Below are 268,267 nucleotides of genomic sequence, written 5' to 3'. Positions count from 1 at the left end.
AGAGAGGACAAAAAGGCAGAGAGCACTGGGAGGGCATTTCTAAAACCTCCCCAGACTTCTTCTCGTTCTTGACTGCTATTATTTCATCTTAGTTGCTTTCAAATCCAACTTGAAAAGAGTCGTTTCAAAGCCTCTGCTTCATCTTTGGCTTCCCATGCCCTGTGTCAAGGTGTTCTGCAATGAAAATGTGTCTCTTCCCATTCTGAGGTGCAAGAAAAGCCTCATCTCCTGCTTTGCAGCACCAGTCAAAGGAAAAAAAAAAGGTTTTTTGAGCAAGTCTGTGCCTGGAAAACTCCACACCCTGCTGCTGCAGGAGGCTGTTACCTGGGGATGGGACGTGCCAGCTGGGCAGTAGGGTGGTGGGTAGCAGCCCAGCTGCTCCCGGGGCAGCAGGAAGCAAGAACATCCCCACCCCAGGGCTCCGGGGGATGAGCAATGGCATGGCTCACCTCCAAAGGAGCCGGAGCCCCGGGCTGTGGGCTCTTGCCTCTCCACCTTGCTTTTGCATCTAAAAAAAGGATTCAAGGAATTTGGGCTGCCTGGGAGGAAGAGATGAGCTGGATGGGGAGAATGCTGGCAATTATAAATGCACTGAGCACCTCTCCTTTGCCTTGATAACCCAATCAAGCTGATGAGCCCTTAAAATAAGGCTTTAACCTAGGGGGAAGATAACGGTGGTGATCTCCTTGAACATGGGGATTTTTGTGTTTTAATCACCAGCTGGATGAGGACAAGTCCTGGCAAAGTCTCTGTCAGTAGTGAGGTACCACCTTTCAGAACAGCCCTGCACAGGCTAGGCTGCGTCTCTCTGCCTCCTGGTTAGACAATGAGGCGTGATAATCCCTTAAGGACTTAATTACAGCTGACAGGGCTGGAGCAGACCATCTTCAGCCCCATTCCCATCAGCCTGGACCCACAGAAGATGGGTGGGAGCAATCCCAGGGGTCATGCCCACCATGCTCCATCCTCCCAGGACAGCCTGTGTCAGGGAGCCCTGTCCTTTCCTGGAGCTGTGCCCCGTGTGGAGCCCCTGCCCTCCACTGCCTCGGCGAGCCTGGGCTCTGGCAGGCTTGTTTTTCTAGCATGGCAAGTCCGCCTGAAATGCCTAGGTGGGGCCCAGCACGGATAATGGCCTTCCTGGGGACAGAGCCAGCAACAAGCCCTCAGCAGCCATGAGCACCCCCATTGCCGGAGGTTCCCTGGCCTCAGGGGCTGGGGAGGGAGCGGAAAACTGGATTTTGGGGCTGTGTCCAGCCTGGCAGTGGCTGGCTCTGCCCCGGGGCACTGAGCAACGGGCACCTTCCGTCTGGGTCTGGGAGCGGTGACGTGTGTGCGTGCGTGAGCGAAGGCACGGCTTGGGCTGCCCGGGAGGGTGGAATCACAGAACCCTGGAATGGCCTGGCTTGGAAAGCATCTTTAAAAAGCATCTAGTTCCATCATCCTGCCACCCTTCCACTAGACCAGGTTGCTCCAAGTTCCATCCAGCCTGGCCCTGAATATTTCCAGGGATGCGGAATCCACAGCTTGTCTGGGCAACCTGTGCCAGGGCCTCACCGCCCTTACAGGGAAGATTTTTTTTTTTTTCCTAATATCTAACTCTCAGTTTGAAGACATTCCATTGAAGGGGCCACTGGGGGTAGAAGGCTGCTTTTTTTTTTAGATGTAGAGCTGGATTTTGTGGGTGTCCTTGCTGAGCATCCCTGGCAGGGCTGGGGAGAGGGCAGGGATGTCTGCAGGGTGCCCATTCCACAGGGTGTCCAGGTGCTGCCCAGTGACGCTGGCTGATGTCAGGGCATCTGGCCAGGGCGCTGCCCAGGGGTGCCCACGATGGTGACAACGTGCGTTTTGGGCCTGAATCCGCTGCCTTCACCACTGCAGAATCACACATTCATTCAGGTTGGAAAAGACCTAAATCACCGAGTCCAGCCTGTGGCCCTGACAACCAGACCGCGGCGCTCAGTCCGCTCTTCCCTTAAACACCCCCAGGGACCACGCCTGCTCCACCTCCCTTTATCAGAATTGTATTTTATGCCATTTATCCCCTCACGGAAGGGCAGCACAGGGTGGGGGTGAGCAGGGGAGCTCCTCCCCGCGGTGCGAGGGGGCTGGCGGCCTAGCGGGGCCGGGGCTGAGGGAGCGCGTTCGTGCCGCTGCCCGTGAGGGGCTTCCCCGCGCGGGCCCCGCCCCGGCCCCGCCCCGGGGGCGGCGCTGCGGCGGCTCCGGGGCTAAAGGCGGCTCCGGGCGGTGCCGGCCGGCCTGGCGGGCGATGTGGCGGCGGCGGTCGCGGGCCGGGGGCCGCGGGGGCCCGGCGGCTCTCCCGCCGCTCCTGCTGCTTTTCCTGCTGCTCCGGGTGCCCGCGGCGCTGCCCGGCCGCCTCTACTCGGCCTCTGACCCCCTGGAGCTGCTGGGGCCGGAGGCGGAGGGGCGGCTGCTGGGCTCCAGCAGCGCCTGGGCCGTCGAGTTCTTCGCCTCCTGGTGCGGGCACTGCATCCACTTCGCGCCCACATGGCGGGCCCTGGCCCACGACATCCGCGGTGAGTCCCCTGGCCCCCCTTCCCCTCATCCCCGCCTGCCCGCCCCATCGGCTCCGCGATCCCCCCGTGCCCTTGACCTTGTTCCCCCCCAGCCCTTGTCCCTGTCCTCTTCCGTCAGCACCCGGTGTCTCTGCGCCTGCACTCTCAAATTCCCCTGCACCTCTGTTCAGCTCATCTGTGTTCATCCCAGCCCCGCTAAATCCTCCTCCCTGTGCAGGGGTCCCGCTTCCCCCAAGACCGGGAGCATCCTGCAGTCCCTCCTGCGCCCTTGTCCCGTCCTCCTCCTCCTCTCTGCGCGCACTCTTAAATCCCTCCCTGCATCCCGGGCTCTGCATCCTCGTTCCCGTGAGCATCCCTGCATCCTGCGTCCTTCCCACCATCCGCTCTGCCCTGCCCTCTGCCAGCTCCCCGGGATCCCCGTGCGGCCCAGCTCCAGCCTCCCTGGAACGTCAGCCTGGCGGGAAGGCCCAGCTCCCTGCCGCTGTCCAGCTTTCATCCCCGGACACCCAGGCCTGGCTTAGCAGTATTCCCTTTTGGCAGGGAGAAACTCAGGCTGAGCCTGCCCAGGCATGGGGGTCCCGCTGCCCCCCAGGCTTTCCCTGAGCCCCGCTGTTCCCGCAGGGATCGGGCCGGCAGGTTGCTGGGCGCTGATCCCAGCTGCTTTGTTCCCGGCTTTGACCTTGGTGCCGGGCCTGGCCGGTGCCAGCCCCGCCTGGGGACCCGCACAGCCGCTGCCGGGCCCCTCGTCCCGCCGGGACTCATCCTGCCTCCCTGTTATTGCGCTAATTGATACAGCGCGCTGGCTGCCGCATGAGTCAGGGCCGGCCGGGCATGCCGTCCCTCCGAGGGGATGCCGTCCCTCCCCGGGGATGCCGTCAGAGCTCCCCGACGGGCAGGATGTGAGGAATGGGGTGCGTGCCCGGGCCCCGCGGGGCAATGCCGGCTCTCCTGGCCCCTCTCCAAAAGAGGGCTGCCCCAGGGCTCCCTGCTCCGGAGCCTGGATGGTGTGCCCGTGGAGGCGGGGCGGGGAGGCCACCCCCGTGCTGCTCAGCATCCTCGCTGCCATTCCCACGAGTGGATTTTCGTAGGAGTGGGCTGGACGGGGAGGATGCTAGGGTGACCTGCGGACACCACGTGCAGATGAGTACAGGAACATGCCTGGCTCCCTGCAGCAGGGCTCGTCACCAGCCCTCCTGTGCCACGAGTGCCAGGGCAGTAGGAAGCAGCTCACCTGTCCCGTCACCTGAGACACGGGACAGCGTGTCCCTGCCTAGGTCAGCATGGGCTCCATCTGCGTGCCAGCGCCATGTCTCTCCCTGTCCCACTCTAAAGATAAGGCAGGGCGTTCTCCAGCTTGTGTCCTTTACACTAAAAATAAGCCATTTCAGAACTTTGTTCTCCATTTTCCTGCTAGTTTTCAGAGGCTGCTGCTTAAAATGCCTCCATGCCCCCTTTTCTTCATGTGTCTCCAGGGGCCTGCTGGTCTTTCCTGGGGAGTGGACACTCAGAACCTGGGCAGGCTCTGCTGCAGTGCCCTGGCCTGGCAGCTGGTTTTGGGGTGTTCCCTCTTGGTTATCAGCCCTTGGTCTGGGGTGAGACACACTGGAGCCTGTGTTCCTTGCTCTCCCCGAGCTGTGGCTAGCCATCCCTCCCGTTCTCCTGCTGTCCTGTTCCCGGGAGCTGGGGCAGAGGCTGGACAGGCAGAACCAGCCAGGCAGGCAGTGTTGGGTAGAGCTGCCTGTGCTCCGGCACTGGCAGAGCAGGGTGTGCAAAGCCAGCTCCCGCCTCACACGGCTTTCCCTGTGTTCCTGCTGCCTGGAAAGTAGGGCACCACACACCAGTACAGGGCACAGCCCTGGCTGTTGGCCTTGCGAGCCATCGCTCACTGTCCTGCGAGGGGCAAGCAGTGGTTTTGGGACAGGAGGATCTCTGCCGCTGGACATCCCTCCTGTCTCTGCTAGCACTCATGGGGAGGAGGGTGTTTTTCGGGGCTGTGGGGGTGCTGAGCTGTGCTGACCTCATCCTCTGTCCCTGCAGAGTGGAGGCCTGCAGTGATCCTGGCAGCCATCGACTGTGCCGACGAGGACAACCAGCAGGTGTGCTCTGATTTCGGGATAACCGGCTTCCCCACCATGAAGGTGAGACTGTGTGCTGGGTACTGGCTGGATTTCACTGCGCTTTGCCTTCTGGCCTGTCCCTCTCTTGCTCAATCAGATAGACAGGGGTATTGCACCAAAATACTCCCCTTGGGGCTTTGCAGGCTGAAGCTGTTTCACCCTTCCCCAAAACCGTGCTGTGTCCTGGCTGCAGCCAGTGCAACTGCTGAGCGATGGAGCAACAAGGAGGGGGGAAAGCCAAAACGGTGTTTTGTGGCAAAACACAGGGGCTGGATCTCTGCTAGGACAAGGGAGACTCTGAATCCTGAGTTGGAAACACTTAAGAAAGGCTGCTTGAGGGCAGAGAGAGGTTGCAGGCACAGGTTTTGGAGGAGAGCACAGGGATGCTGCGGGAGGTTGGAACTCCCGGGAGCCTCCTGTGCTGGCTGGCAAGGAGCCACCCCTCCTTCTGGGCCTGTGCCCAGCCCTTTAGCTGTGTCAACACAGCTTCTGCAGGGCTTCCCGCTGCAAACGGAGCCTTGCTCCAGCACAAGCAGTGAAGCCAGAGCACTCCAGGTGCCACAATCACCAGTTAAAGCCAGGATTGCCTTGAGATGGAATGGGCAGGCATGAGGGTTTTGTCAGACGTGCCCTCAGTCGCAGCTTACAGGCTCAGCTCCAGCTGGGGTCAGATTTGGGGTTTTTCAGGCAGGTTGGCTTGGCCCCAGCCCTGCCCTGGAGTCTCACTGAGTGCCCCGTGCCCTGGGACACTGAGGGAAACATCTCCTGGGGCAGGAACATTGTGCTGATGTGGCCATGCCAAGACGTCACTTGTTTCACATTCTGTGTCCCTACCGAGCACCTTCTGCAAACAGTCCCAGCTCCCAGCCCAGCCTGCAAAGCAAACACCTGGCTGATGCAACCTACTCTTGCTGCTCTGGCTCTGCCCTGGGTACCGGAGCCACTGTGGGAGGCCAGCAGTGGGAAAACCCCCTTTTCCCTACTTTGTCAGACCTCTGGAGCAGGGAGACTGGTTTGCAGGACTGGGAAGGTTCCAGCTGCCTCCCTGGGACCCCTGGAGACACCTGCTTCACTGCCTGCCAGTGCTCAGCCCTTGGCTGGACATGGCTCCCAGCCCATACCTGCATCCCTCCCCTCTGGGGATGCCCTGAAAGGTGGGGATGTGGCTGGGAGCTGCCTCTGTGCTGGCTGATGTCAGTTAGCATGCTGCAGTGTTGTGGGGAAACTGAGGCAGAACTGGTCTACAGGGAGCCTCAGCCTGCTGGTTTGCACTACCTCCAAACACTCCCACTCCAAACAGTCACTCCAGTTTCCCCTTGTGTTTTTTTTCCCTTTCAGTTCTTCAGAGCTTTTAGCAAGAAGCCAGAGGATGGAATAAGGATTACCAGTGAGTATTCAGAACCATGGGGTTTTCTACCCTGGGTGTGAATGGCCCTGCTGCTCACACCTCCCATACACTGCAATATCAGGGAACTCTGGGGGGCAGCTCCAAGCAGCTTCCCTGGGCTCAAACCCTGGGATTGGCTTCGCCAGGGCTGACCCCTTGGTGTCCTGTCCCCCTGCAGATCCCAGTGCCACTGTCGAGGACCTGCGCCACGCCATCATCACCAACCTTGAGCAGAGCCAGGATGCCTGGCCACCCGCCTGTCCTCCGCTGGAGCCAGCAAGGTAGGGGCAGCAGGGGGCCAGGATGGCCTCTGTCCCATGGGGAACAGTTTTCTGGGAAAATCCTGAACCCAAAATGAACAAGGAGCAGCTACTGCATCACCCACGTCCCAGGGAGACACAGATGACCTGGCCAGGGCAGAGCTGTGTCCATGGCCCAGATGAGATGGGGCCATGTCTCCTAATGAACCTGCTCATCAGCCTTACTTGGAACAAGCAATTCCTTGGCTCCAAGATCTTTGGGACATGGCAGTGTCATACCATGCTGATTGAGACTGTGTTAGAAGCTCTTTCCAGTCCTGAAAATGAGTTTTCTTCATTCTGTACAATTTTGTTGATATCTGAGTTGTCCTTGCTGGATGCAGGCAGTTGCTGCATTGTCCTGAAAAGAAGCCTTTGTATTCCCAGAGCAATAGTTGAGCCAGGCACATGCCTCAGGTACTCTGGTACCTCTATGTCTTGGACAAAAGAAACCCCCAGCCCTGGTTCAAATTCATTGCTGTTTTTTTACCCTGGGCGAGTGTGCAGCTCCCTCCTGCCCTGCCCTGCCTGTGCTTGTTTTCTGCCTCCTTGGCCAAGCCCAGTGGGTTTTCTCAAAGCCTGTGAACCAGAGCAGAAAACTAGACTGGAAACTTCAGCAGGAGGAGTTGCCTGCTCAGTGGGGCTGATCCTGCACCAGCATTCCCTGCCAAATCCCAGCAGGCAAGGCTGGAGCTCCGTGTGAGGGGGAGGGCAGAGCATCCTGCTGATGCCGAGGCACCTGCTGCCGTCCTCCTGTCTCTTGCAGCGCCGAGGAGGTTCACACCTTCTTCCAGAGGAACAAGGACCAGTACTTGGCACTCATCTTTGAGAAGAGCAACTCCTTCGTGGGCAGAGAGGTGGGTACAGCTGCGTTTATCCCCCACTTCCCTTGGAGCCTGTGTCCCTGCTGGCTGGTAACTCTTGAGTGCCTGTGGCAGGGCAGCTCTCTCCAGGAAGCCCCCCTGCCCAGCTTGCACACAGCTTAGCCAGTGCCAGATGTTACACAGGGCACTGAGCAGCTCTGCTGCCTCCCTGGTGGGGCTGGGGGATCCCTCTGCCCCCCTCACCTGACCCTGGGGCTTGCAGGTGGCCCTGGACATGCTGCAGTACGAGAACATTGCAGTGAGGAGGGTGCTGAGCAGCGAGGAGGAGCTCGTGCAGAAGTTTGGTGTCACCTCCTTCCCCTCTGGATACCTGCTGCTCCGCAATGGCTCCTTCTCCCGCCTGCCTGTGTGAGTGTGGGGCACGGCAGGGTGGCTCTGGGGATGCTGCTGGGGTGCCAGCCTTGTGCCCCATCTCTGTTCTCCTTTGTACTTGTGGGAAGGTGCATTAGGAACGAGACTGGCTGAGGTAGCGGGGGCTGGTGGGAGGTTGCTGGTGGGCACTGAACTGCACTGCCAGCCCTGGCTGGAGCTGGGAGAAGGGAAAATCATTGTGACTGAGCCATTCCCTTCCTACATCTGCCTGGAGGTGGCATGACATGGCTACCTGGGGCTCAGCTCCGCTCTAGGATGTGTGTAAGTGCTGAGGCAGGTGGAGAGTATGGAGCACCCCACGCTCCCTCCCCAGGCCTGAGCTACCCACTTGGCTAAGCCTTCATCTCCTTGGGGACTTAGGGCTTCTCCTTCCCGGCAGGCACATAGAGGCTCGCTCCTTCTACACCTACTTCCTGCGCACGCTCACGGGCATCACCCGCGGCTCCTACAAGCTGAACGCCACGGCCAGCAGCCTCAGCGACAGCGACCGCGTGTCACACCCGCTGCGAGCCGAGCGGTCAGACCCTCCCTCCCCTGCTGGGCAAACCGGGGCGGGCGGGCGAGGGGCTGGGGCCTGGGAAAAGCCCCGGGGTGAGGATTGGCTCCGTGGCTGATGGAGGTTGTGCTGCCCTCCCTAGCTCCAAGCTGTACATGGCCGACCTGGAGTCCGCGCTGCACTACTCGCTGCGGGTGGAGGCTGCCCGTCCCTCCTCGCTGTCGGGAGCACAGCTGGCCGCCTTCAAGTGCTACGTGGCCACGCTGGTGAAGGTGAGGAGCTCTGGGTGTCGGGGAGGAGCTGCCCGTGCCTGTTTGTCTGTTTAGGAAATGCAGACAGCGGGGGCCAGCGTGTCCCAGCACTCGGGTAGTGAAGTGTGGCTGTCTGCTGTGGGCCCTGTGTCCTGGTGCTCAGTGTAGCCCATGGCAATCCCCATCCATGTGGATCTCCAGAGTCCCAGTGGAGCTGAGAGGGGGTGCTGGAGTGTTTCAAACAAGGTGTGTGTTGCCAGCGGGAGCATCACTTGTAGGAGGTGTTGAGGCAGGAGATCTTTTCAGAAGAGAGGCTGTCACCTGCTGGGGTGTCAGAAATGGTCACAGGGGTTTGTCACTCTGATCTGGATGCTCAGCTCAAGGAGCCAGTCTCTGCAGGCTCCTTTGATAGTAGTCCAGGAAAGGAACTCCCACTCTGAGTCAGGCTCCAGACAAGTCTAATTTAAGGTCTCCTTTTTTCTTCTATGTTGGGCCTGGCACAGCTGAAGTGACTGAGAGCTTTGAGCCAGCACAAGCAGGGCAGTTTAATTTCCTGCTGTGATGGAGTCCTGCTGCATTTGGCTGGTTTCTCCACGAGGCCTGCAGGAGCCCTGTCTCCATCCCAATCCCTGTCACAGCCCAGGCTAGTTGGCAGACTGGTGCCATGCCCTCCTTCTTTGCTCCCTCCTTTGTCACCCAGGGTTTCACGCTCAGTTTGGACCTTGCATGGCCCTCACTGCTGTGCAAGACACCCCCTGCTCCTACCCCCATCTGCTCTCCCCCAGGAATGAGCTCCAGACACGTGCCTTAAGTCCTCAGAACTTCATGTGGCTCCTCTGCCAGCCTCCAACCATTGCCCTCACTTTTTCTCCCTTCAATGTGAACTACAGAAATAGGGAAATAAACCCCCGTGACACCCACTCCGTGCCCATGGGTGTAAGTGTGCTGAGTGCTGGGGGGCAGCAATGGTTTTATTTGATCCATTTTTAATTCTTCCTGCCAAGCTGCCTCTCGATGAGCTGTGGCAGTAGGTGGTGGGTGCTGGTGCTTCCCCGGGGACGCTGAGCCAGCGCTGCCATTGCCCTGCTCATCCACAGGACGGAGCAGCATCCCCAGGATTGCAGCCCCGGGCTCAGCCTGGGCGAGCTCAGCCAGCAAGTCCCAGCCTTAACTCTTGCACTCCCAGGAGGTATTAAAGGAAAGGAGCAGGGAAAATGTCCTACTGGGGGGAAAAGTGGTTCCTGGAGGCAGGGAATCATGCAGAAAAGCCTTCTGTCCAAGGGGTTGGGGGACACGCTGTGTTTGCAGCACAACTGTCAGGTCACAGATAATTCCCCTGCAAATTTGGGTCTTGTCATGTGATTCCCCATGAGCCTGGGAGGAAGAACAGCTCAGACTCAGCAAACTCCTCCTTCTTGTCACTTCTCCTGTGTGCTGGTGTCCCCTCCTCCCACAGGTCGGTCTGTCTGTCTGTTGGTGGCACAGGCTGGCAGGCTGCTCCTCTCCCAGGAGTGGTTTTAAAGTGCAGCTGCTAATCGGCTTTGCCAGACTTATGGACAGAGTGGCTCTTTGCCTCACTCAGTTGGGGCTTGGAGCCTGAACACGCACACAGGGGACTTTCCACCCGGGGTGGGGGGACAAGCTGCAGCCCCCAGCCCCTCAGAGATGGGCACCAAAACCTTGCCAGGACCACGCTGCTCTCCAGCAGAGAGGATGCTGGTGCTGCCAGTGCCTGTGGGCTGCCCTGTTGCTCCCAGGATGAAATCTGTGTTTTCTCACCCTCTCCCCTCTCTGCAGTACTTCCCAGGGCGCCCCTGCGTGCAGACCTACCTGCAGACCCTGGATGCCTGGCTGAGGAACTGGACAGAGCCCGAGCTGCCCCGCACAGTTTTGAAGGAGGCCATGAAGAATAACAGAGATGTAAGATGCCCATGGGGACCCCCAGCCCCTGCTCTCCTTACCCCTGCCCCTTGCCCCCCAGCTGGCACTGCCTGCCAGCCCCATCACACCATGTCCATCTGTCCACCAGGCCTCCCAGCCCTCGGTGCTCCCCACCAACGTGACCTGGGTGGGCTGCCAGGGCAGCGAACGCCACTTCCGTGGCTACCCCTGTGGGCTCTGGACCATCTTCCACCTGCTGACTGTGCAGGCTGCCCAGAACGGCCCTGACAAAGGTACTGGTGTCCCTGGGGGCATCAGGGGCTCAGGGAGGGAGTGTCCAGCTGAACTCTGGCAGGGTAGGGATGCTGCATGTGGACAAAGGCTTGTTTCCCCCTGCTTCTTGTCCTCCAGGGGCAGTTTCCGTGGGGGAACAAGAGACAGAGGTGGGGTGTGGGGTTGCTGCCTCAGCCGTGGGACTGTGGTGGTGGCACAGGGGGGTCCAGACTCACCCCCTGCTCTGCCTCCCCCAGAGTTACCCCTGGAGGTGCTGAGCACCATGCGCTGCTACGTCCGGCACTTCTTCGGCTGCCAGGAGTGCGCTGAGCACTTCGAGGCCATGGCAGCCAAGTCCATGGACAGGGTGGCCAGCAGGGAGGAGGCCGTCCTCTGGCTCTGGTCCCACCACAACGAGGTCAACGCTCGCCTGGCGGGTAAGGGGGGCTGCCACCAGGGGAGGGGAGGTGGAGGAACATCCCTCCTCCTGGATGGGTCTGGCACATGGCTGCAGGGTGTAGCAGTGGGGACATCCTGTTGTTATTGTCCCCCATCCCAGGGGACAGCAGCTGGTCACACAGCATCAGACTGCCCTGGAGATACAGTTGCTCTTACATGCTCCTTACAGGGAGCTTCCCAAAGCTGCTGTTTGCCCTTAGAGGACCCCTCCTCCCGAGGAGGCTCCTCCAAATGTCCCCTGGGTGTTGACACAGGGGGAGGGTGCATCACATGTCCCCTCTAACCCCCTCGCTGGCTCCGGTCCCTGCAGGAGGTGACACGGAGGACCCCAAGTTCCCCAAGCTGCAGTGGCCTCCGCCGGACTTGTGTCCCCAGTGCCACAAGGAGGAGCGGGGGGTCCATGCCTGGGAGGAGCCGGCTGTGCTCACATTCCTCAAGGCACACTTCTCCCCGGCCAACATCTACATGGACTATGCCGAGCCCGACCCCATCCCCGTGGCCAGGGAAGGCACCGGCGCCAGGCTGGGCACGGAGGGCCCGCGGGAGGCGCGGGGGAGAGGAGAAGAGGAGGAGGAAAGGGAGGCAGAGGCGAGAGTGCCGGGGCACCCGGGCTCCCCCGAGCCGCGGCGCCCCAGCATCGTGCGGCTGAACCCCAAGCCGCGGGAGGGGGGCGACGACATCGTGGACCTGGATTCCTTCAGCGAGCAGCACTTCAAGAGCCAGGCGCTGCGAGCCGCGGGCCGGCGCCGCCGCATCAGCAAGAGGGACACCATGGCCCTGCCCCGCCGTGCCGCGGGCAGGGAGCGCCGCCGAGCCCCCGGCCTCCTGCTCCGGGACCGCGAGGAGGAGGAGGAGGTGGGGGAAGGCCTGCGGAGGAGCCCCTGGCTGCGGGTGCTTGGATTGGGCTTCTCCCGCCTGGACATCAGCCTGTGCGTGGCCCTGTACTTGCTGTCCTCCATGTGCCTGCTGGGCATGTACACCTTCTTCCGCCTCCGCACCCGCGCCCGGAAAGGCCGCCCTGGCTTCCCCGTGGCCTGAGAGGGGCTGGGGGGCCCGGGGGCTTCCTGGGGGGTGAGCTGCTGAGGCAGGACACCCCTGGGACGGCGTTTGGGTAGGGGGTTTGGCACGTCCCACTCAGGAGCTGTCCTGCTCAAGGCAGTTGCCTCACCCGGGGCAGTTGCCTCCTTTTTGGGAGGAAGGACATGTCAGGGCATCCCCCTTTCGAGTCACAGTGCCATGTTTTTGGGCATGTGGGAGCTGGGACATGAACGGTGGTTTGTGTTTTGGCACCCAGCTGCCCTCAGACCTCCCTGGCACTGGGCTGGTTTCAAGCTGGGAAGCCCAGCCCTGTGCTGGAGAGCAGCCCATTGGGGTCCAACCACTAGTGGGGCCAGGAGGGTGCAGGTTTAGCCCCCCAAAAAGGGGACGCTGCTGGGTGGGGGCACCAGTCATGGGTTCAGATGCATTTTGTGTCCCTTCTCTTTGAGATGTGGCCCGGGGCCTCCCCATCTTTCCTCGCCCCCTCCCCACGCTGTTGTTTGTTCTCTGCTTGTCTTAGTGGAATAAATTATTTTTGCCGATGCCTGCCCTGCCCTGCTGTGTCAGCTGGTCCCTGCCATGTGGGCGTGCTGGACTACCCCGCCCCATTCCTGATGCCCCTGCTCCTGCCTCCACCCACTCAGGAAGAGCACTTGGTTTAAAAATCCTTTCAATATTTCCCATTACTGTTGTGTGTTTTCTCCTGCCTTTTGCTTGGGGATGATGGACAGTACATCCCCAGGGCTGGCATGGCTCCTGGTTTCTCCTCAAGCAGGGGCAGACAGAGGAAGTTTGTGGGGGCCAGGAAGCTGCTGGAAAAAAAGTTGTCAGGAGCTGTGGGGCTGCAGTTCGGTGCTGCCCACGCCCGTGGTCCAAAGCAGGGGGACACAGGGCAGCATCCCTGGGGACCAGGAGTTCCGTGGGTGTGGGCCCCCTGTGCCTGTCCCCGATTCTCTCTGCCCTTTTATCCTTGTTAGGAATCATTAAGGAAAATGGTTGTTTTCCAGAGCTGGGGCCGGGGCCATCTGCTCTCCCAGCGCTGTCTAAATCCCCCTGTAACAAATTCATTGGGATTACGCTGCCCTCCCTAATCCTGGCCCATCCCCCCGCGTGGGGGATTTAAAAGGATTAGAGCCCGGCCGATAATAAACTTTATTAAGGGGGAGGGGGGGTGTCAATCCGATTTGGAGCCTTTTTCTTGATATCTTCACTTTGCCCAGGTGGGAGGCGAGGGCTGGCGGGATGGGAGGAGGGCGCCCTGGCTCCGGGAGCTCTGCCTCCTCCAGCCCTTCCTCCCTCACCTGCCCGTGAAATAAATCGTCTCTCCATCTTTCCTTTAGTGTTTGAGCGTGGTCACGCCTCCAGGCGTTGTGGGGCTGGCATCCCTGTCCTGCCACCTGTATCCTGCACCCCTGTCCTGCCAGCTCTGCCCTGCACCCCTGTCCTGCCAGCTCTGCCCTCTCGGCCCCGGCCCTGTCCCCTGAGCGGGCTCTCAGCGGGCTCGTCCCGGCGCGGAGCGGGGCTGGCTCCCCCGGGCCGGGTGATGGATGGGCCGGCTCTCAGCGCTGCAGCCCTGCTGCCTCCTTCTCCTTGATTTCCCTGGGGGGTTCACCCCCAACATCAATAACCCCCCCACCGCCGCCAGCTGCTGCCGTGTGTGGGACCGAGGCATTGCAGCGTGGTCACCTGAGCCCCAAAGTCCCGCAGTGGGGCGGGCAGGGCTGCGGCAGGTGGAGGGAGCGGGGATTAGGGCCGGGGAGGTGGGCGCTGCCGGAAGGGGGGTAGCGGGATGCCCAGATTAGCATCCCCGCCGGGCCCGCAGCCTAAAGCTGCCGTGCACGCAGGAAAAAGAGAGTCTAGTAAATAGACTTTCCGTAATCCTGTTTGCTGGAGTCCCAATCCTCCCGGCTCTCCCGACCTGTGGCTCCGGGGTGGGAGCCCCAGTGCAGGGCACAAGGGGGGTGCTGCAGGCTCGGGGTGTCCCCCACGCTGTGTCCCCCTCTCGGGATGACCTGGGGACAGGTCCCCCCTCAGCCCTGCACTGCTGTGGCCACACTCACTCACACACACTCCTGGGGACAGCCCCAGCCCCCGAGGTGCCCTCCCTGATGGGGTCACCCCTCTCCCGGCCCTGCCACGAGCCCGGGGTCCCCGGGGCTAATTACCCAAATGGCCGCAGGCTGCCGCGGGGCGGCCGCTATTCCCTAATACAATTTACCCTCAAGTGCAATTTAATTTTCCGCGAGGCCGGTGGCCAGCCCCCCGCACTCCCAGGCACCTTCCCACCCCTTCAGCGCTCGCTCCTTCCATCTCGCCCGTCTTCCCTTTCCCTCCTCGGCGCAGGGCAGAGCCTTTCTCCACCGGCATCCCCTCTCCAGCCGCGCTGCAGCCGTAAAATCACCGGGGGTTCGCTGAGCGCCGATTAATTTTCAATTACAATTAGCAACGCCCCTGCCTGCGAGGGGAGAGGCTTTCTCCGGCTACTGGTGAGTACCCGGCTCTCGATGTGCTTGTCCTGCAATGGGGATGGAAGTGGGAGGGGGGAATTCTTGGGGTAATTCAGAGATGGGGGGCTCGGGGTGCTACGGCCGATGCTGCCCAGAGGGGAAGTGGCTTCATGCCAAGAGGTGGCTGTGGCGGCTTTGGACTCGCAGGGATGTCCCCACCTTGTTCTGGAGGAGCTGCTTTTGTCACACGAGGGGACTCTGGGAGCTGGGCTGACACCTGGCAAACTCGCTGCATGAGTGGCACAAAGCTCAGCTCCCTGGCACCTCCAAACCCGTTTGGGGTGTGCTGGCTGGGACAGAGCTGCCCTCGCACCCCCAGGCACGAGTCGGGACCTTATCGTTTCCAGTTTTCCTTATATTTCCTTATATTCCTTTACATTTGCCCCAGTTCTGCCTGGAAACCCCCTTGTTGCACCAGGGGACAATGCACTGATGTCCCCCCGGTGCCACAGTGTCCAAGCCAACCCTAATCCCAGGGCTGGGCACACAAGGGGAGGCTGGCTCTGTCTCTTGTCACAGGCTCTGGGATTTACCTGCAGTTTATTAACGATGAATCCCAGCAGGGAAGTGTGGGAGCAGCATCCCTGCTCGTCTGTGGGCTTTGCATCGTCGCCTCATGCTGCTCGTGTCCTCCCCTGGCTGCGGGGCCAGAGGGCTCAGGCAGTGCCAAGGAAGGAGCAGGGCATCTGTGAGGGGCCAGAGCCCCCAGAAGTGCCCCAGAAACGCAACCTGATGAAAATCACCCTCTGCAGGCTGGTCGCCATCGAGCCTTAGCTCCGATTTAGCTCTGGGAGGAGGAGAAACCTGGAGGGGGAACATTTCACATATAACCCCCCTAGGGTCTGGGTGCCACCAGGACCCAGCAGCATTTTGGGTGGCACAGAGAGGATTTGCTGGGCAAGCACCTCATGCCCATCTCAACCACCCTCTCCTTCCTGTGAGACGGGAAAAACAAACTCCAAAGAGACCAAAAAGCCCAAAGTGATCTAAAAAATCCCTAAAGATCCCCACCAACACAAGGAACAGATGGACAGCAGGAAGGATGGAGGGGAACAAAGCCGTGCTACCGGCAGAGGAAGGGATGAAGGCTCTGCCGGGAAGGTGTGTGAGCCAGCACGGGGAAGGAAGATGCTGGTGGGGTGGTTTTTGTGGTGGTGCAGCCCCCCGACTCCCTCTGTCCCTCCCCCCCAAGGTGAGGGCTCGGTGCCGTGCCGCTCCCTCTGCCCGCTCGCCACTTCCATGAGCGATCCAGAGCAGGGCAGAGGGGGCTGGATCAATCTGGCAAGGCAGAAAAATGAATGAAAATTGAATTCCCCGAGGAGAAGGGGGTGGAGGGAGCTGTTATCCCGGCTGAGAGATAAATCAGAGCGTGCCAGGGAGCTGGGAGACCGCGGCGACTCCCGGCAGCGCTGGAATAATTAGGGAAATAGGTTGGAAATGCAAAGCAGCAGGACCAGGGCGGCGATGGGGCAGTGTCCGTCTGTCCGCGCGTCCGGCTAAACTTCTCCCGTAAATCTGCTTTAGGGACCTGCCTCTTTGCGTGTGGGGAGCCGCGCTCTGGCTGGCTGGGGACCGTGGGGACACGGTGGCCCCTGCCCCAGGGGCTGCGGAGCGCAGGTGGCCGGGGGCGACGGGGCTGCCCGTGCTTAATGCACTTAAGAGCTGCGGCGTGATTTAGGGCATGGGACGGCATGGGAGGGGCTGGGATTCAGGGATTCACCTCCCCGGGGTGGGAAGCAGATTTTGGTGAACTGCAGGGTTGAGCTCTCTCCTGTGTGAGTGCACAGAGCTGCCGTGTGAGGGGCACGGGGGTTTGCTGGTAAAAGTGGAGCTTTGGAGGGGTCAAACCCCTGCATCTCATCGAAAAACTTCAATTTTTTTTTCCCTAAGGAACCATCAGGCTTAATACATGTTTAGGCTTTATTATTTTTATTTTTCCAGTTGCTGGCTTGTCCCATCTGCAGATTTCCTGACCGGGCAGGGTTTCAGGTTTTTTCGGGTGGGAAAATCCTCTTCGTAACAGTGTGGGAACGAAGGCTTGGCATGGGCACACCTGAGCTGGGGGTGGCCGTGCTCTGGGCTGGGCGAGCATCCTCCCTCACTTGCCAGAAGCTGCCGGGTGCCGCCCCGGGAGCCCCAGCCTGCTCTCTGGGATAGCCCAGCACATCGGGGCTGTTTGGCACCATGTCCCCGCGCTGGTGACACGGCGGGCACGGGGCAGGGCGGTGCTGGGGGCACCCACCCTGACCTCAGCCCGGTTTGGTGGCTTCCCTTGCTCAGCCCTGGCTGCCAGGGACCGTCCCGCCGGTGCTGGGGGCCGCGTTGTCGCAGGGTTTTCCCTCAGCAGAGCCCTCGGGGATCCTCACCGAGCCACTGCCACCCTTGTGGGTGTCCGGCTGGGCTGGCTCTGTCCGTGCCCGGTGTGTCCCTGGGGAGCCACCACTGGCACGGGCCCCGGGGCTGTCACAGCGCCCTGTGGCAGCAGAGCTGGCCTCGGCGGGGTGACAGCGGCTGGGCAATAGCTCCTGGTGCCGCGGGCTGTGCCGCTGTCCGCCGGAGCCAGCGGAGAGCCCCTTGGCCAAGCCTCCATTCCCAGGGACAGGACTGGGGCTGTGCCCCAAGCGAGGACTCGCCATCCCTTCCATGGAGCGGGAGCGATCCCTGAGCCCCGGGAGCGGTCCCTGAGCCCCGGGAGCGGTTCCCGAGCCCCGGGAGCGGTCCCTGAGCCCCGGGAGCGGTCCCTGAGCCCCAGGAGCGGTTCCCGAGCCCCCGGAGCCGCCGCGGCCCCGTCTCGTCCCTCTCTGTCCCCAAAGGCACCGCCGGCCCTGGCCCCGCCCCTTCCCCGCAGGCCCCGCCCCCACCACACAAGCCCCGCCTCCCCGCCTCAGGCCCCGCCCCCGGCGGCGCGGAGCGGGCGCTGATTGGCTGCGGGGGGCTCGTCCCGCCCCCGCCCCCCTGCGGGCGGTGACGTCAGGCGCGCTCCCCGCAGGGGAATGAATGGGAGGCGGGCGGCACCGGCGGGCACCGGCACCGGGACACGGCACCGGGGCACGGCACCGGGACACGGCACCGGGACACGGCACCGGGACACGGCACCTCCCGCCGCCGGGCTCCGCCGGCCCGGCCCGCGGCTCTCCCGCCCCTCTTCTCTCCCCTCCGCCGCCCCCCGGGCCAATAAAATGATGCAAAGCTCCGCGCTCGCTGCCGAAGGGGCTGTCAAGGGGCTTCCCGAGATCCTCGGTGTGCCGGTGCAACGTAAGGACGCTTTTCTCTTCTCCCTCCTTCGCTCCCTGCCGCAAAGGCGGCCCCGGGCCGGCGGGGCAGCGCCCTGCGGGTGGGCAGGTGCTCGGCTCCGTTCGCTCCCGGTTCTGCACTTCCCGTTCGTTTTCCCCAGCGCCGCTCAGGGACGCGAAAATGCGGAGGGTGCGGGAGGGAGAGCCCCGGGGCGGGCGGGCAGCGAGCGGTGCGGGCCCGGCCCCGACGGGGGGGACGGCGCGGCTCCGGCTGTGCGTGTGCGAGTGAGTGAATGAGTGAGTGTGAGTGTGAGTGTGAGAGTGAGAGTGAGTGTGAGTGTGTGTGTACGGCCCCGCAGCGCTCACACCGCGACAGGCGGCGGTGGGAAGCGGCCCAGGGCCGCGCTGCCGGTGCCGGGCTGGCGAGCCCGGCCCCGAGCGACGCCGCCGCCCCCGCGCCGGTCCAAAAATCCCCTGCGCGTCCGCGGGGGGGTGGGCAGCCCTGCAGCCACAGGTAGCGCGGGGATGGAGCCCGCGGGGCTGGGGCACGCCGAGCGGGGATGCTGGAGCCGGGCTGGGGCTCCGGGGGTGAGGGACAGCCGCCCTGTCGCTGTCACCGGGCCGAGCCCCGCCGGGGATCCCGCGGGCGCTGTGGTGTCCCCCGTGGATCCCGGCCGGGGGCTCCGTGGGCTGCCGCCTGCGCGGCTATTGCTGCTGTTGTTGTTATTGTTATTATTACTATTATTATTATTATTATTATTATTATTATTATTATTATTATTATTATTATTATTATTATTATTTCTCCCCGTTCCCGAGACCGGGGTGTCGCCGCGCTCCCGGCGTGGGGGGACCCCACCGGGGCCGTCAGGGCGCTGCTCGGCCCCCCCAGAAAGGGGAGGGGAGGGACCTGGGGCGGAGGAGGGGCCCGGGGGGCACGGGGGGCACGGGGGGCCCGCTCCGGGACGGGATTCCCGCTCCGTGCCTGCCCCGGCCCCCGGGCGGCCGGGATTCGTTTTCCGGGGCATTCTCGGTGCTGCCTCTTGCCGCGGCTGCCCGGGGGGACCCGTGGCCGCTGTGGCCCGGTTCGGTCCCTTTGCCGAGCTGTTGAACAGCCGATTTCACCGCAGCAGAGGGAGGGAAATCGCGGTCAGGAGCGCGGAGCCGGGGCAGGGACAGGGACGGGGACACGCAGGGTCTGTCCCAGCGCCGGATCCCGAGGCACGCCGCCGGTTCCGGGTCGCTGGGCCACTTCTGTGGCCTCGGAATCCCTCGATTTAAGAGAAAAATGGGGTGCCCAAACCACCGTGGAGCTGCATCGCTCCAGAACAGCTCCCTGATCTGGCCCTCCTCGGGGCCACCAAACTCCCTGCCCGTGACATTGTCATTCCTGCACTGATTGATGGGTATCGAGAATTGGCAGAAAATAATCCAACGAGATGTTATTATTACTATTACTATTACAACTATTATTATTACAGCTATTATTATTACTACAAATATTGCTATTTGTATATCTAGTAATGCTATTATTATTAATAATAATAATAATTTTTTAAATTATACTTATTTATGCGCAAAAAAAAAGGCAGAAAGAAAAGATGAGGCTGGGCTGCTGGAAATAATTCTCCTGTGGTTTTCCCTCTGCCCCAGCCTGAGCCTGCGGCCGCTGCCAGCTCCCAGGCACCTGCTTTCATGTCGTGACAGATTTGGGGCCCGATCCTGCCTCAGTGCCACAGAACGCGGCCCCCTCCGAGCCAAAGGAAATTCTCCCTGGGCAGGGAACCCCTTCCCAAGAAGGAGCCATGGTCTGCCCCCAGCAGCACCTCGGTATTTCATCGCGTGGGAGAGGAAAATCCGTGACATTTTAATTTTTAATCGCTATTAAATCACAGTTTTTCCTCTCTCTTTCGCCAGCAGTTTCTTTATTTTAGCAGCGGCTGCGTCCTACAGCATCTTTTCTGCAGGATTTTGGGGAGCCGAGCTGCCTCTCCCCCACACCACCCCCCCTCCCCCCGACAGGCCTTGAAGACGGGATTGTTAAAAATAAAATCCCGACTATTATTTATGAATATTGTTTTGCAAATCTCCCCGGAGTCACAGCTCGTGCCAAAGCCTGCGGGAACCGTGCCGGGCTGCCGGCAGGCGCTGGAGCGGGGGCAGTCATTGATTAATCGCCGCCGAGAAAGTCGTGTGCCCGCAGCACAGGAATGCATTGGGAGGTTTTGAGTGCATTGGAAGGCTTTGCGTGCGAAGGAATGAGGTTTCCTCCCGCAGCAGGACTTTGGAAGGAATCCCCGCACGGCGCTTTCCTGGGGCTGGGTGCGGGCTCCGGTACCGCGGCGCGGCCGCTCTGAGCTCCTTTCCCCGGCTCCCGCACACCCCTCCCGCAGCTCCCGCGGGCCCGCCCGTGCCCGGGCACGGCGGAGCCCAGCCCAGCACCCCGGGGCTCTGGTGCCCGCGGTGCCCGGCCGGGAGCGCATCCCCCGCTCCCGTTTGCGGGCTGGGCATCGCCGAGGCCCCCGGCCCGTTTGTTTCGTTCCAATCGATATTTCTCTAATTTTTCCCCGTCGGGGAGAGAGGCGGGGATGGGGGGAATGGGGATGGACCCGCCGCTAATAAATCACGGCAGCGGCGGGGGCCAGGCCAGGCCGTCCTCGGCTCCCCGTGCGTGGGAGGGAGGCGGGGATTGCGGGATTGCGGGATTGCGGGTCTGCCCACGGGCTTCCATGGGATGCGGCCAAATCCCTCCCGGGACCCCCAAAGTCCCCCCTGCCCTTGGAGAGGTTGGCACCGCGGCTGCTGCCTCGCCCGGGTGGTCCCCGGGGCAGAGGGGCTGTGTCCCCCCCAGGACCACCCAAACCACCCCGTGCACGCAGCTGGTGGGCACACACAGCCCGGGAGCGCCTCGTTCCTGACGTGCCGATTGTTCCCATCAACTTTATTCCTGCCCTATAAAATAATTCGGGTAAAACGAGAGCAATAAATGCGGGGCAGGGAGGCAGCTGCCTCTGTGGCAGAGCACAGAGCGGGGTGCAGGGCTTGAATCTGAGATATTTTCTCTCTGCAGACCAGAGGGACATCTCCTGGTTCCCCCGGCAGGTCCCCCTTTTGTTATTGTTGATATTATTACTTTTATTATTATTTTTATTATTTTTTATTATTATCATCCCCGTGTGTGCACACAGGCATCGCTGCACACACAGGCACCTGTGCCTGGGCTTGGTGCCGTCATCTACAGCGAAATTGGAGGGAAAATCGGTCTCCTCTTAAAAAAAAATAGTTTTCTTCGGGAATTTGAAGGGAGATGTCCTGTTCTCGGCTGCAGCCGTTTGCGTGTTGAAACTGAGCCGTGTCGCTGCTTTTAGGAGGGGAAATCTCTTTGTTGGCTCTGCGAGCGTGTGGGACGGGTGCATGCGACCACACACGTGTTTACATAAATAATCATTCGGACACAGAACGTGTTTCCCGGAGAGGCACACGCGTTCCTGAAGGCACCCAGAAGGATTCCTGGTGCCACCGCTCCCGACGGGCTCCGCAAACCCAGCGGGGAAATCGTGGCTGCTGCTGGAGGGAGGGGAACGAAGCATCCAGGTGTCCCCAAAGCAAGAAGGGAAAGAGGGGCCTCCAGAAGGCGCAGAATTATTGTTTTTACATGTATGGATGGGTCAGTGGGGCAGAGGCAGCGGCTGTGCTTTCAGGGGCGCTGGGATTGCTGTGCCCAGCCGGGGCAGGGATGGGAGCAGCTGCTCCACGTGCGGTACGGGCAGCACCCCAAAGGATTTGGAAATAATGTTGTTCGGGGCTGTAACAATACGAGATTTTCCTGTGCTCTTTTCCTCCTTCAACCCCTTTTATTTCCTCCTTTGCCCGTTCGTTCCTCTTCCCCCCACCCTTCTTTTATTTTCCTTTTAAAATTCCTTTCCTTCCTCTTTCTTTCCCTTTCTCCCTCCCTTTTCTTCCTTTCCCCTTTCTCTCCCTGCCCCCCTTTTCTTTTTTTCTCTTTTCCTCCCTTGTACCATTCCTTTCCTCTCTTCTCCCACGTTTTTTTGTTTACTCTCTTTTTTATTTTCTTTTTTTGTTTCTGCTTAATTTTCTCCTTTTTTCCTGTTTCCTTTTTGAATCTTTCCTTCCTTTTCCTTTTTAAAAAAACATTTTTCCTGTTGTAATCTTTTTCTTCTTAAATATTTTTCCCTTTAAAAATATTTAACCTTCGTCGCTTTTTATCTATTTTTTTTTATTCTATAAATTTTTCCTTTTCTAAAACATATTTTCTCTTTTCCATAATTTCTATTTTTCTTAATATTTTTCATATTTTTAATGTATTTTTTCCTTTAAAAAAATATTATTAATTTTTAAAATTTTCTCATTTTTTTTTCTTGGTGCTTTTGTGTTTGTTTGTTTGAATATTTTTATTTTTAAATATTTTTCGTTTTTCTTTTCTTTTTTCCTCCCCCAAATCCATCTGCTTCCATATGTGTGAGTGAGCGGGGGGCAACAAGCGGTGTCCCTGCTTGGCGGTTGTGCCGTTCCAGAGGGAGGGAGGGGCAGGCAGGGAGGAGAACACGGCCTGAAAAGCGGGGTGCGGGCAGGGAAAGCCGGGGCTCGGCTGTCCCGGCGGCTTTTGGCAGAGCTTTGCGGCGGGAATGCGCCGGGACCACCGGGATTTGAGGGCGGCATCTCCCGAGCGCAAAGCCGGGCCGGGCGGGCTCCGGGAGCTCTGACGCTGCTCCTCTCTCCATCCCCCCGGGCAGAGATCCCCCAGTGCGCCGGCTGCAACCAGCACATCCTGGACAAGTTCATCCTCAAGGTCCTGGACCGCCACTGGCACAGCTCCTGCCTCAAGTGCGCCGACTGCCAGATGCAGCTGGCCGAGCGCTGCTTCTCCCGCGCCGGCAGCGTCTACTGCAAGGAGGATTTCTTCAAGTGAGTACCCCAAAAGCAGCCCCCGGAGCGAGCAGTTTGCAGCGTCGTTTCTCCAAAATCTTCCTGCAGCGTGTTGTTGTGGAAGCAAAGGGGCTGGCGGTGCTGCGCAGCCGCTGCCAGGTGGATGCTGGTTGTGGGGGTTTCACCACGGGAAAGCCCCAGGTCTCTCCCCGGCGCTCTGTCCCTGCCCCGTGCTGGTGTCCAGGCCCCGGGGTGACATCCTGCGGCCCCGCTCGGAGCTGGAGGGCAGGAGAAACCCGCTCAAGGCACCGGCAGCGCTGCCTCTCCTCCCGAGTGCCACCCTCTCCTCCTCGGGATTTGCTGATGCTTTTTCTCTCCCTTCACCTTTTACCTATTTTTTTAATCCTTTTTTTTTTTTTGCTCCCATTAGCGTGAAAACCTCGTTTGATTGCCTTGGCAGCTGCCTCTGAGCTGTGCGATGGTGCCCCAGCCCTGGCATTTCCCTGCTCCCACGAGACAGGACAACCCGTTCCCCATTAAAAATGGACTTTGCCTTTAGGATGCTCTGGTCCCTGGCTGCCGGTGAAATTTGGGAGTTTTCCCAAGGGATAGAGAAGGTTTTTTTGCTGGGGGTTGGATCCTGGCCGGGGGGTGCCTTGGATGCAGCAGCTGCTGCCCCTCGGGGACTAAAGCCACCTCCTCCACACGGGCTGTCCCCAGCACCCCGACCACAATCCTAAACCCATTCGATTAGTCCCTAGACAGGACTTCCCTGCCTTCCCATCCCCAGGCTCTCCCAGATCCTCATCAGGCATCAGGACCAAAGATGCAGCTGGGATTTCTCCTTCCCGGAGACGGTCAAAGCGGCCACTCCAGCCTGGGTAATAACACTTCACTTCTGATATTTTCCAGCCTATTAATCTCCGAGTCATTTAAATAGTCGCCCAAAAGGTGCGGGTAATCAATGTTAATTGGAGTTGAAAGATCAGCGACTTTCTCAGATGAGGTCCTGCCTGGATTATTTGGTGCCAATCAATAGCAGCTCGGCGCTCGCACCTCACCTTTCCTTAACCGCTCATTGATCCCGGGGCAGGGAACCTGCAGGGGACGTGAGGATTCCAGCCCAACTTCAGAGGCGCTTGGCAACGCACCAGCTGCTTTGGAAAGGATCAGATCGATTTTTGATTTTTTTGTCTTTTTTTTTTCCTTCCCCCGAATTGCAGCTCTTGGTCCTCGGCTCTGTCCCGGGTCCTCTGTCCCCAGAGGATGTGGAAGCACCCCGGGGTGTGGGGACAGTTGTTAAAATGCCTTTTACAGTGTTCTGTGAGAGGAGGTGACTGGGCAGGGGATGGGGGCTGCAGTGTGGGCACCAGCTCAGCCTTGGGAGCAGAAAAGCACCCTCTGTCCATCCTATCCCTCTCTCACGCCTGCCTTCCTCCTTCCATTTATTCCCACCCTCCCTCCTTCTCTCCTTCCCCCTTCCCTCCATTCCCACCCTCCCTGCATCCCTCCCTTTATCCTCCACTCCATCCTTCCTTCATCCCTCCCTCCCCCTCTCTTGTCCATCTCCTCTCCACCCCTCTCCCGCTTTCCCCCTTCCTCTCCCACCTTCCCTCCCATCTGACTCCAGGAGAGCTGAGGTGTCCCCAGATGTCCAGGGACTCTCCCTTTAGGATACAAGTCCAGAAAATGAGACAAACCAGGTTTTTCCTTCTCACCTTCTGCTTCCAGCAGCCCAAAATCGTGCTGGCACCGCTCATGCCCAGTGCCTGTCACCCATCCCTGGGTGACACCTGCGTGGCTCGGGGACAGAGAGCCAGCTGTGGTGGCTGTGCCCTGGATTTCTGGAGGGGATGAGCAGTCGTGGGGCTTGGGGGTGATTTTGCACGGCTGGGGGCTGTTCAGGGGACAGCCAGAGCTGCCTGGAGTGGCTGCACCCCCTGGGCACCCAAATGCCACTGCCTGTCCCCGCAGCTCGGGGACACCCCAAAGGGATGGCGTGCTCCTGGTGCTGCTCCCTCAAAGCAGAGGGGGCAGATTCATCCTGCCAGCTTTGTCACCGGGGCTGCTGCAGCTCCTGGGGTGCTTTGGGCTGTTTAGGGCTGCTCTGGGGAGCAGGGGAGACCTCGCAGAGCCCTGTGGTGCCAGTGGGAGCTGGGGATCTGCCCCAGCTCGGTCCCACAGCATCTGTTACCAAAATCACCGGTGGAACATCCACTGACTTTTGCCTTCCTCCTCGTGTCACGAGTCACCCTTCACTCGGTGAATTCCCTTCTTGCACACTTTCTGCACCATTCTGGCACGCTCACATTGGCTGCATGAACCTTCCCCACTCCCTGCAGCGTTCCTGTGCCATCCTGGCACATTTCTTTCACGCTGCTCCCACACTCCTGGCACCGTACTCCTTCCACGCTTTTTTTCCCACTCCCACCCCCACTGGCACGCTGCTGCCACACTCCTCCCACGGCCCTTGCACGCTCCCTGCAGCCGTGCTGGCAGCTTTGCCCGTGCCCCACCGCAGCCCAGCCCACCCCACGCCCCTGTCAGGCCATCGTTATGGTGTAAGAGCCCCATCATTCTGCATTAATCTGGGATTCATCATGCCAGCGGGGCGGCGTAATTAATTTATTTGGTATTAATGTGGATGAAATATGTACTGTCCTTGCAGGGGAAAAAAAAATCAGGCAGCCTATAAGCATTAGTTAAAAGAATCATTAAAATCAAACCTTCCTCGGCTCCATTAGGCCGGTCTCTCACTCTGAGGAAGATAAACCCCCGCCGTGTGAAGTGTCATGCATAATAAGGTTGATCGCTGGTTTAAACTCTGCCCTGTCTCCCGCTCCCCATCCCGGCAAACCCCAGCTCAGGGTCGCCCTGTTCTCCTCGCAGGCGCTTCGGCACCAAATGCACGGCGTGCCAGCAGGGCATCCCCCCGACCCAGGTGGTCCGCAAAGCCCAGGACTTCGTGTACCACCTGCACTGCTTCGCCTGCATCATCTGCAGCCGGCAGCTGGCCACGGGCGACGAGTTCTACCTGATGGAGGACGGGCGGCTGGTGTGCAAGGAGGACTACGAGACTGCCAAGCAGAACGGTAGGCGCCCCGAAAGGGCTGGGGGGGCTCGGGGCGGCCGTGGCTCTGCGCCCGCTGGGCTGCGGGCTCGGGGACAGCCGGTTTTGGGGAGATTCCCCCGGGGTGTGCCGCTGCTCGGGGCTGTGATGAGCTCTTGGCTTGCAGATGACTCCGAGGCGGGCGCCAAGCGGCCCCGGACCACGATCACGGCCAAGCAGCTGGAAACGCTGAAGAACGCCTACAAAAACTCGCCCAAGCCCGCCCGCCACGTGCGGGAGCAGCTCTCCTCCGAGACCGGGCTGGACATGAGGGTCGTGCAGGTGAGGCCCCGCTCCGCCCTGCCCCGAGAGAAGGGCTCCCTCGGGGGCTGGGTTTGGGGGATGCAGGGGTCACCTGGAAGCTGGGCTGCAGGGCTGATGGGCTGCTGGGTTGCAGGGGGGTGCGGGAGCTGGGGGGCACGAGGGTTGGCATGCAGGTTTGCAGGGTTTAGGGGTGCTGGGTTGCAGGGGGGGTTAGGGTGTTGGTGTGCCAGGGTGCTGGAGTGGAGGTAGTGGTGCTGGGATGGGTGTAGGGGTGCCGGGATGTAAGGGGTGCCAGGATGCTGGAGCGCTGGGCTGCAGAGGCGCTGGATCACAGGGGTGCTGCCGTGCAGGGCAGCCAGGGTGGCGGGGTGCCGCGGTGCCACCGATGTCCCCATTGCCCGCTGCAGGTGTGGTTCCAGAACCGGCGGGCCAAGGAGAAGCGGCTGAAGAAGGACGCGGGGCGGCATCGCTGGGGGCAGTTCTACAAGAGCGTGAAGCGGAGCCGCGGCGGAGGGAAGCTGGAGAAGGAGAGCTCGGCCGAGGAGTGCGGCGTCAGCGACAGCGAGCTCAGCTTCCGCGGTGAGCGCGGCGGCCGCGCGGGGCCGGGGGGCTGCGGGGCCGCTCCCCGCGCTGACCCCCCGGCCCCGCTCTGCCTCCTGTCCCCGGCAGAAGACCAGATCCTCTCCGAGCTCGGCCACAACAACAGGGTTTACGGCTCCGTGGGCGACGCGGCGGGCGGACAGTTGCTGAACGGCGGCTTCTCCATGGAGGGCGCGGGGCAGACGTACCAGGACTTGCGGGACGGCAGCCCCTACGGCCTCCCGCAGTCGCCGTCCTCCATCTCGTCCCTGCCGGCCCACCCGCCCTTGCTCAACGGGCTGGACTACGCCGTGGACGGCGGCCTGGGGCTGGCGGCGCACGGGGCGCAGGGGGTGAGTCAGACGCTGCGGGCCATGGCCGGGGGGGGCCCCACCTCCGACATCTCCACGGGCAGCAGCGTCGGGTACCCAGACTTTCCCACCAGCCCGGCCTCCTGGCTGGACGACATGGATCACCCCCCGTTCTAAGCGCTGCTCGCCCCCGCCCCGGCCCCCGCGCTCCCCCCGCAGCACTGAGGGCACCCGCCGGCGCTGACCTTCGCAGGAGATCCCATGGGAGCGGCCCTGCAGGGCTGGAGGGAGGGGGACGGCACTGGCGAAGGCGGGGGGCTGTGGATGCCTTTGGCTGTAAGCACAAGAGAGGGGACCCGGCGTGGCGGGGCCGGCGGGAGGGAAGGAAGAGCGACCGGGGGTGGCAGAGCCCATCCCGGCCCCCGCGCCTGCCCCGCGGCCCTGCCCAGCGCCGCTGCTGTTCTCAAGAGTTATTTTTCGATACGGGGTTGAAACGCAGCTCGGCGCTGCCCGGAGCCTCCGCGGAAAGAGAAGTCTATATTGTAGAAGGGTTTATTTTGCCGGGGCCATCGCCCCGCTGCCCAGGGGCGATCCTGCCTGCTCCTGGCCTAGCCTAGGCTGTGATTTATCCCTGGGCACGCTGCTTTGTACCAGGGTCACGCGAGGGGAAGGAATGAAAACAATGCCTCCAGCCCGGGGTGCCCCTGGCCGAGCTGTGCCGTGGCAGGGCCAGCCGGGATGCCCGGGGCTGGCACCTGCACAGCAGCCACTGGAGGGGGGCGTGGGAGACGTGAGCAACCTTTGATCTGAGGGCGTTGCAAAAATGTTCCTCCCAAACAGGGGAAAGGGAATTTCGTCAGCTGCAGGAGCACCTGCGTGGTGGGAAGGGGAGGCAGTTGGGCTGTGAGATGCTCCCGGTGTGGGTCACCCTCCTCCTGTAGTGCCGTGGGTGGGATGGCACTGAAGGGTGAGTGCGGGCAGCCAGGAAGGATCCCGGCGGCTCTGGCACATCCCGCAAGCCCCATGGGGTCTGCTCCTGGCCAGGCTCACTCAGCACCAGCCCTTGCTCAAACCCACATGCCCATCTCCCCCGGCACAGCCACAGCCCCTACCCTCAGCCACTCAGCCCCAAGGATAAGATCCTCTCCACGCTCTGTGCCCAGGGTGCCCAGCTCTGCCCAGCCCCACAGGGATGCCCTGGCCATGGGGTCCCTGCCCCCATCTCTGTCTCTGGGGTGAAGCTGATGATCCCAGGCTGCCCTTCAGGGAGGGCTGGGGGTGGATCCAGTTAGTCGGCTCCTTCCAGAGGTGTGGAGTCTCCAGAAGCAGAGGGGAAAAAAAGAATTTAAAAAAAAAAAAAAAAAAAGAAAAGCCACATGAGAAAGCACATCACTGGTCTGTCCTTGTCCTTCCTTGCCCTCCCCCAGCTGGGTGCCTTGGTGCTGCAGGAGCTGCCCCGGCTGCATCCACGTGCCTCCCCCTCCCCAGCCTTGGGTGCTGCTTCGTGCCAAGCTCCCGGCCTTGCCGGCCCTGGTGGAGAGGGGGACGGGGCAGAGCTGTGCCTGCTGCTCCCGTCCCCCTGCAACAAGGCCAAATGCCTCCTCCCCTCGCTGTGTAAATTTTGTACAGTTCCAGAAAGTGAGTCTTGTTTCCTGGGGGAATCAAAAGGAAAAAAAAAATAAAATCCAATGAAAAGAATAATAATAATAAAAAATTTTAAAGAATAAAACCTTATTTATTGCCATGTCTCGGGGGAGAAATTATCCCCCCAAACTGCCCCCGGATTCGGGTCCAGGGCGTTGCTTTTGTACCCTGCCTCTAGTGTGTTGGCATGAGATGTGTACAGTCACCCTCTCGCCGGGAGGGAAAGCGATGGCAAATAAACTCGGGATGCTTTTTAGCAGCTGCTGTCTTTGGGATTTTCTGTCTTTGGGATTTTCTTTCTCAGTGGGAGGGCAGTGCTCACCACTGGCATCACCTGCTCTGGCACCGTCGGCTGTTTGGGGTCAGGATTGCCAGGGTGGTGTCTGTGTGGTGGCACTGACATCCCTGGGTGGTGGAACAAGTGGCACTGGTCATCGTGTCCTGGCTTTTTGCTGGCACAGAGAGGTTTGGGGGGGAATCTCCATGGCTGCCACATGGCACCCCAGGGTGGCACAGCTTTCCTGCCACCTGGCAGCAGTGACAGTGGGTGCCTGGCTGTGCCCCCACGGCGCTCGGCGGGCACAGGTGGGATGGAAGGGCCGTGCCAGGCAGGAGGGGCAGAGGGGTCCAAGCCCCTCCATGGGCACCGGTGTGTTGGCTTTCTATATTTTAATCATTTTAACATTTAATGCTCCTCAATTAAAGTGATTTCCTGGAGTAGATGCCAAGCTTAGGGCGAATGCACATTAACCACTTTCTGTATCGGTAGTTAAAGGCACCGAGGGATTTAACAGCAATCCGCAAGGCTGCTGGGGAAAGGTTTGGCTGAATAAAGCAGATTATAAACAATAATATATGTCTTTCTCTCCTCCCCCCTACCCCCACCCCCACTTTCTTTTTTTTTTTGGAAAGGCTCCAACCTCACAAACAGACCTAAAGTGCTATAAACATCTCCAGGGCTGAGCGCTCGGCCCCAAATGTGCTCTCTGAAAGCACCAGCACCGTGGCTGCTGCTTTTCATCCCGGCTTTAACAGAGATTTTTTATTACCCAGCCTGTCCATCAAGCCAGGCAGTGGCTGTGCATTACTGCCCTGCATAGTGGTGGCCTTGCTTGTCCCCAACCTTGGTGCCACCAGAGTGAGTGTGACCCCAGAACTGGGGCTGGCATCCCAGCTTCATCTGCATCCGGGTGCAAAAGCGCCAGGCTGTGATGAGCCCGGCCACTGCCAGCCTGCAGCTGCCTGGGCAGGGGCAAGGGGAGCAGAAGCCATAGGCGGGTCTTGTTTAATAGAAACTTTTGGGAAATAACCTGCCCAAGCCATTTTGTCCCCAGCACGGAGCCTGGCCTGTGCTGTATGTGGTGTGGTGGAGCCAGCGCAGCGATTTTGTCAGCGTCAGCAAAGGCTGGCAGGAGCCACAGACACTGTGAGGGGCCAAAGCCCACGTGTGCCTGCTGCCCTGGCACCCCTCAGCCAAGGGAATGCTCCCATTTGTGCTCCTGAGGCTGCGTGTGCTGCAGAACCCGGCAGCAAGCAGATTCCTGTCACAGCCATGGAGATTTCCTCTGCTCCCCCCAGGCTGTAAATCTTGTCTGGGAAAAGCAAACTCAAGGCAATATCCCACAGGGAAGCCACAGGCTCCTCTCCTCTTGCCACAGGCCCAGCCAGTGCAGCAGCCTCCTCCCAGCTGGGAGCTATCCCACAGCACAAACCCACCCCTGGCAGCTCCCTGGGCCCACCTGGGATGCTAATGAGGCAGCACTAATCCCCATGACCATCCCACATCCACTCAGGCACATTTTTGCCTCGTTCTCGGTACTTGACCAGCTGAGAAGATCATGAAGTGTCTGAGACAGACCCAGAGGGGTGACAGGGTGGGTGCAGGTTTACCTGTGCTCAGCCCTTACCAGACCTCAGCCCTGGAGGAGCCATTCCAGGCATGGAAACACAGCAGGAGGCCCTGGAGCCACTGGGTGAGGTGGTGTTTAAAGCCATTCAATTCAGCAAAGGGGTAAAAGTCCTGTCAGCTTGGAGAGGCTGATTGTGTTGTGTGAGAAGCAGAGGGACAGACAGACACCTGTATGACCCTGCTGTCTTTGCAGCTTCCCTCCCCAGGACAAGAGCTCGAGCAGAACTTCCCAAGGGTTATGGCTGCACTGAGCTGCCTCCCATTCTTACGCCTTCCAAGTCACCCTCTGCAAGAAAAACCCAAAACCAAACAAACACATTGAGGCTTGATCCCAACACTGTGCTTTTATTTATATTATTTGTTTGGACCCAGGGAAAAAAACCCAAAAAAACAACCCAAAATTCAGCCTGAACGGGAGAGACGAGCATCTCACCTGGCCCTGCATCCCCACGGAGCAGCCCACGCTGCTCTGGTGAGACAGCCCATACAGTACTCGTGTTTGAGACATTAAAATAACACTTGGGGCCTCCTCCAGGCCCTCTCCCTCCCCCCTCAAATACTGATGAATGTCAGAGCACGCCAAGCTCTGATGCCATTCTGCTCAGGGCGTGCGCTTGGCCCTCGTGCTGGAGAGCCCAGCCAGACCCCGAGGTGCACCCCAGTGCCTTAAAAGGTCCCCTGGAACCCCCGAGGTGTTTGGGGAGGGCGGCAGGGAGGGGGGGAAGGGGTGTTTATTGCGGAGCACCTCTGTGCCCCGGGGTCAGGGCTCGCCGGGGCCGTGCTGCTGCAGAGCCCGGGTGATGGCTTTGGAGTCCGTCACCTCCTCGGGCAGGCAGCCCTCCTGGTCCCGCAGCCCGGGGTCGGCTCCCGCCTGCAGCAGCAGCTCCACGATGTCCAAGAACTCGCAGGTGGCAGCTGGGGGGAGAAAGGGAAGGGTTAGTGTGGGGTGCTGGCCCGAGGCGGGGTGATGGGTGTTCTTGGGGCGGTGGCTGTAGCTGGAGGCAGGAATGCCGGCTCAGCAGCTGGCCCCGAGCAGCTCAGAACACAACGTATGGCTTTGGATCCAACAGGGCACAGGAGGGAGAAAGGACAGAGTGAGAGCAATGAAAGCCTGAAGTCCTGAGGGGGTGCCACTGGTGTGAGCAGCACCCAGTCAGAGGTGCTGGGAGCTGAGGGATCTGCAGAGGGAGCCTGGAACAGCTTGGCTAAGGCTCATTGCCATCCAGGACTGGAGACTGAACCTGGGAAAGGCCCCAGAGTGCTACTGCAGCACTGCAGGGACTCCCGAAGTGCCTGGGAAAGCATTCCCTGCCTGCTTCTGTACCCAGAATTTATAAAGCATTCACCATCTATAATGGATCTCGAAGCCCTTGCCCCTCACCTGCCTCCTGCCCCTCGCAGGGAGCAGGCAGCACATCCCAGGCACAACATCTTCAGTACTGCCTGGCTCCTGGCTTTTGCCCATCCCTTCTCTCTGCACAAAATTCAGATGGTGCATAGCTGCTGGCCACCACTTCCTGGAGCACCAGCTCCAGGTGACTGTGCCCATGGCCTGGGACACATTTTATTCCTCACAACTCTACTGGCAACTGTTTTTTCATCCCTCATTTTCTCTGCCAAAATAGAGTCAAGTTCAACCCGAGCTCTTCTCTGTCCTAGGATGTCTTACCTGAGGATGCTAAAAGAAAAGAACCAGGAAAATCAGGAAAACTCTTAACACTGAAGAGCTGGACTTGGCTGACGTCAGCAGAAGTCCCAGATCCTGGATTTTGCCTTCAGGCTGTGCAACTCAGACCCTAGTGAAGCCAAAACCTGCCTTACATGGCCATGAAGCTGGCAGCTTCATCTTGCATTGGTAGCAATTGGTTTTAATCATATTTTGGGTGTTTTTATAAAGCAACCGATTGACTCCTTTAGTAATTAGAGTGTCTTTTGCATTACTCTGCAGTCTTCTACTGATCCAAAAGGACAAGCAGTAATGTCTCATTAAAATAAATTCAATGTGTGATTGGAGTTTATATTGAAAGGATAAAAAAGGGGTCAAAAAGGGGAAACAGGTTGGTGAGGAAGCAGGTGGGGGTGTGGGCGAGGCTGAGCTGAAGGGGGGCACATCCCTCTGCAGGAAACAGACTTCCAGAGGTGCCAAGGAAGCTTCTGGGGATGGGGAGCTGGTCCCCACAGGTTAAGGTGGCTTTCCTGTCTGGTGCCATGTCCTTGAGCAGGCTGGGGACATCCCTGGGGACGAGCACAGCTGCTGGATTTATCACACCCCAGGACCCTCGATTTGTCAAGGGCCAGAGCGGCAGCCCTGACACTGGCACGGGTGAAGATGAATTTCCATTCAGCGCACTTCGCCTCCCGACTCCATTAATCCTCAGGGTTCAGATGATGAATTTTTTTTTATTATTTATTTCCCCTCCAGCGTCCCCTCCCACTGCCCTGCACGGCGCAGACAGAGCCGAACAGATGGTGCTTTGCAGGGAAGCTGGGTGCCCAGGAGGATACGGAGCCTGCCCACTCCGCGGCCACCGCGGCTCGGAGAAGCCTTGATTTCCTCTGGGAGAGGCGGCAACGATTCCGGTGCTCCCGGTGAGCGGGTGGATGCTGCAGGGATGGAGAGGAGCCCAGGAGCAGGGCTGCTCGGGCACGGGCTCCCCGTGGCTCCCCCGGGGCCCCGCTGGCCCCCGCTTAACCCCCGATTAAAGGCGGGTCAGGGCGATCGGAAGGAGCCGGGATTTATAACCCCCGGCAGGATGCGCTTTGACACCGGCTGTAATCAGGAGAGCTGTCACCACAAGGACAGCTGTCAGGCCACGGCGCTCATAAAAAGGGATGCAGACACCCTAAAAGCAGGGGCTGCACTGCTGATGGGATTTAACCCTTCCCTGGACTCCTCCAGCAAAAGGGAAGGCACTGCTCTGCTCACAGGTGGTGTCCATGGGAGCTCTCCTGCCTCCCCACCGCAATTAATGACTCAGTCATGAAGTGCTGACTGAAATGGGACTGGGAGGGGACAGTGAGTTCCAGTTTCAGGCCAACAGCCACTTGAATCAAACCCAGTCACCCATTTAAGAAGCTGTCTCCAGGCTCAGGGTGATTTATGGCCGGATCAGCAAGAAAGGGAATGAGGATGTCCTGGGGGCAGTCTTGACACCCATGGGAACCCAGGCTGGGCACCCATGGGAGCACCAGGCCTGTGTGCCAGTGACCCAGAGAGGCTTCCCAAAGATGATATACAGGGAGGAGAGAGGGGATGATACTCAAGGGAAAGAAAAAAATTCAACACTTCACCAACATTTGGGAAGAAAATCCTGGGAAACTGTAGTTACTGAAACACCTGAGCTGGAAGGGTAGATCACAGAAACCATTTCTGAAATAATGTTCATTACATCAGTTATGTTTGCTTGTGTTGAACAACCTGCCTCAGTCCCCAGCCAGAGGGATCCATCTGCATGGAATTTAAACTCGGGTGATGCATCCACCTTTTCCTTTCACATACTGGGCATGCTTAGAAGCAAGTGCTCTTGGATAACTTGCTATGGATAACTTGCTTGGATAACGTGTGTTATGCTTTTGCACAATCTACTGTGAACCCCTAAGGAGTTGGAAAAGCATCTTCCCAGGAGAGAGAATGCCCAAAGTGTGGAATAGCTTAGGAAGAGAAAGAGGCAATGTGGCATTTTAAGTGCTGTCCATCTGTGGACAATGCTGTGCTAAGCAACAGATTCACCATTCCAGTCACAGTGACAGGAGTTTGAAAAATTGAGTATCCTACAGGAAAGATCCCACAGGGAGAAATCACACATTATTGTAGCTATAATCTTGGTTCAGGGCTCTTGGAATCTGGGAGTTTAGCTCCAGATCCAAATGCTGTGCCCTGGACTGATGTCTGCAAATCAATTTTGCTATTCTGCTAATGTCCTTGTGGAGAGATCAAGAAGAGAGAGAAAGACACAAACACTTCAGAATGACAAGTATGCTCTTAATTACTGTGACAGGCATCAAGAGAGAGTACAAGACAATAACTGGCTATGTCTTAATTTTGGGAAAAAGATTGTGATCCAGATTAAATTGATACTTTTTTTCTATTCCCCGCACATCAGCACCACACACATCACTTCAGTCTCCGCTTTTCTCATTTGGAGATAGAACAATCTTTCAATTAAATCATGGATCTAATTAGCCTGTAATTGTAGGAGGGACACCAACTGTGACTTGTCTCTGCTGATTTTGGTAGTAGAGAAGCTGCTGCTCTCTCAGCTGTGATCAAACAGGTTTGTCACCTGTTGTCACCATGTCACCATGAAGGTGGAGGACACGTTGTTTGTCCCCTTCCCGTGACCTCTGTAACCTGTTAAAACTGGCACAGACCCTCCCTGAAGGCCAAGGGATTTGGCATCCCCTAACCAGAGCCACTCCTGGGTCTGCACCAACATCCTGGAGACACAGAGGTGTACAGGGGAACTCTGCATCATTAACTGAGGGAAAAGGAAGGGTTTAGGGTGACATTTGCAGAGGAGAATGAAGGGAGGGCAGAAATTTCCTCCCAAGGCTCCTAGCCCTACCATGCTGGGATTTGCTAGTGGAGGTAGCCACTGGTTAATCAAATCCAGCTTCCTTGCTCATTTTTCTCCTGGAATTTGTTTTCTGTGTACAGAGCATTTACTCCAGCAACAAATCCACACTGTAAAGAAGGAACAGCCAAGCTTAGAGGCAGCTTACCATAATGGAGTGCAGTCTGGCCTTCCCCATCCTGAAAAAGAGAAAGAGACTGGATTTTAGAGGTGTAGGTAACGTTGTGGTAATACAAATACATCCCAGTTTTAAATAAATAGGCTGAATCCCAGCAATGTTTTAATTGACCAGACAAACAGCCAGGACACCCAGCTACCTGACAGCTGGGATTTGAATCATCATCCACCATCACTCCCTATTGATGGATAATCAATATCTATCCACCCATAAGAGTGCGTGGATCACGTCATGACGTGAGTATAATTCAGTTCATACTGTTATCACTTCCAGCCCATAAAAATGAAGGATTTCAGTCCTATGGCCTCGCTCTAGGATTCTCACTACTCCTGGTGCTTTAGTACAAGATGCTTCAGTGCAAACCCAGCTTTGCCAGCTACCTGAGAGAAGGGTAAAGCACTGGGACACTCACACAGCTCAGTGCACTGAGCTCTTCAGCACATGGGAGCACACAGGGGAAAAAACCCAGTTCCTTCTACCTGAATAAATCTTAGGTGCCTGCCTTCATACTTTAGGTCTACCCCAATACCCAAGTTAAGTTCTGTCAAGTCAGGAAAGGGCACAATGCTCAGGGATGGGAGCAAGTTGCCAAACTCACCCTTGTGAAACACCTGCAGCCCAAGGGCAAAGCAAAGTGTGTGATTTGCAGGTGCTGGCACACAGCTCCCTGGTCCAGCTAACACTTAAGCCACTGCATCAGCTGTACTGCTTTGGGAAGTGTGTCCCTCCCTAGGGCTCTATCACAGCTGGTGTTTCACATCCAGCATTGCAAACCCTCACCTTGCCACAGCCTCATCCTGCCGCCAGAACAGGTGAAATAACAGAAGGAAAGAATCACTGGTGCCTTTGCTTTCACTACTCCAACCAGGATTAGCCTCTAATTCAGTTCTTTGCCTCCTTAATTTATTTGCATCTGTCTATGGAGACTTAAGTTTTTAATTACCATCATCTTTGGGATTAAGGTGCAAATTCTACAGTTTAGTTTGCTGTAGATTCTGGAGCAGGCGAAAGAGAAAAGAACAGGAAAACAGATAGAAATCCCACTTATAGCTGTAAGTCTTCTGGCTTCCCAATGTGTTATTCTGTTTGATATTAAGCCTGTTGGGCTGAGGAATTAGGAATGACCTGTGTTTTGGGGTGGGAGGTGCCAAGCTTTGCTCTGGGACACCGCACCAACACGACAACCAGGGCAGCAACAGGGATAAAAAGCCAGATGTAACAGGCATTTGCTGCCTAAATACCCATTTCATGTCTTTTCCAAGCAAAGGGGTGGGTGGGTCTGATTTTTCCTTCCATGTGCACTCAGAGCAGCATTTGAAGATGCCTCATTTCAGAAGCCTATTTCTGCCCAGACTGTGGGGACCGCAGTGCAAATGGGTGTCATTAGATGGTACCACAGACCAAAGAGCTGAGGGAATCACAGCCAGCATCCATTGATTATTGCACACTAAGGTAACCAGCGTGAGCCAGTGCCCCTGAGCTCTCCTTAAGCACATGGCTGCTTGGAGGAGTGACAGGGCCAGCACTGACTTCAGCAAAATACAGAGCAGGGCTGGGGAAGGAGAGGCGGGAGCACTCCAGTGAGTTATTGAAAAGGCAGGATGTCAGATGTGTGGGCTGGGGGATGGGAATCCAGCTCCCCTCTGCATCACCACCTCCAAGACTGCAGCCAACAAAACCCACAGGTGAATGGGACTGGAGCCATGCAGCAGAAACCCTTTCCCACGGGAGGTCTTTGCTGCAGAACTCCCTGTTAAAACACATAGGACTGCTCCAGGAATCCTACAGACATTTGTTCCTCTTCCAAAGGCCTGCAGAAAGCACTGCTGTTTCAGCAGCTGGCTGGGGATAGCAAGGCTTTTTATTTCTCTTAGATGTACTTTCTGGCATCTGCTGGGCTAAGGAGGCAGCGCAGGTCTCGGCATAGGAAATGCATCCCTCTAATCCCAGTGTGGTTTTTAAAAAGAACTATTAATCCAATGTTATGCAAACATGGTTTGCACTTTATTTACGCTGTGGATTTTCCCCCTGCTTTGAGCCTGCCCAATGGCCAAATGCTATTTGTTACACTTCTCAGATGCTGTGCTGTTTGCTTCTATTTCCTCTGTGACAAATTTTAATCCAGGTAAATGGAAAAAGCTCCAGTGTGGTCACTCACTAAAGGCCTTGAAAGCCCTTGGGAAGCTGCTGATCTCAATCCCTCTTTGATTTGGCTCTTTGGAGCACCGTGGCTAATTGCAGCCTGATGTACCCAGCTGCTCCAGGTATGGCAACGTTGAGCCTTCAGAGCAAAATGGTCACACCTGGAGACTAATCAAAGATGGGCTGTGAAAGTCAGGATTACAGCTCCCTTTGTGGGAATTATGTGAAACAAATATTGCCTGCCAGGCACTGGAAGTGTCTGTTTTGCAATCAAACACCATGTGCAGAAGATGAGTGAAGATGAAGTGTAGCTGGTCTTGATGCAAGGGGTATTTCCTGATGTGCAACAGAAAGCAGTGGCCTCTTGAGCATCTTAAGGTCCTTCTCCCAAGATGTGTCTTTGTTAGGATGGATGATCCCAAACAGGGAATGGGCAGGTACAAGCCTCTGTCCTCACCCCATTGGCATCAGCCAGGAACAGGGCATCTGGAGCACATCCTTTGCAGCCAGGAGATGCCAGCAGTGATCAGATGGATCCTCTCAGAGATGGACCAAAGAGAAGGTGCTGAGTAAAGGTGAGTGGGGAACAGGAGATAGGCAGCTCTGGGCCAACACTGAGCCAGGATGCCTCTGTATCATCAGGGTAAAAAGGAGGAAACCTGCTCTGATTTGGTGAACTTCAACACAAAAGAAGGGAAAAGCCAGGCTCAAAGCAGCAATACACCTTCTGTAAAGGTTTGCAAGGCACTGGTAGGCCCTTTCCCCAGAGTCCTTTCAGCAATTCTCCATCTGTAAAAAGGAGGAGCTTGTGGAAATGGCAGAACCCACAGAGGCAGACAGAAAGTGACCAGGAAGGGAAGACCACGACACACTCAAATGTAGGAGTGCTCAGTCCCAGACACATTACTGACCAACAACAGATCTGATTCCAAGATTTCCTCTTGCCTCCTAATCCCATGTGCCATACCTGGTGGCTTCTACAGCCTCCTGGCACATCTGGCCACGTCAGGGTGACAGCTGAGCTGCACAGCCTTTAAGGGAGATGAAACCCCAAATGTCCATGCCTACCAAACCCATCAAAACAAAGATGCTGCAAAATCACTGGTACTTCCTACATGCATGGTCCGTGACAGATGTCACTCAATGAAAATCCAACTACCAGTGGATAACTTATTGGATAACAGGATTTTGTTCTGCTCCTGAGAAATTTAAGCAAGAGAAATGGGAGAAGATGGACTGAGCGCAGATGGACCAAATGTCTTATCTGCTAAGTGGTACTGAGGCTGCTGCACATGAATTCTGTCTTAGAGCTGATGGGATTATATCAGTGCTGCCATCCCATGTTCATTCCTTGGGAATTTCTGTTCCCTGCTTAACCTAACACAAGGTCTGGACTGAATGGCAGAGACCAGGAAATGGTTTGGCTAAACCTGCTGAGATGCTGTGCACTCTGTAAGACACAATTAGCCATTTCAAGTAGACTTTGACTGGCCGGTGTCTGACTGTGGTTTCATGGGACAGTTTTAAAACCAGTGGTGTATAAACATTGATAGCTCAGAGCTGCTTCATTTGCCCTCCAGGCTGTGTGCAGTGGCAGGGTGGCCTGGAGGGAGATACCACCTCTTCCACCATCTCGCCTGTTTTGTTCAGCACCAGTGGAGAAAGAGGAAAAACAAATCCATGCTGGGTACCTGGGTGAGCTTTGGTCCAGCCTGACCCCTTATTAGTGATGAAGCTGGGGCTGGACCCTCAACACCAGCACAAGGGTCTGGAGGGGACCCCACACCTCCTTGAGTGCTGGAGACCTCACCTCAACACCTTCAGTCACCTCCTGAAGCACAGACAGGGTGAGTGTGAAAAGCACAACAGGAAACCTCTGCACTAACCCTTCCCTTCTGAGGGGTAGCACGTGTGCTCTTTATTTTAAGGTATTTTTTTCCCCCATATCTCCTTTCTGCTCATTTGTGGCACCTTTGACAGACTCTGAATGCTGGCAGGGATCGCAGGAGATAAGAACGATGAGGTGATAAGAGTGTTTAACAGCACTGGGTCCTGGGCAGCACGATGGGCCAGAGGGAAGATAAATATTTACACTACATCTTTAGAAGGTGAGTGAATAAAAAGGGCCAGAATAATACAGACTCTGAACAAGCACCGATGCTTAGGAGCTGTAATATAAATCTCTGCAGCCTCACGACACACACTCACTCAAGCCAGGGAGATGAAAAATAGCAAGAAAATACTTCCCTCCTCCTTTAAAAAGGGTTTTATTTCTCATTTGTTTCTACTTTAGACTTCAACTTCCCAACCATTTACTTGAACCTCATCATTATCTTATTCTCTCTCTGAAATTTTCTCTGCAAGAAGACTGAGGGTAAGGCTACAGCTCAACACACCAGAATTTACTAATGCTAATCCCCACCAATACTAAAACCAGGAAATGGGGGCAAATATAACCAGTCTGAACTCCAGCAGATGATTCAGCAGGAGACAGCCCCATGTGCATCCTTGCTCCCAACTCCAAGACAGCTCAGGCACTCCCCAGAGACCAACACCATGGGACAAAGGATGCAGAGCAACCTCTGCTAGAAGCAAAACCAAAAAGCATGCACTGGTCATGAACAGCTGGTTTTTTTAGGGATTGCAAATAACCCAAGCTGACAAGTGCAGGGCATCCTCTTAAGTTTGGCTCCTCAATTAACTCTCCCACCTCCCCTGTGTGTGCACACAGGTTTGGCAGGCTTTCTCACTGAGCTGTCCCTCTCCAAGAGCTCTCAGCTCTCTCCTCTGCTCATTCCTCCCATTCTGACCATTTCCTGCACTGTGCCAGGCAGATATCCCCCAGGATGGAAGGTGCTAGACTGGTTTTTATCATCACCTCTTGGGCCCTTCTCCAGAGCCTGCTGCCAGGCTATCATTTGGCCTATCTTCTAAGTGCCTCACAGATAAATTAGATCTGCATAGAGAAGCAATTATTACATTTCTAATGGCATGAACCCTTACAGCACAATCTGCTACTGAAAGGCAAAGAAAATTGCATTAGCTTTTGTTTGATTCAAAATTATGATCAAGGGAAGAGGGATGTTGAAGCCCTTTAAAGCCCAGCCTCTGAGCTGGGGATTTTTCTGTCTGGGGACCTCCCTGCTCGTATTCACTGCTGGAGCTCATACTCGTGGTTCATTTAGGAATACTAATTTGGAGAAGCCTCCACTTATAAAGCTGCAGTTAAAAGCAGATCTAAGAAAGCTCAGAGAGAAGAGGATGCCCAGGAAGCACCACTGGCTCCCTCCTGAAGCCTGCATCTGCTAAAGCTCCCAAACACCCCCAGCCCGAGGAGTTCAGTGTGCCAGGGTTATGCTAATCCCTCATCGCCCTAGTTTCTAACTGGTGCTGTACCTAAATTTCCAAGTGCAATTTCAGTGGGATTTATCACATCTACTATGATCAGCATGTAGTGCTGCTGGCACAGATACAGGCTCTCAATATCCCACCACAGACATGGCTGTCATTAATTGCAGAACAAACTGATTTCTGAACCTATGCAGCAGCTCACGCAGCAACACTGAAACTCTCAGGGATGTTTTGCTGTTGAGCATTTTTAACCCATTTTGCAGCTGGCACTCTCTGCCCAGCTGTGTATTTGGACATATTTATAGGTTATATTTGCTACTGCCTGTTACTTTCAGCACCAGGCATCTTGCTGCTCATCAAACAAGTGTTGGTGCAATAGAAAAAACTGCCAGGAAGCTGCAGGGATCAAAAACGTGTTTGGAGAAGTCAATGCCTAAAGCTGTAACAAGTGTCACAGTGCTGTGGCTGAGCCAGCTCCTGGCAAACCATGCAAATGCCATCCCCAGCTATGGACAGGATGATATTCCAAAGGGCAGGATGCTAAAATCCTCTTCCCAGGGTGCTTCCCTGCCCCCTCCCTGCATAAAAGTTAGTGCTCCTGTACTGCTTTATCACTTTAGCATGGCTGAGGCAGATACCTGCTTATTTAAGGGGCAGGATAAATGGGCTGAGACAGCTTTCCCATCCCCAATTCACTAGGGAACGCTTGGAAATTCCACCTGACACCGGGACTGCTCTGTGCTCTTAAACAATCTCCCGTCTGATCCGATTGTTCCCCAGTGGGGAGGCAGGCTGCAGCTAGCTCAAGAGTCATTGATTGGATTAACAGCCTAATTCCCAACAGATGAATAGAATACTGATGTCTTGTCAGCCCACATCATAGAAGGAAAACACAATCTGCTTCTACAGCCCCGAAATTTAACCCTTTGCTTCCCTGCTCCCCCCTCCCCGGGGCTGGATGCAGGGTCCAGCACTTTCAGCTAGAGATCCTACCTATTTGAATGAGAAAAAATTTATTAACCTTTGAGACACTTTGCCTAATCATTGACATGGCATAGTATTTTCTGTAAGAAACCCTCTTTTTCACCCTTTCCACACACAAGAGATTCATAGCAGGGACCTTTATTATTTTTTCTCCTTTCTTTTCCACCTGCCAATACAGGGAATGCTGTATGCTTCACAGTAAGCTGCTGAAAATTCATCAGCTCAGTGATACTTCTCCTGAAATATACAGATATTGAACGTTTTCTGAGTCTATCATTTGATCAGCAGGATGGATCTGCCTGGAAAGGAACATCCAGCTGTGCTGCAGGAGAGGCAGCCCTGCAATGCCCTCTCCCTCCAACAGCTCTTGGCAAGCTGTGGGGCAGGGGAATGAAGCTGGGCACATCATTTGCTCTTGGAGAGCTTCTGTTCTCCACCTCCTAATGGAGACACTAATGTTTTCTTACCTCATAGAAAGACTGTGATAAGAAATTAATTGCTACTGGTCAAATGTTCACTACCACAGAAGCAGGACTGTGTGCATATTAAAGAGATTCTCCAAGAACAAAATTTATTTATGGAGTCGTTGGCACTGTCTGCATTTATTTCCTTGTTCAGGAGACAAGAATAAATAAAAATCATCTGATTTCAAGGAATTAATTCAAAATTACCCTATTTTTTTTCTCAGATTCCTGGGATCCATAATGCTGTGGGTTTTTTTTTTTGCTTCCAACACTCACCTTTTATGCTTGTATTTACAAAAAAAGGAGGTATATGAGGGTGTTACTGTGAGGGTGGGGAGCCCCTGGCACAGCTTTCCTAGAGAAGTTGTGGCTGCCCCATCCCTGGAAGTGTTCAAGGCTAGGCTGGACAGGGCTCTGAGCAACCTGGTCTGGGGGGAGGTGTCCTTGCCCATAGCTGGGGGTTGGATCTGTGTGGTCTTTAAGGTCCCTTCCAACCCAAACCATTCTAAGATTCTATATACTTTTGAAGTTTGCAAGGTGTGCATCACCCAAGATAAGCCAGGTTGTGCTGTGAAGCAGAAACAAGGTATTTCCAGTTTTATTTGGGTTTTACAGCTCACGTGCAGAGTGGAAACGCTCCCTCCATCACTCCTTAACTCTACCAGGCTAATTAGCCCAGCACTAACATGACTAACAGGAGAGAAAGCATGAAAGGATGGAAGTGCACACCCTTTTTTTCTCCCTTCTATAACCAGCAGCTCCTAGTCATGACAGTTTTCTAGACTACAGGGTCTCATAACATTATTGTACATATAATAAACTTGCCAGAGACTGAATGAAAGAAACAGTCCTTCCCCCTCCTGGCTTCCAGTACATCACCCTTACAGATAGTCCTGTCTTCAGAGAGACAGTGTGTCCCAGTGTGCTCACAATATGGGCAGTGGGGAGGCATTAATGACAGAGCTGCCCTAACCAAAATAATTAGCCAGAGCTGCCTCATAGATTCAAACAATTCAATTAATGCCCTATTAGTATTTTAAAGTGGTTCAAATTATTAGCTCTTTTTTACAATTTGAAATCATAATGTTTAATTTTCATCCCAGATGTGAATTGTTCCAGAATGGTAATAAATAGATAAATAAATAAATCCAAGGAGCCCTGTCCATGGGTGCGTTGTACATTCATGAATCCAGGTTAAGGATGGGGACTGGGGCAGTTGTGCCCTGGAACTAGCAGACTGCAGGTTTTATAAATACATACAGAAATAATTAAAATCTAAGGGGTTTAGAAGGGTTAATCTCCTTTAAATAATCTCTGCCACAAAGCCTGTAAAGTCACTGCTGGCACGATGCCCGCGTGGGACCGGCTGTCGGTATCAGGACAGCACGTGTGGATGGGAGCAGGGAGATTAGGGGGCAGAGGTGGCCCAGCAGTGCTGCTGCCCCACAGATGGCTGCCCCAGGCACTGCAAACCTGCAGGAGCAGGGCTGGATCCAGCCCCAGCCAGCAAGTCAACATGCCACTTGCTCCACCTGATTGAAGAGAGAGAAGGATGCTTGATTAGGGAGAGCATTGCTGCCACTGCTTGGCTCACCTCAGTCCCTGCTGACTGCAAGGCAAATGCTGGCTGATATTTATTTAAAGGGATTCAGGGCTTTGGAAGTAACCCCTTTTCCTCTGCAGGCTTGAACCTAAAGCCCTGCATGATGGAAGAGATGTTGCACTTTTAATTGTCAACTATAATGGCTCAGAGCTGCCACTCTGCCTTTCCAAATGTCCCTTTTTCATTTAAAGCCAGCAACTGAGTGACCAAGAGAGAAAAAAATCCAGAAGAAAGCAAAGAAACCACCACTGTGTGGGCTAAAGCAGTGCCTGTCCCTTTCTCTCCCCAAGAGAGAAAAAAATCCAGAAGAAAGCAAAGAAACCACCACTGTGTGGGCTAAAGCAGTGCCTGTCCCAAACCCACGGGTTAGATTCCCTTGATTTGGGCAAAGGCAGGCCCAGCTGAAATGCCCAGGAATGCCATGGCAGAGCTGGAGCACTGTCACAGAAGTTGTGTCATGAGGAAAGGCATGGTTGCAATAAAAGCCAAGTCACAATGTGCTGCAGGAGGAGGAGAGGTGCTGCTAACAGCCCAGGGAGCTTTTTCTCCTTCAGGTCAGTGAGGATAAAGACTTTGGAGACTCTTTTGGTGCCATAAACCTTCCTTGGCTTGGTGTGCAAAATCAGCACTTTCCACGATGAGACATTCTGAAGCACCCTCTGAACTCATTAGATGAGATCTGGATTTTATTAAGCCAAGCTTGAGAAAGCCTGGGCTAGCAGGCAAGCTGAATTCTAGTGGCACACAGCCCTCGGCATGAAAAGCACATTTTTTTCTCTCCTCCTTTAGTGCCAGGAACCTTGCTCAGACATCTCAAAGCACCTGAGGATAGTGCTGTGCCCTGCAGCCTCCAGACAGCCTTTCCTTCCCAAGCAGGCCTGTTCCTTAAGGATGATGACTCCTCTTTGTGGCTAATCTGGAATTAGAGAGGACGTTAGCACACTCACAGCCGTCTGGAGAGGGGGAAGGCATCAGAGGCTGGATCCTGCCCCGCAGTGGAGCACTGCCAGGGAGAAGCCAACTGCATGTGTTGACTTAAGAAGCTCCCATCTCATCACCTCAAAGGGTTGCTGTTTTTGTGACCTCCAGCAGCCTTTTAGCAGCCTCTGTGAATTGTATTAGTAGCTGATTTACCATTTGTTATTTTATAAGGTATGAAGCTGCTGGTTTATTTGCTCATGCACCACCAAGTACAAGTACATGTCAGACTGAAAACTCGGTCTGTGATCACTGGGGCTGTTTCCTGATGGAAGAAAGGAGGAATAAATAGTGAGGGGAAAGGCTTATTGGTACTGCTTATTCACAGCCAGTCAGGTTTCCAAATAGCTATTAATGAGGTGCTACTACTAAAGAAAGGAAAAGAAAAAATGTCTGGAGAAAACTGCCTCAGGACATCAAACTCTATCAGTAACTGGGATTTCTCCACAGAGACACAGTGCTATTAAAATACAGCTGAACTAAGTACTTGCAGTTTGGTCTGTCATTAGGTATTTAGTGAGATGCAAAATTGATCTTCACTTTAAAGGGCTCTTTCAAAGTCTAGAGGCAACACTTGCTCTCTCCTTGTGCTGTATAATAGAGATGTTCCTAATGAAATTCAGCAGGAACTGGAGACAACCAGGGAAAACCTCAGCCAACTTTATAACAGACAGATTTATGTTCAGGGGTGTCCTGCTCTTGGAATGAGTTATTCTGCACAGGGCAGGGATAACAGGTTCTCCATTCATGGCTTGTACAAGCGTGGCAGAAGGTCAAGTTCCCTGGTGGTGCTGGGTGTGTGCTGAGGGCTGGGGCTGCTGTCACATCTGGGGCTGGGCTGAGCAGCCCCATCCCATTTCCCACTAAAGCAGCCCAGGGAGCCCCCTGGGACCAGCTGGGCCTAGAACTGGGCCCAGGCCATGGGAGCAGATGGCAGGTGCTGGTGGTGGCAGCTGATGTGGGGCAGTGCTGAACCATGACCTAGAGGTGAAAGGCTCCATATCTCCCATTATCAATCCCCAGAGCCTCCTCTGGAGTAAGTGTTGATACATTAATCTTTCTGACTGATGGAAACAAACATTGCACAGGGGAATCTTTATTTATATTGAGCCCAAATCACGCTTAAAAACATAAAGTTAAGGGCAGGCTTAGGTTTCAGCCTTCCATCAGAAACATTCCTAGTTAATGCCACCCTTTTCCCCTTCCACCAAATTTAAAGAGCACGTCATCACGCATTAGTCTGAGCACAGCCCCAGTGTGGATGGCTGCAGTAAATAATAAACTGGTGTTAGTGTTTCCTGCTGTGCATGCTGTCCTCCTAAACAGTTTAATAGAAAAGGAGTATATTTCCAAGCACTGCTGGAGTGCCTCAATGAAGCATGTGGTGTAGGATAAATACCTCCACATCAGGACACTTTTCAAAGCCATCAGGCAGAGGGGTCAGTCTGTTGTGGGTTTTTTTAAAACTGCACAAGCTAATGCTTTAAGAGTGTCTTGATGGAATCAGGGAAATTGGATTGTCCCCCCATTTGCTGGCCTAAAACAAGCCTTTTTTTATTTATCCCATTAGAGGAACACAAGAGAAACCTTTTAAATGTCACTAAAATTTTCCCCACATTGCAAAACCCAGTCAAAAGGGTTTTAATTTTCCCTGAGACCTCTTAAGTAATGCAGTATGTCAAGATTTAATACCTTGTGTGCAGGGGATTGTCTGCATTCTGTGCTGTTTCACCAGGGTGACTCCATAGGGTCGGTCCTGGTCACTGGATTTGGTCCCTGTCAGCACTGAGCTGCTCAAACAGCCCACACCACTTCAGATCAGGTCTGCTGAACAAATAGGCAAGTGAAAACAAGATGAGGTGCAGCTTTCCCTGGACCAGTCTGGGACTAGAAAAATTCAGCAGTGCTGCTCACTCTCCAGTGACTTTGTTCTGTGAGTTGGGACTCTCAGGTTTTGGAAAAGCCTATCATTTTGAGGCTTTATTCACTTATTTATAGGAGAGCCAGGGAGAATTGTCAAGAGGTGCTTTTGTACATCAGGCTTCACATTCCCCTGGCATATTTAAGGAGACAAACAGGGCAATATCACAAGCAGAGCCCAGGACTGTAAACTGATTAAAGATGCACAATTAAAGCACACTGGCTAAAGATGGCAACAGGACCATAACACCTTTGAAGGCTGGGCTGGTGCCCGTTCCAACCTTGCTGTCCCAAGGGCTGAGGGCATTAATGCCAAAACAGCTTCTCAGAGCCCCTTGGTGCTCATCCCACTTTTCAGCCAGTCTGGGAGCTATGGGTGATTTGATCCCCCAAAGTAACATTTGCTACTAAAATACACCATTTTTTTGCTCCTGTGGGACATGGGAGTTCTCTATCCACGCTGTCCATGTTTCTTTTTGCAGATAGTGAACATGTCACACCACAGTGAAAGAGGACCTAGGAGGGCAAATAGTTTTGGGCTGACTGTGTAATTCTCCCCAAGACTGGTTTTGCAGAGAAAAGAGGAAATGAAGGGGAATGAGCATCCAAGCTGGGGTGTGTAAGCCTCCAGTCTCTTGTTGCAGAATTCACACAGGTGCACTGAGAGCTGGGAAGGGTGCAGAGCCCAGGAAATCAAGTAAGAGAAGGCACATCCCAGCCTCTCAAACAGTCCCAATAAAACCCAGCCCTGAGACCAAGACACTGCCTACTGATCTTCCCTGTAGGGCTTCATAATCTATTTTACAAAATGTCAAAATCCAGCACGAAAATTGGAAAAAGGGGGTAGGAAAAAAAGAAAAAAAAAATCAGACCGGCTGGTTATTGGACCAGGGGCTGTGTTAAAAGGATCAGGAGGTGGTGGGCCAAGCAGTGGGGGAGGGAATGGGATAAAGCAGTGGGTCTAATCAAATCAGTTTAAAAAGCTGCAGCCTCTCCGAGTTAACCTTGCCAATCAGGGAGGCAGCGGGAGCATGTCTGCGCACACTAAAGCGGGAGCGCGTCCTTGAACCCGCGCTGCGCGTCCTCCGCAGCCCAGCCACCCGCAGCAGCAAAGCCCAGAACCAGGCTCCCTCCTCGGCCTTGCTCAAGGGGAAACCAGCACTGCACAGGCAGTCTGAGGCTTCCCTTCCCTCCTCGGCCTTGCTCAAGGGGAAACCAGCACTGCACAGGCAGCTCCGAGGCTTCCCTTCCCTCCTCGGCCTTGCTCATGAGGAACCCAGCACTGCACAGGCAGTCTGAGGCTTCCCTTCCCTCCTCGGCCTTGCTCAAGGGGAAACCAGCACTGCACAGGCAGTCTGAGGCTTCCCTTCCCTCCTCAGCCTTGCTCGAGAGGAAACCAGCACTGCACAGGCAGCTCCGAGGCTTCCCTTCCCTCCTCGGCCTTGCTCATGAGGAACCCAGCACTGCACAGGCAGTCGGAGGCTTCCCTTCCCTCCTCGGCCTTGCTTGAGAGGAAACCAGCACTGATAGGCAGTCTGAGGCTTCCCTTCCCTCCTCGGCCTTGCTCGAGGGGAAACCAGCACTGCACAGGCAGCTCTGAGGCTTCCCTTCCCTCCTCGGCCTTGCTCAAGGGGAAACCAGCACTGCACAGGCAGCTCGGAGGCTTCCCTGTGATTAGAGGTAACCCCACAGGACCAACCCAGCAAGAGTTGGAGAAATGTTAAAAACCAACCAAATAAAAAAACACAGAACAAAAAGAGAAGTCCTCCCATTGACAAATGCTGTTGCATTGAGCCTGGCAGCTGTGTGAGGCATTACAAGCCTTTGCTAATGACTAAGGGCACCGAAGTCACTTTAAAATAAATATTCACTAGGAAATACACGGGTAATCTAAAGGGATTATCCTGCTGCCTTAACAGGTCCATAACCTAAACATTAAATGGTCTACACAAGTGTTTGCATTAATTTTGACCCAAATCAACCCTTCTGCTAAAAGCTTTGGAAAGCCAGATTAAATTTTGGAAACCACAGATCTGCTCTGGGTTAGGGTTCTTAGAAATTCCTCGAGATCCTCTGTTTTCTGAAGACAAACCAGGGCTGAGCTCTTGGAAGCCAGGAGCCTGCCAGCAGCCAGGGAGAGGCTTCAGCAGAAACACACACTCAGAACATGAAGCAGCAAGCACAAATCCAGCCTGCCACACAATCCAGTCCCTGTGGTAAAAGTATCTGTGTTCAGAGTCTTGGCTCCAGCCTGTCTTCCCTGGGGAGACAGGGAATGCCCAGCATGTGGAGAAGGAGCTCTGCTGTAGAGAATGGGACAAACCTTGTGCCTTGGTTTCCCCACCTGTAAAATGTCATGTGCCTTCCAGCTGGGGCACTTGTCCCTGTGCCTCAAACTCTTGGAGGGTAATTTCAGCTGCCTCAGGGCTGTGTGTTTGAGTGAGGCTCAGCAGTTTGTTCTTAGGGAGGTCAGGAAAGAAGAATTGAGGCCAGAGGGGCTGAATGATGAGCTGAGAGCAGCTCCTGTGCACCAGGTAAAGTTCCTGAGAATAACTTCATTGTCTGTGCCTGAAAAAGTTCAGTCTAAAAACACACAGATCCCTTAAAGCCACCATTCACAATGCCTGAATTGCATTTGAATCCAAAGGCCCTATGAGACAGAAAGAGGGAATAAATAAAAGTACATCAATGCTTCCTTCCAGCAGGCGTTTCAGACCCAGGTCTGGATAAAGGACTCAGAGTCTTCCTCATTTCCCAGTCTTGTAGAAAATTAGGAAAGTGAGAGACATGAGCAGGATGTTTGAAGCACAAAAGTATGCTACACCAATGGACCTGAAGTGCTTGGGGTCCTTCTGGGTCCTCTGTACAACACAATATAAAGAAGAATCCAACATAATGGGAAGGTGGCAGAGAAAACAGTCCAGAAAAAGTTCAAATTTTAAAAAGCTCATTATTACTGATGAAGGGAAGAAAAACATGCGCAACTTTAATATTTTCTAAAGACTTTTTCAGAAGTTCCTGCCTTTTTTTTTTAGGTTAGAAAAAGCCACAAAACCATGAAAATCTAACCTAATTTCACAGGAGATCTTCTTTTAAAGCCTTGTCAATACAAGTAGAAGTGCTATCTGAAGGCAGTGTGGAAGAATGCTCTAAGAGCAGCATTTTAAACTCAAATGCCAGGCAAACAGTAAGAGCAGGTGAAGCCACTTTTACACACCCTCAAATGAAAAATTATCCCACTAAATGAGATTTCTCCCTCTGAAATACGTATTTTTATGAACTCCTGAATATGTACTAGAAAAAAAATTAACAGATAAAAACAACTTTTGTATTTAAAGACGATGAATTCTCCCCCTTACCTTTTATGTCAACAAATAGCCTCAAAGTTTTCTTTATGTGCCATGAACACGTGATAAAGGGGAGTAGATGAAAATCCTCCTCACTGAGGAGACCTGGAGCCTTTAACAGGGAGCCAGAGTACCTGCAGAGCATTGCAGGCTTAAAATGGGCAGGAATCACATTCAGGTGTCTGTGAACAGGGAACACCTGGTTAGTGCTGCAGCCACCAGGGATGTGAGTGGAAAGGGAGGTGTTTTAGCAGCCAGTCACTTCTGCTGCAGCTTTCCTCAAATCAACAAGAAGGCTCCCAGCCACGTTAAATATGGATATTCAACTATCAGCTGATTCTAGAAAAGCTCCATCAGAAAGCCATCAATCAGTCCAGGAAAACTCACCCTAACTGGTGACATCCTGGTCATTCCACAAAGCCTACCAGGACCTAAAGCAGACTGGAAATGATGGCTCAGGAGCTTCAGTTTGTACTGAATGCAGCAGCCCTGAACCTAATTTCATCTACCAAGAGTTTATGCAAGTAAAGCCCTTCTGGGGGCTGCATCAATGCCTGATGCCTAATGAATACTTAACCTGGATCTACAAATGCCCTGATCACTGTATTTCTCTGGGCTGATACAGGCAGCAAGGTTGAGAAAGGCTGGGCAATATCTGGAAACAAAATTTTGTTTTGTTTTCTTCCCAGGATAACCAAGGTTTCCTAAGGAAAATGGGTGATTATGGACTTTGACTACCTTCCCTCAGGAAACATTTTCTACAGAACTTTAAGTCCTGTATCCAGAACTTGTAGTTCCCACACTCCTTTTGCTATTCCATTAATTGTTCTGCAAAACTTCCCCCACATCTCGTGACCCTGCAAAGGGAGAAGTCCCCAAGTCCCTGTGATTTTTATGCAGTTGTAGCTCTCATTGGAGCAACTGTGCAACAGCATAAAATTCAAAGATAGACAGCTTCCCTGGGTGGCTTTTCACACCTTGAGTGCTCAGGAGACAATACCCTTCTCTGAGAGGAGGCACAGTACTGGGGAGAGATGGTACATATTAATTTCTAAAAGAGGATTTTAATCATGCAACGTCCTCTGCAGTCGCACAGAATTTAATCTCATTGCTGACAGTGGGTGATGGGGGAGCATGTTAAGTGGAAAAGTTGTATTCAAGACCTCCTTGCAGATATGTGCTACAGGCAGTCCCTTGGGAGGAAGAAAATGACCCAAACCTGTCTCTGTGGCTGCTGACCACCCTGGCCTGGGCCCCATCCACTCACAGAGCAGAAATGCAGGCACACTCCCAAAGTTCTGCACAAGGTTCAAGTACACGTGGTAATACAGTTAGCATTTATCAAGCCTTACTTTACAAATATTGATTTATTAATCTAGGCAAGACCCAGGGATATACACACATAGCATTCCCATGTTGGTTACAGAGACTGAGACACACAAAAAAGCCCCACTGTCTGACTTGCTCAAGGTCAAACGAGGAAAAGCACCCACAGGCAGGATTAGTTTTGGGATGCTGAGCTCCCAGTGCTGTGCTCTGTCAGGACACACTGTCCTTCTCCACACTAAGTTTTCCCTCTTTTAAGATCTGGCTTCACCTAAATCTACATTGAAGGACACTCTTACTTTTACTTGGTGATACGGGAAGCAAATATTGAAGTTGAAAACCAAAAGCTGAGAACTCAGATTCTCCCAAGCCACCATGGCTGGGCTAGCACCTGCTTTTGCACAGTTACCTTCAGGCTGCTTCCTCCTCTGCTTGCAGGCAGCTTAGCCACTCTTGGTCAATGAAACAATTAAATGTCAAAGACAAAAAAAATCTCCAAAGAATTCATATAATTTGTTTCACTGCTTTTTAATGGGCCCTTAAAGTTTGTACCTGGAATCATGGAACAATTATTTTTAGAAGCTTCCATGAGAGCAAAGAATGTTGGTGACAATCAGTGCCTAGGACGGGTGAAATCCAATGCTTTTTTGCCTCTCTAAAATAAAAAAACACTTCTCTAATAGAGTCAAAGTTAGGACAGCCCAAATGATACCCAACAGAATACAACTCCATAAAATCCATACATTTAGTGAAAAAGGAGCAGACATCTGACAGCTACTTTCTAAAGCAAATCAAACCACTGATCAGGTAAGTCACCCTAAGCATCCTTTTGAGGTATTAGACTAGCTTTGGACTCTTCATGGATAAAAATTAAGTATGAGACAACAACAAATGGCTTTAAAATGCTGAGGAATTGGAAAGAATGACCATACACTTTTGTATACAACAGCCTTTCCTGTATATGGGAGAACTGCATAAAGTTTTATTTATTATTTATCATCTGAGTGATAAATACAGACTAAATCTGAAGGAATGGCTTTTAGAAGACAAGGAATGAGGAGAATCCTGCAGAACCCTGCAGGAAAATCATGGTAAGGCTCAAGGCACAGTGCTCTGTGATTTATGCTGCTGCAGGCACGGGATGTTCTGTCCACTCCCAGCTGGCCTGGAACACGGGAAGCCTTGCTGCTCAGCCAAAGTCCAGCCCAAAGTCTCAGGGCAGACAACAGACAGCATGAAAAAAGAGGAATCAACTTTATCCAACACTGAATGCTTAATGACAGAATCAAGGCCTTTCTCCAGTTGCTCCTTGCTTTTCCTCCTGAAATCCATTATTTTTGTTAACAAAACCTGAGGAAAGTTGACTACTCTGAATGTGCCAGACATGGTCTCCTTTAAGTAGTGTGTAATTAATAAATACAAAGAAAACTCTATTTAGTTTTTCCTTTCAAAACCAAACACACCATACTTATGATGCAATTTTAATATATTTTTAAGAAGCATTTTTAAATTTCCTTGTAAAGTTTTTTTTAAATTAAATTCTAATTCCACTCAGATGTACCTGAGCACAAGACAAAACAAAAACCTAATAGTCTAACAGAGAAGATATGTCTCATTTGCTGTTTTCTATCCTGATTCAAATGTAAAAATTAAGAATGTTAATAGACTAGGTTAAACTACATAATTAAGCAAACATGGGCAGCCATTGTGTACCTGATTAGCAAATGAAGAATTAAATTTACTATAAAGGTTATATTTAGCTGCAAATGAACACATTTTAATGACTACTAACCAATGAAAATCAACCTTTCCTTAGAAAAATAAGCAAGAACTAGATATAAATTGATTATTAAATCAATTAAGTCAATCTTAACCTGTCAGAATCTCCCTCATTAGAGTCACTGCTGGATGCAGAGCTGCTGCTCTTGGTATGGCCACCCAGAAAAACACAAAATGATGCAGTGCCAAAGGTACAGTCACACACAGCACCTTCCCAGCACATCCACCCCAAATTACCTCAGGCTCCCAAACTAAACATATCCACTAATGCATGGAGCCCATTAATTTGTCAAATTTTCCACTATTAAACTAACACAAAAAAAAGTGGGGCCCTGTGAGAGCCTGAACCATTTTGAGAATCTGGTGAAGCCCAACTGACTTTTTATTTCTTAGAAAAAAAATAAAAAATAAAAATTGTGTTTAAATGTAAAGCAACTGGTTGCAGCATTGTGGGATTAGTTGGATGAATCCTTCTGTGCATATAATCAGCTTAATGGCAACAAAGATCACAGTGCAGTTAGTGCAGCTGTGACACTCAGAGCATTTCACCAAAGGGGAAGGTTTGCACCAGGTTGGAACAGCCCCTTTTTATTTCCAGCCTCTTTTATTTCCAGCCTCTTTCCCTCTCTCTCTCTCTCTCTCTCTCTCTGCAGTCAACATCCCATCAGCTCCATTAGCATGAGAGAATTAAGGAGGCAAATGGGTAGGGTGGAGCAATTTACGTCTGTGGGTCAGCGTGCTTACACTGCGTCATATAATTCAATTAAATGGACAAATAAAGTGGTGCTAGTTGTTTTCCAAACTCAGGTTAATTTTAACTTAATTCCCACACTGCTGTGGGCCAAAGGGCTGTCTGAGGCTGCCTTGCACACAGCTAAATGGCCAGCTGTCTGTTATGGAACAGACGTGCTTTCAAGAGCATCCTTACTCTCAGGATATTCTTAGTATCCTGATCTTCCCACAAAAAACCTGAACTTCAGACTAAAACTGAAGACTTGATTTCCCTAATTACAGCTCAATTTGCACTGGCAAATTAATTGCTTTATATTATACCTTCTCTCACTGTTAAATTGCAAAAACACCCCCAAACAGTAGAACGTAATAGATGTGAGATTTCAGCCTATCCTGTAAGAAATTCAGAAATGCTATTTTCTAGACTTCTTAAATTAAGACTTCCATAATTTAATCCACTGATCTACCTAGCACAGACTGTATTAACACTTACAAAAAAGAAACAACTAAATCCTAATTTATTAGCCACTAACTATTCTCTTTATGGGTTTTGCTACCTCCAGGAAAATCCTCTGAGATGCAGGTGAATGCACTAATGACTGAAAACCACTGAGGATAAATACAGAAGACCTACAAATCTGTTATAGGGAGGAAACTGATGGGTATCAGTTTGCTGAGCAGGAACACCTTAGGAACAAGCTGTAGAGCTTGCTAAGGTTCTTCCCTCTCACCTGGTACCACTCAGACCTGTGCAGCTGCACTGTGGAACCAGACCTGTGAAGGAGAATTAATTTCCATTTGCAGAATAATGACCTGTTTGAGTACCACAATGTTTTGAAGCCCTTAAAATAAATCAGTGCTTGAAGATCCACTGCAGTTTCTATAAATAATGCAAGCGTTCCTCCTCTGCCTCGGCCAAAATTTCCTGTCTCCAAAACGTCAGTGCAACACCCCGCTGTCAACCTCCCCACCAGGAATACTTGCACTTCAGCACTTCTGCATGGATATAATTTGTAAAGTGCTAGGCAAATAAGCACACTCTGAATTTGGAAATGTTCTTGACAGACTACCTGGCACGAAGCTTTCAAGCCCACCAGGAACGTCGGGAGGCCAGAGCCGCACGTGTCAAGTCCATCACCTTAGGAGGCTTTCAAAGTTTTGCTTTTTGTGATGCTACAAAATGCACCTCCAGAGCCATTATATGAATTAGTTGGAAAGGGGGGAAGGAGGAGTAGCTAAGAACAGCAATCCACCCCATAAGGACATTTAGAAGCATCTGGCTCAGAGATATTAAGAAAGGAAGGAAAAATTAATCATGCCGGCTGGGAAAAAAAGCCTGGCATCAGCACAGCCACCTTGTCATAAGGCAGATATTAATAATGTGAACCCCCAGGGAACACTCAGACATCTGAAAGATCCACTTGTTGGCTCTCACTGAGCAGGCAGGTTTAACTGATGTCTCTTTGAAACCTTCTGAATCTTATGCTAAAACACTGCTTAGGATTTTTTTTTTAAAGCAGAAAAGAACCCTCAGTGCTAAAGATCAGATATTTCCTGCATTCCTCTCTTTTTCCTAAATGGTATTGAAGAGACAACACCTAACATTTTGTAGATGTGTAGCTATGAAGAACATGGGAGAGAAACTGAGGTGAAAACTGGTTGAGTGTTTTGAAAAGAGAAGCAAAAAGGCTCTTGCTGGAACAGGAGAAACCACACCTGGCCAGGACACCATAATTTAGATATTGGATTAAATTAGGGTTAGAATAGTATATAAATTAGTGACAGTAACAATAACTAAACTCACATTTCCAAGAGAATTTCTTTAGCCAACAAAACAGGGTGAAACCCTCTTTTTTGTGCCCTGTTACTTCTCCACAGCAGTGGTTCCTGAAAGCCAACATGATAAAAGACCTACTGATGTGCCAGGAGTTTTGCTAAAAGCACACCAGACACCCCCAAAAATGTATTTCTGATTTTTTGGATCACCTGTGACTTGCTACAACTCCAGATTCCCAGGACACACATCTGAGCCTCTGGAGTGTAGCACCAGCTACAAACCAAGTGTCTCAAAGACCAAATATGATGGAAAAGATGTTTCTGTGCTATCTGATGATGCAGGAGATGCTACCATTGAAGCCATAAGTCATGTCAAACAATTTGGGTTGTGGTTGGCAAATCCAGATGGACAATTCCCCCAGTTTGGGAATAGTGTTCAGAAATTCTTTGTTTAGAAACAGCCAAACTCCTATGTTCAACTGGAAGATGATGTCCTGGAGACCACAACTCTAGCAGGTGTTTTCAGTAGTGGGCACAAGACTGAAAGCATCACCCATCCAGAAATGAGTATCATTGTCTGCTTGAGTCAGAACCAATTTTGCAGCTGGGTGACTGTGTTTTTAAACCACCCTATCCCAGAAGGAAATATTTTCTGCATGGGGTACAGCTGTGATACATTCCTATGCAAATGAAGCAATTTTCTCTTTTTCTCTATGAAAAGTCTCCCATTTCTTCTCCATCACTGATTCTTTCTCCCAATGGACTTGATAAATGCAGCATTTGCAGGGCTTTTTTTTAAAACTGATCCCAGCAAGGGACACACTCAGCCCTAGGACACATGCCAGTAAAAGTCCCATTGATTTAAGCGAGGAATTCACGTGTTTATCCTTTGCCAGAAGTCCTCAGTAATGACACCTTCCCATCCTTTAAATCCTCAGTTAAACTCCTTCTGCCATGACCCTCCGTGTCACCGCTGCCTGGCACTGCCTGGGGAAGCCAGGAGCCAAGAATACCATTTTTCTGCTGATCTCTGTTTTGTTCTCTTACTTCCATTCACTCAGCCTTTCCATTTGCACTACCTGTGGCACTGTATCTGATGCCAAGATGATCTCTTTGGGATAGGGATGGTCTTTGCTCTTGCTTAATGCCTTGACTTAAAATTTAAATGGGAACAAGAGGAACACTTGAACTGACAGGCAAAAAAAGGATAATTTAAAATCCATGTCTTAATGACTAGTTTATATAATCTTCATTTTTGTCTCAATACACATTTATAACCTTTACATTGTGGTTTATCCCAACTGACTGTGCTTAGTAAGTTGTTTCTTTCCAGCTGATGAGAGCTAACTGGCCACATTCATGCTTAACTTTTCCTTCTGAGAGGTAAAATGAATGATTTAAAGTCACCACAGCTCTGAGTTTTCCTGTTGCTGTTGAAGATCCAGATCAAAAGTGCCCCCAAGGTTTAAATTAACCTCTTTTACTCTGCAATTAGTGCTGCAGGTAAGGGTGGATGTGATCACTTCCCATCACTCCAAAAACAAGCCCTTGGTCATTAAGCTGTGAAAAATGGATCATCTGCAATTGCTGAGCCGTAACTTTACAAATCTCTTCTGAGTCTGACCACTGGAATTCAAAGTGTAATGCTCAATTTCATACCACTTCAGAAGCCAAATTACCATGAAATCTGTGAGCACTGCTTCAAAACATCCCCACAACAGCAGCAGGAATGGGACATCACAGAGAAGGGAACCAGGCAGCTTTGGCAGATCTGGCTTCTGATTCAGATTGCATCTGCACAGTCCAAATGTGATTAAAACTTGAGTTTAAAAAAACCCAAAAAAACTAAAAGAAAGAAGAGTAAATTGAGATTTCCTGAACACAGGTAACCTGGCCTCTGGCTGAGTCCCAGCACACATGTCAAAGTTTCTTTGAAGCACGTTCCAGCCATTGCTTCCTGAAATACCCTGCTTGTCTTCCTTCTGTGTTAGATAAAGTCAACCAGTCCAAACTCCTCCCTCCCTGTTTTGCTCACTAATCCCGACCTGGATTTGAGAGCTGTGCTGAAAGAAACTTTTTCATCCAGTCACCAAGGCAGGGGAGGAAAATGCCCACAGTCTGAGCTGGGGCTTTCCTTCTCTTCCAGCACCTCACACCCACACAAAGCTCATCACTTACTGAGCTCAGCCTTGCTGCCAGCAGCAGGGACATGTGGGGTTTGCTCCACCAGACCTCCAACCCAGTCCTGGACAAGAAAAACCTTTAACTTTATTCCCATTCTTTTCCCCTGCCTCACAAAAATACTGCTGGATATACAGTAAAGGCAGGAAGTATCACAGGGAAGGGAAAAAAATCAATTAAAATAAATTTGCAAACCATTGTGTTAGAGCATCTCATTTAAAGCAGCCACTTTTTATCTGCAGGGCAAGTTAATTGCAGTACTATCGTGGCAGTAACATTGTGCATCACAGAAAGTGACAAAATTTTAAGGGTATTTATTGTGAGGATACTAAATTCAGGACTGTACCCCACAAATTAATTTACAAGGGTGGCAGAAGTCAGCTGGCTAGAGCTGCTATTGCTAATAGCTAGAAAAGACCCACTTAATCACTTTGCATTTTTATTTGCAGAAGATAAAGAAACATTTCTTTCACTAATAGTTTCATGCTTGTTTCATCTTATTTTATCCGGACTGCAGGATCTGTTTAATTTCATTTCATCAGTTTTCTAAGGTTCTTAAAAGTACCATATTTTTATAATCTTGTTATATCCATGAGATAAAAAACGATTATTTGCCCCACCATTTCCCAAATGGGAAACCACGGCAGAAAGAAATCAAGTGACTTGTTCAAGGTCATGCTGGGATTCTGTAGCAAAACGGGAGAATTAGAAACCTAAAGTTGACTCTGAAAAGAGCCATAAACAGAATTTCTTCATTGAATCCACAAATATTCTACAGATCCAGGCATCTACTGCTATGTTTTTTTAATAACATATATAACTGTGGAAACCCAGCTCTGAATAGACAGATCTTGTCATTTCTCTCAAATGAAAAAAAAAGCAAACTCTCTCACCTGCATCACAGGTGTGGCTCTATAAGGAGGAAAAAATGGTAATGTTCATATTCTAAATTATTTTCCTCCTAAACCTTAGCAGAGCCATGACACAAACTAAAGTACAGTTTCAAAGTTGTGTATATTCAAGATGCTTTGCTCACGAGATCTTGCTGTTAAGTCATGAATTGTTCAGCACTTGGATTTTTCTGTTAGTTTTTATATACAGCAAAATAAATCACTCAACCCCTTCTCCCCTTGATGACAGTTGCCAGTGCAGTTTTGCTTGCAGTGTTTAACAGCCTCAGGAACTTTTTGCTCTCGTACAGGCTGGGCAGGAATGAAGCAGGAACACACAACTAATCCAAGAATCTGGAGAGTGAATAACGGATTTTTTTGTTTTTGTCTAAAATCCTCAGTAACTAGGGTTCTAGTAAGTGAAACCAGCAGCTTGGAAGGAGGAGGTTGTGCCATGGATGGGACATGAATGAGGAAAGTAGCATATAGCAGAACAGCAAGTAGTATATAGAGAAAGCAAGTGAATGTGTATGTGTATATATATGTATGTATGTATGTATTTATGTATTTATGTACTGAACAGCTGCCTTGTTCACTGCATTCTGTCCACACAAAGCAAATGTCCTGTAGTGGAAAACAAGAGGTGTTTCCCAGAGACAGTTTCAAAAGGGTGTGAGGGTACAGGAGTACCATTTACACACCCAGGAAAACCAGCAGTTGTTCATCACATTAAAACCTGACACCTGACCAGCCAAGGCTTTTGCCCTACACATGGAAACCTGTGGAGACAAAGAGATCTTCTGAACATTTCTGGCAAGCCGGACAAGAAGAGATGCTGTAGCCTCATGCAGCATTAATGGGAGGAGCAGGTGTGTCAAACCAAGTCCCTGGCTGGGTCCAAGCTGCGGTTTCCATCTCTCTTCCAAGCTGTGTTGAAGTGCATTGGCAGAACAACATCCATCTGGGATGTCTCAAGTGCTGACCACAGCAGGATTTGTCCTCTGCAAAGAGGATATGAGCAGAACGCTCCAATCTGCATAAACGGCGCATTAATAACGGCCTAGGTGAAGATTGCATTTTAATTCTGAACTCCAGCCGAAGGACCTGCTTCCTTCAAAGTTCACAGAAGCTTCTTCAGTTGCAGGTATTGATGAGTATTTCAGTGCCCACTCCCAGGGAAAGATGTGTGCACAGTGCAAGGCCACAGACCCCAGGCCAGCACCTCAGGCTTCCTCTCTGGTTTAGGAGTTCAGGCAATGCCCAAACTCATGCTTGGGCAAGCAGCCATCCTTAGCACATGCAAACCCCTTGCAACAGAACATTCTGGAGGTCACAGCAGACACTGGATGCTTTTCTGAAGAACAGGCAACATCACATCTGCCTCTGCTGTTTTCTCTCACACTACAAACCCCACTTAATGATTATTTACACTTCCCTCTTCCAACCTTCTTCTGTCCTCCTATGTAAACGTGCTATAAATACAGACTTGGCATAAAGCCCATTCATCCACAGTTCAGCTTCCCCTGATCCTAAAGGTCTTTTTCTGGACAAACTGTGATTTAGCTCCAAGTTCCTGTAAGCCTGAGCAACTTCTTCCAGCCTCCATCAGCACTAATGTGACACTTGCCCTTGTGCTACTGATGAGACACCTGTACCTTGAGAAATCAAATTTCAGCATGACTCATGTGGACTTCTGTATGGACATCCTTCTCCTGAGGGTCCCATGAGTCCTTCAAGAGTTCTTTGGGGTTTTGGAGGGAACACTGGCAAAAGTCACCCTCCACTGCAGATGCCACAGGACTTTGCCCTGAACAAGAACAAGACCTCTGGCCAGTGTCAGATAATCCGTCACTATAAGCTACTTGCATCCAAGCCAGATATTTATTGCTATTGATCTGCCTGGTCCCAGTGAAAGACTTTTGTTCTCCCAACCCAGGACTTTGACCTCAATTAAGTTATGAATTTCAATCCGATAGACTGCTCCACTTACCCTGCTGCTCTCCCTGACTGGATTAATTAGAATTAGCTAGGCTGGGAGTCACCCCGAGCGCCTCATGGATCATGTTATTTTAATAATAAATAAAGAGACAGCAGCAGCATACAAGGAAGGATTTTGAAAGATTGTTCATCCAAGAGCATCATTCAAGACCTGCCAATACTAATTTCTCTGAGTTTGATTACCTCATTTACTTCTTTTTATTTCTATTCATTAATTGAGTTTTATCCCCCATTACTTCAGCTCCCCAAATGTGCCCTTCCTATAAAGGAACCAGACACACACTTCGCTGTTACAAAGTTTTATTACTGCAGCTCATCAAAAGTATAGTTAGCAGGAATGGAATAGTCATTAAGCATTTAATAATCTAATAGTGCTGAAAAAAAAAATATATATAATAGGGGAGGGGGAAGCAAGGGAGAGGGACAAGACAGGCCTGTCTGTTGCCATAAAGTGTGCTCTGCAGGCTGGCTGGTGGACAAAACCAAGAAGGTAACATCCAACACTGGAGAGAATGCACATATCCATCAGGATACTTTCTGACAGCACAATAATGCCTTTGGAACAAGCCTAAAACTGGTTGAATACCAAAGGAATTTGATTGGCATGGGGAAGTTTCTGAACTAGTGAGTCGGGGCCTGATAGCTGCATTATCCTTATTGCTTCCCTTTCCCTATAAAAGCAATTACACACCCAAGGATGTCAGGCTGCCCAGGCCCGCCCTGAAATGGATTGTCTCGGGCAGCCATGTCACAGCCACACTCCAGAGTCACTGACCCATAAACAAACACTTATTTGTCACGCTCATTTTAATGTTTAATTGGCTGGAACAGCAGAAACGGATTTAGATGATGGAAGTTCAACAGTTCTTCCAGTGCTGGTACCCAGCCTGCAGACAGGCACCTCCTGGCCTGAGAGTGAGCACAACACACCTTTGTGCAAGTTCAGGCCTTTGCATTGTAACAAACTTCTATTCCAAGCAAGGTGAGCACTGTTAAAAGAGGAGGGAAGACTCCTTGCAATGTGGAATGTCTAAGGTGAGACAGTCCATTGGTGTGTTAGATAAACTAGAAGATTACTCCAAGACAGGATTTACTTGTTTTGTTACAAAAGGGAGCAACTGAGTAGATTTTCTGTGGCAGGCAGAGAGAGGATGGCACCAGCCTCTGCTGTCCCACACGAGTGGGGATGCCTGTTCACATGGATTTCCAAAAGCCTCTGGACACACCCTCTCACCAAAGACTATTAAATGATGCTATCATAGAGCAAGAGGGAAGGTCTTTGCTTGAGAAGTGATTACAAAATTAGAGATTGATAGGAGTAAACAACCAGCTTGCACAATTGCTGATGAGAGCTGGAGCCTCTGAGGGATCTGTGCAAGGGCCTGGGTTGTTCAGCCCACAGAAGGGAACAGGGGAAGCAGGCTGGGAGTGAATTATCCAAGTCCTTTAAACCAAAAGCTGCATGTAAAATGCTATAAAAGAATCTAAAGGTGACAGGGTGAAAAGCCTGCAGATGAAATTCAACTCTAAAAAAGCACCAAGTAATGCACACGTGGAAAAACAATCTTCATTCTAAATCCAGAGCAATAGGCTCTGAACTAGCTAATACTACCACTGTGGAGACAGATCATGAGTTACTACAGACAGCTCTATAACACCAGCTCAGTATTCAACAGTAGTTAATAAAAAACAAACAACAAGGAGGCATTGGGGGGAAAAAAAGGAAATAAGAAAACATCACTATATTGCTTCATTATATCTCATATTGCACTTACAGCTTGGGCACTGGGAGAAGTGCTGCTCCCTTCATCTGAGAACAACAAGGAAGAACTAGAAATGACCCAAAGAATGACAAGTGGCAAAGTTACTGAGCAGCTTCCAAATGGGGTAGGATTAAACAGATAAAACTCCTCAGTCTGAAAAAGAAGTGATCAAGGGGAATCAAGGAGGCCAATAAAGTCAAAAGCAGAACAGAGAAGATAACTGGGGGAACAATTAGTGTTTCTCATTAGGCAAGAAAAATGGGCTCTCACATGAAATGACCATGGCAAGTGCAAGGCAAATGCACAGTTAAACTACAGGATTCCCACTAGCATAAAGTTTAGGAATTCAGAGGGATGAAAGAAATTTATCAAAGAAAAATCCGGACGTGCAAAAATAGTAACAGTGGTTCAGGAAACCTCCAAGCCCTGGATTCTGGGAAGACATATGAAATTATCACTGTATGCTTACCCTACTCTGTCTCCTAAGCATTCACCCTTCCCTGCTACCAGAGACATGACTCTGAGCTAGAAAGTCTCCTGCACTGACTCTGTCCTCATGGATGCAAAAGTAACATGTACAAGTTGAAAAACAGGAACCTACTAAATTAGCTTTGCCATTTTCAGTGCTGTTCTGCCACTTACAATCCATGCAGCTATAATAATGAAAAATCTTACTTAAAGTCTAACTAAAATAAGCTTAAAGAGTTACTGCCCCAATATCTAAAGCATTAGAACAATCTTATTTAGCAAAACTTAACAAAAACACTTCGTGCTGAAGACTGCAAATTTGAGATGCCCCAATGATTTACCTAGAATTGGGGTTTTTTGTTGTTGTTGTTTTTTTGTTCTGTATGGGTCTGTTGGTTTTGATTTTTAGAGCAAACCAGAAGAAACAGCTACCGATAACAGATTAATACAGAATTCCACTGGAAATAAAGACCTGAGAATTTTTTCAAATTGAGAAGTCCTCAGGGAGAATGTGAGTGGCAGAACTTCTTCAAAACAGGGAAAGCTTTTCCAAGAGGCTGATGGTAAAAGATGTGATAGGAACCATCTCTCCTGAGCAAAGAGTAGCTGATGGCAACACCAAAGCCATAGGAAATGAAGCAAGGCTGGAGACCATTCCTGGGGTGATTAGAGACCATTCCTGGGGTGATTAGAGACCACTCCTAGGGTGATTAGAGACCATTCCTAGGGTGATTCTTCACCTGAAGAACCAGCTTGGCTGCCAGTGGCATCCTGTTTGCCCAGTTACCCAAACACCTTAATGAGGGGCTAAAGCATTTCCAACAATGACCTCAGGAATTACAGGTGTTTTAACACACGCTGATTTCAAAGATGACCCTGGGACCAAGGGCCAGCCCATGTCCTCGAGGGGAGGCATTCAAGGTAAGGCTCTTTCCTGCCTCTGCAGGGACACATGAAGATGGTGGGGAGCAAGGTATCTCTTTCTCCTCCACAGTGCCACCTGCACTGACCTCAAAGCTCACTGCTGCTGCTGGCTGCTGTCTACTGTGAGCACTGACAGGGAGTGTGCAACAGAGCTGTGGTGTCAGGCATGGAATCAAGCACAAGGCTTCCTGAGCTAAAAGTGTGTGCCTTCTGCCAGGCTGCATTCCTGGCCCAGCACTGCCCGTGGAAATGCCTCCCTCTGCACAGCACAGCCCCCAGTACAAGGCCCACAAGCCACTAAAATGTGCCACTGTCCTCGGTCCTGGCTTTTAAAACCCTGCCTTTTGATTACCCCAAAAGCAGGTTTAGACTTTGAGGGCAAAGCAGCAGAGCCCACTGTGAGTTTTTTCAGGGGCAGCTCTTGGATTTCACTTTTCAAACACTGGTTTTGCAGGACACGGGAGCCTGCAGCAGTTCCTGGCTGCTGAGCTGCTTTGCAGGCAGTGCTGCACATGGGCTGCCTGCAAGGGTGCCAACTGCTCTGCTGCACCAGCCATGAAACAGTGATTCATCTGTCTACAGGGAGCAGAAGAAACAAAGACTGGGTATGTCAAGCTGGAAGATAGGAAGAAACAATGCTAAAAAAGCCCAGCCTGGAAAAGCAGAAGGAAACATCTCATCAGCTGTATAACTGATAGTTAGTGTTGATGAGGCCTGAGGTGGCTTCAGAAGCTAAGGAGCAAACCAGGGATAAATCTCTGCCTTTCCCAGCATATATTTAGAGTGCAAATATTTTGCAAATGTTTCTGCTGAAAGGGACTTTTCTCCCAGTAGGTAAAAACAGCATCTGCTGAGTGGTGACCATTTAACATTCAACCTGCTGCCAATCTACATTCCACAGAGAGACCCGCAGGAGAGACATGGAGCTGTGCCACCTGTAATAACTGTGTGACTGGCACCATGTCAATGCTTTAATGTAGAATGCTACCCTCTGTCACTAAGCAGATCTCTCCTTTCTTTTGGCTAATGGCTTTCACACCCACTGGCAGCAGTGTCAAAACTGAAGGGGTATGTGGCTGCAGAGTCTTCAGAGATCTGTTTAACAAACCTGACCATGGAAATACTGAGACAGGGATGGGCATGGGGGGTGGTTAAGAAGGACTATTAACCACTACTGTGGTTAATAAATCTGCTCTCATTGCTTTGCTTTTCATCTCTGTTTAGTGTCCCCATGCATTTGCCCCTGCAGCTCCCTCCCAGAGCAGTGGTCAATTCAGCAGTAGCTGTGACATCCTCTGCTTGCTGTGAGCACACCTATACCAAAGCCTCTGCTGCAGTATCAGGTCCAGGACAGGACCCCTCCTGGCTTTATGAGCCAGGCTTTTAGTGTATTTAGGGAGAAATTGATCCTAGGGACATTAACTGCAAGGACACAAGGCTGTGTTCCTATTTAATCTCAGCCAGGTTTTAGACAATGGTCATAACAGCAGAGGACTCTGGCAGCTGGCACCCTACCCATAAATGTGTTTGCATCCCCCATCTCACTGGGGAGGGGGGAAGATGTGTAGATGGAGCCTGTGGTCCTTGGTCACAAAGCCAAAACATCCAAATCAATTTCTCCATCTCTCTACAGGCACAGGATCATGAGGGCATGACTAATGTTTGGTGCAGGAGGCAGGGAAAGGATGCACATTTGCTGAGACCAGCTTAATTTTTAAACATCTACATGCCTCCAACACCAGACCCTTGCTGTGAAATCCAAATGAAGAAGGCTGAAAAGAAAAAAAAGCAGACATGCAAGCAGGCCTGACTATTCCCTGCTTTTTACCCTATACAGACACAAGCCTTTTAAGTCAGGCAGGAAAACAGAAAACCCACACAAACACACAAAACCAACAGACCACCAATCTTAGCAATCTTCGGCATATCCATAATTTTTACTTAATTTTTAGCTAATGGTGGAAATTAGTCTTTGGATAGTTGATAAAAATCAACCTGTCTCTGCTGGGTTAGTACTGTGATCTGTGGCCCAGCAACTACTTCTAGTACAATTGATTTTCCTTTTTGGCAACCAATAGGTCAGTCAATAATAATGTTGTTTGAAAAGGATTGAGTCATGAGGGAGATGAACCCTCCCTGCCATTTATTATGTTTGTATTGTCTTCATTTGAAAAGGTTTTTTCTTTTTTTTTTTTATCCCCAGTCAGTGAAGGTATTACAAGGGGATGGCTGCTCCCTGTTCCATGTCTCCAGGAACACTCTGATCACCAGTGTTAGGATGCAAATAGAGAAGGGAAGTTGGGAACTGGGAGAAAGGGAGCCTGGGGAGGCAACCATGTTACTCTAAGTGCCTAAAAAAAAAAAAGGAAAAAAACCAACTCAATCTAACTCAAAATATGCTGACAAGCACCACCTCAATGCACAAATATGACTGAGCAGCCTTGCATGAATTGGTACAAGATACAAATCCAACACTGGTACCAAAAATCAACCAATACTCTCTGCAGACAGCACAGACACCACATGCTTTTCTCTGAAATTACTGCTATCTAGGAATCAATAAAATAAACCCCACATATACTAGCAACAGGTTTCTTAACCTGATGATTTTCAGCTTTGGTCTAAAGTTTCCTTCTCAAACACCTGAAGGGTCCACGAGTGACTACTGAGAACTTGCTGACCAGTGGTTTAAAGTCTTAGTGCACTGATCTGCACTTTACTAGGAAAGTGAAAAGTCAGGAAATAAAAAGTGAAGATCAGTTACAGCTTTTTTCATCCTTTTAGTCAGAATTAGAGAAAAAATTCAGCACAGAACATAATCACCATAACATTGATAATTGCACAATGATGCAGTTTAAAAATCATAAAATATTTAGATATGGTTAAAACTCAGTTGCTGTACCTCATAGATATGTACACAGCCCTTAATTATCCAGTGTGTCAAGTGATACAGTTCCCTTTACAACTCACAATATTTATGTTAAGACTTCCTCACATGGCCAGACAGGCTTGAAAAGCTTTACCAGAGTAAGCTGAGCTGCTGAGCACCACTCCCAGATAGTTCCCCATACACTCCCAAGGGCATGCCATGAACACATGCATTATTATTTTGGAGTATGGAGTACCTACAAATGAAACAAAATGCAGCCACAGGATGTCCAGGAGGAAAGTCAATGGTTTATGTCCCCAAATACACTAAAGGAGCTCCTCTGAAAGCTGCTTGAGCATTACCTCACATCCAGAAGGTGCTATCCCCTTAGAGGAAAAGGGTTTTCCTTTGTTGCTTATCCTCTGCAAGGAAAATTGGTGTCTCCTTATGTTTTAAAGCTAGAAATGGATATTATAATCATGTTGCTGAGCCCTTCATAACTCTTATGTTACCACTGTTTTATGCTTAGAAACCTTTCCCTTAACATGATGTTAGCAACTGTTAAGTTGCTGGTTTAGGCAAACAGCTCCAGTGAAAGAGGCTGTTCTCAGACTGAGCTCCAAGCTCTGGGTATTTCCAGCAGAGCTCCAAAACACCATCCCACCACCCACTTCGACACGGCCCCCGGCACTGGAGATTTAGATAATTCAATTACACAAATGCCCCTCCTCAACAAAGCAGAACAGCCTGTTGCCTTTTTGTATTCCCTTGCCCATGGCTATTTTCAAATGTGCTATTAGAGCTAATTATGAGCGAGCAGAGAATTCAGTGGCTGCAGCTTTTCAGTGACCACCCTTTGGAACCTGCAGCACCACTGCTGAAACAAAAAGCACAGGCACTGGATCACTGCAGTCCAGGGGCATGGGGTTATTCCCAGAATTAAAGTGGGTTTGAGCATGCTACAAGAATGAGCAGAGCCAGGAGACCTCTCTTTCTGCTCCTAAAGCTGTTTAGCAGCAAAGAGCAATAAGCTGACTCTTGCAGACCCTTTTGATCCAGACACTGCAGTACTCTGACAACAGACAGTATAAAGGTAACTAAAATAAGGCAGCAAAAATGTATTAAGGCACATCTACAGGCACAGCGAGCAGGCAAGACTTGCTCCAGGTCACCCAGCAGAGCACCACTGTCACTGCCTGCTTAGGGCAGCTAAATCCTTTAGCACACTGCAAAAGAGCCAAGATGGGAGAACATTTATTAAAAAGGTAATGGAAGAGAGCATAAATCTGTCATACTGTTTGACTAACTTTTTAGAAGCGTACTAAAACACAGGCAATTAAAAAAAAATTGGTCTGTAGCATTCCTCTCCTTCACTACCTGCTCATAACCCTCATAATCCCTAATTTATTCTTTATCTCTCATGCTGCCTGAATGAAGGTGCTGCTGCAAAACTGAACAAGACAGAAGAATTCCTGAAAACCTGAAGAGGCAGGTGGGATTGTGGGGGCTGCTTGGACAGAGGTGTGAAGGAAACCTCTGCTGGGAGCACATCACTCTGGAAAAACAGCATCACCCATTCAGCAGATATCCTCTCACACTGAACCCACTGTTCTGTACAGTTAATGTACACATTAACTGATAGTGCTTTGGTAATGTGTTACAGCATGTGCTGTGGTGTTTATGGTCTGTTAGGAAGCCAGAGTTTCTCCCTTTCCCTATTTCTTCTGGTTGCTCTTACAATTTCTCCTGCTTTTGGTTTGGATGTGGATTCTTCCAGGGTAAAGGTCAAAATTAAAAAAAAAAAAAAAAGGAGAAATAAACATTAAGTCACAAAGTCTTGAAATGTTATTGCAATTTATATATGGCTGAGAATAAAAATGTGTCTGCTTTCTCTGGGAACACACCTACGTGCAAATAGAGACCTTTATAAAAAATTCTCCTTTATTACCTTGGTGGGGAAAAACATATCAAAGATTGATTTTTCTTTTTATGACTATTATTAACCTTTTGTTACTGGCCAAAAATAATCTGGTTAGAAAATGTGCAATGCATCAAAAAGAAAAGAGAAGAATTTAACAGAAAATTAATACTTGGGGGGAAAAAATATGATGATTCTCTCTTTCGCTTTTTCTTCTCAGAGTCAGACTTCACCTCCAATGCAATGAGACAAGTGTCAAAGAGAAGAGATGTTTCAGAGAGAACCCAGAACCACCTCCCAGGCTGCCAGGGCCAAGGGAATGGGCAGGAGCCTGGTTCCACTCCTTCCCAATTCAACACAAAGCTGTTCCTGTCTGTACCCAACACAGCACTCACTGGCTCTGACTGACAGGAGATGGACAGGATGTGCAAAGCCCCCATTTGCACTGGATTCACTCTACTTCTGTGTCAGGAAAAACTCCTGTTAAATCCATTACAGCTGAAACCCTGGAGACCTAAGCATAGAGATCTCACCAGCCACCAGAGAGCTGTGCTTCCTCATACCCATCCCACCAGAAATTCTGCCCAGGAAAGGGCAAGACAGGCTTTTTTACAACAACTGGGTGTGCGTGTAAATACAACACAGATATCTGTAGCTTGTGAACACTACAGCTCAGCCCACCAGCCTTCAGACTGCAGCTCTGCTTCACATCCACCTCTTACAAATTACCCAAGCATTATCGAAGGCTGCTCAGGTCTCACCAGTAAGAGCTCAAAGATTCATTAGCAAAGGTGTATCTATGTCCAAACTGGGAAGGAGAGCAGAGCCAAAAAGTGCCATGCTGGTAAAGAGCAATCAATCATAATCTGACAGGAATACGTTGGACAATTATTTCTGAATATAATCACATTTACATTGAAGGCCAGCCCTTAGTTACAACAAGCTGACAGAACTGGGAGTGTTGACTCAGGAGCACTGGCAGACTGGTTGGCTGGAAGAAACCATTTGCAGAGTGGTTGCTGAACCAGTTTAGGTCAAAACCTGGTTTGTTCAGACATCCTAAAACTGGTGTTAGCTGAGCTCAGACACGTGGGCTGCAAACCTCAGTTGCTCAAAATTCTGTTATTTTTCCCAGATTACTTTTTTTGCATGTTCTTATGAGAATCCCAGAATAGTTTGGGTTGAAAAGGGCACTAGAGACCATCTAGCTTCAAACCCATGGGCAGCAACACCTTCCACTAGATCAGGCTCCTCCAAGCTCTGTCCAACCTGGCCTTGAACACCTCCAGGGGTGGGGCAGCCACAGCTTCTCTGGGCAACCTGTGCTAAGGCCTCCCTACCCCCACAGGGAAGAATCTTTTTCCTAATATATAACCTAAACCTACTCTCTTTCAGTTTCAGTTGTTCTCCCTTGTCACTACATAATCTTGTAAACAGTCTCTGTCTTTCTTGTAGGTACTGGAAGGCTGCAATTAGGTCACCCTGAAGCCTTCTCTTTTCCAAGCTGAACAATCCCAATTCTCTCAGCCTCACAGGAGAGGCACGCCATCTCTCTGATCAACTTTGTGGCCTCCTCTGGACTTGCTCTAACAGGTCCATGTCCTCCCTGTGCTGGGGCCCCCGAGCTGGAAGCAGCACTGCAGGTGGGGTCTCACCAGAATGGAGCAGCTTTTCTGTGATAAATACCCCGAGAGAACTTGCTGTGGAATTTGGGAAGAGTTCAGCTTCATGGAAAGATTTGGTCAGGAGGCTGTGTGACACATCAATCCAATTTACCTCTGTGCTCTCTCTTACCTGGATGTTCACATCAGCAGCGTTCTGTAAGAGAACTGAAACCAGCTCCTTGTGTCCTCTGTCACACGCCCAGTGGAGCAGAGCCCGTCCCTGAAATAGCCAGGAGAAAATTAACAAAGCCAAGCAAAAAAAACAAACCAAACCAAACAAACAAAAAACCCCCAAACCCATAGAAAATCAGTCTTGCTATTAAGTAATAAGCACCAATACCAAAATTAACAGACTTAATAAAATCACAAAATAATACTAGTATGTCACTGACTATTACTGGTGATTTGGACTTCCATAATAATGCTAGAAATGTCAAAAGTGACACATAATTCAATTTTTCATTAATTTAGCACCACACCCACAAGCCAGCTAGAAATTTAGAGGGGAAAAGCAGCAAAGTATGAAATGCAGGAGCCAGCACATCATTTGTTTTCCCGTACAGATTTAGGATTTTGGCACCTCTGACTTTTCTGGGAGCAATGACTTACACAGCAAAGGTAGGATATTCAATGCTGCCTAAGTCACCTGGATGCCAAGTCCCCAAAACCTCATTCCTCTGGCAGGTCTGAAGCACTCAAGCCATGGCTCCTGCTTCTGCTGGAAGAGAAGATTAAAACTGGGTGTCTGGGCAGGCACCCCTGACTGTCCTCTTTTGGGCAGGCTGCTGCATCCATACCTCCAGCACCTCCCAAACCTTCAGAGTTTTCTTCCCATCCCCTTTCTACAGGTGTGTGCCACCATGGGATGGAAGTAATGGAAGCTCAGCTCTTCCTGCATGCCCAAGGGCATGGGAAGTAGCTTAGGATCCATGAGAAAGGTAAGCTGGGGCTCTTTAGCCTGGAGAAAAGGAGACTCAGAGGTGACCTCATCATTCTCTACAACTCCCTGAAAGGTGGTTGTAGTCAGGTAGGGTTGGTCTCTGTCTCCAGGCAGCACTGACACAACCAGAGCACACAGCCTCAAGCTGCACCAAGGGAAATACAGGTTGGATATTAGGAAGAAGTTTTTTACAGAAAGGGTGATAAAGTTCTGGAATGGCTGCCTGGGGAGGTGGTGCAGTCACCATCCCTGGGGGTGTTTAACAAAGCCTGGATGTGGCACTGGGGGCCAGGGTTGAGTTGAGGGGTTGGGGCTGGGTTGGACTCGATGATGTTTCTTGATGAGGTGTTTTCCAATCCAGTGATTCTGTGAATTCTGTGAACTCCAAGTAGTTTGAGATGGCAAACAAAGAAGAAAACCTCATATGTACACTTTGCAAATTAGCCTCAATGTTCTATCAGTCTCTCCTGGTTTAGGACAGCACACTTGTAGGGGATTTCTTGGAAATCACCCTGCAGATCACCAGGAATCACCTCCCTCAAGCTGTGACACCATCAGACTGACCTGTGTTTTTCAATATGTCAAGGAAAACAGTCACAGACCCTCACAAGAGAAATCATTTAAATTAGCCCATGCCTGGCTATAAATCTCTTGACAAAGCAGTGGGGAACAAGGTGAGCAACTCATTTATCTGCTAATGGGAGCTGTCAGCCAAATTTCCTGGCCACAGTGCCAGAAAGCAGGAGAGGCAGAAGACACCTGTGACCAAAGCTCACACTGCTTCTGCTGGATATTCCTGGGCAGGCCAGCAGAGGTAGAGCATGATTTTAAGTCAGGAAATTCACCCTTTTTGACCCAGCCACTAATTAATTTGTAACATGTAATTTTAATGTTACACTGATTAACCTTGCATTAGAATTAATTTTCTGACAGTGACTTTCTATGGAAGCACTGATGACATCCACAGGCCATTTAATGATTTATATTATTGCACTCAACACCTCTATCAAAGTCTACAAGGGGGAAAGAGTACAACTTAAAACAATTGGTAAATATGGAGAGATCTTTAATTCACATTTAGCATCCTTAACTCATCTCTGGACTGGTAATTACTTAAGACTTAGGATTTCAGTTGGACAAATACCAACTTTTTTCAAGCCACAGATGTTTATCTCAAAAGGAAGAGGCACATCTGAAATATGCACAATAGCAAGAAATACTTCAGCAGATGATTTCAGTATCTTGATATATATGTAAAGGAATAATATTGCAATTATTCAAATGTATTCATTGTACAATTACATGATAAAATAAAGGCACTTCTATCCTTTATAACAAAATCCATGCTACAGATTAGGGACTAAAATATGTTGGTTTGCATTTGTCTCCGGATAAGGAGAATCTTTTTTTATTGGTGCTGAACTTGCCTGAGACCAATAAAGGAAAACCAACAGTTGGTTGTGACAGCTCAGGGGTACCAGAGCACTGTGCAACTGGTCCTGCCCATGACACTGGCAGCCTGGTTCTGCTACACGTGGTGCCTTTTGAGCAAGACAAAACCCTGAAGCCTGAACATCCACAGTCATTAAAAATCTCCTTGTGCTATTTGCAGCAGTATGGATTTCAAGTCTTGGGCCAATTCCACTTTGGGTAATTACACTCTGCTTACCTATATATTTTCTCCACAACTCTAAATGGATATAATATTTTCTAATTAGTGCCTTAAATGGATCTGCATTGTAATTGTGCACTATTAAACAGCTGACACGTTCCACTCAAGAAATGTCTGCAGCATGCTACGCCCTGGACACGGGGTGCAAGGGGCTTTGGAGACCTTCTGTGCAAGAGCACACCAGGAGATGTGGAATGAAAAATACCTCCAGAAGAATCTCTACCCACTTACTGCATAACAAAAAGCATTACTACAAATTTGGTATTTAAAATGGTTGGACTTGATGATCTTAGAGGTCTTTTTCAACCTTAATGGCTCTATGGAAACTAGATAATATTCACAACTATTTGTAGAACATCAGAATAATGGTCAACAGCTCTAGCTAACATACTTAGGCAGCTACACAGGTACAAAATCCACTTGTTTCCCACGTCTTTCTTAAAATAAACCTTAGTGATAAGTCAAGCTTAAATTCAACATACAGTCCCAGTCTTTGTTTAGCACGGATATCACCTCTGCACACTGAAAAACTCTTTAGTCTGCCCAGTTGCTGCTTTATATCAGCATATAGCGTGTGTTTGTGTGTTTAAATAATGTGGCAGAAATCTTAAGGGCCACAGACTGAGCTTTCCCAAAACAATTCCCACATGACTGTTTCATTAAGCAGTGAGAGACTCAAAGCAACATGAATAATTTCATGTAGGAAAGCACTGCAGCAGTGAGGTCTTGGCTACATGCAGTCAAACACCAAGGTACTCCCTCCCTGCAATTCGAACACAACAGTTGTTGCAGAAGTTACTTGAGAGGATGCATTTCCCCCCCACCTTTGAAGTATTAAAAAAAAAAAGGCATAAAAATAGCCCCAGTGCACTAACCCTGCCTTTTAAATCTTCTGTGCTGTGCCTGGCTAACCGCTGCCAGCTTGGCCAGCTCCTGCAGCAGTTTCTCAAGCCAACAGCACATCAATTCTGCTCAGCTCCAAGTCACAGGGTGTTCACAAACAAAGCACAGGACAGGGATTTGTCTCCCATACACTGAGTCGGCAGACAAATGGATGGGAATGATTTTCACATCAATTAGCCTGAGCAGAGAAAGGGGAGAACAAAGCCAAACCGAATGGATGTGCTACAGTATAAAACTACACTTCCAGGCACGATGGTTGCAGCTCTAATGGCTGGGTAGCACTGAGCCTCTCCAACTTGTGGCAAGTGTTCTGTGAGCAGTAATTAAGAAGAGACAGATATCTACCGAATGGCTGCATCCCCCTGTGACAGCAGAAACAGTGAATGGAAGGGTTGTTGTTACAATTACACAGGTAAACTTGACTTGGAAGTCAATCACCTTCAGAGCTCTGAAATGTTTGGTGAAGCTTTTCTAATGGGAGAAAGCCTAAAAATTCAGAAGGATGTGACCCTTCCTCATATACATTTCCCCTCCTGTCCTTTCCTTGGCAAGCTGGCACCAGTTTGGCACTTGCTGTCTCAAAAGCACAAGGATCAGGGACCAAGTGAGCATCCTGTCAGACGCCTTTCACTGAAGTTTTGGCAAGGGCTTAAACACTGCACACAGGTAACACGTTTGTTTACTGGGATTTGTTCCACAATTAAAAAAAATTATCTAGGTACAACCTCCACAGCCCTTGGCACAAATTACAAAAGCAACTCATCTCTGCCTTTGAGCAGCTCCTGGTTTGTAAGAAGGTGAAGAAATACTACTTTCAAAAAGACAGCAAGTGAGCCACACTCCCAGGATGTGCCTGGGGTGACTTCACAGCCACAGTCCATTTCTTATTCCATTAGTCCTGCTGACATATACAAGGAAAACAGGTTGTTTTAGTCTGTGCTACTTCTTATAAGTGAACACAAGCAATTCTGTTGAACTCTGGGCAATTTAGATACAGCAAATGGAAGCTTGTACATGATTACTGTCATTAGGTTCTTTGTTTAATTCTAAATTGAAGTTTATCATATCCAAACTGTTAGCAGTATGCTGGCCTGAATGCTGCACATGAAGAGCTTTACTTCTTCTGGGGAGAAGGCCACTTATGCTTTGGAAGTTTCCCAGTGCATCTATCTAGACCCCAGGATCTTCTGCTGCCCTTTCAGAAATCCTTTTGCTTTGAATAAGTTGGCTCATCCAGACTTCACATTTTTATTCTCGATTTCCTTTCTCCTTTCACTGACTTCTTCCAGGTTTGTACAAAACTGGGGGGATACAATTAGATGGAGTACTACCATATCACATATAAATAAAATCTAAACACCCTACAACCCCAGCCAAGCCTTCATTGTCCAAGGGAAGGCTGAGCTGAGTGTCTTTGCAGCTCAGCACGAGCCTATTTGGTGCTTTGGTAGATTTTGTTTCATAAGAAGTTAACTCTTTGGATGTACCCTGCTGATATTTTCAATTTATAGGTATTTAAATCAAAGCATTGATAGTGTGAATTATGTCCAGAAGCCAGGTGAGGCAGCTTTTGGATTTGGCAGGATGTATTTACGCAGTAACACTAAAATGTTTAATAAAAATGACAAGACTGTGCTTGTGTACACTTTACAAAAGGCTCAGCCTGGGTTATCTCTAGTCTAAAATGGCTTCTAAAACTTCAATCAACCTGCATGATATGGGAAAAGAAGTTACTCCCCAGGCTGGGAAGAACATGTTTGGATACCAAACAAGACTGGCAATGCTTTCAGTTCCATAACATGATGAAACAACTATTTATTTCAGATTCTTCCTTTTGGTATGCTATTTTTTTGGGGTTTTGCACATTTGTTGGGGTAAACCAGAATTGTTGAAGCTGTGAGAATTTCATATATGGGAGAATTTTGTCCCAATGGGAATCTTCTCACAAGTCCTTCACAGGCAGATGTTTTTGGCTCCTGCCTGTGCTGAATCAATCCCATACTGTGCAACAGCCACCTGCTAATATCCATCAGTTAGAAATAGGACTTCTTTTACATCAGGGATTCATGGATAACACCCAAAGAGGATGTAATCTTGTAGGTTTTTTTCATAGTTTAGATACTTCAGCTTCCACAAAATATTTTGATTTTTTAACAGTATTTCTTTGGCTGAAAACAAGTATATTTGAACAGAACAAGCACAGAAAGGAAAATACAAGCTTCCGAATGCTGCTAATTACAAAAGAGTATCTTGCCAGTGGGAACAAAGCAATGCTAACATGCACTTATTGCAAGCATGTGATCCTAAAAATCAGCTTTTATTAATGAACAGACTCCAGCTGCATTTTCTGTGGGACTGCCCTGGACATCTCCTGTAACCTGTGATCAGCAGGAGGAGGATGGAGCTCAGGAACGGTGCTGTTGCAGTGACTGTGTGGCACATGACAGTTTCAGTTCATTGAATTTATGATGTGAAATTCCAATCGTGATTGTGAACACCCTCCCTCCTCTGCTCTGAAAATTAATTCACATGAATTCCTGATTAATAATAAAAGGCCCTGCCATCAGCATTCAGAGCCCCAGCCGGGGCTGTCATGGCTCAGAGGGCAGAAATCTGCTTCGAGCTGCAGGAGAACCCAACTGAATTTGTGGCGTCTCAGTCTATGAATGTCTAAGCACTTCATCTGTTCACCAAAACACAACGTGCTGGAAGGAGCTGTGCTCAGGCTGGACCAGGGACAGGGCTAGGTGGCAGTGTGCAAGCAGGGAAACCAAGGTGACAAACCTGGTACAGCCACAACTCCTGAAGGATCAACAGGAAACTGTTCCCACCAGGTGTTTACTCTTACCAAAAAAAGGATGAAGCCAACTCACAGTTTTAGGCTGTTTTTTCTTGGGGTTTCTGGCAATGCCTGTATTAGCTCCCTGTGGGGAATGGTGCCTTGAGTTTGATGAGCAGAGAAAGACTGGACAATGTCACTGATTTTGGGAAGCTGGAAAGCCTCTGTCACTCATTATAGTAAAATCAGGGTGCTCTTGACGAAGGAAATTATTGGTATTTGACTCTAGTGATTCAGAATGCTGAACAATTGTTTTATTAAACTGTATTAAACTACATAACTATTAAACTATATATATTAAACTATTTGTTAAACTATATATTGTTTTATACTATATTATAACTATACTACAAAAATACTAACGAATATTCAAGAAAACTCGTGACAGTCAGGACACAGCTTTTTTTAAATTGGCTAAGGAAACAAAACAATCTTTAGCAGAATTTAATTGACAAATTGTTTTAGGTAAACAATTTTTTTAAGACATTTCACATGTGCAAAATAACAGGAGTAGCAAGTAGAGATAAGAATTGTTTTTCTCTTCTTCTCTCCGTGTTTTTCTAGGAAAAAAACTCTGAGAAACAGAGAATTATTTCTCTCTGTTCAGAGAATGTGAATGCCACAACTCATTTCCCCTCTATCTGAAATGATGAAAAGCTTGTGGCATGTCAGAAATCCAGACTTCATGGGTCAAGAAAGCGGTTTCCCTCATTTCTACTTCTGTTTGACCACATTTAGTGTACAAAGTGGGGAAAGGGAGGTATTCAGAAGATGTTACTCTGCAAGTGGCTGCTGGTATTGCTGAAATTAATATGGAAACTAAGTTTGTGAGCTGACATGCTACAGCCCCACAGTTAGACATCCACACTACCAGAAATCCAGAGGAAAGCTATTTCCAAACAGATTACTCTGCCTCAACAATCAAGTGTTTGTCCAACTGTTGCAGCACCTTGTTACAACAATTCTAACCATGGAATTTTAAAAAGGAGTAGCAGTGAATTAATACACAAAACAGATAAAAGATTGATGGTCCTTATCTTTTCTCCATACCTCCTCATCTGTGACATTCACATCCACTTTTTTTGATTGAATGGCTTTGGTTACGTAGTCAATGTTGTTTTCTCTGCAGTAATCAAAAATGTTCTTGTCCTCTTCCCTATTCAGGAAACAAAAGCAAAAGAAGCACCATGTTACTGCACAACACAAAGGCTACATGCACGTTATATGCTCTAACTTTGTTACAGATATTTCAGTGCTGTCATTGGATCCAAACAATTCTGCACATGCAGAATAATGTGCTTTTCCCCACCTCCCCCAAGTTAAGAAACAGAAGATCCTGCTTCCTAGAAAATCAAAAGTTGTTTTTAACAGCATTATGTCCAGACAAATGTCAGTTTATTCCTGTGAGATGGCACAAGAAATGTATGAAGTTAGCCAGAAAAATCCATGTTCAAGTTCTGGTATAAATCACTGCAATCCCATATAAGAGAAAAGGCTAAAGCTGCTCTTCTTGTAAGAGCCACTCTGGGTCACAAGAAAGCCCCATCCAATGCCATCCACCCTGGACAAAGGCCACTAACATGGCTTGGAGAGAACAGCAGGACAAACAGGAGACCTGCAAAGCAATCTGTCCCTGGCTAAACACACGTTGGATCCTGGATACACCACCAGCAAGGGCTTGCTTGGAACTGCTTGCAGGTAGAAGGATCAGATGATCCTGAGATGACTCAATCACAGGTGCTTGAGTCACACCTACAGCTCCTCTTACAGCTAAAAGCAATGTTCTGGCTTTAGACACAGCAGAACTTCCATCCTTACCTGCCAAACAAACATCTTTAATGAAGTTAAGACCCTTTACAGATTCTTACAATAATAATACTTTTAGACATAAGTACACTGTGCTGTTAGCAGAGAATAAAGAAAAGAGGCCATTGGTTTTCCAGAAATAAGCCAAAAGCCCACATAATCCTCTCTCTTTCTAGTTTCCAGATGAAAACCATGGTTCAGATGAGCCCATCAGCATTGCTATGGGACTTGGCAGCTTCACAAGAGTTAAACACAGAGTTGTTGCCCCACATGACATCCCCAGTTTTCAATCACCTTAACTAAAGACCTTCTGGATGTCCAGCGGAACTCAGACTGACAGCCTCAGTTACTCAGAGAAAAGGGAGCTTGCTGGAGCTGGTCAGACCCAGTAAGGAGCTCAGTCTGCTGTGGGCAGGAGAGATGCCACAGGGAAATTTGAGAACTGATCCCCTGGTGCTAAAAGGCAACAGCACTTCTCTTCATCTGCATTGTTCTTGAACTCACAGGCTGAAGAACTCCAGGAAGGAAAAGTAAAATCTAGATAACATTGGCATTTCTGAGCAATGGCTTACAAACAAAAAGTGACACTCTTCAACCTGTAGTCCCCCAAAAACGAAATGCCAGCAAGGCCATGTCCTCTGCAGACTGCCATGACACAACTTTGACTTTGTCTTTCATTGTTATGCATCTGGCTTGCTCAGTTACAGTCTGATTCTTCAGACCTCAAGCATCTGTGTCCTGCCAGGGTGCCAGAAAAAGGTGAGAAAAACCACTGATACTTGCTCCAGTGGCAGATCCCTGCTTTCTCCAAAGAATTCACTTTCTCTGCCCTCCCTCTCACCTTGCTGCCTCAGTAGCACAGCTCTCAGCACACCACCCCTACCCTTTGTACACAGGCAGTGCCTGCAGAGACACCTGAGCTGCACCTTTCTAGCGAAGAGCTGGGAGCCACACAGGATTTCACACCCTGTTTAGGCATAAGGACATGACAGGAGGCTCCCAGTTTCTTGACCAGTTTGTCATGAACTCATTCCTTGGAGGTCTTGCCTGCTCGTTACACATAAGCTCCGGGGAAACAGATCACTGAATTCTTTAAATGCAATTACCTTGAATTCCGGGAAAAAAAGAATCTCACAGCAGGATTAGAAAAGGCAAAAGCTTATACTGCTGGAGATGGAGCTTGACAGACTCATGATGGAGGTCACAAGACATGCCTGCCCCTGCTAACAAGGGCTGATGTGATATGCTGGGAAGTCCCTGCAGTCCTACCTTGTTAGTCCAACCTCTCCAACACAGCCCTGGCTGCCGACAGCAGCCTTTTGGGAGAAGCTGCTTTTCAAACAGTGCTGTACAGGAACTTGGTTCCCCACTGCACAGCCACACCTCCCTCATTTGTTACAGATCACTCTTTCTTCCATAACACCAAAGCAAACCCCAGTCCCCTCTCACCAGAGAGGCCCACGACCATCCCCAGTTGTGATCACTCATCCTGGGTGATTTTCCATGTCACAACCATGAGCTCGGGCTGTGCCCTTCCCTCCCTGGCAGTGATGCCACCTGGTCATTCCACATTCTGCAGAGCCCTGACAGAGCTCACAGGGCAGCACCAGAGGTACCAACAGGGACGTGTGTCACCATGACATTTTCTGAAAAACCCTCTTTGTCCAGGATTCTTCTCCTGGGAAGATGAGAAGCCTGAGAGGAAAAGCAAAGCACTATTATCTGATAAATTCTCTCTGTGTTTTGCTGCTTTAGAATGTGGTCTGGACACTGTTTACCAACAGGTACATCTTTGATTGGTTCCATGTGAATTGTGTTTAATGACCAATCAAAGCCAGCTGTATCAGACTCTGAACAGTCATGAGTTTTTATTATTCATTCTTTTCTAGCCTTCCGAGGTATCCTTTTCTCTATAGTTTAGTATATAATTTCTTTTAATATAATATCATGATACAATAAATCAGCTTTCTAAGAATATGGGGTCAGATTAATCTCTTCCCTTGTCCTGGGACCCTCCCAACCACAACAGACGTGGCAGCCATAAAGCACCTGACTGTGCTCCATAGGGAGCATCCATAGGGTCTGTGCCAGCAGAGAGGGCAAAGCAACCCTGCCATACCACAACCAGCCCATTTTCCCACCACAGCCTCCAGACAGGGCTTTTAATGTCTTTTCCTGAGGATATTATTGTCTGTAAGGGGAAAATGACCTGACACAGCTATTTGGATATGATTTAGTTTTCTGGAATAACCAACTCTGCAAATGCTCTATATATCCCCATTCCAAAAAACCACTTTTCTTTCAGAAGTGTCCACAATGGAATTAATCCAGAATACCAATTTCCCCACCCGAAGAGAAGGTTTCGGGAAATTTCGTTCTTCTACTCTGCATTTATTTCTCAATCTTTAAACCATTCCTTTGCTCCTGATGCCCTCCTTAGAAAAAATAAGCATATATTATATCCAACTTTTCTACAAATATTAACAAAAAGAAACAAGCCCTTTCTGGTCATAATGAGAACATTTTACCTACAAATAAAGTAATCATATGAAGCTGCACTGCAGACATTTAAAACAACCTGATCCAGCTAAAACCAGGAAGAGAAACTGAGGAAAGAGCTCAGAGGAGTTAAACCCAGACTTTTGGAGGGACCAATACTAGGGAAGACATTCTTCTTGAATGGTGTGAATGGAATAACAACAAATTACTGTTATTTGCTGACTTTGCATTGAAAACCACACAGTACAAATAAGAAACAGAGCTTGAAATCTTGGCAACTGTTTTTTCCCTTCCTTTATTTTACGTATGTGAATGTGCATATAATAATACCTCCACTGTAGTAGGTACAGGAAAAGAAAAAGATTGCAATGATTTTATCAGATGTGTTCCTAGCCGGAATTTGTACTCTTCATAAAACTGGTAAGAGTCAGCAACAAGGCCCAGAAAGTGATAGAAACAGGCATAAACCAGACAGAAACATGTGAGAAATACAGAAGGGACAGTGCAAAGACATGCTTAGATCATGTTATGGGCAAGAAAACCCATTGCATTTCTATCAGTATTTTCAGAAAAATCTCAATTTAAATAAAAAATACAGTATTCAGGACATCTTCAGATGAGAAACATCACGAAACTCAACCTAATGGAGATATGCACAATCATGCAAAACCTGTAGCTAAAAGGAAGACTTGGATGCAATTTTCTTTACGTGTGAGATTGTTGAGATAAAAAGGAGTCTTCAAGTCAGCAAGCACCTGACTGTCAGTAAAGGCTGGTAGAGTTTTTATATCTATTTCCTGAGGACAGCCAGAGGGGTTCTCTTCTCCCTTGCTGATGGTCCCCAAAGCTATTTCCTTGTGCTCTCCCCCATTCCCAGGAAGAGACAGTAATTCTGATTTAAAGATGAGTTGAAGCATACCTGTTGCCTGCAAATAACACATGGGCAGCTTTTTCCATTCTTGAATAAAAGGATTTGGAAGAACTTAAACCAAGTCATGTCTCCCCAGGCTTAGAAGGCTTTGCAAGCTTTCTCCATAGGCTGTCCAAAACACACGTGTTGAACCAACAGGTTTAAAACAGCTCATGGAAAAGTTCTGCTGCCAGTTGAAAATTTCCTTCTTATTTGGAGTGCTGTAAAACTCCTTGCTTTCCAAACAGCACCAAGGCTGTCACTGAAAAGGGCAAAGAAGAGATTTGAAATTCCCATTATTTTACCCTTGTACAGAGAATACCCTCCAGGTTTGCCGTCCCTTTCCTCCCCCTCCGCAGGTTACCTCCAGCGCAAGGCTCAGGGCAGAGAACTGAGACCAGGCTCTACTCTGGGCATCTTCTCCCGTTTTCCTGGGGCTGGTCCAAGGCACATCCCAGTGGATTTGCAGTGGAGTGGCCCCGGGTGCCACTAACAGGTGGCTCTGCCCGTGTGCTTGGCAGGGCGCTGCCGAAGGAGCGGAACGGGACGTGCGCGGGGAGCGAGAGGCGCTCGCAACACTCGCTGTTTATGGCAGGGCCCTCGGCCCCCCAAGGGACCCATTTTCACATAATCTATAATTATCTCTTCGCTTTAATCGCCTCGTCACTTCGGAGGCTCTCCTGGGCACAGGAAGAGGAAAAGCTCATTAACTGAACCTTTTCTCCTCTCTCCAGCCACCCATAGCTTTTAATTGCTTGGTGTTGTTATTATCTATCAGTGCAACTGGGATCATTTTCATAAGAAAGGGTGGTGGGAGGGAGGGAGGCAGGAGCAGCTCCCTGAGGTACGCTCCACAGACAAACCTTTGCTTTCTCAATTATTTATGCCAGCTGAGGTTTTACAAGTTGAATAAATCCATAACTCAAGTTTATTTTGAGCCGGCAGGCTGTCCCGAGGGAAGTGTTGCCCACTTGCCGGCACACTCGTGTGCCATCCCTGGGAGAGCCGCCGGGACATGGCGGGACATGTGTCATCCAATTCCCCACCCACCGCACAGGAGGCGGCTGGAAAAACGCCCAGTGGGAGCCACCACAGAAGGATGGGCTCTCCAGAGGGAAGGCAGGCCTGAGCCCTCTGCACAACAAAGCAAAGCCCCAAAGGTCACTGCTCCGGGGACAGTAAAAAAGGAGGGAAGCAATAAACTTGGCAATCATCTTAAAGTCAAAAGATTGGTCTGCTGAACATCACCATGAGGAACAGGGACCTGAAAAACCCCAATCCCAGCTGCCAGGACCTGCAGGTGTTTTGCTTGAGCACACCGTGGGCTCCACAGAACCAGGAAAGCCCTTCCACTGGGATTGCACAGCCCAGCACTTACGTGAGTGACACATCTGTGGCGCAGCCACCCACACGCACAACGCCAGCCCGTAATTCCCAACATGGATGCCACACGTCCCTGCAGCTTTACACTCATTTCCAGTGCTGGTGTTCCCAAAAATAGGGCTGGAGGGAGATAACAAAACCCCAGCCGTGCTCTGGAGCACGGGGCTCATCCCAAAAGCCTTCGCTGCTCTGAAGCATCATCCTTGCAATGGATGCTGGAAGCAGCTCTTTAAAATTCAGCAGCCTTTGTGCCTGACCACATGCAGCGACCTCTGGTATTTTCTGCCAAAACAGTTCATTTGTCTCGCACAACAACTAATCAATTCCCAAGGCCATCCATCACGGGGGCTCGCACGAGCCGGCCCGGCAGCGGGACCAGATGGCGGCTGTGTTAGTGGGATTAATACAATTCTGATGGATTGCACGGCATCAGGCAGGTCCTGCACACCAGGGGTGCCTGCTCCACACCCACGTCCTAAATGTTTGCCCCACTCATGATTGGGGTTGCTCCCAAGTGTCTGGGAGAGGGTGGTTTTGATCATAAAAGGGGTTCTTCAGCATCCCTCTGGATGGAAGAAGTAAAACACAGCTTGGGGAGGCCTCTGTGCTGACTGGCAGGTGTCATTCCCATCCTGGCATGCCAAGGCCCTGAGGAAGCAGCTCGTGGCAGAGTGCAGGAGGGCTCCCCCAGTGGAAGTGGAAAGGGACACGGACATTTGGCAATGTTATTCTCATCTCATTCTTCACCTGCCAAATCAATGTATTTGTTTCCTGAAAACACTTATAAACTGTCTACCCCTTGCTGCAGCTTAAAAAAACCCTGAAAAATAAAGCTGCATTTCCAAGGCTGTGGTATTTTTGGCATATCTCTCAGATTGTGTCTTGGATGAGATTTATACTGGTAACACATCAGTCAACCTCAGACCACTGATCATGTCCCAGGTTTGTGAAACTCCAATTATAGTGCTTTGATCATGAAAGAGCTCCACTACTACTGCTTTGTTCTGGTAATAAGACCAGAAAAGGAACATAAAGCTTTATGTAGCAGTAAAAAACCCAAACCACCACTACACCCAGCCTGGAATGACAGCTAATTTCTAAATTTTTCCTTCCAAGGGAACCTCCAAGTCCCACCACCAGTCACCAGCATGCAGGAGTTTTATGCAGTGCCTGAGGGGACATAAGTGATTTGCAGAGAAACCCAGAGGCAGAGCACTATGCTAATACATCCTGCAACTGCTCCCCATTACTCACTGGGGGTACTTGAGCTCTTTATTGCCAGGGTTTATTAATGACTCCTAATTGATGACCAGTGCCCAATACCCCAAAGTAAATAACTGCTAAGCCTCATTAGCTCAAGAGACCTTCTCCTGATTTGAGGGCTGATCTATGAACACACAAATTGCACTGATTTACCCGAATCTCTTTCTAAATTGATTTAATTAGATCGGTATAACCTGTTTCTGTGGATGCTCTTGAATTTATTTGGAATCAGTGCAATGTACTGTGAGCCAGACTGACCCTTTTTCTATCTTGTTCTCAATTAGAAACATTTGAGATAATTAGTGATAAGGAAAAAAGTGGCCCTGGCACCACCAGAGTTCCTCCTACCGCTGATCCACTTTAGGACAGAGTATGGCAACTTCACTTTGTCCATCATTTAGATCTGCATCCTAAACCCCAAGCATTTCATTCCACAAAAGGAACGTAAGCATTATTTAGGCATCATTTTAGACACTCAGTTTGAAATCAATGGCACTGCTCTTTGTTGCTAACTACTGCTGATGGCAAACGAGGGGTTTATTCTACTTAAAACAAAACCTCTCCTCTTCATACCACACAGCAATGGCTTGGAGGGCTTTGATAAACTGTTCCAAAGGTTCTGGTAAAGAATAAAACAAGTGAAGCTGCTTAGGTGACCCTTCAGAACTCTGCACCTGCATTCTTGTCTGTTCTGGTGCAAGCAGAGGTCCACATAAATCAGCAGCCTTTTCCTGCCTTTGGATCAGCAGAATCCTAAAGGGCACATGGTAGGCTGTGTGTGGCAGAGTAATACCTGCTGAGAAATTGCTTCCAGCAGTCTGTCAGGATTCAGGGCTGATGAGGACTCGAGTTTTAGCTTTTAGTACACAAAATAAGGGGTTTTCCTCACTAATTCTGGGCTTCTTTAGTGATCCTGTAACAAGAAAATACTTATGCTATTAACAGCGCTGGGAAACAAACTAAAGTGGTTTGATTTCTATTCAAATTTTTGCAAGCTTGTTGGACCCACCCAGTCAATAAAAGAGTCTGCACCAAAGTTTCTTTTCTCAGATAGCAGTTTTGAGGGAGCACACACATACCCACTGAACTGACAGCACGGGACTTACCCAGAGCTATCAATGTGTTAAAGTTCATCTTGGCTCAAGCTAATCAGTTGTCTTTCCCCATAAAATTTTTCATGTTCTTCCTCTACAGAAAGTGCCTTATTTGTTTTTATTATAACATTATGTTCTATGAAGTATGATGGAATGCTAAGCTTATGTTTTTCTAAGTAACCACTCACAGCCTCACAAAAGTCACCTTTCCCAGGTAAAGCTATGGAACCAATACTTGCTCTAGACAAACCTGGACACCAAACCTAATGTTTAGAGCCACTCCCTCTTTGGTTTATCAGCTTGCAGGTTTGGTACCAGAGCAATTTTGCTGTTTAAGGCTATGTTTTATGAGTGGCATTATCACACTAGAGATGTGCCTATACTTGTATGTTTATTCCCTGTTCCAGGAAGAGAATGAACAGTAGACAAAAGAACCGGGAAATGTGAAACTGTCTAGCTCTGTGGATAGATGATGGTGACACTCGCTCATTCCTGTCTTGCAAGGAAGACACTGATGTCTGGCAGTCAAATTGAGCTGATGGACACATGAGTTGCCATGCTGCCAGCAGAGTCAGGACACTTAATTCAACAAATCTCAGCAGAATCACCCTATTCCAGCTGTGTGGGAGACTGCATCTGCCTACAGCCTCATTTGTAAGAACAGCTGTGCTGTGCTAAACAAACTGCACCTATGTTCCTCATGGTATGTTTGGAAAAATGTATTTGCATCTGTACTCTTGGAAATAAAAACGAACACATGAAATATTTAGGCTGATCAAGTCAACCAGAGCAAACTCTGTTTTTCTGTACATTATTCTGTATTTCAAACCCAAGAAAGGTATAGGCAGCACTTGGGATAACCAAGACTCTGACAGCACTGTAGGGATTTGCTCTACCCCTAAAAGGAGAGCTTGAACAGGATTTAAGCCACAAAGCCAAACTGTGAGATCAAGGATATTGGCTGAGACTGCCTGATGGAGCAGGGACAAAAACGGAGCTGGTGGTCAGCAGAAGTGCCACTCCCCAGTGTGTTAAACCAAGGTCACACCTCTGCCCAAGGGCCAGGACAAGCCAAAGATGTGCTGGCTCTCCATGCAAGGGGAGGAAGCTACTCCTGGCCAAGTACTCCCCTCCACTCCACTCCAAAGTGGATTGCAATCCCGAGGGAAATGCCTGCATTACTGCCAAGCACACATCTGCCACCCTGCCTGCTTACTACAGCTGCCTCCATTCCTACCTGAGCTCTTTGCAAAGGGTTTGGAGCCACCTGATCAACATTTCTGTTCCTTGCTTTGTGACAACAAGTCAAAGAAATGCTGTGCTAGAGTTTTAACTCTTTAGGTAAGTTCTCAGCTGGAGACTGCATGTTGAGAAATCAGTGTTCACACTTCCTGGATGTAAAAAGATGCAAGACATTCATTAAAAAATGGGATCATACACATGTAAATGGGTGACTACACGACAGGAAACACTCAAAAATTTAGTCTTCTCTGACTGTTCATTTTAACTAAAAATATGATACAGTATTCTAAAATTTCCTCCACAAAATCATTTAGGTATTGGAGTTTAATATTACATCCATGATTAGTAGCCTGGAACAGCAAAAAAATAAACCAAACAAAAACCATTCAGGTGTCCTTATTCAGCAGCTAATGTCACTTATTACTTGCACCTTGACAGTTTTAAGTAGCATCCACTCTAGTTCAGTAAATGCAGAGCTGGCTTTTCTAGCTGCAGAGCCTAGAAAAAAATTAATTTGATATAAGGCACAAACTGTCCCTGAAGGCAAACATTGTCCAACACTAAAACCTTCACTGAACAGTCCCTAATGAATGTATTGGTAAAGAAATAACTATTTGAAAAAGGTAGTGCCTGAATAGCTTTCTATTAAAAATATCCAATATTGCCATTTTTTTAAAGCCATATAACTGAAAAATGGGAAGCCTTGCCCTTCCCCCACATCTTGTGCTAGGGAAAGGTTAGTACCTGGCAATGATACAGGCAGATATTGATTTAAATGATTATGGACCTGAAAAGTTCTTTCCTGTCATTTATTATCCTGTTGTAGTTGCCACCACACTTGTGCAATATTAAAAAAAAAGCTAAAAAAATGACATTAGAAAAACACAGTTTTTATCCGAATTCCAGCACAGATAATCACCTGATTATTTCTTCTTCTTGATATAATGAGCTGATGACTGGGCCTCCAAATACAGTTTTGCTTTCCTTTCCCCTCTTCTCTGGTGTCTGAAAGAAAAAGAAAGATTGGTCCAGCATCCTGGCTCCCATGATATTCCCAACTCTCATTCCCAGCCCTGGCCCCTCAGGACCCAAAAGCTGAGCCTCTGTGAGGCAGCATAATATTCTGTTACTAGATTGCAAAGCTTGCCTTTATAAATCTATTTAATATAGATTTAAAATTAAATTTTATAATGGGCAGCATTTCCAAATGATTTACTCCCAGGAACTCTAGGATTCTGAATGATTCCCACCATAATAGAAATGAACAATTACAATAATGATTGATCGATATGGAGCCCCAGGCCTACCTTTTCAACAAACCATCCTGCAGCCTGGGATCTTCAATTGCCTGACTTTACATTGATGCCAGACTTGCAGCAGGGGTAAGTGCCTGCTGTCTGAAAGCCTGACCCAATTAGGGGGTACAGGGAACCAGAAACCCCAGCTCTTCCATGGCATTAAGTATTTTGGTTTCCAGATAAGCAGCCAAAACTGGTTTGGAATTTGCAGAGGCAATTCCTTACAAAATCAGCCCATTCATTGCAACTTGCTGCTGCCAGTGGACAGGTGTGAGGCTTTCTGTGCTGGCAGTGTCACACCTAGGGTGAAAAAGATCAGGAGCAAAGTCCCAGCCTCCTGCAGCTCCTCTGCAGCTGCAATACACAGCATCACAAAAACCTGGAATGATTAGTTTCACTCTCCTGCCATGAGCAGGGACACCTTCTACTGGACCAGGGGGCTCCAAGCCCCCTGCAGCCTGGCCTGGAACACTGCCAGGGATCCAGGGCACCCACAGCTTCTCTGGGCACCCTGTGCCAGGGCCTGCCCACCCTCCCAGGTGTAAGAGCCTGAATGAGAGATGCAGGACTCCAGGCAGCTCTTCAAAATGCAGTTTATTGTATCCAAGACATTACAGCAGTCCAGGGTGTGGGTGACAGAGCCAGGCCTGGAGACCCTTAGTTTAGGTTACAAATGCATTATATACTTTTCTTTGCTGAGCATCTTAATACAGTAGAACCAATCTATACCTTAACTTTTATCTATAGCCTATCATAACTACTACAATTACCATATTCATGTTACTATTCCCCAATCACTAAAAGTTAGTGCATTACAGTTTAAGATAGAAGTTGTTTTTCAGTTTTCTTGCAGTGGAAAATTCTGAGACCTTTTTCTACTTGCAACATTTGCTGACTTGTTTGCCTGTGCTATCTTTCTGTTTGGTAAAAACATCTTCTTGTTTGAGGTGGGTTCATCCTTTGTTCTAAGTCATAAAAACCCCCTTCTAACTAACATACCCTTTGCCTCCCTGGTTAGCCAGTAAGACTGGCTCAGCAATTCTTTTCTTCTATATCAAAACTTGCTTTCATTTCTATTCCTTCTGCAGATTCTACATTCAAAAACCTTTCTGCCAAGCATGCATATCTGTGAGACTTTCTTGTCAAACTTTCATCCTTCCCAACAACAGGAGAGAATTTTTTTCTGATATCTAATCTAAACCTATTCTCTTTCAATTTGAGGTCGTTCCCCCTTGTCCTGTCACTCCAGCCATTGTAAATAGTTTTTCTGCATCCTTCTTGCAGGTTCCCTTCAGGTACTGGAAGGCCACAATTAGATCACCCCGAAGCTTTCTCTTGTCCAGGTTGAACAACCCCAGTTCTCTCAGCCTTTCCTCATGGGAGAGGTGCTCCATCCCATCTCATCCCTTCATTACACCCAAAAGCACTGCTGTACTATCTGAATTCCGCTTAGAAATATATTGATTTTTTTTTAAAATAAAATATACTTTGTCTTTCTTTCTGCTCCTCAGGTTGCTTTTGTTTTAAATCAATGTACTAGTTCCCTGTAATACATTCACTTTTACATTCTGCCCAGCTTGAGCCAACCAGCTCCACCTTTCAGTTCTGTACCAGCACAAACCCACAACATGAGGTTTGCAGATATCATAGACAAACTTCTTTACAAGGAAAGGAAAGGAAATTGGCTTTGAAGACTATTCCATGGCAAGAAGGCTCTCTCTAATTTAGAGTAGAAAGTGACATGAAGTTCTCCTTCTTCAAGGCAAAGGGCTGCAGAGTCTTAACAGTGCAGTGCCCCTCTTAAAAAATTATTTAGCAGGGAACCTTACTGTCCATCAATTACTTCGATTTCACTAATAAAGTAAAATTAATTTCAGATCAACTGAAAGTGCACAGAAGAGATATTCCTATACAATGAAGCTATACTTACTATTAGTCTATGCTGTTTGATACAGAGGGATGATGGGCATTCAATCAGTGTCAGAAACTGCAAAAAAAATTTTAATCTATATTCTTTTATCTCTTCCCACTCTAGTTCTTGGTTAGTGCTTTTTTTCCAAGTCAGAAAAAAACATTTGAAAAAGTACATTTAATCTTTCTAGAGGCAGAAATTGTTAAAAAAAAGATTTCTAGGATTAAGTTCACCTTCTTTGCACAACGAATGCATTTCTACCAAAGATTAATCACATTGATTGAGTACACATAAGGTCACTGGGAAACTTAGTGATAAAGGCTCTCCCAAAAACACTCAGGAAAAAACTTCTCTGGATTTTAATCTATATACAAGTTACTTTGTCCAAGTAGCTTTTATCTCATCTCTTTCACACAGAAATAGGTAATTCAATATTCAATTTATGAATGTTGAAGCAAGCTTATTCCATCACAGTCCTTGATATGTAAAACAAGTTTACGAAGAAGGTCCAGGAAAAGATTCTGTTTTCTCAGTATTTAGCCATGAAGACAGAGACAAGGCTCCACCACTCATCCTCAGGGAACTTTCAAAGGGGAATGTGTCCAGGCTTCCCAAAAGAGTTAACTCTGCTGCAGCACAGATACAACTGTTTGTTTCAATGCAGACACCAACTGGTTTCTCTCAGTGCAGACACCAACTGGTTTGTTTCAATGCAGACACCAACTGGTTTGTTTCGATGCAGACACAAACTGGTTTGTTTCAATGCAGACACAAACTGGTTTGTTTCAATGCAGACACAAACTGGTTTGTTTCAATGCAGACACAAACCGGTTTCTCTCAATGCAGACACCAACTGGTTTCTTTCCAGCTGTCTTTGACAACCTGCCTATCCATGAGCTCATCTGCCCACTTCCAAAACCCTTGCTGCCCAGCCTGCCAGCACTTCCATGCAATATCTGAGCATGATGTTCCAAACTCAGTGACACAAAAAGTGGCGCAAGAAGCAGCAGTTCCCTCCAAATCACGTCACAGCTGCTGACAGCACCAACACGAAGCGGTGTTTTCATTTGTTGTTCATCCTGGCTGAAGGGATCAGTAAAGCACAGATGCCCTTTTCCTTCTTAAATATTTTGAAATTTTTACAGCAAAAGAAAGCTTTTAGAGCTACTTATATGCAGGTAATGACTCATGAGTTTAAAGTCACATTACCCCGCAAACCACAATGAAATTAAAAACTGACACTGCAAATTTCCTGTCTCCTCTGTTAAAAAGGCACTAATAATTAACTATGTGGCTCTCAATTAAGCCAGCTCCATTTCTTTCACTGCTGGCAGCACTGTCCAGAAGCACTGCAGATGCACATGGAACTAGTAATAGTGAAGGAATAGCATGATCCAGAGCTTCCATAATTTGGAAGCTGAACCCAAGGGAGATGACAGTAGGAGCATCCGCAGTTGGACCGTGCAAAAGAGGTGCTGTAGGAAAGGCAAAATTGCTGTGGACTCCATAAAGACATTGCTCCATGCCAGATAAAAACTGTGGGAATAATGAGAAATTTGTGACAGCGCGTGAAGACACCTTGGAGGACTGCACTTGTGTGCCAAAGCACAGGAAGTGGCATGTAAGAAACATGGGAAAAGATGATAGAGAAGTGTAAGACATGCCTTAAACAGGGAAATTTCTCATGTTTGCCCACTGATTCTTTGTGGCTGGTGTACAATTAAGGCTGATGTCAAAGTCACTGCTCCTGTGATAGTTAACTTTGGTGGGTGGGTCTGGCTGGCCAGAACCAGCATAAATCACAGGCAAATCTGGGCCTCAACATCAGCAAACGTCCTCCTGAAGAGACATCTTCTACCCCCTGACTCCAGATGGGCTCAGGGACTGGCACAGGGAACTCCACTAAGCCCAGAACTATCCTTCTCAAATGTCACCAGGAATGCCAGGAGAAAAGCCACACTCCTCCAGGAACACACAGCGGAGCATCCCTGTCCCTGCCTCGGTGCACTGGATTTGTCAATAAGAGCCCAGCCTGATCCAAGGGACAATGGCATCCTGGCTGGCTGTCACTGGCAATGCTGCTCCAGGCAGCCTCAAAGCCTGACAACCACTTTGGGAACAGAATGGAAATACAGGGACTAATATTTGCTAACATCATTAATTCTTTTTTTCTTCCCCACTCCCCCTTCTTCCTTTATCCACCATGTCAAGATGTATACTTTTAAATTGTTGTCAGCCATAAAACAGACGTCGTGTCCCAGTTCAGAGGTTAACATATAATGACAGACACATTAAAAACCCTGTCCAATGCCTCACTGAAAATTTCAGCTCCGTCTTCTCTTCAACAAGACAGTGGCTCAAACTCACTTGTAAGCTTTAACAACATTAAAGCCTAATCATGATTGAAAAATGAAGGAGAAAGAGAAGATGGTTTTATCATACTAGCATTATGGAAATGCAAAACAATTAGAGACAAACATTTTCTTTGAGAGGGTTTTGTCACAAAACTCACATGATCCATTTTTCCCTTGACATTTTTGGGGAGTGAAATGAAAATTATCATTTAAGAGGGGGAGCAGTAGTTTCCTGATGGGGGTTGGTTTGGTGGATCACTCTCTTGCCCTATCCCTGAAGACAGGACAGGGATGGATTGTTTTTCATTTCCACACCCAAGCTTTGTTCCAATTTACACAAAACAGGCTACAACAGATTTAACAAGATGGCAAATTCATGGGTCCTCCCAATGACCCACTTCAAGCTCGAGAGCCCGAAGTAGCTATAGATATGCAAATGAACTCACTCTCCGTGATTAGCTGGGATGGAACTGGACACGGCTATTTACATGCAGGGCAAGGGACTCCTAATTCTGACAGAAGGAAGGTACAGAAATCCTACAGAAATCCTACAAAACAGCAGGAACAGCACAAGTTTCAGTAAAGCCTTTAAAAAAAGGGAAGACCATAATTTCCAGTTAACAGAAGAGCTAGATCCCAGGCATGGGTTAAATGTCTGGCTGGTTTTGCATGCCCAGACACCCAGCAAACACAGCAATAGCTATTTGGCAAGGCACGTGGCTGTGTTGCACTGCACATCTATCACCCCCAATCCCCTCACATCTCGCTCTGGCCTTTCTCCACACTCCAAACCTTTAAATAACTTCTCATAAATACATATTTAAGAAGAAGAGAAAGCCATCAGCAAAAAAAGGTTCATCTCATCAAAATACTTATCTTCAAAGTTATCCTGGCCAATGCCTTAAAATGGTCAATACTGAGGTTTTTCAGCACCAGGCACCTTGGAAACAGTAAAGTGAGACAACTTAAACAAGAGTGATGCATCAGGATCTCACACCTGAGCCACCACACTGCATGGAAGAAGTTTGCACTACTTCTTGTATTATTTTCCTCTTCCTCTGAGCCTGATGCAGCTGGAGCCAGAGCAGCAGCCGTATCCAGCTTTGTGGGATGCAGACAAGGAATACTCCTAACAAAATTACTCCAGTCAAAGCTTCTCAAGTGTTTCTGCAGCAGCAAATGCACAGTGCAGATTCCAGTCTGCATTTGTGCTGCACAATTCACCTTTCTCCAGCTCACCTGCTCCTCTGGTGCAGGTGCCAGCCTGGCTCATTCCCTGGCTTTCCTGCATGGGCAGGCACAGAACCCAGCCCTGGGGACAGGGACACATCACCTTGCTCTGTGCCTGTCTGCAAGGTGCACACACAGCAGCAGACTGGTGAAACACTCTCCTTGGCAGGAATGTGGCAGCCTTCAGCAGCCACCAAAGAGGCCACCAAGATCTGTCATGGCCTTTCAAAATGCTGCAGGGCTTTGAAGAGCAGCCAAGGGTCCTGAGCCACCAGGCCTGGAGGAGCTGCAGTTGCTGGATGCTCACAGAGATCTGCTTGGTAGGGGTAGGAGAGACCCTGGCCCGTGTCCCAGCTCCCCCAGCTACACCTGGGAGGTGTAGGAACTCCAGTCTGGTGTTATGGCAGGACAGGGGATGTGCTGGAGCGCTCCAGGCTCACAGGAAGGTACCAGTAAACCCCTGACATGTGCTGATTGAATTGTAATTAAGCTGGTATAGTCTCAGGTGAGAAATGTTACAGAAAACACTTCAGATCCAAGAGCAGACCTGCTCTGCTGGCCACCATGTTCCCCTAACGCTCTGGATTAACATTTCTCTACTTGAAGAGCGAGGATTATTGGGGAGACAACAAGAAAACGCAAACTCTCCTGAAGTTTCAGACAGTGGCCCCCCTCCTCTCCCCGTGTGCCACGGCCTGGCCATCCCCCTGGGAAGGGAACTTGGGCAGAGACTAATTGTATTTGACAGCAGCAATTACACACAAGGCTGGAGATTAGAAGCTCGTTAATTGCGTGTGCCGTAATTGCTGCCGTCTCTTCCTTTGCTAGTTCAGGCCAGTGCCAGGAGAGGCGAGGGGAGGAGGGTGCTCTCCAGCCCAAACGCAGGTGGTCCGAAGATGAGAGCCCCGGGATGGGGAGGCGATGTCGCCTGTCCCCGGCACAAAGCCGGGGCTCCTGACCCCGGCACAAAGCCGGGGCTCCTCCGGCAGCGCGGCTAATGGGGCGTGAAATGAGGACAAACAATGCTCGCTTCCAAAGGTATTTTCCACCTGTATCCTTCTGGCTTTACAGCTCGGCTGAACTTCACTACCTGCCGCGGGAGCGAAGGGAAATATTAACCCTTTGGAGGCGATGCTGCCACAGGAAATACATCTTTAACACTTATAAAATTAGGCGTTGCTTGACATGGTTTAAATTCATCAAATCCTGACTAAGAGGTGAGCTCAGCATTTCTCACTCTTTACTGAGCACTGTAAGGCAGTAACAGCCAAATAAGACACAAATCCCTCCTGGCTGAGGACAGCCTCTGCAAAGCCACCTCTCACAAAAGGCTGCCTGCCGTTCCCTCCACACCAGCCCTATTAATGACTGTCATAATCAGAATATTTTCATATTCCTCTCTCAACAATCCTCCCTGGCTCCCCGCAGCAGCTCGGCCCCGGCGTGCACATGACTCAGCACTGGAGCCTTTTCAAGAGCCCACTGAGGATCTGAACAATCTGAGCAAACCGCCCCTGAAAAATGCCAGCACCGTGGGGATCAGGTGGTATTTTTTTAAATTTTAACTTTTTTTTTTTTTTTTTTAATATCGAAGGGGCAGTTTAATTAATATTCCAATAATGTCTACGTAAAGTTTTTTGGTTAAGTCCCATCACAGAATTTCTCTTTAAAAAACACAATTTAAGACAGGGAAAATATTTTCCAGGTGACAGTAAAAAAATAAAAACCAACATACTGTAAGTAATGTCATAGTTAAACAGTACTGTGCTCTAAAGGAAAGCTTTGCAGATTACTCATTTAACTATAATGACTTAATTAATAACTGCACCATAATCACAGTTGGAAATTAGTAGTAAAGACAGTCAGGGGAAGGGAAATAAATGGAAAATGCGTAACATAATTTTGAGCAAGTCTTATGCTTGCTAGGAGCTGTGATTTCATGACTCACTGTACACATTTTAGCATACGTTTGGAAGGAAATACTATACTCAAAAAAAACCAAACCAAACAAACCCTAAAGCAGTGGCTTCCCACAGTTTTTGGTTTGTGGAGCACTTTTTTAAAAGGAAAAGCAGACATGGAGGTGGCAAGCACAAGACACCAGCAGGCTTCTTTCCTCACATTCTTTTCATGGACTCTGCCAAAACTTGCACATTCCCAGTGCCTGCAGCCCAAAGGGTGAGTGAGTGGTGCTGTTTGGACCCTTCCAGCATGAAGGAAACCAGGTCAGGCCTGGAGCAATCAATCTGTAAATCACTGTAAATCTGCAAATCCCTTCTGCCCCATCACCTGTATGAAAATCCATGGATGCCCAAGCAGAGGGGACCAAGCCACAGACACAAACACAGCCTGTACTGTAATTGTTGGGGGTTTTTGTCAATTTAATACCAGATATTTATAGAGATTTACACAGACATTTGTAGGAGCAAGAAATATATTCTGAGCCAAGCTGGAAATACTGAATAACTCCATGGCTTGGGATGAAACAGGTGCTCTGAAGTCTGAAAACTGAAGGCAACCCTAAATTTTGATAAATAAAGGACATCAGCAGCCACCCTCTGCTTTCTGCAGTGACACTGGACCAGACATCACTGCAGAGGCCACCATCCCCCCTGGTGACAGGAACAGCTCTGAGGCTGCTAGAACAGTGCCATGGACATTTGTTTCCCACAGAACATCTCGGTCGTGAAGGCAGAGGGAGGATTTATGAGCTCTGCAGGCACAGACATGGCAGAATGAAGAGATCTTCACTGGTCCCAAGCAGGAACAAGGAGGTTTCCAAATGTCCAGTGCAACCCTTGGCAGGCTCAGCCGGAGGGATGCAGGATCTGGAAGCAGCAGCCCTTAGGCTCAGGCACAGCCTCAGTGCTCAACACTTTCTCTGCCTTTGTCTGGGTTAGTTCAGCTCAAAGTACCTACAGGATGCTCCAGAGGCCTTTGAGGAGTGCCACCTTTCCTTAAATAGGAGTAATTTGGTACAACAATGTCCAAATATACAAGTAGGAGACAATAGCTGCCCTTTTAAAGGAAAACTTTTTCCAATTTAAGAGACAAATAGCGTTTACATGACATTAACCAATCTGTTAGTTAACATCCAAACAAAATCTTAATCCCCAATAATTACACTCAATACTTCCTTGATATTTCCTGTAAAGAGCAAGCTAAACATAGCCACTTAACCTTTTCCTAATTCAAAAAGCAGTATTTTCACTAAAGAAACAGCTTACTTATGCTATAGCTTATGTTGTACACGAAACAATTACAGCTGGTTTCTCCTACCCAAAAGCATATGCTATTTTTAATTAACACACTCTCTCTTTTAAACCAGCCTTTGCCCTGCCATGTGAAGCAGCAGGGTACACAGACCCTTAAATATCTACAACTCCACACCTAAACATCAATGTATTACATATTCCACAGTAAGATAAACCTGCAATTTCTACCCAAATTCCTGATTTTTTTAAGAGCCTCTGACACCACAAGCTGAGAGTGTTGCAACTGCTTCTATTACTTGGAAAAATCAGATTTTTTTGTAATTAGAGGTTGAATCCTTCCCAATTTAAAGCAGTCAAGCTGCCTGCCCAGCCTGGTGGGCTGCTGGCAAAAACAGGAGCAGGAGTTTTAGGAGCAGAGCAAGCAAGAGAGCAGCAGAGCAAGTGAAAGCCCCCCTCTGGAATGTCCACCAAGTGCCACAAGGAGAGGACTCAGTCCCTGCTCCTCCCACCCTCACTCACCACCTCACTTAGCTATCCCAAAAGCCAGGATTTTCCTTGTTTCTGTGCACTCTGGGGAAACTTTGGGATCCATGGGTTCCAGGCAGGCTCTCTGCTGCTTAGGAAGAGACCTGGGCAGCAGGAATCATCACAGAACCACAGAATGCTTTGGTAGGAGAGCCCCTCAAAGGTCACCTTGTTCCAACCCCAGCTAAAACTGGGCAGAGAGAGCAGATCTTGCCCTCCTGGTCCTCCTCACCTCACCTTGCAATTTCCTATTTATTTTTTCTCCCCTTCCAAACCTCCTGTTCCACCAGAGGCTCTGCCCTCTGCCCCAAGCCGTGGCAGCTTCCTGCTTGGTTCAACACCTCTCCTCTGCACAAAGATCACCCTGCAGCTTTCCCAGCCCCCAGTTTTGTCGTGTCAGCACTACCAAAAGCATCATGCACTGATTTGTTTTAGAGTTTTCAGCACAGAAATGAACCTTACAGGAAAGTTTTGATGGTTGTTGGAGTCACTTCTCACGTCACAACACTGCTCTTTCCTGCTTCCAGCCTCACACAACTACTCACAAAAACGAGCTTTTCAATGCTTTCATCATTCACATTTTTTGTGGCTGAGGAGCAGCAGCATTGCTGCTAAAATCTGCAACAAATGAAAACTGCACTTGGCATTCACACACCTTCCTTGCCTTGCCAGAAACTGCCACCTCAAGGCAGAAATGACAGAGGGCACCTCTGGTTGCATCTCAGTCGTTTCAGCTTCTGATCTGAAATTTTAACAAATTCAACCTTGCCATCTCAGTTTGAGCCAAGATCCCTGGAAATATCAGTATTTAACCATTTTCTGTCAACTCAGCCACAGAAGCAACAACCTTCAGCAGAGGATCTGCAGCAGCTGACACCTGACCTGGTGATCAGGTCCCTGCCACTGAGATGCTTTCTCAGCTAAGAGAGCAATTGCTCCAGTGAAGTTTTAAGGTCCCAGCTGCATCCCGTGCTTCCAATCCCACAGCCATGGGATCACAGAAGAGCCAGGTGCTGTGGGACTGCAGGCAGACAGCAGAACCTGTCACTTCTGGACAATGATCACAGGGATAACAAAACAAATTCCCTGCTGCACAGAAAGTTACACAGTAAAGTGTTTTGTCTCACTCTGTTACATCTTGTCATCACTGTATGCCAGTAGTTTGAGATTATATATAATTGAGATTATATATGATATAAATTTACTTGCTCTTTTTTTTCAATTGTGTCTGTGGCTAGCAGGCAGTGTCTTCATCCACCTGCAAGCCAGGAATTATGATGCTGGGATGCCACATTTTGCTGCAGCAGCACACTCAGCAAGGCAGACCTACGCGTGTAATTATTCTTTTATTCTGAATACATCCCAAATAGTATATTCTGTAATATTTCTGTAATCATTGAAAGATGGTGAAAATTAATTCAGTGATGTATTCAAAAGAAAAATATTTAAATATTACTATTTAACCAAAATCACTAGTGGTGACCCCCCCAATTTCTTGGCTGGAATTCTCAAAATGCACTGTAGCTGCAAGAGAATATTTTATGCTATTCACAGCACACTAACAACAGAGTGCATCAACACTGCTGGATCTGAGCTGGAAAAATGAGGACTAGCATCTCTACAAGCCAAAGTTAGCCCTTGGAGGGCTGGTAAGATTGCATATTTAACATACAGTATATTTTCAGCAAGAACAGGCAGCACAAAAGGAGGGAGAGAGAAGAGGCATAACCCTTGCCATGATAATTCTCTCTTTTAAAGAAGCTTAGGGGCATAGAAATGTGGGCAACCTCTGTACAGGATTTCAGTGCAGCCTTCAGCCCATGACTGCATTGCTGGTTTGCTTGCTAAGCTTCAGCCTCTCTGAAATACAGACTTGCAGCTTGGCACTGTTGTATTTCAATCAATCGCTTGGTCGAGGATCAGAATGTCATAAATAAAAGGAGCTGAGACCATAAATTTCTGCAGAGATGTAAAATCAAAGAGAACAATCCAACACGCTCCCAGGGGGTAGGAGGCTGACACATATTCCAGCTGTTTGTATTTCTACTATGAGATGCTTGTTCATTTTAACTTCTTCACTTCTGCACAGCTTGCCAGAGCCACAATTCCAAACAACAGTGTGGGTCTGGCATTTTGTTTTGTGCTCAACAATAAAAGGCAGCAGGAGATAAAAAACCCTGTGATTGATCAAACTTGTCCACAAATGAAATCCCAGCCCCACCAGCACGGCACCCCAATGCCTGGCTGGTGAGCTACTTGCAAAGACAGGGACAGAAAGGCAGCAAATTATCTATGGACAACTCTTGTGAGTAGGATCTGTGTCAGGGACTTAAAGCATCAGCACTCCTCATGAGAAGATGCAGCAAAATAACACTACCCACCTTTAATTGTGGAAGAATGGGGAAATTTAGCTCATGTTTGTAGTGTGGTATTTTAGTTTCTGACACAACAGGAACTACAAAACATTCCCTTGCTAATAAGAAAAATTGGTTCTGAAAGCATGCTCCAAAAGCAAAGCACTTAAAATCTAATTTTGCAGATAACAAAATGCCTTTTTTTTCAACTTGGATAAAATAAGGTGTGAGACCTCTAGTCTCAAAAGCAGGAGTGAAGTGTACACAAAGTGCAAGGTTTTGTGAGCCATGCACAGTAAATAACTGCATCCTCCACCAATTCCACGTGCACTAGAGACTGTCCCTCATACAGCTGGCAAAAGGCAGCATGGCAGAAGAATCCCTCTGTGTGTTAACATCTAAACCTCCTCAGGATATACAATCCTCAAAAACTACTACATACCTCAATGTAGTTCACAAAAAACCAACTCAACAGTTTGTCTAAAACCAGAGCACACTGTAGTCTTACACGCCCTAAAGCCGGAAGCCTGGGGTGGATCAATTTTCTGGTTTTAATCTTAATTTCTAGTGCTTTGCTTTCTGATAAAAGAATAATAAAAAAAAAAAAAAAACAAACAAACAAACAAAAAAAACCACGGGCCTGATGGTTTGACTTTGTTCTGTTTTGTTTTCAAAGGGGAAGAGCTTGATTAGACTCTACAAATTGTTTCTGTGATATGCTTCTTCCAATGTGGTCAGCACTGAAAGAAGGGCTTAAAAAAATGTAGAGCAAACAGAGATCTTTGTTTTCCATATTTTTTTAGAAATTATTGTTATTGTTATTAACAACATTTGGGTAAAAAAACCCCCAAAAAACAAAAAAACCAAAACCAAACAAACAAACAAAACAAAAAAAACCAAAGCAAAAAGTCAGATATGAAATTCCCTAAGGATCAAGTGCCACAGCAGGATCCATACAAAGAAATGTGCAGAGCAAAGCCCCTGCAGCACTGTTCCACAGCTCCCAGTGTGCTGCATTAGCACAGGACAGCAAGCTTTAGGGAGCACAGCCATAATTTGATTAGTGCCCACTTTACACGATGCAATTAAATTGCTTTTATACTACAAAAGAAATAAAGTCGCTATTTTTCAAAGTTTTTGACCTCGCAGCACAGCAAGCCATAAATTGAGATATTTCCCCAAACAAAGCAGGTATCTGAGCTCACTGCTGCTGGTGACAGGCAGAGAGACCCAAAGAGGTCCCTTCCCCTCCTGCTCTTCCCATCCCCCTGGTAATCCTGCCCACACCACTCTGCTGCTCTTTCCCAAGCAAACAGTGGCTGCTGGGCCAGATTATCAAGGGAGACATCTGTTTGATAGACCAAACAGGAAAACACGATGGGTGCACTCATTTTGTTTACAAACAGTTTTTTCTATGCATTTCTTAATTTCCAGAAGAAATTCCGCCTGCAGAACTAACCAAGAAATCCAGAGATTTCAGCCTGAAACTGTGTTTACCAGCCACTTATCTAATTCTTAGAAGTTGACCAGACATAAAACCTGTAAGCTGCAAAAGATCAAAGCTTCTTGTTTCAGATATCAACAGGGCAGACTTGAGCAATGAATCCAAATTTAAGAAAAATTCAAGTTTTGATTTCTGAATGTTTTTTTTTTACGTCATTGCAAACAGAGTTTGTATTTGAGTCATTACAGAGATTTTTCAGTTCTCTTGGAGATCCTACACTACAGAGATTCTAAGCTGCCTTGGAGAGCTTACTTAAATACAAGAGGCTCATTAATTTAAATCAATTATTAAAATAATTCAGTTAACACCTGGTGCAACCTGCCAAAAGCACACACAGACCTCAGCTCTTCTGCAAATCAGGGAATTGTTTCTCCTGCTTTTCACTGCATCCCTGAACTGCAAATTCTCTTTCCCACGTTTTAGTTTCAACTTGCTTATTGCATATACATGTGACAGAGAAAGGCTATTTCACCAGAAGGGATGGAGCCCAGCCCTGGGCACAGGTACCTGGCCACCCACCTTATCAAATATTGCCCCCTGCAGTACTTCCTGCAAAAACACCCAATGGACAAATCCATTTGTTTTATTCCCAAAGGTTTTCCAGCTTACTGGACTGCTCTGAGCCTGCAGCAATTGTGCATTTGCTATTTTATTCACTCTGAAGTTTATTTTCTGTTTCATGAGCCTTTTTGTCCCCCAAGGGTCCTCTCCTGGCGTGACCTGGTGTTCCCACACCAACCCAGCAAAGGAGACATTTTACCCCCATTCACTATTTGGGCCAGACTACAGAGAATTAAATCCTCTCCTCCTCAAACAAGGCACAAAATACTACTTAAAAAAACACAGGTAACTTTCTCCCCTGTAAACATCACACCTTTAAGAACCTAAAAAGATGGTTGGTGAATGCCTATTTTCTTTGAGGTGGAGCTCTTTCCCTTAGAGAGAAGTCTCTGCTCTTCAGATTCCTGATCTCCAACTTTCCTCATTACACAGCAGAAATTTTACTAACTGCATTATTGGTGAAGCCGAGTCAAACAAGTTAAAATGCCAACTACTTAAACTTTGATATATAAATAGAAAATCTTTAAGTCCTCCAGTGAGTTTCAGCACTCAAAGCAAACAAGAAGAGGTGTGTAAGTGTTTGGGAAAGGATGCCACTGAAGTTAGTAGTGACAAGCTGTTCAGATTTGAACTGGTAAATACGCAATATACGAAATAGGAAAAGGAAATATTTCGAAGCGAGCGATGCCAAAATTGCAATCAGCAAATGGAAGGCTAAATGTGCTGAGCAAATCTGGATGCTTTTTTTATTATTTATTTTTATTGTTTGAGCTGTGCCATATAACCATCTCGTTACAAGAAGGGATCAATAGCAGCTCCTGGCCACCCCTGCAGTGTCGTGTCACACCTCCGCCCACGGCCCCTGCGACAGGATTTCGGTGGAAGGGACGTCTTCAGTGCTGCTAAGAAAGGAAGTGCTGGCCTGTTTCTGCTTCTTTGGGTTTGAAAAACTTGAAGCCAGTGGGGATTTGTGGTATCCACTACACAAGAGAGATGAGAATTTGGGAATGTGTGGGGGACTGCAAACAGACACTACAACTCTGAAAAGCTGCAATACTGAAGTGCCCGATGATGCAGCGATGTGCATGAGAACAAAGTGACAGCATGAAGGTGACAGCCATCATCTGAAGGTGACATTCCCCAAATCCCTGAGCCCACTGCTGAGGCTGCAGGACAGCACCACGGCAGTGGGAACACAGAGCCAGAGGGACACGCTGGCAGGGAGGGCAGGTGAGTGTCACCACCAGTCACACCAGCCAAAGCCACCAAAAGCAATTGTCATTTGCTGCCAGTAAAGCAGGAAGAGGACAGGTGAACATAGGAGAAGAGAAGCAGCCAGGACACATCTCCCTTTGTAAAGGACCTGAAGCAGTGGGAGGTGTTGACGGCATGAAATGTTTCTGTTTCAGGCTGGAGAATGCAAAAGAATGGCTTCATAAATTATTCTCTGTTCTGGAGGAAGAGTGAATAGACTTGAAGGACAGGTGATGTCTCTGAAATATGCAAATAGAGCTGAGCTGGTCCAAGCAATTACCTTTCCACTGCCTGGAACTTCAGACTGAAAGGAATGACTCACAAGAAACAAAAGATGTGCTAAAAGGTAGAAGATGACGAAGGAAGACTGCATCAAGAGGAGAATGGAGACAGCCTGGAAAAGAATATTCCTGACCACCTACTAGCAGCTGTTCTTGGGAAAAGGAGCAGAACAAGCCACAACACATAGTAAGACCATGCCACACAGAAGGGCTGAATTGCAGAACATCCTGAAAGGCAATTCTGATTGTTCTAGACCAGCACAGCCATGAGACTCCTGTGGCTTCATGGATGTAAAGACAATGGACCTCACCTCAAATATCCTCGAGGTTACCTGTTAATTTAAAAGATTTTCCAGCAAATAAAATTGCTGAAAATAAGTGTAGTATGAACATTTCTTCCCGGATTTTAAACAAAACTCTGAAAGAGAAGATTAGGCAGGACTGTGAGACAACCTGCAGGCAGCAAGGGTGAAAAAGAAACTAAACCACATTGGAAATAACCAAGCAGATACAGTCAAAAATGGCACACAAACTTCAGAGAGCAGAGAACAGCTATGCTGCTGCCTCTCCACATTCAGCTGTCTCCTAATGAAGTGTGGGTACTCCAAAGTCAGTGCAGGAATAGGAAGCAGCAGGTGAGATCTGGGCTGCTGTTGCTTCTGGACACAAATTCAGGGCAGTCCTGTTCAATCAGAACCCCTTTACTTCAGGGTTTTTTCCCATCCATAACAAAGATACTAAATTAAAGCAGGAAAATTTGATGCTGGAAGTGTACTAATGAAGAAATTTCAATATGAAAGAATAAATCAATGGAGAAACAAGAAAAAGGAATGAAGAAGTGGATCTATTTGGACTGCACAAGAAATAATGCATTTAGTTCCATTCTGTTTGTTAACAAAAACACTGACAGCCTGAAGGCTGCAAAACAGCAGCAAATCTGCTGAGGAAAAAATGAACCTGTGAAAAAAATAAGTGGTTTTAAGCTTAAAATTTTACTGAAGGATCAAGATAAATAAAGCTCTTTTGCAAATATATGAAACAGGAGACTGAGGAGGATTTAAAATAACACAAAAGAACAATTTTAACGGGTGAGATGAGAGGTTGAAGAAAAAGGAAGTTGGGAACATTGAGAAAGCTTTTAAATAGCAACATTCACGAGGATGCACAACAAGAAATTGAACACTTTTGCACTGTAATTACTATTTATGATTCATAATGATATGTAAGCCAAACTTTTCAAATTTGTAATGTGCACTTTATACTGCTTTCAAACCAAGCATTTGGAGTATTTCATTCAGAATCTAAGGTACATAAGAAAAATCTGAAGGAACCGAGCAGATGAGCACGTAAAGGAGACACAGTGACAGTGATGAAGCACCTTGTAATGTAGCCACAGCTCTTTTCTATAAATCCAATTTGAAATTTGAAGACTAAAGTAGCTATTTTATCTCCATCCTCTGACACATACATCTCCATCATTTTAAAGAACAGAGCTCCCTCTCGTGGCTCCACAACGTGGATTTGGTGGGGAGAAGGACAAACAGGAGAGGAGCACGAGATGCATGAGAGAGGATTCCTGAGAGCATTTTGGTCCTTTAAAAGTGGAATTAAGAGGATGATGTAATAAGAAGGACAGGTGAATTCTTGTGAAGAAAGCAAAGCCACCTTTATTTCAATGCTGACTTTTCAATTACATTTTCTGCTAAGGTAATTCCCCTCTTTACCTTAGGGGAAGAGGGGAGGAACAGTGCTGCCAACCTTTCTGTGTTTGCTGTATGGGTTCTTTAAAATATTTGTCTGTATTTGTTTTGTAAAAACATGTTACTCCCCTTTCCTGGCTGACACTTTTGTATCCTGAAGCTCACAGCTCTGACAGAAAGTATTTCTCTGAGGAAAAGAAGTGAAGGGAACACCCAAAAAGCTAAACGTCACCATGCTAAAAAATTTGTTCAAGAAAGCACTGAGTATTTTGTTTATTTTTTTCTTTTTTTAAAATAATATTCATGTGTTTCACTTGACACTTACTTCATTCAGGATTATACATAGATTTTTACAAATTACTTTATTTCTGAATGAGAATTTTAGCCTGGACAAGAATTTACCCAGCCAGCAGCCAACTTTGGCTAACTGCACAGCACATAAAACTATTTTCTCCAAAGGCATTAAAAGGGATTTTTTATAAATGACAGCCTTTCCTTGCTGTGAAAACACTATGAATGACATGAACTAGTGAAGAAAAGAAAAAAAACCCTTAAACCTCAAGAACAGCATCAGAAGACAACTCAAAATCAAATTCTTGATTCACAAGATTGTGCCCACTCAAGATTTTGCTTCCAAAGCATGGGAATATAGAAGAACAAATTTCCTACCAAGAGAAGAAATTACCATGCCTTCAGCATTTTACTATTAGTGAAATATCTCCACTCTATTTCCAAAGGCTATACTTTTTCTAAAGAGCAATCCTCTTTAAAAATGGTATAAAAGTCAGTCTATAAACAGGAGATATCCTTAAGGATTCAATCAAGTAATAAACCTGGTAGATGAAAGACAAATTAATTAAAATGACAGTACAGTCTCCCTATAACACACAGATACAGACTTGTTATGTTGGAGTACCTAATCATAATCAGATTTGGTAATTTGCTGCATGGAAACAAAAAGGAAACATTTTTAGAATTGATCATTCAGTTCATGTCACTTTCATGGAGATTGCTTTCTATTGATCAACATTTAAATATGTAGTTGAAAAGAGAAGGATGAGAAAAGGATAAAAAGTATCTTTACATGCTAAATACAGCATGAACCAATAAGAGCAAAATAAATTAGATCACTACAGCCAAACCAAGCCTGTGCATGCACTGGCTGTAATGAAGATCATTATGAATGAAAGAGATGGCTCTTCATGCTTCAGTCACAACAAAAGGAGAGTTTTAGAAACAAATTTAGACTTTAATCTGCTCAAAATGAAGTTTGCCATGCAGCAATTAAAGCCTGTGAGAAGCTGAACCATTGTCAGCTTCACAAAGACAAATGCTGGTTGGTTTTCTGAATGATAACTCCACGTTTCCTACCTGTGGATTCCAGCTGGGGTCGAGTTTTTTCACTGCAGCGATGTACTCCTGCATAGCTTGGTGAGGGCTGGTATCTCCCAGGGCTTTCCAAGCCTCCCTAGGAGCAACAGCAGAACATCAGTGAGCCCCTCAGACACAGCACAAGGTGTTTTTATGGTGACATCAGTGGAACACAGCAAACAGATTCATCAAAATCCTTTCAGGGCATGCAAAGCCATCTTTCATTCAGCTTGAAAGGGTCAACTTTTCTCTGAGGCCATGAATGGCCACTGTCAGTGCAGCTCTGTTGTGAAAGGATCTTTCAGGGGATCTGATCCAGGCTGGAACACAGCTTGTGTTCACAGAGCTGCAGCTGCTCTCACATTTTTGCTGTATTGCATGCCAGTTCTTGATGAAGACAGTAAATAAAACATTCTGGTATTTCACATCTGTATCAGGTATAACAGCTAACATTTCCCTGTTTAACTAAAAATTTTAAAGCCATTTCAGGGGCAACTCCCCTAGGTCCATAATTTCATAATTTGTCTACAGATGAGACAAGATGGAACAAAAAGCAGAGCCAGAATTGCTAGGAATGACAAGGATTTCCTCTTACCATTTCTGCTTTCCTTCAAAGTCAAAGAAGCTTGGCTTGGGGGTGTTACAGGTTCCAAGTTTCACCTAAAGAAAAGAAATTTCCTTCTGTCAGAACAAAACAAAGGGGACTTGCACAAGGAAAATTCTGTGTTCTGATGGTTTCAGGGTAACTGTGTCATAAGGCCAGAAGAAAGGTTTTTTTGGGAAACAACCTCATCAACCCCATCTCACCCTGCTTTAGCACCTCTGCATCCCTGGGTTTTCGTTGCATGATGCACGGGAAGCAATTTTGTTGTGCAGCTCATTTCTTTTGCATGCATTACCCCCAGGGATAACCAGCGAGTGATTTCTCACTAATGTTATGTTTATTACCCAGCCAAATGCCTCATCCTCCACCAGGATAAAGAAAAATCCTGTTGATTAGGGTTTCCACAGAGATGATTATTCATTACAGCTGAAATTCAACTGCTTCCGCACAAAGCTCGAGTAAACAGACTTTGCTTAATTATTTTCAAGGTCCTCTGGAAGGCAAGGGGACAAACTTGGAGCAAAGGAATGCCAGGCAGCTCCTGAATTTGCTCCGAGGCACCTGGCTGCAGGAAGCACTGCATGAGAGACAAGTCAAGGTCTGAGTGCCAGAGATGAGCCAATCTGTCAGAAGCAAGGCAGAAATTAAAATGTGTATGTGGGGGGTGAAATTAAAAAACACAAGAAGAAAGGGAATGAGCCAGAACCCAGGGATAGATATATGGAAAAAAGTGTCACAGCCAGTGTAAAATGAACTTGGTGCCAGTGGGATTCAGGCAGTTTTCCACATGTAAAATTTTTGTTAAGACAGGATGATGGGTGAAAGGCTAGAAGTCAGAGCAGCAGCTCCTGGGAGGCAGTTCCCACAGCAAGTCCCCCTAAGACAGGACACAGCACACAGATGGACCCCAAGGAGGGGACACAGGCACACCCTGGAGGTGGGCAAAGGCTTCTGGAGAAACGTTTTGTTAGCCAAGCAAAACCAAACTGCATCCAGCAAATGTTTCATGAAATATGCTCAAGTGTTCAGGCAGGTGAAGTGCTTAAATCAACGAACAATTCTTCACCTTAACAGGGTGGGGATTTTATGCTGAGGATGGAAGCAATGGAAGCATTAATCAGGCTTTAAAGAGAGCATGCCTGTGCTGAGAGATATTTATTAGTTACACTATGTTTTCATTTCAAGTGTTAGAGAATATGAGTGACTGTAACTGAAATTAATTTTCTGTACATCTGACTGCCTCCCAGTGAGCAATTCATCCAAATTAGAGCATCTAAGCTGGCCTTTAAAACAACATATTGCATTTCAGGGAGAAATAGGAGAATAGGCTAGCAACAGTTAAGTTCTATAAATCAGTCACAATTCATGTAGTCTAAATGTTTTTTTTTTCTATGCACTGAGGTGGATTGGACCACTTGTTTTAAAAAGCAAAACAAACTAGGGAATAAAATGTAAATTCATTATCTGTATGGAAAATGCCTGCTTGGCAATTCTTTAGTTCAACAGCCAACCTGCAGAAATTGGCCAAGATAGATAAAAAAAATAAATCTGTTTTAATATTAATTTTCCACTGCCATCATCAAAACACGACAGCAGTTTCCTCTCTGGAGATTTGGCACTCAGGCTGTTCTAGCGTTGGGGAAGACTGTTAGTAACATTGATAGTAATACAAATCAAGGAACAGTAGTTAAATTTCATCCATCAAGAGGGAAAAAAAAGTGCACTTGTGCCCTGCTTGCTATTTTAAGGTACATTAAAAAGGCTTGCAGTGGTTTTGTTGGAAAGAATAAAACACAAGATTTTGGCTCCTCTCTTTTTGCCGCAAGACTCACAATGCAGGAGAAACCAACGAGGAATTTAACATAAAAGAGGATCCAAGCCTGACAGCTGAGGAAGGGGAGTTAAACATGCCAATACTGACAAAAAAGGCAAAATTTTGTGCAGGACTCTGTCCTCCTGCTGCTTCCCTAGAGGATCTCAAAAGGTGTTTCACTCCATAGCCAGCATGAAGCCAAGAGCCTGTATTAGTATTTTAAATTAAGACTTTCTTATTCCGTGTCCAGAAAATAATTATTGAAGGTCTCTAGGGTGCTGACTGGTCACTTGATGCTCAGCTCTCCTCACTTACAGTTCATCAGCAGCATTAAAAGAACATGACAGGCAGAATGCATTAAAAACCTCCTGGTATTGCTTCTGCACGCCGACTCGCCTGCAGGCACTATTCTCCTGATGGCACAAACGTGACCCAGGCAGCCCCAAGCAGGCAGTGTCTGCAGCCATCTCCATCTGTGGCCAAAATAAATTTGGAAACCTTGGATGAGGCCTTCACCTGAGAGCTGAAGGTCAGTGACATTTAGAAGAGGGAGAGATGCTCAGAGAGGTGTTAATGCTGTTCACCATCCCCGTACACCTTCAGCTGCTGCTCCACACTGTGAGAAACCTTGAGATTCTCCTCACACCTGGCTCTCCCTCCCTGCCGGTGGTTAAATGGCTCTTTGCTAATTTTTCTGCCAATATATTCATACAGCAGGGTGTTCCAGCCAAATATTCCTACCTGATTGTAAATCTTGTAAGGTGAATTGTATTTGCAGCCTCCCTATGGAGCAATAACAGGAACAGAACCTCCGTGGACAGCAGACTGTACACAAGCCAAGCAAGCTAAATTGCTTTCTCAAGACAGCAAGTCCTGCCTGTTCCTGTCCACAGCTCTGTCCCAACCCATGGGAAAGCCCTGACTGAAAATGGGATGTAAGGAAGGACGAGCAAACACCAACCACAGAAGGAGGGGTCATGATGACCAAGGGACTGCATGTCCCAGAGAAACAGAGAGTGACACAGGTAACAACCAAGTCAGTGCCATGGCATGGCTCCATGAAACAGGGAGCTGCAGAAATTCCTGGCATCACATCCCACAAGCCTGCCCTGAACACAGGAATATACTCAATATTTGAAAGACATTGTGCAAAATGGGTATTATATCCTCGAGCCCACAGCTGGAGACACTACAGAGCCCATTTTGCCACCAGCAGTGGATTTCCAGCTTGCCAGCACCTCTGAACATTTACATGGACACATCCTCCTCCTGGCAGGGCAGTTTTCCCAGTCCAGTAATTTCCAGTGAGTTCTGGATCCCCTCCCTTATCTAAATCACCACTGGTCTCCATTGCTGCACCTTCTGAACCTGAGATTTTTACATCCTCCCCATGATGGGCAAGCACTCCCTTCACCTCACCACTACAGACACAAAGCCCAGGCTAGTGATTTGCCCAAAGCCACACAGAAAGTAGTGGAAGGGAAGAAAAATCAGTCCTAGTCCAGAGCCTTATGGACTAGTCTGTTCCTCCTGTTGTGGGGCAGTCATAAACTCAGCAACATCTTCTAAAAACCTCACTGGAGATGACAACTAAGCAATTCCCTTATTTTCAGGTCTCTGACACATAAACAAAATCAGAGAGAAAAGTAATAAAATCCTGAAATGGCCTCCAATAAAAGGTAATAAAATTCCAGGAAAATGCCTATATACCCAAACAGTTTGAAATAAATTATATACAGTATTTTAACAGAGAGCTCAGCTGTTACTGTCACCTCTTTTATGACGATGCTGTATCTTAAATCAAAGCCTTCAGTGACACAAAACACTAAACTGGGAAAAGACAAGGATGCCAAATCAAGGACAGTGGACAGATCTGAGTCAGCACCTTTTGTGTGCCAGCAATTCCACCATCCACCGGGGTAATATATTAGCAGCTCATTATGCATCCTGATATGGCTGCTGTAATTAAACACAGAAAACTTGCATTCAACGCCCTCGCTTTGATTTAAAGCACAAAATGCTGCTGAACTTAAAGTTAGCAGGGCACAATCCTGCTGTGGTGGCTGTGCTGGCAAACCTCTCCCATCTCCAGGGCCAGCATGGCACTGCCAGGCACTCTGTAACAGGGACAGCACCTTTCTCAACTGGGGAGGCACAGAAATCCAGGAGCCAAGCACAGCCTGAAACCAGGGAGCACAAAGGCACTTGCTGTCACATCCTGGTTGGTCAGGGACACAGGGAAAGGACACAGAAGTGCCCCGTTCTTCTCAGTGGAAAGCAGCTGGAAATCTGTGCTGACAAAGTGTTACTTGTCAGCTTTTCCCGACTTGTATCAAAAATCTTGTTAAACAGCTTTTTGCAATTTTTAACATTAAACTCCTTATTGGTCTTACAGAGCTAACAGCAGGAAACCCTCTGTAGTCTGTGGACAATCATGAGCTGACAAGCCAACAATCCCTTCCCACTTCCACCCAGGATAGTCACAAAGCATTTGAAACAGAGCAAAAAATAAAGATGTGATTTGCAACAAGCATCCTGAGAATACAGCCCAAAAATTATAGAAAAGACACCTTTTTCCTCTCATCCTGGGCATTGTAAAATTCTCCTTGTATTTTGTTTTCTACCCTCCTTTTTCTCACAAGGGAAACAGAAACCTGCAGTCCTGTTTAAGTGCTAAGCACAGTCTGAAAACAAAACCTCACGTGACCAGCCTGCTTTTAACATAATTACTCGTTCACAAACCACAGCCTGGGAGCTGCCAGCTTAGAGGATAATTAAATATTGCACTGAAAAATTGAGAGCACTTATACATGGCAGTAGTGGGACACAGGTAATCCATGTGGGAGGAACACATGTGGAAGATGTGCACACCCAATTTTGTCTGCTCAAATCCAAATGAGTGGGATTCAGTTCTCAAGCTGAGGCAGCACCTCTTGCCACACACTTGAGCCACAGAATCACAGAATGGTTTGGGTTGAAAGATCACCTAGTTCCAAGCCCCTGGCATGGACAGGGACACCTTCCACCACAACAGGTTGCTCAGAGCTCCGTCCAGCCTGTATTTGTAGTTTTACTCTTTCATATTCTGGGTGTAACAACACCTACAGTTTTGTGTTTCTCCAAGTTAAGCGATTGTTACAGCCCTTTGCAACTGGTGCTTTGTTCGGTTTGTTTCATGTAACTTCTGCCACAGGAGCAGGAAGAAGCTACATTGTGTATTCCAGCAGGATGCACCCCACAGCCTGCTCAGCTCACACAGACTGAGGGGAAATGGGGATGAGTTCAAGGTTGCCACCAGAACCAACCAGCTCAGGTGTGGAGCTGCTCCTCCACACCAATTTCAACCACCCTGGACTCTGCCAAAGCCAAACCACAGAATCATTAACTGGGGAGAAGACCTCCATGATCAGTCAGTCCAACCTTTGGCCAAACACCATTCCCACTAAACCACATGGCAAAGTGCTGCTTCTGCTTGGTGTTTGAACATTTCCAGGGATGGTCACTCCACACTTCCCTGGGCAGCCCATTCCAGTGCCCACTAGCCCATTCTTTCAGGCCAGAAGTTTTTCCTAATATCCAACCTGGACCTCTGCTGGCAGAACTTGAGTCTGGTTGCTGTTGTTCAAAGGATGCAGAGTCAGGGCCACGTGCACTGAGTGAGAGGTGAGGAACAACCACCAGGGTGATGGATTTACAGAATCATTTGGCTTGGAAAAGACCTCTGAGACCACAGAGTCCAACCTTACACCGACCACCACCTTGACAACCAGACCAAGGGCCATGTCCAGTGATTTCTTAAACACCTCCAGGAGCAGTGACTCCATCACCTCCCCAGGGCAGCCCCTTCCAGTGCCTGACCACCCTTCCAGCGAGGAATTTTTCCTGATGTGCAGCCTGAACAGGAATTTTTCCTGATGTGCAGCACCTGGTCCAGCTCAAGGCCATTCCCTTTTGTCCTGCCACATCTTACTCGGGAGCAGAACCTGACCCCCACCTGGACACAGCCTCCTCTCGGGTGGTTGTGGAAAGCAACCAAGTTCCCCCTGAGCCTCCTTTTCTCCAGGCTGAGCCCCCCCAGCTGCTCTCCACCAGACCCTTCCCAGCTCTGCTCCCTTCTCTGGACAGGCTCCACCACCTCAGCGTCCTTCCTGAATGGAGGAGCCCAAAACTGAACCCAGGATTTGAGATGCAGCCTCACCCACGGCCAGCGCAGGGGGTCTCTCACTGTGCTGCTGAAACTGACAATTTCTGTTCCCTGTGTTATTTACCACCGCTCACACCATGGCTGATACAGCCCTTGGCCTTCCCGGGCTCACGTTCAGCCGCTGTCCGCCAGCTCCTTTCCCGCTGGGGCACTTCCCAAGCACTCTTCCCCGGATTTCGGGGCTCTGTCCCACCGCACTCCATCCACCCCCGCTCTCCCGGAGGGAAACACCCCCGCTCCTCCATCACCGCGGGACGCAACTTTCCTCCTGGGCAGCCACATTTTGGGCCGCAGTCCCTCCGCACACAGCCCCGGCAGAGCCCGGGCCCGGCCCCTCGGGGCCCCGCTCCCGCTCGCCGCCAGCCCAGCCCGGCCGCCCCGGGGCCGCGCTCGGCCGCGGGCCGGTCCCGCCTCACCTGCTTGTAGCGCGCGTACAGATAGAGCAGCTGCTCCTTGCTGGCCGCGGGCAGCAGCGAGGGGAGCCGCTCGGCCGCCTGCTCGAAGAGCGCGGGCAGGTCCCGGTCGGGCAGCGCCGCGCCCGTGGCCGCCGCCTCGGAGCCCGAGCTGAGCTCGCCGCCGCTCCCGCCCGCCGCCGACAGCGGGGGCGACGCCATGGCGGCCCGCGCCCGCCCCGGTCCGCCCCGCAACACGCTCCCCCGCCGCGCCTCGGTACGCGCGCCCGCGCCGCCCGCGGGAAACGCGCGCCGCGCAAAAGGGTTCCGGGCTGCCGCGGACCCGCGTGTCGGAGAGAGGCGACATGGCGTGGGGTGACAGAACCGCTTGGGTGGGGAGCCAGACGTTCCCCCAGCAGCACCTACATGTTCACCGCTAAACCGTGTCTGTCCCAGGGAGCCACGTCCACGCGTTTTTTGAGGGCTTACAGGGATGCTGCCTGTCCCAAAGACTGCCGAGCCTGTGTGGAGACACAAAAACTTTCCTATTATCGAATCTAAACCTCCCCCGCCGCAGCTTGAGGCCGTTTCGTCTCATCCTGTCTCTTGTTAGCGGTGGGAAGCGGCTGACACTGAGCTCATTCCACCCTGCTGTTGTAGGGGGCGAGATGTCCCCTGAGCCCCCTGAGCTTTCTCAGCCGCTCCTCACCAGAATTTTGCCCCAGCCCCTTGCCCAGCTCTGTTGCCCTTCTCTGGACTTGCTCCAGCACCTCAGTGTCCTTCCTGAGGGGCCCAGAACGGGACGCAGGATCCGAGGTGTGACCCCCCCCGTGCCCAGCACAGGGGATCGGCCAAGGGCCAGGACTCACAGCCCACCCGCTCCCCGCCGTGGCCAGGGACACGGGGCGCTCCCGGTTCATCCAGCCTGGCCTTGGACATCAGGGATGAGGCACCACAGGTCCTCTGGCCAGCCCCTCCTCTGCGCCCGGCCGCCGCCGGCTCCTCCTCGCCATCATCTTCCTCCTCCTCTTCCTCCTGCCGGGACCGCTGGGGGGCACCCGCGGGCCGCGCCGGGATGATCCCGGCCGGTGCCCGGGACCCCGGGAGAGGGGCAGCCGGGATCCCCGGGACACCGGGAGAGGGGCAGCCGGGATCCCCCGGGACACCGGGAGAGGGGCAGCCGGGATCCCCGGGACACCGGGCGAGGGGCAGCCGGGATCCCCGGGACACAGACCCGGTGTCAGCCGGGATCCCCCGGGATGCGGTGCGGGCTCCCGGGGTGACGCCGCCCCGCCCTCCCCGGGGTCCCCAGCCAGGAGCCATCCCAAGGGAGGTTTGTATTTATCCCGGTATCTGCTTCTGGCGGGGAGTTTCCCCCTCCCGGGCACAGCTGTCGGGTCCCATCTCCCTCCTTCCTCCCCCCCCGCGAATGGCAGCCCCCAATCCCCCTTGGCCAGCTCCGTGCTGCCAGCTGGGGTCTCGGTTTTGGGGTCCCGGTGTCACCCCGAGGCGCTGGGTGATGGATGAGGGTGAAGGTCCCTCCGTGTGGCATCTCCCAGCCACAGAACAGAAAATATCCTGATTTAGAAGGGACACACAAGGATCACCGAGTCCCCCTCCCGGCCCTGCACAGCCCCAGGAGCCACACCATGTGCCCGAGAGTGTTAAATGTCCCTAGAGCTCTGTCAGCCTTGGTGCTGTGGCCACATCCCCGGGGAGCCTGCTCAGTGCCCAGCCGCCCTCTGGGCCAGGAACCTGTCTCTAAAATCCAGCCCAACACGGCTCCGTGCCATTCCCTCTGGGACTGTCACTGGGATGCTCCAGCTTGCTGCCTTGGCTGTGCTGGGGCTTTTTCCACCTCTAAGAAAAGCTTCTGGCACCCAGGGAGGCTGTGAAGAGACTCAGAGGAAAAAAAAGCCAACCTTTTCCATCCTGCAGCCTGTGAGCAGTGCGTGCACCCACTTTTCCATCCATTTTCCAGAGGAAAATGCAGGAGCTGTAGAAAAAAAGACATTCCATGAGAGGCAGGAATAGTCTGGCTTTTATGTTCTTGCTGTTTTAACAATCTCACTGGGTGCTGGAGGCTTTACTTAGAGGGGAAAAAGCCCCAAACAGGGTCCCCAGGGAAGTGGTCACAGCCTCACAGAATTCCAGGACATCGGGACAGCACTCTCAGGCACATGATGGGAATTTTGGGGCTGTGCCGTGCAGGGCCAGGAGTTGGACTCAACAATCCTTGTGTGTCCCCTCCAACTCAGAATATTCTACATTTCTATGGTCCTGAAGCAGCTGGACACAGCCCTGCAGGGCCACCAAACCGTGTCCCTGTCCCTGAACTGGGATGGGTGTAGGTACCCCTCAGCCCTCCATGAAACAGGAGGGGATCCCTGCATTCCAGCCTGCTCCAGGACCTCATCCTCTACTCGGTATCAGACTGGGGACAGATTCAGCTCTGCCAGAGCCAGGAATGTGCTTGTGAACACGCACGCTTCCCCCAGCTGCTTTCTGTGGGGACAAAGGGTACCCTGCGAGTCTGTGACCCCCACAGCCTGTGCAGGGGGTGTGAAGCCCTGGCTTGAAATGGGAGGGGGGAAAAGGCTGAAGCAACTTGGCTCTGACACTTACAAAAAAAAAAAAAAGTGTGTGTATGTATGTGTATATATATATATATATATATATATATATATATATATATATGACTGACTGACACCCAGCCTGGTAAACAAACTGCAATATTTATTTATAATATATAAATAGATATAGATATATTAAAAATATTATATTAATATAATATATACATACATATATAATATATTTATATTATCCCTTATATTTTATCTATTATCTATATAATATATGATTATGATATATGATATATAATATACAATATATTATATATTATATATAATATCATGTATTATATATTATATATTATATATTATATATTATATGTTATATATTATATATTATATACAATATCTTATATATCTTATATCTTATAATATATATTATATAAAATATAAATATGGTATATTATATATTAAAATATATATCTATTATAAATATTTATTTATACTAAAAATTAAATTCTTCTATTACTATAAAATTATTATAAGATAGAAACTATTTTAAATTTAAAATATTACAAAAATATTCTTAACTATTATTATCTTATGATAGAAATTTTAATTTATTTTTAAATTTTAAATTTATTTTTTGGGGTTTTTATTATTACTCGTGCTCCCACGGCTCCCCAGCAGCCCCGCTGGGCTCCATCCAGCCCGGCCAGCCCCGCTCCGGGGCAGCCGACCCCGGAATCCTCTTGGAGCAGCTGGGGAAGAGCAAAAAGCGCTCGCAGCAGGCACAGGGAGCAGGCACAGCCTCCGCAGCTCCCCGGAGCATCTCCATGGTGAGAGAGCCCCCCTGCCCCCCGGGCTCCTTCCCTGGGGCACTGGCAGCCCCTACCAGCTCTCTTTCACTTTTTCCTTGCCTTTTTATTTATGTATTTTTGTTAAGGAGGGACTGCACGGAGCGTCTGATGCAGGAGCAGGAGCAGGTTTGGTGCAAGGGTTTGGGAGCTTGGTGTGGGAGCGCTGAGTTTGGGGATGCTGGGCTGGGACTGCCCCTGCCCTGCTGGATGATGTCGATGTCACTGCTGGCACAGAGCAGGACGGGAGCCAGCCCCTCTGCTGGCTGCACCAACCCTGCAAACACGAGGGGGTGCAGGGCTGGGGGAGCCCCCAGTCACCCCAGAGTGGGGCAGGTCAAATTCAGCCACTGCCCCAGCCCTGGCTGCGGAGAACACAAAACCAGGAGCATTGCAAGCACCAGGTAGTAAAGGAAATCATGCAGGGCCCTTGCACGGGCTGTGTGTGGGTCTGCCCCAGGTCCCATGCTGGGACAGCAAAGACACAACACCAGGCTGTGACCAGCAGTGCCAAGCAGGGAAAAAATATCCCTGCATAATTATCAGATCCATCGTGCTGGCCAGCCTGGGGACCTGTCATCGTCCCTGTGCAGAGGGCAGAGGCCACCACGCACGCCAAGCCTGAAAGCAACATCTGAAAGGATCCCTTTGAGCTGAGCTATGATTACTTGCTGGTTCCTTTGTAGACATGCCTTTCACTGTGGGGGACACCTGCCTTTGGAGGAGGAGCAGGCTGGGCACGTGTGGCTCCCGAGGGTGAGTGGCAGGGGAGCCAGTGGCACTCCCCTCCTGTGGCACAGCCCCCAGCACACCTCTGATGCCTTGAGAAGGCTGAGCTAGAACAGAAACCAGACAGAGCTAAAGAATAAAGCAGGGATTTATTAAAAGGCCTCAATGGATCCACCGTGGGCAGCACAAGAGCCCAGCCAGGGCTACACCCAAGATGGACCAAAATGGTCACAAAAGATGCACAACAGGTCACAAAGTCTCATGATTTTATAAGTTCTGCTCCATTTGCATATTGGAGTTAATTGTCCAGTTACAGCTTTAGCCCATGCAGTCCCATCCTGCTTGTTTTTCTCTCTTCAGCCCACGTTGTTTGTGCTCTTGGGCTGAGATTTGGATCATTTGTCCTTGGTCCCCAGCTGGAGAAGGAATTGTTTTGTCTCCCTGCTCTGTGCACAGAGCTCACCATCCCCTCATATGAAGCCCAGACCCACACACCAAAGCAGCACAGAATCTGAAAAACAGAAAAGCTAAACCTGAGGCATCACGTCAACCTGGCATAGCTGCTCCTGTGGTCAATAAATGTCCCCTCCTGTCCCCTGAGCTCCTCCAGGCTGCCCATTGCATATGTTCTCATCTGCCTCTCTCCCTTTCTTTGTCTCCCTCATCACTTTTTGGGCGATTTGGTCCCTGCACCAATGCCCCAGGGGGAGAACCCTCCTCTCCATTGTGCCTCCCACCATCCTCCTGCCAGGGCATGGGAGGGACCAAGAGGGACTCACTCCTGACTGAGGCTTTGCCAGACATCCCTGTAGGGCACCACCAAGCCCTGTCAAAGCCGAGCAGCCCCTCGCCTTGCCTGCCTGTGGAGCCTGGAGCTGCGTGGGTGGCAGCTGCCTGCCAAAGCCATTTCTTGGCAGAACACGAGGTTAATGGCTGAGAACTTTCTCCCTGGCCCCCAAGCTGACAAAGTCCTCGCTGTGCAAACCCAAGCTGTGCCAGTTTTGGGCAGGCAGCACTCCAGTGCGATGCTTGGGGCTCCAGGCTTTACCCCACCTTCTGTCCCATGCTGCTACCACCTCGTGTATCTGCTCTGTGTCCTGCAGTCCTTTTCCTGCTCTGGTGGCTCCCCAGATCCCACAAGCCTCGTGCAGAAAGACCCCAGAGCAGGGAGCTCTGCACTGAGCAGAGCCACCCTCCTTCCCTGATTGGAGCACAGGGGGGCTGGCGTGGGGCTCAGGCTCACAGGGCACTGTGTGCCTGTGATTTCCTTCAGGAATATTGATTTTTTACATGTATTGTTACACAAATCACAGCTCCATGGCTCACCTTCACCCCTGCAGGGGGAGAGGGAGGAGGGGAGACAACCACTGAGCTCAGCCCCTCTCCTCTGCACGCTCACTGCTTTAGCAGACAGATCAAAGCCCTGCTCCTTCTCCCCTCTGTGCGTCCCCTCTCAGCAAGGCACAGCAAACGCACACCCTGATCAGGGTTTTTGGGAAACCAATACCTCCCGTGGCAGCCAGGACCCCACAGCATGGCCCTGATTTCCATGAAATGGAGATGGAGTCACAGGCAACAGGAAAGCAAAATTCAGTACTGGCTAGGGAAGAGGTTAAACAAAGAACTGAGGTCTTGCCCTGGCTTTAGCCAGGCCCCCCTCCCATGCATCACCTCCAAGGAGTCTGGCTCCATTGCACATTTTCCCTGCATTTGTTAAAGCAGCAGGGCCATTTGGTTGTGTATAATAAAGGGAGTCTGGGAGAAAAAAAGTGCAATTAGCACATCCATCATATAGGTTTTTTTAGATATCAATAAAACATCGATCCCCTCCTTCCATAAATTCCTGCGCTGTGCTGAATACAAATCAGTAGCAATGTATAACCCCCCTCAGACGTGCATAAATCTGCCTTCTCCTGGCATATCATTAAACCTCTGAAACACTGATGGAAAAACTCCTCTGGCAGGTGCTGAGCACTGATCCCCAAGCCCTGCTGGGCTGACATCAGCACTAGGGTGGTTGCAACACAGGAACTGGCCAGAAGTTCAAAGGTTGCAGCTGGAGCTGTGCAAATAGTGAATCTTTCTGTGGAGAGAGATATCTCAGCACTGAGTCCTTTTGGTTTGGGGCAGCCAGGTGAAATTTTGTGTGTATTCTGTTTTTTAAATGGAAATGAAAAGGAGAAATTTTGGTGGTTGACCTAGAGTGTTTTGTTTGGTGTGAAGCAAACACAAAAACATTTCTTTTTGTTTCATTTTATTCAGCTTCCTGCTTCTTCTATCCTATTTCCCTTTTTTTTTTCCAGTCAGAAAATCTGGCTGTTTGACCCAGAGAAAAGGAGGGTCAGAGGAGACCTTATTACTCTCTATAACTCCCTAAAAGGAGGTTGTGGCCAGGTGGAAATCAATCTCTACTCCCAGGATGTAAGAGACAGGACGAGAGGAAATGGCCTCAAGCTGCACTAGGAGAGGTTCAGGTTAGATATTAGGAAAAATTTCTTCAGCAAAAGGATTGCCAAATGCTGGAATAGGCTGCTCAGGGATGTGGTGGGGTCACCACACAACAACCACAGCAGAGCCCTTAGCTGTGAAACAAACCCCACAGTGTTATTCACTGAAAAGAGCAAGAGAAAAAGTCACTTCTTATGAGTGGGGTTTTTCACCAGGATAATGAGGAAATTTAGCTCAATTTGGATGTTTCAGTTGCCCAGAAATTGTTTGGAGAAGACAGAGCTGAGGTGTTCAGCAGGAAAGCCCAGCTGAGTTTGGGCTGCCACCTCCACACTGCCCTGCCTCTTGCCAGCTCCCCTTTAGCTCACATTGAGTGAGCAATGCCTTTATTTGTCACTGCAAGGCTATGGATGTCCCTCACTTCCCTCTCCACCTCCCCAGGCAGGGTTCTCTGCATCCCTCTGGTACCCAGCTCCCAAATCCCCTGGCAGCTCGCTGGCCACTGTGGCTGTGGCACTGCAGTGCTGGCCTGCCTGGAGCACACCAACACCCCCCAGGCAGGAGGTCTGCCCTGTGGGGCTGGAAAGAAGTGCCCAGCAGTGATCCTGCTGGGATGCTGCCCTCACCTGCACCCCACCTTGGGTTTATCCAGGGACACCAGGAGGGTTTCTCCCCAGTGAGTTCTTGGACCTGCTGCTCACCCCTGCAGAGCCCCTGGATAATCCCCTGTCCTCTGTCTTCTCCACAGAGATGAACACCACCTGATGAGCTCTCCTTGCACCCTGCATCCCTCCCCAAGCCCTCCTTGCTGGGGTTACCCCCCATCCTCCATTCTTCCCTGGAACCCTCCCTGAGTGAGCACTGCCCGTGGGCGACAACATCCACCGGGGCAGGGCTGCAGCTCTGGGAAAGCTGCTTCTGGTGCTTGCTCTGCTCTCCCCCAGCATGCAGAGATGGAAGGGAGTGCCTGTAATTGCAGCTGTCAGCAGGAACAATCGCAGTGCTGCTGTTATAAATGGCTCCAGCCTGACTTTTACTTACAGATTTCCCTCACGTGATGCCACGAGTCGCACAAGATAAAACCTGCACCACAGAAAAGCAATTGCACCTTCCAGCTCTGTGGAGGGGGATTTATGGCTCGTTTTGGCTGTAAAATAGAGCAGGTATGGTGTGTTGGGAGTTTTCTTTTCTTGAACAGGACGGGATTCCTTGGTTATGTTCGTTGAGTTTTATTTGCAGCCTCAGCCTCATTGCATGCTTGAGACAATAGAAAGATGCAAAAGCTCACGTACAACCAGCAGTAGCTAAAGATTTCTTTGTTACAGAGCATTTTAAAAACTTTCTAGCCAACAGCACATTGCTAAAGCTTACAGACAATTGTTTTAGCCAGTTCCTAAAAGCACACATACACCTGCTTCACACAATGCTTGTAACAATACACAATGCACTGGTTCTGACTTTTCTGTTCTTCCTATTTCTAAAGCCTACTTTTCCCAGCTTTCTAAAAATCTTCTAACCTTTACTATTTCCCACAGCATGGCTCAGGCTGCAGGTCAGCATGTCCTGGTGGGGCAGGCTGGGGTGGCTCAGAGGAAGGGACACCCAGTGTCCCCTCCTTGTCACCCTGCAGGGGCTGAGCCCAGGTGTCAGAGCCCCTGCCCACCCAGTGGCTCCTGTTAGCCAGGGAAGGGTTTCAGGTTAATTCCTGCCAGACTTGTAAAAATTGTGATGATGTCTGGGAACAGAGAGGATCTGCAGGGCATGGGGGTCTCAGGCTGCCAGGGTGACCCTTGCCAAATCTGCTGGCATTGCTTGGAGGCCCTGAGAAATGCCAGGGGGTTCCACATAGGTGTGGCTTGTTCCAGGGCTAATTTCTATGGTGAGGACAAAGCCAGGCTGCCATCACAGATCCCAGCAGACATGAAGTTCCCAGCATGGACTCATCCAGAGCTGGGATGGGAGCCCAGCTGATGTGCTGCCCTCACTCTTTGCCCTGGTGGCACAAGGACCTCTAGGACACGTCCCCACTGGCTTCAAATAATTTTTTCTGATCTGACATCTGTCCTGAGGCTGCAGGACCTGGAGATGCATATTATGGTACCTGTGGATGGCTCACACTCAGCCCTGGTGCATAAGGAAATGATCCTGAGGTGTGTAATTCCTTCTCCAGGCCAAATGAGATCCTCCAGGGAGGAACAGCCAGCCTAATACTGTCCCAGGAGATGTCCCAGCAGACTGGAGCACAATGTCTGGCACCTGCAACCCACTGGGGACATCAGCAGGAGCTGAGACCCTAAGGATGCTCACAACTCAGGGCTCAGGCTAGGCAGGGCCAAGCCAGGTTTGGCAGGAGCAGCTGTTCTTTCCCTAAAATCACAGGATCACTCAGGTTGGAAAAACCTCTAAGACCACTGAGTCCAGCCATTAACTCAGGGCTCCCTTATTCACCACCAAACATCTTCCTAAGCATCACATCCACACTTTTTTTGAACAATTCTAGGGACCTTGATTCTACCACTGCCCTGGTTTGCCTGCTCCAGTGCTTGACCACCATTTCAGTGAATAAATTTTTCCCAGTATCCAATCTAAACCTCCTCTGGAGCAACCTGAGGCCATTTCCTCCAGTCCTGTCACAGGGGAGAAGAGCTTTACTCCCACCTGGCTATAACCTCTGACCACAGCCCTTGCAAACAGGAAGCCTGTGGCCTTTCATGCACTTTGATAAGGTCCAGAGGTTGTTAACAAACCCACAAAGCCATGTCAGGATTTCCAAAAACTCCTAGGAAGTCCAGCCAGCTTTAGAAGGCTCTGCCACAGCTATTACTACACACCTCAAGCTTGCTGGCACTCAACTTTTTGTTGCCATTAGTGACACGCTGGACAAGGGACACGAGTTTAGTGCAGAGAGTTGCAGTGACACGTTCTCAGCGTGTACCAGCTCATGGTGTCACACATGGCATGGGCTGCCCTTCCCAGCAGCACCTCTCACATGGCATGACCCCATTCCCTGTCTGTGGCACAGGAAAGGGGGGTTCCCCCAGCTTTTAATTGTGTTTATGGCAGCTTGGTGCCTGCAGCACTGATGCTCCAAGTGCCAATATCTCCTGTTTCCAACACAGCCTGCTGTGACTCTGCTGTGACAGTGGCATTGGCTGTGTGAGCCAGCAGCAGCAGCAGCTCCACGGATGCTGTTCCTTGTCCCAGGTCACCTCCCTTCCTGCAGTCTGGTGGGTGTTGCCCTGTTTCCTGCACTCCCCTCGTGCTGTATTCCCCTGGGAAAGGGCCAGCAGTCAGGACGGCGAGGCTGGGGTGTGTTTAACAAGGCAGGTGAGGTTGGTGTAAACAGGACAGGAACGGTCCCAAGGCCACCTGGCGCTTTACCAGCCCCTGTCCCCTGGAAAACTTCCCAAAGGGATAAGGGTCTGTGCTACCCCAGAGCACGGTGGGGCAATCTATGGACACGGTGAGGAGCAGGCACAGGCTCCCTTCAGCTTCACCAGGGGGATTTAGTAGTGCAGCAGTCCCAAGGCTGCATCAGGGATGTTGGAGGCACTTCTCAGGCTCTCCTGGAAGCAGCCCAGGCAGCCCTGGGGCTTGGAGGAAGCAGCTCTTATTCCTTCTCTAATTTTAGACCTTTTCAGTGCATTCAGTTTTCTTAACCACTGGTCAGCTGCTGTCTTCTCACACAAAGCAAGCGTGCATAAATTAAAGCAGGCACATGTATGTGGGTTGGAAACCATCCAGGAGCAATCACTGACACACCAGGGAAGGGCGTGAAACCCCCCATCTGCTCCCGGATGGAGGCAGCAGAGCGAGTCCCCAGCCCTGGCACAGCTCCCAGGGGCTCATCCCTCTGTGGCACGGGGGCACGCTGCCCTCCTGGAAACCCCAGGCAGGGCCACTGAGGTGCTGGGGCAGATGGGTGATTTCACACTCCCTGGCCCGGTTTCCAGGCAGGATGCTGCTGTGACCTCAGCAAAGAGGAGGGGACACGTGTGAGCCTCCAGGAGCTGCTGCCTGCTCGTGGCCGTGAGTCAGCCAGGGAAAGGTCACCCAGTGCAGAGGCAGCTCTGCTCCCAGCACAGGGCACATTCCTGGGAAAGGGAGCTGCTGCTTTCCCCCCATGTCTGCATCCCTGAGTGCCTCAGCAGCAGCCAAACCCACAGATGGGCTTCCAGTCAGGTCAATGTTGTTGGGATTTTAACATCAGGATGAGCCATGCATGGGAAAAATCCTGCCTTGAGGAGAGCAGAGTGGATGATTTGCAAGCTCAGCAGGGCATGGTTACTGCCCACAGACCCACGTCTGCCTGAGCTGCCCCATCTATGTTGGGAATTTTGAGTCCTAAATCCACCTCTGTGATGGACTCAAGTCCCAGTGGATCAAATTCAGCCAGTGGGTAAACTGACCCTCCCGCATCCAAGGTGGAGGAAGGCACAGCCCCTCCTGGCAGGTCTCATCCTGAAACAGGGATGAAAGCATCACCCTACCCACGTTGGAAAATCTGCAGGAGCTGCCAGGGTGGTGTGTGGAAGAGGATGGATGGATACCAACATCCCTGCCACTGGAATCAGGTCAATCCACTGCATTATTATGTCTTGGAAGACACAGATCCTCCTGGCTTTAAAGAATTTCCTGCAGCAGCTAACCTGGCTGTATGAACACCCTGACATCTCCCAGAGGATGGGCTGCTCCCAGTCTGACCTTGTGCACTGCCTCTTCCCTGGGGTCTGGGACCCCCCAGCTCCTGGTGCTCATCATCCCACCCTCATCCTCCTCCAGCAGGGAGAGGAAATATGAGAAAAATCAATAGCTCCAGCTCAGGCTGCTGGGGATTTGTGCATTTTTGCACTGGGAAATCTGATATATCGACCCCGTTCCTCAAGACCACTGTTGATGGAGCTGGTAATGGCAGGGCTCAGGGCTGGGGGTGTCCAAGCCCAGGGCTGCTGCTCTATTGATCCTGGAACTCAGGACAGCCTCTCTTGGTGTGATTTACTCAGTTCCCTTGTTGTTCCACATCAAGCTCGCTCCCAACCTGCTTTTACTTCTGTATTTATTTATTCATTCCCTGTCTTCCTTGCCAAGCCTCTGGGTCGCCCCTCTGGAGTGGGAATCACCACATGGGTAGGGCAGGGCAGGGCAGTGAAGGATGCAAAGAGCAGCCCTTGCCCCTGCTGACGCCTCCCCACCAAGGCTGGGACGTGCTGCTGCTCCCAAAACCCTGTGATTTGGCATAATTTTTCCTGGTTTAGTGGAGAGTTGACTTTATCTTCCCAGATCCTGCTGATGTTAAGCAACAAGGGAATTTTGTAAATCACACCAAGCCTCCTGACCCCACGGTCCAGGCTCAGCAAATCCTGCTCTGCTCATGGGCCAGGGAAGGTTGTGCTCCTAAAGCATTTCCTCCTATGCCAAACTCAGCCCCTCTTAAAATTCTTTTGCCTGGGGAGAAGGTGGGAGGAGGTCCACAGGTTTCCTGCATTGTCTCCTGCAATGGAAAACCCTCCTCTTTGTGATTTCATGAATGCCAGTAAAGCAAATTTTCCCTCAGCAAGATTCTTTTTTCTAAAGCCTTTTTTTTAAGACTCCTTTTCCCTAGTGATGCAGAAGCTTTAAAAGTATAATTATATATTTTTAAAAAATCCCACCATGCTATTTATAAATTATTCTATATGCTCCCAACAAAGCAAGTGCCAGACTGCACTGGCGGAAAGCCCACTCCGGCTTCTCCTTGCTTGGTTTCAAAATGCAAATAACATTGCTTCTATGATTTTTTTCCCCCTAACTACAACAGCACGGGGGAAATCACAATGCAAACTCTTTCAGGAAAAAAAAGAGAGAGAGATGAGGAAAATGTGGCAGCCTGGTGCAAGGGAGGTATGGGGAGTGAGATCCAGACCCAAGGTACAGAGACTGGGATCCAAACTTGAGCTGTGGGGACAGAGATCCAGACCCAAAACTAGGACTTTTTGGGGCCACCATCCCTCCACAGTGCTGCCTGGATTCCCCCTGCCTGACCTCCACCCAGCTGTAGAGGGAACAAACAGTGGTGGCCTTTTCTCTTTCATTTACGGCTTCTCCTTGCCCTCTCTCCCTTCCTGCCTTCCTCCCCCCAGCCTGGATGTGCAGAGCTGCGAGTTTTGAAACCTTTAGAGGAGTTGGAAAGCCCCAGGTCCCAGCAGAGCAGTGAAACACTAGGATGCTCAGTGTGGTCCCAAGGGGTGTCTGATAACGGAGGCAGGGATTTGCCAATCAGATATTTGAATGGAGTTGTTTCTACAGGGCAATGGTGAGCAAAGAACCCAGCGTCTGCTCTGCCTCCCCTGTTACCATCTGTCTTCGTTTAATGACAAAAAAATAGCATTTATTGATATAAAAGAAATAAAGAGAAGTGGGTGGGGGGGATCACTGTTTCCTTTCCATCACAAAATTTGCCAGCTGTCGTATCAGAAGACATTAATTTATTCTACACCCCAGCACGTATTCCAGGCAATGCCTCCCGCAAATAACAAAGAGAATATTTATCTCTTAATCCCCTTTTCTGCCCCCCTGCTGCAAGTTCTCTCCGGGAGCATTCAAAGGGTCGGTCGGGGCTGTAATGTGCCAGCTGCTGGCGGCTGGAGCAGGCTCAGCCCCGGGGCGACAACAATGCCAAGGTGAGGCACTGACAGGCCGGTGACCTGCGAAATGTAAAGTCAAGCTGTGCTTGCTGTGAAGTGTCGCAGCAAGGGCACCAAAGCTCTGCTCGTTAAAGGGTTCGCCGCAAACATAATTAAGAGATGGTATCAGCGAGAGCCAGGCGAATCTCAGCCCTCGCAAATCACGGATGCCTGGGATCCTGAGACAGGACCCCCGTAAATCTCCGCAGCAAACGAGCTCTGCGGGGGACAGGGGGAGGGAGGGATGCTCCGGCTGCTGCTGCTGCCCAGGGGACGGCATCGGCCCTGAGAGGGTGGGAAAAAGCTGGAAACTGTCACACCAAAGGTTGGGGGGCTTCAAGGAAGCCAAAATTATCCCAAATCCCAAAAGCAAGGAAGTGGGGAGGGGCAGGGTTAAGGCTGCTGAGAGTTCCTTGGGATTACCAAGAGCTGCAGCTCCAGTTTGGTCCCTCGGGCCATGATCCAGTGGGTACCAAATTCCCAGCCCCAGGGGTGTCTGTTCAGGGCAGGCACGGCCCTGTGCAGGTGGGTTTGCCCCAAGAGCTGCCCTGGAGTTCCTGCTCCCCCTGTTCCAGCCAGGCATTGATGGGCAGGACAAGGCCAAAGGCAGTGGAGATCATGCAGCTTTTGGAAAATTTTCCCGTTCCCCTCCCACCCCCTTTCTTTTCCCCTCTTATCTTTCTTTCCCTTTCTCCTGGTCTTTTGTGGCCTGCCAGACCAGCTTCCCTCCTGCCTCAATCCTGCACTTTCTCCTACTCTTTCCCCCATCTTCACCCCTGTTCTCTGTCTTTCCTCTCCTTGATCCCTCCCCATCCTGCCACTTCTTTTCCCCCATGCCCACCACTCTCCCTGCTACACTTCTCCCCTTCCCAATCCCTTCCCATTTCACCTCATCTCCACCCCATTCCCTTTCCATCACATCCCTTCCACAGCCTATGACATGCAAATCTCGTCCCATTCTACTCTTTTCCCGTTCCCATTCCCTTCCCATCCCATCCCTTTCCCATTTCCTCCCTAGCTTATCTTACCTTCATCTCACCCCCATCCCATTCCCATCTCACCTCTATTCCCATTTATCTCTCACCCCTATTCCCATCCTATTCCCATTCTCATTTCCATTTGCTTTCCCATTCCCATCCCATTCCCTTTCCTATCCCCATTCCCATTCCTGTTCCCATCCCATCCCACCTATCTCATCCCCATCCCATTCCCATCTCACCCCTATTCCCATTCTCATTCCCTTTCCCATCCCCATCCCCATTCCCATTCCCCATTCCCATTCCTGCTCCCATCCCCATTCCCATTCCCCATTCCCATTCCTGCTCCCAATCCCATTCCCATTCCCATTCCCATTCCCATTCCCATTCCCATTCCCGTTCCCGTTCCCATTCCCGTTCCCGTTCCCGTTCCCGTTCCCGTTCCCGTTCCCGTTCCCGGTCCCATCTCTCCCATCCCAGCCCGCATTCCCGGGGCTGTCCCGCCCATCCCGGGGGTCGCAGGTGCCGCTCCCGCGCCCCGAACCCGCTCCAGCCGCGACGCCTCCTGGCGGCGACCGCGGGAACGGCGCCTCCCCGCGGGGCGGGCCCGGGGCGGTCCCGGGGCTGCGCTGAGGGCGGTCCCGGGGCTGCGCTGAGGGCGGTCCCGGGGCGGTCCCGGGGCAGTGCTGAGGGCGGTCCCGGGGCGGTCCCGGGGCAGTGCTGAGGGCGGTCCCGGGGCAGTGCTGAGGGCGGTCCCGGGGCGGTCCCGGGCGTGCCCCGCCCAGGGGCGGCTGTCGGCGGTGCCGGGGGCGGGCGGGCCCGGGGCGGAGCCGGGCGCAGGCCCCGCCCCGCGGCGGTGGGCGGGCGGCGGTGCCGGGGACGCGCGGTGCCGGTGCCGGTTGGCTGCGGGCGGTGACGGCGGGAGGCGGTGGCGAACATGGCGGCGGCGGCGGCCGGGGAGGCGGCGGCAGCGGCGGGGCGGCGCTGAGGAGGCCCGAGGCGGGCTGAGGAGTGGCGGGGCGGGCGGGCGGGGGCCCATGTGCGGTGGCGGCGGACCCCCCCCGCCCCCCACTACCGACGCCCGTTCGCAGCCAGGCGCCGCCGAGGCGGCTCTGCGGGCGCGGAGCGAGCGCGGCCCCGGCCCGCCGGCGGCGGCAGGATGAAGTTCGCCGAGCACCTCGCGGCGCACATCACCCCCGAGTGGCGGAAGCAGTACATCCAGTATGAGGTACGGCCCCGGGCAGGGCTGCGGGCACCGGGCCCCCGCGCCTGCCGGTGCCCGCCGTGCCGCGGTGCTGGTGGAGCGGCAGCGCGGGGAGGCTGCGGCTGCGGCGCTGGGCTCCCCTCGGCTGGCCGGCTCCGTAATTAGTGAATTAATCACCGCCCTGCCGGCGGACGGAGGTCGGGGCACACGCTCGGCACCGCTCAGCCCCGGTTCCCGGTGACTTTGAGAGCTCCCGGCCTCCCAAGGGCGATCCCGCCGGGCTGGGCAGCTCCCGGCGCCCGCCCTGCCCTGCCGGGGCCACCGGCACCGCTGTGGGCTCCCCCGAGCCCCCCAAAACAGGGCTCCTGACCCCCGTCAGCTCCCCCGAGCCCCCCAAAACATGGTTCCAGACCCCTGTCAGCTCCCCCGAGCCCCCCAAAACAGGGCTCCAGACCCCTGTCAGCTCCCCTGAGCCCCCCAAAACAGGGCTCCAGACCCCTGTCAGCTCCCGTTTTATGATGGTTTTTAAGTAAGGCTCTGCAGCTCGCGGTTTCACACTCCAGTCGGGGCGTTTGTGAGCACTGTTTGCAGCAAGTTCTGCTGCATTAATCGTGAATTATCTGCAGAACACGGCTTTTTTTGGGCTTTATCACGCCAGCCTTGCTAAAGGTCACACTGATTGCTTCGTTTCAGATTTATCACACCGATTCTGGGCTTGGTTGGAACTGGACAGGGCTGGGGGTGGTTATTTGTAGTAAAACCATTTCCTATGTCAGTGTCAGCAGTAAAAGTGGCAGGTGCCAGCGATGTCTTTTCCACAAGTAATAATTAAATCTAGACAACGGAAAGCTGATTATAGGACAGCCGTGATCAGCAAAACTTCTTGACTGATTGACTCAGTTAAAACCACGCAACATTTGTTATTGTTTGAGGGCCTGTATTTTGTCCCTGGAACTATAATAGCAATTTATTTATGCTGTCCATATTAATCTGCCTGCATTTGCAAGGAAAACCACATTTATCTTAGCTTGCTTTGTTGTAATGTTGAGCTTGAGAAGTTTATATCTACCCTTTTCACTCTTCCTTTGTTTTCCTTCACCTGACTGCAGAGGAAGGGATGTTTAAATAAAAGCTGCAGTTGGATTTGGCTTTACAACAGTATTGTGATCTCCTTGAATGATGTGGAGAGCTAGATGGCCAAATGATGCCATCAGTCTTGGAGGAAGAGGAAAACCATTGTCTTGATAAAATAGAGGGCCAGCTTAGTTCTGCATCGTGCCTCTAATGGGTTATCCCTGTGAGAGTTGTCTTCTGCTCCTGAAACAAGAAAACTTGGATATGTTCCTAAGAGCAGCTTTGGAGGTGTGTTGGAGGGGGAAATAAAAGGGTGAAAGATCTGGCTGCATGCTGAGCAAACAGCTGCGGGGAGAGGGGAAGGAGACCCAGTGAACTACGACACCTCGATTAATGTGTGAAGAGCTCTGCTGCTCCTCGGCCACTGTTTTCATTATGGGAGGTTAATTTTCAGCTGTTTTAACTAGGGCACTATTATTATGTCATTCTCCCTTCCTCCAGCCCACTTTCAAATTTAGATTTCGGTAAAACCAACTTCCTTCAAGTTGTTACTCTTTCTAATCACAAGTAATCTCCTCCTTGGATAGACAGCTTAATGTGGAGTGAAGGAAAACCCAAACCTCACCTTCCCTTTCGGTAACAACTTTCAAACTCTTTGTTTGCCTTGTTGCAGCTGGCTGGGTGTGAGTCAGCCTCCTGCTCGTGCATATTACAGTGATGGAATAGCCTGGCATTTATTATTCAGTAACTGGTGGTCGTGTGGGTGCAGTGCATAAAAGCCCAGCACTACCTCCATTTACTTGTTGATTGTACCTGAGGCAAAAAGCACCCAGCCCTCCTTTGTCCAGAAAAATTCCCAGGTGTTGATTAGAAATCTGAGGTTAAACTTTGCCTGCCTTACTTGTGTGCAGTGCTGCTTATAGAAGGTGTCACAGTAACATTTGAAAGCATTATTTGTGTATTTAATAGTATTATATTGTTTCTTCACTTCACAGTTTATGTCTTTTTCTTCTTAATTAATTCAGGAACCACCCTCTCAGAGTGAGAGATCTTCTTGGGCAAGTTTTTAACTCTGAAAAGATTCTTCCTGTTTCCAGGATGTCACGTTCAAGATCACAGAATTCTGGAATGGTTTGGGTTGGAAGGGACCTTAAAGATCATCATGTCCCATGCCCTGCCATGGGCAGGGACACCTTCCACTATCCCAGGTTGCTCCAAGCCCCATCCATCCTGGCCTTGGACACTCCCAGGGATCCAGGGGCAGCCACAGCTACTCTGGGCACCCTGTGCCAGGGCCTGCCCACCCTCAGGGAAGATTTTTTGCCTAATATCTGATCTAACCCTGCTCTTTTTCATTTTGAAGCTGTTGCCCATGAGAGGACTAAAAGATGATGCAGAAATTGCTTTTTCTAAGTCGTTCTGTATCATAAAACTTACATGCCCTCATCTTAATTTTCTCCTCTGGTGTTTGTAGTTATTTCCACTGGAGAGCAGGTGATTCCTGGAGTGGGGCAGGACCCAGGTAACCTGTGAGATCCTTTGATGGGATTTGGAGCAAGCTTTACCTGTCAGACCAGGTGTAATCTGTTGGTGATAACTTCAGAAAGGGGAGTGGGATTGTTGTGTTTTCAATACCTAAAAATGTAGTTTTACTTTCAGGTGATCTTTAACAATTGACAGTGCTCAGAACTTCTTACCATGCTCCATCCACATGCTCTTTCCCTCCAAAAATAATCAGTTTAAGTATTCTAAGTGTGCTTGTGGGAAGCATGGAAGTTGCCTGGGCTTAGGGCTGGTAGTCAGGGTGAGAGAAAAAACCATTCATTTTCTTTAAACAGGTAAGAGTAAGATATAGTTTGATTTTATTTTCTTTCAGCAAAAGCTCTGCAGTGACCATTACTGTACATCTAAGCTTTTTGAGAAGGAGCACTTGGCTTACAGAAAAGAGGGAAAATGGCAGTGAATGCTCTTCTGCTTCATTCAGCTTTTCCCAAAGACATTTACCATGACTGAGCAAACATGAACATGGACCTTTAAACCATGATGGACTTGATTTGGCTTTCCATTCCAAATTTCCATTCTAAAGATTGCATGAAATGATGTGGATGTGCCTCACCCTGGCAGCAGCAGTGAAAGGCTTTGCTCACCTTGTTTTAGGGGCTCTGGCAGTGCATTTTCTTCTGTAAAGTGAGTCACATTTTCCTAGCTTGTTAAACTGCAGCTGTGATATGCACTGCTTCAGTGCTCATTTTGCCTTAAAAGTTCTGGGCCACTCATTTACCCCTCAGTTCCTCTGGAAAAATATAAAAATGGAAAGAATGGAAAACAAGAAAAACATGAAGACAAACACAATCCCAACTTTTTGTGTCAGATGACTGAATTGTCGTTTCTGCATAGCACTGAACAAATTCAGGTAACTTGCATGAATTTCAGCTGATGCTCTTTTTTTTGGCTGGGAGTGTGCTCTGCTGCATATAATGCTCATTTTTGATGCAGGGAAATATTTGGGCTGTTAGTCCTCTGTTTATCCACAAACCCTCCTGGGTTCCTTTGCTTCCATGTCCCTTTCTGGATTTCTTTCAGGAGGAGAGCATTGCTCAGACTTCTGAATGTAAATGTGGACTGCACATCCAGCTGATGGAACTGTACAACTCACTTGTACAGTTGCCAGATGGCTGTTTGGTTGCAGTTAATCTGGCCTGAATTTGTTTCTCTGCAGTAAACTGATGGTATTTTTATAGAAAAAGCACATAATACCTTTGACATCCCAACAACTGTGGAGGGAGGAGGAGCAGAACAGTTCTTACAGGTGCAGAGTTCATGGGAGAGGTGGGTAAAGGCGTGAGCAGGTGACCTCCCTTCCCTTTTTTCAAGGTTTGAAGTCCTTAAAACCCCAGGTTTTAAGTCCTTCTGCTGTTGCAGAAGAGAAACAGGTTGCTAAGTTTCGAGCATCATTTCTCCCAGACACCACCTGCAGCAGGAAGTGGGTGTGGGGAGAGGATAGCCGAGGTTGCCTGCTTGCCTTCAGTGTCTCTTGCAGAAACAGCCTTTCAGTTTTTGGGAGCTGGCCAATTCTGCTCGTCAAACCCAGCTTCATGATAGGCAGTTCACACCCAGGCTTGCCACCTCCTGACACAAATCTGTTGTGCTATTTCACTATTTGTCCTTCGGGCTGCTAGCAGAGGAGCTTAGAGGAGCTTAAGTGGTTTGAAAGACTCCTTTAAAACAGTGGGATTTTTTTTTTTAGTGTTTTAAGGTTTTTCTCCTTGTTTTTGTTCACTATTAAGGTCTGATAGTTGCATTTTCATTTTCTTTTTTGCCTTTTTTTTCTTTTCTCATGTGTGTTTACACAAGTTTACTGATGGTGCAAGGTTTGGCACAGTCTAAAGCAGGGAAATAACCCATTTTGTTTAGTTTGAGGGCAGAAAGAGTAATTCTTAAGTGTTTCACATTGACAGTGATGGATAACTTTTGTAAACGATCGGTTCTAAAATTCTGTAATCTAGAGGACTAAATAGTTTAGGTGTGAAGGAGCACTGAGTCTTTCACTTTGAGGTTATTGGTTTACTTTTATAGGTCAGGAAAGCAGTAACAAAATCTGCTGCCCTGCAGCTGCCAGATTGTGCTATGTCAGTCTGCATGGGGAGAGGACTGACACCTTCAGCTTTCAAGATTGTTTAGTGCAGGACTGTCAGTGTTGTCCTTTTTAATTTGTTTTTTTAAAAAAATGACTGATAAAACCAGAGATAGGAATTACACTGGGTTTACCTCTGGGTGGGTTAAGAGATGAGTTGTTACTACAGTGACTTTCAATGTGCTGTCTCTTCTGGTTTGTTTATCCTGTGTCACATGTTGGTTGTGGTTCATGGAAAAAGTTACAGGTAGGTGAGGATGACGACTGGGATGGAAAAGGAGGAAGATTTTTTGGCTACTTGCTGTGCAGAGGCAGATCATGTGCTGCTGCCCAGTGAGTCATGGGGAAAAGGACTGAAGTGGCCAGTGCTCCTGAGGGGTTTTAGAGAAGCACCAAGAGCAGAGGAGAGCTGTGCTGCTGGCATGAGGATCATCCAGCAGTTGCTCACTTGGGAAAACAATTATGCAAGTGACCTTTGCTGAGACCTGTGTGGACTCAGGAGCCAGACCTTTGAGAGATGCCAGAGCTGCCGGTGCAGGCAGCCACCTTGGGTATCTTGTGATAAACAGACTTGTCCTTTAGACCTTGTATTTACCCAATGTGTTACAACAGCACTCTGCTCCCAGCTGCTGAGCTGATGGTTTTTACCTCCAGGGTGTTGAGGGATTTGTCATTTAACCTGGGAGGTTTTCTCCCGAGGCACTATGACACACAACTCTGCTTCTGTTATGTTTCAGGATTGTGGAAATATGGGATATGTTGAGAATCAGGCAGAATAGAAAGGAATTAAGAAGACCTGAATTACTTTATTTGTGTTAGATTTCTGTGGGCTCAAAAATGAGGGAATAAGGTCAGTTTTTTGTGATGGTGGAGGAGGGTACTCGTGTTCAATATGGGCATTAAGATGTGAGGTGTGTATAAGCAAATCACTGTGCAGTAGGAATAGGTCCTTTCCTGTGGCTTTTAGTTCCAAAATTATGTCTCAGGTTATTCATAAAGTCCTAGAATGTTTTGGGTTGGAAGGGACATTTAAGATCATCTTCTTCCCACTCCCTGCCATGGTAGGGACACTTTCCACTATCCCAGGCTGTTCCAAGCTCTGTCCAAACTGGCCTTGAACTCTTCCAGGGATGGGGCAGCCACAGCTTCTCTGGGCAACCTGTGCCAGGGCCTCTCCACCCTCACAGTAAAGATTTTTTCCCTATAATATTTTATTCTAACCTGCCCTCTGTCAGTTTGAATCCATTCCCTCTTGTCCTGTCATTCCTGGCCATTGTCCCAAGTCCTTCCCCAGTCTCTTGGAGCCCCTTTAGGCACAGGGAGGGGCTCTAAAGGGCTCCCTGGAGCCTTCTCCAGCTGAACACCCCCAGCTCTCTCACCCTGTGTCCATAGCAGGGGTGCTGCACCCTCTGATCCTCACTGTGACCCTCCCCTGAGCTCCCCTCGTTCCTTCAGCCATTGATCAGAATTCAGTTCATGTGGATGTGAGTGAGCCAATCTTTAACCTGTGCCTGGAGTAATGCCAGCACCTCAACAACTGCCTGGGAAGAGGCTTCCAGAAAGGAGCTGCAAGGCAGCTCATGGTGCCTCCAGGACCTGAAACCTGATTACTTAATTAATTCTGGCTGGTGTTGATGTTGCTCTTCAGTTCCCACTTCTAGAGAAGGTCATCACCCTTGGTTCCCTAATCTCCTTCATCATGATGCCTTCAGCGTTTAGCATGTATGTGTATTTTTGTGATCCTATATAACAGTGATGAGAAATCCCTGAGGCTGCTTTTCCTCCATTTGCCTTGACAAACTCCTCTGTGTCACGCAACACTTCAGGTTTTGTTGTTATTTCTTCATTTTTTTCAATATAAAGCCTTTAGCGTCCTACCAACTGGGAAACATTTTTCCTTAGGAAGATGTTGAAATGTACAGTTGGAATAAATTTTATAGATTATTAGGATAACAGGCTTTGGACAAAGCAGTCAGTAAACATGAACCTGTTTCACTTGTGAACAGAAATATGTGTGATAGCCTTGACATCACACACTATAGCTTTCTGTGCCAGCCTGCAGGATGAAAGGGCTTTAATTGCCTTTGTTTTCAAACAGGCATATCAAAACTGTGTAATTTTTTTTTCTCTTTTAATACTAACTGTGTTCCTTGTTCTCTGCCTCTCCCTTGCAGGCTCTGAAAGAGATGCTATATGCAGCTGTGGACCAGGCCCCTTCTATAGAAGGTAAGCAAATTGTAACCCACAGTTGTGTTTTTCTTGGCACTGGATGCTGGACACGTAGTCCTGCTACTTTTCTGTCCTTAGTCCTCCTAAATTGGTAAACTTAATATCCTGATGGGCAAATGCCTGGCCTTTCACAGCCTGCATGCTATATTTGATTGTTGGAACTCTTTGTCCTCTTTTGTTGGGACAATAAATGTCTTTGTATAGTTTGAGACAGCAACAGCTGGATTCCTCTTGCTTATAAGGTCATTCAGTGGTGGAAGTATTTCTTCATTGCTTGAGAATAGAGCTTTGTTTTGCTGTGAGAGCCTGCCACTCTGGGAGATAGCTGTGCTGGAGAGACACTGGGTCCTGGTTTGTTGCTGGTGATTTGAGCTGGAAGAGCCTCATCCTTTTGTTCTGTGTCCTCCCTGAATGCTGTGCTGCCTCTCCCATGTGGGCATGAGTATATCTTCTTCTTTGCATGTGTTTATTGCCTTCTGACTACTCTAGATTATTCTAGTAAGGTGTTTGGTTTTAAGCTCACTGAATTTTAAATGGTTTGTTTAATTAAGTGATGATCTCTGCAAAATTTCTTAATAGAGTCTTCTACTTTCTGTATCTTCCTTTTGTTGTCTTTAAAGTACTGAAGCCTCTGTGTTGCTTCACTCCTTACTTTCTTGCCCTTCATGTGAATTTCTGACTGCTTTATAACCTCCTTACCTTTATTGTTTCCACTTTTATTGCAGAGTTAATTTTACTAATTTTTGAACATGGCTCTGGGCTTTTTGTATATTTATAGAGCAGGAGGGCAAGTGCTGCCCCTGGTGTAGTCAGTTGTCTAACATCAGTAATGCTGGTCACTCTAAATGTTAGGCCATTAATTACTTTCCTTTTGTTGATTAGAACTGGGAAATGGGGTGTGATGTAGTTAATATAATCTGATTTTTTAAAAAATTCAACTCAACTCCACCTGTTCTTTGATTAGAATTTTAAAACCACAGCTACAATAATTAATAGTTGAAGAGAGTGTGTGTGGGATGGGGCAGCCTGTCCTTAAACTCTTCAGAGGTGCATTCCAAGCTGAAAACTGTGGAAGCAATGTTCAGGCAGGTGTAATTTGTAGATTTGGACTGACACTTAATAGCTCACTCAACTCATCGTGCTGATTTTGTTAAAAGAATCACACTTTCCTCTAAAGTACAGGTCCTGGAATAGGTTTCTAAAGGTTATGGTCCTAGGATCCAAAGTCTAAGGGCTATCTTTGGAAAACTCAACATACATTGGCAAAGAGGAAAGTCTTGCTTTATTATTTTAAAGTAGCAAAATTCTATAAAACCCACCCACAAACCTCTCTCCCCAACAGCATCAGACTAAGAGGAACTGAAGTTATCAGTGTAGGCCAAACTGACTATAATAACTTTTAAAGACAACTTACTAATGTTGTTGAAAATCAACTTACTAATGTTATTGGGAGACTGGAGCAATTACAAGACTCTTTTTTTTTTCTCTCTTTCTGTCCATTAGTTTATTATTGACAGTGTGAGCAAATGGTGTCTCTGCTAATGGAACTTTGTAGTCTGATGTTGGAATGTGACTTCCTGGGCTTGGCTAGGGTTACCTGGGATTTCAAGGTGGATTTGAGTTGCTCATTTGTAAAGTGTTATAATTCAGCATTTTGATTTCTTTATTTTCAGTGCTTGTGTTACAGCGGTGCTCTGTAATGTGCTGTGATGTTTGTTTGGCAAAGCAAGAGGAGGTGAAGAATAAAATGATATTATATTAATGCTCTTTTAAACACTGCTAGAATTTTAACCTGTGCTTCTGCCTCCTTTGATGCTTTAAAAGCCTCCACAAAAGGAAAGCAATGACTTAAGACAGTTTCCATCAGTAGAACAATGTTCTGTTGGTTTTTGGAGGGGTTGGGTGTTTTCCTCCGTACTGTAGAGAATATAATCCAAACAGTTTTGAACCACTCCTATTTAAATCTGCCTGCCTGACCTGCCCTTAAGTGCAGAGCAGTTCCACTAATTCCTTCACCTTTTGTGCTGGAAATGAATCAACACCATTTTCCCATCCCTGTGGCTTGCACCCTTCTCTTTTTTAAGCCCTCCTGCTTTTGTTCATAGAAACTTTAGGCCAGCTTTAGTACTTGACTGCACACAAACCATGCCCAGAACCCTGCTCTAGTCCCTGTCACAGGAGATGGAGCAGGTTCCCTGCATTTTGGAGTTCTTGCATTTTGGGAGGGAATGGAGTAGCTGTTGTCAGGGCTGGCTGTTGGCCTGCCTGTTTCCAGTTTAATATGGATTTTGCAATGGATACTCCTGTGTTGTTTTGAGCTCAGCACAGAGACTACAGGGCTGTGCTATTGAAACCCAACCTCCCAGTATGAGCCTAGTGTAATCTCATTTTAGACTGGTCTAACTAAAATCCATTTGCTAATTGATCTCGTTGATCACACACACGCTGCAGAGCTCCAGAGCTGGCTTTGATTTACCTTGCATGAATTGTAAGCTAATCTTTGGATAATATATTGGATTGTGAAGACAAGGGAGTTTTGTACAGCAAAGCTGAGGCTGTTCCTGGTTCTTATTCTGCTTGGCTGGATGTGTGATCTGGCATTTGTGAATGGATTTCTTAGATTTCTGCTGCAGGCAGCTTACTATGTCAGTCTGTAAAATTTGTGTATAGACAGAAATGCTTCCTGTTGCTTAGTAGAATGTTGAAAGCACTTTGGAAATTCTTTAAAACAATGAAAAAAAATGCTACCCAGCCAAGGCATGTTGTAAATACTAGGCAAGGCAGGTAATAGGTGAGCCATCCATCATGAACAGCTTTGTTTGGGTTTGTATTTAGGCATTTTGTGGTTGTGGATGAGTAAACAAACCTAACTTCAGCATGACTCTTAAAGCTTTGCAAGGGATAGTTGCTTGAGCTACTTTAGTGGACAAAGTGCTGCTGCTGGGAAGAGGGTCTTGGCTCTAAATTGTGCCATTTACTCTGTGGTTATTTATTATGGTGACCCTTCTCTCTGTGCTACTTTGAATCACACCTATGTCTGTCTGCTTTTTTCTATTTTTGGATAATAAATGGACTGTGATTTTAAGAAAAAACCTTGTAGAGGTGGATAAGCAAAACCTATCAAGGCTGTATGGTAGGGAGAGGTTGTTTAAAGCTGTCCCCTGCCACAATTGCAAGGTGCTGTGGCTCCCTGTGTTTCATGAGAGTTATTCCAGACTGTAGCATGTCTTTTCTGGCAGTTCCTAGCTGTACACATAGATTTCTTTAATCTGTTCAAAGATACATTTTTTTCATCCATCTGTCTCCTTTGTAATGACAGTTTTTTTATGCCAGTGTTATTCCTCCAGATGCTCTTCATCTTTTTACAAGGCAATCCCCTGATGAAACCTGCACCATCCTTCCACCTGAGCAACATCTGTACTAAATTAGTGTTCAGTCTGTTAGTTCAATCCTGTGCACATCACTGGCAGAGGTATCAAATGATGCTGGATTCCCTGCAGTATGATGAGCCTTGCTTGGCTTTCTGGAGAGTTCTTTGGAGTGTGTTTTCTTCGTTAGCTGTTTGTTGCCTTCTGCTCACTGTTACCAGAACAAGGGGGATGAGTGGATGCTGCTCCCAGGATGTCATTCCCAGTTCCCTGTGGCACAGCAGGAAGGCCTGAATGCAAGTGTGCCAAACCAGGCACCCATTTTTGACCCTGAGATACCTTTAGTAAGAATCTGTGATGATTTAGAGGCTAAACCCGAGCATAGCTCTGCTTTCCTCCAAGGCAGAATGTGCAGTACGGCAAAAGCATGAAATTCTGACATCACTGAGAGCATGCTGGTTTTTAAAGTTTTTTTTTTTTTGTTGATTCCTTGTCCTCCTACTGCTTCCTGTTCCATTTGTCACCCAAGTAAAGCAGGTTAGTGGACCACTCTTGCTGGGAGTGCTCCTGATTATTCCACTTGGTGAGCAGCTGTGTCGGCATCTCCCCGAGCTCCTCACGGCGCTGCTCTCCTCGGCTGCAGCGGCCACCAAAGTGCAGCTGTAAATTATTCATCCTCATTAGCTGCTCCAATGGACAGGGCCCACTCTAAATATTATTTCCTAGAATATTTGCCTTTCAGATATTTAAATTTATCCTCCCTTTAATACTTGTGTAGACGAACATTGTTGCTGTAATATCAAAGAGTACAAGAGCGTCCTGTTGTATCCTCCTGTTATGGAAATTACTTAATCTCAATCCTGAATTCCAGTGGCACCTTTCAAACAAGGATCACACTGGTTCTGTGGGGATGGAATGGTGTATGAGGGATGGAGTGGGGAGTACGGGTGCTCTAGGGCAGAATTCAAACCCAAAAGTAAGAGGTGGTGCTAAAGTAACATGAATTTGTGGGGGGAAAAGCTTTAGTGGTGACAGATATCCTCTGCTGGTGCCTGTAATCTTTGTGGTTGCCTGTTTACTTGTGATGGATTAGGAAAGCAAGAGATGCAAGTTTGGGACATTGTGAGAGTGCCAGCACTGGCAGCATGTCCCATGTTATCCCACCCTTGTTTCTGCTTTCATTTGTAAAGCACTTGTCCTGTTAACTGACAGCTACAGATCTTTAGTTTGGATTTATTTCTGTTACTGAATAAACAAAAGAGTACTCTTTAGGGGCATAAATAATCTTGGTGAATAAGTAGGGTGTAGGACATCACATTCTTTTTCTTTCCAGAGGAAGTTATGAGCCTGACAGTTTTTGTTATATGCAGACATGCTTTGTAGGGTTGATCAAAGGCTTATGATTTGTCTGTATATATGCAGATGCCTTCTTTTTATTTCAAAATAAACATTTATTTCCAATTGCACAAGCTTACTTTGTAGCGGCTTGAGGTTTTGTTTACATGGGAATGCTTAAGGCTTAAAAGAGTCTTCAACAGAAGTGCTGCACATCAGAAGCAGTCACAAAGAGATTAATGCTCTGTCTTTATTTCAGCATGTTGTCACACACCCATGAGGACATGGGGGTTGGTGTCCTACACTCCAGATGCAGGTCCTTGATTCTCTCTAGGCTGTAATTCAGCCTCTGCATTTATAATTAGTATGTAAACTAACAAAAAAAAAAATAATCCCATGACAATCTTCTTCTCAGTTGGAGACCTGATGCCAGGTAGTGGATTAGCTGTAAAAAATAGGTTATTTGGCTTGTGGAAAACGTTAGCTCCCGGAGTGTGCAAGCGGTGGACAGGAGGAGAGCTTGGCAGCGTACCAGCATTTAGAGAAGGAGATGATGTCTGGTTTCTCTTCCCTTGGAGCAATAAAATTTGAAAGGTAAACAGTGCATATGGTTGGAGTAGGGTCCAGAGAGAACAGCTGGATGCTCACTGAAATATTTGGAGCACAGATGCCTGTGTGAAAACGTGCAGTACCGTGTGTTCATGTAAAAGTCATTTTGCTGTCAGGAGCGGTTCAGTGCTCACAGCAAGTCAGCACAGAGACTGCTTTGTACCCAGCCCTGCCACTTTCTGTCCTTCAGAGCAGCCCACGCTGCTGGTGCAGTGACTTCCTCTGGGGTGATGAGCACCAAGAGGCTGAATTGTGCTTAACCAGCCAGGAGTGTAACGTGGATGTGCAGTAAAGGTCAGGTGAGGTGCAGAGCTGAAGTCACAGAATGGAATCAGAGAGTGGTTTGGGTTGGAAGGCACCTATAAAGGTCATTAGTCCAGCCCTCCTGCCATGGGCAGGGACACCTTCCACCATCCCAGGTTGCTCCAAGCTGTGTCCAACCTGGCCTTGAGCACTTCCAGGGATGGGGCAGCCACAGCTCCCTGGGCAGCCTGTGCCAGGGCCTCCCCACCCTCACTGTGGAAAAAAACATTTTCCTTATATGTACTCTAAACTGAGCCTCTTTCAGATGAAAACCATCACCCCCTGTCCTCACACAACAGGCTCTGCTAGAAAGTCTGTCCCCAGGCCAGCTGGGTGATTGAAAGTGACTTGTTGATTGTGGAGACAACCAGTCAACACAAGGTTTGATGTCATTAGTTTGATGTCATTACTGTCCCACAGACCACAGGTCCTCAAGTTGTGGTCTGGGAGTACATTCAGGACCTGCTGGTGTGCTCAGGGTCCTGTCCTGCCTTCTTATAAACCAGAAAGTCTCCTGGAGCCAGGGGAGCCTCCCTGGGGTGCTGTGGGACCACACAGGGTAACCAAGAAGCTCATGGGGGTAGGTGGTTTAGCAGGCTGATCACCATTTCTTTATGCAGGAAGCTTGTGGTTGCAGTCAGTGGAAATGCTGGACTTCCTCACCCTTTCCATTTGCCCCACGGCCAGCTCGTGGCTGATCCTCTGCTTCATGTGTGTGTTCAAGCCTGGAAAGGTGTGTTGGTGCTGAGGAAGCCTTCAGCCTTTCCCTGTGCAGCTTCAGCAGCAGCTCAGATTGCTCTGACACGTTCATGCCGAGTGAAGAACTCGAGTCCTGAGCGTACCAAGGAACTCAAAGCTTAGGAAGAGGCAGTTAATTGAATCATAGAAGGTTCTGAGTTGGGAGGGTCGTGGACTCCCAGCTCTTGTTATCCCTGCACAGGACCATCCCCAAGAGTCACGCCGTGTGCCTGAGAGCTCTGGCCAAATACTCCTTGAGCTCTGTCAGCTTTGATGCTGGGACCACTTCCCTGGGAAGCCTGTTCCAGTGCCCAGCCACCCTCTGGATGGGGAACCTTCTCCTGATATCCAACCTAACCCTGCCCTGACAGCTTCAGGCCATTCCCTCCCTGTCATGGGCACCAGAGGGCAGAGATCAGTGCCTGCCCCTCTGCTTCCCCTCATGAGGAAGCTGAGGACTCTGCCGAGTCTCCTTTTCTCCAGCCTGAACAAACCCTCAGCTCTCCTCAGTTTCCCCTCTAGACCCCACACCATTTTGCTCTGTTGTTTTGTCCCATGCCCTTTTTTCCTTTCATTCAGCATGCTTTGGTGCTAAGAGGTGTTAAACCAGGATAACCCAGAGCTGGGCAAGGGCAGGAGGCCGTGGTGGAGGCTGGACCTGGCAGTCCAGGCTGGCCCACAGGAAAGGGCTGCACCTAGAGCCAGGCTTCCCCGCAGGTCTGCAAACCTTCTGCTGCAGAGGGCTGTAGATGATTCCTTAATGGTGTGTGTGGGGTAACAGCAACATCAGAAATGCTCAGCTGTGCCTTTTATTTTTATTTTTTTTCCTTCCTGCATTTGCTTTCCCATACACTGAGATGCCAGTCTGTGCTTAGAGGAATTAACAGTGCTTGTAATTTAGCTGGAATGTGCCAGGTTTCATGTTAATGGTCAGAACTCAAGGGTTGGAAAGTAGATTTGCAATGCTGGAAGATGGACAGGCAGCACTCCTGAGACAGCAGTTAGATATCAGGCAGCACAGTGGCTGTACACATGAGAGCACTGCACATGTTTATGCAAGAAGCCAGTATTTATTGCTTTGTTTCAAAAAAAAAGGCTTCTCTAGACATCTTAACAGCAAGATTTAGTGTGTGTGTGAGGCAGCCTCTGGCTTTCTAGTCATTCCTTTGGCGCTGTGTTTGATATAGGTGACTTGAATTATTAGACAATTAGGATTTTTGGATGGGACTGTAGCTACTCAGTGAATAATGCAACATGAATTAAGGTTGATTGCTTTCTCTCTCTTTAAAAATGCATGCTGTGGCCAAGGGAATGAGCAGAGTGTCCCTGGAAGGAGATCTCATTCTTCCACATCTCACAGCTGCTTGTAAGATGCTTCAGAAAAATGGCCAGCATGCCAGTGGCCACGGAGGGGTGACATCTGTATGATGTGGTGGAGGACCAAAGGCTGTCCGTCTTCCTGGAGTGGTCCTTTGTGTTCCCTTGATCTGCTGAGAGCCTTGCACCATTGGTCTCTCAACGTGAGAAGGTCTGTCTCTTTGATTTGGTAATTTTCCAGAAATTAGCGAAAAGTCAACCCAGTTCTGGTGACTCCTGATTGCTGAAATAAAAATGAAAGCTAGTTGCACATTTCACCTGTGTTGGGTTTTGTTTTTTTAACATTGTATCTGTAGCCTTACAGCTTGACATCAAGCAGATAAATGATTCCTTTTAAAATGTGCTCTTTGTAAATACATAATCTTTAACTTTAGTTACAGCTTAAAACTGCAGAACTACAGCATCTTGGTTTTACAAAGCCGCTGTTAAAAAATTACTTCAAAAATTTTTATATTATTCTATTTATTGCATGGCCATGTAGTTAAGATATTTTAGATTGTTTTATGCTGCCTTTTTTCCCTGAATTATTACAGCCTAAGTGTGAAAGCCTGATTCTATAGTCCAGTTCTTTTGGGAACTGAGAAGGGGAGACCATGGAGAGGTATAAAGCATATTTTAGTAACCTCTGGTATGACAAGAGTACATAAAATTCCTTAGTTGTAAGGCAGCAGCACCATGAGTCAGAGCTGTCTATGTTTAACTAAAAATCACAAAGAAGACTGCCTGAAAAGACATAAATTTACTTTTTAAAGTGGTTTTTCTCTGTCCAGGGTGGTGACTGGGATCACAGAGGGCACAGACATCCCTGGGATGGTGCAAAGCCTTTCTGGGCACTGACTGTTCTCAAATTGTGCACTCAGCAGCTTGGCTTCCCTCTGCAAGGGGGAAACCTTGTTTATCTCCTAGGAGATGGAAAACCAATTTCTACTTCTTGATGAGAAGCTGGCAGGCTATTTGACTAAACAAGAGAGGCAAGGCAGTGTGGCCAAGAAGAGGGGAATATAAATACCAATATAAATGCAATTTATTTTGCATGTGCTATATAGCCCCAAGCACACGTTTTAGAGGAGGAGTGAGAATTTTCTGCATGCTGAAATGCCAGCTCTAAATAGAAAAAGAGGCAAATTTGCCATCCAGACTGTGTTTATAACCTTGGTTTTATTTTTACTGTAATTGCTTTTGCATGCTTTTATAAATGCTCCTAATGTCTTTGTGGGGCAAAGTGCAGAGGAGCTGCAAAGATCAGTGTGGGTGAGCTGATAACTTGGGATCTGTCTTGTCCCACAGTTGCAGACTTGTTCTGACATGTGGCCAAGGCTGCTATTCTGGAGCCTCCTTGCTGGGATCCCGAGCCTGCACATCTCTGAGAGTCAGAGGGTTCAGTGCCAGCCTCTCTGCTTGTCAGTCCTGCCATGGGTCAGCTGTAGGGGAAGAATGGGCACTGCTAGTCTAAACCCCCATTTTTCATTTTCATTCTCTCCTCTTCCAGCTGTTTGATCATTTGTCTGAGTTTGTTGTGAATTTCTTTGGTTTGAATGCTGTGTGTCAGGACATTGGTGTGGTTGCTGAGAGTGAACCCAGGTCCTTTATGGGCTCAGCTGCAGGAGTGAGTCAGAGGAGAGGCAGTAAAATGGGGTAATAATGAGCAGAATTGGCTGATGGACCTATAAAGTGAATTCTATAAAGAGCTTAATGGATTTGGCTTTTACTTCAGTGGTTTGGTGTGGCTTTGTCTTCCCTGATCAGAAGTAGCAATCAGGAAGCAAGGAGAGAAATAATCTGAGAGCCTGATGGGGCATTCCATGTTATTTCATGGTCCTGGAGCTCTGCAGCAGTCCAAGGCAAAGGTTCACTTTCTCCCCTGCCCAGCCACAGGAGAACACACCTCTCCATTAGAAACCTTGGTTGGGGCTGCACTTTGGTGAACAAAGGTGCAGGAAAACAACTTTTGGAAGTTTCATGTGCTTCTGAAGCCCTGGGGAGACTGCAGTTCACTATCACCCAGAGACAAGAAAGCTTCCCAGGGAGGATGAAGGAAAGGAAAAATCAAAATACCTTGTGCTTGTCTGTGATCAAACTAGATTAAGTCATGCTCACAGGTGCTATTTGTGCATATAGAGATTGTATTTTGGATGCTGGAGGTGATGATTTTGACAGTCATTTATGGTGTGGATTTAATTATTACGACAGCAATAAAATTAGTTTATTAAAGCTTCATGTTTCAAAGGATAAGCCAGCAAAATGTAGATTGTAAATGGAATTTTGAGCAGTTGGAGGCAGAGAGGATAGAGACAGGATTCTGAGCTCAAAGGGCTCACCACACCTGATCAGCCCTATCTGCTGTCCTGATCCTGCTGAAAAGTGACTGCTGGTTCTGGTCAGCACTTCAGATCCTGCAAAAATACCCCATGCATCAGGTGTGAGTTTTAGCAATATATCAGCAGCAGGGAGCCTGACACAGCTTTATTGCTGTTCCCTTCAGCAGATTTCCTTTCAGTGGTGGGGCCTTGGGAAGGGAAGGTGATGAGTGGGGGGTTCATCTGTGTGCAGCCAGCATGGCAGGAGCTGCTCAGGGCTCCACTCCTGCTGCCTGGCTCACATTTCCATGGTGTGAGGGCACTGTTCTCTGCCTTTGGTGGATTCAAGGTCTCAAATCAAGTCCCATGTTTAGTTCTAAGCTTTGGCTCACAGGCCCAAAGTTCTGAGAGTTCCCTGCATTTTGGATTTCAACATCTCCCCCTTCTTTTTGCACCAAGAACGCTCCTTTGATGGCTGTGTCAATCATCTTCCATGTGCATTGGAGCAGGCGAGGCACAGCTATAAATCTGAAAATCTTTCCACCACGGTGCAAGGCTCAATTATTGAGTAGATCACCCTGCTCGGGTGGATCATTTTGCCTCTGGTGTTATCTGCACCCATGTCGTCTTGGAGGGGAAGATCAGTTTGCTGCCAGTGGTTTAAACGGGACTTTTGACTCAAGCCTCAAAGGCTCCAAAAGTCCTGACAAAAGAGCTTTCAAATCTTCCCTTCCCGTTGTAGAGATCCAAATGCAGCTCAGCTAGAACTGATCTATACCAGTTTCACTTTCAGTTTCTTCTACTTTCAGGCAGTTCCTCCAGGTTTAGTTCCAAGTGTTGGTCTCAGGGTTGATGTGGTGGCAGCGCCTGAGATGGAGCAGATATTCTTCCAGCTCAGGAGGAATCCAGCATTGGAAGGAGCCTGATCTGGGCTTGGACTTGCCTAAGCACAAATAACGTAATGAATTAGTCACCAGGCAGAGAATTCACTTCCCTGGGGACATGGAGAGGGAGGCTGGTACAGCCCAGCTGTCAGTCAGGAATTGCTGATGCAGGAACTCTTCACCAGCTGAGAAGGTTCCCCCTCCTGTTGGTAATATAATATATTGAGGCTCAGCTGCCAAATCCTTTAATTTGGTATTTCAGTAGTAACACGAGTCCTTCATGGCAAGTTTATGGTCTCTTTACCTAACCTACAGAGATAGTTAACTGCAAACCTTAATTGTAACAACTCTGCTGTCTTCTACATGTGAAGCAATTTTAATGGGTCCTTTTTGTGTGCTCAGCAGGGCTTGCCAGAGGGTTTTGCTATCTCCATCCATTTTGGGAGTGATTTCATGGTTACTGAGGTACATGGGTCACAGTGGGGTGAGTTTGGGAAGAGGTGTTTCTGCTCTGTCATCCTCGTACCACCTTGGCCACAATTCTCATTTTGTTTTGGTTTGGTTTATTTTTCCTCTTGTTTTGCATTCAGCAGTAGCACATGGCTCATGGTGGCTGTTCTCATGTGTGATAATTATTTTCTGAGATGTTTGGAAGCTTTATCAAGTGAGGAAGGGGAATTACAGCTGTAATTGTGTCCTGTTCTGTACATAATTAGCTCAACCTCTATTTGAGATTTTCACTTACATGCACTGTTTCTGTATTTAGAGTGGTTAAAAAAGGCTTCTATCATTATTCTTTTCCTGCCTTCTGAATTTCCCCAGCATAACTCCCAGCTATGCCAATCCCTTGGGGAGTTGCCATTATGGCTCTTGGCCAAGCTCTCCATTTTTCTGTTACCTTTGCTGGACAAGCACCACATGCAGTAGCAGATAAATGAGTGATTCTCTGGTGTAGCAAGGGGAAGTGGCACAAGAACTTCAAGATAATGGCTGTTACTGTGGGCTTTCACATTTATTTATTTATTTTTAAATACTGAATAGTACCTTCCAAATTTTAGCTTCAAGTTTGCATTAACTTTCTGGTACCCAAAGGGCTTTATTTTTGTTAAGTCCTATACTGAACTGTGTTGGAAGTGCAAAATAAAAATATTGCAGGGGGATTTATTCCATGCACTGCAGACGAGATTTCTGTGGAACTTTTTACTTGCACTCCTTGCTCTGAATATTTTGCAGTTCCTTCAGCCAAGGTCATGTTGGTGTTTGAAAATGGTCTTCTTGTGAGAACACAGTCTAGAGAATGAAGTGTTCAGTTTCTGTTGCTGCAATGTTGCTGTGTCATCACTTTATACTAATTGCAGAAGATCCACTTGAAATAATGTAAATTAAAAAAAAAGAGGGGGAAGAAGTTTAGACATAGTGCTAAATTCACAACTTCCTTAAGTTCTTTTGCAAATGTCTATCAGACCTTGCAGTCCTCATGTGATTCTGCTGTTGGGAGATTTTTAAATAGAGGAAGTAAAACCAAACCTCTCAGAATAATATCTGAAGTCAGTGCAGCTTTTTGCCTCTTAAGAGTTCCTTGTAACTGTAACCCAAAGAGTTGGTATTATTTTAGTTAATTGTTTTTTGTCAGATGAAAATAATTAGCTGTAACAGAACGGAGAAAACTGCCACTGTGACTTCTCTTCCCATTCTTACCTTTACATTTTCCAGTCCATAGGCTAGGCTAAGGCAATACATCTTGGGCTGCTTGGGAGCTGGTGTTTTGTCATTCTCCGTTTTTCAATTTTACGTTTATTTACAGAAATTAGCAAAAATAAGGAAGTGCTTCATGTGCGATGCTCAGTCGCTTGAGTATTATGTATGGTCAGAGTTGACAACTTCTCTTTTTAAGGGGCCAGATACAGATTTGTGTTGGGTCATCATTCAGCTTTTAATCTTTCAAGACTGGCATTATTGATGTGTTTTAATACTGAGTCCCACTTCTGGATTTTGAGTTTGACTCCAGTTCTGCTGTGTTGGAAGCGAGGGCAGCTGCTTTGTACTTGGATTGAGCAGCACTAATTCTTTCTGCCCTGCATAACGTTGCCATGAGCTTCCTTGGAAAGCTGATTTATCTAGACCTTCAGTTTCCCCTGTTGGAGGGTGACAAGAGGTTATTTGAACTGAAAACAAATGCTCAAATAGCTATTTGAAATCTAAACAGAGCAGGGAGTGTGCCATCTGAGAGCCAGTTCTCTCTGCTTTATCCGGTGCTGCTCTTGCAACCACGCTTGGGGAAACTTTTTGTTGGTGGGGAGGAAAGTTCCCAGTTGGGATGCAAAGCCTGTAGCTGTTTTTGGGAAGAGGAAAAGAGGAGGCAGAATCCACCCAGCTCTGCCCAACGCCCTTAAATTCATCTCCTGGGCTTCCCTTCAGTGCGTGGGAGAAAAACTATCTGCTCAGATCCTACCAAGAAATGGCCTATTTAATAAGCATTCTGTAGATTTATTTATTTACAAATATTCCTGGTCTGTAATTAAGGAAGGCAGCTCTTTTCCGTGCTGCCTGGTGCTCACTTCCAGGCTGGGAGCTGCACGGGATGAGTGACTGCATCCGTCTGTTCCAAACAAGCAGCTCTGCAGCTGATCAAAGCAGCAGGATTAGGCTGCTCCTGTGGAATTCAGCTGCTAAGGAGGGGATAAATAAATAGCAGCTCTGAAGCAGACCTACCTGAACTGACAGGCTTTGTTGTCAACAGGATAATGGGAATCATTTGTGTTTTGTTTTGGTTTGGTTTTAACAGAGGTGCTGTTCTTTCTAGGGGGATATTTGCTCTTCAAAGCCCAAACAACTGGTGTGGTCATTTCTGGGGTCCCAGGACAGAGGGGGAATTGATGAATCTGACTCCATGTTCTTAGAAGGTTAATTTATTATATTGTGATATTATATTTTATTAAAGAATACTATACTAAAACTATACTAGAAGAATAGAGAAAGGATTCAGACAGAAGGTGTAACAAGAGTGATAATGAAAACCTGTGACTCCTTCCAGGGTCCCGACACAGCTCGATGGTGGTTGGTCATTAAGTGAAACAATTCACATGAAACTAATGAAACAATCACTTACTACATTCCAAAGCAGCAAAACAGGAGAAGCAAATTGGATAATTATTATTTATATTTTTCTCTGAGGCTTCTCAGCTTCCCAGGAGAAGAATCCCAGGCAAAGAGATTTTTCAGAAAATACAATAGTGACAAACTGGGTTACTCCTGATGGAAAGCTGCACTGCACACAGTTCCATATGCAGGGCAAAGTTTATCTTCACCAAGCTGTAAGAAATGCAGGGCGTCCTTTGTGGGTGTGGGTTTTACAAACATTTTTCTTGTAAAGAGGGTTTTTGGTTCACACACATGTATTAATTAAGTCTGAATTAAAATCTGCATGGATACTCTTATGTCTGTCTTATAAAGCAGCATATTTATCTCAGACATGGAGAAGAGCAGGAAATTAGCAATATGTCATTGATTACCCTTGCCTTTTGGGCTCTAGATGAGAAGTCAGGTTGTCTTCTCCTCCCCACATTTCTGTTTTTTTAATTCACCAGATATTCTCACCTAAATGACATTGATTTAGGTAGCCCTGTTCAAAGGCAGTCCTTTTGTTTTCTCTTTAATACTGCATTTTATTAATCTAAAGTGCACCTCTATGCATAGTAAGTACTTGATATGAGCCCATATAATCATCTTAATATAAAAAGAAACAGCTTTTAGAACAAATAAATGTTTTCACGTTCTGCACTTAAGCATTTAAAATGTTTTCAAAAAACCTGGTTTTTGTAGGTTGAATTGAAGTTTATGCAAATCTTATATAGTTTGGGTTCCCATTAAGCAATAAAATAAATAAATGAACAGCACAAACTTTGATCTAGTGTTTTTGGAATTATTGTGGAAGTGCCACTGTCCCTGTCTAGAAAGAACCAGTGGAAGAGCTAAACCAGCTGCTATCAGCTGTGGACTCTCTTGGGGCACAGTGAGGTTCTTGTCTCTTCTCTTTCATTGTTGTTTTATTTCAGGTTAGAAACCAGTAAAAAGTCAGAGTTCCCTGTTAAATCAAGAGTAGAAATACGTCAGTGTGTCTACTACAATCTGTTTCCACTTACTGCTCCTGTCAAATTGGTTACATTCTCAAAGTACAAGTAGCATTTGTGGTACAGGATCATTTTTAAAGGCAGATTTTTGTAATAGCTTTCCCTTGTCATTTTCGTTTTATTACAGCTTTCTTCTTGCTGTATAGAGAGGAGTTTTACGTCTGGAATAGGATTTGGTGTCTGATTCTTTGACAAGCTCATTTTGAGTCTGGCTGTGTCTTATTTTTATCGATTACAGTATTTATTTCTTTCTATTTTTTTGGGTACCTAATTTAGTAGCTGGTAGCTGAAGACACTTGTGTATTCTGTAAAATATCAGTGTGAGTGTTTGAGCTTGGATTATGTGCTGCTGTTGGGGAGTGGAGGAGGAAGAGCAAGAAGCAGAAAAGTGTGGTTTGCTTTCTGGGCAAGGAGTGAATTCCTGCAGAAGGCACGGCACTGGGCAAGGGGGAAAACCAGCACTGATGGTCCTGAGCTGTTCCACTCCTTGTGTTGGCTGAACCTTGTAAAATTGTTGGAGTTGTGACTCACTTTTTTACAGAGGAGAGTAAGATAATGTGTGTAAGCTCAGAGCCTTTTCTCCACTACATTGTTGATACAGGACATTTTTCCTTGTTATTGTTAAAACAAGCCTGCCAGACTACCTTAAACGTATCTTTCCATCTCCTGTGGAAAACTCAGTTCTGGGGGTAAGGTCTGTCCTGCCTTGCCTCTGAAGTTAAATTAGCTGGTTTGGTGAATGAGCTGTTGCTTGTAACATTTTTTGTGGAATTTTATGGAAGTGTTGTTGAAAGTGTGGGTATGAGTCTGTAGGATTGTCAAGGCAGGTTTTGATGTGAGCCTCCTTAGACATCACCATTATTGCCTGTAAATGGAGGCCACTGAAAGAGCACAGGAACATTCTCCTAGAAACCATGAGCAGTGTAGACCAAGGCTGCAGAAAATTGCTTGTGGTGTTTGCCATCATTGAGAAGCACAAAGAGATTTGGTGCTTGCCCTGAGCAAATTGGAGCTTGTTCCCAAATTATTTTTGCTTCAAAATCGCCTTCTGTGGCATTTGTTCAGTTTAAGCCACTGGGTGTTTTCTGTTTTCCATGAGCTGCACTCTCCTGAGCTTTCCCCTTAGTGTCTTTTCTCTTGAAATGATCCTTTCAGTGTAGTGATTGGACTAATTTAGTTTTGTGGGCATCTAATGCCAGTCATTCCTGTTCTGGCTGTGAGCAGGACATCTTCCCTAACAGCCAGCTTGCACCTCATCCACGATCCACTGCTGTGGCTGGTTCTGGTGTCAAAATTTACTTACAGTGAACTTCATTTTAATTTCCTCTAGCAGCTGGTGCTGGCAGAGAGCAAGGATCTGATGTTCTGGTTAGAGAGGGCAGGAGGGAATTTGCTCTCTGCTGCTTTATGCCCCCCACCAGAGGTGTGAGACCTGCAGGTTGTGCATCTCCTGCTCTGCCATGGGTCTGGTGGAATTTCAGACCTTGTGATGTGCATTAGCATTTTAATTTTTTACATTTAACCTGTTTAACGTTCCACTTTACATCTTTCATTTCCTGTTGGGGGAGAAGTGGTATTTGTTTGATTTGGAATCAATGTTTAGCTTTAATCAGCAGTGTGGCATTAAGAACTTTATCACAGGAGAAGCCTGAGGGTTTAAAAAAAAAGATCTGTGACTTCTCTCTGTTCTTGCTGTTTGTGTATGGAAGTGTGTTGGAACGTTCCCTGGTGATGCTGGTGCTTCATTTGAATAACTTGGAAGTGTGGTTTCTTATAATGAGTAAATTTATCCTGTGGAAGAAACTTTAATCATCTAGATTTTTTTTTTTTTTGCATTACTTCCTCACACCTAGTTGGAAATTCATGAAACCTGGTGGAATTTCCAGGACCCTTAAGGACTTGCAATGTTAAAATCATTCATTAACTGTTCTAATTATGTGACTTCTAAGGCATGCCTGTGTGCTTCAGGGCAGGCAGATATAATGACAAATACATGACACCTGGCCTAAATTGCAGAAACATGGAATCATTAAGGTTGGAAAAGACCTCTGAGATTCCTGAGCCCAACTGTGACTCATGTTCACCACTAAACCATGTCCCCAGGTGCCACATCCACACATTTTTTGAACTCTTCCAGTGATGGTGATTCCAGCACTTCCTTGGGCAGCCTGTTCCAAAGCCTGACCAGCCTTTCAGTGAAGAAGTATTTTGTAATACCCAATCTAAACCTCCTCTGGCTGAGCCTTTTTCTCCTGTCCTGTCTCATGTTACCTGGGAGAAGAGGCTGATGAGAAGAGAAATGAAGGCTTCTCCTTAAATGCATCTGGACAGATGATGTGACTGTTAAAAACATTGGGGAAAGAAAAAAAGGAACAAAATATAGTGGTAGGTCAGGTGGTGATAGATGGGCAGTGTACATGGATTTTTTTATTTGTCAGATACTTTTTTCAGGACTAAAAGACTTGGCACAGTATTTTCTCCCAAGTGTTCATGAAGGATTTGGTTTGTTGGTGTTCTGTTGTTAAAATCAATAGAGACAGTTTTTAAGAAATTTTCTTTAACACCTACAAAGGCCAAGATCTTTTCCCAGACAAGCAAACAGATCTATATTTTCCTGTGATGGATGTAGGCTGATAGGGGTGGCATTTGAAATTCAAACTGCAGGCAGCTTCTGACATCTCTGTTGCAGGTGGCTTCTCTGAGGTGGATGTGTAGATAAGGCTGCTGTAGGCCTCTTCCTACATTTAATGTCAGAAAGGTGAGCTAAAATGAGTTAATTTTACTAACAGAGGTAAGTTTCAGCAATGATGAAAGGAAGTGGTAATTTGTTAAAGTGTTTTTTCAAGAGCAGTCAATCTGAGTCTGTGATTCAGGAGGGGTAAAACATCAGGAGCTGGAAACAAGAACAACAGAAGTTTAAGTTTTTCAAGGTAGAAGAGAAGCAGCTCATCTAACAAAAGCCATAATGTCAGGAACAGAGAAAAAACAGCTTCTTGAGAGTTGTATTTTCTGGTTTGTCTTGGTAATCCTGCAGGAGTTTGGCTGCTTGTGGATTTTCACTGAGCAGTGGAGTAAATTCCCTTGGACTTGGCTGGTAACTGGCTTCACCTGGGCTTTGTCACCAAGTGCTGAAAGAGAGGCAAGCTGGCACCAGAGAGTTTGTTTAGATTTGCCCAAATGGGGTTTTAGTGTCTGTTATAAATGAATTGTAGTACCAAGCATGTCTCTGGAAAGTGCTTGTTGGAAGGTTGCCTTTGGTGTCAGAATGAGGAGGGAGAAGTTATCTTCTTGATACAGCTGTAAACTGAAAATAAACCTGAAATTGAACCTAAAAGTAATCTTCTGTTACTGGGTCTGGAAGTGATCATTTGGAGCCTGGAATGCTGCACAGGGAGTAACAGAACTGGTCCCATTGGAATGAGTAGGAAATTAGAGCTGTAGAAGCAGATCAGTCTGAGAACCAAACACTGAGCCACCACCACCACTCGTGGCTTATATTTCTGCTGCTTTCTTTCCTGCCATGCTGGGATGGGAAGTCCCCAGTGACATTTCTCACAAAGACAGAGTGTTCCTAGGAAAAACAGGGTTCTGGAGCCAGCCATGGGTTGTGGTGGCTCAGTAACCATGGGATACTTGAACAATACAGAGAGGGATGTGGAAGACAGCACACATTGTCCAGCTGTGGGCAAGAACTGGTTTTCTTGCTTTTCCTTTAGAGAAACAGTCAGGCTTGTTAAGATGATTAATTAACGGGGTTTTCAGCCATTAATCATTCCAAAGACCAGTATGGGTAGCCTGCAGTAAAATCCATCAGCATGCCATGACCCTGTGCTAATTGTTAAACTCTTGCTCTGTGAGCAGCTCAGTGCTGAGGTAGAGGCATGTAGAATGGCTCCCTCACCTATGAAAATATTTAATTATTTGTAAAACTTGTAATAATGCTGGCTCTCTTGTTGTTGACTGACTTAGGTAGAGTGTGTCATTTATGCTATTAAAGTTATTAAGTAGGAGGGAGGAAGGCATGATATGGAAAGGGGAAAATCAGTGCATCATCATCTGGTATAACTTTGGCCTCATGTCAGGTTGATCCACATGAGAATTCATTTAAAACTTATTTATTTAAACTATTTCACATACAGTTCATTGGGTTTGGAAAATAAAGATGAGGGGAAAATGAGCACAGTCAATGTTTCAGATGATCCATGGGTTTCACGTGACTGATTTGAGTGACTCCAGTCCAGTGGAAATAAGTGCCCAAATGGACTTGCTAACTGAAGGCAGTCTTTTAAAACCTAGGCAAAATGTCAGTGAGAGCTACAGTGAAACTTTGCAAAAGCTCTTTTCCACCATCTTTTACAGGAATAATATTAATACCTGCTTAAAGTAAAAATACAATGGGCTTAAAAGGATAGACACTGCTTGAATTTATTGGAGAATAATACTGAAGGTGAAGATGACTGCAGTGACCAAAATATTGATGTAAGGCAATGCTGATCTCCAGAATGATGGATAAGATCCATCCACCCATGCATTTTGGTTAGAGAAGTATGTGATTATCTTCACATTCCTAATTGTATCAAAAGTGCTTGTTTACATCTTGTAAATTGATGTTTCAGGTTTGAGTCTGCAGGGTATTCTTGATGCTGTTCAGTTGATTGTGGAAACTAATCAGGGGAGAAAGACTTCTGGCAACATTTACTCTCAGTCTCAGTGTGTTTTTGTTTGAATCAATTGAGAGCAAGACATTGACCTCTTATGAAAAACACACGTGAACTGAAGATTCAGCAGAAAAAAAACCCAAAACAACCAACAGACCAAACAAAAAAACCCCACCAAACACAAACCCTTACTGTTATAACATGTCAGGCTTAGACAAAAAGATGTATAAATTAACTTTTTAAAATCCTTTACAACAGAAAGACTTTATTTTATAGGAGATGCTACTTAGGGTGTGCAGTGGTGGTGAATTCTCTTTAAGGTAATGACAAAACTCTGATTTACTTCAAAATAAACCTCTCCTCAAATGCTGCTGGTGCTGTCAGTTCTGTAAATGCTTGGACATCGACAAGGACACAGGTCTGCTCTTGCCACGGCAACAAGCCTGATGCTGCTTTACAATCCTCTGTCTGAAACTCTCTGATGTTCCCGGGATGCTTTTGGTCTCTCAACTTCCAGGAAACTTTCTGAAACTTCCTTACAGAGCTCCAGCTTCAATGGATATTAAATAGCATTTGTCCAATGCAAGCCATCCCTTATCTGTTTCAGCAGCCTTCAGATAGCAGCATTCAAAGAAAGAAAAATGCTTCCTCAGTCCTGTGGTTTTTTGCTTTACTGTCTTCAAACAAGTTAATTTTGTGATGTTCATCCATTTGCCCAAGTGTCTTATCTCTGCAATCCAGGCTTGAGGATTCACTTGCAGACCTGGTGTTTTGGGATGTGGAGGGGATAGGTTTGAGGGTTAGAAGTTCTGTTATCTCAATTATTGGTTATTTTTGCATTCTTCTGTTAATCTTTGTTTCTACTATAAAACTGCTTAAAACTATGCATTTTAAGAGACTGAATGGTGAGAAATTGAGTTTTGTGCTGTCACAAATGCTGGCATTCCTGTGCCACTCAAATCTAGCTGAAAGAGTGAGGCTGTGGTTTTGTGACACAGCCCATGAGCAAGTCTGATGGTTCAGTTCTTTGGACCTCTGCAACTGCAGCTTGGCTTATCCTGTCCCAGTTTCACCCTGTGCTGGTATTTCTCCACCTCTAGAATGTGTGCACACAGAAGAGAGTACTCCTAGGAGAATAAATTCCTATTTATACCCCCAGAACACTCTACTCAGTTGTAGGAGGGAGCTGCATGTTCATGATATATATTTAATAATATAAATATCATTAATTCCATGGTTCCCTTTCCTCAGATCACTGGTTTCCCATGGCTGATTATAAACTGGGGCTGGTAGAAAGGCAGCTGATCTCTCCAGGGTTCCACCAGCTTCACATGGGTGAGGTGGGCCAGCAAATGGTGAGATTTTTGTCTTACAACCACTCTTGCAGCCAAATTGAGGTTTTTGGAGCTCATGTTACCATCGAGAAGAGGATGTCAGGTCTTTTAAGATGCTTTCAGATTGACATGAAACAATTGAGGTTTCTGTTAGTGTTGTGGGCAGTTTTTTGGCAAAAGCCCTCCAAGGTACTTCTGTTCTACATTTGCAGACAAGTTGAACTCCTTGCTTGTCATGTAATGTGAGAGTCAGGAGGAAGGTGGAGTGGATGGCAGCCTGGAAGGTTTTGTGTGGCATTAAAAAAAATTGTTTGGCTTCCATAAAAATGTTATTTGAGGAATGCATAGACTTTTCCCAGCCCAGAAAAATGTGGGATTTTTTCCTGTACTCTGCGCTATTACTGAAGGGACTTTGTTCATGCTTCAAAAACATGACTTGTATTGAGCCCAGGAATCTCTAACTTTCTGAAAGTTTGGATCATGTGAGAATTCACTGTGACAAAACAGCAAAACTCTTAATTTTCTACTAGAAATTGGGTCATCTTTCACTGAAAGATGAGTTAAAAATAACCAAAAACCTTGCTCAAAGAGGAATATTTGGTAACAGGTCTGGTGCAGGCAGATCCACAGGCTTTTCATCACATGAGAGTTTGGGACTTATTATTTAGTGCCGTTTCAAACACAGGGAACTTTAAATCTAAATTTGATTCCTACATAGAAATTAGACATCTTTAGAAGCTGGAATGTATTCTCACAACAACTTTCATCTTATTTTAGATGAACATCTCCTGAGGTCACTCCTCTTTCTGTTTTGAAGCTCACACTGCCGCAACATCATAATTAAATGGGATGCTTTTTCTAACTTTAACATGTATTGTTTGATGGGTTTTTTTGAGACATCAGAAACTGGAATAGCTTAAATTAGAATGGTGAGAGAAAAACAGATTGCTATTCATTGAAAAATAGAAGGAATCGAGCCAGTATTTATTTTGCATTTATAGCTGGTGATTTATTTCAGGTCCACGGCAGTGAGCAATCAGCTGTTTTATCTATCTGTAGTCAAGTTAAGGAAAGCTGCTGACATGATCTCCAGTTAATCTCTGTGCTCATCTGAGACTTAAAAGCTGCTGAAATAATGAGAACATATCTTCTCTGTTACAGCATTTGAAGTGATGGGTTTTTAGCATCCATACAATGCTGCACAAGCTAGTGAAACCTCATAACTCTTTTTAAACAAAACCTCTCCACTTGGTTGATCATTTGGATTGGGTGGGTAATGCAAGATAGCTTGAAATGTATTTCTGTCAGAAAGGATTATTTGAAAATTGGTCTTTTCTAGCCTCCAGTGTCTGAATAATTCTGGTGCTTGAAGTGTCTTCTCTGGTGATCAGCAAAGCACAATTTTCAGTAACTTCTAAAGAATGAAGAAACAATTGTGCCAAATACTGTTAAAGTACAAGAAGTGTCTTTGCCTTATCCCGCTTGGAGAGAAAATTCCTTTTCTAGGTAGGAAATACTGATGTTAACTGGAGTGAAAGAAAGAGAAGAGGGGAAAACCTGTGCTGTGGTATGAAGATCTGCCCTAAGTTTCACCTCTATTGCCATTTTTGAGATTATTTGATAGCACTAAGACCCCATGTATCTGAAAAGAAATAGACAAGAATTTCTCTCCTGGCACTCCTTTGTTCAGATATCATAAAAAACTTTGGGTTTTTTTTTGCTGGAGGTTCAGCACTTCATATTTCTCAGGTGCTAAGAGTTAAGGAGCTGAAATCTGTTTTGGAGCCTTGGTGTCTTATTTCAGTGTGCTGGCTTGGTCACCACCCCTGCTATCTGATAGCCTCAATCCATCATGGAAACCTTCCTGGCTCATGGCTTTCAGCTCTGCTGTCTTGTCATGAATGATTATTTCCACTTGCCTGTGCCTTTGGATGTGGTGCCTTATGCTGCCTTTCCTGAGCTGGAGTCACTCTGGGTGTCTCTTTAGCAAAACCTAGGCTGATGATGCTGAATTGTTGATGTATTTGAGATTCAGCTGTTGCTGCCTCAGTAGGGTTTGGGTGGCCTTCATGGGCAGCTGTCACACACTGGAATGTGTGTGTTTGAATCTGGCCCATATACCCATTATTCTCCAGCTTCTGAATTTTGATGGATTACTACATAACTCTTAAAAATTTTTTTTAAAAAATCCCTGTTTTGGGAATGAGCTGCTTCCTGGGCTCTGGAACTGAGATTTTTTTTTTTCCTCTCCCATGTTTCCCAAGTGGTGATTTGGGTGTCTGATACTAGTACAAGCTCACACCCAAGTTTTTTCTTTACAAGTGCCTTGAAGGCAGAAACATGTCTGAACAGGCCTCCAGGGAGTTTCATTCTCTCCTGTCTACCTACTTCCTCGTCTTACTTGAGGAAGGTGCTGACAAAACTTTGGGGCAAGGGGTGAGAGAGGTATCACTGGAAGGCAGATGTGCAGAAAATGGGCTGAAATGGTCACACATTCTGGGCCTAAACTGATGGAGATTGACAAAGAGATGGGGTTTCCATGATTTACACACATGAAGCTGTTTATTGACAACTTTATACACCTTTTCAGCTATGGCTCAAAATAGTACAACCATAACATTTATGTAACTTGATGCCTTGAGAAGGCTGAGCTAGAACAGAGGCTGGACAGAGCTAAAGAATAAAGTAGGGATTTATTAAAAGCCTCAATGGATCCACCTTGGGCAGCACAGGAGCCCAGCCAGGGCTGCACCCAAGGTGAACCAAAATGGTCACAAAATGCATGACTGGTCATGGGGTCTCTCACTTTTATAAGTTCTGCTCCATTTTTATATTTGACTTAATTGTCCAGTTACAGCTCCAGCCCATGCAGTCCCATCCTGCTTGTTTTTCTCTCTTCAGCCCACGTTGTTTGTGCTCTTGGGCTGAGATTTGGATCATTTGTCCTTGGTCCCCAGCTGGAGAAGGAATTGTTTTGTCTCCCTGCTCTGTGCAGAGAGCTCACCATCCCTTTACATGAAGCCCAGACCCACACACTAAAGCAGCACAGAATCTGAAAAACAGAAAAGCTAAACCTGAGGCATCAAACTAAGTAACATTTCTTAATCAGAGCTCCGTACAGACCTGCACAGGCAGGTGCAGTCTTGCAGAGTTTCTGCATTCCAAGCACACCCAGGTACCCCGTTATCTCCCTCAGGGCTCTGCTCTCTGCTGCCAGGCCTTACAGCCTCCCAGAGCTGCCACATCCACTTCTGCCATGAGCTGGGCAGTGCTCCCAGCTCTGCTCTCTGGCTCTATTTCCACACTAAACCCTGTCTCATGTAGACCCCTGAACAGCTGATTTGTTCATTATCCACGCAGTGCCTTATCTCCAGATGTGTCTGCCTTCCTGTTACCTACACCTGACTTGCTAATTGCTGCCCTGATTGATTTCCAGCAGCACAGATAGCTGCAGCAGCTTCATTAGCAAGGAAATGGCTTGTTGAAATTGAGACTTGCTGAAGGGTTAAGAACTGCTACACCTGTAGATTCCAACATTTCCCTAAGGAGATGTCACCGCTGTGTTGTAACTTAGTGACAATTGCTCCATTAGTCAAAAAGAGACCTCATTTGGAGAAGTCTGCCCAGTGAGGATTTTTTCAGGAAGATTCAATTTTAGGTTTTTTTACATAGCAGGTGATTCTGTAACATATTTTTGCAAGCATTTCTTTATCAGGTGTAGCACAAGTAGCATAATAAACAACTTTAAGCTTAATGAAGTGGAGCATGGATTATTCTGCAAAGTTGATTTTCCTATAGTATTTAAGAGGAGGTCTCTGAAATAGAGAATCAAGACATTTTGTGGGAGGCCTATTAGGGTCATCTGAAGTTTTCCATCTCCCCCATTTATTTCCTCTTCAGGGTTTTTCTTTAATCTTTATTTTTCTTGTGCCCACCTTACAAATGCCCTCACAGAATAAAAGTAGCTGTGTTTTACAAGGGGAATTCTTTCTTGAATGAGCTGACACAGATGAGTGAGCCTCACTCAGATTTGTCTCCTGCTTTATGTGCTTTCCTGATGGGTCACTGGAGCCTGACCTCACTTCTGCTGGCCACACGTGCTTTTAAAAACACCAAACAGAGCAATCTGAGGCACAGAGCTCCTCCAGGAAACTGGTGTGACTTGGAAGATGAAATAGGATTTGGGTACCAGGTTGTGGCTTACTTTAAAGACCACATCCAGGCATAAAGTAGAGCTAGTAGTCAGGATTTAACAACAAATCACTCAGGAGAAGAGTAAAGAACAATTAACTTGTAGAGACTTTGCTGAAGCAGATTAGTCAGATGTTTTGTAGATGTTGCCCCCATTTTCAAGCATGATTCTGCCATGACTCCTTTATGCAGTAACTCCCCAAGCCAGACCTGCATCTGATGCAAGTTGTGAATCTGCCTCAGATGGTGGTGAGAAAACATTCCCACTTACTCAGAAATGCATTTTCAAGGTAGTGGCCCTGACCCACAATGAAAGGTCAGTGAATGCAACATGCACTAAAGCAACAAAGTGAGGTTCATATGATGGGCATCCATGATGAAAATTCAGAATTTTTAAATTAAATTATGTTTTGTGTATAGTACAGCACAATGTAGGACTATTAGTGTGATGGTGCAGCATATTAAGAAAACTTGAAGCTTTTTCCACCAATTTTCTGAGGTTTCTGGCACAGCATTTCTGAACTGATACCATGAGACCAGATGCTGTCAGAAAGTTGGTGATGTGGAGCAGCCTTTCCTGGCTTAGAGAAGTTTTTGTTCTTACTGCATTTGTCTGGTGCTGCAAAACTCTGTGTGGTATTTTGTAATTGCTGCCCCTTAGAAGGTGGTGCCCTTCTGGATTTGTATCAAGATCCACACACACAGTGCTGTTTTTTTCTTAAGATCCTCTAGGAACCAGGTTACCATGAATAATAATAAATGCAATATTCCAACCAAGAACTCTTTGTTGGTCACTATTTAACTGTCTTGTCTTGATATTCTCCATATAAATGTTAGAGGATTTTTCTTCAATAGTTGTGAAATAAAAGTGGAAAATAAGGTAATTTTCCTTTTGCTTACAATGATGTAGCGTGAGCTGAGCTACTTTAGGAAATCTGTGTTCATCTTTCTGAGAAGCAGCTGGTAAAATTCCAGGCTGAGCGAGTGAATAGAGAGCAGAGATCACTGCTGGTGTATTTATTGCAAAGCTGTTTCCCTGGACTGATGTGGTCTTTGACTTCTGAACATCTCTGGCCCTGTAATGTTGTAATGTCTTGTCCCTGGTGCCAGCTTCAAAACTGTAACTGCCCTGTTTGTCCACCTAAGCCTCCCACCTAGTAATTTGGCTTCTCTTAATTGATGGAACAGAGTAAAAGTTCTCTATATTTGACTCCTATTTACTTTAATTATAGTAAATTTTGTCAGAAATAAAATATCACTGTGCTTTATATGTTACAAAGCTCATCTCGAGGAGCTTCGTGTTCTCCCATGGATGGAAGTTGTTGTTCTCCCTATCAGCTGTGAAGCTAGATGGAAACTGCACCTGAGTTAATGCTGGAACCAAGGTGTTGCCTTGAGACTTGGTAGCACAATGTGTTTTTCAGCCACAAAAACCTGCATGCAGCAAGTGTGAAAGCTGTTGGTGAGATTTGGTTATGAACCACAATCACCCAGATCTATTTACTTTAACCCAGCAGTGCTGTACTTCGAGTTTACCTGCTCTGTTTTTATCTTTGTGTCTTGAGCCCTTGGTGTTTATGACACAGGAATTTCTTTAGGGCATCCTTAACCATCAGATGTTGTGGAGGCACTGTGGACATGGGTAAAAACATTTGTGGAAATGTAAAATATACATTGGTAGAGGATGGGATGGTGCCTTAATTTCTGTTGTTTAAGGTTTCTTTGCTCACAGCTACAATGAGTTAGTTGCTCTACTTATACTTTTCATGGTAGATTCAGTAATGAATGCTATTTGCAGCCTTGTTTTGGGGTGGTTTTTATCATCCTTGTGCCTTTGGCCTCCAGAAGTGCTGGCACAGCCAGCCAGGGAAGCACTGCTTCTCCAGAATACCATTACCCTGAGTTACTCTTTCATGTAGTAACTGGAGGGATAATATTCCCAAGTTCCACACACAATAACAGGAGCGTGTAGCAGGTACAAGCATGCCTTTTATGAGCCACTAAATGTGAAGAGCTCCAGGCAGGCTGTTTGTCTTGTAGCCCTCAGCTTTGACACAGCTATTACTGAGACTGGCTTTGGCTAGTTGTGTAATTCTGTAATGCTGTTGTGGCTGCCTGGCTCACCTCCATAACCAAAATGAAGGTAAATTACAGCATTCAGCACAGAAATGGATCACAAGTTAACAATGCTTGTGTTTATAATGCACTTGGAAATTGATATTTGAGATGTCCTGGTAATGGTGTGTCTTATTGTTCTGGCTTGTTGGTGCCTATCCTGTGATCTTGGGGTTCAGGAATACCTGAGCCAGTCTTTGGTACTGTGCTAGAAGAAAAGAGAGGCAGGAGGCTTTGAAAATTGAAGATATTTTGTCATTGGGTCTTAGGAAGAAATTCTTCTCTATGAGGGTGGCGAGGCCCTGGCACAGGGTGCCCAGAGAAGCTGTGGCTGCCCCTGGATCCCTGGAAATGTCCATGGCCAGGCTGGAGAGGGCTTGGAGCAGCCTGGGATAGTGGAAGGTGTCCCTGCCCATGGAACAAGATGATCTTTAAGGTCCCTTCCATTCCCAAACTATTCTTGAATTCTGTGATTAACTACTGAAGTGTGGATGGGTTGTGGCTGCAGTGGGAAAATGCTGTTGGTTCTTTTGCCCATGTTACAGTGGTCATGGGTACAGCTCCTTGGGGACACAGCCGTTTTTAAAATTTTTATAATTTTTGTCTTCCATGATGAGTTAGGAATAGATGTGTCCTTGAAGCACATCTTGGCTGTGGAAAAAGATTTCCCTAAAAGCTTTTAGATCTTTACTTTAGCAGCAGGAGAATATAGTTGCTAAAAGGAGCTCCTTAAGTTTGAGTTTATTATATCTGTGAGACTGGAGGGATAGAGATGATGGACTGTCCAAGGGATTTGTCTGTAATGAGACCCTGGCAGCAGATTTTGCTGTCCTTCAGCTGTCCTTTGTGGACAGATGAGAGGCATGGATGGAAAAGCCATGTCTCACTTCTTGTTCCATTTCCCCATGACTATTGAATCGAGTGTTGCTCAGCCTTGAGTCACTGGGCATTATTCATGGTGGAATTTACTGAGGCCAACAGAGCTGTTATTTACATCATCTCAGTGTCTGTGGGCTGCATGAAGCCGTGGGGTGGGGTGAGGATGGAAGGTGTAGGGAGACCCTTCAGAGTGTGCAGTGTTTCAAAACTTGGTGTTTATTCTTCCAGAATATCATCAGGCCCAGCTCCCTTTGCAGATTGTGCCTGACACCCAGGTTTGATGGGTGGGCAGTGGGGAGGTGACTTGGAGGATCTTTAAGTGGTTTTGTCAAGGCTGAGATATCAATATCTTGACATAAAAAGACTTTTTACTCTCAAAACTGGGGAGGAAAGGTTAGGGGGGTATCCAGAAACAATATTAGACTGTGATCTTTGGAGGCAGACCTTCACCAGGAATTTCTTAATGAATATATTTTAGTAAAATGTAACGTGGAGGGGCTCAGATGTAGTTCACAGTACCAAGATCCTGAGGGCTTCCACAGGGCATGGAAGAGGATCCTCAAAATTTCTTAGTCTTTTTTCCTTTGAAATCACCTTTGGGAGTATCATGATAGACTTCCATCATTTAAAAATGTCCCCAGAGACCCAGGATGGAGTGATGTTGGGGATGGGATCTAACACAGATACTGTCTGATTAATCCTGAGAGCAAGTATGTGTTTTCCCACTTGCTTTAGAACTTAATTTAGATAAGAGCTTCCTCCAGCTTCTCCTACCTCTGCTCTGGCTGATGTAATTCAAGCCAGAAATTAGTATCCACACTTAATGTCCACAACTTCAGGCTTTGCTTGTTCAAGATGCATCAGATCTTCTGTGTTTCGTCAGTGCACGTGGGCAGTAAAACAAGTGGTGAGTTCAGCATTTGTGGGAAGCATCATACACGTTTGGCTGCAGCTCCTGGACAAATGAATCTTCACTCCACTTGGACAGGTTTTCTGGGGTGGAGGGGAGAATGCTCTGGGAAACATGGCATGTTTCTGTGCCTGTTGTGGAGAGTTCCTGAAACATCCTCCTGGTGATTGATGGAACAACTTCTTTTCAGCAGCCTGAACCTGACCCAAGGAACCTTTAATTAAAACTATCAGCTCTCCTCTCGACCTGGAGAAGTGAAGTTCTCAGAAAAAAGTGTTACATGTAATTGTAAATATGTCCATGGCCAGGATATCCCATCACTGTTGATACAGCTGTTACCCAAAGCTCATGTAGAAGCAGATGTGAAATCGATACCTACGTGATGCCTGCAAGTCATGTGCAAACAAAGCTTATTTCTGGATCACATTCTTTAGCTCCAGAATACCGGAAGGGGCTGGGAATGGGGAATTCCCAACGGAGTGACTGACTTTCACTGGGAAAAGAAACAGAGGAAATACCTTAAGAAACCAGTCTGCCCAATGCTAGCAAGCATCACCCTTAATTATTATTTCAGGGTGTTTTCCAAATATTTGTCAAAAAAACCCTCAATCAGAATGGAAGAGATTTTGTGGAAGCCACCTTCAGGAACAGGGAAACTCCTTTCTAAGAACTATTGGGAAACACTGAAAGAACATATCCTTCTCTTTGGCTGTGTTCCTAGAAAATGCAGGCTTTGTTGGTTGACCTTAGCAGTGCGTTTACATATGTTTAAATATTTAACCCACTGCATTCTGTGGAAGAAAGTGTTTTCATGTCTGTATGGATGGGTGTGATCTGTGTCCTTGGTAAAGGACATAAACCCTCTGAGACTGTCAGAGGGCAGAAGGGTAGCCAAGGATAAACCCAAATAACAGGAAAATTTGGATTTGTCAGAAAACAGTCCCTTTCAGTAAAACTGTAAATATCTGGCATGGCAATTCAAGATCCTTAGTTAATAAAAATGTTAATAATAATAATAATAATAATGTTAACAATAATAATGTTGTTGCATTCCTGCATGCTTTGTGGATGTGCTTGCTGGGAGCTGGCTGAAAGGTTCAGAATAGCTGGAGAAGGAGGTGTTTAAAATAAATTAAATTGGTCTAATATTGTTGCTTTCCTGTCACTTCATGGTTTTAATGTTTTTTGGTTTGGAAGATAGATTCAAAATAAGGCATTCAGAGTTCCTTTTTCCCAGCTGGGATTTAGGAAGCCAGATCACATTTGATGACTGCTCAGGGCCACAGAGATTCCTATTTATTTTATTACTGGTTGTAGAACAGAGTTACTGCATCTAACTGCTCCAGCAATCAAAAGCAGTTAATGCTGTAAAGTGAAGAGACTTCCACTCTGACTTCAGATGTTGTAAAATTTCGCATTTGATAACCCAAGAGAGGGAAATAAATAAATCTGTAGTGCTCCAGCCTGGCATGTGAGCCCTGTGCCATTGACAGGGGAGGGACATCAGGGGGCAGGAGCCCCTCTGCTCTGGGGACAGCCTGGGAGAGCTGGGGAAGAGGAGGCTCCAGGGAAACCTCAGAACCCCTTCCAGTGCCTAAAGGGGCTCCAGGAGAGCTGGAGAGGGACTGGGGACAAGGGCATGGAGTGCCAGGACAAGGGGGAATGTCTTCAAGCTGACACATGCCAGGATTATATGGGATATGGGGAAGAAATTCTTCCCTGGAGGGTGCTGATGCCCTGGCAGAGGTGTCCCTGCCCATGGGAGGAGGCTGAAACCAGTGGTCTTTAGGGTCCCTTCCAACCCAAACCATTCTAGAATTCTTTGGTATTGGGACACACAAGACAGATGATGGACTTTGAACCTGGCTAGCATAAGAGATTTGATAGACAAAATGCCTTGGCAAGAGCAAACAGAACTTTGAGGATTAAATCAAGATTGCAAGAAGATTCAATCAGATGGGCTCACCACAAAAAAAAATACATCATGACTTCTGCAAGCAAGAGATGTTTAAAATGTATAAGTTTATGTGATGATTAACCCAATCATTGTATTAAATTATTACTAGTCTTCCTAAAATGGTACATAATCATTTGTAGTCCACAATAAAATTGGATTCTTTGACCATCTCAAAGTCTTCCCCATCTCTCCAATCACTGATACTTTGGTTCTGTGATTCTCATAATTCCAAGAACTGGTCATGATATTGGAGATAATTTTATTAAAGGAGTTAGGCAGAGGAGTGAGTAGTCTTGTCCTTTTCAGCCACAAATGCCTTTCAGAGAGTCTTTCCACATGAATACTTGCAGGAAAATGATCTACAAGGACAGAAGTCTTGTAAGAATTGACATAGGAGCAAAAATCTCTTTACCATTAAGTGTGCTAAGTGTTTGGATTTCCTGTTTTGCAGCAAAGAATTGACTTGGTGTCTTGGCTTTCTCCATTCAGTTTTGTTTTTGCAACCAAAATGTGAAAGCATTCACTGCACTCTTCTTGATATCAATCCTTGAGAAAGAGGAGCTAGGGAATCTTTTCATGGCAGCTGGATTCCAGGCACAGGTAGATGGTCAGGATGACGTTTGCGTGGGCTGAAATGGGAGTTTATTTTTCTTTTTGATGTGTCTTTTGTTATAGATCTGCTCTCATCTCCCTGGAAACTGAGGAATTGGAACAGCAGTCACAGAAGTAACAGAGGAGCAGGTTTTAGGAAAAGGGAAAGCTTATTAGGGACTGGGAGGTTTACCTGACTGTATAGCTAGTAAACACCTGAAAAGGAATATACTTTCCTTACACTAACCATGCATTCAGTGTAGCAGTTGTTGCTGCATTTTTTTGTCTTTTGAGATTGTTGTGTTTTATATATATATATATATGGTTTTTTTTCTATTCCTTGAGCTTTACAGTGAGCTGACTGCAGATTCTGCATTGCCTCCCACCCCTGAGCCTGCCTCTGTCCTTGAATTCTCCTTGCTCTCTGAATGCACCAGCAGCACTTCATGGAAAGATCCAGGCTTTTTACACTTGAGACGTGGAGATGTGTTCAGTGGAGTCACTTAATGTTCTGTGCCAGTTACTTGAATACATATTTTCTTTAATACTTCTGCTTGTTGTTTATTTTATATCCCAGACTAAACTGTTTCAGAAAAGACAAGAATTCCAGTTGGAAGTTTAATGGTAGATTTGGGAGGATGCTACAGCTTTGTAATGCCTAAGTGCTTTGTATTGATGTCTGAGTGCTTTGTGCTGAATGTTAAAGGTGTGTGTATGGGGAGTCTGTGAATAATTAACAAAATCTGTGTGCTTCGTTTTCTTTTGATTGACTGAACAGGAGGACCCAAAGTGGGTTCAGCATTCTGTCTTCTTGCTCAGTGTTGATTTATCACTTTGGTTATTAATCTTACTGAGCTGAATTTTATGCAAATTGTCTCTCGCATCCCCGTGAAGGAACAAAATGTTGCTATAATAGTTACCCAACTGTGGAAATTAAGATCAAGAAATTATAGCAACTTTTTTGCATATCATTTTCACAGTTTTGGCTGATGTTTTATCGAGGACAGCCTGCTCAAAGGATTGATTGAGACCCCTAGAGACTCATAACATGACAAGCATGGGTACCAAATAAGTCCTTCCTGCTTTTAACTGCAGTTGGTCTAATTTTTTTCTTTGTCTGTCAGCATTTTGTGTTGAATGTCTGTGTGTTTCTTCTTGGGCATGCAGGGTTGCAGTGAAGTGTGTAAATGCACCATGGTGGGTGAATGTGTGTGTAAATGCACCTGAGCTCTGAGTGGGAGCTGGCCTTGATGCACAGTCCTTTACTTTGTTCCTAAGAGAGACACAGCTGGTTGAGGGGCTGGAAAAGTGAACACGTGCTGGGAAAAGATGGTATTTTTTTAGCAGACCAGATTTGTGCAGTTGTGGTGTTGCTCTTCTTCCCCACCTGCGTATCCCTCTTCAAGAGGTTTGGACAAAGCTGGGAGAGGTGCAAAGGAGGACAGGAAGGATGAATAAAAATGGCTTTGGTGTGATTGTGTTCATTAGCACTATTCAGCCTTGAATAAAATAACTGAGAGAGGTGTGCGTGATTAAAAACATGAGAGGTTTGCTCTTTCTGCTGAAACAAGAACTAGGGGACATCAAAGGGAAGGAGCAGCTGCCAGATGCAGGGCAGGAGTAACTAATTCTGGTGCAGGTGTAGAGGGTGTTAGGAGGAGTCTGTGAGATCAAAAAGGGATTCAGCAAATTCTGTTGGAGACAAATATATTTAAGCTCTGGAAGGCCCTTGACCATAAATAGCTACTTCTGGAAAGGTTACTTAGAGGAAGCTTCATTTGCACAGTTTTTGCCATCACATCTTTCTCAAGTCAAAGCATAAAGGTTGAACAAGTCTTTATTAATTATTGTGAGATGTCTTGCAGCAATCTTTGAGTATTTAGTCTGATGTTTTGCTTACTTGATTAGTGCTCCTCCTGTTGTATGAGAGCATGTAGGATCTGTAAAATTTGCTTGTTACTAGGGTGTCCTGGCAATGCAGACCTCTGAATGTGTCCCTTTTTGCACATTTTAATTTATGTGCAGGCTTCTTTTCACATCTCAAAAAGGGGTTTAACTGCATCTGTTTGTATAAAACAGGAAAAATAATTGTGTGGGCAGATGTCTGTTAGAGCTCCTGGAAGTTATTAATGAAAAGGGTGGGACTGTTACACCCCTCTGCTTGCTTTAAATTAGAGAGGGATATGGTGGGGCAGATGTCAGTGCCTGTGTCTGGGTATGGTACATTAATTTTACTCTGTCTTTTGGCAAAGCAGCCAAGTGCTATAAAGGCACGGGATTTATCTGCAGGCATGGTGAGGTTTACTCTGGGCTGGTCTGTGGCTTGCCTTTAGTGTGTCTTCTGCAATCAGAAACAAGAAATGACCTCTTTAAAAAGGTGTCCTAAGCACTGTAAAAACTCTGTCAATTGACAGGGCAAGCTTTCCTGCCTGTGGACACAAGAAATTTGTGAGCCATTTCCTCAAGTAAATCCCAGTATTTTAGGAGTTGTTTAATAAGTGCTCTTGGAAGTTCTTCCTTTCTGGAGAAGGGTGAATTATTATATTATTACTATATATATTATTTTTATATATATATATATATAATTTATTTATTTACATACAAATTTTTAATATTTCTATTGTATGCATTATATATATTATATATAATGCAGTATAGGATTATGATGATGATGGTGATTATTATTATTATTAATACAGCATCTGGTAATGAGACATTGTCCATCTCTTGATGTAGCACTGTTATCCCCACAGGCTCTCCAGCTCTTTCCCATCCCCAAAACAGGGATAACTTGTCTCACTAGCCAGTTGCTCCTCTTGGTGAGATGCTGAACACACAAGGGCTGCTGATAGTCTTTGTCTGCTCTGATTACAGACATCTGATGATACAAAAACTCTCTCTTAATGCGTTGGGCATAATGTAGGTGAGATGGGATATTTAAATATTCAGCTTTGTCCTGATTGTTTTAATGCTGGGTGCTGCTGGCCTGTCTGATCAGCCTTGTTCAGAGGCTGGCAGCAATCAGGGAGTGCTGCTGCCTTTGGGGAGAGCCTGTTCCCGTGCAGCCTGGTAGAAATGAGGTGTTTCTAATTCAGCAGGGCTGGCACAGGAGATGGATGGATGCGTGCTCACGTCCCTGGTTTGTCAGGTGGGAAGCTGTGCTCAGCCAGGATGGTCCCCAGGGCTCGGTGCACCTGCGTGTCCATGGGGATTGCCACTGTTTAAAAGCTCATTAAAGTTGCATCTCCCATTGCCAGTTCCCTCCTTGCCCCCTCTGGCTAGCTGTCCAGGCTTTTGTGAGCAAACTAGAATTGATCATAGCAATTAGCTAAGCCCAGGGGACGTTTTGAAATGTTAATGTATATGGTTTTTTCCTCGCTCTTAGATAGCTCTTTGCTACTGCCAGTGATTTGTGCTTTCTTGCTTTGATGCATTTGCCCTTCTTCCCTTTAGAGTTCTCAGTAGATTGGTATTTAGGTAACATGGTGCCCTCAAGATGTTTGTTTAGCCTTAAATTTCCAAGTCAGTATTAAACTGGTGATATTTCCAGCAGCTGTTAAAATTCTGCTTGTGTTTTTCCCCCTGAATTGTGCGCTCTTACACAAAAGATGCAGAGCAAGTGACATTTAATTCATCTAAAAGATGAATGGCACAAGACTTTGTATACTCAGAAATAACCCAAGATCCAAGCTGCTACAGGCTTTTAGAGGACCTGGGTTGTTGGAGCTGTTTCTTGCTTGTAACTTCCTTACCTTGAAACACATCCAGTAAAAAAGAAAAATGTAAATATTTGGTTAAGAGGTGATGGGGAACTACTGTCTGAACCTTAAAGCTATGACTGTTATGTGTGCCCTAACAAGCATGTAGCTTGCCTCTTCTTGGAAAATATTTGTCTTTTTCCTACAGAAGCAGCATTCAGTGTCCTTTTCTGACTGATTTCCTCCTTTTTTTTGGCCCAAGTTCAGCTTTGGTTCTGAAGTGGAAACTCATCAGAAAGTTGTGGCTTGCCAACTGAGAATCTCAGCTGAGGTGGTGGTTTTGTAGTATTGACTCCATGTGGCAGTTCTGATCAAAATAAACACAGCTCACCCTGGGAACTGAATGCTTGCATTGGAAATTAGGATTGAAGAAATCAAAGCTTTAATATTTTGGTTTTTAGGATGTAATTGTAAACACTTAAACAGCAATGTTGTTATGTATTCAGTTTTCTCTCCTTAGTATCACAAGTAAGCCCATCTTCTTTTATGCTAATCTGAATTTTTCCTTAAAGATTATTAGTTATTAAAGCTCTTATAATTTTCTGGGGCTGGTAGAAATCCCCACGTGCTGCATATTTAAGGATGTGGGAACATCTTGTACCAATACCCTTCTTAAACTATTTTTGGTTGTTTTAGAAAAATGCCAGACTAGCTTGGTATATTTCCCAGTTCACGCCGTTGTGGTGCTCTGTTAATTTGCTCAATTATTATGTGTTTGTAATGTGAGTTTGTGGACATTGAGGGTTTAATAATTTCTACCTTGATAATCGGACCCAGTTTTACATTCTATGCTTTTATAACAAAGTGTGAAGTGAGATGTTTCTGCTCACTTTCAGTATAGAATTAATTCTGGAACAACCTCTGTACCCAGCCATTTGGTGCTCTTTTTTTGGGTTGCATCTTTTTGATGTGAGAGCAGGGATTTTAACTGGTGAACTTGTCTCTTATCGCTTAGGTGATGGCTTCGGTAGGTGGTTTGTGTAACTTAAATTTTCAAGGCTCTACCAGTCTTGTACTCTCTTCTCAGGATTGGGGAGAATTTTTGGAGATTAACAGGTTTCCCAGAGAAGCTGTGGCTGCTCCTGGATCCCTGGAAGTGTCCAAGGCCAGGCTGGATGGGGCTTGGAGCAGCCTGGGACAGTGGAAAGTGTCCCTGCCCCTGGCAGGGGGTTGGAAAGAGAAGATCTTTAAGGTCTCTCCCAACCCAAACCACTCCATGATTCTGTAATTAAAAGAGCAGCAATGCTTAGTGAAATTATTGCAGGTTTGAGTCAAAGGCCACACCAGTGGCAGGTGAGGAGCTGGTGGTGACCTTCACATCCCTAGGAGGACCCTTAGCCCTTCTCTTGCTTCTTGTGTCTAAGTGGGGATTTTTTTTCTCTCTTTTTGCCCTTCCTCTTCCCTCCATATGAATTCTGATTCTTTCTTCTATTTAGACTCCTCACCAAGGTGATCCTGTGGTTCTAACTCACACACTGAATTTGGTGTTTTTGTGATATGAGTATCACTTCCTGTCTTGTCAGCAGCATTAGGACTATAAAAAGTACTCTGGAAACCTCAGAAGCATCCTCCATAAATATATTCAATTAAACCCATAGTTTCCAGTATGCCTCAAACACATATATTGTTCCAACTCATGACATAGTGATAATAAGATGACAGCTTTAAAATGTGCTGCTTTGGCTAAGACCTCTCCTTCCCATCCTCCTTTGTGGTTTTTAGAGGCTATTGATGTCACAGCCTTCGTATGGCACATGAATTCTTTGGCAGAGTTTCCTCTGCTTGCAGTCCAGACCTTTACTGCTGCTCTTCTCACACATTAAAATGTTGGGGGGTTTATATTCCATTTTTGTAGCCTTGTTGTGCCTTGTTAACCACAAGGGATAAATAGTTCTTGCTTTAGGAATTCACAAGAAATGCAATTCTTGTATTTCTGCTTTGCCTGGTCATGGTTTTTTTGCCTTCTCCAGCGATCTCTGGAGATGTCTCCACCACGAGGGAGGCCCTCAACTCAACTCTGCTTCTTTCCTTCCACCTCACCTTTCTCTAAAGGTGCACAATTTATTTTCTGCAATTTTTTTCCTGCAATTTTTTCCCTAAAAACCAAGGACCTCACGGGTTGAAGATGCAAAAATCAACTCCAGAAGTGCCTCTGCTTTCTGAGTAGAAACGTGGAACATTTTTTCTGTGTTAGGGTTTAGATGGAGCTCACATAGTGGCCAGGAGATGAAAGTGCCTGTCTTGTGTTATATATTTAATTATCAGTCTGCTCTTTGGTTGTGATTTTGTGGGCACTGGATGATTTGGGTGCACTTCCTTCTGCCCCCAAAAGCCTCCAGCCCTCAGGATTGGTGCCTTGTTGCTATCTGCAGTGTGGAAATGCCTCCAGCAGAGCAGTTCATCATGAGAGGGTAACAAATGCATTGAAATGCCCAACATATGGATTACTTTGGGAATGGGAAATGTCAAGGAATTTGCAGAGGACTAATCAGGTTTGGGACCAATAAATGTGAAGTTGATTTATAGGTTTTTAATCAAACAGGTTGCTACTCAGACTTGCTGTTTCCAAAAGTAAAAGCGAGGTCAGAGACTAGATTTCCTGCTTTTCCTGGCTTTCAGCAATGGCTCTGTAGCTTGGAAAAAGGGAGTCTTCATTGCCCTCGATGGCAGTGTGGAGCTGGCAGCAGCTCCAGGGCTATTGCTTGTGCCACCCACACTGCTGGAACACTGCTGACACCCAGCTTCAAAGCACAGCTTTGGAATCCTGCCAGGTAGGTGGCTTTGCCTCCTTCCAAAATGTGGAGTCACCTGCTGCTCTCAATTGTAGGTGGAAATTGAGGGGTTTTTGGAGACACCCCTCACCTCTGGGAAGTCCCAAGCTCAAGGGAGAGAGAGATACTCCTCATACTCTCCTCTCTCCATGGGACTTCATCCAGCACTTCAATTCACAAATCAGATTATTCCTAGTCACCCTCATTTTCTAATGGAAAAATAACTTGGGGAAGGAGGTTTGGGATGGAGATGGGTGTGATGTGCTGAGCTGGATCAGAGCTCTCCCTGCAGCACTGGGTTCACATTTATCCAAGCATTCACTCTGAATTGTGTGCTGCAGCCCTGGGCAGAGACAGGGCTCTAATTCTGGGGTTTGAGAGATGGATTTAGCAGAACTGCCACACATACTGTCTAAGAAGTACTATAAATGCTGGCCTGAGGATAACAATGTATTTCATTATCATTTCTCTAGGTAATTATTTTAAAACATGCAGGGGGAGTTTATTTCAGGGAATTAAAGCAATTAGATTGTGACTCTCTGCACAGCCTTGCAAGGAGGCTGGTGAAGTGTGCAGCTCCATGCACACTCATCTCAACACCATGAGTGTTACTTCAGTGTCATGGCAAAGCTTTTCTGTCCTGGAGATCCGTGGGCAGTGGGAATTCAGCCTTGCCAGGACCAGAGGCATGTCCTCTGCCCTCAGCTCTGGCTAACACTGGCTTTTTTCTTCATGATGTAGATAAGCATCAACATCTGTAGATAAACATCTTCATCATTCTGATTATCATTTTAAACCTTCAGCTTAGATTTCTGAGCTACAAGTTTTGATCCTAAATGAACAGACTTTTCATCCCCTGCAGTATTCCCATAAAGCACTTTTGAAGACAAGGAAAGGCAATTTAACTTTGAAAAAAAACAAGATATTGTTTATGACTGCAGCAGTACTCCAGATCCTTTGCTGGATAAGCAGAAGGGCATTTGGAAGGTGGTTTCCTGCTTTTCTTCCTGCAGGTTCTACAGGATGTAGAGAATCTACCATGGAGGGGAGATTGGGGAAAAAGAGAAGTATAAGGTTCTCCTTTTTGCTTTAAGTACCTTTGAGACCTCTCCAATGCCACCTTTTTTTCTTGCTCTGGAGGTCTTTGGTCCAAGATCATGCTCAAAGCAAGGCAAGCTAGATGAGGTAGGTGAGGGCCTCATTTAACAGAGCTTTGGTTATCTGCAAGGATGGAGATGCCACCAGCTCTCTGGACTGGCACTCCACCATCATCACGGTGAAAAATCTTCCCTAGCTGGGTTTCCTGAGCTGCACTGTCCATTGCATCACGTCCTTGTGCTGTGCACCTCCAGGAAGAGCCTGGCTCCATCTTCTCTGTACCCTCTGATTGCAAAGCTGCAGAAAGGCTTTGTCATGGATCATCTCAGTGCTGGATAAACCTGGTCCTCTTAGGTTATCTCAGCTTGGCAATATTGGATGTTTTTGTGAGAGATGCAGATGCTCTAGAGGTCTTTGGGCCTTTCAGCTGATTCCTTACTTTTTGAGAGGAAAGGAAACATTCACTGGTACCAATTTGTAAAGTACCAATTTGTAAAAGACTGCTGGGACTTCCCTTTCTTGTTCCACATTACGAATCTCAACAGCTTTGCTTTGCAGACATTAGTTACCTTGTCTTGTTTCATTTCTGAGTCCAGCTCAAGGGGAACTCAGTGACCTCCCAGACAGGTTGTTTGTATCCAAAATAATTGAGTATTGCCACTGCATTCAGTCTGTACAGTTAGAAATAAAGTTCTGCTCTAAAATGAAGATGTTCCTTGTACTTTCAGACAGATTTTTAAAGACTTACACTTTTTCTTTTAGACCTGTATGATTTTGAATGTATATTAATGTGTCTTTCAGAAGTATAGTCACAGTAAGGAAAGATGTTGAACACCCAAAATATCTTCTCTATTTTTTTTCCTGGCAGATGCAGCATTCTTGCTTATTTATTTATTTATTTATTTCATAGGGAACAGGGCAAAACTTCTCCCATTCAGAGCTCAACCTTGTAAATAGTTGGGCTGAAATAACACAGGCAGATGCTGGACTGGAAGGAGTAGGACTGGGGCAAAGACCTGGGGCACAGAGGTGGGAAGGTCAAAAAGGTGGTTTTAACAGGTTCCTTGTAATGGTTGTACTCTCAGAACTAACCCAGAGCTCCTTGCCAGTTCTGTTGTTAATTATATTTGCCTAGACTTTTTATAACACAAGTTTATTTGCAAACAAGGTGTGGGAATTCTAATATTTGCTCATGGTATGTTTAAGAGCTGAGAACACTTGATTTTTTTTCTTTTTCATTTTTAAGCTAGATCTTAATTTCTTTGAGCACCTCACCTTAAATAATAATGTTTTAAGAAAACAAAAACAACCCCCCAGGCAGATCTCATTAAATTTCATAACTGAATCAATTGGATGCTAGTTCTTCATAATTTTTTCCATTTATAGTGCTGCCATGGAAAAGACCTGCTCTAGCATAAATTCCTTCCTAAACAAGCTTTTCTGTCCCTGTGTCCATTTTTCTGAATTGCTTAATATTCAAGAAACTGCTGTTGCTTCCTAGGGGGTCCTGGTTTTGCTTCAGACTGCCTTGCAGCGTGCTTTGTTCTTGTTGCAAAAGCATCATAATTGGTTAATCCTGCCCTTACACTCCTGTAGTCTAATGTCTTGGTTTTTTACTGTTTAATGTGCTTAGTAATGTCAACTTAGCCTTGAACCTATTAAAAGATTGTGTTGCTTTGTTTTTAACCTTTTCTCCCCTCACTGTGATGTCAGTATATGCTCAGTATCCACAATGCTGTTTCAGAGCCCTGTTGCCTCTCATCTCTTCTCTTCTCTCCCTTTGAGATTGGTCTAAAGGGTTTTCAGAGTTTTTAATTTAAAAAAAAATGTTTTAAGTCGGTGTGTGTATCTGTCTGTCTTTAGGGATTTATTCAAAGTGGTCTTTTACTCCTGGTAAGTTTTCTTGTTTGGGATACCAAAAGGATTTTGAAGGGTATTGAGGAGATTATTTGGCTTATTTTGAAAGAAAACTATTTAACTGAAGAAATGCCTGTTTCCTCTGGGACCCTTGCTCTTGCATCTGTAATTTAGGAGTACAAGTGTCAAAGATAGAGAAAACTGGCTTAAGTACTTATCTAGGAACATGGATAACAAGACTGTTGTAGAGTTTTCCTTATGTTTTCTGGCAGGAAAAATTCTGCACGTACTTGCTGTAGATAAGCCAGGCTTTTTAGTCATGGCTGTAAGTTTGGTTTGTCAATTTGGATGGCTGAACTAAATTGCAGTATCCTCAGTCTGCTTTCTTCCCATGTTTGAGAACGCATGGGATAAATGCTCCTTATGGCAGAGGAGGCTGTCACTTCCATTTCCGAGGTGCTCTGGTATCCTGTGATATGCAGCAAAACATGATCAGGATGTCACAGGGGATTTTCACCTTTCCATCCCTTTTCCAATGCCCATTTTTTCTCCTGTCGCTGCTTTGTTTCCAGCTCGTGGTGGAAGCGAACAGCTTCTCTTCCAGCTTTCTGCAGGCAGCTTGAAATCTGAAATTCAAAGTGAGAAGGGGTCTCTGGAGTTAGTACAGAATGTTGCTTCTTTTCTCATCCCTGTAGTTTTAAATTTCTGCCATGAAGTGTTTTGCAGAATAAACAAGCAGTACTGGCCTCATCTGCTGTCATTGGTTTCGCAAAGCTTTGTTGGAACGACTCTTTGAAGAAAGAACAATTCTGCAATTAGTAGGATTTTGCTTGGTGTTAAAGGTTGAAAATCTTGCTGGCAAGGAAACTGGGCCTGTGCCAGAACATGCTTTTAAATATCTGTATTCTGGTCCCGTTTCCAAAGGCAATAGTAAGAAAGCCCAGCCCCTTTACTTGGCTGCTGGGGAGAAAACGCCGTGCTGGAAGGAATCCATCTTATCAGCTTGTGCCCTTTTCCTTTGAAGAGGAGCTCTTTGTCCTTTGCCTTTCTGACAGCCTCCTACGAGCACAGCGAGGTTCCTTGGCCACTGTGTCCCTCCCTGAGCTGCCTCATTAGTGCTGGGATGGGGTGGCCTTTCCACAGGGGTGAGACAGAGCTCCCTCCTGGCACAGGACGGCGTTCCCTGCTCCTGCCTGCTCTCCGTCCCTGCTGCTCAGTGCCCAGAGCCTCCTCATCCACAGGCATGGGGCGTCTTGGCCATCAGCACTGGCACAGAAACCATGTCCCTGAATTTCTCTTGTCAGCCCTGACTCTCACCAGTGATCTTATGTGTGATCACCAGGTTGGGACCTGTGTGACAAGAAGGACTTGGAGGGGCTGGAGTGCCTCCAGAGAAGGGAATGGAGCTGGGGAAGGGTCTGGAGCATAAGACTGATGAGGAGGGGCTCAGCCTTGAGAAAATGAGGCTGGGGGGAGATCTTTTTGCTCTCTACAACCACCTGAAAGTTGTAGGCAGATGAGGGAAGACCTGTTCTCCCAGCTAGTAAGTGACAGGATGAGAGGAAACTACCTCAAGTTGATGTTTTGTGTGGATATTAGGAAAAAACCCACTGGAAGGGTTGTCAAGTACTGGAAGAGACTGCCCAGAGAAGTGAGGAATCACCAACCCTGGAGGGATTTAAAAGCTACATAGATGTGGCACTTGGGGACAGGGTTTAGTAGTGGCCTTGGCACTGCTGGGCTCAATGATTTTGCAGGGCTTTTCCAGCCTAAACAATTCTGTGATTCCAGGAGAAAGCCGTGTGAATTCCCAGCTTCCCCCAGTACATAATGATGGTACATGTGAGCATGTCCAGCCATCTCTAGCTCCCCAGAAACAGATGGGCATAAAATGGCATCATGGGACTGGAATTTTATTAGTTATCATTGTTCTTGTGCTTTGGAAAATTAATTTAATTTGAGATAACTAATGAAAAAGTCGTAGGGGAGCCTTTCCCGCGGCGGCTTTGCTGCGCCTGTGCCTCTGCCATTTGCTGGGCAGGTTGCTCTTAATATATCCATTAACTCCTCTTGGATGGGGGGAGCTGCTGGCTGCTCTGTCTGCTGCTGTCAGCTCCCAACGTGGAGCATGAACCTGTGAGCCATTATGCCACTAATAACCAAAAAGGCCTCTCTGAGTGCTTTTTCCTGGTGTGCAGCTACTGTTTCTGCAGGCTTGGAGGATGGAAGGGATGGGTGAGCCAGGTGGGTGATGCTTGCAGGAGGTGTTTTTCCCTGCTCTGTAGGATAAATGTGGGAATATGTAGTCTGGGCGTGTTTATTTTCAGGCACATAGCAGCAATTCTTGCCATGTTTTAAAAACTGACTCCTGAGTTGCTATATATTACAATATTGATGTCTTTGAAAGAAAGCTGCCAGAGAGAGCTGATCAAAGCAGAGCAAAGACAAAACACCAGCTCAGAGCATTCGAGTTTACTGACCTCATTACCTTGTCTCCAGCACTTTAAATTAAGCTGTTTAGATGACAAAATTCCATCTTCCTGCAACTGAGAATCGGCTTTGACAGCACACTGAAATTGTAGTGTCTGCTACCTCTGGCCCGTACTGCATAATTCATAACATCTTCTTTACCTAAGCCTTAATTAAACCTCCAGATAAGTTGGGTTTTATGCTATTTACACATTCTGACCAGAAGAGCCTTACTTTCATGCCAATGTCACCGTTTCCCACGGATTTTTGAGCAGGGAGCAAATGGATCAGCTTGTGTCCTTTCACGTCTCTATTTGCCATATGATTTTTTCGTTGTTACCAAGGCAACCCTTCTACCCACCCCCCGACAGGCAAGCGCTCAATACAATGTAAGTTATTGTCTGGAGCAATTATTAGGCTATTATTAAAGCCCTGTTGAGATATGTCAGTATCCCACAGGAATTTTAAACAAGTGGGAGCAGAGACAATAGCGAGCATTGGAGGATCGCGAACTCGTGCTGCTGGTAGCGTGGGGAGGGTGCCTGCAGCCCTCCTAACAACCTCTCATAAAAACTGTGAGCAGTCTCCCCAAACTGACAGAAGTCAGGATGTGCCACTGTGGATTAAGATGGAAAGGGGAAAAGAGGGGAAAGTGCTCTGCCAGGGCTTTTGGGCTGCGTGCTGCTCCTTGCGTGGCTGCCGTGCGTGCCGAGCGTCCTCGCGTGAGTTGAGAACAGCCCACGGGGACGTGCTGTAGCACCGAGTGGATTGTTGTGATGGAGATGATAGTAAAATACCCCCATCCCACGTGGATGGCAGAGTGTTCTTTGTTAGAAAGTCTTCTGCATTCATGATCCCTGTTTGTGTGCCCTGATTTTAAAAGGGAATTATTCATCAGCAGCGGCAGGATGTGTGGGAGCTGGGCAGCGAGCAGCTAGAATAAGAGAGGAAAGTGGCTCTTTACATGATATGTTTATTTGTTTATAGATTACAGCACGGTGTTTCTTTTCCAAAGGAAGGCTTTTCAAGTTTCCCAGCAGCAGGAATTCAGGAGATCCAGGAGCAGAGCTTGCCTTGCAGCCTCCTCTTGCCATTCATTCCCTGCTGGTGCCACTGGGGTTGTATTCCTGAAGCCACCACTGCTCGTGCAGCCGTAGCAGCCCAGCCTTTTCCATCCTACTCCCTATCCTGGGACTGCATCTTCTGTCGCCTTTGTCTTGCTGATGCAGTCCTTCTGTTGAGCCATAGCAGAACTGACAGGGTTTTATAGCACTGTATCGATTTCTTCCAGGAATTTCCTTCCAAGAAGCTGCAGTGTTGTCATGGGTCAAAGATGTCACCAGACTGATTTGGCGTTTCATTTGTGACAGTTGTCAGAAGAGGCTGTGGCTTGCCCAGAACATCTTTGTCTTGGGCTGTGCAAATGTTAAGAGCAGTTGTGAGTGCAGATGGAGAACCCATTAATGAGCTGCATATGCAAAGGAAGGAAAAAAAAAAAAAAAAAGGAGAGTTTGCAAAAACCTTTTTTCTGGCTGTTGGAAAGTGAGGCTCTTTCTGGTTATTTAAAAGCTAATTTCTCTGGGAAACTTATTTTTAACTCCTGTAAATAAAAGATCCACCTCCACAACTTCTCCTTCCCATTGCTTGGGAAAGGTGTCCCAAGGTCTCTCAATCCTCCACTTAGCAGAGAAGTGAACAGGGTTTGCCTCATCCCTCTGCACAGCAGTTTTATTTATTTATTGCCAATAATATTGTGACAATATTTATTGTCACAATAAACATTTGGGGATATGTTTGTATGTCTCTTTTTTGGTGTTCCTCTGAAACTGGGACATAGCATTGTAAGGCTGTAATGCTCAGTCTGATGCAGAGCACATTTATTGGTTCTCATTTATGGTTTTTCTGTGGTTTAGTTCTCACACAGATTTTGTGTCCATGGATAGGAGCAGTGAGGGCTTCCCAGCTAGCAGAGAGATCCAAGTGCATCTGAATCCATCTGCTGCTGGCATCTGGCAGCTGTCTGTCAGGTGAATGCAGCAGTGGGCTCCTTTTTCCAGTTCCTGCATCATTTCAGCGCCTGCTCTGCTCCTCTGGCTGCTTTCCTGACCTCTGCTGAAATAAGGGTGGGAGCTGTGTGAGCTCCGTGGTTACCCACAGGTTTGTGGGTAGCAGCTCAAAGGGATGCAAACACTCCCACCGCAGCTGCTCAGAGCTTTTTGTGTTTCAGCAGCGTTGGAGGCGGCTCAGCCCAGCTCGTTAATGAACCCTGCAGCGAGGCTAAGTTGGTTCATAGAGACTTTGTTAAAGAAAATCAGGTTTCATTGCTAATGGCACTGCAATATCTATCAGCATATGTCTTTTGACAGCGTTACCATTTCAGGCTCTGAAAATGATGTAACTATTTTACTATAATAAAATAATTACAATTTTCTGAGAGGAATCTAGGGCAGTAGGCTATGGTTCATAAAAAACACTTGCTTTGGCAAACATTTTAGCACTCAAAATAAAAAGCAATTATTTAAAATTATAAAATCTCTTTTGCACAGTGTTGCAAACCTTATTTTAAGCACTGGCAGTGTTCCTGAATATGTCTGAGCACACCATCACCTCTATGGAACACAGTTTAAGTCTTGTCAGATTTGCCCACTCGAAACTTTGTTGTGAATATTTTAAACATAGGCTGTTGCTGTTGAGCCTTTGCTGCTAGTTGTAGAGGTGGCATGTATTTATACTACATTTGCAGGGAAAGAGCTTTTTTTTCATCTTTCAGTGCTAATGAAGCTGCTCATGAGGAGAGATACATAGTTTGTGGGTATCCAAAGAACAATTGGCAGGTAATTTCTTAAGTAGTGTTAAACAACGTGCTAATAAGGCACACTACGTGGATGTGCTGGTGGGTCTTTAATTGCAAACAGCAGAAGCAAACCCAAAATAATAAAATTCTTTGCTCTTAGCTGAAAAAATGCTTTCGCATAAAATGTCACTTGCTATAAATTCCCTAAATTTGCTCTTTTACTATGAGCACAAATGATACCCGTTAGCTCAGCAGCAGCCACTTGCTCAGTTTGGTCTTTTCAAGCTTGTTCTTAAGAAGCAAGACTGATTTAATGTTCAGTGACTTTTGTTTGGAGGCTGCCTGTGTGCCATAGTGTTCTGTGCCTTGTGGGTGTCCTCGTGTCCCTCCAAAAATCCCCTGTAACTGAGAACTGAGCCCAGTGTTCTGGGGCTGCTCCAGGTATCCATACACACCTGAGAAAGGGAAACCTGCTTTTTTTCCCAAGTAACTTTTACAGCTCCCTTCAAATGTATTTGAATTTTATTTTGTACCAGTTTTTCTCGCTGCCTTTGGTACCTTGTGTTGATGTGTTCTCTTGTGCCATGCAAACCTCATAGGTTGGGTATATTAACACCAAATGGACCTTTCAGATGTCAGGGTGATTATAACAAATGCTCTCCTCAGTCCTGGTTACAAATTTGTAATATTATTTGGACTCCCTGTCTGTATGAAGAACGAGAGGTTTTTTCCAGACTTGGTTCTGCTGTGCCCAGTGTTAGGTGTGTGTGTGACAGCCTGCAAGTGCTTGTCAGGTGAGCTCCTAAGCTGAAAATGAACTGTGTGTTCATTCTGCCCGGGTCTGTCCCTTACAGAAACACTCTGGCCTGGCCTCTGGTGCAGGTTATTTCCTTTGTGCCAGCAGTTCCTCTTGGAGTGGTCTCTAAATTCAGGATGACTTCTTTCCGTGTCCCAGAGTTCAGTGCAGACACGACAACAGATACTTGGTTAAGTTTTCCTCCTAGTCCCAGGAATCTCCTTTGGTGTTAGATGCAGTTTTCCTTCATCCAGCTGAATTTGAGATTACAACAATAATGGAAGTTCTCACCTCTGGAGAGCAGAGATGTGACAAAGCTTTTGGTGGAGCACCTATCAGTATGGTTTGGGGCTTTTTTTTTTTTTTTTTTTTTGACAAAGAGTTGTTGGAATCCTTCTGGCAACCCCATCTTGTATTTCTGCTGAATTCTGACTGTTTTGTCATCTGCATGCTACCTGCCATGTGGCACATTTCATGTACTTGTTTGGCAAAGGAGAGGAAAATACATCCATGTTCTGCTTTAAAAATAGTGCTGCCGTCTGTAAGACCACTTGTGTTGTGTGGGGGGACTGCCGTGCTAACACTGTCTCTGGAGGCAGATTGATAGCTACAGAATTGCAGTTTCGGGCTCTGTGTGTGTGAATCAAGTGATAAAACAGCCAGGAAACCTGAAAATTAATTCATATGTTCTGTGTAAGTTTGCTGGGTGGGGGGGCTTTAATCTTTTGGACTACTTTTTGGTTAAAAATTACCATTATTTCAGAGGAAGGGCAAGAAGCTTCATGAGAAGCTGAGTTGACTCCAGTGGGTCAAAAGAGGTGACTGGGACCTTTTTTAGCAGGAACAGAGGTTGTGTTTCTAACCCAGGGTAATGGAGACCAAACCAGAAGCAAGGAACTCTTGTTGGCAGCATCAGCAGCTTCCCTCCAGAGAGCCACAGAGGGCAGGCACACGAGTAGCATTACTATCAGGAATATAAATACATATACATTTGTCTGTATATTGGAGCCAGGGTGGTTTAGTGTTGACAAACACAAAGATTTTTCAGTTTGAGATATTTCTTTGAGGTTAGTTGTGAGCTTTGTCCTTCAAGAGGCTCTGTGGACATTTTGCTTGTGTCTCCGGCTTATATTTCCATTTCATTCATTCCATCCTGTCCCTCCTAACCCATCCCTGTGTTCTTTCATGACTGTAATGAATTAATGATTTTATGTAAATGTGGTGTTTGATGGACTGAGGAGGTGTGCCTTGGGACTTGTTTAAGCTATCACATAGGAAATGCATCATCTGCTTCATGTTTTCTGCAATTGCACTCGGTCTCATTTTTCCTTTATTGCTTTTTCTTCTTCTCTAATTATTTTCTCCCTCAAAATGGTTCTTTAAACATGTTTAGACCTCTTGCCTGGATTTGAGGATTTAATTCTATTTTCCGTGCCTGTGCCCCACCCTCTTATTTTCCACCCTAAATGTGAAGGGGAAAAAGCAACCATCCCTGCATTACATACCTGATTGCTATTCAGTTCCCAGGGGAGAGGCACTGAGAGCTAAATGCAAGGGCTTGGAGGTCTGGGCTCTCTGGTTAGAGTCACTGAATGTCACTAATTAGAGCAGAGTAGTCACATATTTATTCATGTTTCAGAACAGTTAGTGAATCAATTGAGTGAATGAACTGGGGCAGCTTCAGTTCTTCTTGTGTTGAATCTGCTGAAGGACCAACCCCCAAACCTTACATTCTTAACCCCCAAGTCTGTTGAGGTTGGTTCTTTGTGTCTTGTTGGATGTAACAAAACTTCATTTCTCTGTGACTTTTACATGAGGCTTTTTCCCCTCCCTTGTGGAAAAGGAGCTGATTCCCATCTCTGAAATACTTGCCAAAAATAAAAATAATTTATTCTGGTGAGAAGAAAATAACGTTACCTTTAGGGCCATCCTCACTGTTCTTGATGGATTCATTTGCCTAAAGCTTAAATTAAAATCCTTGCAGGGCTTGAAACCAGGACAACAACCACTTGTGCTGGTGCACGAACAAACCCCCCAGAACAACCTTGGATTTTTTTAGCCAGTACAGATGGATTTCCCCTGTAAACACCTTGAAGTGTTGCCTTCCACCAAAATCCTGTCTGAATTTAGCTCCTAACTGATAATAGCTCATTTACAGGGTGGGAGCAGGCTGGTGACAGTCCCCCCTCCCTGGGAGATTTGCATTCCATCTGCTCTGGCTGTTGATTAGCAGCATGCCGGCTACATGAGCAGTGCTTCTGGATGCTGCGGTCATCTGTTGTGATAAAATTCTTCTGTGAGGACACAACCACAGAGCTCAAAGCACGGTTTGGGCAGTGAGGATATCCATTTTGGGGCTTGCTGCTCTGGGGGGTCTGGCTGGAACGTGCATGGCTGGCTCCAGGTTTCCTGGAGCACGGCAAAAGCTTTCCGAGCTTTGGTGGACGAAACATTTCCAAGCTTTGGTGGACAAAGCTCCGAGCTCCTCCCTGCTTCCTGCAGCAGCACTTTGGGATGCTTGTCTCTCCCATTCTAGTTGTATCACCATGCTTCTCAAATAAGCATCAGCCTTTAATTTTGCAGGTTTTGCAAAGAAGAAGGTTTCAAGTCAAGCACAGCTTCGAAGTGGGCAGTGTCCCGTTAGCTGCTGCCTGGCAAAGTTGCTGTGTACAGCACGCAGGTTTCTTTGGAAAGATATTCCATAGATGGTTTTTTGCTCAATTTTATTGCAAGTCCTGTTGTTCTGTCCTTTTGCACAGCTGATGCTGCAACTGGGACTCAAGTTTAGGCTTTTTGCCACAGTCAGGGATGGGGGTAAAATAGAATTAAGTGTGGTGGCTCTGTAACATGTCCTTTGAAATGTAAATAAAAAGTGACTTAGGAAGTTGGGCCATTGAGATTTTTACCCTCAGCATACTTCTGAGTTTGTGTTTGGATGCAAAACCTTTCTGTTGGCAGTTACTTCTGCAGTTTGTGTATTCCCTTCCCACCAGGTTTTGTTTGGGAAGTAATAGAAATTACTGGATGGTTCCTTTTGCCTTTTTATTTAGCAAGTGCCAGCAGTGCTGTGCACTGAGCCTGGGGAGATGTGGGGGGGAGGGAATCACATGCCTCTCAATCTTTCTTCTCATTTGGGGTATAAAAATCCTTTTCAGGAGGATTCATTCCAGTTCCAGTCTGGCAGGGATGCTCCAAGAGGAGATACCCAGCCCGTGTGGTTTCTGGCTGGGGACTTGTGCTGTGCAAAATGAAAGAGATTGACTTGGAAAACAGACAAACAAACAAGTGCAGTCCTGATCTCTGCTGCATTTTAATCTTAAACTGAAATTACCCTGGAACACAGTAGCTCTGTTGAGGAGATGAAGTGGGCATTTCAAATCAATCCCTTGGAAAGACTGTCTTTTCTCCCCTTGAAGGAAGAACATTTGAACTGGAGCTTATTCCTTCCATGTATTTAAATCATAGCAAAGTGGCATCTGAGGAATGCTGCTTTTGCTTGAATTGGATTTAAACAAACCCTTTAAGTGCAGGGTTGAGAAGAAGGGAAGGCAAGGGATGCCACCTGAGCATAGGAAGAAAACAGCTCCAAACTTGTGGGGACCTGCACTGGAGAGCTTCTGCTTATCTTGAATTTACCACAGTGTCTCCAGGCATGCTTCAGTCCGCGTGGTTTAATTAATACAGCAGGGTAGGGCTCAGCTGGGTGGCTGTGCACTGCATGGGCAAGGGGGAATATAACCTTGGGTAGGCTTTGGAGTGTTGTGGAGAGGATCCTACAACATCTGTTGCTGTAATAATGTAAGAATTAAAGCAGAAGAATTGCTGCCCTGAGTGGAGAAGCAGCTACCTTAATGTTAATTTGTTGATGTTTTAGCTAGAATTATATAATTTTAAAAGAAAAATATTGGTTTAAATGGTGCAAAATGTTTAGGAGGATGCTGTTGTAAACATTTATGAGAACTAACAATCTGTTCTGTTCCTGAACGTGGTCTGACTGTAAGGCCCTCTGGTAAAATCTTGCACAGACCACTCTCAAGCCCTGTGTCATTGCTCTGAGATAGCTCAAAAATATATTTTTCTTCCTCTGATAACTGCTTGCTTATTACCTTCTTGCCAACTGTTTGCCTTCATTAGCTAGTAAAATAAAAAAGGAAAGATGAATTTGAGTAGTGTTGGCTCCCTGGGGGGAAATGAAACCATTGAGAGCACGTTTGAAGTAGGTTTGTCTTTGTACCATGTGCTCACTGCACTCCATACAGGGAGCCTGTTGTTGTTTCTGCATCATTTGTTTTGTCTTTCTGGTTGTTCTTAATATTAATTGAAGTCTTTCCCAAGACAGTTCTGTTAATCTTCCTTTTGTCATTTCCCTCCTACTCCTGCCCTCAATATCTCCAATGAACATGTTCTCCTGTGTCTGAAAAGAGCTCTAAAAGTAGCATTGTTGTTGCTTTTTTAATGGTGATGGTCCATTTATTCACCTGTTTAGGGTTTTTCTTTTTCCCACCAATGCTAATGTTTCTAATTATTTGCTTAGCATCTGAATTTTATATGTGCTGTAATTGTTATAAGGATGCAAACAGTTTCCTGGAGTGATGGGTATATGTCTCTTATCAGCTCCAATTATGCAAAATGTTTTCAATTAGCTGTAATTCCCTTCCCTGCCTCCCCTCAAACACAGGGAGCTGAGCAGGGTCTCTCCAGGGACACCAGTGTGCTTTTCTGGAGCCTTTCCCCTTCCACAGCCCATCCTGTCCTGGCAGCCTGTGGATCAGGAAGCACACTCTGCTGCTCCTTATGTTTTACAAAAGTTAAAATACTCTTAACCACACCGTTTCCCTGGAAGTTTGCAGTGTTTTAAAGGAGGAGATGTTCACTCCATCTTTATAATCCCACAATTTTGCCATCAGCAATGGCAACACCCTGAAGTGTGAAGCTTTTCCTTGAGCTGTGCAGAGCCATAGCAGGTAGTGAAGTGCTTTTTACAGTTCTGGTGCCCACCAAAGGGGGATGCTCTGGTAGATGGACTGATGGCTAAACATGAAAAGGCAATTTCTGTGATACCTTTGCACAGAAGAATTGCTGAGCACTGACCAAAGTGTTCCAGTAAGCCTTGAGGTGGTTCTGGCTCTGAGGTCCCCACCTCTGTGTCTGGTGGAGGATGTCCCTGCCCATGGCAAAGGGGCTGGAATGAGATGGTCTTTAAGATCCTTTCCAACCCAAACCATTCCATGATGATCCTGTACAGTGGCAGAGGACAGCAAGGAGAAAGCAGAGGAGTTTCCTGACAGAAAGAGTTGTTGTATGGAGGCTTTACAGAAAAAGAATGGTGGATGTGGTGGTGTTTGCTTGGGTAAAGCAGAGAAGAGGTCCCTGCCTTCTGCCTAGTATGGAAAAGATTCCTGTGTTCAAAACAGAGCTACCTCTGGCTTGCCAGTGAATCACTGAATTGTCTGCAACAGGATGAAGTAACTGTGTTTAAATAGCTTCATCTCTCAAAAGAAATATTTTGAAGCCCTCTAAACACTTCCTCTGTAGTTGGAGTACACTTTTCTTCTTATTCTGCCTCAAAGTGACCTTGCTGCTTGTTTTAGACCTTATCTTGGCCCCTAATTCATTGCTCCCTGCCCGACAGAATCCAGCAGGGAGCTGAGGAGCTTGAGGCTCACCTTCTCCAGCTCATGGTCGTGTGTTTGCTGCGTGCAAGGACTCAAAGTGCTGGAGGCCAGAGCAGGGTTTTGTAAAACCTAATTTGATTAGGTTTTACAAAAAAACAACTTCTCTACTTCTGTGTTACTCATCAGTCAGGAAGGGTGGGTCCAGCTTCTGTAGCTGTTTAAGCCCTCCCCAAGAAAACTGAGCTGGACTTGGTCCTACAGCATACACAAAGGACATGGCTTTAATGCTGAAATATGGCATTTCTTAAAAGTGGATATCTGTGTATCCTGCTGGTCACCACCTGCAAGTCTTGATTGTGAAAAATGCTTATTTTATGACTGGCTTTTTGCAAATATTAAAATGAATATTATATATGTTATGTTAGAAAGTTGTGCTGTATTAATTTTCTTAAGTAGTGTGTTAAATATAGTTTTAAGTTATAACATAATGTTAAAATAGAAATTATGTATGTGGGATATTTTTTTTTAAAAAGGAATGAGGTACTTGTACCAGATAGCAGCCACAGGACACCTAAATCTTTCAGAGAAAGAGAATTTATTGCTCCATTATCAGAAAAAAGAAACTTCTTCCTGTCTCACTGAGCCCTGAAAACACCGTCAGGATGAAAAGGAAGAAGGTGACACTGACCAGCCAGAATCCTTTGTTTGAATGGAATTTATGCATCATGTATGAGATTAATGAATATGCAACAGGCTGTTGTTTTTAAGGGTTAATCCTCTGTTAACGTGGGTCCTTTTCTGGTCTTATTTTGCCCAGAAAGAGGTACCCGGACTGTCCGTAACTCTTTGTTTTTATTGTCTTGTATTGTCCTAATCTCAATTGTTCAAATTTTTATTACTCTAATTATATTATTATTTTTATAACAATTTTATTATTATTAAACTTTTAAAATTTTAGAAACAAATGATTGGCATTTTTCACACTGATGAAGAGCAGAGCTCTTGGAATTCCCAGTCTCAGTCTGGATGAGCGTGGCCAGGGGCAGTGGCTGGTGGTGCAGCACAGGTGATCTGCTTGTCAGGCTGCATTTGCAGGGATGGCTTTATCACTGGGAAAGTGCTGATGGGATCTGGGCCTCTTGTTTGGGCATAAATTAGCACTTCTCTTGTTGCATTTGCTCGTGCACAACCTGATTTTTGACAGCAATTTAAAAAGAAAAATGAAATGTGCGTGTACTCTGCACAGTGTATTGGTGGAAGGAGAGAAAGAAAATGGGGAGAAAGCACTGAAGGAATGAGACTAAAACTCTGATTTCTGATGGTTCTGCCCTGCATTTACCTTGTTCATCAGATGTGTGGGTGACAGTTCAAGCCTGTCATCAGACCCAGCAGAAGACATACCTGAGGGTATCTGTGGAGGGGACAGAGGCCATCCTGTCCAAGAGCACTTTGATCAAGGCATTGCCCATTTCAAACATCCAGCTTGCAGAATGAAATGTTGCTGCAATCACTTGTGCAGCGCCACATCGCAGCAAATTCTCCATTTATTTCGTTTTCCAGTTTATTTCTTCTTTTGAGCATTTTACATTTTTACACCACAGGTATTTGATGGAGCTCTGAGCAGCCTGGTCTGGTTGAAGGTGTCCCTGTTCATTGCAGGGGGTGGCCTTTAAAGCTCCCCTCCAACCCAAATCATTCTGTAACTCTGTGATTTTTATTTCTATGCGAAATAGCTTAAAGCAGACTGAAATATCCCAAAAATGTCTGAACATCAGTTGTGCTGGAGGACACAGACCCAGCCAGTTTGCATCCAGGATAAGGATGGCTTTTCCCCATGAAGGTGTCATGGGAGAGCTGGAGAAGGCAGGGCTGGAGGCACGTGGAGTGGAGATGCTGCTGAGAGAGAGACACCAAAGCTTGGATGAGTTAAATCTGTTTTAATTCAATAATCCAGACATTGCCTGTGCTGGTATCAAGGGTATGGGCATGTGAATCCAGCTCCAGAGAGTTTTGTTGGCTTCTCCAGTGTCTCCTTGTCAGCTGAGCTGTGGGGTAGTGCCTCGAGTCACCTCCCATCCCAGGAGTCCAAGCAGGTGATGTGATATTCCATTTAAATCAGCCTGACTCTGCTGCCAGAGGAGGAATCTCGCTCTCACCACCTCCTCCCTGCATGCAGGGAGTTCTTTCAGAGGGCTAAACCACAGGAAATTACTTTATTGATCAGTTTGCTTTTTAATGCCTTTCAGTTTTAATGCTGGCTAGTTCTTTAAATACCAGATTAACTTCCTGAACTGTGGTTCACTGTGGTCTTGGGTAAGCAGCAGCACCAGAGCAAGGAAAAGGGCATCGTGTGTGTGTGGAAGAGAGGGCATAAAGGACAGCCACAACTGCTGCTAAAATTCCCCATTACTCCTTCTCCATGTGGTTTTCCTAGGAAAAACTTCATGCATATATACATAAAAAGTGCGCTGTATCAATGTTCCTTTAACTGACTGTAATCTCAGTTTTGTTTTAATTCTTTTCTTCTTTTGGTTATGTCAGATGCTCTGACAGTTTTTGTGCAGTTTTAATGAGAAGAAAATTGTTGCTGCTCAGTAAAATTCTGGAAGTAAAACTATGAAAGCTGGAGGCTCAATAAAAGGAGCATAAACAGTCATTTTATTATGAAGCTTTATTTCCTGACAGAAACATTTTTGGCTTGATTAAAATATTCACAATATCAAACTAATCTTTCTTGATAAATAAGAATGCACATTAAAGAAAGTTAGCAAGTTTCCTTTATCTCTTTCCATGCCACCTTCCACCTTCATTCAGGAGATGGAGCAGAGAAAGAATATTTGTGGATTTTAGGGTGATGGATCTCTGCTGCATTCAGCTCTGAGTTTACTTTGATTTCCACTTGCTCTGCTGCACTTCCAGTCCCCAAGGTCTTCTCCCCATGCAAGTCCCCAGAGTTCCATCCCTGCTTTGGGGGCTGGCCCAGAACTCCACAGCTTGGGGTGATTTTGCCTTGCCTTTCCTGGAGCCTACATTTATATTTGTTTAATTGTTGAGGGATTTGTCCTGACAGTCAACAGAGGGTTTGCTGACTGCACTGAGCTTTGCCAGGCTGAAGGGAGAGGTGGGAAGGTGACTGAACAGAAAAACTTCAGTTTGGACTCTGAGCCCCTGATGTGATATCAGCAATTCTGGTCTTGGTTTTCCATGCTGCTGTGTGCTTTTCTTTTGTATTTATCTTCTTGGTTTAAGGAACAAACTGGGCAACTTAGGGAAGTGTCCTTCTTTCCATCCATGTGTTTTAGCAGAAGGAAGGTTTTCCAGACAGGTTTGTAGCTTTATAAAACACAGCTGTGCTGTTTGTTTGAGGTAGATTCAGTGGATCTTAAAAGCATGAGCAACTACTGCTCAGTTTTTCATTTGGTGGCCCTGTCATTCATAAAAAGGGAAAAAATATCACCTTGGATGCAGCATTGCTCAGATTAAAGGTTGATTAAGAGAGAATGTAATGGATTTTTTTCTTTCTTCTTGTTTTTTTTTTTTTTCTTCTTTCTTCCCTGGGGATTTTTCTAGCTTCTAGTTGCTTCTATAACTCTGTTTCTTCAGGGAGGTCCCAACTCTCATAGGTGTCCTCCTCATATAGGGCACCACTAAATGTTGAGGGTTTTTTGTTTTGTTTTGTTGTTTTGTTTTTTTGTTTGTTTGTTTGTTTTGGTTAAGGTTGAGATTAAATGTGTGAGATAGTATTTTTTGTTTGGACTTAGATGTTTATTAATTCTTTTTTACAGTCCCACAGGTCATGAGTTTTATAGTATTTCATTCTAATAAGCTAAAAATGGAGACGTATTTGTCTTTCTACAAGGTTTTTTAAGGATAAACTAATTGAGAAATTATACTTAAATTATTTTTATTTTTAACTTAATATCTAACTACTAGTGACTTGCAATGTATACTTTTTTATTTAATTATACAATACTACTTGAACTCATGAAGAAGAAGGTGAAGAAGAAGGACTAGTTTCTACCCTAAAACTTCTTGCTGTATATATTACTATAATCTGAAACCTTAAACTAAGTTTTCCACCATGTAATATTACACAGTTCTCTTCAAACCCCACACCCACAATCCCAGTTCTGTCATTCCAGTCTGGAAACTTTCTCCACAGCCTCAGGTCAAATGCAGTGTTCTCCTGGGGGTCAGTGCCTGGCAGCACGGAAAATCTAAAATCCTCAGTCAGCAGGGATGGATGGCAGTGCTGAGCTGTTGTCTCAAGTAGCATCAGCCAGAGGTGCAGGGTTCAGATCTCACCCATAAGAGGCTGGAATATCTCTGCTTTCCTTCACCTCTGGTGTGCAAGCTGTGGTACGGGGTTTTACCACAATTGCTGCTCTCTTGGCTTGCTTTAATGCACAGCAGAGCTGGAGGCAGCAGGTGAGCAGCTGGAGGAAGGTGCAGGTGTGTTATGCAAGCTGGGAATGTCCCAGGGTGATCCTGGTGATCCCACAAAGCTGTGGGATCTCTGGCAGCTTGGCAGCACCCGGCAGACGTGGCCTGGGCAGGCTCCAGGATGTACCAGCCCCGTAACTCAAGCCTGGTGTTCTCCTTTCTTTGTCCTGGAGTAAAGGTCAGTGTGAAATCCGACTCTCAGTTCCTGTTGACTGTCTTTCCTTCACCCTGGGGTGTGTGGCAGGGTTTCTGGTCTAGCTTATTGGGAGGCTTCTGCAAAAACACACATAAATCTTCACTTTTTTCCTTGAAAAGAGAGAGATGTCAGGGTGGTTGTTAGCCAGGGAAAGCAGGTATTGAGTGCTGTCCCTGTGTGATGTCTCCTGGCATCCAGGTCTGTCATCCTTTATTAGCAGTATTTTTATGGTAGGTTTTGAAATACTGCTGGACATTTATGCTGCTTTTCTTTAATTTATTTTTTTTCTATCACAAGTTTCTGCCTAGCTGCCCTTCAAATCTGAGCTCTACCACATAGCCTCAGTTTTCTGATTCTCCTGGGAGCAGTGAATCTCTGAATGGTACAGAAGTGAGGCATTAGTGACTCCTGGAATAGCTGACAAAGCCTGGCACTGCCTTCCTTGCTTCAGAAGGACTGGTTGTGAGTGCTGGATGCTTGTTTAAAGAAAAGCACCTGGAAACTGCAAAACCTGGCACTTGGGATTGTCTTCTCACATTTGGCTCCTTTGTGGCCTGGTTTTTCTGCACCTGAAGTTCATGGCAGGACGCTGTCATTGCTTTGGAATCTGTGTTTACAGAGTCACTACTAGAAATAATTCATAGTGGACACTTGCTTGGATGTCTAGCTTGTAGGCATGGTGTGGATCTTGCTTTTTCTTTCCAGCTAAACAAACCAGCTGTAAGAATCTGGCTGGTTTCCTTGTAAGATTTCAGTGATAGAGTCTAAAAACTAAGGCAGCAGGATTTTTATCAATCTGAAAATTGTAATTTCTAAAGGTATTTTGGAATAGGTTTTTTCCACTCTAGGTTAGTTGGTGAAAACAACAAAATGGTGAAGCAAAACCTGAGAGAACTTGTGTTGGTGACTGGCAGCAGTTCTGGTCCCCTCCTTCCCCTGCCCAGCAATCAACCCTGGCAATGCCAGCCTCGTTTGCTACCTGAGTGGTCATTTTTTTATTGCTAGGTTTAAGGCAATAATTTAATAACCAGATCTAATTTGGGCTAAAGGATTTGTTCAGTGGAGAGCTGACCAGCTCCTCTGTGCTGGCTCACAAAAGCAGGTATAGCCTGCTTTGAATTTTCTTGACATTATTTTTAATATCAGCTAGCTCAAGAAGATTCTTCCCTGATGGTTTGACAGTATTTTAATTCTAGGTCCACTTTTGGTGGATGGAATAAATTCCAGAAGAGATGCACACCATTACATGTGCAGCTCACAGCTCAGATGTTAGGGTGGAATTACATGAACACAAATGTTCCTTTCTTTGCAAGCAGAATTTTTTTTGTTCCTTTATTTATTTGGCTTCCTTCTTCTTCCTACAAGCAAGAATAAATCCTAGGAAGACATTTCTTTAGCTGTACTTAAAGCATGTAAAAGTCTGTGCAAACAAACTTTTCTTTGTCCCAAGATGGGACATAAAAGTTCATGGTGAATAATTAATTTACTGAAAGTTTCAGTAAATAATCCAATTTGCAGCTGACCCAAGTGAGAAAGGGAGTGCCTTGTGGAAAAACTTTTCCTTTGGAAAAATACCCCAATAAACACCAGCAGTGTAAAGATAATAATCTCAGTCTTTGCACTAAGGAACTTCACAATCTGATTTCTTTTTACATGCAGAGTTTCACTGTGCTGTGTAAAAAGGTTGGAGAAATGAGAACTTTGGTGCTGCAGATCTGTCAAGGGTATGAGAGAATTGTGATGGTTGAGTAGACAGACAAAGCTGATGGGATTTTGGAGACAGATACATGTTTTCATTATAGTGATCCACTTTTTAGCATTCTCAGTAGCAATAAAAGTGGCTTTTTCTTCTTTTTTTTTTCCCCTGGTGTGCCACTGGCCCTAGAAGTACAAGCAGTTACTGTCTTTATAGAAAGAAGAAAATTACCCTTTAAATATTGTTAATTTTTCATAACACAGATCTGTTGCTGTAGTCCTGGTTGAGTGCTGGGTACAGGATATGGAAAAAATTTAAAAATTAGTGTATTCAAAGTGGTGCTGATGTTAAACTTGTGATCACCTGTTCAGTATTATTTGATGTGTTTAATGCCAATGTTGAGCTTGATTTTTATTTTTATTTCACTGACTAGATTTCAGATCCCTCCTCATAAATCAAATTCCTCCTCTGTAGCTAAAGTGTTGAAATAATATTACTCAGATAGAGCTGTTTTGTGGCAAACAGAAGGTGATTCAGAGAACCACACCTGTGCTCATCTCATAACAAAGCTAATTAATCTCTTTTAATTAAATGCTCTTTAAAATTCAGCATGATAAAGAGTAGAGGACTTATTAAAATGATTATTTTAAAGGGCATTGCTCTTTTCTAAAATAAAAATTTTACTGGTGTGTTCTTGCAAGGGAGTGAGTGAGCAGAGCTGCCTGGGGTGCTGATCATTGTTTATATCCTACAGGTGCAAAAAATGAGAAATTAAATGAAAAGTTGAGAGGAGCACTGAGAAATGAGTGCTTGGGACAACTTAGGGATGTAATTTGGATGTTAATTTTTCAACTTCGGGTTCTGTTTTAGGTGTGCCAACATCTGAGCTCTCTGCAAACCTGAAAATGTGGCAGGGGGGAGTATATCCAGATTGCTGCTGCTTTGGGCTTTGCAAGTAAAAGCAAGAGGTTTGCAGGCTTCCTGTGTTTTTTTTTTTTTTTCTAATTCAGGACAGGGAATCCATAGGAGGATGAGGTCTGGAAGGTGCAGTATTGATCAGACAGTCTGCTTGGAGCTGAGGGTAAATGGAGAATGAAGGCTGTAGAAAAGGAACAAAAGGAAGGTTAGGCCAGCCCTCCTTGGCAGCTAGAGCTGGATGCCTTTTAGAAACATCCCCTGTTGTCATGGAGCTCCTGAAGCCAAGGCCAGGGGTCTGGCACTGTGATTTTCTCATGGCAAAACAGCCTTGTCCTGTCCTAGCCTTGGGGGGGAATAAATAAATAAATAAAGGCAGTAGCCTTGGCAGCACTTGTCTTTTATTGCAGCTCAATGACTGAACTGCAGTGGGACCAGGACCAAAGGGGAGCCTTTTCTTCACAGAGATTCCTGATTTTGTAATTTATTTATTTATTTGAGTCTGGCATCTACCCTGGTCAGCAAAATGTCTTTTATAAGGCAGCATTTGACATTTGGAGAAGGAATTTGAACAGTTTATGTCGAACTTGCTTTTCTCTGAGTCAGCAGTGTTTTGAGGTTGAGATAGAGACCTGAATTCCCAATCCCAAGGGTTTTGGAAGGGCTTCCAGTAGGAGTTGGTTTGTGTTCAGAGTCCATTTTCCTCTTCTAAACTTTAGATTATGGTCAAACTGTTCAACACACTTATTTGTAATTTCTTGAACTAGTGAATAATTTGCAAAACAAGACATTAATTGTGTTATTTGGCATTGATTATGTTAGTTCACCTCTGTGTTGCTTTACTGAACTTGTTGGTCTCTTAGAAGGTGCTGTTTTGTTTGTACAGAAACATTCATACTTGACTTTATGGACAAAAAATATATTCCATGCTTAAAGAGATTTTCTTTTTTATTTTTTTTAATCCTTTGGTAGTGCCAGAAGTTTAAAAATTTGCTTGGTCTTACTATTATTTTGTGAGTGTACTGAAACATAAAAACAAGCCAAGGCAGAAGAGATGTGGTGTTTTCACAGGAGGAAAGCAGTAAGCCTGTGTGCTTTTATTTCTTTATGACTTATTTTTTAAGTGCAGGAGATGATGGTTCCCCCATGTCAGATAAACTTTTCTGCCAGACATGGATAAATTCTTTCTGCTGGACAATTTGCCTTTCAGGTCCATCCTTAAGAGTCACCTCTGCTTTGGTACCTCCTAATTCCTATTACTTGCAAAGTTTCAGGCATCTAGTGAATAAAATCTCTGCATTTTTAGTATTGCATAATAACTTCTGCTGCTTCACCCCCTCCCCTGTTTGTGCTTTGCTCTCAGGTCAGAAATTTGGAAGTCCTGGAGGCAAGTTCAGATCAGCCTTACTGGGAGGGCTGGGGTGTTGCAGCTGCTGGGACTCTGCTGGTAGGACTCAGCAGCCCTGAAGCAGAGTTATTTTCTGATTTTCTGTGCCTGTGGTGCTCAGGCTGCCCACGAGGAGGGATCCACGTGGGAGCCCTCTGGGATTGCTCATCCTTGGTCCAGAGCCCTGCAGCAGGGCTGGAGTGACACTCCAGCAGTTCTCCTGCAGCAAAGAGGAGCCCAAGCTCTCTCATCCCAGGGTTTGTGTGCTCCAGGGAGGGAATCCTCATCCTCAGGGAGTAGCCACAGAGCTGCAAGTATAATGACTGGATAAGAAAATAACCCTGGGAGCCAAAGCCTGGAGTTTGGAACAGGCTAGAGAATCCTTCCCTACAAGCCCTTGGGTGGTGGAGTTACAAACACCAGGCAGAACTGGTTATTTTCTCTCTGTTTACTCTGTAAAGCAGCATCAGACTCCAAAAGAAAACAGACTTCTTCCAAAGTTGCCCCTGCACTGCAGTTTTGTGTTGTGCTCTTTGCTCTTTCCATGCCATCCCTTAAAAATGGTGCTGACATTTGTGTAGGCTTATTATCAGAGCCAAACCAGAAAAATCTAAATGTTGGAATTTTGTATTTAAATATTCTCTTGAGGTTGGTTTTACGTAGAAATTAATGTTAAAAGAAAGAGTTTCTTGGTTATGACAGTCCAATATGTGTATGTGATAGTGAATGAAATTTCAGTGTAGTCATTTGTCTTCTCAATTTAATAACATTTATTTCAACATCTGTTTGAATCTGGTAGAATCAGCATCCCTGGAAGTGTTCCAAAAACGTGTGGATGTGTCACTTGGAGACATGGTTTAGTGGTGGGCTTGCCAATGATTGGATTCACTCATCTTAATCCAACCTGAAGCAATTCTGTGGTTCTGTGGTCTGCTTCTCAGTGTTGTTGAGACCATAATAAAGTCTTAATTTTCCTGTTTTTATTAACACTAACCCTTGCAATCTGTGAGAGTGCATGAAGATTCAGGGGCTGTAACTATGGGAGGGTATGAAGAGTCTGCTTTGCTTCAGCATTAGGAACATTCGGTTTTTGACAGTACTGAAATTAGTAATTATAGCCTGTCTTGATTTTTTTTTTACTCATTAAACTAATTTCTTAATTACTAGAAAACGCATTCTGTCTTTGAGATTCTGCTCTATATTTTTTATAACAACAAGGTGACTGAATAGCTGCTTTAATTTCAAGTTTTGACTTTAATTATGGAATTGTATGTAGTTCTTGAAGAATAATTAAAACTGTTCCAGAGCAGTGGGGTGAAGGAGAGTGGTGGATCTGATCACAGTCACCATAATTTAGGCCATTTCCTTTCAACTTTGCTTGTGAGAAAAGCTTTTATTTTCCAGGAGGGAAGCTTCCATACAGTTTTCTGTATGGATTTCTCTATGGATTTGTGTATGGTGCTATGTTTGTGTTTGAAGGATTAGCCTGGTGAGAAGGTGGGAATGGTGGCTGAAGCCAGCGAGTCCTCCTGGAAGATCAGGTGGAGGCTTCAGTTAAAAACTTGGTGTTTTCCTTCTGAACACAAATGTTTGCCAAGCTGGAGTGAACATTTAGGGTCAGATTTGGTCTTTGAAGGAAAAGTGGAGTTGTGAGGTCTGGGGTTGTGAGGTTTGAAGGATCAAACTTTGGGGAACTTTGGTCGGGGTGCTGTTATGAGCACGTCCTTCTCTGTCTTGGTGCAATTCCTTTTACAAGCAAATATGTGTTCCCTCCAGCCCTTTGGACTTGGTTGTTCTTCTTCCTCTGCATGACAAAGATGGATTTGCTCTGAAGAACTATTTCCATGGCAGCCACTTGTAAAATTGTCCCTATGTCCTTCTGTTACAACTTCTTTGTTTTTCTGTTTTGTTTTGCAGACACAGATGAGGACACGGTGAAAAGATGTTTTGCCACGTTTGAAGAGAAATTCTTCCAAACCTGTGAGAAAGAACTTGCCAAAATCAACATTTTCTATTCAGGTAAGGTGCTTATTTTGTGTGTATTTGTGGAAAATTCAACCACAGAAAAAGGGCCTGAAGGTCCCAAACTTTGAGGATAAGCACAGTGGTGATGCAGGTCTACCATCAGGTAATTAGAGGGTGGGTTTGTGTGGAAAACTGCTCTGGTTTAATCACAGATCTGGAGCTCAACCCTGGTATTAACCTGGCTAAGCCTGGCTGGAGGGAGAATGAATGGCAGGTGATTTCATTTCATGGTGTCCTGCTGAACTTTATGGAGATGCTCTTCAAACTAAAGGGCACAGTCTTTCAATATTTTTTTTTTTTACAATCTCCTGGCCATGATTTAGGTGTGCTGAGCCTCCTAGCTGGTGTTTCCTGAGCTTCTGCAGGAAGAGCTCTCATGGGCTTGCCTGTGTGTGGTACCTTGATCTTGATGGGTCCAACAAGTTTTGAAACACTGAGCTCTCACTGAAATCCCTGCAGCTTTCTGGAGTACAAAACCCAGCAGCAATTGCCATGGGCTGTGTATTTTGAGTAAAAATGTTGTCATGGTAAGAGTGGGGATTTCTAGGTGTTGTATACCAAGTGCTGGCTTTTGTTGTTTCCTCTGAAAAAGTTGCCTTCCTACCCTCTGTTTTGAAAACAACTTCAGAATGGGTTAATTGGAAATTCACCCTGTAAAATTGCTACAAAAGGGTTGGTGTGCTCTGGCTCCTCCTGCCATTACACTTCAGATGATTTTCAGCCTCTTTTGGTGAGGTTTAAAATGGGGTTTCAACTAGAAAAGCATTTAAATGTAGATACAGCAGTGCATTGGCTTCCTCTTAATGTTGATTTATTAACTTGGTGCTATAAACAGGATTTGCACCACAATATGGTAGCCTTTTTTAGTTCTGATTTTAATCTGATAACAAAGGCACAGCTGAATTGTGCAAAAATATTTTCATAACCATTGGGTGATGACTTTATTGCTGGCTCTTTTACTGCCAGCCAGGATCTGGGCTGTGTACTTGAGGAGAGCTGAAAGCATGATGGATGCAGGGGCTGAGCACTGCAGCTCCCCTCTCTTCAGCTTCCATCTAGGGAAGTAAATCTCCTTGGGGCTGGCTGTGCTGCTCTCCCAGCTCCCTGCAGCAGTGTGGGTGTCAGGACAAGAGGCAGTTTTTTAGGTAAAATTGATATTTTTTTTTATTAGGTCAGCTGGGTTTTACACTTTGTAGGCATTTTTCTGCACACAGTTCATACGTACCTAACTCAGAGCACTGCTCTGTGTTGTTTCCCTGGAACATCTTGTGCTTCTATCCCAGATCTTCTGAGGGTTTTATGCTCAGAAACTTCCTTTCTGAGCCATATCAGATCCTGTGCACTGCGAGCTAGACTCTGTGCAGGAAGTTCTGTCAATTTAGATGCACAATACAGATTTATAATTTCCCCTAATGAGGACCTGCTGCCACACGTGCACCCACATACACACACCCATTCCAGCATTGTTTAAAATGGCATTAATAACATAGAGTAGGGTTGGCTTTTTTCCTCAGCTAGCTGTCATTTCAGAAAGTTCCAGGAGAGAATACATGTAATTTGAAAATCTCCTGTGATAAGATTAAAATAAGTCTTTTATTTGCAGAAGAGCACGTGACTTTCATAGAATGGAAACCCTGTTATTAGGGTTGTTAGCATTGAGCTGCAGCAAGAAATGTTCCATCAGTGGTTCCTACCCTTGATCCTGTCAGAAATTTGTCATGTTGGACCCTATTGTAACTCCAGGCATGTGTTGGCTTGGATTATGACCTGGCACATCCTATTTATTATAGGTTTATTACTCAGCTTATTACACCCCTGTCTTTACGACAGTAAATATTGTTCATTTTTCAAGAAAATCCAATTTTCTGTTGATCTCTGCTTCATTTCCTCATCATCTTTCCCTAGGCTGAAGCTTTTCAGTGAGCATCACCCACAGCACAAATGACCTCATGCTCTTGGGGTGGCCCAATTCCTCCATGGAGCACTCCGAGCTGGAGTGGCTGCTGCAAAAGCTTTGCTTTGCCCTTCCTTGTGTGCTCCTCTCAAACATTCCTTTAATTCCTCAGCCCCTCATCCCAGCTCAGTGGAAAGGAAAACTGCCATTACCTAAATCAGATTTGATAAACAATTTGCAATTTTTTTGACTGTGCTCAAGGAGATCCATCCCCAACTAAAAGAAGAATTGCAGTAAAATTTTCAGGTGGTTCCAGCAGAGGAATGCCTAGGAAATGCCTACACTCCTTTTACTAATAGTTCTAATTTATTAGAATTATTTTACTAATAGAAATAAAATAAAAGTAGAAAACAACTGTATAAAACCCTACACAACCATTTACAAAATTACAAAGCTGGCCTGAGCCACATTTACAGCACTGAAGAGACTGATAAGAGACTAAATAAGCCAAGCTACAACCCACAAAAAAAGACTTTCTAAGTCTTTTCTCCAAAGAAATATTTTTCCTGAACCAATTAAGAAAAAACCTGATTAAATGTACTTTTGAAAAAACCCCTTCAGAGGTTCTCTCCCAGATTTACCCTAAACCAAAACACTAGTCAATTGCTAAAGATTTATCTGTGGCCAGTTTTGGTTTATGTTTGGAATTTTCTAGATGACAGGTTTGTTATATTTTAAATCACAATCATCAGGACTTGGCTAAACAGTAGCCAGCAACATTTCCATGGTTAATTTAGGAATTTTAATTTGTAGGAAATCCTGGCTTTAAATTGGGAAGCAAAATATTGAACATAAAATGTACAAGTAGGGAAGGGAAGGAATGCTAAAACTAAAATGTGTATCTGGCAGGGGGTTCAGGCTGTTGATCACCTCCTGTCTGGTGGAACAGGCTTTGATCACTCCCATGCCCATGTAAATTGGAATCTGGGGGGAAATTTTCCTGGTTCTTTAGTGCAACAGTCTTTTTTCCATCATCCTTATGTGTGAACTTCCATTTAAACTTGGAAAATGAAGTCAAAAACCAGCTTGGAGCTGCGTGGTTGAGGTGATAACTCTTGAGGCTCTTTTAGTCAGGATTTTAGCAGCATTTTTTGGGCCAAGCTGCTGCTTTATGGCAAGCACTTTTGTTGAAGTCTGCCACTATTGGTTTTGGATTTCTTGTTAGTCTTGGCCATGAAATTACACTTGAGCTGAGGGCTCTGTGGGCATCAGGTCATGCAAAATGCTGCAACACAAGAGTGGTTCCAGTTTCTAAGCTTTTTTTTTAGTTCTCTTGAGCAACATATTTTTTAAAGTCACTTTTCAGAATGTTAAATTAGTGATAGACAGTGCTAAATTAGTGATAGTGGTATATGACACTTCAGTAATTTTGGAGTACATTGCAAACTGAGAAATTAATTTCTTTTCTGCTTTGCTGTTTCCCTGGGCGATTCCCTAGGAGGTTTTCAGAACTGCAGCACACTTTGTTTTGTTTTGTTTTGCTTCTGCATTGAGTCTCGATGGTAAAAAAATCATACTTTAATAAGATGAAATGATTTGTGGATGGGATAACTAGAGTCAGTGCAGGAGAGAGAAGGTGGTGACAGGATGGCTTTCTCAGGAGGGGCATTTTTTATGGATAGCTACAGTCATAAATATTTCAAGGCATTGTATTTTCTTTAAATATGGTGTTATTAGGCTGATGTATGTTAGGATTTTTCTGGACATAGGGACAATAGTGCTTTCAATTGAAAATATTAATTTAAGCTCTTCCATATCTACTGATTTGATTTAAAGGAAATTTCAGTGTATCACAGATGGTTTAATAAATGTTTTCAATATAGAGAGTGAACTTCTGAGCTTTATTTATATGAAGGCTTTTGATTTGAACAGATATCTGTTCCTTCTTCCCGAGGGAGTTCCCAAAGTGGGGAGGGATTATTGTTTTGGCAGTCTGATCTTGTTGTGGTGAATATAATGTGGTTGTAGGTTGTGGGCAGACAATTCTCACTGTGGGCTGCATTGCCTCTGTTTGCTGGAGTCCTTGCAGCTGTGGAAGTTGACAGAGACAAGTTGCCCTTTCCTGCATTTTAAATCTTCTTCCTTTATTAAAGTTTATAAGCAAGAAGTTTAGAGTTTCAGGCTCCTCTGTACTTGATTTCCTATATTGATCCCCATTTTCTGTTTGGAAAGGCATTCTCCTTCTGGCAAATACCTTATGCACTGTAAAATTATTTATAGAGTAGTTTTGCTCTTACAGTTAAGCACAATTGAGTTAGACAAAGGAAAAGGAAGAGTAAATCAGAGCAAATCTGAATGGGGAACAATTGAGAATCATCACTGAGTTATGTAAGATACTAATGAAGAGAATTATACTGACATCCAGGAGGCTGTTGGGGCAGAGCTTTGTGCAGTAGAGGTTTGTGGTCTCTTGTGCAGTGCTGGGTGTCCTGCTGTGTGGAGGTGGCTCCAGCACTGTGAACCTGGTCAGCATCTTCCTGACCAACACCAGCACCCGTGCTCTGTGACCCTGCTTATCAACAGAGATGCCAAAGCTGTGACTGAAGCTCAGCAGGGGAAAAAAGGCCTGTAAGGAACCAGTTGTACAGAACAAAGAGGATGATGACAGTCTTAACTATGCTGGTTTGAGGTTTAAAAGGTTATTATTTAGCCAAAAATATTGTTTTCTGAGAGGACATAAAGCAGCATGTTTAAAGGAGCACCACACCTTCTTCATGCTTGAGATGTAAGAGAGAGACTCGTTCTGAAAACACATCAAAATGGCATTTAAGTGCAGGCTGATGGCCTCTTTAACCAGTAAATAACGAGGCAATGCTTCTAAAGTGAGGAAAAGAGGGATAAATTATTGCAGCAGATCATGTACAGCAGCCAGCAGTGTTGTAACTCCTGATCAAAGCAGAGCTGTGTTTGTCTGTCGCTGGGAGCTTGGCAGAGGGGCCGTGCTGCTCTCTGAGCAACAAAATTCAGTGTCACATTTGAAGTGTGGGGTTTGTCTTCTTTGATTTCCCTACTGTCACATGAAAAGATAGTAAACACGTAGTCAGTAGTGGGTGCACAGATCTGAAAAACGCTTTGCTTACTCACTGTCATGTTTCATAATATTGTCTTACAGGATTTTTCTCTAATGCTCCTGCTGCACTTGATTTATGTGGGAAAGAGGAGCAGCTTTTCTGTTGTGCTCAGAGTAGATGTGTGGTCAGTGCTTTGGTATTTGGATGAGACCCTAAATTAAGCAGAATTAATTTAGGGTCCAGCCAGTGTGGGGATGTCTGCCCCACTGTCCTTGTGCTGGTTTGCAGTCCCCAGGTACAGGCTGGGCCTCTTCCATCCCTAACAGGTATTTGTGTGGTGCTGGACTGAGCATCCTCTAGAAATCAAAGCTGGGATGGAAGCTGAGAGCTCTCAGTTCTGGCTAATGCTGCTTTAGTCTGTGCTGAAGCAACAGCCCCTTGATTTTGACCCTATAAATTTATTTTTTTTCTTGAGAACTTGTGAGATTTACATAGGTTTAATGAGGAAAGCTTGCTCTTCTTCTCTGCCCCTGTGAGACCACATCTGGAGTTCTGCCTGCAGGTCTGGGGCTCACAGCACAAAAGGACATGGCCCCATTTGGGTGGGTCCAGAGGACTGGAGCTCCTCTGCTCAGAGACAGGCTGGGAGAGCTGGGGCTGTTCAGCTGGGGAAGAGGAGGCTCCAGGGATCCCTTAGAGCCCCTTCCTGTGCACAAAGGGTCCAAGAGAGCTGGAGAGGGACTTGGGACAAAGGCTTGGAGTGCCAGGACGAGGGGGAATGGCTTCACAGAGACAGAGGGCAGGTTTGAATTAGACATTAAGAACTTATTCTCTGTGAGGGTGCTGAGACCTCTGAGGTTTGCCCAGAGAAGCTGTGGCTGCCCAATCCCTGGAGGTGTTCAAGGCCGGGTTGGACAAGGAACACGTGGGAGGGGGCTTGAAATGAGATGGCCTTTAACCCAAGGCAGTCTGTGATTCCATCCTGTGAAAAGAGTGCTTGAGTTGACCGAGCAGTGGGGGCAGGCCGTGCTGTACAGCACACTGCACCCCCAGGCACGTCACTTGGTTTTAGGGCTGTTTTTAGGGCTGGCTGGGCCGTGTGTGACCCTCCCGGGTGACGTTTCCCTGTCCCTGCCCACAGAGAAGCTCGCGGAAGCGCAGCGCAGGTTCACCACGCTCCGCACCGAGCTGCAATCCACCTTGGACGCGCAGAAGGAGGCCAGCGGGGCCTCCACGCTGCCGCGGCGCCGAAAGCCCGTCTTCCACCTGTCCCACGAGGAGCGGGTCCAGCACAGGAACATCCGAGACCTGAAACTGGCCTTCAGCGAGCTCTACCTCAGCCTCATCCTGCTGCAGAACTATCAGGTACCCACACGGGCGGTGTTTCTGTGGAGTGCTGTGTGTAAATGTCTCTGTGCTTTGTGTGTCCTTCAATACCTCAGGTTTGAGCTTTGCTGTTTTTCAGATTCTCTGCTGTCTTAGTGTGTGGGTCTGGGCTTCATGTAAAGGGATGGTGAGCTCTCTGCACAGAGCAGGGAGACAAAACAATTCCTTCTCCAGCTGGGGACCAAGGACAAATGATCCAAATCTCAGGCCCAAGAGCACAAACAACGTGGGCTGAAGAGAGAAAAACAAGAAAGATGGGACTGCATGGGCTAAAGCTGGAATTGGACAGTTAACAACAATGGAGTTAATTGGACCAGAACTTATAAAAGTGAGAGACCCCGTGACCAGTTGTCCATTTTTTGTGGCCATTTTGGTTCACCTTGGGTGCAGCCCTGGCTGGGCTCTTGTGCTGCCCAAGGTGGATCCACTGAGGCCTTTTAATAAATCCCTGCTTTATTCTTTAGCTCTGTCCAGGCTCTGTTCTAGCTCAGCCTTCACAAGGCATCACCTTAAGTTCCCTCACTCAGCTTTTAATTCATTTTTTCCTTTTTGGGGGGGCCCTAAACACTCCTGAAGAAAAGGCAGGTAGCAGTGTACGCCTGGTTGCTTTAACTGAGCTAGAAGTGCTGAGCTGACCTGCAGAAGGACTTTTTCCTCTTCCTTTTCTGGGCTGGCTGACCCCAGCACCTTTGTCCAGGCAGGACCTCTTCCTTCTGTAGTGTGTTGTTCTATGCAGGGCAGGTTGGGGAAGAAGCTCTTTTATCTTATATTTGTCCTGAAACTTGAAATCCCAATGTACTGTTTCTTCTTGGCGTTACCATGGTAGTGGCTGTGACCTTGCTGTATCAGAATTTCTTGCTAAAACATCAATTTAAAAAAATATATATTTTGATTTCTGCAGGATACAGGCTCATTTGCCTTGAGGTATGAAAACAAACCAATCTTTAGTTGTACTTGGATTTTTGGCTTGGTTGAAGATGCTGATCTTGTTCCAAAAATCTTGAAATAAAAATCTGAAACTGTTAATATATTTTTGGCTTGGCTACCTCTTCTGGAGTTAAATGCTCTGAAATGTTTTTGAGTGTTTTACTATGAGAGGCTCTAGCTTGTTAATTAAGAATGTTGGAGCTTAAATTGACTACAGGTTTATTTAGATCTTTGACAGATCTTTACTGCAGAATTTTACTAAACAAAATTCACAGTCAGAATAAATTGAATACCACTCTGCTGTATGGACAGAACTTAGTCTCCCAAAATTCTGAGTATTTGTACCTCTCCTACAGTGATGTTATCTTTGAGCATGTGTCTGGAAACTCTGAGTTTCTTAATAAAATATTTTAACTATTAGTGGTAGTTCCTAGTGAAAATTCCTGGGAAAGGTGGAGTATCTCTATCTTTTTAGGAATAGAGTGAAGCAGCGTTGCCTGCTGTGATTTCTTCCCTTACATTTATTTTTTAACAGAAGACAGCTATACTTTTAATTAAAAAAAATCAATTCTGAAGCTTGATGAAGAATTTAAATGGGGGCTAACATTGATCATTCCCTTGGGAAATCTTTTCCTACTGTTCCTCACTGAAGAAAGGCAGGTTGCACACCAGTATTTTTGCTTTTTGCTTCCATGAGTCCAGACCCACTGTAAGTCTACTAAATATTGATCTAAACCCCATCTGGTTTTGATAGCTTTCACACTTTGCAGAGGCAGCAGAGCTGCTTTCTACCACATAACTCCAGAGAGAGAATGAGAAAAATTCCTTCAAATTGGTATTGGAGTTGAGGACAAGGAATACAAACATGAAAACAGACATAAAACTAAATCCCAGAGTACCACTGTTGTTAATCACTCTTGAGCTTAGAGTATAACAATGAGGAATATTCAAGCTCTTGCAGTTTTGGAGAGAAGAAAAAACAATAACCTGGTGGGATGATGATGAGCCCTTCATGTAGGAGATAAAAAAATGAAATCAACAGCAGCATTATAAATATCAAACTGGCTTTGATGAAATGCTGATGCCTTGAGTTGGGTTACAGAGGAAGGAAAATCCACCTGAAGCAAATTTCTCAGTCTCTTAGGGGTGAACAAATGCATTCATTCCTGAGGTACACAAACCAAACATCAAATGAAGCTATAAGCAGTCTCCAGAGCGGCTTTTGCATGTTTAACTTATCAGTGATTAAACTTCTGATAAAATTACTGTTACCATCAATGTACAATTCTAGAGTGTGTATGTAGATAAAAAATATATCTATTTGAAATGCTGTTTTTTAGGACAAACAAATGCTGAGAAATTAAGCATATAAGATTTAGTCACTTATTCTGTATATAATATAGTGCATTTATTGGGTGAATAATAGAGGCTGAAGCAGTTTTATTAAATTGCTTGTGCATTTCCTGATATATATGAGCAAAGATTTTTTGAGTCCCCTGTTTGATTCTACTTGATGTTGCATTATATTATTGCCTAGGTTGCACTGTTTGTTGTTTGTGGAGGGTGTTTGGTTGTTTTGGGATTTTTTTTGTTTTTTTTTTTTTTTTTTTTTTTTGGTTTTTTTTTTTTTTTCTTTTTCCTTGGGTTTTTTGTTTTCACAAAATGCAGCAGAAATGGAGGTCAGGCTTGGAGAAGGCCCCCTGCCAAATAAAAGCAGCAAGAATAGCAAAATATCAGACTGCATAAATGATGTTTGTTCTGTTCCACAGTCCCATCACTGTGTGCTCCTTGTCAGAAACATCACTGTGACCAGCAATGCTTTTATCATGCACTTGGAGGTTGCAGAATTTTTGCTGCCAGAGGATGAAATGCCACTGGAGAGGTTTTAGGGTGTCTGGTATAAACATATCCCAACCAGCCAGGGCATCCCAGATTTAGGCTGGGTTTGTACCCATGGCAGATGAAGGGATGTTATTTCAGGTCACAAAAAGGTCCCTGGCCAAAATCATCCTTTTGTTGCAGTTTTTCATGTGAAATTTCTGCTCTCCTTGGGGTGCAATGATGGCTTTTCCAATAGAAAATAATTAAAGTCTCTTGTCTGCAATGAGGCAGGTCATTAATGCTTTGGCTTCCTGCTCCTGTCTCCCCAGCCTCATTTCCCACCTAGATGGGAGGGTCTGGCATTAAATCACTCTAAGCATAATTACATTGAAAATAATTTCACTGAGTAGTTGGTGCCTCTCCCCAGGGCGTTAGATTTTGCTGTTTTCTCTGGTTTTCTTTCCAAGCTGCTTTCTAAACTTTTTTCAGAAGTGAGTCTTGCCACAGTCTCTGTGTTTCTGCTGTTGCTTGAATGAACATTGAGTTTTTTAGGCAGCACTTCCTGCACAGTGAAATGCAGGGTTGCAAATACATCATGCCACAGAAACTGCTGCTGTGTGATGAGCTCTGCCTGTCTTAGGTACTGTGTTGAATCAGGGATCATCTGTAACTTGGAAATCAACAGTTGCTTCTTGTTTTAAGCATTGTGTGCTTGTCTCTACAGACTGGAGAATTACATCTCCCACATCTGCAAGCCTAAGCTGGTTTTGCAGTCATTGTGCAACACACTCTGGAAAAAACATGTTGCTGTGGGGATGCACTTGTCTGGATTTAATCTGCAGCACTGACAACTTTCATACAAAGATTTCCCTTCTATAATGAATTTAACTGGAGGACTTGATTTGAAACCAGTGTCAAGTTTAAAGAAGTCAGTAGCTCAGATTTTTCAGGAGGGAAAACCCCTTAAGGGTTATTTGTCTTCAAGGCAGCATCAGGTCACTTCTTGCATAAAGCAGGAAGGTGGAAGTGATCTGGCTTTTCAGGAAATAAATAACTTCAGGTAGCTCCCTTTTTATGCCACATTTTTTATTTTATTTTCTAGGATTATATATTCCTTATAATAAAGTAAGAACTCAGAAACTTCCTGACAATAAACACAATCATTTTGATTCTTATTAACGATTCCTTTCTCGCTAGCACTGGGGAGAGAACCATTTCTTTTTCCTGGGAGATGGCTGGGGTTTAAGATATGGCTGGGGTTTAAAAGCCAGCATGTTCTTCCCCTTGCCTGTAGAACCTGAACTTCACCGGCTTCCGCAAGATCCTGAAGAAGCATGACAAGAACCTGGAGACGACGCGGGGGGCGGAATGGAGGGTGGCCGAGGTGGAGGTGGCTCCCTTCTACACCTGCAAGAAGATCAACCAGCTTATCTCCGAAACAGAGGTGAAGAGGCTGGCCTGGGCACTGCCAAAAATCCCCCAAAAACGGGGTCTTGGTCACTGCTGGTTTCTGGAAGTGTTCAAGCACGGGTTGGATGGAGCTCTGAGCAAACTTGTTCTAGTGGAAAGCGCTCCTGCCCATGGCAGAGGGTTGGAACAAGATCTTTAGGTCCCTTCCAACCCAAACTGTTCTATGACACTGTAATTCCCATAGTGTTTTGCCCTCTCTGTAGCTTGTATTTACCACCAAGATGGGTGATAATTGATTTTGAAATGCCACTGACTTGTGGCACTGCTTACATCAGTATGGGTATGTTCTCTTCAGCTGGGAGTTTTTCCCTTGGCAAAGCCTAGTGCAGCCTTAACTTCTGCCATGAAGGAGCTTGATGCAGCATGCTGAGCTTTTCACATCTTTCTATTAAAAGAATACTGGGCCAGGGCTCACCTCTAACGTGGAAGCCAACCTTTTGGTTTGGTTTGACCACGTGCTTATCATCCAGACGACCTTCAGTGGTTGTGGGTCTTTGTCTCCTCAGGAAGTGGTGACCAACGAGTTGGAAGATGGAGACAGACAGAAGGCAATGAAACGTCTGCGTGTTCCACCCTTAGGAGCAGCTCAGGTGAGACATGAGGGTTGTGGAGAGAGGCTGCTCCTCCAACTTGTCAAGGTGCCAAATCAGATTCAACATCTGAAGGAAACAGTGGAAATAATTGATGTGAGTGTGCGTGGGGCAGGGCCAGATAATCTGCTTTAGTTCCGGAAGGTTTGGAAATAGGTTACTGCTCCTAATGCATGCAGACAAGGTAATGAAGGGAGGAGATAAATGCTAAAAGGAAATTTGTACTAATATAAGCAATATGCTTAGTGTTTGTGTGGTCTGGAATATTTTTCAGGGGCCACTGAGACTCCCAAGCTCTGTTTCAACATGGCAAGAATATTACACAGCATTTTCAGTTTAAAAAAACCTCACTTCAAAAGTGAGAGTGCAATCAAGGGTCAGGAGCTTGTGTTTGTGATTTTAAGTTGGCTCTGCAAACTAATCTGACTTTGTTGATAACCTGTTTACCTCACCTTAATTCTGCTGTGGCTTTGTTGACAGCCTGTACCAGCCTGGACTACATTCAGGGTTGGATTGTTCTGCGGGTTGTTCATTGCACTGAACGTCACTGTCATACTTTCAGGTAGGTGTCCTGCCATGCCTGGGTTTGGGTGTATTCTCCTCACTTAGGGAGAGCCTGGACCTGGATGTTCCGGGTTAAATCAGAGCTATAGCACATTGGTGTGAACTACTAGTTCTGCTCAGCAGTAGGTTGTGGTTTTTCTCATGTTGTATATGTCAGTGTTGAAGACAAAAATCCTTTTCTTCTGGTGTCCTCCTTATTTTTGGAGGGATATTCTGAGGGATATTCTGCAACATCTATGTGTAAAAACAGATTTTAGTTATTGTTCTGGGAATGCACAGCCCATGCCCACCTTGAGACAGGTGCTTGTAGAACTTGAGCTTTGCATGGTGTTGACTCCCTAAAGAAAAGACCACCAGACACAGAGCCATGTGGCCAGATGCCACTCGGGATGGAAATCAGGAACTCATTTGGAAAATCCTAGAATTTCAATGCCTCGAGTCTGCTAATGGAATTAATTGACTTTTTCTTATTGGCAGTAGTTGGCAAGAATGTTTAAAAGCTACAGTTAATGGGTGCATCTCTCAGGCCCTGGCTTTATTCTGGTTTGTGCCTTCTGAGTTTGGCCCCTCATTAGAGTAGTACTGCAGATCCAGACACAGGGCTTAATCACAAGCGGCTTTACTAATTGTGTGTGTGATTTCTGGAGTGTTGTAACTTGCTTAAGCAGTACAAAGGAAAAGGCTTAACAAATCAACTTAGGAGCTCTTGCATTAGGGAAAGCCCATGTCTGTGTTTTTATGACTTAAAAGAATTTTTAATCGGATGTTTCTGTAATTGGATCCAGCCCTCTCTTGGGATCAAATGCCTCTGTTTGAGGAGCTGTTTGCAGAGCTTCCCATTTGGTCTTCCCGTGGTAGAGGCATGAAGCTGACCCATCTGCATGAAGGCACTGTTTAATGTGTAGAAATTGTTCTTTATTCATAATTTCTGTTACTTAAACGTTTGATCTCTGTGTGAGATGCAAAATGATTGAAGCTGGTTGTGTTTGCTTTCCCTCTCGGTGCTAAGAATGAAAAAGTGAGGCAGTTTGTGAGAAGGAATTCCTAAAAATGATTAGATCTCTAGAGCAGGTGTTACTAACCCAGTGTGGGTAATAGGTGTGTTGTATCAGCAGGCATGATCTGATAGCTGAACATGACTGCAGATATTGGGCAAAAACCTGGATTCCAAATGCAAAGTGGGTGTTTTTAATTGGCCCATACTTTGTTAACCTCTCAGCTGCTTTTGCCAAATTGTTTGTGTGATTTGATCAGCTGAGATAGGATTTTAGTGTTCTGTGTGGAGAATTTGTGAAACAGCATCAGAACGTGGCTTCTGCCAGTAACCCAGTGCTGTACTGCCTGATTTGAAAAGTACAGCAGCAGCATTTTACAGAGATGAGTTCTTCAGCACTTGGGGTCTGTGAAAGGCTGCAAAGCTACAAGTGGATCCCAGGAGGGTGTCACCCTAAAGAGGACAAATTCTGAGGCTTCGCTGTTTCTGTACGGGCTTCCCTAGGTGCCAAGCTAGAGTGTAAGTGAGGTTGGAATTTCACAGAAATTTGCATTTGTTTTGTTAACCAGAAACCTGCAAGGTTTCATGCAAAATCTCAAGCCCTTACTGTGGTCCTGCTCTTGTTTGAGAATTAGGCTGCCATTAGACTTGTCACCAGGGATATTTTCACTTTACTTAGTCAGTGTTTTTGGGGCTACTCTGCCCTGTTTGGAGTTTTGACCAAGTGACCCATTGTGGTTTCTTCCAACCTTACCCATTTTGTAATTTCCTTTGGTTTTCAGGTAAAAATTTGAAAATCTTTCTTTGCAATTCCACATTTAAGACTTAATTTCACATTTAAGACAAGTAATTTCTTTCAGCTTTTTTGAAAGGTGTGTAACTTCTGTCCAAAAGTTGACTCTGTTTTACCTGAATCCAAGAGTCTAAAGTTTTAAATCTAAAGCAGCAATTCTGGAGTCATTTTTTAATGCATGGCATGGCTTTTTCTCTGTAAGTTATGTAGTATAAAGTGTAGATGCTGAACACATGAAATTCCCTATGGATTTGCTTTCTCTTTTTGAGAAAAAGTTTGAAAAACTTGGGGCTGTAATTTAGGCAGCCCAGTGGGAATAAATTCTTAGCCTCAGTTCTGTAAAGTGCAGGTTCTTTGTTTTACCCCTCTGAGAAAGCACCTGGGTGAGAAACTCAATGAAACTAAAACGGAGGACTTAATAACTGTATTTTATTTATGCTTTTCTTATCAAGCCTGTGCCTAGTGACCAGTCCTTTGCAAAGAGGTTTATGCTGCAGAAAGCTGCTGCTGTATACGGCTGTTCATTGTTTGAAATGAAGCATATTTGTTTCCAAACCCCTGAAAACTGAACAAAGGAAGCAACAGGCTTTCCAGCCCTGCTGCCTTGTGCTGGGATTTCTGTTAGGGTGGGGCTGGGTGTTGTAATGCTGGCCATGAATATGTATTGCATTACCATTGTACTGAGTCCGGTGATTAGGCGGGTTTAGCATTGTTTTAAATGCTGTAAATGGTTCCTCTTGGTTTTGTGGGGAGCTGAAGTGTTTGTGTATCTGTCTGTTGGGATTTCATCTCTATTAAAGCAGAATATTTAAGTGCCTCTAGTCAGATTTATGCTGGTGCTGTCCCTAGTGCCTGCAGTGTGAGGCAGGGACGCTGCTAATGACTCGATTACAGCAGCTGGAAAGGGAATTTTCCCCAGAATACTCCTAAATCCTCTGGCAGGCCAGGCAAAATGTCCTCCACTTGCTGGAACATGCAGTTGTGTACACGTGTACCCTGTTTTCTCAGGGTACAGCCAAACATCTGAGATGAGGATAAAGCCTTGCTTTGTGACACGACCTCTTTTATCCCTAAAATCCTTTCTCTTTTTTTTTTTGTCTCTGCCAGGTGTGGCTTTTATAGATGGACCAAATGTGTGGCCACTGGTGAGAATCTATCGAGGTGGCTTTCTCCTGATAGAATTCCTCTTTCTCCTGGGTATCAACACCTATGGCTGGAGGCAGGCTGGAGTCAACCACGTCCTCATCTTCGAGCTCAACCCCCGCAGCAACTTGTCCCATCAACATCTCTTTGAGGTGAACAGGAGGGATTTTAGAGTGGCTGAGCCATGCTGAGGATCAGCAGGATAAATCCTGCACCAGTTCCTGGCAAGGACTCCTAATACAATTAGAAGAGGAAGTTGCTGAAGTCTGATTAGATTACAGGATTGAGCACTGCTCTCCCTTTTCTTCTAATGAGAACACATTGCAGGTTTCAGGGCTGTGTTTTCATTAGGTGTCTGTTTGTTGTTTTTTTCCCCTGCAGATTGCTGGTTTCCTGGGTGTTTTGTGGTGCCTGAGCCTGCTGGCATGTATATATGGTCAATTCACCTACATCCCCATGCAGGTGAACCCACTCATCTTGTACGGCTTCATGTTGCTTTTTCTCATCAACCCTACCAAAACCTTATATTACAAGTCCCGTTTTTGGCTGCTCAAACTATTGGTAAGTGTCAAAGCTGGTTGAAATAAGTAATTGTTTGTTTAAATGCTGTGGCTGAGCAGTAGCTGTGAAGTGCATACAGGTGTCACTAACCCTCAGGAAAGAGGGGTGCTTATGCCACTGTGATTTATAGAGCAGACCTGATCAGCTGTTGACTGCAGATAGTTTTTGAGAATGAGTTTGCAGAAGCATATTCTGCTTCCTGTACCAGTTGACTTGTTAACCTTCCTATAGAGAGCTGCTTACAAACTTTGGCATGTATGGAAACCCTTGGATGTCTTGCTTGTTTATTCCTTAATCTAGTGAAACAGGTTGGTTAGAGGTCCAGTGCTCTAAGGCAAGGCTGCATGGATGCTCCTCAGCCCAAATTGGGATAGTGCCAACACTGAAAGGGTTCACCTTTGGAAAAGTTACTGCCTATAAAATTATGTTCATGGGTGGGGTTTTTTCTGTTTGTGCTCTTAAACTCTTTGTTTGAGACCGAGCTCTTTATTTTCCTGTAAGATAAGTCTGGTAAATTCATTGTCTATATGTGTGCTGCTTCAGTATTCCAGTTATAGGTGGGAGCTCTGAAAGAGCAGTTTTCAGACTTGCTGGGTGACTCATGAGTTTCTTCCCAAATGACTGTTTCACATGCTCTTCCCCACCCTGTGCACCCTTTTAAATTGGCTTTAATCAAGCTGGTTCCCCTGACACCTTCTTCTTGCTAGCACTTCTCTGAGAGCTTTGGGCAGAAGAGGGTTTGGTTGGCTGGTTTTCTTCATAGAATCATTTCAATGCCAATTAAAACAATTAACTTTATCTGGAACACAGCAAAGGTGAGACACAGCATCATGCTCTGAGGATGTGCATGCAGGTATACACACAGTGAATTAACCTCTGTGAGCTCACCTCTGTTATTTGATTTGCTGGCTTGCTGCTATGCCAGCTTCTTCCTTTGTGCCTTCCAGCACTCAGCCATCCCTCACAGAGGTACCTTTAGTCCCAAGCCTCATTAGTCTGACTGCTGTCCCCTGGTGCGAGGGGAAGCACTGGATGTGCTTTAACCATGAGCAATATCTCTGCTAATTTACCTTAATATCTTGCCAGGGTGAGGTTCTCAGTCTCCACAGAGCTGTAAGGCTGTTTGCAGCTCCTGCCCTGTCCCAGTGATCTCCAGACTGTGCTGCAGTCTGAGATAGAGTTGTAGGATCTTGGAATAGCCTGAATTGGAAGGGACCTTAAAGATCATTGAGTTCCAACCCCTCTGCCACAGGCAGGGACATTTTCCATGATCTCAGGTTGCTCTAAGCCCTGTCCAGCCTGGCCTTGGACACTTACAGGGAGGGGGCAGCCACAGCTTCTCTTGGCAACCTGTGCCAGGGCCTCACCACTCTCACAGGGAGGAATTTCTTCCTTGTATCTAATCTAAACCTACACTCTATCAGTTTTAAGCCATTCCCCCTTGTCCTGTCACTAAATGCCCTTGTAAGCAGTCTCTCTCCACCAAACCATGGAGTATCTCGAGTTGGAAGGGATCCATCCATAAACTTCATTGAGTACCTTGAGTGTGCAGAGGCCAGTCACCCCACGGTCTCCTAGGGGAAAAAAGCTTGGTCAAAATGCAAGATCACCTTAATGGTGGGAAATGACAATGTACTTGTGTGCATTATGTGGAAGGAGGAAGGGGAAAGAAGAGACCAGGCCACATAAAGAGCAGCTTTTATTGTGTGTACTTGACCAGCTGGGTGTATTTTATTTCTCCATGCAGCTGCCAGCAGCTCTCTGGGTGAAAGGAGGTTTAAATAGCACAAGTCTTAGAACTGTTCTGCTCACACAAAATTATGTTTGGTGAGCATTTTTCTTCACATGCTTCATATGTTTCATTTCCAGCCAAAACAAAATCTGACATACCAGGTATAGCAGAGTATTACTGGCACTTTCAGTTTTTCTGGAACCAAATCAGGGGCATGCTTGAGTGTGTTGTATCATTTCCTCATAGATCTAGGAGGTTCCTGCCTTCCCCTGTGACTGACATCAACTGCTGGTTGAGGGTGGAATCTCTTGTGTTAATCCCTGAGGGATGGCAAAACATCAGAACTGATCTTTCTCTGAGTGAAAAAATAATTTAGCCTGTAGTAAAGTCTAATTTCCCTGCCAGGCTCTTCTTTCTTGCCTGAGTGCTTAGGTGAGCATTCTTTGTGCCTTTGCTGCCAGATGAGAAGCCCCTGAGTGCCCTTGTGTGGGCTGGGGAGAGCAGCTCACAGAGAGGAATTGGATCCAAGCCCAGGGAATGTCCCCGTGCCCAGGCTGTCTGCAGGAGCTCAGTGGCCACAGCAGTGCAGGGAGCCTGTCTGGGAGAGGTGAAAAGCTAGCAAGTGTTCAGCTCAGCTCAGATATCTGGCATCTCAGCACCAATTGAAAGTGCAGGGATCAGCACCAGGAAGTCTGTGCTCAGGCTGTGGAGTTGTTGATAGAGAATTGCAAGTGGTTATTGAAACTGAGGTGCAGCTCTGGTGCTTTATGACTTTATCTGGAGGATGTTGCAGACACTTCTCAGCTGGGAAGCAAGGAGCTGGCTGTGGTACCTCCACTGGAATTGGGGCAGCAGGCAGAAGCCACAGTGCCTGGCACATGGCACTGGGAGGGTTCAGATGGCAGCTCAGGCTCTGGAGGAGGGTTGACTCAGATCCCAGTGCCAGATATGTCATGGATCTATCTGTTGACTTCTCCTCAGCTATAACCTGTAGGTGGAAAACTTCTACTCTCTTAAAAGTTTTATGCTGTCACCTGGCTGTAGCAGTCACATTCTCTGAAAAAATTCCTTTACCCAGGATTTTTCTCCTGGGAAGCTGAGAAGCCTCAGAGAAAAGGAAAACAATTCTTATCCCATTTGCTTCTCCTGTGTGCTCATGTGGAATGTGTTTGGAGATTGTTTACCCACAGGTGATTGTTTCATTGGATTCTGGTGTGAGTTGTTTTCACTCTTTGGCCAATCAGGGCCAGGCTGTGTCAGGACTATGGAGAGAGTCACAAGTTTCATTATTATCTTTTTAGCATTCAGTAGGTATCTTTTCTGTATTCTTTAGTATAGTATAGTATTCTTTAATATAATATAGTATTATAAAGTAATAAATTAGCCTTCTGAGAACATGGAGTCAGGTTCATCATTCCTCCCTGCCAGGGGAGTCCCTGCAAATACGGTACCTGGCAGTGCTGAAGTATTTCTCCCTAAATTAAATAACAAGAGTATTATTATTTAATTTTTTAATTTAATTATTATTTAATTTTTTTCCCCAGGGAATATGTCTGTAAAACTATTTTCACATTTCATTTGCTTAGCTAGTCTTTGTTCATGGACAAAACAATGGTCTATGATGAAACAGATAAAGACAGTATCAGGGAGTGTTGGGAAAAGGGAGGAAGGAGCTTTTGTAGGGAAGGCTGGTGTGGTTTTTGACCTCTGTCCTGCAGCTGGGCACCTTTGAAGACAGCCCTCCCTAAAGGCTGGCCTTGTTTGACCCCTGGGAATAGGTGCCATCCAACATGAGCACAGAGCTTGCTGGGTCAAGATCCATATCTGCTTTATGCCACTAACTCTTAATCCCTTATTTGGCTTTGAAATTTTAGGAGCAGAGCCTTAAATCTGCATTACAGGCTGATGGGGATGTGCCAGTCCTTTCCTGGCTTTCTGCAGCTGTGCACTCTTCAGGTTAATAAGGAGAGCAGTATAAAAGAGCAGTGTTAGCCTGTGCTTTCATTAATTTAAAGGTTCATAAATCCCAGAATGACCGGATGGTGCTGGTGCCTTCTCTGTGAGAAATTGGCCATTAGTAACTACAACTAACTGGGTAGGGAGAGGGGTAATCAAAGGTAATGGAGCAGAAAACTGTCTGCTTTGGAAGGAGCCAAACTGCTCTTCAGGCTTAGAGGGAAAGTGGACTGGGATTGAGGGGGAGTCCAGCTGACGGGCAATAGGATTTCCTCTGCCTTTTCTTTCACCCTTTCCCTGCTGGAGGCATTGGCAGACCCAGTAAGAATCCTCACTGTCACAACTTCTAACACCAAAGAACAACTCATGAGTTAAGTAAACCAAGGCATGACCAGACTAATGGCTGTGCTGAGGGTCTAAATCCAACTGACATTAAGTGTGAGGGGGAAGGTAAACGTGGAAGATGTCAATGGACACGATGTAAGTGCCTGAAAGAAAGTGCTGATCAAAGTGAGGGGCAATGAGGGAAATGGAGTTGTGTAGAACTCTGGGATTTTCTGGGAAAGAGCTTGGCTAGAGGAGACTGGGCTGTTCTGCCAGTAAAAAACAAAAGGCTGGGGGGGCACAGGAATAGATGCATACAGGAGGAGGAAAGCAGGAATGTTCTTTGTACTGCAAGTGAGGAGACAGTTATCCTTTTTTGTCAGCAGGAGCAAAAGGTCAGCAATAAATCTTCAAGCATTTCTGTTCTTTCCATATTTGTTCAGTTCTGTGATGTCCTGCCACTGCATTTGGATGCCTTTGACACAGCCATGAATTATTCCTGCTTTGTTTTTCCTGACAGTTTCGAGTATTCACTGCTCCCTTCCACAAGGTAGGCTTCGCAGATTTCTGGCTGGCTGATCAGCTCAACAGCCTGGTCGTGATACTTATGGATTTGGAATACATGATCTGCTTCTACAGCTTTGAGGTTCAGTGGGAGAACAATGCTGGACTTCTGGCAAATACAGGTAGAGTATGGGAATGGGGTCAAAGTGACCTGAGAAACACTGAGCCAGGCAGCTTCCTAATTGTCTGTTCTAAAGAGGGTTATTAATAGTTCAGGAAACAGAAATAATTGGCATTTCTTGTAAACGTGACATTAGAGAGAGTCTCCTCTTTGTTACTTCCATTCGGAGAAATGGAATTTCACATCAGTGTTCATTTCCTAATCCAGTTATTTGGCCCAATGTCTATATCCATCAAAGAATTTAGACACAGCACTCCTGATTGGAAAGAGAAATCCATTTTTCTGGCATTGTTGTTTTATTTCATAGTAGTTTAACCATGTATTTGCCTTTAGCCTCTTCCTGTTGCTCATCATGAGAATCCTGAGTTTGTTGAGCGCAGCTGTCTGTGCTGTAGCCTGGTTTTTACAGGCTCCATTCCAAAGCAAGAGAGGATGGAGGAGCTCCTTGGTGCCACCTCTTTACTTGATTTGAGTTGATGCTGCTTTGCCACGATTGTCCATGCTCTGTCTTCCCTTATTTTCTAGCCAGAAGGAACACAGAGCTGGAATGTGAATTTTGACTTTGGCCTTCCCAGTGGCAAAACAGTACCTGTCTCCTCACCGTTGACTTTCCATTTCAAGCAGTGACTGCTGGCAAATCATATTGTCTGATGGTTTTGACACTTGCTGAGAGAATTTGCTGTATGCTTCAATAAGCATCAGTGCTCACTTTGTTCTTCAAATCTGTCTGATCTTTCCCTTCGTTTTAAAAGGCAGCGTTGCGAGCAGCTAAATATTTACTTATTAAAAATAAAATTAAAACACATAAAGCAACTGTGTGCCTAACAATTTGTCCTCTTCCAATCTGAGCTGTGGAATGAAAGCACGGTGTTTTGGGATAAATATCAGCTAATAATGTGTCTCCCTTAGTGTGAATAAGAACCAAATGAATGTTAGGCAGCAGGGTGTTTGGTTTAGATGTGCTGAGACAGCAGAAGAGTATGGAGCTCTTGGGGAGTTCCAGGAAAAGCTGAGGGTTTCCTGGTCATTGCCTTAATAAAAAGAAGGCCTTCAAACATGGAGGAGGGGACACAATGGCATTGTGGTGTGGTTGCTTCTCATCTCCGTTTTTGAAACCAGACTGTGCCTTGGCTTTGCTTTTTAAAAAACAAAGTGAAAAACGCTAAACCCAATCCCATACTGAAATGTGTTTTTTCCTATTACAATGCAAAAGGAAAACAGGTCAAGGACATCTTTGGCAAAGTAGCCTTTTAGAGCTGTCCTGCAGAGTTTCTAAGTGCTCTCCCATTTATGCACAAAAATCCAGTGTCAAAGGCCTTTTGCAATTCCATCCTTAATTTGATTATTCACAGTCCCGCCAACAGCGCTGAGCACATTTAAAAATAGATAATTTCTAATGAGCATGTTGGTTATACTGGCAGGGTGAGGGAGTTAGATGGTGATCTCTCTGGATGTGTTATTGATATCACGTCACCTGAACACCTCCAAGATGGAATATTGAGCTACTTTGGGCTTCTTGCTGTTTGTGTGCCTCGGTACCAGCTGTTGGTGGGGAATCACTGCCATGAAGTGATATTGCAGACAACAGCAGTTCTTAAACTTACTAACTCTTTGCCTTAACAGCTTCATCTCCTGTTTTTCTTGCAGATAATCAGATTTGTAACAGCTACTCCTACGGAGTGAGAGCAGTTGTCCAGTGCATCCCTGCTTGGTTGCGATTCATCCAGTGCCTGCGCCGTTACCGCGATAACAAACGGGCCTTTCATCTGGTTAACGCTGGAAAATATTCCACCACCTTCTTCGTGGTGACATTTGCAGCCCTCTACAGCACTCACAAAGGTATTGGTGATTTTGGAGAATCCTGTGCAGCTCCTGGGGTTTGCTTTTTTCACACGAGAGAAGCTCAGAATCTGGCATCCCGTTGAAACGCAAGCTTCTTGTGTTTTGGCACCTGTGAAACATCTCTGGGGAAAGGCAGGGGCCTACCCAACTTGTAAAGAGTGTTTTAAGATCTTATTTTAGGTGTTTTTCACATCCCTGGTCTGCTTAGAGTTGCACTTAGGGAGCGGGAGAGGGAATTTTTAGGTTTGTCTTTTAAAAGCTGAAATACCTGTCAGGTTTTGCTGTGAAGGGAGGTGAATGGGAGGGAGATAGATGAGGAAAGGGATAGCACAGCAAATACTTTTCCCTTAACATTCATGAATATTTAACCCGGATCATCTAAATAATCAGTCCATCATTCCTAAATGTGAAGGCATGTGCACAGTGCCAGGAAAAAAAGCTCTCTCTGATTTTCCTGTGTGATTCTATCCATGTTTTTTCAGCAGCTGGTAAGGAGTTGTTTCCAATCCATTTAACTGCAGATTGAGCTCTGATCCCTGAAGTTCCTCATCTCCCTGGAAACGACAATTACTCGATTCTACTCTTGTTCTGAAGGAAAAAGCTTTTAGTTTCTGCACTTCAGGCAATCGCCCTGCCCTGCCTTTCATTGTTCTGAAGCCTTAAAAGCTGTATTCTTTCATTTGAGAATATCTTCCTTCTATATTCCCAGAAATTAGCAACCACACACAGTCGTGAGCAATTACTTAGCCTGGAATATTCCTGTGGTGAGGCAGGGAGAAGTGTTGAAGGCATGATTCTAGTTAACATGCTGGGTTTTTTGGAGGGGTGGCAGGGTTGTCAGAAACCTTCCAGCAGCCAAGAAATGTCTGTTTTGACATAGCTGGGCCCAGAGTCACACTGATGATGTTTGTCAGTGTATTCTAATGGCAGGGAGGGGCAGTGCCACAAGCTGGCTGAAGGCTGGGACTTGGGCTCTGTATCCAGAGCTGGTGTGGGAGCATCCTCTGGGAGCATCCCCTGTGCATGTCCTCCATGCTGCCTTGTCCCTGAAGCTCATTCCTGTTTTAACTTGTTTGCTCAGTGACATTCTGCAGCCCTGCAGTCCAGTTAGTCACCACTGCCAGAGCCTGGGATGATTCCCTGGCTCCAGAATCACTGCTTACATTTTTTGTAGCCAGAGCTGCTCTGGGGAGGCTGACTAATGCCTCTGCCTGCCTCTGGGAGGGACACATTGCCAGAGCCTTCAGCTGGGGTAGGGTTGTGTCTTGGTTTGAAAAGACAGGTGTCTGCTAAGGAGGGCAGGAGCCTCCCTTGAAATGGAAAATGGAAACCCCCTCCCTCCAAATTATTATGATTTTGAAAGTAAGAGGCTCTCAGGCAAAGATATGGGAGCAGGAATAACAGTTCTGTACTAGGAAAATTAAAAATATAAATGCAATAGTACAAACAAACAAAAACAACCACTGTCAGAGCAGGAGCTGACCCTGTGTGTCAGGGTGGTGGCACAGTCCCATCCCATGGTGGCTCAGCCCTCCTGCAGTGCCAGCTGTGCTTTTGCTGGAGCAGGGATCCTGCACAAGGGGGGAGTTTTCCTCTGGAGCTCCAGGGCTGCTGGAGATGGGCCTGCTCTTCCTCTGGGAATGCAGGGCAGGAGAAAGCTGCTCCTCTGGGACTGCAGAGGGCAAAGGCTGCTGTGGTGTCCCAAAATCTCAGATTGTATCCAGGTAGGAATGCTTGGCTCCTCCCCTGGGCAGAGCATCTCCCAATGGATGATGGAATTTGATCAGCCATGCAGGGACACTGACTGGCCATGAACAGAAGATAATTAATAATTAATGTCCCATGAACAGCAGAAATCTCCTGGAGGGAGGATTGGTTGTGGGAGAGATAAAGAAAACTGCCCCATGAACAGCAGAGAACTGCCCCAGCTCTGACAGATGGCAATAGAACACACACAAATCCTACAACCCAGGACAGGTTGGAAGCAGGAGGAAAACCAGCCTCTGTCAAAAGGTCCTGTTGAAGAGTTTGATCTCTTTCCTCTGCCCTTGAAGCTTTGATCCGTGCCAGTGTTGCTCCCCCGGTTCTGGTCACTGCCATGCATAACTGGTGTCCCCTTTCCCAGTCTGGCAGGGAGTGGGCTGTAATGAGGTGTTTATGAGCCTTGTTCCAGTTGCTGACTCCCAGCTTTTGTCTGTCCAGTTTTGTCAGTGGCACATCATTGTTGGTGTCATAAAAAAAAATTTGGAAGCTTGGTGGCCTTTGGAAATTACATGTGAGCAGAGATTTGTAAATGTTACCGTGCTGGGCTTTTCAGAGGGCTGCCTAAAGCCCTGGACATGTCCCCTCAGGCCTGTAGGCCTGTTCCCATCCTGCCACAAATGCACTTTCTGTGTGTTGTACCTGTTAAGAAGCCAATTTTATCAAAGTGCTTTACACAGAACGCCGGTTTGTTTGGAACTTGGAATGAGAATGTTTGTTATCAAGTTGTTATGATGCTACTGTTGAAAATAGATGTGCTGCTCACCCACACCTTCTCTGTGGCTGCCCAATGATAGCAAACACCCCTCTCTTACCTCCTAAACATCTGCTGGGGGGAGCTGTGTGTTCTGAAGAAAGTGCTGCCCAAAACAGGTGTCAAATTGGTGAAGATCCTTGCTCCTCAGACCTGCTCTAAATTTCACTAACAAACCCATTAGTTTCTGTGGTATCAAGTTTTATTTTAACAGTCTTCCATGCCTGTGCTCACAAGCCTATGACTTACACCTCTGGAATGACAGCTTTTGGCTGCCAAGGAGAAGAGGGCAATCCCTGCTCTTTCCTTGGGAGGTCAGGTAATGGACACCAGTGCCTGTTCTCCTCTTGGGAGGCCTGGGGACATCACAGCCCCCTGAGAGGTCTCAGCTTCCTCCCTTCATTTGAACACTGGTCAGTTTTTACGTGCCCTGTGAAGATGGGCTGTGTGGTTGGCAGGGTTTGCTGCTGTGGAGAGCAGCTAATGCATACACAGTGCACTGACAGCATTCTGTGTTTTCCTGGGCTTGCTGCTGGAAAGCAACTCAAACTAAACAAATGTACAAATGCCACCTTATTAAGTGATGTTTCTGTTCTAATCCATGGTATTCCCTTCTCCAAACCTCCTCTAGTGAAGGATCCCCCCAGCAGCACCATGTACTGTGGGCTCTGACAAGTATCTGTTTCCCCAAAATATCCCTGTTTAATAATTCATATTGCTCAGGCAGTGCATAATTCCGATTCTTTCTTCCCTGGGAGAAGCCATTTCTTTCCTTTCCTTCCCTTGGATTCAGATGCAGGGTGCAATTTTCTCTGCTAATTGCAGTTTGGATGTCAGACCGCTAAGACAGCAAAGTGAATTCTGTTAGGATTTTGCTCCGAAACTTGCAATGCTGTTGGTCTGGGACCAGACCACCTTTACAGGGGTAACTCCAAGCTGTCATCTTGATATTCAGGAATCACTGGGATTAGTGAAGCAAACGGGAGAGGAGCTACCCCAGATCATAATTTGGAGCAAGCAGTGGTGGCACAGACGAGTGCAGACTCCAGCACGGCTCGCAAGCACAGCCACGTTTCAGGGACAACAGCAACAACACGAGGACAACTGTTGCTGAGTTCCCAGAGGAGGAATTCTCAGTATTTTTATCTCTCCCAAAGGAATGGGAAGCAAAGGCCGTGTTCTGTAAATATAGTGCTGCAGGGTGTGTTTGCTCAGGCAAATGAGGCATGGCTGTAACTCAAAGCTACCTGGCAACCGGGGAGCCGCTCTCCTCTGTCCCCTTCTTTCCCACCCTTGCTCTGCACTAAGGAGCTCAGTGCTGGCATTAAGTTCCCTGCCAGTGCTGAGTAGCTTTCCCCATAGCCAGCCAACAGAGTATTGCATTGCCTTATTTAATCCCTAGGGAAACCTACGTGCTGCTGGGGAAGCAGATGATTAAGGCCAAGCCTGCGGCGGAATATTCACCCCGAGCACGGCGTTGTTTTGACACGCAACTGCTTTCTGCTGTGTTTTCACTCTGCCAAAAGCAGATGTGCTCTGCTTGACAAGTGCACCAGGAAAGAGGCTCCCACTTCAGTCCATGTTATCACAGCATTTGTAGAATCGTGGAGTGGTTTGGCTTGGAAGGGACTTTAAAGATCATGGAGTTCCAACCCACATACTTTACACTGTGCCAGGCTGCTCCAAGCCCTGTCCAACCTGGCCTTGAACACTTGCAGGGATGTGTTCCACAGCTTCTGTGGACAACATGTTCCAGGGCCTCACCACCCTCACAGGGGAGAATTTCTTCATTACATCTAATCTAACCCTGCCCTCTGTCAGTTTGTAGCCATTCTCCTTTGTCCTGTCACTCCAGACCCTTGTCCAAAGCCCCTCTCCAGCTCTCTTTGAGCCCCTTCAGGCACTGGAAGGGGCTCTAAGGTTTCACCAGAGCCATCTAGTCACCTCTCCAGGCTGAACACTCCCAGCTCTCTCAGCATGTCCCCACAGGAGAGGTGTTTCATCCCTCTGAGCATCTTCATGGCCTCCTCTGGACTCACTCCAGCAGGTGCATGTCCTCCTTACACCATGTCCTCCTTACACCGAGGGGATCCCAGAGAGGGAAATCCACAGGCATCCCTTCTTGTATAAATTGTGCTTGCATTAAAGAAGGCACGCTGATATATCTGGAATAGCCAGCTTTGGTTTCACTCCTCACTCAGACCTGACTCAGGCTGTGTAGGATAGGGTTGTTATGTTTAGGTGTTCAGCTCTTCTAAGAAATAGTTGTGTTGTACTGCTCAAGGAATGCTGGTCACATCTGAAGCTTTAGTCATGATTTATGCTCCAACTTTACTCCTTTTCAAATGAGACATGGTTTTGCTGCTGACAGTTTTTTCACCTTGATGCATCTTGCTCACATGGTGTCATTGGAAATACCAAAATATAGATTTAGCTTCTGTGCTTGAAGAGCCGAGCTTCTTGAGTTCCTCTCTTCCATAATTTTCTTGTTTTGTGGGATTTGCTGGTTCAGTGTGACCATTTTTTGTTTACTTCACTGTTGGCTGTGTGGGATTTTATCCTTTAACTGAAGGGCAGGATGGTTTATGGACATTGTCAGTTTGATTCACACACCTTATTCAATGAAATCCTTGTGGTCTAAGTAGATTCCTGCTGTTTATTGACCTCTGAATTATTCCAAAGTTAATCCACATGGCCTGGAAACTTAAGAAAGCATCTCTTCTTCCATTCTGCTGCCATGGTTTTTCCAGGTACTCCAAATGAGCCTGCTGAACACCAGTTACCATTGGCTTGGGGTGCCCTGGAGAGCCCTAGGTCAGTCTAAGATAATGGAACTGCCGTGCACTTTCTCATTAAACAGCCCAGGAAATTGGCAGTAATTAAAAATACGGAGGTTAACTAAATAGAGCTGTCTCTGAAGGGCAGTGCTTCTGTCTGTGCTCTCCCCATCACTTCAGAAAGAGGCTTCTCTGCAGTAATGTCTAATTTATGATTTTTAAAGGCAGCCCTGAGAGAAAAGGGCCAAGGAATAGAGATGTGGAGTGTCAAGGCAAAAGCCATCCTGCAATTAATGGAAGGTGTTGGACCGTCCCTTATTAACAGAGAGCTTCAAGCAGGTCTGGCCAGAGGAAGATGAATGGGAAATGTGCAGCTTTTGGAAAATGCAGTGAAAGATTCCCAGGTGTCTCCCTGCTGCCCACTCCTCATTAATCAGGATGGCTTGGGCCGTTCCCAGGGTGACACCACGTCAGGCTGGGACAGGTCATTGCTTCTGCCACACTCTGTCCCCTGCAGGGCCTCTGACTTCCCTACAAATGTAGACTCTTGGCTAAAAGAAGATAGGAGATGTTGCCTCTTGATAATTCTTCACTGCTGCTTTGCTTAAATTGTGCCGGGAGGCGACTGCAGAGGTTTCTGATCAGCATCATCTGATGGTGACACACAACAGGCTGGGGTGACACACAGCTGTGTCACCGGGGGCTGCAGGAGGTACCTGGCTGCACCTGAGCTCTCTGGGTGGTTGGTTGTGTCACTTAGCCCTTGTCATTGCTGTGTTAGAAGCTGCAGGTGGCAGCCCCGTGGCGTCAGGCTGCTGGTAGGTGGGACAGTGGAGCGCTGTGATCCTGCATGCTTACAGCAGGAGACAGTGAGGAGATGTGAGAGCTGGGACTGAAATCACTGCAGTGCAGCAGTGTACAGTCCCCCAGCTGAGATAGAGAAGTTCATTTTTAGGGGGTGGGGCAAGGCAAAATAAATGAACATGTAGAATTTTTGTAAGCACAAAGCTTTTAAAATCACAAAGGAGTGAAGCAAGCAGCATTTGTGAGATCCTGTTCCCTCACTTCTGTGTTGGTACAAGACCTCCCATCTCTCCCTCTCTTCCTCAGCACTGAAAGAGCTGTCAGCATTTGATTTGGGTGTCACAAGAGCCTTATAGAGTGCTTGGATTGACCTCTTGAAGTAAAACAAACTTTGTAATGGGATTAACTGGCTTCTTTCTTAATACTTGCCGTTTTCACACGCCTTCCCTCAGCACAGCACACTGGCAACTCCACCAGGATGATTATTTGGAGCCAAAACATGCACAGTCTGTCACATTGCTGGGAGCTAGGATGAATTTTTGTCTGCAACCCTGTCATCCCGTGCCCAGGAGGCCTCCAGTAATGAGTTGTGTTCATTAGGCAGTCTTTCTGATCCTTTCCATCAGAGAGGCAGCAGTGTCATTAGTGAGGAATTTGGAGGCATTGCCACGGGCAAACATTTCTCATCCTGGCCCCTGACCTCCTCAGGGCTCTGTGGTGCCCTGCTTTCTCCTGGTTTCCTGTTAGCTCAGCTGATTGCTGACACCCAGCCCAGTATCCCAGTGATGGTGCTTGGGGTGGGGCCAGGAGCATCCCTGGAATGCTGCAGGAGCATCCCTGGAATGCTGCAGCAGGAGCAGCCACATTTTATTTTTAATTTTACTAATTGTTAATATTAAGTTTAGTATGTTTTACAAATTGTTGATGTTTTACTTTTAAAATAATGTCTTTATTTTTAAATGTGATCTTTGCTTTTAGTTGTTTTAATGAATTCTTACCCAACAGTGCCTTTGGAGAGTTGGGTATATACAAAAACTTATGAATCTTCACTTGTTTTCTAAGTTTGTACTTTGATGGTTTGCAAAAATAAGCTTTTTTAGATTGGTTAATTGCCCTCTTACTATAACATAATTATTTGTTACAGGTATTGAAGTTTTATTTAATATTGAATAGGTATTGCCCCCGTGTCTACTAAAATTTTATTTTGTTACTTTATTTTAACTTTTTGCTTTAATTTAAAAGTCTTGGAGTATAAAGATAGGTTGAGTACACTCTGTTTTACTTAGTTTTGTTGGGTTTCTTAAATTATTGGAAACTTTCTTTTTTAATAATTTAAATAATTTCTTAATTTTTAGCTGTTTATGACTGGTTGTTACTAAAATTTTTATAGCTCTCTAAGTAGCTTTTGTTTTTTTAAAATAACACAAATGTCACTTATTATGCCTTTGTGTTAAAGGTGGCTGGGGAAATGGGAGTGCTAATGAATGAGGTGTAAGTTAAAAGGGTGACCTACTGATTCTTAATTTCACAGGCACTTAAGGTGGGAAGCCTGACCCTTTTTTTAATGGAACATTTTAAGGAAAGCAAGTGGCTGCATTGCCAGCAATCTTCCTGTCAGATAAACACAGGTCTGGAGTCTGTGGTGGTGCAGAAATGTAGGAGATGCAGTCATCTAACAATTTTTCTCTTTTGCTTTTAAAAAAAGTAAATTTTGAAAGAATCTGTTGTTGGATGTCAAAGGACTACAGAGGTAGCAGGTGACATTGTGTCCCCATTCCCATGCTATTCATTTCTGATCATGAATCCAGATATTCTTATTAGTGAGACTTCTGGTAAATGCTCTGATTGGAAACCCCATCCTTCTCAAGGCAGAGATTAAACTTTCCCTAAGAGCACTTCTCAAAAGCTCCGGGAGGCACCAGGAAAGAACCAGCTCAGATCTCAGCCAGGACTGATACGCTCCCTCCTGCTGGCAGCTAAATCACACTTGTCACTCGGTGAGGTACCAGCCAGGAGTTTGCTGCCACGTCTTGAAATTAGACACAAACCAACGCAAACCTGCAGAGGGTTTTTAATCCAAACACGATTTTGGGATTTCCCTGCTCTGCCAATGCAGACTCTTGGCTAAAAGAAGAGATGAGATGTTGCCTCCTGACAGTTCTTGTTTTGTGCCCGGAGGCGACTGCAGAGGTTTGCACAGTGCAGGGGAAGGTTCTTAGGGAAGAGTCGGTGTTTGGCAGGACCCAGCATCTCTCTACAGCGAGTCCTGCCTGTGCTCCTGTGGGTTATTTTTGCCTTTTAACTGCATCAAGTCCCCTGTCATGTCCTGGTTGTGCCATTGATCATGGTTAAACAGCAGGACGTGCTGGCTGGGCAGAAAGGCAGCGCTACCCGCTCGTTAAGAGATCTAATTACTGAGGGGAGAGGTAATGCTGTGCTGTGAGCACTGAGATGTTAGACAAATGCTCGGGGATGTCACTCTGATGGCACTTCTTATGTAGATAAGTCACTTCTGGCTGTCACCCTGCTCTGTGTGTGCTGGGATGGAGTTAATGGGCACACACCATCCCTAGGCCTGCTCAGAGCTGCCTTGCATACTAAATAAATACATTTGTGCTTTGCTTCTGCTTCAGTCTGTGACTGAGGCTGCCTTTGGCAGGCCTGGGCTGGGCATTGTTTAGTTGGCAGAGCTGCTGTGGCTGGGTTGGTGTTCTGTGTAGCAGGGCTTACCTGGCTGTGTTCCCTGATAACCTCCAGCTGTTATCAGAGTGCTCCCCATCAGCACAGCCCACGGTGGGTGACACGCCAGGAATGCTTATCAAGGGCCATTGTGCTCTTATCCAGCCCTTCAATAATACATGGCATTGATTTTTGCTGTGTTGAATGCTATATAGTGTTTATATTCCCCAGAATAATTCAGCAGGGTAAACAGCTGAATTCTTTGGAGGTAAAGTCAATATTAACAGCATTCAGGAGAGCACTCGCTGTCTCTCTTTGATGGAAAGCAGCCTTTTCTCTTGCCTGTGCTTCGAAGGGGCTGTGATTTCTGCGGGGCAGTGCTCCCTCAGAATGCCAGTCAGATTCTGTGGCCCCTGGGGCTGGTCTGGGGATCCAGGATATTGCCTATCAGCAGTTTTTGCAGGCAGTAAATTCTGCTGCTGCAAGTGCCTTTGGCTGTTTTCTGGGACTGTGGCCATTCACAGCTTCAGTTCAAAGGTGGAAGCCATCCATTATTTATCTCGTTGACCTTCTGGAGCAATTTGAGGTGTATTTGTGCAGAGGATCTGCTGGAATTGCATGTTACAGGGTAAACTGAGGATGCTAATGGAAATTCTGTGGTGAAGGCTGCAAACAGCTCCTGAGGCACGCTGCATCCCCCAGGCTTTGTGGCAAGTGGAGGAGCATTGTGGACTCAGCCTCTGACATAACTGCACACCTCCAGGCTGTGTGAGCACTGAAATCAGCCCATCTTCAGGCTCTGAGCTGCACCTACAGCTTCAGAGGTTTTGTGCTGCTGCTGTTTTGTCCTGCACGTGCTGCTTTGAATAACAGCAGCTCAGGAAGTTGCTCAGTGGTGGTGCCCTTTGGAGCTTGGAGCAGGAAGGTCCTTCATGCCTCCCTTGGGGGATGTCACTGGTGCCATGGGGTACTGAAGACTTCCTCTTTTTTTCCTTCCTGGAGAGCCTGAGATCTGCGAGAGTGCTTCTCTCATCCAGAGCCTCTCTCTCATGGTTTTTGGTGTTTTCTAGCACCTCATTAAACAAAGAAAAAACGCACAGGATGAAACAGTTCCTGCTTAAATAGACCCTGACATCATCATAAATATGCAGAGCTCTGTATTGCTCCTGGAAAACCGGCAGGCCAGGAGTTGATGGAGCCTCTGGGCAGAATATGAATGCCTTGATTTTCTCTCCCCCTGAGCAGAAGTGAAGAGGGCTGCTAGGACCAGCCAGCAGAGACCCAGCTATAATTGCTTGCCTGGAGCAGTAACATATTTCTGCACACCAGCTGAATACCAATGAGGACAGAAGGAAGGAAGGTATCAAACAGAACTGCAGGCAGGAGGAAAAGGAGGATAAGTGATTAAAGGAAGGACTTGGAGGCCAAGACTGAAGACAATGGGCTGGTTCTGATTAGGGCATTTTACCAGGGAGTGATTTGGGGTTTTAATGAATCTTTTTCAGGAGCTGAATGCATTGCAGAGCTGGTTGGTGAGAAAGGCAGCAGGAGCAAGTGTGACCCCAGGTGCCACTGAAAAGGCTGCTGCAAAGAGAGGCAGGGAGAGGGGAACTGAGCCCAGGATAACTTAACTGAAAGCAAGCACGTCCTTTAGAGATTGGTGAGATTAGAGTTCTCACTTGGGCCTTTTCCTTCCCAGTTCTCCTCTCTGTAATTGCTCTGTGCCACACGCTCTGGGATGACCCTGCTTGAGCAGACAGGTTGGACCAGCACTGTCCCTTCCAGCCTGAGCCATTCTGGGATTTAGGTTTAAGCAGCAAGAACCTTTGAAATTCCCTTCCTCTGTAATTGCCAACTCAGGATAGAGTTTTGTTCTCCCCTTGTGTGCTTGGAGATGAGAATCAGGGGGCAGAGTGGCTCCTCCATGACCATGGAACCCCAAAAGAGCTGCCCAGCAATGCTTCCCTGCTCTTCTGCCTGCTCCTGCAGGGCATGGCTCAGGATGGTCCTGGCTGCACTGCCTTCTCCATGGCTGCTCCATGAAGGAGTGGAATAAGACTCAGCTTGCTTGAATTCTGTCCTTAAGGGAAAAAAAAAAAACCCAAAAAAGAACCCATCCCAAAGCAGCATGATGTAAGGTTCAAGCCTAAGGTGAGAGGAAGCACTGCAGCATCACAGGGTGTTTTGGAGTATTTTAGGTCTTTTGAAAGCATATACAACCCATGAACTGCCTCCAAATTACCCTTTAGGGTCTGGTAATGGGAACTAAACATGGAGATCTAATGAGCTAAAAATAAGGCTGGAAAGAACAGGCTTAGTGTCTCATGAGTCACCCAATGTCAGCATCTGCCTTTTCTTCCTGAAATAATGTTGTGGAAGCTTTGGAGGAGCTGAGGGGGGGAGGCATGAAACCTGGCAGTGCAGCCCTCATTGCTAAGCTCCAAAATCCTCACCTGTGTCCTTTTCTGTGGGCAGCTGCACGTTAAAAATAGCCTGGGAGAGGCTGTTTCCAGGCAGCAGCAGCAGCAGCAGCCTGGTTTGAGGTACCTGGGCATCCGTGAGCGCTGCTCCCGGCTGACGCCAGCGCTCTGCAGGGACCAGGAATGCAGTGCTGGACCCCTCTCTGGCCAAGCTGAGGATGTGGGCAGTGCTTAAAGGTGTGGGGTGTGCTGAAAGGCTTCCAGCCTTGCCCCAGAGCTGCTCAGAGCTGGGAGCTGCAGCGAGCCCATGCCCTTTTCCTGTGCAAAACTGGGCTTTGCTGCATAAGAGGTTTGCCTTAGGGGGGTGTTTTGAGAGGGGAAGGAGCGTGTGGGTTTGACCTATATCCTGCACATCATGTTCAGGAAGCCCTGCAAGGCGTAATGGGAGGAATGTACTCTCATTTTCACCTCCATTAATTTTATCGGATCGCCGCCTTACATCTAATTGTAATTGCTGGAAATACAGAGGGAAGGAGAGGGGAAATTGTCTTGTTGCTCCCTGGCTGATCAGCTGCAGGGATTCTGTTGTTTTAAAGCCACATAAATAGAAAAAGGTGCTGTCGTGTAATGTGGCACGGGGCTTGGGCTGAAAACATCTTTTTTTATACTGGAAATGTTGTTTGCTTTGTTAGAGGGAAATCAGTGAATGAGCAATTGCTGAGGCTGCACAGAAAGGAGAGATTCCTGCTAGCAGCCAGGTGCAAAACGTCTCAGCCTTCTGAAGCATCATAATGGGGTTATTTGCATGAATTTTTTGAGCCAGCTTTCCAAAAGCAAACAGAAATACCAGCTCTGTTTGGTTTTCCCCAGCCAGCTGATGTAGGGAATTGTAGCCAAATTGAGAGCAACGTAACCTTTTCAGGGGGGAGTGGGAAACAAAACGTTGGAAAAACTATCCCCAGCTGAGCAAATGGTGGACCCACAGTCTCCTGTTTCCAAAGAGGAGCCCTGTATGGGCATTTAAAACTCTTTACAGAGCCTGCTTTAGGATTTGTACATTTTAATGTACTGCTGCCTTTTCCCTTGCCACCACAAGCTCTGAAATGCCTGGGGATAATTCCTGTATTGCCCATGGGGGATAATTCCTGTACTGCCCATGCTCCTCAGGCTTTTAGTGCACGAATTCACAGTTGTTGATGTTAATGCAAACTCAAATATTTTCTTACCAACCCTCCCAAGCGAGCTGTGCGTCAGTGCTGTATCCTTTGTACAAGCCCGTGTCCTGTGCGAAACGCGGCTCGCAGCTTCCACCTGCTGCTCAGAGCCAGAACGGCAGCTCTGCCCTGAATCCAGGAAAATAAAAACCATGGAATGTCCCGAGTTGGAGCCCGCAAGGATCCTCGAGTCCAGCTCCTGGCCCTGCATGGGACCATCCCCAAGAATCCCAACGTGTGCCTCGGGATGCTCCCCAAATGCTTCCTGAGCTCTGGCAGCCTTGGGACTGTCACCATTCCCTGGGAGCCTGTTCAAATATTAATGTAAACTTCAATCCAAGTGCTGAAAGGTGAACAAGATGAAAGTGGAATTCAAATAACAATATAAAGCAGGTCCTGCTAAGACTGTTGGTTTGGCTCAGATGAGTATTTGATGTATTTTCCCAGAAGTTGAGTAGAAGAGGTGATTTCCACTGCTCAAGTGAGGCAGTTTGTAGCAGTTTTAAGAAGGGATGTGCTCTCAGTTCTACAGAAGTGTGTTGTTCTTCTCTTTTTCAGCTAAAAACCACAGTGACACCCAAGTGTTCTTCTACCTGTGGATAATCTTCTGTTTCATCAGCTCTTGCTATACCCTCATTTGGGACCTGAAGATGGACTGGGGTCTCTTTGACAAAAATGCTGGTGAAAATACCTTTCTCCGAGAAGGAATTGTCTACCCACAGAAAGTGCGTATGCAGCCTGCTCTTACCTTAGGACAGGCTTGTAACCCTTTAACCAAACTTGCTGAGTTTAGAGCATGTTGCAGTTGCCCACTGCAGCATTTCAATGCTACAGCCTGGGATTTTCCAGCAGCAGAGCTGATTTGTTTCCAAGAGATAATTTCTGTTCATTTTGCTTGAGTTTGAGCAGCAGATTCTGTAGCTTCCCAAAGACCTGATGAGGTCTTTTGGATGCAGAAGGTGTTTGCTGAGCTGTTTTGTTCTTGTTGCTCCTCAGGCATACTACTATTGTGCCATTGTAGAAGATGTCATCCTGCGTTTTGCGTGGACCATCCAGATCTCCCTCACCTCCATGCAAATCTTTCCCTACGCTGCAGACATCATCTCTACTGTGTTTGCCCCACTTGAGGTGTTCCGGTAAGGCTGCTGGGCTGAGCAGCTCATGTCTCCTGTTCTTGTTTTCACTTTTTTGTTCTGTAAAATCAGCATGGGGGGGAAGCACCTGGATCCTTGGACGTGGAGTATACTGGTTTTTATTTCAAGGAGACCAGGATTAACAGGAATATTTAATCCAAACAGGGTGCTGAGGGAAGAAAAGGGTAGGGAGCCCTGCCACAATGTAGAGCTGAATCCTTCACTGTGTTTGCAGTTCCTTCTGAAACGTGACATAATCTCAAGGGATTAGTTTTTACCAAATTTCTTGACATTTCCAGTTGAAACCTCACTTGATTCTCAAGTTTCCAATTTTCAAACCTCTTTGTATTCTGTGTCATCAATTTGGATCCTGCAAGCTTGCAGGACTTTTAAAAACCTTTCCTGTAGCTGGAAACCCACCCCCACAAGAACTTGATGCTGACCCTCTCTCATGTAGGTGCTGGAGGTGGCCTTTGGCTTGTAATGCTTGTAAAGCTTGACAATGTACCTCCATGGCTGTCCATGTTAGGATAGGGAATAAAACTGACAGGTTCTGTTGCTCTCCAGAGGAAAGATGTTGCTGTTAGCTGTGGTTGAACTGACAGGGACAAGTGAAGAGTTCTGAATTTTGACTCTATGTTTCAGAAGGCTGATTTACTATATTATGATATATATTATATTAAAATGATATACTAAAAGAATATCTATCTATCTATCTATCTATCTATCTATCTATCTATCTATCTATCTATCTATCTATCTATCTATCTATCTATCTATCTATCCTAAAAGAATAGAGAGAAAAGGATTCATCAGAAGTCTGGAAAGAATTGGAATGGAATGAATAGCAAAGGCTATTCAGGGAGTCCGAGCCAGCTGACTGTGATTGGCCATTAATTAGAAACAACCGACATGCACCAATCACAGGTGCACCTGTTGCATTGCACAGCAGCAGATTAATTGTTTACATTTCTTTTCTGAGGCTTCTCAGCTAAAATAAGAGAAAAATCCTAGCAAAGGACTTTTCATAAAATATCATAGCTACAGTTAGCCACGGGATGTTTCTCCAGTGCTTTGTGAAATGCAGGAAACGCCTGTAAAAGGGGAACTCAGGTGGTGATTCTCCGTTTTTCTCTCCATCCATCCATCCATCCATCCATCCATCCATCCATCCATCCATCCATCCATCCATCCATCCATCCATCCATCCATCCATCCATCCATCCATCCCATCCCATCCCATCCCATCCCATCCATCCATCCCATCCCATCCCATCCCATCCATCCATCCCATCCATCCATCCCATCCATCCATCCCATCCCATTCCATCCATCCATCCATCCATCCATCCATCCATCCATCCATCCATCCATCCATCCATCCATCCATCCATCCATCCCATCCATCCCATCCCGTCTATCCATCCCATCCCGTCCATCCATCCCATCCATCCATCCATCCATCCATCCATCCATCCATCCCATCCCGTCCATCCATCCCATCCCATCCCATCCCATCCCATCCCATCCCATCCCATCCCATCCATCCATCCCATCCTATCCATCCATCCATCCCATCCCGTCCATCCATCCCATCCCATCCCATCCATCCATCCCATCCATCCATCCATCCATCCCATCCCATCCCATCCCATCCCATCCCATCCCATCCCGTCCATCCATCCCATCCCGTCCATCCATCCCATCCCATCCCATCCCATCCCATCCATCCATCCATCCATCCATCCCATCCCATCCCATCCCATCCCATCCCATCCCATCCCATCCATCCCATCCCATCCCATCCACCCACGCAGGCGGTTTGTGTGGAACTTCTTCCGCCTGGAGAACGAGCACCTGAACAACTGCGGCGAGTTCCGGGCCGTGAGGGACATCTCGGTGGCGCCGCTCAACGCCGACGACCTGACGCTCCTGGACCAGATGATGGACCAGGAGGACGGCGTCCGCAACCGCCGCAAGAACAAGCAGTGGAAGCGCAGCCTGAGCGTGTCCCTGCGCAGGCCTCGCCTCGCCTCACAGTACGTGCACCCTGCCTGGGGCTGCTCCCGGTGCCTGCCGGGTGTTTGTGGACTGGGAGTCCTGGGTGGGAATGGTGCAAAGGTTTTAAAGGCGTGCAGAGGTTTTCAGCCATCAAAGGGAGGGCAGGTCCAGTTAGTTAAACGAGCATGCCGTTCTCTGCCAGGGAATTAATCCATCCTTTAGGCATTTGGGGTTCTGGTAAATCATCAGGAAAGGGAGTTCCCTTTTTACTTTCCCTTTTTACGAGGCTGCCCTCCTGCAGAAATAGTCTGCCAGAGGTTATAAATGCAAACTGGGGGAGATGTTCTCCTCAAGCAGACATTCATGAAAACGAGGGAGAGGGACTCTTCATGCCTCATAGTGACAGAAGGGGCAGTGGTTTTAAACTGACAGAGGGCAGGGTTACATCAGACATTAACAAGAAATTCTTCCCTGTGAGGGTGATGAGGCCCTGGCACAGGTTGCCCAGAGAAGCTGTGGCTGCCCCATTCCTGGAAGTGTTCAGGGCCAGGCTGGATTTGGCCCTGAGCAATACAGTCTGTGGATGTCACTGACATCCCTGCCTCTGGCAGCGGGGTTGGAACCAGATGATCTTTAAGGTCCCTTCCAACCCAAACCATTCCATGACTCTGTATGCTTCCAGTTATTCTTTGGTTAAGGTTCATACGTGAGATCTCAGACTCCTTTCTCTCTCAAATCCAAACCCATACATTTTTTTCTTCCCACCCATCATTCTTGCACCCCAAACGTTTCCCCACCCTGCCCCCCAGCCCCTGAACCTGTGCCCTGTGTGTTTTCCCTGCGGTGTTGCTCCGGTGTCCTGTGTCCCTCCTGCCCTGGCAGCACAGCTGTGCAGCCCTGCCCTTTGGCCAGGGAGCAGGGCCAGGCTCCTCAGGGATGCCGAGGCACAGCGGGTCAGGAGTGTTGTGCAATCCCTGCAGCACTGCATGGGAGGGGTGGGAGGAGGAGGAGGCTGTGCTCTGGCCTCAGGGCTGTGCTTGGCTCTTATCCCTGCACGGATGGGACCAACACCAACAGCCTTTGGGTGGCTGCTAGAGACTGAAAAATGTGATGCAAAGGGAATGTGAGCCAAAGCCTGCTGGAATTCCCTCCAGCCATGCCCATTTATCCCTCAGACGTGCAGGGAGTGGAGATGTGCCAGGCATATCCCTAAAGAACTTCCTGCTCCTTCCTGCAGCCCAGCAGGAGCTGGAGCAGGAGCACTCCTCTGGATGCTGCAGGGGTTTGGTGGAGTTTTGTGGGGAGGGCTGGGCAGGTGCCCACATCCAGCAGTGCAGTGTCCCCAGCCATGTCACAGCCTGGCAGGTGACACTGGCCACGGGCGTGGTGTGCAGTGGGCAGTGCCACAGGAGGAGGATGCTGAGGGACAGCTGGGGCATCTCTACAAGGCTCTGCTATTCCCAGGGAGAGTGGGAGGGTGTGAAACAGTGAAACAGTAGATTGTTTATTCCCCCTCTGCATAAGAAATACGTGTTTTTCTCTTTTTTTATTCCCCCAAGTGCGCTGTGGGTTTGCTGTCTGCACGTCATTCCAGGAATTCCTTCTCCCCAGTGAGTGTTTTTTGTTTTGTTTTCTTCCAGGTCCAAGGCTTCTGACACAAAGGTATTGATAGAGGACCTAGCAAACGAAGTGAACACATGAGATGGCCACGTTCTCTTATTCCACATCCTTTGTTTTCTCGTTCTGTTTCCCTCTTCCCCAAGTAACCCGAGCTCTGGTACAGATCCAGCTGAAAACAGGAGAAAACACTGAACACGTTTTCTGAGCTCTTCCAGACCAGATCCTATGGACTCCAACAAGCTCACTGTGTTTCATTTCTTTTCTTCTGGGTTAATTTTAATGTTCTATTTTAAACAAAAAAAAAAAAAAAAAACCAAACAAAAAAATAAAATATTTTACTTTGTTTTGCCAATAAAGAGGACAGTTCAGGAAAGAAGGATTGTTTACAGTCTCAACAAGGACATACAAACCTTATCTGGATAACGAAGCATCATAGGGACTCCCTCATGGGACAGTGCCAAGAGCACACTCACTTTCTGCTTGGCCCGGTTTTGACTGGTTGAAACCGGACTTTTTAAATCTGATTTTTTTTTTGTTGTTGATTTTTTCCAGTTGTTTGTTTTTTTCCTTCATATCCAGCGCTGAGGCACTGGCTGCACTTGCAGGGAAAGTGCACTTAGAGCAGTATCTTCATTCATGAAGCTACTTTTTAATTTGATGTAACTTTTCTTATAATTTTTTGGAAATATGATGTATCTGTTGCATATAGTTTTCACATTATTTATGAAACTTAACAACCATATGAGAGTGATTTTGAGTCCTGTGCAATGAAGGTTGTAATGGTAAAACAAAGTGGGGAATGTAGATCTCCATCTCCAGGGTTGTGGGGTGATGCCCCTGCAAATACCCCTTTAGTGAGACAACTTGCACCTGTGTGTACCTTCTCTCTCTTTTACTTCTTTCCAATTTTATTTTAAACCAAAGTTTCTCTTTCTGATATTTTTTTAGTTGCTGCTACTGCTTCTGGGCATGTCTCTCATGCCAGTTCAAAGCCAACTTCTCCATGTGTGAAAGTAGAGCAGATGATCCTAAGGAAAGGAGAGTTGGTTCCCACCAACAGCACAAAACACTGAGCGAGCAAAGGCTTTGGAACTTCGTTCTCCAGATCCAAAAGTACTTTTCCAAGCCTTGGGTGTGTCATGAGGGCATTTCAGTCCAAGCAGGGAGCTTTTCTCCAGCAGCCCAGCAAAGTGGGACAAGGCAAGGAGGTGACAGTTCTCATGGGACAGAGGGGCTGGGGCTTAGGAGTGGCTTCAGGGAGCATGGAGAGAACTGAGGTGTGCCCACCTGGTGGGGAAGGTGAGATGGAAAACAGCTCTTCTGGTTTAGCACAAAGCCTCAGTTGGGCACTGTCCTGGTCACTGCCCCTTGACTCATCTCATGCTCCCAGTTTGGGAAGTGGGTACTTGAGCAGATTTGGTAATGAGCTGAAAGAGGTGAGAGAGCTGAGAGATGTTGGAAGAGAGATGTGAACTCGGTGGTCTCGTTGGTCTCCTGGGAGGGAGCCCTGGAGGCCTCAGAGTCCTGTGGTCCTTCCCTTGTTCTCCCTGGGTCTGCAAGGGAAGGGTGAAACTCCTGAAGGAGGATCCTCACCCGGCTGGTGACAGTTTGGGCAGTGGAATGGCAGGAATCTCCTCAGTTGCTGTTTGGTGGTTGTTTCCCTTAATCCCCTGTGTTCCCCACAGCCAGAATGTTGCATTTCCTCAGTTTGCCTGCTGTGCCTCTTGCCCAGAGGAACTGAAGAAGGAAACTTGGTTCTCTTCATTTAGTTGGAAATAGATTAAAACCTTTTAAATAGATTAAAACCCTGTTGTGGTGCTGCTCCTCTCACCTCCCTCCGTGTGGGGCTGCTCTGGTGGGAGCAGAGCTGGATGAGCAGGGGCTGTGCTGTCCATCTGTCCATCTCCCCTGGATTCCTGTCTTTGCCTCCCTTAGGTCAGCTCATACTTAAAACAGTATTCCCATGGAAGTGGGGTCTGGGATAAAGCCCCTTAAAATATTTCAGCCCCTTAAAATATTTCAGGTTCCTGATTTGCATTGGTGCCATGTCCAGACCACGTGTGGGTTTTTCCAGCAGTGGGGAATGGAGCCATCCCTGCCTGGGGAGCTTAGGGGGGGCAGCTGCACTGGGAGGGAGGCAATCCAAAATTATTTGGATTCATTCAAATCAAGTAACACCACTGGGTGTTACTTAAACAAGTGGGGTTTTTTTATACACAGAATCTGAGCTTTACTGGTAATTATCTTCCTTTCAGAAGGAAATTAAAAGTGCAGAGAGACATTGTGAGCAATTTGGTCTCGTGGAGGGTGTCCCTGCCCTTGGCAGGGGGTTGGAACTGTATGGTCCTTAAGGTCACTTCCAACCCAAACCATTCCATGGTTCTGTGATTTGGAAGTGATGCCAGTCCCCTGGGAGCACCCTGCCTTCCTCAGCTGGGCTGGGGAGGGCAGGGCATGGCTGGGTGGGCTGTGTCCATCTGTCCATCCTGCTGCTGCACCGTCCCACCCTCTGCTTCCCAACGTGACAGGGTGGGTCGGGCTGCAAGTGATTAAATTCTTATTCTGTAGTTTATCCAAATCCTTATGGGAAGCAAGAATTCAGTGTGTCCGTCTGCTCTGCTCCTTGCTCTGCTCTTTCTCTTCCCTTTTTCTGTCTTTGCTGGCAGGAGAAGTAAGGAGAAAAAAAAAAAAAAGGGGGGGAAGTGACATGCTATGAGGAGCAAACATTATCTCCTAAAATAAAACATGGTCCCTTTTGGCAGTGAAGATGCTGTCTCGGGGGAAAGCAGCCTGAATTCCCAGAAGTGTGGCTTTTAAAGGCTCCCAGCCCTGCATCTGCCTGTTCCGAGCCTCCCTCGCAGAGATTTCTGAGAAATCAGGCATGCAGATTCCTCCTGAGAGCGAGCCCTAAAGCCGGGATGGCTCCACGTCTACGAGAACATCTGGCCAATAAAGGGAGACCTAATGAAGCAGAACAGATGGTGAGAGAAAACAGCCCTGTCGCTCCTTGGGAGCAGCAGGAGCCAGGGGAGTGGGGACATTCCCAGGCTGGCATTTCCTGGGCTGAGCTTTGCTCGTGGGTGCTTGAGAGCCCTCCTGTAGGGAGAGCAGCAGGGTGGCAGTCCAGAAGGACAGAGCAGCTTTAAAAGGAGCTGGGGGTGAGGGGTTTGTGCACTGCTTTTGTTGTTGGGATGCAGCTGGATGGGAGGTGGAAGCTGAGGAAGGTCTCTAAGCTGTGGATTTCAGGTGCTGGGCTGTGCCTCGTGGTTCAGTGGAGGTTGGATTGTACAGCTCTGAGGGTGGTGTGGAGCTGCTCTGCTCTGGTCTGGTGGAACCCATGGATGGTGCAGTCTAAGGAGAGGAGATGCCACCCTGTGGCCTTTGTGACTTTTGGGGATTGCCTTTGAACCTGCTCCATGCTGATTCCCTCCTGCTTTCCATCCTGCCTCTGCTCTGGGGAATTTGGGGTTGCAGGGGGTGAGGCGTTGCAGCATCCAGAGTTTATTTGCTGGCTGGGGTTCCCTCTGTGGCTTTGGGACAGTGTCACCAGAAACACCAGGTCCCTTGCTTGGGCAGGGCATTGCCATGTGCCATGGGCGTGTTCCTGACAGGACAGCAGGGCAGGATTGGGATCTTTGGACTCTGCAAGCAGGAGTGGGGGCTCTCCAATGAGAACTGATGCTGTCCCACCAGGTTTTACAAGAAATGCATTTGCAGCACTCCTGGCTGCAGCCTGCATGTATCCAGTAAGCTCCTACCTCTCTCATCCAGGTGCATTCCCAAAGTCAGCTGTGTTCATCCTATGCCTTTCCCAGCCCTGCTCCTGGCCCTCCTCATTCTCTCAGTGTCTTTGCTGTTTGATTCCAATGAAAGGAAAGCAGCCTTCGGCATGAACATCTTGGAATGGGAGAGATCTCTGGGGGAAATCTCAGCAGAGTTGGATTCTGCTGCTCCTACTTCCCTAAAAACTCTTGTGCTGCCCGTTCTGCCTCTGTTCTGGTGCTCAGCTGCAGCTCCAGTGTGGCAGACAGGGAGGGAAAGCACGTTCCTGCTTCAGGAGATAACAATCCCTGGGGATTTGACTTCCAGTGGGGACAGCGTGAAGCCTTTGCTGTGTTCTGAACGACCGAGGGGCTTTGGCCTTGTCCTGCAGGGATGCTGCCCTGCTCTCCTCACTGGCCCTCAGGGGCTGTGTCCCCAGCTCAGGCCAGGTGCTGGGAAGTGTCCTGGGGCTGGGACATGGCTTGGCAAGCTGGGGACACAAAAGCCACTTTGCTCACATGCTGCATCCCAGCTCCGTGTCCTCCGTCCTCTCCTCCGCCCTTCTGCTTTGCACTCGCAGGGGGAAGGTGATCTTCTGCCTTAAGCATTCTTATTTCTTTTTTAATTTGAGTTTTTATTCTAGAAGGCAATCAGATTGTTTTGTCTCCTTGGAAAAGAGGAGCTGGGGCTCCTGGGGGAAGAGTGGGAAATCCCTACAGTACCTCTGCAGCAGTCACGGCTGGGCTCAGTGGCTGTCACCTCATCAGACCTTGCCTCCTTTACATGACCCCATCCCAAACTCTGCACCTTGGGGCCAGCGTCCCCTGCTGCCACCGTGGGTCAAACTGGGGTGTCACCATCCCTGGGGGCTTCAATCCCAGGAAAAGGAGAGGGAAGGGACACAACACGGGCAGCTCCCCGATGCTGACACCCCAGCCCTGTTCCCGGTGGGAGCCAAAGGCTCTCCTGGCCCGGGCACAGCCCTGGCACGGTGACCTGCAGCCTGACAGACCCTCAAGCTCTGTAAACCAAATTGCAAACTCTTCACTCCAGAGGAGGAATTGGGCATCCTGGCAGAACTTGCCATGACCTCTCCATCCCGTAGGTCCTCGTGGCCAAGGATCGGCGCTCGGAAGGGCCCGGAGTGGAAATGCCAAAGTTCCCCCGGGCCCCCTGCCGCCTTCCTCTCCCCCTCCCCGCTGTGTTGGTCTAAATGATCTTTCTATGAAGCCCTGTAGATGTCAAAAGTAATTATGGAGTGTGATTAGTCCTCTGTGGGTGCTTTTTTTCTTCCCCCCTCCTTTCTCTTTTGCTATCCCCTTCTCCACTCCTCTGTTCTGGCTCAGTGGAAAAGGTGAGGACAAAGAATTGCCGCTTGCTTGGACTCATGATGTATCTGTGACTGCGCTTTTAGCTGTCTCCTCCTTCCTCCCCAAATGGATATAATTTTTGAAGTGTGGAATTCCCTTCTTGATAAGTAGGTTTAAAAAAAAAATACTGCACAATGTGATACTGTTTCATAGTTTCTAGGTGGTTGTATACAGCAAAGTTACTGTGATTGTGTTTTTTCAAAGGAAAAAGTGATTGGTTACGAAATCTGTCCTTTTTTCATTATTACAAGCTCTTTGTTTTCCAATGATCTGATGGCTCTTTTGTCCCTGGTCTGTGTGTGTGTCTTCCCAAGTCCCCCCCCTGTGCTGCATCCACCCCTGGAGCGCTGGCTCCTGCTGCTCTCGCTCTCTTGGGAGCTGTGGGATGTCGCTGGTGGCTGGAGGTGGAGGACATCCATGTCCTGGGAGGAGGTGGAGGTGCTTGGAGGAGGGAGATGTCTGAGGAGGGGTTGGAGGGGCTCGCTGGAGCAGCCCAGGTTTCCCCCCAGCTCACACCCAGCATGCCAGGGGCTGGTGCTGGGGGAAACCTCCTGCCCAGACTGTGCTGTGCTGGCCAAAGGCTCGTGGTGCTTTTGGGAGCCTTTGGTTGCCTCTCTCCAGCTGATCTCCAGTCCAAGGTGGTGTCCTGAGCACCAGCGGCTGAGCAGCCCAGCCCTGGGTTGTTTGGGGTCTGTGCTTTTATTTTGCTCTTTAAATCTCTTCATTGCCTCTTGCAATCAATCTCTCTCCAGAAGAGAGCCCAGAGCCTTGAAATCACTCTAAGCCTGTTGCTGCTCACAGCAGCCACTTCCCGGAGGTTTAATCCCAGCCACGGCTCCCTGCTGGCATTCCTGGCTGGTGGCAGGAGCCGGGCTGGTGGCAGGAGCCCTCCTGCTGCCCTTGCTTTGGCACCTCACCCCAGCTCCATGGGGACGTCTCCCAGGCGTGTGTCACCTCCAGAGCCCAGGCAAAGGAGCCAGGATCCCTTTCTGGAATGGCCTGCAGGTATGGATGGGTCCTGTGTCCCAGGGGAGGTCGGATCCCAGCGCTGGGGGACAGGGTGAGGGTGGTTCCTCTGCCCTGGGCTCTTCCACAGAGCCCTCAGCTGGCATTCCTGCCTGGAAGCTGCCAAGTGAAGGTGCTCGTTCTGTCCCCCATGGAGTCACCCCGTTGTCACCCCTGTGGGTTCAGATTTGGCTGTGATCACGGCCCCATGGCCACCGGGGTGGCCGGGGACATTTTAAGAAGATAAAAGTGATTTCTTGCTGCTCGTGCTGGCAGCGGCCGGTGCGGCCAGAGCCAGGAGGATTAAAACAATTTCATAATCCTGGTGATTTCCTTTTGATCGGGATTATGAAACCAATCACGAATATCAAAAGCCACAGCTTAAAGCGGCAGCCGGAGCGGGGCCGGGACGCCCGGGGCCCCCTCAGACCCTCAGGGATGGCAGCCCTGGCACCTCCGGGTAAGCGCTGCCCACCCGGGACCCCCGTCCTGCGTGGGGGGCCTCGGGAAGGGGGCAGGATGGGGGTGTTGGGGTGCAGGATGGGGATGTTGGGGTGCAGGGCCTCGGGAAGGGGGCAGGATGGGGGTGTTGGGGTGCAGGATGGGGGTGTTGGTGTGCAGGATGGGGGTGTTGGGGTGCAGGATGGGGGTGTTGGGGTGCAGGATGGGGGTGTTGGTGGGCAGGCACGTGTGGCATGCCGGGTTTGGAGTAGGGATGTGTTTGGATGCGCCCAGCTCGGCTCCCACCGCCCTCCTGCCCGGGAATGCCACGGCCCTGGCTCGCCGTGGGTCCAGGCAGGATCTGGCCTCCGGAAAGCAGAATTTAGCACAGCTGCAGCCGTGCGATGCTCGCAGGAAGGTGCCGAGAGCCGGCGGGCTCTGCGGCTGCAGAAATGGCCCCGATGCGGGAGCGGGACCCGCCCGCAGCCGGGCAGGGCAGACAAAGGACATTCCTGAGGGAGGCCAGGGCAGGATCCCTCCGTCCCGGGCCGCTGTGGAGTTCCCGGGGTGGCAGCGCTGTCCCCAGCGTGGCGGTGGCCCGGCCCTGCGGGGCCCGGGCGGTCCCGGGCCGGCTTTGGCCGGGTGCGCGGAGAGGAGGAGGAGGAGGCGGGAGGCAGGGCCAGCCACGGCCCCACAGCCCAGCCAAGCGGCTGAGCTCGGGCTCGGCTGGAGGGGCTGGGATTTGCTGGTTTGGCCGCTTTTTTTTTTAATTTCTTTTTTTCCCCTCCCCTGCTTCCTTCCCTTCTTCCGCTTTCTTCTCCTTCTTCCCAGCCCTCTCCCGATGCTGCTCCGGGGGTAAGGACAGCCCTCGCATCCCGCCCGCGGCCCCGTCCCGCCCAGCCCGGGGCACTGAGGGGCTGTGGGCAGCGGTGGGGCCCGGGGGTGCCCCGGGGATGCTCCTGCAGCCCCGGCTCCTGCAGGGTGCCAGCGGGGCCAGGACGGGACGGGATGCTCCCGGCGGGGTGCAGGAGGGCAGCGGCTCCGGGGCGAGTGCCACGTGTGGCCCGGGGCGGAGCGGGGCTGGCGAATGCCCCGGGGGCACCTTCGGCTGTCGCCGGGAGGGATTTGTGTGTTCCGCCGAGGTTTGGGGCCCTGGTTTAGCTCAGGAAGTGCCAATTCCCTCCCGGCCTCCTCGCTGGGTGCCCCAGGGCGCCTGGAACAGTGTGGGGGACACTCGCGCTGCTGCCCAGCCCCTGGCCGCCCGGTTTGGGGAATCACCGATCCCTCACTGCTGCCCCATTCCTGCTGTTCCTTCACTGCTGCCCCATTCCCTCACTGCTGCCTCATTCCTCCTCTTCCCTCACTGCTGCCCCATTCCCCCTGTTCCCTCACTGCTGCCCCGTTCCCTCACTGCTGCCCCATTCCTGCTGCTCCCTCACCGCTGCCCCGTTCCTCCTGCTCCCCAGTGATGCTGGCAGGCTGTCGGTGCTCTGGGTGGATGCTGGCCTCGCGCTGTCACCTCGCTGTCCCCCTCCTCTCCAGGCACACGCCGGTGGCACTGCGCGCTTTCACCCCCCGGGGCAGGTGGGGCGATGCCCTGTGTGGGTGCGCGGGCTCTGGGGAGGGCGAGGGCAGCGCAGGGGTCACTCCCTGGCTTTTATCCCTGCAGGAGCCATGGAGGGGAGCCCTCCGGCTGAGGCGCGGCGCCTGCCGCGGCCCCCCAAGCCGCACCCGCAGCGCGGCCGGAGCCCGGCCCCGCCGGAGCGCCCCGAGGCCCGCGGCCCGCACGCCGTCCTGGAGGGCAAGGTGAAGGCGCTGAAGGAGAAGCGGGGCGGGCGGCCGGGCACCCCCGCGGCCGCCCCCGAGCGCCCCTCGCCCAAGAAGGCGCGGCCGCGGCGGGGGAAGGCGGGCGCGGAGGAGCCGCGGGCGCAGCTCCGCACCTACCTGACGGACGGGCTGCTGGACGGGGGACAGCCCCCGCCCGCCCCGGGGCTCTGGAGGCTCCCGGCAGCCAGGGGAGATGTGCCGGGAGGGGCCGAGCTTCCCCCGGATAAGGGCAGCGGGTCCTGGCGCTGTGCCTCCCTCCGTGAGAGACCCTCCCTGGATGAAGAGGCGCGGAGCCCGCTGCGGGACCGGGACCGGGAGCGGGAGCGGGAGCGGGGCCGTCCCTCTGTGCCCGCGGCCCGGAGCTGGGAGAGGCTCCCGCTGGCTGAGCGCGTGGAGAGGAACCGGCGGCTGCTGCAGGAGGTGCTGGGCCTCGCCGCTCCCGGTGCGTGTTTTGGGAAGGTGGTGGCTCTTTCAGGAAAACCTTTGGGATGAGGCCAGCCTGCAGCCTCCCCGCTGCAGGTGCAGCTCCCTGCGGCCCCACAGCCCCTGCACCGGGCTGTAGGAGGTGCTCACCTGACAGGTATCACCCAGGGATGCTCTCGGTGATTCCTGTCAGGCCCCTCTGGTGTCCTGCTGAGGAATTTCACTGCTGAAAGCAAGAGCAAGAAAATTTTGGGGACACGCCACGTCTGTGGGCATCACTGTCCCTTTGCAAGCTGCCACCAGAAAAGAGAATAAATTTCTCCTTTGACAGCATCTGCCCCAATGACCCCGTGCCCCCATCCCCACAGTCCCACACCTACAGCCAGGTGCTGTTGCTCCACATTCCGCTCCTTTGGAATCTCCCAGAGCCAAATGTCTGGGAGAGCCCTGTGGAGGGTGTTGGGGTGGGATATGTGGGGGCTGCCATCCAGCCAGGCTAATGCCTTGTCCTGTCCTGCATTTCAGAGATGCCAGCGAGCGATGGGGACTGGGACTCGGGGGTTTCACTGCAGGATGCTGAGGGCTGCAGGTAGGTCAGTCCCAGCGTGGCAGAAATGGACATTTCCCTCTTTCCCACTCCCCAGCCTTGTATTTGAAATGCACCCTTTGAAGCAGCTCCCGGGAGGGGCTGTGGGGCAGTGTGAGGGAGTGTGGCGGGGCTTCGGTGGGATGAGGGACAGGAGCTGGGTGTCCCCCTGGTGTCTGAGCTCAGGACATCCCTGCCAGGGCAGGAAGGGAGCTGGGGAAGAGGTTGGGACAGAAATTTGCTCCAGGTGCTTAAGAGGATCGAGGCGGCAGGAGTGTGTAATCTTGTTGGGCTAATGAAAAACCTTAGAGGTACGGGCTAAAAATAAGGAGGTGGCAGAGGCAGGTGAGAGGCTGGGGGCTGCAAAGGGCAGAACAGTGAGTGGGGAAAGACCCCCCCAGTGTTGTGGTCACTGCCTGTGCTCTGCTCTGGCAGCTGGAGCAGTGATGGGGGTGCAGGGCAGAGCCGGGGATGCAGCACCTCCTGTGAGCAGGGCAGCCAAAGCCTGGGGGAGCCCTGGGCCTCCCGTGGTGCTGCTGGGGCAGCGTGTGCCCACCGAGCTGCACTGAAGAGGTTAAGGCCAGGCTTCCCGGGGAGACTGCCTGAGCTGATTATTTTAATCAGGAGGATTAGGGCCGTGGCCAACCAGGAAGGCAGCGGTGCAGCAGGGAGAGCTGTCAGGTCCCTCACCCTGCACTCAGAGGGGGCTGGGGGTGCGGGCAAAGACCCCCTGCAAGGAAGGCAAGGCAGCAAGACAGGTCAGGGGGCCACCTCAAACATCCCTGCCTCCCCACCACCGCGGGATTTACAGGGATGGGAAGCAATGCCTGCCCTCATTTCCCTGTCCACAGGGAGCCTGTGCCCGAGCTGTGGGGGTGCTCAGCCTGCCCAGAGTCTCACCTGGCACCGGGGGAGCGGGGTGCCCACCCGGCCATCCCCGGCAGGGCCAGCCCGCCCCTGAGTGGCGGCCAAGCCCCGCTCTCCCTGGGCAGAGCAGCCTCGTCGTCACTGTTAAAGCACGTCTAATCCCTGTTATTTTTTCCTAATCCCGCTGCCCGCTGCGGGGCCGCAGGGCCTCGGTGGCCGGGCAGGAGCTGGAGCTGAGCCCGCGGCACGAGCAGGCCAAGCAGCTGCTGCAGCGCGCCCGCATGAAGGCTCGCACCAACCCGCTGCGCGCCAGCCACGACATCCTGCTGCTCCCCGCCGCCCTCCCGCAGCCCAGGTCAGTGCCCACCGAGCCCCCGGCCCGCAGCCGGGTTTGGGGCACATCCACACGGGGTTTGGGGCGGGCACACGTGTGCAGGCACGCGTGCGGAGCCGGGATCCGACCCGCTGGCTCATACCCTGGATGTGCCCGGCCTCTTTCCCTGTGTTTGGGAGACATTTTGGTAATTGTGGTTTATGATCACACGGAAGTATGGGTGGCGTTTCCCAGCTGATGGGGAATGTTTTCCCGGGCGAGACTCGCTGCTGGAGCCTGCACCACAGCGGCGTCTCGCCGGGTCATGTGCGATGTGCTGTTCCTGGAATGATTAACCACACACCCCGGGCACGGAAGGGGCGATGGAGGTCGAGCCGTGGCAGCCGGGAGGTGCCGCAGCCTCTGCGGGTTTCGGCTCCAGGCTGGAGGGAAGCAGGGCTGTGCACAGCCAGGGATCCCCGGGCGGACTTTCCTCCTTGCCCCGCGTTTCCCCCTCCCGCCCCGCTCTCCCCGGGTTGCCGAGCAGCCTGCAGGACGTCCGTCTGTCTGTCCCCGTGGCAGGGAGCCCGGCGGGAGGCCCAGCGTCGCCCCGCGGGACGGAGGGAGCCTGAGCGACTCGTCCAGCGGGGACTCGAGCTGCGGGCGGCCGCGGCGGCCGCGGGGACCGTCCCCGTCCCGCGTCCGCTTCGAGGACGAGTCGGCCCGGGACGCCGAGGTGCGGTACCTGGAGCGGCTGCAGCTGCGGCACCGCCGGGCGCTGGGCTCGGCCATCGCCTCGCCGGAGCCGGCGGGCAGCAGGCAGCCGGGGGACGGCGCTGGCCAGCCCAAAGCCCGCAGCGGCGACCTCGTGGCCGGGGGCAAGTGCAGCGCCTGCGGCTCCTTCCTCGGGGCTGCCGCCGGCCGGGGCACGGACGCGCAAGCTGCCCCCGAGCCGGCCAAAAGTAGCCCTGCGGCACAAAGAAGCGTTCCAGGGGATAGCAGAGGGACGGGCGCTGCCCAGACAGAGCCTAAAATCAGGCCTCTGGGCCCCGGAGGGTCCCCGCTGTGGATCCTGCCCTCCCGGCAGCGCATCCACACCGAGAAGATCAAGGAGACCTACATCGGGGATGTCACCTACATCGACGAGGTGGACTCGGCCCTGGAGAGCACCGACACCTCGGACGGCTGCCGGACGGACAGCGAGGAGGCAGGACCGCGCAGCCCCCACCTGCGGGGGCACCGGGACCCCCGCGCCCGCGGGCACAGAACTGCCCGCGCTGCCCCGCAGCCGGAGGCCAGGGCCAGGAAGGGATCGGGTGTGCCCAGCGGGGACCCCGAGCACGGGGACTCGGGGCCGCTTTGCCCCCCAGCACCGGGAAGAACCAGCAGCCGGGAAGATGGGGAGCCCCATCAACACCTGGGGGGCAGCAAGGGAGTGGGGAACGCAGCTCGCCCCCCGCAGCAGCCCAGTGAGCCCCTGGAGCCTTCCTCGCAGCTGAGGACCAGCACGCCCATCCCAGGCACCCACGTCCCTGCTCCCCCTCCTACCAAGAAGGCCTGCGCCCAGGTGCCTTGCAGGAAAGCCCTGTTCTCCACCGGCAGCCGCCAGGCGCCGAGCCAAGGAGTGCGGGGCCCGGAGCCGGCTGCTGGCAGCGCAGCCCCACCGCAGCCCGGGGGCACGGCGGGGCCGGCCGGGCGGCGGAGTCCCTGCAGCCCCCGCTGGCTCCCGGGGAGCCCCCTCCGTGCCTTGTCCACCAACAACTGCAACAACACCCACGGGCAGGACGGCCCGGGGGCGGGCAGAGGTAAGAGACCCGCGCGTGGAGTGCTGGGGGGGTCCCCGATGGAACAGGCGTGTGACCGTCTCACTGTGGTTGCAGGGGCACTGTCACACCCCGCTGGCAGCGCTGTCACCGCCGTGCCCCCGGAGGCTGCTCATCCTGCCGGGGAAGGTGCCGGGATGTCGGGAGCGCAGCCCCAGCGGCTCCCGGCTGGGAATGCGATGCATGGGTGAGCGAGCGGGGGCGGCCACGGCATCCCAAACCCTGCGGCCCCGAGCTTCTCTCCTGGGCACTGCTGGGTTCAGCTCCCTGGCTCCAAAAACCTCACAGAAACCACAGTGTGGGGGTTACAGTGTGCCCGTGTGGTGCTGTGGGTTTGGGGGAGCTGTGTTTCCCCACATCTGGTTCTGCCGGGGATGTTACAGCAGAGGTGTTTCCCTGGTGTCAGGTGGGGAAAATCAGCTGCCTTGGAGCTTTCCAAGTGCGATCCTGCCAGCCCTGTGCCTGGCGCTGCATCTCTCAGCCTGGCAGGAGAGTTCCAAGGTGGTGCTGGGTCCTCTGAGCCCGTTGGCAGGATGTGATCCCTTGTGGCAGAGCAGGGGACTTCTGAGATGTGTCAAACCCCTGAAATAACGGAGAAAACAGGGAGGGAGCCCTTCGGGTCACTTTGGGTAGTGACAAACGTGTCACTCTCTCACCGTGCTGCAGCTCTCAAGGCTGCCGAGGCGGGTGCAGGTCCCGCAGCCCCTCGGTGTGTGACCTCCACGCCTCTCCCGCAGGGAGCCGGGCCGGCCCGTGAGCCGCAAGGGCAGCAGCGCTTCGGCCTCGGCGCTGAAGAAGCTCCTGTGCAGCCTGAGCCAGAGCACCAAGCAGCGCCTGGGCCGCTTCCGCTGCTACAGCATGGAGCAGCTGCCGGCCCCCGGCGGCTCCCCGCAGGGCAGCCCCGGCGTCAGGAAGTCACCGTCCCTGCAGTCGCTGCAGCTGGTGAGCTTGGACATCGCCCCACGCGGAGAGACCGGCGTGGCACAGGGGAAAGGATGCTGGGCTGGGATGAAGTGCTCCTGAGTGTGGATTTGTGGCTCAGGCCTGGAGGGGGCGTGGGGGGATGCGCCACTCCAAACTTGCTGCGTTTGAAAAGTCCAGAGTCAACTGGGAAGTGGAAGGGGGAAGGAAGGAGAGGGGTGGTAGTGGAAGAGCAGATAGACAAGGGAGCTTGTCCCTCCTCAGCACTGAGTTGGGGAATGCTCCAGGGGGATGGGATGTCCCAACTCCTCCACTCCCTCGGCACCGTGGTGCTGCGCAGTGTTTGTCCCCATCTCAGCCAGGTGTTTCTCCCCAGGTGTCACCCTTCTGCCAGCCCCAAAAAGCTGCCTCTATCCAGAGCCTGCATCCCCAGCTGGGGAAGGCATCTCGTGCCAGTGCCTACCTCCTGCCCCAGAGCACGGCTGACAGGTAGGATGGGGGCTGGCACATCCCAGGACGCTGTGCTGGGCTGCATCACCCTGGGCTGCACGTCCCTTGTCCCCGCTCAGCCATGCTCCCTGTCCCCACAGGAAGGGGGGCTCGGGGCCGCAGCGCTCGCTGAGCGTGGAGGATATCGGGGCGCCGGGCCAGCTGCGCGCGGTGGGCCGCGTGGTCGAGGTGTTCCCCGATGGCACCAGCCAGCTGGAGCTGCAGCGACCGCCCCACGGCGCCTTCGGCTTCTCCGTCACCTCCGGACACGGCCGGCCCGACACAGGTATTGTGGGATCATCCCAAAGCTCCGGCACACTCTGATCCCTCCATGGCGGCTCTCGTCCCACCCCAAGGGCGAGCTCGGGCACGGGTGCAGGGGGTTGCTCCGTTGCTGCAGAAGTGATGCAGGAGGGGGATGCTGCCATGTGTCCTGTGTGTCCCTCAGCGCTCGGCTCGTGACACGCAGCCCACGCCAAAGGCTGTTTGTCACAGGTCTGTGTCTGTGCAGCCCCTGGCGCTCCGGGGCAGGAAGGGCTCTCACCCATCCCCGTTCCCTCCGCAGGTGTCTACGTGCAGGAGATGGCGGATGCTGGCACGGCCAAGCTCTACGCGGGGCTCCTGGGCGTGGGGGACGAGATCCTGCAGGTCAACGGCGCGGCCGTCTCGGGGCTGGGGCTGGCCCGCATCCGGCAGCTGCTGCTGCAGGCCGACAGCCTGGCCCTGCGTGTGCTCCGGCAGCGCCCGGCGCCGCGCTAGCCTGGCACGGCTCCCGCCAGGCCGGCAAGAGAGGAGGAGGATGGCCCGGTGATGGGAGGAGGAACAGGGCCCAGTGATGCCCCAGGGTGCTGCAGAATGGCATGGCATGGACCAAGCTGGCTCGCAGCGCCAGGACCTGCCCAGCTCCACTGCAGTGGCTTTCCTTGTGCCCCTGGGAGAGTGTGGGACCAAGGACCCCCAGAGTCTGCAGGAGCTGCCCAGGTGTGAGGGACAGGGGACAGCCTGGCCCCAGCAGAGCCGGGTGGGTCTGTCCTGCTGGGCACTGGGGTGACCAGCATGGGGACACGCCATCTCCGTGACCCCAGGAGACACAGGGCTTCCTGCCAGCACTGCCACCTTGTGCTCGAGGGCTGGTGAGGTTCTTTTAAGTTATTTCAAACTGAAACCCAAAAATACATCTCTGCAATAACAAAACAGTGCCCTTGGCTTGTGGCATGGAGGGGTTGGGGTGGCGCTTGTGGCCTTGGGGGCCCTGGGCAGGTAGGCAGGGGGGCTCAGCCACCTGCAGGGCTCCTTGGGGATTTTGAGGGGCTCTTTTTTCCAGCCATGGAAGGCAAAACACATCCTTGGAGTGTTTCCAGCAGCAATGGCTGCCCTCTGCACAGTGGTGCTCCACATCTGGGCACAGCTGCCCACAATGCTGAGGTGACCCCAGAAACTGCAGATGCTGCTTATGCCTCAAAAACCAGGATGGTGATGCCTGGCAAATGCTAGTGGGAGAGCTTTTCCCACTCCCTGCTGCCAGGAGACCCCGAGCTTGTTCCGGGAGCAAGAGTCAGGCAAGGAGGAGTGGAGATCTACGCTGCTGCACCTTTATTTAGTGTTAAAGGGAAGGGCACCACCAGCGACAGAAAAGCAAATGTACACGAGGAAAGGGACCAGAGACACTCGGGTGGCTTGAGGTGATGTCAGCACTGGGCCACCCCCTGGACTACCAAAGGAGCCCTCCTACATGGGAGTCATTCCCGAAGGATGCACAAACACGCTGGAATTAACACGGGGATCAGAGGTGTGCAAACAGCAGCCAGCAGTGAGCCCTGCTCCCTGCCCAGACCCGTGCTGCTGGGAACTGCTCCTGGAGAGCTACAGACCCACGGAGTGGCACGGACACTGCTACAGCCAGCCCTGGAAAGCAGACCCCACCTATGCCCTGCAGGGGTGCTCTGCAAGGATAGGGAGCCACTGGACTCGTGAGTGCGGGTGGGCGCCGAGGCACCACGTGTGCGTTACTGAGGAGCAGCCGGGATCCATCCCGGGAGGCTCCGGCCGGGGAGGCTCCATCCCGGGAGGCTCCGTCCGGGAGGCTCCGTCCGGCCCCGCCCGGCTGCGGAAGGCACGGAGCCGCCGGCTGTGCAGGCAGTGCCTGCGGGAGGGACAGGGGGCCCAGCAGACCTCGGAGGGAGCCACGAAGGCGGCGGGGGGAGGAGTGTTCAGTTCCGGAGGTAAAGCCGTGCGGTGGCAAGATTCTAAGGCGGCGGCGGGGGGGATGATTTTGGGGGTGATTTGCAATTTCAGCAGAAGTCTTTGCGTCAGTGCCAATTAACTTCCTCCCCCAGCCCCATCTGGGAGCCATAAGCCAGGCTGTGCTGAGTCTTTTCATGTTTGCAACTCAAAATATGGGAGCAGACTGGAGTAAGAAACCGTTTTTGCTTTCCTCAAGAGTCACCCCCCATCCCACAATTGGTGCTTGCAGCACGGTCCCTCTGCCCAGGTGAGCTTTTTTCACCACATTTTTGGTACTGCCCACCTGGCTACTCCACATTCCCTGCAGGGAATCCAACACTGCTGAGACAACTGGAGTGACAAACAACTGGGAGGTGACAAAAGGACTGGGAAGGAATATGGAAACATGATCCTAGCTTCGAATCTCCTGCCTTTTGGTTGCTTACAACAGAGGCGTCCAAAAAATAGCGGTTGGGAAAAATTAAGACATCCTATTTACAAGTTCATGTACACTTAAAATACATCAGTGAGCACTGTTCCTCTGGTCATGTGTGTCGTGCACCCGCAGAGAGAACGTGGCTCTAATGGTCATCAAAAAAATCTTTAAAGTTTTTTTTTCTTAAAAAAAATAAGTTATTTTAGACTTGGCAAATCACTTGCCAAAGAGAAGCAGCTGTTAAACAGAAGCAGAGACTCAGTTATACAAGGGCAAAGAAAGCATCAGTCAAGGAGCTTTAGAGGCCTGTATAATGAGGGAGGCAAGTTTAAAAGCTTCAGGACTCTCCCTCTCTGGCTCACAGCTGATTGCCAGCGCTCGGAGTGCAGCACCCCAGGTTTGAAGCTCTGGGGTGTCTGAGGGGGCCTGGGTGGCCGATGGCAGGACATGAGACCCTACAGCTCTGCCCTCTGCCCAGGGAGAGGGCAGGAAAGCTCTGGCAGGACTCACCGTGCTCTCTCGGCAGTGAACTGCTGCTACAGAGCCCGCCCACAGGAGGCAGGGAGGGGCACGGGGAGCAGGGCCAGGGCTCCCCTCCCTCGCTGCGGCTTGGGGGGTTTCACCGCTCCCAGTAGATGCGCGGTGAATTCAGTAACTCCTCCCCCGTCCCATCGTCCCCAGGGCTCGCTGCTGTGTCCATCTCTCACGGCTCCTACCTGCAGCGGCGGCAGCGCGGGGCTCAGGTCCCCTCCAGCTCCATGGATCCAGACTGCAGCGCAGCAGGGCAGAGGCAGCTCCAGCGCTGCCCCCTCTCCCCGGGGCCGGGGGGACGCCGAGCCGCAGGCCTGGAGGAGGATGGTGAGAGCTGGGTGCGGGGGTTCCTGCCGGGATCTCTGTGGGCGGACGGAAATCGGGAGTGTTTCATTTCCCCGCGCTGCCGGGGCGAGGGGGCGGGGAGGGGGCGTCCCAGGAAGTTCAGTTTTTGTCATCACAGGACAAAAAACAGGATGAGCACCACTAGCAAGATGACGAAGAGGACAACAATTGCACACCACTGCCGTCGATCTGGAAAGAAAAGGAAGCATCAGTCTTCCTGCTTTAGTGGAGAAGGAAAATTTGGTTCTATTAGGAACCATATTCAAGCTTAAGCTACAAAAAGCCAAAACAACAGTTCCTGTGGGAGAAAGGCTGTGGCACTGAATATTGCAGTGAGGCATTCTCCTCCAGGATACACTGGGGTTTGGGAACAGCTGTGGGAATTCTGAGGCTTCTTCCCAACCAAGTTCAAACAGCTTTGAAAAGCTGGCTCAAAAGCAATTGGGAGAACAAGCAGAGAGCTGCTGTGTTTGCTGTTCATTCGTGGAGTAGTCTGTTTGCCAGAGGAACAAGAAGGGATCTGGTGAAAGCTGCCCTGAGGAGCTCTGCCAGGAAGAGATTGTGGAGGCTTCCCTTAGGACAGGGCCAGGAATCAGGTTTCCCTGGGCATCTCTACACCTCATTGGCTCAACACCACATTCCCCCTGAGATGATGATGAGATGATGGTGCAGCAGTGGGACAGGGCTGCTGGCACCCCCTCAACTCCTAGACACAGTAGCTACCCCAGAAAGAGCCCTCCCACTCTCCCTGGCATAGGTGATTCCAGCAGGAATTCCAGCTCTTTCACAACACTCAGAAACACTCTGCAGAGTTCCATGGGTTTTCCCAGAGGAAAGGGCAGAGACACAGGGTTTGTGCTGCTGCAGAGCTACTGCTGACCCAAAGAGCACTGTCAGCACTCCAAGAGGTCTCTCTAGGGCTGTATTCCCACCACCTCATAAATCCCTCGGACAGCCTAATCCTGCAGAGCAGGAATGCTTCTCCTCCTGACAGGCTGCTGCTCTCCTGAGCACCCAGGGGAGAGGGGTGTGAGGAGGCACTGCTGGGCACGGTGCCAGGCTCAGAGGCAGTGGCAGCGTGGGACTTCCCGGCAGCCAGGCCGGGCTTCCTGTTTGCTCTGCCCGCGGCGCCCCGGCTTCAGGCACAGCCTTATAAGGACTTTTCTGTGGCTGCAGCACAGAATTCAGCTCTTTCCTCCACCAGCTGAGAGAGATGGGACCCACAACAGCCAGCAGGCAGCAGGAGCCCCAGGACAGGTGGGATTTGGGAAGAGGATTGCTGCAGGCATTCTGGTGCGGGGCAAGCCACACACGTGGCCGGTGTTTAATGGCACCTTGACTTTTGTTCCACAGGCAGCCCGGGAAACTGCAGCAGAGCAGGAGGCTGCAGAGCTTCCCCTCCCACCAGCTAGAGGGGGATTTTCCCAGCAGCAGCAGCATAAATAGAAAGGCATCTGTAAATAAAACAAAGGGAGGGGACAGGCAGCAGAGCAGTGTCTGGGCAGGAGCAGCTGCCGGGCTTGGAAACTTTCCCCTTCTTTCAAGAACTGAGAGCTGCTCCCTCCCCTTGCCTGGGTGGGTGGGAGCACAGTGTCCCAACCTGAAGATCCAAGGGCTTGTGTCTCCCTTTCCAGGACTGGATCCCACTTCCCAGGACCTACCACTCGTCATGTGAGACACTTTGGCGAGCTTCTTCATGACGTTGTCAAGGCGCGACTGAGTGCTGTCCAGCTCGTGGGAGAAGTCATCCAGCATCCTGAGGACACAGAAGCAGGGCACTGGTCAGCACGTGGCACATCCCTTGGGAATTGTGCACCATGCTCACACACGTAGATCAAAACACTGATGTGAGCAGAGTATCACACCCTGGCAGACAAAATGAATGTGGCCTCCTCTCCTGGAAGCACCCAAGGGAGGGGGAAAAGCTGCTGAAACAGCAGCTCTGCTTTGGTGGGAAGTAACTCGGGATTCCTGCCAGACTGATCCTCCCTGGGTGTTTGTGGCTGAACTCTGCACATATCTGCAAGGTGAGGAGTGGGGGAGGGGCTTCCTCCTTACAAAAGGAAAGTCTCATTTATAATCTGTGATTAGCATCTACGTGTCAGCTTGGGCTTTAAATCCCTTTTCTTGGTCAGGGCTTGCAGTTTAAACTAAAATCTTGTTTCAGTCATGTCTCAAGTGGGAATGAGATCTGCAGTTGCTTTTAAGGTGCTTTTCAGGCTCTGCATGGAAGTTACCCTTTTACTTCCTCCAGACAGTGACTGTAATGGATCTGAAAGCCTTCCTGAATCCATGCTTTGTCCGTGCCAGTGCGCATCCAGAGTCAAGGTACTAATCCAATTGTCTCCAGCCTGTGGGACTTTAAAGCTTAATGCATTTAAAAGGACAGACTCCTTCATTTGGAGTGCCAGGGCACTTGTTAAACCTTCATTCAGTGGGGAAAACCTCACTGTGGTAGTTAAGAGCTAATCGTGCAAGCACTGATGGCTTGTGTGATGATCTAGAAACAGACACACCACACCAATCTCCTCTGTGAGGGCAGAGGATTCTCATGCTGCACACCTTCACACAGGAGGGAGCTTGAAAGTTCCTCCTCTCCATCCAAGATGAAATCACTTCATAAGGGACATGGCCCTCCAGACTACTACCAGCCAAACAAGGAGGGGTTTTAGCCCTTCAAGCCTTTCTGGAAGCATAGCTGTTAGCCTGCACAACTGGGAACTTGTTTGCAAAGGACAAGAACTGGGTAAGAAATCTAATTTATATGTAAATGGATGGATGGATGGATGCAAAATGACTTGGTGAGCTGCCCTTTAACCCTTTGCGTGGGTGAGGGTTATTTTTAACTTCAGTGATGAAGAGCAGCTCTGTGCTGTGTGTTTCAGGGCACAGCTGAGAGCTCCTGGCCCCAGCAGCTGTCCAGGGGCAGCACAAAACCCTGCAGAGTGGAGAAGTAGCCAGCATCTGCATTGCTCAGCACCTCCCTCCCTTATCTGCTGTCTGCCTGAGGGGGAGCGTGTGAAAAGGAGAGGAAAGGTGAGGTGGCAGTCAGGCCTGCCCTAGATGCAGGCTTCTAAAGGAAGGAGGTTGCAGTGGGATCCTTGCAGATTGCAGTACAAAATGCTTCCCACAGGCTGGCAGGGAGAGGCTGCCTGAGGGACCAGTGAACTCCAGGCTCTACCAGAGGCAGACAGATGTGTGAGGACACCCAGCCATGTTGCAGCCAGCCCTGTGCCAGGTTTTTGCCACCACACTTACACTGCTTGCTCTTCCAGCTCCCCGCCAATGCGCTGGGACATGTTCTTGAGCACCCCGATGCTGCCAGAGACCAGCTCCAACTGCTCATCCTGCTGCTCCACAATCAGCTGGGGCCAAACAGAAGAGAAGAGAAGTGGGCAATTACAGATCTGCTGCCTGCAGCTGGCTTGGAGCCAGCCCATCCACTGGACAGGCACTTGCTGCTCAGCCAACATCAGCTGTGAGACCTGGGCTCAGACCTAAGCCACCAGGAATGAGGACTGCATTCCTGAGAAATGCTGGAGAGGAGACAACCAGGGAAAGACTCCACGGCATGGCATCCCCATGGCACAGCAGGCTGCAGCCTCCAGACATCCCTGCAAATCCAGCCTCAGCTCATCCATGCTGCATGCACAGCTAAAGTGACTTTGGAAAGCTCCAAAGGTCATCAAAACCTTGGCAAGGTGAGTAGGCAGGGAGGCACACTGATGCTGTGCCTGGGAGATGCCACCTGGAATGTGCTGCAGCTAACAAGGGGTTAATGCAAGCAGAAGGCTGTTGCAGCTTCTACAGCTAAAAATAGCCAGCCAGGCTCTGAATGTGCCAAAGGAATAAGTCTGCTGCTGTTTTAAGTCATTTTCAGGGCACAGTCACGCTAAGGATTAGCTTTACCCTAGTTACCTATTTCTGAAGCTATTTATCCCCCTGGAGTCAGTAGGTAAAACGTGTCTGGAAGCCGAGGTGGCACCATGGGCCAGGAGCTTCAGCAGAGTCTGCCACCTCCAAGTCACTGCCTGTGTCAAGGCCCTGCAGTTCTCCAGGCTGTGCCTGGCCTGGGCACTTCTCCAGGCAAACTCCCCTGGCAGCTGGAAGTGCAGCTGGGAAGTGCCTCTCCAGGGGTTCTCCCAAGGCCTCACACAGCCCTTCTCACTAATCTCACGGTGACAAAAGCAGGAAAAGGAAGCAGGCGCGTGCTCCTGCTCCCAGCCCGGTCTGATGGGAGATGCACACAAACAACACCAAACATTTTTTAACCAGGGGAAGTTGCATAAGACAAATGGGCCCTTTTCACAGTGTTTCTACTCTTCCAATGATTTCACCAATCCTTGCACTATTAAATTCTAGTGTGCTACACCTTCCAGATTGTGCCAACTGCCTCCTAAACGCAGCAGAAGCCCCACACCTCCAGGGTTAGAACCTTGTGCAGAGATCACCCAAAGCTGTGCTGCACAGGACATGCAGGCACAGACACATGCCACAAGCAAAGAGGACTGTCAGGCTCCTGGAGCCAGACCAGCCCCCCTGGCACCCATTTGGCAAGCAAAGCTATTTAGTCTGTGATGGCAGCTGCCTTACCTGTTGTTGAGCTTGCTGCTCCTCGATGAAATGTGAATTTGCTAATTGCAGCTCCCGGTCCAGACGGCTGTACTTGTCATGTCCAGAGCTCCAACTCTGACTCCCACTCTCTCCCAGCAGTGCCTGAACAGATGCAGAGAGCTCTTAGCAACACCCTTGTGTCTGCTCACAGCCCGTCTGCAGCGTGAGGTGGGAAGGCAGACAAGGCAACACTCGTGTACACACGCACACAGCATCCCTTCCCTCCTGCTCTGCTGCTACTCAGCCAAAGTGCTGTCATGAACTACACCAACACAGAGCCAAAATGCCAGCCTGGGAAGCCTCTGCAGCCTGGGATTGCAGAGATGCCTCTCCAGCAGCAGGAGAGCTGGAGTGTGGCTGACTGGCAGTGTGTGCAAGAGGCCTGCACAGCACAAAGGACTGGCAGAGGCCTGCTCCAGAGGCAGCACTGTGTGCTAGGACATGTGAGCTGGGAAAGTGTCTGGGTATGCTGTGTTAACAGATGTACAGCTCCATCTGAGCACTCTGCTGCTAATGACAGGGGCCTAAGAGGGTCTCGATAAAGTACTTAACCAGTTGAGCTGACAGTAAAATAATGCAATGTATAACCAGAGCAGGGCTGTATGCTTGTGTTCTGTGATCCAGGCTGCCTGTCTCTCCAGCAGGCTCTTCAGCTGCCAGCATACAGTTACTCTTGCTACCTGCCTACAACCTGAACAGATAAACTCATGCAAAGCCTGCAGAGATGTGTTCTCCAGCCAAATATATCTGAAAGGGGAATAACCCAAGCGACAGATGCTGGAGAATGAAGATGACCTGCATGTGAGGAGCTGCACCTTGCAGCACTAGGGAAGGGTTAGGGACTCTGCCCTCCAGTGTGGAAGCCAGGCTGACCTGTAATGAGACCATCCTGCAGCTGGTTGTGGGCAGGATGAGTATTTGTGAAGAACAGCAAGACAATGACCAGGCTGCTCTGTCAGGCTGAAAACCAGACTGTGTCTAGGGTGCATCTGACTTACAAGGTTCAAGGAGGGGTGAGGAAAGCTGACAGACTGACCATGCAGGAAGCCAGCAGGACATCTGGCTTTTTCTGCCCCCAAGACACTGAGCAAGCTCCTGGTCCCTCCAGTTTGTGGCAAGGGCAGCTCCTTTTTATTTAGTGCAGTGCTCTAGCTTTGCCTGCAGCTTCAATAGAAAAGGCCTGTTTGGCAGCCTGGGCTGTGAGGGTCAGGTCCCTGCCAGCCAGCCCCTCAGACACAAAGCCCAGCACAAGCCTTGCAGTCTGGAATGAAGGTGAGGGGCTGGGAAGGGAGAGGAAGGCAGCAAGGGGAAGTTGATTTTCCTGACCAGATGTCACTGTGTGAGCTGGGCCATATGGTCTCCTGCAGCTCTCAGGAACTTCATGCAAAGGAAAGCAGCAAATCGCAGGGAAAGCTACAGACTTGTTTGAGCAAGGGTGTCAGGGACTTTGTTGCTGGGAGTGTTTGCCAAGCATGTCAATTAACCCTGAGACAAGCTCAGGAATGAGTTCTGTGCTTCCCGGTTTGTTGTTTTTGCCACGTGTGGTGAGGCTGATGCAGTACAGACAATTAAGTGTATGAAGCACACACCAGCTTTTACTGGAGTGGGTCTGGAAGTCAGCTGCAGTATCTCCTTACAGCCTCTCCATCAGCCAGCAAGCAGCACGAGCTGCATCTATTTCTATTCCTTAGATTACAAGTGCAGACAACACCAGACTCCTGGAGCTCCTTCCATCTTCTTACACGGCTATTACGAGAAGGAGCTGCATGAAAGGATATTGCACCATCTTGGCTCCTAAATCCAGCAGAGTGCAGGATTACAGTCACTGACATGGATTCTGAGCTGCTTCCCCCCGAGGAGGAGGAGGAGGGAGATTTCCCTTTCCATGGGATGGCGCAATGCTGACAGCTGTAAACAACCAGCTCTGAAGACAGAGACAGATGGTGAGTGCTGACTTACTGCTCTGAGAGAGGCTTGGGAGAGGCTGGCAGCCTGTGAGAACCAGCTCTCCCAGGGCAGCCAAATGGACACAGCTCAAACACAGCCTGGGAGCCCCTTCCCACACCCAAGGATTGTAAGGGGAAGGATTCCAGACAGGATAGACATTGTAGCAGAAATACATTGCTCATTTCTGGCTCTCACCTGCCTGTTTTTTCTTTCAGCCAGTGCTTGCATGGATGAGTTTGACATCTGATCCTTCATGTCCTGTTCAACAAAAGAAGGAGCATGTGAGCATTGGATTTGAGATGACAGGCAAATTCAGGCTGCTACAGGGCTGTTTATACCCAGCAAAGCTTCTACAAGGGGGAAAGAGGGAAGGGAGATTTTCTTTGAAAACCCACACTTTTGAAGAGTCTGGAAACATACTGTAGAAATTTTCATTGTTATACTAATACTGGAATCAACAGCATTGGGGTATTTTGAAAATATTCCTCATTTACTACTCAATTTTCTCCACTACAACCAGAACATTGATTTGTACAATAAAAGAATGTTCCTGTTGACAGAATGTGAGGAAGTGTTTGTCAAGGCCTTGAAGCCTATAACCTCCTGTTCTTCATTCCCAGCTGCATCTGGTTTTATATTCCACAGCAGAAGGCAGATTTCCTGTCCTGTGGCCATCCCCTCTGACTGTGTCAATGTTCTCTCCTACCAATGAATTTTTGCTGTGGAGTTCCTGCAGAAGGTCACTAACCACAGAAGGCTCCCCATCACAATGTAACATAACCTGGTTTTTATAAATTAGCAAGCAGTCAATGTCATCTGTCAGATCCACCAGCAGAGTTCTGATGCCACCAGAGGATCCAGATGTGTTTTACTGCTCAGAGATGTGCAACACGTCACTGAAGAGCACCATCACATCCCACTTGGTTAACTCTCACTGTCTGCATCACAAATTTCCCCCATGGAAACTGGAGGCCAGTTGCACAAGGCCACTTACAAATTTCATTTCCCAGTAGGAGACACTGCTCCAAAAGGCATTACCCAGCATTTTTCAGCCAGGAGAAGAGGACCAGAGAGCAGGCTTGCCTGATCCTGCCCATTACAGAGCAGACTGCACCGAGGACAAGGCAGCAAGCACATGCCTGCTACCTGGGGCCAGTGTGGTTTTGGGATCAGCTCCCAGGCAGCAAGCCTTGGGAACTGCATCCAGACCACAGGACTGCAGGTGGGGCAACAGGCTTGCTGCCAGCCACACCAGTGCATTTTGTGAAGCAGGAACATCAGAGTCATGAGGGGCAGCAGAAACTCAGTGTAGCTATTAATAGACAGAAAGTTCCTAACTAGCAGCTTGTTACCAGGCAGTGATGATTTTGGAAAGATGTTTCTTCTCTATTTGTTACCACCAAGTTGTTACAATCCCCTTTTTACTTCTCAAGCGTAAGCTTAAACTAAAAAAAAAATCTTCCTCAAGTTAAAAATAAATCCAGTGGTTGTTTGGACTATATTGCAGGGGTAGGAAGTGGAAGTCACCATGTCAATAACAGCAGGCTTTAACCATCTGGCAGTGCTCAAAGTGGTCTCCCTGCTGCTGAAAACCAGTGCTACAAACGCTCAGGACTGTCGAGATTTCCCTCAACTCTGAAGGGAGGCTCCACATTGCAGCTGGGTCTTCAATCTTCCTCCTGCTACCACAGGCTCCCAGCTCACTGCTGCCAGAGCAGTGTGCAGGCTTCAAGGGTCAGCAGCATAAAAGGAGGGAATTCCGTGGGGCACCTGCACCCCCAAACCCTTCTGGGCAGCTCCAGGAGGGAACGCACGGGGAAGAGGAGGAAGCCTGAGACTCAGCAGGCAGCAGGTTCACTCTCTGCTCTCCAGCCCACCACAGAACAGCCCCAAGATGTGCTTTTTTACCCACCAATCCCCCCAGGCCCTGAGCCCCAGGGCAGGCTCCTTACCCTGACCACCTGCCGCGTGCTGGTGATGAAGGCTTTGCGGATTCCCAGCTCCGTGGCATCGAGGTTGAATTTCCGCGGGTTTGCCTCCACGATGCCTGGGCACCGAGTCAAGGAGTCCCTGGAAGCAGGGCTGGGTACACACAGGGACACACAAACCCCCAGGGTGCCAAGGGGCCACTGTGGTGGTGGGCCTGGTCCCAAAATGGGATCAGCAAAGAGCAGCAGGCTGGATGGAAAAGGAGACACGGCAGTGCACGCACACACGCAAGGTTTCTCTTTTCCACGTGGTTTTTTTTTGGTTCTGTGATGCTGTGCAGAGATTTCAGGAGCACTCAGAGGAACAGAAGGGAAAAGGAGTATTTCTGGAAGGCAGCCTGGAGGATGAACTGACCCCACAGAAATCCAGATTCACACGACACAATATGCTTTTTAGAACAAAGCCCCTTAGAATACAGCTTGCAAAAAGGGAGACAAAAGGAAAATCCTTGACTTAATTTCTCATTTGCAGTTTGAGAAAAGCCAATGTGAACATAAAATTCAATCCCAGGCAGTCCTGATTTTTGCCAAGAGTGACAAGCACTGGGGCTTGGCTATTTAGTACAACCTGCAGCTACCTCCAAAGGGCCACAAAAAGGATACTAATGGTTTCATCCAGGTCCTCCAGGTCCCACTCGATGCTCCGCAGGTTGTTCCTGAGCTCATTGGTGGTCCAGTCGATTTCTTCTCTTGTGGCGATGGAGGGATCTTGCAAGAGCTCTGTCCACCTCTGGAAGAGCCCCTGGGCAGTGTTCACAGCTTTCTGCACCTCCCTGCAGCCAGCAGGAAGGGAAGAGAAGCCAGGAATTACCACCAGCTGCCCTGCAGCAGTGACACTGCAGGGACAGCCCCGTGTCCAGCCCAGCAGGGCTGCCACAGCTTCCTCCCAGCCACGTCTCCTTCCAACAACTCCATGTTTGTTTTGTGAAATAAGGATTTGCCCTGCACCTCTCTGCAGCATGAGGCAACTCATGAAGGGACACATTTCTTCAGGGGGAGCTGCTGGGTGTCACCCAGGCAAGCCAGGGCAGAGGGTCTGAACGAGGCAGCTCTTTGGCAATCCACACTTGGCATTCCTCTCCCAACAGTTTTCCTCTCCAGGCCCTTAACTACCCATGTAAGATACCCCAGGGGCACACAGAGTTACAGGAACTGCCCCACACCACAGCCAGGCAGAGTGGTGAGTGCAGAACTGTTTATTTTAATCCAGCATTTGAAAAAACACACAGGCCTACCATGCTGGCTTAGGAAGCACAAGTTTTTTCTGCTGCTCTAAGCTCTTTTGGGGATGAGTGCACTCACAGCAGGGGAAGGCAGTGCTGACAGCTCGGTTTGGGGCAAGCAGGTTTGTGAATTCGGGTCACAGACCCTCAGTGGGGTTACCTGCATTTACAAACTCTGCAGTCCTGAGCTGGGAACTGCTCCCCAAGGTTCACAGGGAGCTGGGATGAGATCAGACTGTGCCCACCACGAGCTGGCACACAGCAGTGTATGTTTCACCCCAGGGAAGGAGAGCAGGGCAGAGGCACTGAGGTGCCAGGAGTGCAGCTCTCCAAGTTCCCCCAGGGCCTGAAGCCCTGCAGTTGCTGTCCAAGCTGCAGGTTTCTCAGCACTCTGATGCATGTCCCTGCTCTTCTTCACCTACAGCTCTGAGTCTGCCACTCTGAGTGCCCCAAAGCCAGCACTGAGCATCTGGAAACTTCATTCCCTCCTCTACTTGCCAGCACAAGTTTTGGTTTTGTTTGGCTGGATTTTTTTGTTGTTTTGTTTTTTTCCACACTTGTGGAAGTCCCCAACAGCAAGAACTTAAAGCAGAGCTGGGTGTCCCCTATGGGAGGAGCTCCAGGCACCAGGAAAGCAAACAGGCAGCAGTTCTGGTGGCTGCAGCACAGCAGCCCCTCGGACCTGGCAGGTAATAATTAACTGTGGGAGCGGCAGCACATCCCCCTTCCCCTCCCTGCCCTTCCCCACACGCCGCAGGAACATCTCTGGAAAGTTTGACAGGACGCTTGCTCCCCACCCATGGCGACTCCTACACCTTCCTCTAAGCACAGTTTATCCTGGGAAAGGGATTCACCTTCCCTGGCTGCACCAATATCCTTTCCCACACTTCTTCTCCTCGAAGCTCCCCCCAGCACCCCTCCAGGAGCCCCCCTGCTGTCCTCAGGGCTGTTTTGCTGTGACAAGGGGCAGAAGACCAGCCCCCAGCACAAGCTGAAGGTGGCCCGAGGGCAGTGTTTGGTGATGGAGCTGCTCTCACAGAATAATCGCTGGGGTTGGAAGGGACCTCTGTGGATCATGCAGCCCAAACCCCCTGTCAAGGCACCATCACCTAGAGCAGGGATACCTCCAGATGGGTTTGGAATGTCTCCAGCAAACTCCATGGCCTCCCTAGGAAGCCTTTTCCAGCGCTCTGCCACCCTCACTGTAAAGAAGTCCTTCCTCACCTTGAGGTGGAACTTCTTGTGTTTTAGTTTATGGCCACTGCTCCTCGCCCTGTTGCTGCAAAGGGTCTGGCACCATCCTCCTGACATGCCTTAGAGATGTTTATATGGACTGATGAGATCCCCTCTGGACTGAACAGGCCCAGCTCCTGCAGCCTCTCCTCACCAGAGATGCTCCAGACTCCAAACCACCTTTGTGCCCTCCACTGGACCCTCCAACAGAGCTCCTTCCACCCCATTAATGACAACTTTCCTCTGGCCACCTTCAGCTGGCATTTCCCTGCGTTCTCTTCCTCTCACGGCCATCGTTTGTCCCCCTGCTCCTCTCCACCTTCCCCCCTTGTCCAGCCCCAGCCCCGCTCTGCCCCGAGCCGCACCTGCAGCCGCGGCCGGGGCCCCTCACGGAGCCCGCGGAGGCCCGGCCGCCGCCCCCCGAGCGCACATCCATCCCCTGGCCCGCGGGGCCCGGCCCGGCCCTCAGCAGCGCGGGGGCGCGGCCGCCATCTTCCCCCGCACAGCCCCACAGCCCCCCGCCCGCGGGCCCGCCGGGCTGCGCGGCGGCCCTGCCCGCCCCTCCCGCGCCCGGGCGCGTCGCGCGTCCCTGGGGCGGTGCCCCCGAGCCGGCGGTGCCCCCGGGGCCGGCGGTGCCCCCGGGCCGGCGGAGCCCCGCGGCGCTCACCCCTTCACCACGAAGAAGGGGTCCTCCATCGACATGGCGCTGCCGCCGCCGCGCGCCGCCCGGCCACGCCCCCGCCATCGGGCCACGCCCACACAGCCACGCCCCCGCCGCGCGCGGGTGGGCGGGGCCGGTGACGTCAGCCATGATGGCGGCGGGGCTGAGGGCCGGGTGGCGGCCTGGTCCCGGCCCTGTCCCGGCATTGTCCCGGCATTGTCCCGGCATTGTCCCGGCCCTGTCCCGGCTCTTCCCGGGGAGCTCGGCCCGCACAGCTCAGGGCCCGCTCACACACGGGGTGGGTCAGTGCCGTCTCCCCTCTCACCGCAGGGCTGTGTCCGTACACACTCCGCGGCCTCGCGGGCACACTCTTCATCACCTGGTCTCTCCCACACTGAAAAGTTCTTCCTTCTGTTCGGCTGGAGCTTCTCTACATCGGTTCCCATCCTTTCCTTCCCATGTTTTCACCTCCTGGTGGTTGGCACCCCCGAGCACAGTCTGGCTGCATCTCCTTTGTGAAAAATGTGTATTTTATGATTGGCTTTTCGCAAATATTAAAATTATTGTTATTATCTGTGCTATATTAGGAAGTTATGCTGTATTCATTTTCTTATTAAATACAGTTTTAGGTTATAGTGTTAAAATAGAAACTGTGTATATGGGATATTTTTAAAAAAGGAATGAGGTGCTTGCACCAGACAGCAGCCACAGGACATCTAAATCTTTCAGAGAAAGAGAATTCATTGCTCCATTATCAGAAGAAATTAACTTCTTCCCACCTCGCTCAGCCCTGAAGGATTAAGAGGAAGAAGTTGACACTGACCAGCCAGAATCCTGTGTTTGAATGGAATTTATGCATCATGTATGAGCTGTATGAATATGGTACAGGCTGTTGCTTTTAAGGGTTAATCCTCTGTTAACCTGTGTCCTTTTTTGGGCTTATTTTGCCCGGTACTGTCCCTAACTCTTTATTTTTATTGTCTTGTCCTAATCTCAATTGTCCAAGTTTTTATTCCTCTAATTACATTGCCATTTTTATAGCCATTTCATTCCTATT

General features: G+C 48.0%; 6 protein-coding genes and 2 long non-coding RNA genes across 10 annotated transcripts; 5 read left to right on the top strand and 3 right to left on the bottom strand.

Moving 5' to 3' along the window:
• The first annotated feature begins 2,193 nt into the window (after positions 1–2,193).
• QSOX1 (quiescin sulfhydryl oxidase 1) lies at positions 2,194–12,533 on the top strand. The gene is made up of 12 exons (XM_064427644.1): positions 2,194–2,534; positions 4,572–4,672; positions 5,990–6,038; positions 6,217–6,319; positions 7,104–7,194; positions 7,424–7,569; positions 7,973–8,110; positions 8,232–8,361; positions 10,138–10,260; positions 10,370–10,514; positions 10,752–10,931; positions 11,264–12,533. The coding sequence occupies exons 1-12, from the start codon at positions 2,267–2,269 to the stop codon at positions 11,989–11,991; spliced, it is 2,202 nt and encodes a 733-aa protein (XP_064283714.1). The 5' UTR covers positions 2,194–2,266; the 3' UTR covers positions 11,992–12,533.
• Positions 12,534–17,912: 5,379 nt separating this feature from the next.
• On the top strand, positions 17,913–28,774 carry LHX4 (LIM homeobox 4). The gene is made up of 7 exons (XM_064426395.1): positions 17,913–18,016; positions 18,091–18,245; positions 22,267–22,657; positions 25,508–25,710; positions 25,855–26,009; positions 26,399–26,570; positions 26,661–28,774. The coding sequence occupies exons 1-7, from the start codon at positions 17,913–17,915 to the stop codon at positions 27,056–27,058; spliced, it is 1,578 nt and encodes a 525-aa protein (XP_064282465.1). The 3' UTR covers positions 27,059–28,774.
• Positions 28,775–30,759: 1,985 nt separating this feature from the next.
• ACBD6 (acyl-CoA binding domain containing 6) lies at positions 30,760–113,642 on the bottom strand. Its single transcript, XM_064427643.1, has 8 exons — positions 113,411–113,642; positions 106,969–107,033; positions 106,374–106,470; positions 87,734–87,819; positions 77,668–77,773; positions 70,394–70,483; positions 35,157–35,187; positions 30,760–31,349 (listed from the first exon to the last, which is right to left on the bottom strand). Exons 1-8 carry the CDS (start codon positions 113,606–113,608, stop codon positions 31,195–31,197), a joined length of 828 nt encoding a protein of 275 aa, XP_064283713.1. The 5' UTR covers positions 113,609–113,642; the 3' UTR covers positions 30,760–31,194.
• LOC135304813 (uncharacterized) lies at positions 42,691–50,139 on the bottom strand. Of its 2 annotated transcripts, XR_010366047.1 has the most exons (5): positions 49,988–50,139; positions 46,401–46,535; positions 44,865–44,973; positions 44,079–44,646; positions 42,691–43,999 (listed from the first exon to the last, which is right to left on the bottom strand). It is a non-coding gene; the product is annotated as an uncharacterized LOC135304813 (long non-coding RNA). The 2 variants fall into 2 exon arrangements; XR_010366046.1 differs by lacking the exon at positions 44,865–44,973 and having other exon boundaries at positions 49,988–50,116.
• A 14,867-nt stretch (positions 113,643–128,509) lies between the features above and the next one.
• On the top strand, positions 128,510–238,513 carry XPR1 (xenotropic and polytropic retrovirus receptor 1). Of its 2 annotated transcripts, XM_064427641.1 has the most exons (16): positions 128,510–128,857; positions 135,716–135,767; positions 199,159–199,260; positions 205,373–205,596; positions 209,660–209,809; positions 210,342–210,425; positions 210,906–210,987; positions 213,884–214,071; positions 214,301–214,480; positions 219,013–219,178; positions 220,825–221,016; positions 233,987–234,153; positions 234,425–234,564; positions 236,379–236,600; positions 238,203–238,224; positions 238,326–238,513. In XM_064427641.1, exons 1-16 carry the CDS (start codon positions 128,789–128,791, stop codon positions 238,326–238,328), a joined length of 2,043 nt encoding a protein of 680 aa, XP_064283711.1. In that variant the 5' UTR covers positions 128,510–128,788; the 3' UTR covers positions 238,329–238,513. The 2 variants fall into 2 exon arrangements, with proteins under 2 accessions (XP_064283711.1, XP_064283710.1); XM_064427640.1 differs by having other exon boundaries at positions 128,511–128,857; positions 238,203–238,513.
• Positions 238,514–238,666: 153 nt separating this feature from the next.
• On the top strand, positions 238,667–254,682 carry KIAA1614 (KIAA1614 ortholog). Its single transcript, XM_064427639.1, has 11 exons — positions 238,667–244,319; positions 246,430–247,029; positions 247,536–247,599; positions 248,669–248,818; positions 249,359–250,581; positions 250,657–250,786; positions 251,337–251,541; positions 251,897–252,009; positions 252,111–252,295; positions 252,575–254,048; positions 254,079–254,682. The coding sequence occupies exons 1-10, from the start codon at positions 244,241–244,243 to the stop codon at positions 252,766–252,768; spliced, it is 2,943 nt and encodes a 980-aa protein (XP_064283709.1). The 5' UTR covers positions 238,667–244,240; the 3' UTR covers positions 252,769–254,048; positions 254,079–254,682.
• On the bottom strand, positions 253,580–267,367 carry STX6 (syntaxin 6). The gene is made up of 8 exons (XM_064427642.1): positions 267,217–267,367; positions 264,697–264,866; positions 264,058–264,152; positions 262,301–262,363; positions 260,138–260,260; positions 258,803–258,909; positions 257,206–257,300; positions 253,580–255,733 (listed from the first exon to the last, which is right to left on the bottom strand). The coding sequence occupies exons 1-8, from the start codon at positions 267,249–267,251 to the stop codon at positions 255,657–255,659; spliced, it is 765 nt and encodes a 254-aa protein (XP_064283712.1). The 5' UTR covers positions 267,252–267,367; the 3' UTR covers positions 253,580–255,656.
• Positions 256,749–262,667, top strand: LOC135304812 (uncharacterized). The gene is made up of 2 exons (XR_010366045.1): positions 256,749–256,801; positions 257,179–262,667. It is a non-coding gene; the product is annotated as an uncharacterized LOC135304812 (long non-coding RNA).
• Positions 267,368–268,267: the final 900 nt, after the last annotated feature.

The sequence above is a fragment of the Passer domesticus genome, chromosome 7, assembly GCF_036417665.1.
Source record: "Passer domesticus isolate bPasDom1 chromosome 7, bPasDom1.hap1, whole genome shotgun sequence".
Lineage (NCBI taxonomy): Eukaryota > Metazoa > Chordata > Aves > Passeriformes > Passeridae > Passer > Passer domesticus.
This window is presented reverse-complemented; position numbering and strand designations above follow the sequence as displayed.

Bases quoted from the DNA above. Each gene is read 5' to 3' on its own strand.
- LHX4 (XM_064426395.1), top strand. From the start codon at position 17,913: ATGCGGAGGGTGCGGGAGGGAGAGCCCCGGGGCGGGCGGGCAGCGAGC. The intron at 18,246-22,266 runs GTAGCGCGGGGA...GTGCCGTTCCAG, and splicing joins GGGCAGCCCTGCAGCCACAG to AGGGAGGGAGGGGCAGGCAG. The intron at 25,711-25,854 runs GTAGGCGCCCCG...CTTGGCTTGCAG, and splicing joins CGAGACTGCCAAGCAGAACG to ATGACTCCGAGGCGGGCGCC.
- ACBD6 (XM_064427643.1), bottom strand. From the start codon at position 113,608: ATGGCGTCGCCCCCGCTGTCGGCGGCGGGCGGGAGCGGCGGCGAGCTC. The intron at 107,034-113,410 runs GTGAGGCGGGAC...TCTTTTCTTTAG, and splicing joins TGTACGCGCGCTACAAGCAG to GTGAAACTTGGAACCTGTAA. The intron at 77,774-87,733 runs GTGATTATCTGT...TTTCCTGAATAG, and splicing joins CAAGAAGAAGAAATAATCAG to GGAAGAGGACAAGAACATTT.
- KIAA1614 (XM_064427639.1), top strand. From the start codon at position 244,241: ATGGGGACGTCTCCCAGGCGTGTGTCACCTCCAGAGCCCAGGCAAAGG. The intron at 244,320-246,429 runs GTATGGATGGGT...TTATCCCTGCAG, and splicing joins CTTTCTGGAATGGCCTGCAG to GAGCCATGGAGGGGAGCCCT. The intron at 252,296-252,574 runs GTATTGTGGGAT...TTCCCTCCGCAG, and splicing joins ACACGGCCGGCCCGACACAG to GTGTCTACGTGCAGGAGATG.
- STX6 (XM_064427642.1), bottom strand. From the start codon at position 267,251: ATGTCGATGGAGGACCCCTTCTTCGTGGTGAAGGG. The intron at 262,364-264,057 runs GTAAGGAGCCTG...TTTGTTGAACAG, and splicing joins GCACGCGGCAGGTGGTCAGG to GACATGAAGGATCAGATGTC. The intron at 258,910-260,137 runs GTAAGGCAGCTG...GTTTGGCCCCAG, and splicing joins AGCAGCAAGCTCAACAACAG to CTGATTGTGGAGCAGCAGGA.
- QSOX1 (XM_064427644.1), top strand. From the start codon at position 2,267: ATGTGGCGGCGGCGGTCGCGGGCCGGGGGCCGCGGGGGCCCGGCGGCT. The intron at 7,195-7,423 runs GTGGGTACAGCT...TGGGGCTTGCAG, and splicing joins ACTCCTTCGTGGGCAGAGAG to GTGGCCCTGGACATGCTGCA. The intron at 10,515-10,751 runs GTACTGGTGTCC...TGCCTCCCCCAG, and splicing joins CCAGAACGGCCCTGACAAAG to AGTTACCCCTGGAGGTGCTG.
- XPR1 (XM_064427640.1), top strand. From the start codon at position 128,789: ATGAAGTTCGCCGAGCACCTCGCGGCGCACATCACCCCCGAGTGGCGG. The intron at 210,426-210,905 runs GTGAGACATGAG...CTTTGTTGACAG, and splicing joins CACCCTTAGGAGCAGCTCAG to CCTGTACCAGCCTGGACTAC. The intron at 236,601-238,202 runs GTACGTGCACCC...GTTTTCTTCCAG, and splicing joins AGGCCTCGCCTCGCCTCACA to GTCCAAGGCTTCTGACACAA.